Here is a 246,438-nt window from a genome sequence, read left to right as displayed (position 1 = left end):
CTTGAAATGACAGGAGAACAGCACCCACTCCCTGTCACCGGCCTGTGGGCTGAACAGGTTGATGGCTGGAGAAGCTTTCCTCCAGAGCGGCTCCCCGTTGTGAAAAGCACGCAGGCGGGGGTGCAGTTACCGCCTACCACCACCAGAGGGCAGGTTGGCCCACTAGTGATTTCCTGAGATGGCTTCCTTGGCCATTGGGCCCAGAATGAGGATAAGAGTGATGCCAGCAGCGGTTCCCACCTGGCCTAGGAGCCTGGGATGTCCTGCCTGCTGGTGGCTTACCTGGGCAGCTCAGCCCTGACCTTTGCCGCCCTCCACATTGTCTCTGGTCCCCCGGCAAGCACGAGGAGAAAGTCCTCCGGCCAAGTGCCAAGCACCCACACCCCTCAGGAGGACATGCTTATCGGGCCCGGGTCAGGACACACCTGGCTCCGGATGGTGTCATCCGCCTGGTTGTGGGGGAGGGTCGGGTCAGGCAGAGGTTCTAGTAAGTGTGCCTGGAAACCTCGAGCCCCAGATTCTGTCTCGCCTCCCCCACGAAAAGACACCAAGGTGACCATGGGCCCTCGGGGTGCCCCTTCCTACCCAGGGGGCCCTGTGCTGTCTTCTCTCTTTCCCCAACACTGGAGCAGGAGTCCCTCCACGCCTGAAGATAACTTGCCCAGGGACGTCATGGCTGAGGGAGGAACAGAGCACCAAGCCGAAGCCCTAGGCCAGGTGAAATGCACACCGGGAGGGCCCCGAGCTCAGGGACACTCTCCATTTGCTGTTCATTCATTTTACTTGTCCCTCCTTCCTCTCCCCTTCCGCTCTGCCCAGGTTCTAAAACCCCAAAAACTTTCAGCAGCTGCCCTGAGATTAACAGTCCCTTCAGCACGGCAGACCCGCACCGGCCGGCCGAGCCCACTCACCTTGCCCATTTCATTCATCTTCGCCTTCTGCCACCTGCTTGCTGGGAGAGCCGGACTGCCTTTCTCCCTAGCATGGACGAGGTCCAGTCTCCCCACCTCCTTCCTCTGAAGAGTAGGCTGTTTAAATATCTACACAAAACCAACACAATTTAAAGAAAAGTAAGGCTGCGGCCAAGTGAGCAGTGAAATGAAAAGGAAGCCCCCAGGTTCCGGACGAAAACGTTCTCCCCTGGAATGTGATTGGGCCAGTAGGCGTCCATGTCTGTCTGCAAGGCTGGGAGAAGCCCGTTCTGTGACTTTGTCACTTGGCCTCTGTCCTTTCTGATGGGGGTCACGGTCTCCTTTCTTGTCCCCACAGGCCTCAGATCCTCCCAAACTGCCCCTTCCGTCCTGTCCCCAAACACACCCATCTGAAATCCATGGCCCAGACCAATACTTCTTGAATGATATAAAGTCACAGTTATGGAAACTGTCACATGCATGGAATCATCTGGGCATTTTGTTAACGTGCGGATGTGGGTTCAGCAGGGGATAGACATCACTCCCCAAGTGATGTCTATCCTGTTGGACTACACTTAGCTTCACGAGGCTGTCGACCAGGGAGTGGGGCTCACCCTGATGACAGGTTAGAATCACCTGGGGAACTTTTTAAAATGCCTTAAAAAAAAAAAAAAGAGTATTGGGGTTCCTGGGTGGCTCAGCCAGTTAAATGTCTGCCTTTAGTTCAGGTCATGATCCCGGGGTCGTGGTATGGAACCGCACATCAGTCTCCCTGCTCAGTGGGGAGCCTGCTTCTCCTGCCCGCTTCTCCTTCTCCCTCCACCTCCTGCTCCCCCTGCTTGTACTCTCTCTCTCTCTGTCAAATAAATAAAATCTTTTTAAAAAGAGTATTTTGAAAGCCCCCCAGGTAATGTGAATGTGCAGCCACAGGTAGGCGGAGACTCAAGGGTATGGAGTAGTGGCGTCTGGGGAAAGCTCAGCAGGGCTCTGGCCCTGTCCCCCTTCTTTTGTACCGAGGATCCTGGTGACCTTCTCTTTGCAGAGGAGGACACTGAGACCCAGAGATTTTTCCTGACTTGTCCAAAGGCACGTAGCTAGTAAGGGGTCGTGCCAAGAATCCAGCCTGGGTTTCTTGACTTTATTTTCGCTCATTTTTCTCTCGAGTTTCAGTGAGATACACATGACATACAGCACCGACTGAGTGAAATGATGACCACAATAAGTTAATTAACATCCAGGATCTCCTAGAGTTACAAAAGGAAAAAAAAAAAGTGAGAAAGAAAAAAATGACTTTTTTTTTTCCTTGAGAGGAAAGCTCTTAGGATCTACTCTCTTAACCACTTTCAAATTTTTTGCGACTCAGTCCCGCAGGGGAAGACCCAGTTTTCTCATCTGCGCAGTGACAAGGCACAAGGACCCACTTTTATCAGCACTGAGAAGGTGACCTTCTGGTTAATTCTCCCTCCGGGAGGGTTTTGAACCCTCTGTCACCTGGCTTGCCTGGTTATTGTTCTGTAGGGCTTCCACCATCTGTGACCTCCTCTAGACCCATAGCCATCATCTGGGTAACTATCTACGGCCGATTGACAAAAGAGAAAACGGAGGCCAAGGTCACAGCAGCCAGCATTCAGGGGAGCCGCAATTCTAATCCTGCACCGAGCAGGAAGCTGAAGTGGTCCTGGCAGGGTATTTAACTGGTCTGCAGGTCCCTGTGTCCTTCAGGAAGCCCCTGCCAAGTCTGGAGGGCTGGGAATTCTACCCAGACCTGCTCTGTCCCCAACCCCCCTGCAGGGCCAAGGCCAGGCTAGAGGGCGGTGGCCCCACCCCAGCCAGAGCTGCACATGCCCTCTGGACACATCCCGGAGCTTCCTGGAAAAGAACAGGCCTCCTTTGGCAAAGATCCTCCCAGGGCTGGTCTCAGGAAGTTCTGGGGACAGCTGGTCTGCCTCCTGCTCCTGGCAGCCACCCTGGTGAGGCACCCCGCCCCCACCCCGTGTGTCTCCAGGCCTCTAGCCTCCAGAACGGGTGTCCTCCCTGGCCCTGGGCCTGGGCAACTGTACCTTGTTGCTCATCCCACACAAACTCCAGCCCGGCCCAGCTGCCCAGAAAGTGACCTTTACCCTGAGGAGTAGAGGACTGAAAAGGAGCTTTCCCTAGAGAACAAAGGCCAACTGGGGTCCTCAGGTTGAGTGTCTAGGACAGAAGCATCCAGTTTCCTGAGCTGTGCCTGTGGTCCGCACCCCCACACGAATATTTCAGCACAAGGTTGGGGCTGATGGAGGTGTCTGGGGCTGACTGGAAGGGCAGGGCGTGCCTGGGCGTCCTGACCTTAGAAGCGGGGCTCCCTGCATTACGGCGACCACAACTCTGGAACTTAAAGACAGTCCCGATATCTAGGTGCGCTTGGTACCCTTCTAACCACACAAGGGTCTCTCTGAATTCCCACAAGCATCCCAAGAAGCGGATACCAAATCTATCCTCCCATTTTATTGAGCAGGAGACTGAGGCCCAGAGGAATCAGTGATCTCACCCAGGCAATAACAGCAGCTACTGGGATTCAAACCCAGAGCCATGGCTCCACGCCTGGAATCCTACAGGGGATGTCTCCATCGCACGTATGTCTCCGTATCAGCTCCCTGTGGCAGACGGTGTTCTCCAAAGACAGCCATCGCTGTATCTCCCATAACAGTGACAGTCCTCTTGCAGACAGGAGGGCCTATGGAGAGAGCTGGTGACTACGGCAGAAGTGACATCATATGACTTCCAAGGCTAAGGTTCTATAAAAGATAACAAGGCTTCCGCCTGGTCCTCTCGGGATGCTCGCTGCTCACTCTTGGAAACCAGCCGCCATATCCCGGGGAAGCCCAGGACGCACGAACGATCATGGACCACTCCCACTGAAGTCCACGCCAACAGCCAGCGTCAACGGCCACACATATGCCTTCTAGAGAACGCCAGCCCCTTTTGTGATCTGATTGCACCTGCTTGAGAAACCCTAAGCGAGGAGCACCTCAGCTGAGCCCAGGTGAACCCCCACCCTCAGAGCCTTGAGAGATAGATTATAAGTTTTGGGGGGATTTGTGATGCAACATTAATAACTGGGAGCCCCTCCATCCTCTTCCCCCTCCCACATGCCTGAGGCCAGCCAGAGCCTGGTACGCAGTACTTTTTTGGAGTGTCTTAAATTCACACTCAAGTGTATAGGCAACCCTGGTTATTCTCATTTGTTTGTCCAGACAGCCTGGACTGTGGACATAAACACCCAGACAGCAAGCGTTTCATACACGTGCGTGCGCGCGCACACACACACACACACACACACACACACACACACACACCTATTTCAGGAAATCGAGGCCTTCTGCTTTTGCAGAGAGAACCCCAGCGAGGGGAGGAAAGACTCCCTTCGGCATTGTGCTGTGACGGCCTTGCATTGTGTGTGCCTCAAGTGTAGGATCAACACATGATGGTCACTTGGCCTTCATCGGTTGACCTCTGGCCTCTCCTGCTCTCTGGCTTTGTATTAGACATAACATTCACCCCTTTGAAGTCTACAAGTCAATGGTTTGAGTATACCTACAGCTGTGCAACTCCATCATCTAAGTTCAGGACATTTTTAATCATCTCCCAAGAAATCCCTATTTTTTTTTAAGATTTTATTTATTTCTGCAAGAGAGAGAGTACACGAGAACACGAGCAGAGGGGAGGGCAGGGGGAGAAGCACACTTCCCACTGAGCAGGGAGCCCAAGGCAGGACTCAATCTCAGGACCCTGAGATCATGACCTGAGCCGAAGGCTGACGCTTAACCGACTGAGCCACCCAGGTGCCCAAAACCCTCATTAATAGCAATTGCTCCCCAGTCTCTCCTACAAGGCCTAGACAGCCACTAGGCTTCCTTCTGTGCCTGTGGACTTGTCTAGTGTGGACATTTCATGGCAATGGAATCACACATATGTGGTCTTTTGTGACCAGCTCCTTTCACTTAGCATCATGACTTCAAAGTTCATCCAGATCGTACGCCCGCCACCCCCTTCTATGATGAATAATATCCCATGGTGTGGAGAAAGCACATTTTGTTTATCCATTCATTGCTTAATGGACATTGGAGTTGTCTCCACTTTTTGACTTTTCTGAACTGTGCTGCAATGAACATTTGTGTAGGAGTTTTTGTTTGGACACAGGCTTTCATTTCCCTTGGGTAGATACCTAGGAGTGCCGTTGTTGGGATCCCTGACCTTTATAAAATTCTGTCCCTGTGGCCAGGGATCCAGGATCTTCTTCACCCTGGGCAGACCCAACTACGTCATCCTTCGGGGCTCCTTGGGGAAGTCTGACTTTGGTGGCTGAGTGGGGTCTTCTGGGCCACCCCACCTCCAACCTTTGCACTTTTCACCCAGTAACAATTACCTGGGTCATGGGCTTGGTCCAGAGAGGTGAGGAACTCAAGGGGAGGGACTCTGCTTGGGTTCACCATAGTTTATCCCAGGACCTGCCACTCCTGTGGCTCTGAAGCAAGGAGAGGATAGGGATGCTGGGGGCCAGATCAATCAGGCAAGGCTTCCTGGGGGAGGTGGGGCTGGCGCTGGTGGATTGGTTTGTCCCAAAGCTGGGCTGAAAGGGCTTTGAAGACTTAGGTGGAGGAAAGGTGAGGAGAGCTTGGAGAAAGGAAGGATGGATGGGGGACAGGCAGGCAGAGAACAAAGCTCAGAGCCCTGGGGTTTCTCAGTGGCCGCCCCTCCAAGGCTGCAAAGTGCCTGTGATTCAGACTGGAGGGAGGTTCGCAGGCTGCAGTGTGAGTCTCTTAGTTAACTCTCTCCTACCCGAAACGGAAAACCCACAACCCAAGCACGAGGTCCTTGAGCCGCAGGGCCAAGGGCTTTGGACGTGGCCGTGAGATCTCCCACAATCTGGTTAAATAGGGCTGAGCCGCCAGACGCCCAGATTTTGGGGTGTGTGTGTGTGCAGATAAATATCGCTGAGTGGTCTGCTGCGGGAGTGCCCGGAGGCGATAAATGCATTTCTTAACTGATGCTTCTTCTAGGGTAAAAGATTCTTTCACAGAAAAGGGGGGCTCAGGACCAGGGCCTCTAGGCCCCCCTTAATTATGCTCCCTCTAACTACCCCCAGGCACTGTTGAAACTGTCTTTATCTTAGCGTCTCTGCCAGAGAAATATGTGTCATCTTCCCAGTGTCTGGCGACAAGAAAATGCCGAGCTCTTTTACTACGGGAGGAGGGGGAGACTCTGCGGTCCTAGCGCGGCTCAACGCGGCCCAGAACCCAGCCCTGCCGCGTATCCCCTGAGGGCGCAGCTCGGAGCCCTGGGGGTCGAGGCCACAGGCGGCGTGCTGGGGCCCCGCAGGCCCAAGCTGAGCCCACCCCTCGGTTCCCCCGTCCGCGGCCCTGAGCGCACGGTGCTCGGAACTCGGAGGTGCCCGCGGCTCGCGGTGAGGCCGGCCAGGGAGGGTGCGAACCAGCCACGCTCCGATCCGCGGATTCCGGCCTCGAGCGTTCGGACCCTCGGATTCCGGCCTCGAGCGTTCGGACCCTCGGGTTCGGGACCCGGGCGTTCGGCCCCCGCGGCGCCGAGAGCCCGGAGCGCTAGGGCGCGCCAGCCTCGGGCTCGGAGCTGCGGGCGGCGGGCGGGACAGCGCCCCCGCTCCGCCCGTGGGGAGTGCTCGCCCCTCCAGGAAGCGCCCGCCTCGCCTCCCCACCTCCCTCCCCACCCCCGCCCCTCTCGGCCGGAGGGAGGAGCCCGAGCCGCCGCCGCCGCCCGCCCGCCGGGGAGGAGCGCCGGACCCCGAGCTGCTGGGAGCGCACGCTAGCTGGCGAGGGCCGCGCGGACAGCGCCCTGAGCCCGTCCCGCGCCCGCGGGCCCTGCCGAGCAGGGGAGCGCCCCGGGATGTCCCGGCGGCCCGGAGCGCGGGCAGCGGCAGCGGCGGCCGCGCCGTGAGGGCGGCGGCGCCCGCGGGACCCGCGGTGAGTGGGGACCGGGCGGGCCAGGGGCGGGCGGGGCGCCCTGGCGCCAGAGCTAAGTTCGGCCTTGGGGCTCGGCTTCTGGCGCCGGTGGCGGGCTGGAAGGAAGCTGGGTTCCGCCTCGGGGGCCGTGGCGCCCCAAGTCCCGGTCACCCGGGGGCACCCACGCTCGGGCGCTTGGTGACTCAGCTGCGACCCGGCCACGCGGGGGCGCTCCAGCTGCGCCCCGGGGCAAAGCGGGGAGGGTGCGGGAGGAGGGTGGCGCCCCTCGGGGTTCGAGCCCAGCTGTTTAGGGACTCACCTACCTTCCCCGAGGAGTCTGGGGGCGTCCAGAAGGTAGAGTCCCCGCCACCGTAGCAGCTGCCGAAGACTTGGGGTCGGGCTGGCCCCTGGCCCCCGCACCCAGCTCTCAACCCCCAGTACCCCCGCCCCAGCGCCCTGCCGGAGAGCCAGCTCCCAGCCCAGGAAGAGGGAACGAAGGGAGGGAGTGGAGCTGGGCAGCTTCCCAAAAGTCGAAGTGTGTTTGCAAACTAGTTTTTTTTTTTTTCCCCCGCAAAATCTGTCTGGCACCTGTGTGGTTAAGGGGGTGGGGTGGGGGGACATGGGGAGAGAGAAAGAGCGAGGCTCCAGCTTCCTTTCGTTTCTCCGCAGCCCTGCTTTCCTGAGATAGAGGTATCTTCCTCCCCTCTTCCCATCTCATTTCCCAGCCCCGCCCTCTGCCCCCCCTTCCTTGGACAAACTCCTAGGCCAGGGCCTCCTTTGAAGGGGGCTGTGATTTGCCCAAGATCAGGAAGGGGAACTGGAATCCAGGGCTCTGGTAGCCAGGCTTATCCTGATGCCTTTGATTCCCCCAGCCCTGTTATGTATTTGGGGAGAGTGACACCGGCAAGAGATCTGGGAGAATTACAAGCAGCCCTTTGTTTTGTCTGCCCTTACTTTTTGCTTGCCTTAGAGGTGTGGGCTGTCACCCATGGGTGGAGTGCTTTTTCTGTTCTTTGGGCCCCCCACAGCTTCAGTAATTGGGGAGGGAGGAACCTCTTTGTAACCTTCAGCAGCTGCTGTGGCCAGTCTTGCTGGGCTCTGAATGCCCTCGGGTCGGTGAGCTGGGGGGCCGCTCCTCCCCCTCCGAGTCTCCCCCTGCTTATCTGTAAAATGGGCTAATGGTCAAGGACCTGTGTGTCTGTAGGCAGGGTGCAAACATAAGGAGTGGTTTTATTGCAGTCCCTCTGGCATAGGGCCCAGTGTGCTCTGGTACTGCCCCAGGTGGGCAGCCCTGCTGGCCTCTGTGGGAGGGGTCCCCCCCGGGCAGATCTGGCCGAGGAAAGAACCAGGGACTAAGAATATTGACAAACAGATTCTCCTTGCCCTCTGCCACTTCCTGTGTGTGTGCCTTCTCACTCACCGGGCTCGGGGTTTTTTTCCATCAGTAAAATGAAACACACTATGACACATTCCTGTTTTAGGGTTCCTGGGAGGCTGCAACCGGGGAACAGGGGTTCTGCAAAGTGGAGTGTGCTTCATGAATGGCATGTGTGGTGTTTCAAGGTACCCCCCCCCCCCAAGGGGCCGTGAAAATTAAAAACTCAGGGAGAAGAGGGCCAGGGATAGAGGCTCAGTGTCTCTACCTGTAAAGTAGTAAAAATGATACTTTGTATATCTTTGTCATCTTTTCGGGTAATTGTGTATTTATTTAAAGGGAGTTGTGAGGCTTAGGCGACAAAGGGCTCATGTGCCAGCGTTGTGACTGGTCTGGTGACAAGCACTCGGTCACTGTTAACTGTCCGTGTTGTTATTCCCGGGAATATCCGTAAGCCCGATGAGCGCATGTAGGATTCCTTCTGGAGTTTTCTCAGGCCAGACTGTTCTCCCTTCTCCTGCATCCTTCTTGGAGAGAAGAGAAAAGAAGAACCAAATGTCAGGCTTCTGGACTGTTCAAAGTGCAGAGTCCCGAGTGGGCATGTTCTGCCCAACTGAGGAGGTCGCTGGGAGGGATGGTAGATCTGATTGTGTTCCCATTCTAAGGAGTGACAGGAAACAAAGAACATTCTCTAAGAATTCCTTCACTCCTGTCAGAGCAGGGAGCATTGTCCCCAGGCAAGGTCCCCTACTGAGAAGCCCCCAGCCCAGGGCCAGTGTCCCAGCTGCCCCATGGAAGTCCCCTGCCCTTCCCCCCCCCCCCATCCCCAACCCTTACAGGGGCTGCTGGATCAGGCGCCATCATTTCAGGACTCCAGCCCCCTCTCCTTTGGAGACTGGGCCTCAGAAAGGGGGCAGGATCCCCTCCAGTCCTGCCCAGCGCCCTGCAGAACATAGGATGGGGTCCTTGGGAGCCAGGAAGCTGGGTCATCCTAGGATCTCAGCAGGCAGCAGCTGGAGAAGAGGATGGTCATGTCCCACCCCCACCGTCCAGAGGGAGACTCAGGGGTCCTGAAGGAGTCACGGCTTCCTGAGGTCCTGTACTGCCTAAGAACTGGGTGGGGGTCTAAGGCGCCTCCTCGTTCTCAGCCCGCCTCTGCTCCTATGGTGGGGTCAAGTGAACTGACTGTGCTGTTCGGTGCTGTTTGGTGTTCTGGAGTTTTCTCTGCTACTCTGTCCTCACCTTCTTCCTCCAGGGTCTGAGATGAGGCTAATTAGCTGCTAATTGCTCACTCCCTGTGTATGTATCACCTCGCTTAATTTTTCTCAGGGTGGCATTAACCACCTTCTACGGTCACCTTATTTATTCGTTTGTGTATCAGCTTATTATCTCTCCTCTTCCCGGAGAGTGGCAGCCTCACCGACGGCGAGGACCATGCCCATCTTGTTCAGGGCCCTCTCCCAGCCCGGAGAGAGGTGCTCCGTAAATACACGATGGATGTCTGGGGCTGCCCCGCACTGTCACAGGGGCCCGTGATGTGGGCTGCCGGAGCCCCCCCAAGGATTTGTGACTTTGCCCTCTTGCGTCTCTGGTCTCTAAGTGCTGGGGGAGTGGCCCAGAGCCGTGGGCTTGCTGATGGACGAGGGAAAGGCATGGGTCTGGAGAGGACGGAATTATTTGCCTGACACCCAAGGACCAGGGGTGGAGGAGGCGGAGGTAGCTGCTGCTGCCATGGGCTCCCTCCCCAGGGGACTGAGGTGCGCTGGGGAGGGTCACCCACTCCCCGTGTGACCTGGGCCACAGCTCTTACAGTTTCTTTGTCTGGGAAATAGCGCTCCTTACCAGGAGCTCTCCCTGCTGCTTTCTTCATGGGGTTCTTCAGGCAGCTTTGAAAGGGCTTGTAACCTAAAGAGGGCTGCGAGTCCTTTTCCACCAGTGACTTTGGGCCCCATGTTCCGTTCATTGTGGTGCCGCCTGGTTGTCACTCAGCAAATGTTTATTGAGCAGCTCCTCTGGGCCAGGGACGGCCCTGAAGCCAGGGCACGGCCATGGAGCTCAGAGTGGAATGGGGGACAGAGAGAGGCCGCTAATGACGAGGCAGCAGGAAGATTTCACATAGTTGGTGGGGGGCAGCGGGGGAGGCGCTCTGTGAGGCGTCAGGGAGGCCATGACATTCGAGCAGACATGCTAATCCGTGGCAGTGGTCTCTGGCTCATGGCTGTATCCCAGCTGTGCGTGGTGCCCAGCAGGTGTTCCGTGGATATTTTTGAATGAATGAAAGAGGGAGGGTGTCCTAGACAGAGGAGACAGCACAAGCAAAGGCCCTGAGGTAGGAACATGCTTAGTGCATTCCAAGAGCCCTCTTTCTCCGTTGGTGGATCTTCCTCTTGTATCTTGTATTGGTGGCTCTTGTATCTTGCTGGGAGCTGGGGTCATCTGGCTTGCACGCTGTGCCTGGCTGTCCGCTCCCCGTGATGCAGGAGAGAGCATGCTCAGTTCCCTGCAGATGACGCCATCTGACCCCTCCCTCCTTCTGAGCCGCAGCCATCTTTCCAAGTCACCCTTGTGGCCCTTTAGGGAGGGGTATGCTTGGCACCGTGAATGCAAGGATCCCAGCTGCCTGGTGTCACACTCTGGCTTGCCATGGACTAGCCGGTGGGTACTGTATTAGTTTTCTAGGGCTGCTGTAACAAAGGACCCAAAACTGGGCAGCTCATAACACAGAAATATCTTCGGTTTTGGAGGCCAGAAGGCCAAATTCAAGGTGTTGGCAGGGCCGTGCTCCACTAAAGGCTGAAGGGGAGGGCGCTTTCTTGCCTGTTCCAGCTCCTGGGAGCTGTGGCAACATCACTCACTCCGCTCTCTGCCTCCTTCCCTTGGTGCCTCATAAGGATACCAGTCATATTGGATTAGGAGCCCCTCCTCCTCCCATCTGGCCTCATCTTAGCTAATTACATCTGCAGCCACCATCTTTCCAGAAAAGTTCCCATTCTGAGGCACTGGGGAGTTAGGATTTCAGCTTAGTTTTTAGGGGAACATAATTCAACCGCTAATAGGCAGTTTCCATAACTTCTCTGTGTCTCAGTTCTCCGATCTGTAAAATGGGGTGCTAGTGAGAGGTCCCGTGTCCTGGGACTGCAGGGAGGCCACAGTGGGATGCCGTAAGCCTTAGGACAGGACCAGGCACACTCAGCTTGCACTACTGTTTCCTTCTCAGGGAGGACCCAGAGCCCAGGAGCGGACGGTGATGCCCTTGACCAGAAGGGCTCACTGGGGAGGGCTGGGCCTGGGGTAGCACCTGCCCTCTGGCTCAGAGAGGCCCATCCCCGCTATCGGGCTGAGGGCTGTCGGGCTGAGGGCAGCCCTTCAGTGTGGCAGGGTGTGGGCTGGGTAGCAGGAAAGCTACGGAACTAAAGGAAGCTGTCAAGGAAAAGTGGGGGAGATTCCCACGTGCTGAGGGGTGTGAGCGGCGGTGCCTCGCCACCCTGCAGGAACCCGTGTGAGGACTTGGACCTGGGTGAGCCCAAGTGACTTTCAGGGAAATCAGCCCAGAGATTCTGGGTGGGGGGGGCAGTGCGGAGTTTGGGGCTGAGGTCCAGAGCAGCCCAGGGAAGACTGAGGGTTATGTGTAGACTCCTCAAGACCGGAAGGAGCCCCAGCCCTTCGCAGGCAGGGAAATTGAGGCACAGAGAGGGCAAGGAACTTGCAAGAGTTGACACACTTTTGGGGAGCTCCTGTTTCTAGTCTCCCCGTGGTAGTCCCTGGCTGAGTATGGGCACCCCAGGGAAGAAGGAGGGGCCCAGGGCTGCACCCGTGCCTGAGGCTGCCCCTTTCGAATGAAGCCAGGTGGGGATGACTTCGGCTGGTGGCCACCATCACCATGCCCTCCGTCCTCCATTAGCTTGGTTTAGCCTCCGAGCTCCGCCGGGCCAACTCCCAAGGTCCCTGAAGTACCCTGTGCTCCCCAAAGTGCATCCACACCCATCCCCTGTCATGCTTCCTGGGAGGTGGGAGGGCAGCCCGTCCCCTGCCTCACTTGGTGGAGGGAGGAGCTGAGGCCTAGGAGGGAGGAGGGGGCAGAAGCAGGACCTAACCCAGCGCCTGGACTCCTGGAGAGGGTGGGGAGGAGCACGGAGGCACCTGGCAGCCTGCTGTGCCCGCTGCGGAGCCGTAGGCTGGCGAGACGGGCCAAGGCCCTTGGACCAAGGTTGAGCTGAAGTAGGGAGGCCCCCTTCCCCAGGGGCCAGAGCTTGGTGATTGGCGGGGGTGGGGGGAAGCTGCAGTCGGGGTGTGGTCTGGTGGAGGCTGGGGGGGCTGGGGGGGGCATCAGACCCCTGCTGCAGCTCCCTGGCAGTGCTGTCTGCGGCTATATTTATCCCTGTAATGGCCTGGCTGCCTGTCGGGAGTGCCGTGCCTTCGTGGAGGTAGAGAAGTGATTGGTGTTGAGATGCCCCCCCCCCACCTCGGCGAGAGCCCGGCGCACTCTCTGGGGGCTGTGTGCCACCTGGGGGGGGCTGGTGCAGCCCTGGGCTTGCAGGGAGGGCCAGGGGAGTGAGCAGCTCCGGGCTGGACTCCCCCTTCCCCTGAGAACAGGGGCTGGGGCTGGGGTTGGTGTGTGCCTGGAAGGTGGGACCAGACCTGCCTGGAGCCTTTTGGCCAAGAGATTGAGACACAACTCATGATTCTGAGATCCCGGAACTGGCCCGCCTGGCATGCTGAGAACCTATGGTCCCCTTCCCCTTTCCTCACTTTCAGCAAAGGATGGCGTCATTTCCTAAGCCAGTGGTGACTGTGGCGACATTTCCTAAGCCAGTGGTGACTGTGGCGACATTTCCTAAGCCAGTGGTGACTGTCTCAGTGCCTCCTGCCCAGGACCAGGGTCTCAGGAGGGGCTTCGTGGAGGACTCTCCTGAGTTTTTGGTTTTACGACATTTTACTAAAGTATAAAATGTCCAGAAATGGAGCAGATGTGTACAACTCAGGGACAGGCCACCAACCAAAGCATCCATCAGCAGCACCTGGGACCCAGGAATGGAAACATGGAAACATGACCATCTCCAGGGCACCCTCCCCATGCCCCCCGCGCTCCACCTGTTTGGTCACAAGCACCCATCCCCTCACCTGTCCCACCACTCTCCTGACTCCCAACAGCATAGACCTGTTTTGCCTGTTTCTCTCCCTATAAAGGCCATCAGACAGGATCAGGTACTCCTTTCTGTCTGACTCTGTCTGTCTGGCCCCGCGGTATAATCCACGGTGTAGGGGGTCCCGTTTCCTTAGCCCTCCTCCTGATGATGGGCTTTCGGGATGTATCCAGTTTGGGGATCCTAGGAATAGTGCTGCTGTGAGAGTCCTTGTCGGGGGGCCTTTGGCAAACATACATGCGTGATGTTTCTGCTGGGCGTTGCTGGGTCATCACGGGGTGCGTCTGTTTACCTTCTGGGCACCCTGATGTACATTCCTCCAAGGGGGTTGTAGCAGTCCACACTCCCCCACCCCCGGCAGCCTTGTCCCCGTCTTGGTATGGCCAGCCTAGGGGTAGCGATTAGGTGTGAGAGGGACACCGTGGTATCACGGTTTTGCCGAGCTGAGTTTGAATGAAAAAGCCAAGGGAATGAGGGGGAAGGGCACTCCAGGCAGATGGAACAGCATATGCAAAATGACCGAGGCACGCAGACGTCCAGCTGGAACTCGATGTCATGGCCAGCTTAGCTGGAGCCAGGAGTGTAAGTGCTCTGTCAGGGAGCTTGGATGTTGTACTGAGAACAGCCTGGAGTTCCAGAGAGGTTTTTCTCATCTTGAGCCAGCCCCTACAGTGTGTCAGGCCTTTTTTTTTTTTTTTTTTAAGATTTTATTTATTTATTTGACAGATAGAAAGATCACAAATAGGCAGAGAGGCAGGCAGACAGAGATGGGGAAGCAGGCTCCCTGCTGAACAGAGAGCCCAATGCGGGGCTCGATCCCAGGACCCTGAGATCATGACCTGAGCTGAAGTCAGAGGCTCAACCCACTGAGCCACCCAGATGCCCTGTGTCACTTTTGTACTTTCTAGTCGATGGCTAAGAAAACTAAGATCCAGAAAAACCAAAGGGCTTATCTGAAGTCATCTTAGCAGAGGCTCTGGGATGCAGACCCCTCCACGCCTCTGTTTGCTCATCTGGAGAATGGGAGCGGGGCTAACACCTCACTCAAGGATGTTGTGGAGCTGTGGAAGTCCATACTGTGCTCCACACAGGGCTGGGGACAGGTGTGATTATTACTCTCAGTTTATTACTACTTCCCATCAGTGCAGCTGCACCTGCTTCCTCTCTTCCCTTCCAGCAGGCAGAGTGGGAGTAGGCCCCCCTAGCGCCTCCAGCCAGGAAGGGCTGGCTCCAGCCCCAGCACCCTGTTTTCCTGCACCATGTGGGTCTCCTATAGGCTAAAGTTTGTGGTGATGGTTAATTTTACGTGTCACCTTGGTGAGGCTGAGGTGACCAGTTGTTTGGTTGAACACCGTTCTGATGTCCCTGTGTAGGTATTTTTTAGATGTGATTAACATTTTAAAGCAATGGACTTTTATTAAAGCAGATTACCCTCTGTGATGTGGGTGGGCCTCATCTAATGAACTGAAGGCCTTTTATAAAAGCAAAGATCTTCTCCAAGAAGAAGGAATTCAGCGCCAAGACTACAACATAGAGGGACACCCAGCTGGCAGCTATCTCTGTTGGTAGAGCGTGCAACTCTTGATCTTGGGTCGTGAGTTCGAGCCCCATGGCGGGGGTAGACTTTATCTTAAAAATAGATCTCGCAACATGGAAGTCTTGTCTAGTTTCCACCCTGCCTGGCCTGCCCTGTGGATTTGGACTCAAGACATCCAGTGTCACCTCTAACCTGAATTTCCAGCTTTCCGTCTTGTCTTACAGATTCAGAATTTGCCAGCCCCCACAACTGCATGAGCCAATTCTTTAAAAGAAACCTCTTTCTCTATATATAGCTATCCCGTTGGTTCTGTTTTCTCTGGGGAAGCCTCATACAGTTGCCATTTGTATTCGTGGATCGTCTCGTCTAGGAAACGGGGCGAAGGAGGCCACTTAGATCTGGACACAGTCAAGACACGATCCGACCCCAGAAGTTCAGCCAGTGAAGCCATCAGAGCCAGCCAGCAGCGACCAGGCATCTGGTAAACCGAGGGTTCTGGCCAACAGTGTTGCCCTCTAGATGGGACGTGGCAAACTCAGAGATCTGCGGAGACCTGGCCGGGAGCAGTCCTGGTAGGAGGACCAAGTAGGACATGGGCCTAATTACACCCAGGGCAGGCACACTTAGAGCACCCCCCCAACCCCCGCCCCAGGTCGTGGCCAGCCATGAGGCGGCCATATTGCAAGCTTGGAGCCAGGAGCCCGGCGCTCGAAGTGTGGTCGCAGAGGGGCAGCCTCAGCGTCCTGGGGGCTGGCTGGAAACGCAGACCTGGAGGTCCCTCCCCAGACCTGCTGAATCAGAATCTGCATTTTCACGCAATGCCCCACCTCACCACCCCACCGGGCCCCGTGTATACTTTAGCACACCGCAGAATCACCGGGAGGGCTTGTTAAAACACAGGTTGCTAAGTGCCACCCTAGGGATTCTGACTGAGCAGGTCTGGTGGGGCCCAGGATGGTGCATTTCTGACAAGCCCCCGGGGAGATGCTGAGGACCCGGGAACACACGTGGGGCGTGGGGCCACCCCTGCTGGAGCCTCTGCTATCAACGATCAGACCCCACAGAGCAGGCTTCGCTGCATGGCTGAGAACCCCAAGGCCCTGAGGGGTGCACCATGTGGGGCCTGAAGCTGTTACCCCCTCCCCGGCCCCCCCATCCACCACCCTGCCCACCACTGGCATCCCAGCACTGTGCCTTCCGGTTGAGAAGGGGAACCTAGAGCCATATTTCTCAACCAGTTTTAACTCTCAGGCCCCTTTGACATAATCCGTATACTTTGCAGGCCTCCCGAGGTTTTGATCTGCTCCACCTGCCCCCAGCCATCAAGGATTGCTGGTAAATAGCACCAGCTATGAGCTGTCATTCTAAGTGCTTCCCTTTGCACACTCGCTGTCATCATTTTATAGATGGAGGGGGGAAACGGAGACCAGAGACATTGAGTAACTTGCCCAAGGACACATAGTGGGTAAATAGCAGAGCCAGGGATTCAAAGTCCGGCATCCTGAGTCCAGAGTGTGTGCTCCTCACTGTCACTGGTAGCGATCAGAGGACTGAGTCCCTGTCCTTATTTCTGCCACTGGCCAGACTTCATAGAGCATTATTTTCCATAGTGAGCATGGAAACGGCCTTTCTTTATTTCATCTTCTAAAGATCAAGGTGAACACGCTTTTTCAAGGGGCACGTTGCTGACCTGTGCCTGAAGTCCCGATAGGTGGTCCCGTTGTTACATTTGGCCCTTGCTCTCCTCGAACTGAGAATCCCTGGAGTGAGGGCTGCTGCCTCCCACGGCACCTCAGCCCCGCCCTTCGCCTTCCATCCCCTCTTTTCCCCAGCGTGGCCCTCTACCTCTCCTGCCCCACAGCCCCTCTCCCTCTGGCTGACGCTCTTGGTGTCTCCTCCGCACTGCGTGTCTCTGAGTTGGGACCCCTCCTGGCCTCAGTGTCCCCTCCCTGTCGTGAGTGGGGTGTGCAGCCCGGCTCCTGGGTCCTGAGCCTCTAGGGCCAATAGTGGGCGGAAGGATGGAGTTGGGCAAGAGGCCTTTAGCCTTGACAGCATCCTTCCCTGTTTTAGAGAAACCACTGCCCCGTCTGGGACCTCAGTTTCCACCCTTGTTAAGGGGGACATAAGGCCCTCTCCTGCTGGTCTCTTAAAGCAATCATGAGGGTGTGGTTTGTGACGTGTGCCAGGAGGAGGTGGTTGTGATTTTTCTGACATTAAAGAGCCTGCCTAGTGGGTTCTCTCCCTCCCTCGGTACATACTTATTCAGTACTCATGATGTGTGCTTGCTGCCCGGCGTGCTGGGGAAGCAGTAGTAATCCCTCCCTCCGGGACATTACAATCTAGCGTGGGGGGGGGGGGGCGCGGCGGGGACAGACAGACAGTACACAGACAGGTAGACAAGTAAAGTGAGTGTACATTGCAGTGATCTGTAAAGGGAACTGCAGTGTGGGGCTGAGACAGAAATCACATGAGCTCAGGCGACCAGGAAAGGCCTTTGACTACCAAGACCCATCCTGTGAAAGCATTTCTGGCAGAGTAGATAGCAAGTGCAAAGGCCCTGAGGCAGGAGAGAGGTTGGCATGTTTACAGAGCTGGAGGAGGCCCATGTAGCTGGGACAGGCAGGGGGAGGGGGAAGGTGGCAGGAGATGGGGTAGAAGCCTGGGAAGAACTGGGGTTTTGTGTGGCCTGAAAGGGGAAGCCACTGGAAGGTTTTCAGGTAGAAGTGCGGTAGCATCTGCTTTGCACGTGTAGAGACGCTCTGGCTCTGGGCTGCTCAGGGAGATCTGGCTGGCTGGGCCAATGCAGTGGAAGTGGGGCGATGAGGACATTGCTCTGCATCCGGGAGGTGGAATCTGCAGCAGGTGTGGGATAGATGGGGGGTGAAGGAAAGACCAAGATCAAGGATGATGGGTTCCTAGGTTTCTGGCTACAACCCTAATGTTCTAGACCTGTGGTTCAGCACAGAGTTTCCAGATCCTGTCCTGTCCTGCCTAAAGGGCAGGACGCATTAGGAGCTGGGGCCAGGGGACCCTGTGGGGCCAGGGGACCCTGTGGGGCCAGCGGCGGGAGGGGGGGGGTTGGGGGCTGAAGCTTGTGTCTCCTTCATTGCTCCTCATTGCAGGGCCCTCAGGGAGTGTTTGTGGAGGGAATGAATGGGAATTCCCAAGGCCTGCCCTCTCTTTGCCTCATCTGTAAGAGGGACTGACTACTGGTTTCGTATCCCCGCCTTCCAGCTCCTTCCCTGGGGATCTGGTCACCCTGGAAGGCCTGTGCCCACCTGGGCCAAGAGTCAGGACTATCTGCGAACGGGCCCTGGCTCCCCAAGCCCCCTAGGCAGCCCCAGTAACCTCAAATTACCTGTGGGGCGGGGGTTGCATTAAGGAGGTTTCCACTTGGCCCAGATGCGCATGGCAGGCCCAACCCTCCTTTAATGACACCTTGTCCGTCTGCCCTCCTGCTGGAGTAGGAGGGGAGCCCCCCCACCCCGCCCGGCAGAAGCTGTGATTTCTTTTTCCGTTGCGTCAGGCCTCAGGGTCCGGCCCGCCTGCCTGCTGCCGGGCTGGCACAGAGGGGCCCACTCTGACCCTTGCCTGCCCCAACTCTGGACATCATGTGCTCCCCATTTCGGGGATCCAGAAGCTTCCAGCCAGAGGGTGAGTTGGGGATGGGGAACCTGCCAGCTCCCGGCCTGGGGGAGAAGCACCCCTCCCCTTCCCACCTCTTGCCCACTCTCGCTAGGGCCTCCCGGCTAAGGCTAAAGCAGGTGAAGCCACTGTGGGCTCCAAGAACTCGGCCCAGCCTGACCCTCCCCTGGGACCTGGCCCTTCGGGCTATGCCCTCAACCAGGCCAGAGCCAGCTTGGGGTAGGAGGACACTGGAGTGATGATGGTGCCTTGGGCGTGGGGGAGGGCAGGGGAGAAGCAGCCCTAAGGCGTTCGTACATTCGTACATGTGTGTGCCTTTGCCACTGTTCGTCTGGGGCACGCGTACACATGTGTATGTGACCATACGCGTGTGTGCATGCACAGAGGGTCCCTGACCCGCCTCAGGATGAAAGCAGATGCCTCCGACTCGGCAGCAGGGGGAATGGGGTGTCGTGAAGGGGGCCCGTCAGGTGGAGAGGAGGCAGGTCAGTGGGAACCCACCCCACCAGGGATGACCCCAGAGGTGGAGACAGTGTGACTCCAGAAGAACTAGGGTTCCCTTTGCCCGGGCTGACTCCCCTTCGTTCCCACCCTAGACCTGAGTTCCTCACCGTCCAGCCCTGGCTGGAAGGCCACAGATGGGCCTGGGGGGCCTGGAGACCCAGCTCATACCCTGCCTCTGTGGCTTTCTAGCCCCGAGACCTTGGGCACGTGACTTCTACTCTCTGGGCTTCTTTCCTCCTCCGCAAAATGGGGGTGACTGTGGGAGGCCATGCCACCTCCGGGTGGTTGTGAGCACACATGGGCGATCCCTCAGCCACATGGTGAGGTGTCCATTTTGGACGTCCCTGTCCCCTCCCTTTCCCTCCCCCCAGGCCCCCCTCCGGACTGGGTTGAGGATTTGCTCACCCCTCCCCCGTGGGGAGGGCCACCCAGCTGCACACAGGGAGAGTGAGTGCAGTTTCCCCAGCGCTTCCAGTGGAAACTAATTTTTACAGGACAGGAATAAACCCTGCGGGCAAATTGCAGTGCTGTCCTGATGCTCTGGGCTCGCGTGACAATGATGAGGTTGTAAGGACACATGGTGGGAGGGAGGGGATGATGGCTGGCTCTGTCACTGACCCGGATCCTCCCCCGTCAGGCGCGCCCTGGGGTGCGCTGTGTCTGGAGAGGAACAGGAGCCTCTGACGCCAGCCCCACACTGGCTTAGGCCTCCTGTGGACTGGGGCCTCTGTGTGCCGGCCAGAGGTGGGGGGGGCGGGCATTCAGGATGTGGGCTGTGGCCGGGGTCAGAGGGAGAAGGCCAGGCCCAGCTGGCCCGCTGCAGCTTGGTCCCTCCCGCCTGGCTGACAGCCACCTCCCTGCCAGTCTCCCTGCTGCCTCTCCACAGGAACATCCCCTCCCCACAGGGGCTAGAGTCAGCCGTTCCAAACGCAAATCAGATCATGTCACTTCCCTGCTTCAGACCCTCCCGAGACTTCCATCACTTTCAGAATAAAGACCCTTGTGCCCCGCTCCTGCCCCAGACCTGGCTGCTCTCCCTGTGCTGTCCGCCAGACTGTGAGAGCTGAGACTGTGCTGGGCCGCCTTCTTCCTGTAGGATCCCAGTCCCGGCCCTGGGGCCTGGAACCTAGTAGATGCTCAGTAAATACTCTAGAGTGAATGACTGAGGATTAGCAGAGGGCGTGCTCAGTTTGTAATCAGCGCTTGGAAGCCCAGTAAGTTGGATCCACGTCCCCCCTCGGGGGCAGTGCAGGGCCGGTCACCTGCTCAGTAGTGAGGGGTGACATGTTAGTCAAGGAGCTGGAACCTGACCTTTATGGGTGAGTGGGAGCTAGACTCATCCACACAGTGACAGAGCCTGTGGGAACTACACATGAGCTGCTGGAAATAAGACCCAAGCACCGGGGTCTGGGAGGGCTGTGTCGTGATGTCTCCTGGGCAGGTGAGGAAACTGAGGTACAGAGGGCTTGTCCAGGGGGCCTTGTTATGGGTGGAGCCGAGAGCTCCCCTCCTCCGCCCCCTGAGATGGGTGTCTCTGTACTTGTTCCAGATAAACTTGGAGGATAACAGAACTGCTTTAAAGTAAGCACATGCCAGTAATTAGCTGTGACCGTGGAAGGGGTACAGAAGGGCTCTGTATGTGGAATTTGGGGGAAGTCATGTGCGAGTGAAAGAGTAAATTCTGTGTTGAGGATAATGACCAACTCTGGCAGAACCTGAGCAATGTGGAGGGTCTGTCCGTTCACTGATTTATACGTTCATCTTTTTGATTCAACAAGCGTGCACTCAGTGCCTCCTTGTGCATCAGTCACTGTGCTTGCTTATGCCCAGGATACACAAGATGAATAAGACTGCAATGAACAAAGTCAGATTTTGGATAAATTATCAGGGGTGAGCTTCCTAGTGGCCAAAGCAAAGAGGGAAACCCGAGCTATTAGAGGCTCCATGGTAACCACAAGATGCCAAAATGTTAATTGCTCCGGAGAAGCCTAGGTTTTCCCCGCAAAACGAATGTCTTAGATGTTTGTGTCCACTGTGATCTGTTGCTAATCTGACAGGGGTGACTTGGCCTTGTGTGTGTCTCACACATAAAGATTGACCGACGCAGATAATAACTTCAAACTAAACCTGCCCACCAGAGGCTCATTTTTCTTCATTCTCCTTTGGCTAAACTTTTGCCTTTGTCCTCCCTCCATAAACACGCCCGTCCTTCCATCTCTCTACCCCCATCCTGAAGGTCAGAGGGTGACACTGCCTCAGGGTGGAGTGGTCCAGCAAATGGCTGTACCCTCTCTGATCCCCACTTCTATCCCCCCAGACTGCCAGGAACTGCTGCCACCGCCGCCAGCCCCCATGGCTCACATCCCTAGTGGGGGTGCCCCGGCAGCCGGGGCGGCCCCCGTGGGCTCCCAGTATTGCGTGTGCAAGGTGGAACTGTCAGTGAGTGGCCAGAACCTGCTGGACCGGGACGTGACCTCCAAGTCTGACCCCTTCTGTGTCCTCTTTACAGAGAGTGATGGCAGGTGGATTGAGGTGAGGCCCCTCCATGTGCTCCCGGGGTAGCTGGAGGGTGGCTCGTTTGCTGGGGAGGAACTCCCACTGGATCCTGGGACCTGGGAGGTAGTTGGAGGGTGGCCAAGGGATTACTTAGAAGATTGTTGCTTTTAAAATTGAATTTTAGAGGAGCGCCTGCCTGACTCAGTCAGTAGAGCATGCGATTCTTGATCTCAGGGTTGTGAGTTTGAGCCCCACGTGGGGTGTAGAGATTATTTAAATAAATAAAATTTTATTTATTTGTTTTTAAAGATTTTACTTATTTACTTGTTAAAGAGAGAGCGTGCAAGTGAGCACAAGCAGGGGGAGCGGCAGGCAGCGGGAGAAGCAGGCTCCCCACTGAGCAGGGAGCCTGATGCGGGGCTCGACCCCAGGACCCCAGCATGATGACCTGAGCCGAAGGCAGACGCCCAACTGACTGAGCCACCTAGGCGTCCCTAAATAAATAACATTTTAAAATAAGTACATAAAATGTATGGATGTTACTACTTAAAATGGTATTTGTGTTTAAGTTGTGATAATTCAGAGACTTATATTTATAATTTTATTATTTTATATTGGAATATTTTTAATTACTATAATAATTATAGTTAAAACCTTAGAGTTTTATAAAATGCCTTCTTCCATTTTTTTAAAAGATTTTATTTATTCATTTGACACAGAGAGAGATCACAAGTAGGCAGAGAGAGAGGGAGAAGCATGTTCCCCGCCAAGCAGAGAGCCCGATGTGGGGCTCGATCCCAGGACCCTGAGATCATGACCTGAGCCAAAAGCAGAGGCTTAACCCACTGAGCCACCCAGGTGCCCTGCCTGCTTCCATTTTTATATTATTTTATTTTTTTAAAAGATTTTATTTATTTGACAGAGATCACAAGTAGGCACAGAGGCAGGCAGAGAGAGAGGGGGGAAGCAGGTTCCCTGCTGAGCAGAGAGCCTGATGCAGAGCTCAATCCCAGGACCCTGGGATCATGACCTGAGCCGAAGGCAGAGTCTCAACCCACTGAGCCACCCAGGCACCCTTCCTGCTTCCATTTTTATTTATTTATTTATTTATTTATTTTTAATATATTGTTGACTCTTTTTTTTTAAATTTTTTTTTTATTTTATTTATTTGACAGAGAGAGAGATCACAAGTAGGCAGAGAGGTAGGCAGAGAGAGAGGAGGAAGCAGGCTCCCTGCAGAGCAGAGAGCCTGAAGCGGGGCTTGATCCCAGGACCCTGAGATCATGACCTGAGCCGAAGGCAGCAGCTTAATCCACTGAGCCACCCAGGCGCCCCTCCTGCTTCCATTTTTAAAATAACTTTCCACATTTACTCCTAAATGAACGCACAGTCAGTGAGGAGCAGACAGAGAAATGGGGAGCTCAGGCTTTGGTCCCAGAGCTGGAGCATGTCCCAGGTCTGTCATTCCCTGCTGTGTGGTATTGGACAAGTGGCTGTTCTTTTCTGAGACTGTCTCCTCATCTGTGAAATGAGGTGTCTTTTTTCCCCCCTGCTTACCTTGCTGAGCCCCAGAACTAGGGAAGTGGGGGTACCAAGGACTTCTGAGCTGGAAGACTTTGGCCCGAGGGCTGGGGAAAAGATGCAGCTTGAACGGATTTTGAGAAATCCAAACCATTAACACTTTCAAGTTCTAAAAGTTGCTTTGTTTTTCCTTTAAAAAGGGGTCTGTGTTCCTTGTAGTAGATTTAGGAAAGACAGACCTAAAGAAAACAGAACAGTGGGAAACCTGCCTATCAGAGAGAACTGGCCAGCGGTTTGGTGTCTAGCCATTGAGGTGGTTTTATGCGTGTGTAAAATTTCCAGAATATGTATCTGTGTTTAATAATTCTTTAACTGAGCCACAGTTGGGCATCCCACCGAGCAAACTGTGGCTTACAAAGACTGTCCACAGGCGTTTGGCTCCTTATGATGCCAAGGAAATGGTGCCGAGGTTGTTGACCCATTTTACAGAGGGACATCTCGGGCCTGGAATGGGTAGGGACTCCTCTATGTCACCCAGTGCATTGGTAGTGCAGCCAGAAGTGGGAAGGGTGGAGGACTGAAGCCAGTGTGCCTGGGGCATCCTGGTCCCCTCTGCCAGGTCTCTGGAGCTCCCCCCACCCCTCAGGGAATGGCATCCTCCCCACTACATCCCACCCCTGGGCAATCCCTCTCTCACCCAGGCTGGCTACCCTTGCTAAAAATAGCCCAGGGCCAAGACCTCTTCCAGCCCTGCTGCTCCAGCCCTCGGAAATGGACAGGGTGGGAGGAAAAATCAACATAACCCGGGCCCCAAAATAGACCATCACCCACACTCTGCGGTTTGGGGCCTCCCTGTAGAGAGACCAGGAGGCAGGGTTCCTGTCCCAGCCCCACCACTGACCCACAGGACAAGGCTCTGCCTTTACTCAGTAGATGAGGGCTGTTGGGCTGTGCAATGCCCAGGTCCCCTCCTTCTGTCTGTTCTGCCTCTCAGTTTCCATGTAAGATGTGGCTTAAAAAAAAAGGGTTCTTCCACGATAAAAAGGATGGAAACCACTGAGAGTCAAACCCCATCGTTTTACAGAACTGGAAACTGAGGGCCTGAGGGGAAAAGTGGCTTGCTGTCTGTCACTTACCCAGGCAGACACACGCCTCGAACTCTTCCCCCCCAGCAGCTCTTACCCCCAGCAGCTGGTATGGTGCCAGGGCCAAAGAGTTCAGAGTGTCCGTGTTAGAGTCAGACCTGGGTTCAAATCTTGACACTGTGCCTTTAGCTGTTCAACCCTGGGTAAGTCCCTTAACCTCTCTGTGCATCAGTGTCCTCACCCGTGAGCTGGGAGTAGTGCCTGGCCATGCCTCGTGTTCAGCCAGTTTGCAGAATGATTCCGGGGAGTCTGGGAAGGCTTGGACCAGCTGCCTGACTCGGGCTCCTGTTTCCCTGCCCCTCTGCCAGTATGACAGGACGGAAACCGCCATCAACAACCTCAACCCCGCATTCTCCAAGAAGTTCGTCCTCGACTACCACTTTGAGGAGGTGCAGAAGCTCAAGTTCGCCCTATTCGACCAGGACAAGTCCAGCACACAGCTGGATGAGCATGATTTCCTGGGCCAGTTCTCCTGCAGCCTGGGCACGGTGAGCTGGGGGGGGCAAGGGCAAGGCAGTTCCCACCCCCGACACCACGCTGCTGCCAAGACCAAGGCATTCCCTTGGAGCGAGTCTCCCCTGCTGCCTGCTTCCCCTAGCCCCATCTTCCTGGATGGCTTCCAGGGTAGCCCTAGAAGTGCAGCTAGCCCTGGGGGCCCGCAGGTACCAAAGGGGGTCAGTAGCCTCATGATTTGGGGCCAGGCTGAAAGAGTTCCCATCAGAAAACACAACACCCTGCCAGCAAGCTGTTGCCGCACAGGAATGGGGACCCCGCGTGGCCAGAACTAAAGGTTCTTTTTTTTTTCTTTTTTTAAAGATTTTATTTATTTATGTGTGAGAGAGAGCAGAGTGAGAGTGAGAGAGCACGAGCAAGGCCAGGGGCAGAGGGAGAAGCAGATTCCCCACCGACTTGGGCCTTGCAGGGAGCAGGGAGCCCGACTTGGGCCTTGATCCCAGGACCCTGGGATCATGACCTGGGCCAAAGGCAGATGCTAAAGTGCTGAGCCAGGCGCCCGGAACTTGTGGTTCTTAGAAATAGATCAGATGTGGTCTTGGGTTCCTGGTGCGGGAGCATCTGACTGGCAACGAAGGCAGCCACGGGAGTCCGTTTTGGTGGCTGGCTTACTATGTGAACTCGGGCAACTTCCAGTCCCTCTGCGAGCCACGCTTCCCCCGATCCCGCTGCCCCACTGCGTTCTTGGTGAGTGTATGGAGTCGGGAGGTTGAGGGGCTAGGAGCCCCTCGCACCAACCATCCTGACAGCTGTGTGTCCTTGGGCGAGCCCCGTGCCCCTGAACGTTAATTGGGGCTGATGATGACCACCTATGACCACCAGCTATGGGGCTGGTGGGGGAAGTGGGCACACTAAAATGGCCTGGACCTTCCAGGAGAGGGGATGGAACAAGCCAGGGCTGACCGCTGTGAGAGAAATAGGGGGTGTCCCTGGGGTTTCCTGAGGGGGGGGTTTCCGCTCTCCAGGGGTAGCAGGGGAGGGGGTTGCTGCAGGGTGAGCCGGCCTCCCTGATACCCGGGCAGCCACCCCTCGCCCAGAAAGAGGAGCAGGTGGCCAGGGCCTGGGGAGAGCTGCAGTTTGGGAGGGGAGGGGCTCTGGACAGGATTGGAGTTGGCGGGGTGGGGGGCAGGCTCTGGACTAGTGCAAAGGCCCCAAGGAGCTTCACATGTGCCAAACCACAGCCCAGCCTTTCTCAGCTCCTGGTCTTCCGGCACCCTTGGGCACCGCCAGGGGCTGCATCCACAGGGCAGGGGAGCCAGCAATGGGCAATGAAGGCATAGAGCAGGTGGTCAAGGGTGAGTGTGGCCTGGGGAGGAAAACCAGCATGGGGGGTGGGGGGCATGGGAACGTGCACGGAGGAGCACAAACACTGGCATTCCCCCCCCAGAAGCTGAGAACCAGGGTGACCCCTGGAGAGTGCGGGAATGGGGTGTACAGAGACGGTGGAGGACCGCTTAACACTGTGTTCTGCTTTCCCCTGTCTATGCGGTCTTGCTGGCTGAGCGCTGTGTGAATGTCTTCCGTATGTGGAGCATGGAAATGTAAGGGGAGTCAGGATGTGATCTCCATCACGGATCGCACCTTGCAGGGGGTCAGGGGGGCTCTGTAGATGGCTTCAGGGGAGGCTGTGAGGGGGCTCAACTCCCTACCGGTACCTCCAGAGGTGACCCTTGCAAGAGCCTTGGGGGCAACCCAGTCAGTGGGGGTGGGACTGGGGTGGATTCCAGGCCAGCTGTTGGCCCCCGGGCAAGTGTTTTAACTTCTCTGGACTGCCCAGTGGAGTTAGCAATGGTTGCTGGCTGCCTCACGGGAGGACAGTCACGCGGGGGGAGATGTAGCCTGCGTGCTTCCATCTGTGTGCTGTGAGTGGTGCCTACTGAGCGGTTTTCCTCCCCGCCAACCCTCAGGAGTGCCACTCTCTTCTCTCCCGCCCCCCAGATCGTCTCCAGCAAGAAGATCACTCGGCCTCTGCTGCTGATGAATGACAAGCCTGCCGGGAAGGGCTTGATTACGGTACCAGCCGCCCGCCCCCCCCTCCGCACCCCTCCGCCTCTGCCCGCTGCCCTCCCCCATCAATGGGCTGCTTCCCTGGCAGATAATCACCAGCTTTGTTTGGAGTAAAAAGGCCCAACTTACAACTTAGCAACAGGTCTCTTAGCAACGGGCTCCTGGCTCCACAGATGATGCATTGGGGGCCGCCAAGCTGGGAGTAGGGGCTTGCCGGAGGCCCCTGTGGCCTCCTCCTTGTCCCCGAAGGCCACCATAGCCCTCCTGTCAGGCCCTCCCTTCCTGGCCCCTGCCTGCCCTCCCTAGGGGGTCTTTGCCCCGCCTGCCCCTGGAGCTCTGTTTATGGTTGCCATGACCCCATCCTCACGTGGACCCTTTGGGCAGATAAGTCCTGGGTACTCGCAGACTCCTCCAAGGCCGGAACCCCGTTTTACAGACGAGGGACCTGGAGCCCAGAGAGGAAGTGGCCTGGGGCAGTTAGGCTAATGAGGCTTCCTCAAGGAACTGGGCTGGAGGGGGGAGGCTGAAGCTCTGAGTGCTCATCTGTAGTCCCCCCACTGCTCTGGGGCCCCCCCGGCCGGTGGAGCTTTGCATTCAAGGCTGGGATGAACCCCACCTTGCTTTACTCTCTGGGTTCCAGGAAAATTGAATTTTTTTTTAAAGATTTTATTTATTTATTTGACAGAGATTACAAGTAGGCAGAGAGAGGGGGGAGCAGGCTCTCCATTGAGCAGGGGGCCTGATGCAGGGCTCCATCCCAGGACCCTGAGATCACAACCTGAGCAGAAGGCAGAGGCTTAACCCACTGGGCCACCCAGGCGCCCCAGGCAAACTGAATTCTTAGCATACCACACATATCCCAGATCTGATCTTCATCCACTGTTTCTGCCACCTGGAACATTTCCTCCCACCCCCACCCCCCACTTCTTGGGGTTCAGAACCTCCCCATCCATATACCTTCACTAGCCAGCTCCCTTCCACCTGGAAGCCAACCAGCAGCTCCTTCTCCCCGCCACCAACACCAACCTGGTACACTGCCCCCCCCCCCCGCCCCCACCCGCATTGCCATGGAGCCACTCCAGACCTCAGTTCCTTCCTCTGTGGAATGGGGGCAATAACAGGACCTCCCAAGGTTATTGAGCAAGTCTCTGCTGGAGGAAAGGAAGGGGAGCCTAGCATCCAACCCAGTTTCTGTGTGTGGTTCTGGAGGGTCCAGGAGCTTGTAAGTGAGGCTGTCCTGCAGGTGTGCGGGAAGAGGAAGCCTGAGCCGAGAGTACCCAGCCCACTTGTGTTGCACTTGGCCCGAGCGCTTTCCCTGCCACTCTGTGGGGAGGGGTGAGAGAGGCCCAGAGAAGGCCAAGATGGCCCCAAGGTCACTCAGCTGGTCCATCCTTGGCTGGGTTGGAGCCACAGGCCCATGGCCAAGGGCGAAGGCATGGAAGACAGATGGCAGTATGAGCTGACAGGACAGCAGAGGGAGCTCAGGTGACTCCTGTCCCTGCCCTGGGCCTCAGTTTCCCCAGCTGTCCAGTGAGGTTCCTGGAATACCCTGTGCCTTGGTTTTTGAGGTGGCTATGCTCCTGGGGTCTGGAATGGGGGCCCAGAGGGCCTGTCAAGCTGCTCCCTGGCCAGCCCTTCCCAGGGCTCAAGACCACCCCTCATGGCTGGTAACATGTCCTCCCATCTTGAGCCGCACGGGGTCATTTCTGATTTCTCAGATTCACATGGATTACCCCATTTTCCAGAGGCAGACATGGAGGTTTTGAGAAGATGAAAGAGGCACATCCAGGGTCACCTGGTCCTACCTCTCTTCTCCTTCCCCTTCTCGGCCTGGAGAGCTGACCCCTGGGTACCTGTGCTCACTGCCTGGCAGGATGCCAGGGGAGTCCAAGGGGCAGGTCCCAACCCTCTCATTCCTCTGGCCTCACAGATTGCTGCCCAGGAGCTGTCGGACAACCAGGTCATCACACTCAGTCTGGCGGGCAGAAGGCTGGATAAGAAGGTAAGGCAGGCGAGAAGGGGGTTTGCCACAGGGAGCGGTATCCGTCCCCCAGCCCAGGGTTGTTGGGCCTTGTCCTGGTGCTTCTGGCCATCATGTTTATCGCCCCCCATCCAGCAACAAGTCCATAGCTCAGGCCATCCTAAATTCAGACCTCTTTACCACTGAGGTAATGAGTTTGCCATTATTTAGAGGTGTTCAGCACATAACTGACAACCTACTCCTGGGGACTCCCTATCTCAGTGTAGATGCTGGGGTAATGACAGTAACCTACAGGGCCCGACTGGGTATGTCCTTGGAACCCCCTGACTTCATCCCCTCTGCTCTTCCCACCTTCATTCTGCCTCAGCCAAATCAGCCTCCTTGTTGTCCCAGGATTTCACCAGGCATCCTCCTGCCTCAGAACCTTTGCACTTGCTATTCCCGCTGCCAGGGATGTTCTTTTCCCTGAATATTCCCTGACACTTTTTTTTTTTTTAATATTTTATTGATTTGACAGACAGAAATCACAAGCAGGCAGAGAGGCAGGCAGAGAGAGAGGAGTAAGCAGGCTTCCCGCTGAGCAGAGAGCCCGATGCGGGGCTCGATCCCAGGACCCTGAGATCATGACCTGAGCCGAAGGCAGAGGCTTTAACCCACTGAGCCACCCAGGCGCCCCTCCCTGACACTTTTTTTTAAAGATTTTATTTTTATTTATTTGAGAATGAGCACAAACAGGGGGAAGGGCATAGGGAGAGGGAGAAGCAGGCTCCCGGCTGAGCAAGGAGCCCCATGCAAGACTCAATCCCAGGACCCCTGGGATCATGACCTGAGGCAAAGGCAGACATTTAATGACTGAGCCACCCAGGAGCCCCTCCTGAAGCTTTTTAAAAACTTAAATAAATAAATTTTTAATGGACATAATATCCCGGGCACTGAGTGGCTCAGTCAGTTAAGCAACTGCCTTTGGCTCAGGTCATGATCCCACGGTCCTAGGGTCAAGTCCATCATCTGGCTCCCTGCTCAGCAGGAAATCTGCTTCTCCCTCTGACCTTCCCTCCTCTCATGCTTTCTTTCTCTCTTTCTCAAATAAATAAATAAATAAATAAAATCTTTTAAAAAATAAATCAATAAAGGACCTCCTGCCCCTTTTGTATGTGCTGGGATAATTTCAGTTTTTCAGATTCCCGCTAGAATAAATTAAAATCATATCCTGCCCCGGGCATCCCTAGGCACTGGGAACCACCAACCTTTTGAAGTCCTGCCCCATCTGAGTTGTAGTGCCTGCAGGCTCCAGGTCTCGGGGTCTCTGAGCACAGGCTTTGGTAACCCCAGGATGGGATGGTTCTCCTGCCTGAGCCGGTTGGCCCCAGGGGGCTGGTGCTGCCCACGGCTCCCACCCCCCTCCCTGTCTGAATCTGGTAGAGCCGTGCCTCACTCACCCGCATCCTCCTGCTTCCTCCAGGACCTCTTCGGAAAGTCAGACCCATTTCTTGAGTTTTATAAACCGGGAGACGACGGCAAGTGGATGCTGGTTCACAGGACTGAGGTGCGTGCACAGGACTCTGGGGGCTCTAAGCCAGGGGGCCTGTGGTCTGGCCACCCTTGCCCACCCCAGGTCTCAGAACAGGGCTGTGAGGTCACTGCCACGCAGGGAACAGGAATAGCCGTGAAGGCGTCTCAAGGACTTGCTCCCTCCCTGCCAAAGGAATGCTCACTGCCATCCCCAGGAACGTGGCTATGGGCCTCTCTACCTTGCCACCCCCATGGGACCAGCCCAAGCCCAGAGCTCTGCTGCCCTGGGCCTGGGCTCACACTTGGCCCTCCCTGTGCTGCAGGTGATCAAGTACACGTTGGACCCCGTATGGAAACCATTCACTGTGCCGTTGGTGTCCCTGTGTGATGGGGACATGGACAAGCCCATCCAGGTGAGGGAGCCCTGTGCCCCACGCCCCCAGCCGCAGCCTCCCAGGCTCTCCTGGGCTTTCTAGAGATGCCTTGGCAAAGTTCTTTCTTCTTAAGGTGGAGAACCCAACATAGGTAGTGGGGAGAGGCAGGGGACCTGGGCTCTCATCTCACATGTGTCTGACCCTCTGAGCCATCGGGGCAAGGCCCCTGTCTCCGTGTGCCCTTCTCTGAAACAGGAGCAGAATGACTACCCAGTTCTCCCCAGAGGGCTGCAGTGCTGCCCGCTGAGACAGCGGGTGTGCAGGCAACCAAGGGTTATCACTCTGATGAGGACGGCAATTACTGATCTCTCTGGAACCTCAGTCCCCAGGCACTGTGTCTGAGAGCAGATAAGGGAGAGGGAATCAGTGAGGCTGGGGCAGGGATCCCTGAGCAGGGTACTAGGAAACCTGAATCCTAGTTCTGGATCTTCTGTTGGACCAGTGAAACTTTGGACCAGTGCTTCCCTCTCAAGGCCTCAGTTTATCCATCGGTGGAATGGGTGTGATAATTCCTGCCTTCTTCCTGGGAGTGGCAGCTAGATTAGAGAGGATGGAAAGCTGGGATTTTTTGTGCCCATCTCAAGGAAAATAGCAGTCTAGGGAGACAAGAGAGATGTCCAGGGTTGCCCTGGGGAACGCCCCTAGGGAGGGCCCCAGGCCATGGCCCACCAAGGCAGGTGGGCCACAGCCCCAGACAGAGAAGGAGCTGAGTGACAGGTATGTGCAGAGTCGAGCTTCCTGCTCCAGAGTGTACAACCTATATTGCTGGGGTGCTCCTTTTCCCAGCAATCGCGGAAGGCTTCCTGCAGGAGGCAGTTCAGGAGCTAACGGCATCATCCCAGGCCAACAAGGCAGATGGTGGAGAATAGGGGGAGGGACCAGCAAAAGGAAGACACGGGGTTTGCCCAGGCAGCTGTGAGGGGCTGCTCTGGGGTGACCTCACTGGACCCACCCCAGGTCATGTGCTACGACTATGACAACGACGGGGGTCATGACTTCATCGGCGAGTTCCAGACCTCGGTGTCGCAGATGTGTGCGGCTCATGATGGCGTCCCGGTGAGATGGGCCCGTGTGTGTGACCCTGAAACCTCAGCAGGGGACGGGTGAGGGACACAGGCTTAGAATTGGGCAGACTGGGGCTCAGACCCCACCTCTCTGGCTGTATGACCTTAAGTAAGACATCCAGTTTCTGAGCCTCAGTTTCCCCATCTGTCAAATGGGGCAGAGGGGAGAGTGGGAAATAGATGGGGTGGTCCTGGTAAAGTGCCTAGCATGTGGTGGGCACTCAGGAGCCATCCATTTAACTCACTGCAAGAAGCTGGGCCTTGGGTGGTGGTTCTGGGTGTATGAATGGACTTGATGTTGATGAGTCATCCTCTGGGGTGGGGGGCAGATGGAGGGCCTCCTACCTCAGGGAAGCACAGCTCCATGTGAGCCTGAGGTCACCAGAACCTTTCTGAGTCCACACTAGCCATCTGGGAAGGCTTCTTGGAGGAGGCAGCGTGCCCCCTGGTCAGCACTGTGGAGGGGATCCTGGGGCCCAGGAGAGGGTCAGTCACCCAGGGAAGCCCCAAGCTGAGCTTCTCTTTCTCTTATGTTTTCTAGCTGGAGTTTGAGTGCATCAACCCCAAGAAGCAAAGGAAGAAGAAGAACTATAAAAACTCGGGCATCATTATCCTGCGTTCCTGCAAGGTGAGCCAGTGGGGTGGGCCCAGAGTATGGGCCCGGCTGGGGGTGGGGATCATACAGGGAACTATCGCCACAGAAGGTATAGACAGAGCACTGGGTATGGAGCCGGCAAGGCCTGGATTCAAATCCTGGTTCTGCCACATCCTAACCCTGGGATCTTCTGAACTTCACCTCTCGGGCCCTCAGTCTCCTCATCTGTAGAATGGGGATGTTAACAAGGTTAAAAAACAAAGGTGAAGGGTTAGTCTCCTATCACATTCCTGGGATGTAAGGAGGTTCACGAGGGCATGAGATGACCTTCCAGGGCCTCTCCTGGTTGGAAGGTAACTGCTTCCCATGCTGGTGGCTTGCCCGTTGCATGTGCGGCTCCCCAGGAGGGACGTCCAACAGGGGCCCAGCCACTGAGGGCTCAGGTCGCCGTGATTCCTGTGCTACAGCTGGGGCCTCTAAGGCCTGGAAAGGGAGCGAAGTTCACAGCAGCGGTGGTCATGGCCATCCCTGGATGCCGGGTGGCCAGCATCTGCTGGGATCGGGCAGGGTGTTCGGGCAGGTAGCCCAGGCTGGGGCAGCGAGTCCCCGCACCCTCCCTGTACCGGCTCCAGCCCCCAAACCCCCGGGGCCTCCGTGTCCTGGTCTGGAGAATATGCAGTCTGACGGGCTTCTGTAACCACTTGCTCAGTGAGGTCACGACGCCAGAGTGCCCTGGGAAAACTAAGCTAGCAGCTGGCAGCATCGTGGCGTGGGGTCCTTGTTCCTCAAGCTTCTGTCACTCCTGTTCCCTTTCGCGATTTTTGTCACCTGCCTGCCTTACTACTTTTTGTGATCAGCCCTTCTCTCCCCATCCCACTCTTGGTTTCTTTTTTTTTTCCCTTAAATACATTTATTTTGAAAGGAACCCCCTTATAACTCCACCCAGATGGGAGGCCAGTATCCTTCCCAAAAGGAGCAAAGACCATCAACACAAGCAGGGCGTGTTAGCATCTTATCCCTTGATAGCAGAAGGCCTCGGCCTGGAGGCCTGGTCTTTCCCTACTCAGGGTGGAGGCCCTTCAGGGCTAAAGAGGGCTCTCAGGACTGAACAGCAACAAATTGAGACTTTCTCTGCCATGTATTTGGTAGGTACAATGGACACTAGACCCTGGGACCCTGCCTGGAATGAGTGTGTGTGTGTGTGTGTGTGTGTGTGTGTGTGTGTGTGTGTCCCACCCACACGGTTGATCTGAGGGCTTTGTTATAGAGAGATCTGCATTTGGTTGTAATGAGCCCAGGTCTTCCCTTGGTCTCCTTGACTCTACCAAGGTTTAGGGCCCCAAAGCAATCAGCTCCCCCAAGGTCATTCTTGGGAACTATGGCCAGGTGGAGGGCTAGCCCTCAGATACAGTCCAGGGACCCACTGACTCCCCTGATTTCCTTCCAGATAAACCGGGACTACTCCTTTCTGGACTACATCCTGGGAGGCTGCCAGCTCATGTTCACTGTAAGGCTCTGCCTGCCACCCCCTGGCCCCCACCCCCAGCCCAGTGAGGGCCCTCCCTGAGGGCTTGGGCCACTACTGCAGCAGGAGGGACTGGGGGTAAACTTCAGGAAGGACTTCCCCAGGGCAATGGGAGTGTGTGTGGCCCAGAGGAGAGGGCAAAAGTGGCTGAGCCTGAGTCGGGCTTCACTGCAGGTCAGGGCATGGCTGCCCACCTCCCTGCCTTGCCTCACCACTGTCCGCCACCCTCTCTCGATCCCGTGGGACTGGAGGTCATCTGCACCACTCTGTGGAGTCAGGGGATTGGCCTTGTTGACCTCTAACCCCACTGGCCACCACTGCCCCCTCACTCCGAGAGTCTGGGCCCTCCTGTTCCTTCTACGTGTGTTTTTGTTCACCAAGTGGATACCGAGCACCTCTCTCTGCCTGACCCACCCCACGCGACCACTTTCCAAGGTGGCCATCCCTCTCCCTAGATGCCCCCACCCCCCGCCCCATCTGTGCTGGCCCTCCAGGGGCTGCGCTGGAGTTCCCTGGGGGCTGAGAGAGCAGATCTCAGCCTCAGCCCCGGGGAGACCCTTCTCTGGTAAGGTCTGCCTTGCCCTGGACCTGGCTCTGGGGGCATGTGTGTTGCCTACAGCGAGCACCCAATCTGGGGAGATGGGCACTGGCCTGCCAGGCAGCCCCAGGGCCCCTTGGGGGTCTGAGGGACAAAGTGGAGGTGGCTTGGGGTGGGGGTAAGATGTCTAGGGAGGCTTCAGTGGGACAGCAACAACCGAATTGGGCCTGAATGAGAGAGGGAGAAAAGGTAGAGGCTTTAGGTAGAGGGAACCTCACGAATAAAGGCCTGGAAGTGGAAACAGAGCAGTGACAGTGAGGGGAACAAAGGCATTTGGGACTATGAGTTGACTTTGTATCACATCGGGGTGATAGACTTCTTGCTTGGGCAGTAGGGAGCCACAGACAGCATTAGAGCTAAAGGAGTGATGCAGTTGCCAGGTTTCAGACCACCTTATGGGAGGGTGGGTTGGCACAGGGAGGTGAGTGGTTTCCCATGTCCCATCAACCTCCCTCCCCCAGGATGATATAGGAAGCTGGCATCTCTGGCCACACTCTGGCCTTTCCCCCCTACTCTGTAGGTTGGGATAGACTTCACAGCCTCCAACGGGAACCCCCTCGACCCTTCCTCTTTGCACTATATCAACCCCATGGGCACCAACGAGTATCTGTCGGCCATCTGGGCTGTTGGGCAGATCATTCAGGACTATGACAGGTAAGCTTGAGGAGGGACTCCAAAAGTCAGCTCCAGCTCCATCCAGCTGGGAAGTTCGGCTTGTCAGAGCTGGAAGGGACCCAAAGATCATCAAACCTGGGACTGGCAACACTTGGTATATGTGCCTTATTGCCCCTTCCTACACCTGTGGCAGACATTGCTAGTCGATTGTTGATCCCTTCCCTGTGGAGCCAGATCCACACTGGAATCCTTCTGCACATGGTACACCAAGGAGTCAGTAAGAAAAGGAATCAAGATAGAGAATGAAACTTGTTTGCTATCGTTGCAACTTTTTCTTTGAGAGCTGGGGAAATGTAAGCCTGGGATGCAGGCCTAGAGAATTTATCCAGTCAAACAGATTAGGGGGACCAGTACCCAGACATTCTGATTCCTGGGCCCAGCACCAAATGTCCTAATATTCTCACTCCTGCCAGGAACTTGGAAGGAGCAGCCAGCCCATGTGGGCCCACTTCCCATGACCATGCTTCCTGGAAATCTTTGGGTTAAGGTGGGGGGTGGGGGTAGAAGGCACAGTGGAAAGTCAGTGAAGGAAAGCTGTGTAGGGGGTGTGGCCCTGGAGAAACAAAAGTCACTTGAAGGTTATGGCATCTTTGCCACAGCTGGTGCTTACTGGGACTTCCAGGCTGGAGGGTGGAAGGATCAGGAGACCGAAACACAGGACACCGAGAGGAAGATACAAGTACCAGAGATTTGGCAGAAACAATAGCAGGCTCAGGAATCCTGTGTGCACTTGGCCTCCTTGAGAGAGGAAGCCTGAGGACCAGGGTCTGACTCCCAGGGCCCAAGGCAATTGCGGAGGGTGGGGGTGGTGGTTACTGTGATCCCTGGCCACATTAAGAGAGGTATAGCACATAGGGCAAGCGAGGTGAAAGTCCCTATCTACATAGTTGGGTGGAGGAGTTTGCTGTTGCCACTTGGGAGTCCCTTGTATCCACCTGCCCTCTCAGTCCCTTCACCGAGCCTTTTCATGGGCATTCAGACTTAGGAAGGAAGGCCTAAGTGAGTGCTGGGCACCTGCCCCAGCCCTACCCCTCTGAGGCTCTTCCCCATCTCAGTGAGAGCCACCATCACTCACCCAAAACCCTTTGCTTTTTCCTTCCCTCATCTTCTTTCCCCAAATCCTTTCAAAACACTCCAGTCTAACCCCTTCTCCCACCGTCACCGCTACCAGCCTGTTCAGACCACCATCCCCTCCTGTCCAGATCACTTCCATCGCTCCTCACTGGTCACCCTGTGTCTGTCCTAGCCCCTGGCAGTTTGTCCTCACACAACAGCGAGGGGATTGCTCAGTATCCACCTTGAGGGAATGAACAAGTGAGATATGATCCCCGCCCTCAGGAATTCCCACTCAAGGAGGAAGATGGGAAAAGTCACTGGAGTTCTGAGAGACTAGCTTACCTGTAAGGTAGGAGCTGTAGGAGCACCAGAGAGAGAGAGGGAGTCTCAGGTCTCAGGGAAACCCACATAGAGAAGGGGCCATTGGAATTGGGCCTTGAAGGATGAGTAGGAGTTTGTCACAGGGAACAGACCGGGGACAAGTAGTTCAAGAGGGGGCACAACATGATTGAAATTGGAGCGTGGGAGTGCCCTGTGTGTATGGGGCACAGCTAGTGGTCTGTTGCCGGGACTGGGGCAGTGGGATGTAAGGGAGAGCAGGGGGAAGCAGGTGAGAGTAGATCCTAGGGCTGGATGATGAAGGGCCTTAAAGCTAAGCCAGGGTTCTCAGAATTTTCCCCAGCTACAAAAGGGAGGTTGAGAGACAGGCAGTACATTTCCATAACGACTGTGGTGTGGTGGATGCCCGAGGTCCCAGTGTGAGAAGGATCTAGAAGCCACACCCAGAAGTGCTTAGTGTTAGAAGTGCTGTGATTGATTAGTCATGTCTGCCGCAGATGGAGTTTGGGTCAAGCCCCATCTGGTACTTACAGGTGGGTGTGATCTCGGTAGATCATTCCAGCAGAGCTCTTTCTAGAAGTGGTGAGCTTTTTCCTTCTGTCCTTGGAGGTGTGCCAGGAGGAGGGGGCCCAGCCCTGAGTGGGGGCTGGGAGGGGTGAGTGTGGGCGGGTAAGGCCTCTGTCCTGCTGTCTCATAGTGGTTTTCTTCTCTCTGATTAGTGATAAGATGTTTCCGGCTCTGGGCTTTGGAGCCCAGTTACCCCCGGACTGGAAGGTGAGTGGAGCTGGACTGTTTCCTTTTGGTCAAGGTGGGATTTGTGTGTATGGCCTCTCTTGGATCTGCTTTGGAAGGGGCTGGGGACCCAGCCTCCCTGCCTTCTCTGGATTTACTGCTAACCCACACTCATGACTCAGCCTGAACCTCACACAGGCACTGAGGCTGGAAAAATGAGCGGAACAGTTATGGCCTCTGTCCCCTGGTATTCAGGTCAGGTGGGAAAGACAAGTAGGATGCCAGATCTGGCAAACAAAAGTCTAGGACACCCAGTGAACTTTGAATTTCAGATAAACTTCTTAAGTATAAGTATGTCCTAAATATTGCCTGGGATATTAAAAAGTTACCCATTGCTTATCTGGAATTCACACGTAACGGGGCATCCTATATTCTGTCTGGCGTCTCCAAAGACAGGCAGGGTCATCAGTGCTGAGATGGGGCAGCATGGGCCTGGGAGGAGCCCAGAGGAGGGCCCCAACCTGGCCTGGGGGTAGCAGGGAAGGCTTCCTGGAGGAGGCAGGGTCTGAGGTAAGGGAGGGAGGAGTTTGCAGAATGACTAGAGGTGGTGATGGAGCAGGGAGGGTGTTCAGAGCAGAGAGAACCCGTGAAAGCCTGGGAGGAAGAGGGGCAGGGCGAGGTGGAGGAACAGCAAAGGTGGGCACGATGGACTCTCAGTGGAAGATGGAGAGAGCCATGACTAGCGGGGTGGGAAGCTAGCTGTGCAGGGCCTCAAACACATGGTAAATAGCAGGCCCCTGCGGGGTCTGTGTGGGGTGTTCTCAGCCGGCTGTCATTTTGCAGACCCGCTGCTGAGTAGGGACTGGCTGGGGTGAGGATGGGCGGGATGGAGAGATGAAGAGAAAGAGTCCTGTCCATTCTACAGGCGGAAAATCAGAGGCTCAGGTGAATTGCCCAAGGCCATGTTTAATTCCAGCTGGGCAAATGGACCCTTAAGTTTATTCTCAGAATCTGCTGCCTCTCCAGTGAGAAGCCTGGGGATGGGCACACCGGGCTCCCATGCCTGCGTGTCTCAGCTGGTGCACCCTCTTGTCTGCCCTTCTGTGCCCCATGCTGTTTTCCAGAGTGAGCGTTTCCCTCCCATCCTGCCTGGGGGAGGACAGTCTTCACCTCAAATTTCAGGGCGTGGCTCTGTGGCCTGCTGGCCATCGTATGGTAGGGGACAGGATCCTGCAGGACCAAAGCCGGGCCTCTGGGCAGACAGCAATGGCATTGGGGGCGGGGCAGGCTGGTGGGGCCAGGCCCAGCAAGGCCCCCGCAGGAGCCCATTGCTAGGACACCAGCCAGCTTTGAAAGAACTCTGGCTGAATGAGATGTTTTCTCACTCAAAAGCCTCCTTGGAAATGTCATAGGGCAACTCTGGGGAGGCTCGGGGCTTGGCCAGGCTGGAGTGCCCAGTGGTGCCAGGAGGGTTGCCACAGCCAGGCTGTGTGAGGACTGATGCTGCATCCCACCTCCCCTGCCAGCACTTTACCTCCCTCCTGTTCTAACTTGCCTGGCTCCTGCCACTTGAACCTGCCGCTCATTCCCGCCTCAGGGCCTTTGCACATGACCTTCCGCTGGCCTGTTCTCCTTTTCACTAGAGGCCAAGAGGGCATTCCTTTGGGAGGCCTTCCCTGAGGGAGCTCATGGGCAGCCCCTTCTCCTGTCTCTGTCCTCACAGAACTTGATGGTCACATCTGTACGTGTGGGTTTGCTTGTTTGTCGTCTCCCTCCAGAGCTTAACAGTCCGGGAGAGCCCCTGGTTTCCTGCTGTCTGTGTCCCAGCTCTTGGCATACGCTGGGTGTGTCCTTGTTTGTTGACAGAGTGAATTTGGGGCCTAGCAGCCTGCGGAGACAGAGGTGTTGTTGGTTCTCTGGGGATGGGAAGCTGGAAGGAACTTGCCTTGCGAATCAGCGCTTGCCCTTGGGACCTTTGTTTCTCCCTGGGGCTGGGCCGGGGACACCAAAAAGGACTCCTGTCCTGGTCTGCAGCTGAGGGACTCAGAAAGCCTTTCCTGAGGAGATAACATGAAGCCTGGACGTTCAGAATGAGCCACAGTTGGTCAAATGAAGAGAGGGGTCAGGTGGGAGGAAAGGGCTGGGGTGGGGAAGAGCCCAGGCTGTGTACCTCCCCGCTGTAAGGCTGGGATAACTGAGACTCGGAGAGGACTGTCCCTCTGGGATCCCTTCAGCTCCCTCTCTCATGCCCTGCCCCCCCCCAACCCCCACCGAGGCCACAGGGAACAGCGTTTTAAGTAACCCACTGACCAGGGCCCAGGCTGGGTGAACAGAAGCACTGATTGTCAGAAGGCAGCGGGGAGTCCCAGAACAAAGACCTGTGGCCAGCAGGTCCCCAGGGGCCACTAATCTGGCTTAGGGCCTCCAGGGAACTTGTTCTGTTTACCGACCTTTCTCAGGCAAACCAGGGAAGTGAGCATGGGGGTGGGGGGACTGGGCTGCTGTAGGGGCATGCACCTGTCTCCCAGATCGGAGCCTGGCTCTGCTGTGGCTCACTGGTGTCACCTGGGCATTCCCTGACCCCTTCTGGGCCTCAGTCTTTCTACCTGTGAAGTGGAGCTGCTGGAGGAGGTGACCCGAGGGGCCTCTGGGCTGGATGTGTGACCTTCACAGCCCCATTCACTTGGACCACCAGGCCTTCCTGCAAAGAAAGGGGAGGGGGGAGGAGTGAGGAATGAAGAGGTTGGGTGGCCCAGAAAGCAGAATATTACTCCATCCTTATCAGGAGGGGGTTTTCCCCCCGTGGTCTCTAAAATCTCCGAAAATCTGATTTTGCGGGAAATCATTGGCCCGGGAAGGCTGGTTTCCTTGGCAACCATTTTCCTCTCTCAGCCCCTCAGTAGGAGCCCCCCTCTTAGTCTCTATAGAGGCTCATCAGGTTGCCATGGCAATGAGGACCTCCAGCCCCCACAGCTGGAGCCCAGAGACAGGGGACAGGGTGAAGGGGGCCCCACAGCAAGGGGAAGACCCAAGAGGGACATCAGGGGACTGGCTCCATGCCAGCCCTTAGGGCTGAGGGAGCAAAGAACAGAAGGCTCTTCCCTCCAAACAGGGAAGGGCCTTCTCAGGCCACCCACCACCTCTAGGGCCCTACTGGGGTGAACTCCCCGTGCTGAGTCCCACCCCTCTTGGCCCAGGAGGGCTCCGCAAGGGCAGGACTCCGAACTCCCTCTCCAGGCATGGGGGACTCAGGTCTTAGGCCTGTTCTGCTGTGTGGCCTTGGCACCTGGCTTTTCCTCTCTGGGCCTCAGTTTGTTTACTTGTGAAATGGGCACACTGGGCTTGGTGGGGCCTTCCAGCACCGCACATTGGTAACGCCTGGGAGTGTTTGTACCCAGGTAAAGCCCCCACCTGGTAGATATTCCCCTAGACCTCTTCATCTTCCTAATTTAAAACCCATGGGAGAGTGTGAGAAGACAGAGGAGGGTCAGTAAATATCCTCCAGTCTGGGAAGGCACTTTCAGACCAAGAAACAAAGGCAGCCGCTCCATACCGTTGACACAGTTTAATTCAGAGTAGCTTAGCTTCCTTGGGGGCCAGCTCTTCAGGTGGCCTGCAGCCCTCCCCCAGCCAGGAGGAACCTCCAGCCACAGCTTTTATTTTTATTTTTTTTTATTTTTTTTTTTTTTTAAAGATTTTATTTATTTATTTGACAGAGAGAGAGATCACAAGTAGGCAGAGAGGCAGGCAGAGAGAGAGGAGGAAGCAGGCTCCCTGACAAGCAGGGAGCCTGATGCGGGGCTCGATCCTAGGACCCTGCGATCATGACCTGAGCTGAAGGCAGAGGCTTTAACCCACTGAGCCACCCAGGCGCCCCCAGCCACAGCTTTTAGAGAGCAAGGGGCGTGGTGGTGAGGCCCGGGGCTGATGATCTAAAGTGGGGCCACCTGTGTGGCCGCCATCTCTGCTGCTTAGCTCAAGTAGGGCCTTCTGTGCACCACTTCGGAGATCAGAACAAGCCCTCCGCCCTCCCCCGTGGGCACACATTAACCTCACTGGGCCCAGAACTCTCGCAGCTCCCGAGGCAGGGCACTGCGCAGACACAAACAAGATGGCGCCACTGTCCACCCTCCTACGGAGAGGAGCGCCTTATGAGGTTAGTGGGTTCCGGGAACGTGAGATCAGGAGGCAGCGCGACCTCGGTTCTGGTCCCAGCGTTGTCCTTCAGTAAATGTGAGACCCTGGGAACATTCTAGACCATTCTGTGTCCTGCGTCATCAGTTGGAAATGGGGTAGTAAGAGACCTTTTCCCATTAACTCATGGCCAGGAGCGAGGGGGGTGCTTGCAGAGCTCTGAACGTGGGGTGTGGTGTGCAGTAGGGAGGGGGGCTGGGTGGGCCTGAGACCGCAGCGGGAGGGAGCGTGGGGAGGCCTCCAGCTGAGCTGTGGCCCCCCCCAAGGCCCCAGGTTCTGTAGCCACCACAGTCTTACTGTGGCCTGAAACAGTGTCTGATTAGTGTTCCTCTGTGTTCTGGGATTGGGGCTCTTGCAGGATGACTGGGAGCTGGGGCTGGAGGCAGAGAAACAGGATGGGCACCCAGGGGAACTGAGCGAGCCCTCTGTGCCCCCTGCTCCAGGATGCCTCCTGATCCCTAGCCCCGCTGAGCAGGTTGTCTGCTAACCCTCGGTTGGGCTCCCTGGCATAATGCGGGCTCCTTTGCTAGCTCTCATGCTGACTGTGAAGTTGGGGAAAGCCCGTGGGGCCCAAGTAGTGGAACTTCAGTGGTAGGAACTTCAGTGATCGGTGTGACCAAGGGGCAGTCCAAGTGCACCTGCCTGGATGCCCCCAGAGGCCTCTCTGACCCATTCTGGGACTCTTAGTGGGGTGGGGAGGCATAGGCAGTGCTGACCACCCCCCGCAAGAGATTGGGGTGATGTGCACCCATTATGGGGTGAGAGTAGTTGGGCCTCTCTGTGTGGCTCAGCCCCAGCTGTGGAGGTGAAAGCAGATGTTGAGGGCGGGATCAATAGCCTTGACCTCGGGTGGGGATGGGATGTGAAAAGCCAGGTGCCCTCAGAGGGAGCCTTGGCCGGGCTGTGGGTGGGCCCTGGGCCCAAACCCAGGGCCAGAAGGCTGCCGACCCAGCATTTTCTGTACATTTCAGGTCTCCCATGAGTTTGCCATCAACTTCAACCCCACCAATCCCTTCTGCTCAGGTGAGTGCCAAGCCCACCTGCACCTGCCCTGGGCGGAGGGAGGGGCAGAGTATAGGTTTTGTCTTTTTCTCCCATCCCCTTCCCCTCATGCTTGGTCATAATGACAGGGAAGAGCTGGAGGTTGGAGTCAGGTGGTCCTGGATCCTTTCTTGGCTGTGTGACCTTGGAGAGATCACAGCACTTCTCTGGGCCTTTGCTTCCTCACCTGCCCCAGGGAGTATACCTGCTTAGTTCACCTCACTGGGTTGGTCAGGAGAGACTTAAGCGTTGACAGGAAGCCCTGTGTAGAACAGGAGGAGGTAAGGGCAACAAATTCTATACCTCCCACCCCCCCACCTGGCCTTGCTGGAAGAGCCCAGCTCTGCCCTACCCTGTTCCCTTTGCCTTCCACCAAGAGCCTTGCCACTCAAGGACAGAAGGTTGTTGGTGTGGGAGTGGGGGCAGAAAGGGGCAGGCAGTGAACGTGGTGCCTGTGCTCACCCTACCCCCTCGGTCTCAGAGGATTTCAGAGCCTCCAGAATCAGTTAAGAAACTTGGAGGAGGAAGGGGGCTCCAGGGGGATATGGAAGAGGGTGCTGCCATCATGAGACCTTCCAGTCTAGGATTTTTTTTTTTTAAGATTTTTATTTATTTAGGGGCGCCTGGGTGGCTCAGTGGGTTAAGCCTCTGCCTTCGGCTCAGGTCATGGTCCCAGGGTCCTGGGATCAAGCCCCACATCGGGCTCTCTGCTCAGCGGGAAGCCTGCTTCCTCCTCTCTCTCTCTCTGCCTGCCTCTCCAATTACTTGAGATCTCTGTCTGTCAAATAAATAAAATTAAAAAAATTTTTTTTTATTTGACAGAAACAGTGAAAGAGGGAACACAGTAGGGAGAGTGGGAGAGGGAGAAGCAGGCTTCTGCTGAGCGGGGAGCCTGATGCAGGGCTCAATCCCAGGATCCTGGGATCATTACCTGAGGTGAAGGCTGACGCTTAACGACTGAGCCACCCGGGCACCCCTACCAGCTTATGATTTGGCTTGGATGTAGCATCTGCCTTCCCTGGGGATTCCCAAAGCTGGGCCCAGTTTGTACTTGGAAGGGAAATGCATCAAGTCACCAACTTGAGAACGATGCTGTGATTCAGAAGCCGTGGTGTCTGTTGGCCAGAAATGTAGCCTGTATTGCTCCTGGGCTCTGTCTAGTTTGGAGCAGTCTCCAGAGACTTTGTCCAAAATCAGGTCGATCCGCTTCTTCCCCAGCCAGAGGCCCCGGGGCAGGACCACAAGGCTGTGGGATATTCTCCTTATAATGGTGGCCGTTTACAGAGCACCTACTATGTGCAGGGGCTGTGTAAGCATCTCTGTTCACACCCCCCCCCCCCCGCCACCGACCCACCGTGAGCAACCAACAAAATCCATAGCACGTCCAGAATGGAGCTCAAGATGGCTAGCTGCCAAGTCCCTTCTCTGGGAAGAGCCTGCTGAGTCCCCCTCTGGCTAGCTGCCCAAGAGGGAAGATTATCAGTCCCATTGCCAGACAAGGAAACAGGCTCAGAAAGATTAAACAGCTTGCCTCAGGTCCCACAGCTAAGAAGTGGCAAAGGCAGGATTTGAACTCAGGTCTGTGTAACTCCATATTCAGGGCTGTTTGTTTTATAGCATCTTGGCCCTGCCCTCTGGGAGCATCTGGTCTCATGGGACGCAGTGGCCACTGTAGGAGCATTTGGGGCAAGCATGAAGTAGAGGGAAGGTCTGCAAATAGGATGAGGGTGGTTGAAGGGGGAACCAGGCTCATGCAGTCTTCTCTCCGAGGCAGGTGTGGATGGCATCGCCCAGGCATACTCAGCTTGCCTGCCCCACATCCGCTTCTATGGTCCCACCAACTTCTCTCCCATCGTCAACCATGTGGCACGGTTTGCGGCCCAGGCCACTCAGCAGCAGACGGCCACGGTGAGTAGGCAGCCGCTGCCGTGGATGTGCGGGAGAGGGCTGGCCCCAGGCTGAGGTCCGCCCTACTCTGTCCACCCCCTCCCCCAGGGGGCTGGTGAGCTGGAGAGTCGGACTTCTCTGTCTCAGTTTACCTGCGGGTATGGTAAGGGGATTGAACCAAGCTCAACTTGATTGGTCCTGGCTTTATGGAGCACAGACTTGAAAAAGACACACTGATTCCATTTGTGCTTAGTAGGACACGGGGCTGTGATCAGTGGGAGGTGTCTCCCCAGGGCAGGGGGTACTCGTTAGTCCCGGGACACTTGGGAACCAAGAGAGGGTGGTCCCAGCAGCCCTAAAGCTGACCCTGTGGGCCACTGTCTGGCCCTGTGCGTTTGCCATCACTTAGCCTGTGGCTGGCACTCAGCACGCCTGGGGATGGATGAACCGGTCAACCCTGCCCTGGACTGTGCGCCGTGTAAGGCTCGGTAGGCAGGAGGAGGGGACTCAGCCAGGGCCTCTCCCAAAGGGAAAAGGACTTGGTCCTGTTGGGCCCACCAGTGGAGTGAGACACCTCCCTGGTTCCTGGGGAGCCAGAGGTTGGCTTCTGGGAGTGGTGGCCAAGATGGAGGAGGTGAAGGGGAGGTTACGAGAGAGAAGGGGACACCCAGGCTGAACTGGTGAGGACAGGACAGCAGGACACGGTCTGGTTGTTTGGGAGGCAGAAGGGACCTCTCTGGTCAGGCTGCCAGGGTTTGGATCCTGTCCGCACTGCTTCCTCGGTGTGACTTGGGCAAAGCACATAACCTCCCCAAGCCTCTGTTTCGTTGTTCGTACGGTGGGACTGGTAAGACCTACTCTGAGGTGTTCAGGTGAAACAGGCTCACACAGCCCCTGCACCCAGAGTGCCCTGGATGGGGAGGAAGAACAGGCCCAGTGGACCGCAGAGGCCAGGGCCCGTGGGAAGGAGGTCACTGGCAAGGTGGGAGCAAAGAAAGGCGATCCGGTCTCTTCAGCCTCCGGGGGCAGGCGCTGCTGTAGTGCCAGCCTCCTGGAGACGAGCCCTTCCTGCTCCGAGCCGATTTCCTTTAGGAAAGGGGGAAGTAAAGCCCCCATGGGTGCCGAGGATCTGGGGCCACCTGGATGGGACAGCAACCAGGGAAGGCCCGGGAGGGGCTGGTTTTTGATTCCCGGGGGCGCAGAGCTGGAAGTGGTTGGAGAGGCAGCCCTTGGGCTTGCACCGCTTGGATGCCTGTGGTCTGTCAGCCAGGCCGTTGTCCACCAGCAGAGAGAGGGGAGGGAGAAAGGGCCTGCCTTCTTGTTGAGAAAGAAGAACCGTGGTGTGGGAGCAGGAAGGAAGCCGGTGTCCTCGCCAGGCGGAGCCAGGGTAGGAAGGCGCTGGAGTTGTGCTCTGGGGAGGAAGGGGCCTGGGCTGGCTGGATCCTAGGTGGTCAAGGGGCTGGGGCACTGGGGAAGGCCAGGAAGGGGCTCCTGGTGTTCCTGAAGAACAACTGCTAAGGCCTCCCCAGAGCGGGGAACTTGCCCTTTCTCTGCCCAGTCTTTATCCTCTCAGCACCCAGCCCCTTTGAGGCAGCTTCCTGGCATTCTTGAGGCGAGGGTCCGGCGCTCTCAGTGCCCCAGCCTCTTGGGTCATGACCGGTCCTTCCAACCTGGTAAGGCAGCCTTCTCTGGGCACCCTCAGCCTCCAGAAGCAGTGCCCCCTACCCCGTGTGACGTGGGCCATCTCCCAGTGGGAGTGGGCCCGGAGAGTCTCTGAGCCTCTCTCACCCTGATGTCACAGGAACGCTTCTCCACCTCTGGCCCGTCTCTGGCCCATCTCTAGCCCGCATGACCCCACGCACCAGAGGTCGCACCGCCTGGCAGTTCAGCGTCCAGCCCCTGGACCCCATTGAACCCGTTCAGACCCCACCTCCTCCTCTGCCTGGCTGTGTGACCCATGGCAGCTTGCTCTGAGCTCTCTGAGCCCGTTTCCTCACCTGTACCGCGGAGGTGCTGGAACAGGAGCTGCTGCTAGAAACACTGAGGATTCAACCAGATTGGCACGTAAATCGCTCAGCATGGTGCCCGGCACACAGCAAGCACTCGAGGACTGTGGGCGGCCGGACCTTCTGGGGACGCCTCTGGCTGACACTGAGCACGGTTAGACCCGAGGCAGACAGAAATAATCTGTGCAGTAAGTGCTACTTTTATACAGTGGCTGTGAGGCCGCAACACTGGGCGGGGTGTCACCTTCCCTGGCCCGAGACACATACACACGCGTGCACGCCCACGGACAGACACTCGAGAGCATGTGGTGGGAGGCTTCGCTCTCCCGTTCACACACAGCCCATTTTTCTGGAGCAGGTTTCTGTGCGGCATAAGGGAGACTGTGATGCGCGGCCTCTGCTCTCCCAGAGCCCGTAGTCTGGGGCGGAGGGGATGGTGCGTGGCGGGGTCTGTCTGGTAAGCAGCCGCAGTGAGGCACGGCCATCACAGCTGCGCTGACAGAGGCCTGGCCTCACAGTGGCACCTACCCAGTCGGCTCAGGGAAGGCATCTTGGAAGGGAGATGTCCAGGTTGAGACATGGAGGATATTTAAGAGTTAGCTACATAAAAAGCATGCGTGCATGTGGTATGGAGTGCCCCAGGCAGAGGGAATAGCATATGCAAAGCCCAGGAGGCATGGTGTTTGGACCTAACTGGAGGAGTGGGGAGAGGGAGTAGGGGAGAGCCAGCTACCACAGGGCCTTGGAAGGCAGTGAGGAACCTGGATTTTCTCTTGAGGGCCATGGGAGGCCATTGAGGGTATGAAGAGGTTCAGGAGGGGCTAGAGGACCCCCATCCTTCCCTCTGCCCAGAAGCCCTGGGTCTCGCCATTCATAGCTCATTGCTGGTTGGCTACCTAGGTATCTGGTGTCCTAGTGGAGGGTGAGCTGGGACACAGGACCCTGGGGATTTCCCCCTACCCTAAGGGTCTTTGGCAGCCAACTTCCCGAAATAAGTCAGGGAGCAGCTGCCCCAGACTCTGCCTGGAACTGTTGTAGTTGGTTTCTTATAGATCTGATCATATATTAAATGCTTTAGGGGAAATGACTATTTATAGTTCCAGGAGCCTGAAGAACCTCTGGGTAAAGGCAAAAGCTATTCCATCCTTGAACTGTTGGGTGTTTTGCTTTGTGGTTGGACCTGACAGTGACGGGCTGTGTTTCTGGGGCAGAGACAGGGTGCCAGACCTGAGAGGAAGAGGGTGCAAGGGGCTGCCTGGAGGAGCACTCAAGGTGTGGGGGGGAGAGGAGTCTCCAGAGGAGACCTCCCCCAGGGGTAATGCTGGCAGGGGAAGTGGAGCTCTGGGCTAGGGAGGGCCTTCGGCCTGCTTGGGACAGAAGGTGTAGACGCTCAGTTGTGTCTAGGAGCTGTGGCTGGAAGGGTATACCAGGCAGGAGGAAGGGCACAGGAAGGGCATGGAGGTGGGAAAGCTTGGGGGAGGTAAGGGATACCAGAGTTGTCTGCAGGGACAGCAGAGCCCTTTCCCGCCTCCTCCTGCCCAGTTCTGCCCCTCCTTCTCCTTGTCTACGGCCCCCTCCCATTTCTGTTTTGGGGGTGCGGCTGTAGACCCTGGCGTTATAGTGGAACGTAGAGGCTCCCAGACAACCTTGGCTCTGCCTGGGGTGGGTGAGCAGCACAGAACGTGTTAGCTGCAGGTCCCTTGCCAAGGCTGGCCCAGCTGGGCAGAAGCTGAGATCAGGCACATGGCTGTGGGTATCGTGGCCAGCTGGTACATGGGAGGGTTAATGTCTTGTGCCATGACTCTGGCTCTTCCCTGGGCCACTATCCTAGACAGTGAGGCCATCTAACAGTGAGAGGATGCAGAAAGCTCCTCCCAGCTGGGGCCCATTCCTGGCAAGGCCAGGCCACCAAAACAGGGGTAGGGGTGGCGGGGACGCTGTGGAAAGAGCCCCAGCTTTGGAGTCAGCAAGGCATGAGTTTGGATCCAGACTGTACCATTTCCCAGCATGTCACTGAACCGCCTCTTAGTGCCTTTCCTCAGCTCTAGAACAGATTCACAGCGTAAGGATGGCCGGGGAGGATCTGTGCACTGCCATGCATTAGCAGGGACATTCTTACCCAGCCAGGTGGTGGTCATCGTCCTGTGGGAACCCAGACTCTGTGTGTGCACACCTCCTTAGGAGGAAGGATCCAAGGAAGAAGGATCATAGTATAGACATGTGGCTGAGTGAAAGGAGAAAGCTGAGAGGGCCAGTGGGGAGGAGGGTGGGAGGCCAGCCCCGCCCCACGTCATGAACCTGCTGATGAAGGCCAGGCATTCTCCCTCCTCGTCTTCCCTCCAGACAGCTTAGGTGCCCCAGAAATCTTGCCCTGGACTATTTCTGGCAGGATGGAAGTGGGGTTAGAGGCCCACTTCGGGAAGGGGTGCTAGAATGATGGTGGGCTGGGAGGAGGCAAGGGTGTAGATGGGCTTAGAAGGCCCCCTCCAACCACAGGGATGCGGGTGCTCACAGCTGCTGCCCTCCACTGCAGGGATGCAGGCTGCCATCTCCATAGCAACAGGTTATCCCAGCACCAAGGGCTCAGTCTCTTAAAGGCACAGTGCAGGTGCTGCACTGCTGCGCCTGCTGGGGGTGGAGGGTTTAGACAGCGGGTCTACACCTCCCAGCGGCTCGATCGCTCCTTCCAGGGATGTGCGTGGGGGACAGGCAGGATAGCAGGGCATCCCAGGGGGCACTTGTACCCTCTGCATGTTTTCCAGGGAGCAGATGGCTTTTTGGGGTAAGGAGGTGGCCAGGCGCTGACTTGGGGTCTGGCTTGGTTCTGCCCTCCGTGACCTGGACTAGTCTGGACCCTTCTCTCCTCTCCTGAGAGCCAGAAGGATCAGACTAGAAGGCAAAAGCCTCAGAGTAGTAGGGCCATGTAGGGCTGTTTGGTTTATTTTACGGATGGGCAAAACCAGGTTCCTCAAAAAGGGGCCAGAAGGTGCTAAGCACAGTGCTGAGTTCACACTAGGGTTTTAGCCTGCTTAGTATCCTGGGGCCTCTGCCCAGACCATCCAGGGATCCTTCTCGAACCTCATGTGCCCAGCCTGTCCCGGTCACAGTCATGCTGTGGCCGTGCATGCCCATGCTAATTATTCAGTATTTTAAGTAATATTCTAGGGAAACGGTATAGCCCACCATGAGTGAAAAGTTACCACTCACCATATATAGTGTAACGGTGAAAACCAACACCACATCCTGTACCTGGTGTTGAAGTCTAGCCAGAGGCTCGTCCCCTGAGGCTCTGCTTTCCACCTCTGCTGATAAGGGAAGCACACAGGACCCGAACTGAGACAGACTGCTGGGTATAGGCTGTGCAAGCGAGGGATGGCAGCCGAAGCGATTTTGTGCCTTGAGGCTGTGTCTGCTCTGTGATCCCCTAGTCCACTTATTAGCAGCAGAGGCCACGAGCCGGAAGCGCTGGCCGGTCTTGGGGGCCAGCCACACAGACGGGGTATCTTGTGTGTGGGTGGAGCGAAGAAGGCGAGGCTGGTCCAAGGCGAGGCAGCCACAACATGCCGCCCTCCCTGGCCGTGGGCCTGACTGCCAGGAACGCGGTTCTCGGTCATGGAGTGCTGCCGTGGGCCAGGCATGTCTTCTCCGAGAGGTACAGCAGCTGTCCCCGTGCAGATGATGAAGCCGAGGCACGGTTACATTGGTCAGTTGCCCAGGGCCCGAGCAGAGTGGGCCAGGCCTGGAGTTCGGGGTGAGGCTGGGTGAGCTGCCAGGCCTGGAGTTCGGGGCTCTGACTCCGAGCTGCAGAGTCTAAGGTCACAGCCAGGACATGAGGAAGTGAGCGGTCTGTGCTTCAGGTGGGGGCCAGGTCAGGGTTCAGCTGCAGCGAGGCCTGCAAGGGTGGTGTGCTGACAGTGGGGCCTGGGATTTGGCCACAGCTCGGGAAGAAGCACTGCCTTTCTCCCAGGGGCCAGAGGGTTTGGGGGAGGCCAGGGAAGGGGGCCAGAGGCCTCAGAGTACCCGGCTGCCTCCTCCCTACAGCAGTACTTCATCCTCCTCATCATCACGGATGGCGTCATCAGTGACATGGAGGAGACGCGCCACGCTGTGGTGCAGGCTTCCAAGCTGCCCATGTCCATCATCATCGTGGGCGTGGGCAACGCCGACTTCGCCGCCATGGAGTTCCTGGACGGGGACAGCCGCACACTGCGCTCGCACACCGGGGAGGAGGCGGCCCGTGACATCGTGCAGTTCGTGCCCTTCCGAGAGTTCCGCAACGTGAGTGTGGGCCTGGGCTGGGGAGGAGGTGCATAGGGGACCCCAGCAACCAGAGTTAGTAAGGATGAAAGTCTTGGGCTCCTCTGGTCTCTGCTCCATTGACTGTTTGCTGCACAGGGCCTGCCCCCACGAGGTCCTCCGACCACGTGAGCACTGGCTTCAGCAAGCTCATGGAACCCAGGGAGCAGTGCCCAACCCACACTGGGGCTCTAGGGCAGGGTTTCATGGAGGCCCTGCCCTCTGACCACCGCCCTGAACCAGAACTTGGAGTTATTCAGGTAGGGCAAAGCATTCCAGGCAGAGGGAGGTGGGGGGGGCAGCTGAAAGCAAAGGCCCAGGAGTGACAGAGACTTACGTGGTAGGCGCAGCTCACCCAGCCTCCTTCACAGATGGGATGGCCTGCTCCGTGGGGGGAACTGGTGGCACCACCTTGTTCCTGGAGTTGGCTCTGTGCCTATCTGCAGGTAACCCAGGGTCTGCCCACAGGGTCACTGCCTAGCAGCTGGACCCACCAGGATCCCGGGGGGAGCAGTTTCAGATGCCACCCCGTCACCTGGGGGCCCAACTTTTAATTAACTAGAAGCTTACTTCATGGCCTTGGACAAGTCCCTGACCTCTCAGACCTTGGTTCCCTCAGCCATAGGACCTCTTGGGCTTGTGTGGCACAGATCCCACAAGCCAGTCCTAACAAGAACTTATCACTTTGTTTTATACCCAGTAGTGCTCCCCCCTCAGTGTCCTCTGGGTTTTACCTGAGGTGGTCCAACTCCTTCCTCTAGAGCCTTAACTTCCTGAGGCCAGATGCTGGGCCACGGCCCTCCATTCATGCACAGGACACTGACTGAGCACCTCCCCAGGGCTGGCCTGAGGCTGAGCATTGAGCAGTGAGCCAGACACTCCCAGCCCATTTATGTGGGCCAAGAAGGTGCTCAGGAAGTGTCTGTCAAGTGAGTAGGCTGTGTGGCTCGCCTCCACCGACTCTTTCCCTGAAAAGCCTCCCACAGACACATTCATCTTAAGATGTGATCCCCGGGCCTCTTAAGGTGCTCAAGGAAAGAGAGAGACTTCACATAAAGGAAAAGCTCTGCTAGCAGTGGGGTTTCAGGCCCCAGACTGGGACAAGGGTTGCAAGTTCTAGACAGCCCTGGCCCTCGGCCCTGATTCTGTCCTCCAGGGCCACCTTCTCTAGGAGCAGACTGGGCACGGTGTCCCTCCCCACAGTCTTCCACTGACCTTTCCTATCTCCCCTCTCCACCTCACCCTCGGCCCCGCAGGCGGCAAAAGAGACCTTGGCCAAAGCTGTGCTGGCGGAACTGCCCCAACAAGTCGTGCAGTATTTTAAGCATAAAAACCTGCCCCCCACGCACTCGGAGCCTGCCTGAGCGCCAGCCCGGGCCCAGCAGCAGCATGCCGGCTGGGCCCCCGCCCTCCCCAGGAACGTGCACGCTCACCCTGCTTCCTTGTGGGTGGCCTTGTTTTTAACCGATCCACGTTTTCATTTTTTACAACCAGACCTCCACTCCCCCTCCTTCCCCCAGCCCAGCTGGGCTTCCTTTGTTGGAGCCGACAGATGATGCTTCCGGGCCAAACTGGCTTCCTCCCTACCCTTAAGTATTGAATGTACTTTGTATAATTTTAGTGGAATTATTGTTATTAAAGAGAAAATTTTTACAATCCTAACTGGCTTTTTCCAAGTAACTAGCTGCAGACCCTGAAGGAGTGTGTCCCCAGTGCATCCTTTGTGTCATTGCCTGCACCTACTTCCTGCTGTTTTTTTATACTGTGACTGTGTTCTATTTGTTATACTCAGGGTAATAAAGGAGTTTCCATGTCCCTGTGTCAGCGCCTTCCTCACCTGGGACCTGATGGGCTCACTGATCTGGGGAAGGAAACCTAAAAAGCTCTTTCCCCCAGCAAGGTAGGACCATCGTTTCTTCGCAGGGGCACACGGTCCACATGCCCAGTATTCACTCTGATCAACGGGCACGGGACTTGGCACAGAGCACAGGCTCCATAGGTAACTGCACAGACAAAATGCCCTGGGCCCCTGCTAGCAACCGGAGCCCCTGCAGAGCCTAAACCAGTCCCGGGGTCCTCAGGCCCAGCCACTAGCCCCTGTTCCCCAGGTTTCTGTGCCCCCAGTAACAACGGTTCTACTAAGTGCTGTTTCCAGCTCCACATTAAGACTTCTGCAGGCATAATCTTGATGAAATCTTCCAGTAGCCGATAGGCTATGACTGTGACCGTTGCAGAGATGAACTGAGCAGAGCAGCTCATCCAATCCCACAGAGGTGGAGCTAGAACTTACACCCGGATCTGCCCGATCCCAGAGCCTACACTTACTCCACAGCATCTTCCTCTGACTCTGCAAGGGAGTCTGCTCGACTTGCTAATAAATTTGTCCTTTCTCTACACTGAATCTGGGAGGTCTGTTATCCTGATCCACTCTCCCACGTCAGTCATTGTCACTGGGGCCCACTAGACCTGGGCTCCCACCAGCATGCCACCTCTAGGTGCCTAGTAGCCTCAGGAACCCGTGTCTACCTGGTGAGAGCGAGTGAGGGAGACCTTCATCCTCAGCTTCCAATGCCCTGCTGGTTGTGCAGCCACAAGTCAGCTGAACTATCCTTTAGGGACACCTTCACTTCTGAGAGGGCTGCTGGAGTGCACAGAGCCCCATTTTCCCAAGGACCTTTGGGAAATCAGAGTACAATGGCCCAGGGAGCCAGCTGGCAACATGGGATAGAACTGCAGGGTGAGGGCATCTGGCTCCTTCGGTCCGGGCCTAACCCCTGCTTGGGCCAGCTGTAAGACTGCATGTTAGTCAAAACAACAGCACAAGTCTGCTTATCTGCCCACTGCTCAGCAGCTGGGATGAGTCTAGCTGGATGTCACATCCAGGGAAGTTTGTACCCATCCAAGCCTGCAATAATCTGTCAAGTTCTGCAGTCAGATGCTTTACCCCTGAGCCGTACCCACTAATCTATCAAGCTATGATTTACCAGAGGTCTCTAAAGGGGAGCAGCTTTCTCCTCCCAGCCCTACATCCCCTCCTTAGCCCTCAGGGGACAGGTATATTGGGGGAACCACTTCTCATGCAGACCTCTCCTCTACACCTCCCCATGGGAGGAATTTACCAGACTGGTAAAACTGGAAAGACAGACATCGACTGGGCCATGGGTCGAGTCCCTGCCTTATGCTGGTGTCCATCCCCAACACTCAAATTCTTATGGACCACCTACCTCGGGTATGGTGGCCATGGCCCTCACCTCCAGGCTTCACAGGAGCAGACCCCAACATCTCTTTCTTCCCCCTTCTCTGCCCAGATTGAGTGGATCAAACAAGCAAGCCCTCTCCCAGTTGGCTCAAGTTCACAGGGGAAAGCAATGTGCCCAAACTCCCGACCAGGCCAAATGACCACTTAAAACAACAAACCAAAATAAGTCCCAGGGATGTAACGTACAGTATGGTAACTACAGTTAATAACACTGTATTGTATATCAGAAAGCCACTAAGAGCATAGATCTTAAAAGCCCTCATCACAAGAAAAGTGGATGGACCATTCTGCAATATATACAAATACTAAATTGTACACCTGAAACTCATGTCAATAGTACCTCAATGAAAACAAACAGCCTTGGTGATGCTGATGCTTGGTTTTTGGTACGTGGACAGCAAGCTGAAAAGTGAACTTGGAAAAGATCCCTTCACCCTTGCATCATTGCTGCTAAGGCCTGGACACTAGCATTTGTTTAAAATTTCCACTGAAACCAGAGAAGGCCACACTGAAAGAGTTAAAGGCTCAAAATTCTGGTCCTCTCAACTGTGCAGCTTCATGCAAGTCACTGAACCACTATGAATTCCCATTTTCCCTATAAAGTGTAGAGAAGGGCTGCTTCACAGGACTTTTTTTTTTTTTTTAGGATGAAAGACACTGCAGTCCACAAATGTTCCAAACCTGGGCACGGGATGGCTCAGTTAAGTGGCTGCCTTTGGCTCAGGTCATGATCTCAGGGTCCTGGGATTGAGCACTGAGTTGGGCTCCCTGGTTAGCAAGGAGCCTGCTTCTCCCTCTGCCCCTCTACCTCTCCCCCCAAAATAACTTAAATCCTTAAAAACAAAACAAAACAAACAAACAAAAAAAACCCAAACAGTGCCTGGCATACACAGCAGGCCTCAGTATCAAATGAATGAATGAAACAAATCCACATAAAGCATAATGATGTGCCTATTACTGAAACAGCCAGTGTGAAGCCCTGCCAACAGCTCAGAGCTGTCTCTGGGTCTTGCTGCCCTTCTCCTCTACAAAGCTCTGAGGCTGGGCCACATTCTGCCTGTCATTGCTGTGACACTCCCATTCTCCCCATCCATAGCTCCAGCAGGTAAGGGAGCAAAACGTCAGCCCTTGCCAGCGTCACTAAGGCATGAATGTGCAACTGGCTTGTGTTCACCCTGTGACTACAGGACGTTGCCAAGATTCTAGCCTCCCACCAAGCAGAACTTACATTCCATACTGTTATGCGTAAGTGGGCTGGGCATGCCAGAAAATCAAGACAACACTCAAGTCCCAATGATGGTGCACTGCCACTGAGCTCTCCTTGTTGTTTTTCTGGAAGGGGCTTAAGACAACAGCTGAGCCATATACCCACGAGTAGGACACCCGAGCCAAGGAACCGGGTGTGCCTAAGCAATTAACATTTAGCTGAGAGGGAAGCGTACAGCAGAAGCTGGTGGTTCGAGCTCCGACGACCAGATCTGACCCTTCATCATGTCGGTGTTCTAGCTGCAACTAAGGAATGCCAGTAGGAGGGGAAGACCTGCCATAAATCCCCACTACGGAAGCTCTGGCCACCCTACCCAGAAACAGGGGAGGCCAGCACTATCAGGGCTACTGAGGATGGCTACCATTTACTGAGCACTGTGCCAGATCCCGCACCAAGTCCCTAAGCCAGACTTTCTCTCTCACCAGAAAGTTGTATCGTCATTTCTATCTACCAAGGATGGAATGAAGCCCAGAGAGGTTAAGGAGCTTGCCCCACTGACCCAGCTAGTAAATGTCTGGCTCCAAGCTCCTAACCACTGCAGTATAATCCAGGGAAGGGGGAAGTAGGCTTCGTTCTCAGGGAGAAGCAGAAGCAGTGGGGGGAAGTCTGAGACAAAAGCGGCCTGGGTAGAAAGGAGGTAGCCAGAAGGGAAGAACCCATGGAATGAGGATGCAAAGAGCTGGCCCAGGTCACTTCTAGTTAAGGGACCAACTTCCAGTCTAAGACGCACCTGAAGCCGGCTCTTCTCTCCTCCTGGGACCTGAGACGAGGGAAGGAAATGGAAACAGATCACCAGCCACCTCTCTGGGTCCAGTAACCTCAGCTCCCCTGCTTTTTATAGATGGAAAGATTGATGCTCTGAATTTCATGCTTTCTCCCCATTTTCGGGTAATAGGGCCAAAAGTCAGAAGTAGTTGACAGGGCATAGCGTGACACAGGCTAAATGATATAGAAATAACTGGCAAACAGGCTTTCTCCCTTGCCTGGTTCAAGAGTTGTAAGAATATTACCACTCAGGGGCACCTGGGTGGTCGGTTAAGCAGCTGCCTTCGGCTCAGGTCATGATCCCAGGGTCTCAGGCTCTCTGCTCTGTGGGAAACCTGCTTCTCCCTCTTCCTCTGCCTACTTCTTGTGCTCTATCAAAAATAAATAAATAAATAAATAATAAAAATACTACCACTCGGGACAATGTAAGTAGGTTTCAAGAAACCCCACCATACCGGTTGTCATTAGCCTTTCTTCCTAATTATTAAACCCCAATTATTTATTTATTCAGGCCTGAGGGCACACTTTATGGATTAAAGGAGTCCCTGTTTTTTCTATCCTGGGTTTGAACCACACCGTCTACACTGGCTGCTTTTCAAGGCTGCTTCCTCTACCAGGGAGACCTGGCCCTGCTCTGCCAGTCATGGTTCTGTGGGACCTGTGTCTCCCAGGAGTTTACACCAACAGGGACAGTGAACACGATGAGATGATCACCACTGACTCTCAGTCTCCCGTGATACCAGAGAGCAGAAATCTCCCTCTGCGGAGCCTCAACCTTCTCAACACAATCTAGCTACGTTAGTAGACGGGGAGGGAGTTGGGTCCCAAGATCCCGTATAGGAAAAGCAAGATCTTGTTCTCAGACAGGTGGATTAGCTTTCAAGTTTTAATCCCTATCACCTTTTGTCCCCTTCTCCTAACAACAGAGGCCACAAGGTACAGTTATGGCTTCCTAAAAATCCAATCACAGGGGTGCCTGGGTGGCTCAGTCGGTTAAACATCTGCCTTAGGCTCAGTTTGTGATGGGCTCGAGCCCCTCATCGGGCTCCTGGCTCAGTGGGGAGCCTGTTTCTCCCTCTCCACCCCCCACTCATGCTCTTTCTCTCAAATAAAATCTCAAATAAAATCTTAAAATAAAAAAAGTCAAACCACATCGAGATGGTGACTCTGACTCCTCGGTCTGCCTCCCAAAACGGCGTGAGGTTGCTCTGGGTACATGCTGTAATGATGACAGCTCAATCGCAGGAACAATGGAGCAGAGAAGCAGAAGGTGCCTACACAGTTTTACCTAAATGTCTTGTTTGTTAGGATGGAGCCGAGGCGCCTGTGCCGACAGTCAGGAACAATTAGCACGGTCCTGAAAAGGAAGAAGGATTCACAAGGCATCACTTGTGGGTGAAGGGAAGTCACCATCTGCTAACGGGCACCAGAGTGTCACTGCATTGGAAGGGGAGAGGCAGTGGGTTGGAGGAGATCCAGGGGCCTCTCTGCCCACATTAAAAATGAGTAGCTGCTCTGCCTGCCAGCACCACAGTGTCAACACATTCTGTGTGTGTCTCTCTCTGTCTCACACCCAAAAAAGTAGAAACAATTGACGTAGGAACCCAGGGGAAGAGAGAACTGTATAGACTCATTCTCCTGGAGCAGGGGCGCTTATAGATGTTTTTGTTTTTGCTTTTCAAGACCATGCCTCCCTCTAACTTCATCTCTCTCTATCCCGGAGGGAGAGCCTCTGCCTCCCTTAAGGAGACAGGTGGAACAGTGCCTCAAGGTCTTGGTTGCACACAGTCTTGGAGCTGCCCTGTGCAGGAAGGGGGGGCCCAGAGGGGAGGAAAGGACAGGGCAGCACCTTTAGGCCACAAAGAACTTCCACAGTTAGAAGCCTCAACTACAAACGTTCCAAACAGAGAGGGGCCTTGACAGAGCACAGAGTAAAGTCAGAAAAGCCCAGTGTGTCCCACGGCTGGCACTCAGAATTCCAGAAGCTGCTAGAAATAAGCCATCTCGTCTACATACCTACCAGGGCTTCTGCTTTCTGGCCATGATGAAATGAGGTAAGTCCCATGTTTGTTTCTCTAAGTTTTAGGGGCTTAAAGGGCATTGGATGGAGGGAGTGGGAGGAGAAGGAATAAGGAAAAACTCCACAATGAGTGCTGAGTGACACTCCTGGGAGATGTAGTTTATAATCTTTACTTAGTCACACAACATCAAGAATCGGTCAGTTCCAAGGGGGTGCAGTTCACCTGGGGCCTCCCTCCCCCCACCCCCCAACATGCTCCACAGCGCTGTACAACCACACGGTGCACTCAGCTAGAAGAGAAGGGTTAAATGATGCCTGTCCCATAAAACTGCCCTTGCTTCTCTGTGCTGTCAGGAAGGGAAACAAAGAAAATAAGAAAGCAACAGGATCCATACACTTTGCACACCAGCGGGTGCCTATCTTCCCGGGCATTTCCGGGGGAACTTCAGCGGAGCCGCGGCCCCCGCCCCACCACCGCAGCAAGGGAAGAGGCAGCAAGACAGGGCTGCACACCTGCACTGGAGTGGAAAGAGAAACCAAACACAAGTTGGGCCACAGTGGATTCTGGCACATTTTTAGATGAGGTTAAAAATGTCACGGTGTGCACAGGAAGCGGGCAAAGGAGTTCTGAGGGAGGGGATGCCCGGAGGTGGAACAAACCGACCGGTCTATGCGGGCAGGAGCTCTGGGAGGGACACGGGAGCTAAGGAGCCTCTAGGAAGGTGTTGGTTCTGAAGATGGAGGAGACGATCTTGCCGGTGGCGTTGATCGTGCCTTCGCTGTCTGAACTGGACTCGGAGTCGCTGCTCCCGGAGTAGGCGCCCAAGCCCGGGAGGATGCCAATGCAGACCGCAGCTGAGGGGCAGTGGATGGAAGGGGTGCTCAGGGACGTGCTGCCAAGAGACATGCAGGACGGGGCTTCTGCAAGACAGGAGGAAGGGCCATGACTTCACCTCCATTCCCAGAGCTGACCGAGAACTTGCCACCGTGCCCCAGGCTTTACCGTGAAGCCCCAACCACCCTATGGAGTCAGCACCACCGGCACCCGTGTCTGACAGCTGTGTTCCTTTTTCACCATTGACAAAACTGACGCCATGCTCAGAGAATGTTTTAAGAGCATGCAGAATGTGACCAAGTAGCTAGGGTTCTTCTTGCCCCAGGAAACCCAGAACCATGGTAGCACCTGAGAGATGGAAAACCTCGATCTAGAAAATATGGGGACTTGAGGATGAGAGGAAAACTTAAGGACTCTACTTCACCCCTCTCGTTGCCTCTAAATGTTTCCAGCCTCAGTGAATCTCTACAACAACCTGATATATAGGTATCCCCCATTTTACTGATGAGGGGGGTCAAAGGACTAGGCCAAGGTTAAAGGCCACTGAGAGTAAAAAATGTTAAACCAAATCTGACTCAAAAAATTGGGATGCCTAGGTGGCTTAGTCGGTTAAGCATCCAATTCTTTGTTTTGGCTCAGGTCGTGAGATCGAGCCCCATGTTAGGCTCCAAGCTGAGCATGGAGCCCACTTGGGATCCTCTCTCTCCCTGTGCCTCTCAACACCCAACCCCTGCCAACTCACGCATGCATGTTCTCCTTCTCTCAAAAATGATAACAAGGTACTAAAACAATACCAGAGCTCACCATGGAGTAAGGGCTGGAGTTCAAACCTTACTGTCTCAGGCTGACAAGCATATACCTTTCTAGGCTTTTGCCTTAACAAGCCCCTAAGGAACACTTCACGTAAATGTGAAAAGGACACGTGGTTCCAAAGTATACGCAGTCAGGAGTAAGTCACAAATACCACTGAGAAGCGAAAAGAGATCTCCAGTGGCCAATACACGGAGTTCAGGAGCTCACTGTATTCACTCGTCTTACAGGAAGTTCTGATAGGGGAAGAGATGCTGCCGAAGAAAGACAGCAGTGAAACACGGAGACACAGAAAAGTGAAATGAGAGCTGACACCGCTCGTAGAGATGGTGGTAACGAGACGACAGGAAAGCAGAGGCATAGTTTCAACAAATACACGAAAGCAGATTTCTTTGGGATACAAAGAGTTCTTCCAAAATCAACCAACCAACCAATCAACCGCTGAATAGAAAAGGGGACAGGGGTGCCTGGGTCGACTGAGTGTCTCACTCGTGATTTCGGCTCAAGTCATGATCTTGGGATCATGAGATTGAGCCCTGCGTTGGGCCCTGCACTCAGCAGTCCTCTGCTTGAGGCCTCTCCCTCTCCCTCTGGCTCTCCAAGCTTTGCTCACTTGTGCTCTAAAACAAATATAAATCTTTAAAAATAAGTGGACAGAAGGCATGAATAGTTAACAGGAAAAGAAAAAAATGGCATTTAAACTTGGGAGAATGGGGGAACCTGGGTGGCTCAGCTGGTGAAGCATCTGCCTTCAGCTCAGGTCATGATCCCAGAGTCCCAGATCAAGCCCCACATTGGGCTCCCCACTGAGCAGGGAGCCTGCTTCTCCATTGGACCTTCCCCACTATTGTGCTTTCTCTCAAGATAAATAAAATCTTTAAAAATAATAAATCAATAAAATGGGAGAATAAACAATCTATAAGGAGGGAAGTTATGGGCAACAGGCATCTTCGCGTGTTGTTCAGAAATGCAGGGCAGTGTCCTTCGAACTTAAACTATGTTCATATAAGATCATTCCCTCCAGTGCTATTAGTAGCAGGAACCAAAAGGTTCATTATGACCAAGGGTGGGGGGGGCACCTGGGTGGCTCAGTGGGTTCAGCCTCTGCCTTTGGCTCAGGTCATGATCTCAGGGTCCTGGGATCAAGCCCCGCATCGGGCTCCCTGCTCAGCAAGGAGCCTGCTTCCCCCTCTCTCTCTGCCGGCCCCTCTGCCTACTTGGGATGTCTCTGTCAAATAAATAAATAAAATCTTAAAAATAAAGACCAGTCTCTCTGCTCAGCAGGGAGCCTGCTTCCCCCTCTCTCTCTGCTTGCCTCTCTATCTACTTGTGATCTCTCTCTATATATCAAATAAATAAAATCTTAAAAAAAAAAAAAATAAAGACCAGTGTAAGGGACTACGATTCAGCCATAAAGAAAAGTAATGCCTCTGTGTACTGGTATGGAATGGTCTCCAAGACACCACGCTATATGAAAGAGGCAAGGCTATGTGTAAGCTACAGTCTGTGGGGACAGGGAATGCCCACGGACACGCATGATAACGTCGGAAACAATACATATAAGACTCTAACAGTGACTGCCCTGGGGAGATCAGCTGAGTGGTCAGACAATAGGGGAGACTTAACTTTTTACTCCACATACTTTTGCCCCTTTTGAATTTCTTTTATGTGTGTATAGTACCTATATAGATAATTTTTTAGAAAAGCAAATGCAAAAGTTCAAAGAGAATCATCATCTACTTAAATTAGGGAGGAATAGTCCCACATATCTGTCTAAGCCCAAGGGCAGCTCTGTATTACAGCCAGGAAGACTGTAGAAGAAGGGAAAGTCTAATGATAAGAAGGCCTGCTGGTCTGTATTCTCTTATCTGTAAGCCTCCTGAAGGCAAGGGCTCTTTCTTTACCACTGTCTCCTAGGCACACAGCATGGGGCCTAGCACAGAGCAAGACAGCATTCACAATGCACTGAAGACATTTTATAGAAGTTCACTGCAAACAGCTAAATTTGGGGGTGGTGGTGGTGAAAATTTGGGACACAACATCAAATTGTACACCATTCACTACTTGAACATCCATTGTATTATTTTCACATACTCAGTGACATTTTCAATATTCTGTTAGAAATATTTGGTTAAGGGGCACCTGGGTGGCTCAGTCATTAAGCATCTGCCTTCGGCTCAGGTCATGATCCCAGGGGCCCGGGATCCAGCCCTGTGTCAATGGGAAGCCTGCTTCTCCATCTCCCACTATCCCTGTTTGTGTTCCCTCTCTCATTGTGTCTCTATCAAATAAATAAATACAATCTTAAATAAATAACAAAGTAGTTTAAAAAAAGAAGAGAAAAAAAATATTGGCTTAAGGGGCACCTGGGTGGCTCAGTCAGTTAAGTGTCCACTGTCAGCTCAGATGACCCCAGGGTCCTAGGATCAAGCCCCAAGTCAGACTCCCAGCTCAGTGGGGAGCCTGCTTCTTCCTCTCCTCTCCGCTTGTGCTCACTCTCTGTCGCTATCTCTCAAATAAATAAATAAATGAGGGGCGCCTGGGTGGCTCAGTGGGTTAAGCCGCTGCCTTCGGCTCAGGTCATGATCTCAGGGTCCTGGGATCGAGTCCCGCATCGGGCTCTCTGCTCAGCAGTGAGCCTGCTTCCATCTCTCTCTCTCTCTGCCTGCCTCTCTGTCTACTTGTGATCTCTCTCTGTCAAATAAATAAATAAATAAATAAATCTTAAAATAAATAAATAAATAAATAAATAAATGAATGAATAAAACCTAAAAACAAACAAACAGACAAACAATTTGGTCAAAATAAAACCAACTGAACCCACAACCTGGGGCACCTGGTTGGCTCAGCATTAAGCATCTGCCTTAGACTCAGGTCATGATCTCAGGGTCCTGGGATCGAGCCCTACATCAGACTCTCTGCTCAGCGGGGAGTCTGCTTTTCCCTCTCATTCTCCCTCTCTGCTCTCCTTTTCTCTCTCTTTAAAGATTTTCAAAAAATCTTTTTAAAAAAAGTGCTATCTTATAAGGTATGAATCAGTTACCCAGAAAAGTAATTTATGCGAAGCTGTTCAGTGAGATGTCATTTTATTAAGTATTTCAAGGGTGAATTGAATTTTAGTCTCTAACTTAGATACAAAAGGAAGATTAAGTTCAGAGTACCTGTGCAAAGGATGGAAGCCAGCCACAGAAATGAAACCAAGGAGGGGTGCCTGGGTAGCTCAGTCGGTTAAGCCTCTGACTCTTGGTTTCAGCTCAGGTCATGAGACCTGTCATGAGACTGCCTGACAGTCTCTCTCTCTCTCCCTCTCTGTCCCCCCCATCCCCCGCCAAATGAATAAAGAAAGAGAGAGAGAAAGAAAAAAGAAGAGGGGCGCCTGGGTGGCTCAGCGGGTTGAGCCTCTGCCTTCGGCTCAGGTCATGATCTCGGGGTCCTGGGATCGAGCCCCGCATCGGGCTCTCTGCTCTGCGGGAAGCCTGCTTCCTCCTCTCTCTCTGCCTGCCTCTCTGCCTAGTTGTGATTTCTCTCTGTCAAATAAATAAAATATTAAAAAAAAAAAAAGAAAAGAAAAAAGAAGAGAAAAAGAAAAACGAAACGAAACTCAAGGAATCTGGACCATGGTGGCATCAGCAGAGTTTCAGTGAAAAGACCAAATCCCTCGATTATCTAGGTTTCAAGAAAGAAAAGAGACTGCAATTCTGACAAATTTCATTCCAAAAATAGTTACACTGTCCAAGAGAACAAAATGGTGCCCTCTGATCTCACCCATTTGGTGAAGTTTCCTGCCAACTTCTGCATTTGCAGGACCACGTTGTCATACCAAATTAACACCGAAAATTACTAATAGAGAATGTTTTTGGGATTCAAACAGACGCGTGACTTGACAGCCAATGGGGCCAATTGTGCATTCATTCACGGGCTCTGTTTGGAGCTGAAGTTCAGAGCCTCCAGTGGGGAAGCCTGAATCTTCATTAGGGTCACAGAGCTATCTTCTGGGAGAACTAAAGGGACGCTTCTGCCATGGACGAGACTCTCAAGCAAGCTTTCAGGGAATATTCTTCCTGTGGGGCCTCAGCGTCTATCAGAAGAGGGTATTTCATGCCCAGCTGTAAAAATGCCGCTGTGAGAATGGAGTGGGGAGGACAAAGGGATTAAGAAAGTTGGCTCTGCAACATGGTGTCTGCCCAAGATAGTTTGAAAAAGCCACACAAGTTTTCCTTTCTACTGACTAATGCGAATAGTTCCTACAAGGGAATAAGCACCAGATACAGGGCTACTAATTAACCAGTTGAAGTACGTTCAAGATTTCTGTAAAGTTTTATATACCTATGTGTATACAGACACATGTAACCCTATTTAAGCAGCCAATTTAGCAGGTTTCCTATATATTAAACAGATACCAGTGAAATGGAGCTCCCATATTACTGATGGGAATGTAAACTGCCATAACTTCTTTGCAGGGGGGTTGCAATATTTATCTGAATTACAAATGTATATCCTCTCCATCCCAATAATTCTTTTAAGTATTTACTCTAATATATCATGAATGTGATGAATGATGCATGTACAAACTTATTTAATGAAACCTCATACCAAAGAAAAAATGGAAACAATCTAAATTTTCATAATAATAGGGGCTCCTGGGGGGCTCAGTCTGTTAAGCGTCTGACTCTTGATTTCGGCTTAGGTCATGATCTCAGGGTTGTGAGATCAATTCCTGCATTGGGCTCCATGCTCAGTGGGGAGTCTGCTTGAGATTCTCTCTCTCCCTCTGCGCCTTTCCCAACTTACATGTGCACAAGCTCTCTCTCTAAAATAAAAAAAATCTTAAAAAAAAAAAAGGATAAATATACTACGGTACAGTCATATAACGGAATACTACACAGTCTTATAAAAAGAATGAAGTTCTTTGTGTAGAGATGTGTAATGATCCCCAAGGTACAAGTGAATTAAGCAATGAACAGAAGAGTGTGTTATTAAAATACTAACAATGATGACAGGAAGTACAAACCAACATATGAAGTATTCTTGCCAAATAACCAACTTGAATTAATTGGGCTCTAGATCTAGTTACCATTTTACAGGAAAAAGAGGAACAAAGGAACACTGTGGAGATGCGATCAGCAAAATCTAGAGTATGGGAAACTCCGCGGGACAAAGACCCAGTTTCTTCACAAAAACAAAGGAAACAAAAAAATACAAAAAGGAAGAACTTCTTATAGGTCAAATGAGACTTAGACGATATAATAGTCTATTGTAAAATGCCACATGATGGCAATATTCTCATAGTGACCTATAGACTCAAGCAATCCCTATCAAAATCCCAACTGCTTTTTTTTTTTTTAAGATTTTATTTATTTGACAGACAGAAATCACAAGCAGGCAGAGAGGTAGGCAGAGAGAGAGGAGGAAGCAGGCTCCCTGCCAAGCAGAAAGCCCGATGCGGGGCTCGATCCCAGGACTCTGGGATCATGACCTGAGCTGAAGGCAGAGGCTTTAACCCACTGAGCCACCCAGGCGCCCCGCCAACTGCCTTTTTATTGAAATTGACAAGTTGATCCCCAAATTCATGTGGAAATGCAAGAGACTTCGAATAACAAAAAACGATCTTGAAAGAAAACAAAGTTGGAGGACTCACACTTCCCAATTTCAGAACTTTCTAGAGGCTATAGTGATCAAGACTGTGTGGTAATGGCGTAAGGAAAGACACATAGATCAATTGAAGAGAGGAGTCCAGAAATAAACCCATACATGTTAGTTAACTGTTTTTCAGCAAAATGCCATGACAATTCAGTCTGGTAAAAATAGCCTTTTCAACAAATGGTGCAGACCAACTGGATATACACACAGAATGAAAATGCATCCCTACTTCAAACCATAAACAAAAAATAATGCAAAATGGATCAAAGACCAAAATGCAAGAGCTAAAACCGTAAAACTTTTATAAGAAAACACAGGTGTAAGTTTATAAGAAAACACAGGTACAAGTTTTCAAGACCATGGATTAGGCAATGGTTTCTTAGACAGGACACCTAAAGCATAAGCAAACTAAAGGAAAAATAGCTAATTTGTATGTCCTCAAAATCTAAAAATTATATGTTTCAAAGGACTTGATCAAGAAAACAAAAATACAAAAAAAAAGAGAAGAAAAAAGGAAAAAAGAAAAAGAAAATGAAAATACAACCCACAATAAGGAAGACCATATTTGTAAATCACTTACATGAGAAACGTCTACTATCCAGAATACATAAAGAATTCTTACAGCTCAACATTAAAAACACAAGTAACCCAATTTATTTTTTTAATTTTTATTTTTAAAAGATTTTATTTATTTATTTGACAGACAGAGATCACAAGTAGGTGGAGAGGGAGGCAGAGAGAGATGAAACGGCGGTTCCCCACCGAGCAGAGCGGGGGGGCGGGGGGGATCCATCCCAGGACCCTGAGATCATGATCCTAACCGAAGGCAGAGGCTTAACCCACTGAGCCACCCAGGTGCCCTACAAGTAACCCAATTTAAAACAGGCTCAGGATTTGAGTAACTATTTCTCCAAAGAAGATATACAAATGACCAATAAGTACATAATGCCATCATCATTAGGGAAATGGAGTATCACTTCACACCCATAAAAATGAACAGAATAAAAAAAAGACAATAACAAGTGTTGATAAGGATGTAAAGGGACGCCTGGATGGCTCTGTGGGTTGGGGGTCTGCCTTCAGCTTGGGTCCTAATCTCAGGGTCCTGGGATCAAGCCCCACCCACATTGGGCTTCCTGCTCAGCAGGGAGTCTGCTTCTCCCTCTCCCTCTGCCCCCAACCCCCACTCGTGCTCTCCCTTTCTCTCTTGTGCTCACTCTCAAATAAATCAGTTTTTTGTTTTTTTGTTTTTTAAAAGGATGTAAAGAAACTGGAACCTTGGGTGCCTGGGTGGCTCAGTGGGTTAAACCCTCTGCCTTTGGCTTAGGTCACGATCCCAGGGTCCTGGGATCGAGCCCTGCATCAGGCTCTCTGCTCAGCAGGGAGCCTGCTTCCCCTCCTCTCTCCCTCTGCCTGACTCTCTGCCTACTTGTGATCTCTGTCTGTCAAATAAATAAATAAAATCTTTAAAAAAAAAAAAAAAGAAACTGGAACCTTCATATATTGCTGATAGAATGTAAAAATGGTACAGCTGCTTGAGAAAACAGTTTGGCAATTCCTCAGAAAGTCAACCATATAAACATAGAGTTACCATATGACCTAGAAATGCCATTTCTTGGTATACGCCCAAGAGAACTGAAAATAGTTGCTCACACAAAAATTTGTACATGAACGTTCATAGCAGCATCATTTAGAATAGTCAAAAAGTGTAAACAACCCAAATGGCCATGAACTGATGACTAGACAAACAAAATGCAGCATACCATACAATGGAAGATTATTCAGCTGTAAAAAGTACGGATACATGTTACAACACAGATGACTTTTGTACAGTGAAAGGAAGCTAAATACCAAATGCCATACACTGCATGATTTCATTTACATGAAATGTCCAGAAAAGGCAAATCCAGAGAAAAGTAGAAGAGCGGTTGCCAGTGGCTGGGGAGAGGGAAGAATGTGGAGTAACTGTTAAGGGCATGGGGCCTCTTTTTGGGGTGATGAAAATGTTTTGGAATTAAATAGTGATGATGAAAACACATTTTTGTGAACATACTAAAAACCACTGGATTGGGTCCTTTAAAAGAATGAATTTTATGGTGTATCTCAATATTTTTTTTTTAAGCCATCTAGGTCAAATACAATGTAAGTCTGATCCTTGCTTGAATCCTGGTTTTAAAAAAGTCAATTGCCAAGAAAAAAATGAGAAAATTGGGGAAAATGAGTATTAATTTGGTATCTGATAATATTTAGAAATTATTATTATTACTTTTAGTATAATAATGGTATTGTAATAACGTTAAAAAAACTTACTTTTTTAAGGATATGTAAAGAAGAATTACTGACAAAACAATATAATGTCTGCTATTTGCCTCAAAACACTATAGTTGAGAAGTTATAAATAAAACTGGACATGTATTGGGGCGCCTGGGTGTCTCAGTGGGTTAAAGCCTCTGCCTTCGGCTCAGGTCATGATCCCAGGGTCCTGGGATCGAGCCCCGCATTGGGCTCTCCACTTGGTCGGGAGCCTGCTTCCCCCTTCCTCTCTCTCCGCCTGTCTCTCTGCCTACTTGTGATCTCTGTCTGTCAAATAAATAAATAAAATCTTTAAAAAAAAAAAAAAGAGATTGGACATGTATTATAAACTGTTGAAGCTATATGATGGGGTTCATTATTCCATTATCGCATCGTTTGAATATGTTTTAAGTTACCTAAATTTTTTAATTTTAAAAGAATATATTTATAATTGCTTGTATATACATACAATAGCTCTGGATATATACATAAGAAATAACTGTTTCCCTCTCAGAAAGAACTGGATGGAAAAGGATACAGAATGTTGAAGGGGGACTATGTCCTTTTTATTTTTTATTTTAAAGATGTTATTTATTTATTTGACAGAGAGAGAGAGATCACAATTAGGCAGAGAGATAGGCAGAGAGAGGGGGGAAGCAGGATCTCTGCTGAGCAGAGAGCCCAATGTGGGGCTCAATTCCAGGACCCTGATATCATGACCTGAGCTGAAGGCAGAGGCTTAACCGTTCCACTGAGCCACCCAGGTGCCCCTCAATGTCCTTTTTAAAAGTAAATTCTAGGGATGCCTGGCTGGCTCAGTCAGTTAAGCCTCTGACTCTTGATTTCAGTTCAGGGGATGATCTCAGGGTTTGAGATCAAGCCTCAAGTTGGGTACCACACCCAGAGTGTCTCTCTGCTCCCTGGTTAAGATTGTCCCTCTCCCTCTCCTTCTGCCTCTCCTATTCTCTCTCGCTTTTCTAAGAGCAAAAAGTTATCAGCAACAGCTCACCATTACTGATGTCAGCAGATATATATTTTTTGCATTTTAAAAAGTTTTTATTTAAATTCCAGTTAAGGGGCACCTGGGTGGCTCAGTGGGTTAAAGCCTCTGCCTTCAGGTCAGGTCATCATCCCGGGGTCCTGGGATTGAGCCCCGCATCAGACTCTCTGCTCAGCAGGGAGCCTGCCTCCTCCTCTCTCTCTGCCTGCCTCTCTGCCTACTTGTGATCTCTCTTTGTCATATAAATAAATAAAATCTTTAAAAATAAATAAATAGGGCGCCTGGGTGGCTCAGTTGGTTGAGCGACTGCCTTTGGCTCAGGTCATGATCCTGGACTTCCAGGATCGAGTCCCGCATCGGGCTCCCAGCTCCTTGGGGAGTCTGCTTCTCCCTCTGACCTTCTCCTCTCTCATGCTCTCTCTCACTCATTCACTCTCAAATAAATAAATAAAAGCTTTTAAAGAAAGAATGAACGAAAGAAAGAAATTGCAGTTACTTGGCCATTATTTTTAAATATCCATTATTTTTTCAGAGAGAAATAAATATAAGCCCTGTTTTAGAGATGACCCACTGAATTTAGCACACCATCTCAATCCCACAGGGGGTCACAGGTAGAACTAAAAAACACTCTTGAATTTCTCATCCCTGATCCAGCCCTCAGGAATACTCACCTTCACTTACAACTCTGCGCCACTTGATACAGTGCCGGATTTGAGTGCATACAAGTAACCACCCAAGAAAGTACTTCTGTGAGACTGTATTAGGCTTCTAGCCTCAATCCAATCCAAGATCATCAAAAGCCAGGCATTCTACCTCTCACTGGTAGCCAGCCAGGTGAAATTAAGAAACCTGACATTTGGGGGAGACTGAGAGAAACCCTTCATGAGCAGGAGTGATAGGACCAGGGCTTTGTCTGTGGAAGCACTTCTGGGGGATCACTATTGTCATTTATCAATTCCACTGGTTTCTAACATATTGATGGGCAGGACAGCTGACATACTCGTGGGTATAAATCCTGTTTGGTAGAAAAACGCTTGCTTAGAGATCCATGCATTCCTTCACAGATACAATGCAGCCCAGCCCTGTACTACGGCTCACGTGTATTATGAATAAATAGTGAAATGGAAGCTGCCACCTACCTTGACTCTTGTCATCTGGGTCAGGGTCCGATTTCAGTCTTTTCACACTGTTGCCACTCTCTGAGCTGTAACAAAAAATATGGTAATTTGAGCTATGTCCAATCTTGGGGATTAAAACTTCAGGAAGCTCCAATAACCATTTATATGGGTCTCAGGTAGCCTCAAAGAACTGGGGTGAAATGAAAAAAGTCTTCATTTCAGGTTCTTAATCTCCTTCCAGTTATATTATTGTTATAAAAACAACTTAAACCCCTGGCCAATTCAAGGAGTGGAGCATTTTACATTCAAGCATCACCTAAACTTCAGATTCTTTGTTGTCCTTATCATCCATCTTGGTTAGAACCACAGATGGACTGCGGGAGTATGTGGACACATTCACAAAAGATAAAAATTTAGTTAAGTTCTTAAAGATTAATAGAAATCTCTCCTTGAGTGACATGCTAAAGATTCTGAAAATCACCCAAAATATCTTCACTGAATGTCAAAAGAATGTACTTCTCCTGCTGTGTAGCGTAGAGAAGGCATAATCATACCTCCAGCTCCACCATTACCACTAATATTGAGGGCAGTCAAAAAAAGAAAAAAAAGAATGCACTTCAACTAGGAAGAAATCTCAGAAAGAAGACCGTAATCACAGAAGGAAGGGTTAGTGAACAAAGAAACCGGCAAATACAATCTAATTTGTGTGTTAAACATGACCATACTAAGTTCTGGGCAGCAGTAGCATGTAAGGAAGACGTGATTATAGCTTCAAGTTCTAAGGTCGATGTATAATTTTGTAGGAAAGTAAGATAGCTATTTAACTTAGGTTTTGCGAAGTATTCCTGGTAAGCTGCAAGTTTAGCCACCAAAAACAGAACACAAATCCAAACTGGTAGAAAGAAAATGAACAAAATGTTTTTAAATGTGTAATTTTAAAAAACAGTATGAGGAAAAATATTTTTAAAGTAAAATGACAACATTAAGATAGCAGAAACTATAAAAAAATGCTAAAAAATCCAAGCCTACCTGTAAAACAAAATCAAGATCCTCAATTTAAAACCAGCTATTTGTAAGACACACCAAAAAATTTAACAAAAATAAAACAAAAACTTGAGACCCAGAAAGATTGAAAACAAAAGAAGAGTAAAAGAGTTACCAAAGCAAATACTAACCCAAAGAAGGCTGAGCTACCTATTATAATTTTAGGGAAAAAGAATTAAAGAGCAGAAACATTATAAGACATAAAATAGGTTAGTTTATAATCAAACATATTTTAATTCACTATGAAGAATAACAATTCTGAACATGTATGCTCCTAATTAAAGAGCTTAAAATATATATTCAACAGAATTCTGAAGAAAAATCAAGAAAACATCACTATAATGGGAGATTTCAAAATACTCAAGTACTGAGAAGGCAAGCAGACAAAGATGTAAAAACACAGAAGATTTAAACAATACAATTAACAAGCTTCTTTGGTAGTACCTACATGAAAACCAGAACAATTGCAAAAACGGATTCCTCTCAAGCTCACTTAGAACATTCACAAAAATTAACCTCAGGAATGGGTCACAAAGCGAGTTTAAAGCAATTTAAAAATCAGTACATATAAACCACAATGCAAGTAAAGCAGAAATCAGCAACAAAAGACAAGTATTACGTATCACAGACTCTAAGACACCACTGCTATAAGGTGTTAAAATGTGGGGGTGGGGAGGGGGAGCACCTGGCTGGCTCAGTGGGTTAAGCCTCTGCCTTTGGCTCAGGTCATGATCTCAGGGTCCTGGGATGGAACCCAGCATCAGGCGCTCTGCTCGGCAGGGAGCCTGCTTCCCCTCTCTCTCTGCCTGACTCTCTGCCTACTTGTGATCTCTGTCAAATAAATAAATAAATAAACAAAATCTTTATTTTAAAAAATGTGTGTGGGGGGGGGAGGTTCATCTTAGAACCTATGAAATATAGTTAGGTTACCTCAATATGTTTGGAAACTTTAAAAAAACTGTTTCTAATTTAGGAGTCAAAGAAGAAACCATAATGGATATTTAAAAATACTTAGCTGGAAATACAAAATTGTGTACAATAAAAGCTGAGGAAGAATTAGTTTTAGGTGCCTATAATTGAAAAGAAAAGCTGAAAATTAATTAGCTAGGTATCTGACACTCATTTGTAATAGAAATTATAAAAGAATAACCTTGAGGGAAGTAAAGAATATCCCAAAGAAGTTAGGAGAAATTAAGAAACTAGCTAAAATATGAATAAAATAATCCATCAATATCTGGGATGAAAAAGGGGACAATTATAAATAAAGCTGCAATCAGAAAAAAAAAAAATACTAACTTTAGCGAATGCATGTGAAACAAGACAAAATGGACAAACTCCCAGAAAATATAACTAAATAAAACTGACTCAAAAAAAAAAACATGAAGAAACCTAAATAGCCCTGTAATCCCAAATCTTAAAAAGCAGGGACCAAAATGATTATATAGAGGAGTTCTACCAAATTTTCACAAAACAGAACATTACCATCTTACACAAACTCCTCCAGAGAACAGAAAAAGACAGAACACTCCCTAAATCCTTCTATGAAGCTACTTTTAATCTTCATATCAAAATCAGAAAAAATAGGAGGGGGAGGGAAGAGACCAACTCTCTCACTTATGGACACAGACCAAACAACCTATACAAAATATCAGCAAACCAAACCCAGTGAGTTAAAAATAATTATAATACAGCACAAAATAGGGATTATAGTTAATAAGATTGTAATAATGTTTGGTAACTACACTTATAGTGAACCCTGAGTAATGCACAGAATTGCTGAATCATGTTATACATCTGAAACTAATACCACTGTATGTTAATCATACTTCAATTTAAAAAATTATTTTATTTTTTTAAAAGATTTTATTTATTTGACAGATCACAAGTAGGCAGAGAGGCAGGCAGAGAGAGAGAGAGAGAGAGGAGGAGGAAGTAGGCTCCCCACGGAGCAGAGAGCCCGATGCAGGGCTCGATCCCAGGACCCCCGGATCAACACCCGAGCGGAAGGCAGAGGCTTTAACCCACTGAGCCACCCAGGCGCCCCCTCAAAAAATTTTAAAATAACACATCACAGCCAAGCTAGTTTTTTGTTTTTTTGTTTTTTTTAAGATTTTATTTATTTGACAGAGATCACAAGTAGGCAGAGAGGCAGGCAGAGAGAGTGAGAGGGAAGCAGGCTCCCTGCTGAGCAGAGAGCCCAATGCGGGACTCGATTCCAGGACCCTGAGATCATGACCTGACCCAAAGGCAGCAACTTAACCCACTGAGCCATCCAGGCATCCCAGCCAAGCTAGTTTTATCACAGGAATATAACATAGAAAAATCCTTAAATTTTTCACCATAACAGAGTAAAAAAAAAAAAAAGTTACCGATTCAAAAGCAGAAAAAAATTGACAAAATTTAATAATTTGTGGCTACAAAAAACCTTATCAAACTAAGAAGGTAATTTCCTTAAACTACTAAAAGGTATCTTTTTTTTTTTAAAGATTTTATTTATTTGACAGAGAGAGATCACAAGTAGGCAGAGAGGCAGGGAGAGAGAGAGAGAGAGAGAGAGAAGGAAGCAGGCTCCCTGCCAAGCAGAGAGCCCTATGTGGGACTCGATCCCAGGACCCTGGGATCATGACCTGAGCCGAAGGCAGAGGCTTAAACCACTAAGCCACCCAGGCGCCCCTACTAAAAGGTATCTGATCAGCATCTGAAGTTCATTTTTCAATCTACAATACAACAATTTGTAATAAAGCCTTCATGAGCTAAATAAATAAATAAAAATAAAAGATCTGAAAAAACAAAAACAACAACTATTCTTAATGGTGAAAAGTTATAAATGTTCTGTCTAAAACAAGAATGTGCACAGTAATTGTTTCTAACATTTTACTGGTGGTTGCTTGGTGCAATAAGATATGAAAAAAAAAGAAAGAAAGAAAGAAAGAAAGAAAGAAAGAAATCAGGGGTTCCTGGGTGGCTCAGTCAGTTAAGCATCTGCCTTTGGCTCAGGTCATGATCCAGGGTCCTGGGCCCACATTAGGCTCCCCTTTCAGTGGGGAGTCTGCTGCTCCCTCTCCCGCTTCCTCTGTGCTCGATCAAATAAATAAATAAATAAATAAACAAATAAATAAAATCTTTAAAAGAAAAAAAGGAAGTTAAAAGGTGTAAGAGAATAAAGCTGTCATTCACAGGTAGTGACTCTCTGCATAGAAATTTCAAAGGAATCCACTGATAAAAGTTAGTAAGAGTTATTAGAGTTACTGCTCAGGTTAATAAGAGCTGAGTGGCTAGATATAAATATTCCAAAATCAACTGCACTTTTATAAACCAGCAGAAAAATAAAATCTAAAACATCTAGGAATAAATCTAACAAAAGATATATACAACCTTTCGAAAAAAATCCGTAAGACTTATATCGAGTGACATTAAAGAAATAAATAAATGTAGATATATGCCATGTGTAGAAAGACTCACATCCATAAAGATCTGTTCTCTCCATAAATTCATCAACCCATTTAGTAAGATCCCAATAAACTTAGAGACCTTAATCTAAAATTTAATCTAAATCTAAAATTTTAACGTATCAAAATCTAAAATGTATATGGAAGAACAAAGTGGTCAACAGCAGACAAGACACCTCTGAGAAAAATGTAAGGGGACTTGTCCTACCAGATACCAAGATTTTTTTTAATAAAAACTACAATAATTACAGAGTGGTACTGGTCCAACAGACCCAAGGGACAGAAAACAAGGAACACCCATACAAACCCAAAGATTTAAGACAGAGGTGACACTGAAGGTCACTGGGGAAAGGGAGAAATATTTAGTAAATGTTGCTAGAAAATTAGCTTCTGGGGCCCTGGGTGGCTCAGGTGGTTAAACATCTGACTCCTGATCTTAGCTCAGGTCTTGATCTCATGGTCGTGAGTTCAAGACCCACACTGGGCTCCATGCTGCAGTGGAACCTACTTAAAAAACAAAACAAAAACAAAAAACTGACCACCTTAAAATCAAATTTATTTGACAACCTTAAAATTAACTAATGAAAGTAAAAAGAAAATATATAAATGGCGAGAAAAAAGTCAGGACCATATTTAAAAAAACAAATCTACTAACCATTAAGAAAAATACAAATAATCCAGTAGAAAAATGGCAAAATATATGAACAGACTTTCCACATAATAGGACATATGAATGGTAAATCAACATACAAAATATGTCAGCTATATCTGTTACCAGGAAATGCAAATTAGGACCACAAGGAGACAGTATTTCACAAAATCACTATATATTGCTGTATCTGTGCTGTCCAGAAGGGCAGCAATTAGCCACATACTAATTCCAGTGGCTATTTAACACCTGAAATGTGACTAGTGTAGCTAAGGACCTGGATTTTAAATTAGAACTAATTAAATTAGTTCTAATTAATTTGAATTTAGATAGCCACAGGTGGCCAAGGACTATCATACTGGACAGCAGAGCTCTGGAGAAACAGTGCACATACATAACGAAGCATGCCCTGGACCTTTCAACACCATTTGTCATGGTTCAAACACGCGTCCACAAGAGAACAGACACATTTTGGTATCTCATATAAAACACCATCATACAACAAGGAAAATGAATGAATTATAGCTATATATATGTGAACACACACACAAAATTGTTTTAATCACAGAAACAACTGGAATGAAAAACCAAATTCATAGATCATATACAGAATGAAATCATTTTTATAAAGTTCAAAACCAAGCAAGCCGTTAATACTGTTTAGGGATACCTATATAGGTAGCTGAAACCAAACCAAACACAACCACGCCCCCCAACACACACACCCCAAAACTAAAAGTAAAGAGATGCAGAATGACCAAGCAGATCTGGAAACATGGGGTGAGGATGGCAGGGTAGGGAGAGGCAGCACAGAGGTAGGCTCAGTCAGCTGATCATGTCCTAGGCACACACCACCATCGGACTTTCTTTCACAAGCACCAGAATCATCCATGCGATTTGAAAGATTAGACTCCAAGAGCTCACTTCAAACTTAATGAGCCCGAGTTAGTGAGAGGCCTGGAATTCACATTAACAAACTCCTGGGTGAGTCTAATAAACCCAAGCCTGGGTAGATGAGGAAGTGCTGCCCCAGGAGTCTCATTTAGCATCTTGCCACACAAAACAACAATAAATGAGGTGAGCTAAGGACTAAAAAAGGGAGGCAGTCCTATCATTTATTCTGCTAATAGCAAGACACTACTGAGAAGTATCTAAGTGCCCACTTTGGAGAAGTTGAGTAAAACTGACCCAGGACCAAATCCCAAAATACACTGGACCAAGCATGAAAGCTTCTGTCAACTTAAAAGGAAGAGTGGCACCTGGGTGGCTCAGTCAGTTATGCATCTGCCTTGATTTCAGCTCAGGTCATGGTCTCAGGATTGAGAGATGGAGCCCTACATCGGGCTCCCTGCTGGGTGTGGAGCCTTCTTAACGTTCTTTCTCTCCCTGCCTCTCCCTCTACCCGCCCCTCCCACGAAACACTTGAAAGGAATAATTCATGGCTCAGGTAACTGGCCCTTTTCAGGTTACTGCTACTCCTTCCCTGCACTGCTAAACCATGACAACATTTTTATATGGAAGTAATGTTCCTAGGAACATCTGCAGCAGACAGATGGGGCACCAAACCACAACAGTGCATCAACGCATGCCCCTGAAAACATGTGGCTGGCTGCCGTATTGATTTTCCTAATAGACTGCACTAATGCGTAACATTATTTCATCCATGGTATCATTGGTCAAATTGAAATAACCAGATTTCATTACTTTGGAGCCATTTCAGGATTTAGCAGGGGGGAGCAAAACTAAGACAGAACTTACAAAACCTCTAGGCTGTGCCGCCACCCCACATCAATCAGCAAGAAGCCCAGTCAGGTCTGTACCACAGTCACAGCTTCCATGGTCTCACAGGCCACAGTGCCTTTGTAGCTGCTGTTCCCACTGCCCAGGATGTTCTCCCCCCTTGTCTGCCTGTTAAAGTCCTAGTCATCTACCTGGTCAACATCCCCCTCTAACGCCCTCCCTACCTTCCCCAACCTGAGCTCACAGGCCCTCCCCAGGGAGCTATGGGTTTCCTCCTCCCTGCTCCCATGACACCCTACCAAAATCCCTTCACACAACTCATTACCCCATTTGCCTAGAAACAGATGCTCAAACACTGAAATCCTCCTCTCCTATTACTTTGTGACCTTGGACAAAGGTTTTTAACAGTTAAACTTGTACTATGTAGACTTGTGGAAAGAGTTAAGATCATTAACACAATGGAAAGCACTTAACACAATGCTGCCACATGACAGGTGCCCAATGAAGAGTAGCTATTACCCTGCTGAGTGAACAAGCAGAGAGACAAGGCTCCAAGAATACAGAACACACCAAATCTGGAGGGGGAGAGAGCAGCAGGGTTACCAAAGAAATGTCACCAAGACTGCCGCTTAAGTAACCGTTTGTTCCGGCTACCATTGTAAGTGGCATTTCAGAGTACACAGTCAGAGGGAGACTGAAGTCGTGTGAGTGCTGGCTGACCTCTTATGTTTCACAGCTCCTGCCAACAGCTTGGCCTGGGAGAACTTGTTCTTGGTTTCTATGGGTTTCACAGCCACTTTCTTCTCCACCTCCTTCTTGTTTTCTGGAGAAATTCCAACTTTGTTGAGAGTACTGTGTTAGAGGTTAAGGGTCAAACTAAACAAAAAGAGCTCAGCAGGACAATGGTAAGTCAAGGGGAGACACATAATCCACTAGCTCTTCCGGTCTGCCATGTAATGTTTAGCCTGTTTATATCAAAAACAATACTCTTTCCTCTTTATTCTGCCCATCATACCCAGCTGATTTGAAGAGAAATGAAGGGAACCATGGAGGAAGAAGGCAAATCAAGCCAAATATATTACAGAAAAGCAAACTTTTTGCCTTTGATTCTCAGTGAAAATCTGAATTATGGTCCGAAAACCTCCCCCAAAATAGGGCCACAGCTTGCTGGGGTAAATAAACATCTTAAGAAATACAAAAGCCACAGAAAAAAATGTGGCTTCCCTGAAAATTTTTAAGTATTTGCTTTTTTTGCTCAAGGGTAAAATCAAATCTTGCAGAATGTCCTATGCCCATCAGTGGCATTAAATCTTGGACATCAAAAGACGGACTCTTTTGCTGGTTCAAGAAAACATCAGAAGCACCTTAAGGCTCATTAAAAAACAGAGTCCCTCCCCTGTCCCAAATCTATTGAATGAGAACCTCAAGAGGTCCAGGAAATGGTTTTAAACCTCTCTTGAAGGTGATCTTGATGAGAAACCTCAGTGCATATACAACACATGAACCAAAACGTTTTTAAAAGTGCAACAAGGGGAACCTGGAGGGCTCAGTCGGTTAAGCAACTGCCTTCAGCTCAGGTCATGATCCCAGGGTCCTGGGATGGAGCCCTGCATCAGGCTGCCTAGTCTTCTGCCTACTCTTCAGGGAGGCTGCTTCTCCCTCTGCCCCTCCCCCTGCTCATGCTTTCTCTGGAGCTCGCACCTTGAGAGTCCCTCTCCCTCTGCCCCTCCTGTTCATGGTCGCATGTGCACTCTCTCTCCTTCTCTAAAATAAATGAACACATCTTTAAAAAATAAATAAAGCATAACCAGTTCACTTGTAACTTCACTGCTTACAGGCATGAGACCAATCTCTGGGTGTCAAGGTCTGTCACTTGCTTCTGTTCTCTCCACCAGCCCTTCCCCTCCTTCCATTTCATATTCTCACAACCCATTAGGCAAGAATTTTAAGTATTGGATGTGGTGCAATTCTTTAAGAGGTAGCAGTGCCTTACTGGAACAATAGTGACATCTAGCGACCAAGAAATCTAAGGAGCAGGTATTATCAGCCCCAGCAGGTGGGCAGAGAGGTATATGGTATTTGAATACTAAGAAAACCAGGTACCAGAAATCAGGAAATTCTCATTCTGATCACTCTTCAGGCACTAACTGTTCTTACAAACACCAGTTACCTTAAATATTTGCAGTATTCATGGCGTTTATGCAAAATGCTCAGTACTATTCTCTGTTTTTGAAACCAGGTTTCAAAGTCAACATGGAAGCTTATAATACGTTAACATTACACATTTGGTTTTCTAGAATAAAAATGAAAGAATCAGATTTCGTCCTTCTAATACCAAATGACAAAAACCACCCGCATGCATATTTTTATCTGCAACTCCGTCGCTAAGGGATAAACTCTTACAGAACTCTTAATATTGAAAAATAAAACAAAAATGGAAAAAATTAACAACAAAACACATACATTTTTATAATAGTAGGACATAAGCAGAAACCAGCACTTCACTTTTTATTCTTTTTTTTTTTTTTTTTTTTTTTTTTTAAGATTTTATTTATTTATTTGACAGAGAGAGATCATAAGTAGGCAGAGAGGCAGACAGAGAGAGTGAGAGGGAAGCAGGCTCACCGCTGAGCAGAGAGCCCGATGTGGGACTCGATCCCAGGACCCTGAGATCATGACCTGAGCCGAAGGCAGCAGCTTAAACCACTGAGCCACCCAGGCGCCCCCACTTTTTATTCTTTTAAAGTGGAAAAAAAGCGCCTCTAATCTTTTCTTTTGGGGGGTATGGGGGGGTAAAATTATTACTTTTGATCCATAGCGAAAGCATAAACCGTTTTTACGCTTAAGTTCCTCTCCCCCTAAAATGCTTTAAAAACAAACACCCCTCAAAAATATCAAAGAACTCATTAGATGAGGCACTTTTTTAAGTTACATAGTTCTTAACACATATAATATTGCTAAATGCTGGTTTAACCTAAAGCAAACAAGAGTTCTGTTGTTGCTACGGCACAAACCACAGCTTCTCTGCCTTCACAAGTATCACATCATAAAATGTGTCATAACGATCGAACCAGCTCCTGACTTAGAGCTTCAAGAAACAAACGGCTAACCCTTCAGTTCCATCTCCTCCATCTCGACATGTCTCTGGCTACCTGCAAGCTAGGATGCCTGCTTTATGTATCAGTGGGTTAGAAGGCTGTTCAGTTCTAGACAGTCAGAACTTACCAAGTTTCCAAGAAAATCCAACACCCCTGGGGTCTCTCCAATGTTGTGCTGTGATGTCAGCAGGGCAGGAAAGCGTCTCCCACCTTACTGCTGCCCTACTTACTCCTCCCTTTGAGCTGAAAACTGAGGGGCCTTGCACATTCACACCAAACCAACACTACTTCCCAGAACCCTGCTTTGGGAGATGCAGCTTATTTGCTAGGCTGCCGAATTAAGCACATAAAAGAAGACATTATTCTAGTGACTGGTATAATTAACGTATTTCCTGAGGGGTAAAAAGTCTGCCTGACACAATTCAATCCATCTTTTTGCCCACCTCTACAAACATCAATGCACACTATTATTCTGGAGTCACCAGGGAGGGTGGTAGGAGAGGGGAGCTCCAGAAGAGTCAGCCTCAATCCAGCAGCTGGGATTGAGGTGTGACTTCCCAATCTTCAGTGTCATGCCAAATTCCACTAGGAACTCTGGGACTGGAAGCCATGTCTTTTGCTACCAGTTCACAGCAGGTTTTGGGGCACCCATGCTGCCCCCTTATCTCAGCCACTGTTGGTCACCTTGATTTAAACCAAATCCCTGAGAATCAGTCCACACCTTCTCCTACATAGCTCTCTCTTTTTTTTAAGATTTTATTTATTTATTTGACAGAGATCACAAGTAGGCAGAGAGGCAGGCAGAGAGAGAGGAGGAAGCAGGCTCCCTGCTGAGCAGAGAGTCCGATACGGGGCTTGATCCCAGGACACTGGGATCTCGACCTGAGCCAAAGGCAGAGGCTTAACCCACTGAGCCACCCAGGCGCCCCCCTACATAGCTCTTTAATGGGACTACTACATGCTCCCTGCAAAAAAAAAAAAAAATACCAACTAGCACATACAAGCAGCTGTATCATTCATTTTAGAGGTAAAGCCTGTTCAATCACACTAGTGAGGTTATTCAACATACAAGCTTGAAATATTCAAATAAGCCTTCTCAAGGGAAAAAAGTGGCTTCACTAACCTCTCCTAAGAGTCATTCATTAATTTGCTCACATATACAATAAGAACCTATATGCCAGGCACCAAGGCAATCAGTGGTGACCAGGTCACTATTTTTATGTATCTTACCTTACATTCTAGTGGAAAAGAGGCAAACTAACCAATAAGCAAACTGAGATTTTCAGATGGTGAAAATTACTATTAAAAGGTGACATCAGGGGCGCCTGGGTGGCTCAATGGGTTAAGCCTCTGCCTTTGGCTCAGATCATTATCTCAGGGTCCTGGGATTGAGCTCCACATCGGGCTCTGCTCAGTGGGGAGCCTGCTTCCCCCTTTCCCTCTGTCTGACTCTCTACTTGTGATCTCTCTCTGTGTCAAATAAATAAATAAAATCTTAAAAAAAAGAATAAATAAATAAAAGGTGACATCATACGCAGTGACATGGTTTAGTGAAATGTTCGATGGGGTACCTAGGGGAGGAAGGAGATGTGAGCTGACACCCAAGTGCTACAAAATGCCAGCCTTATAAAATCTGAAGGCAGAGCATTCCAGGCCAAAAAACAAATACAATGGCCCTGAAATGAAATCACAAAGCTCAGTGTGAGAGGAACATAAAGAAGACCAATAGGCTGGAGTCTAGTGAATACGAAAGAGTGAGTTCAAAACACAATAGGAAGGGGGGCTGGCCTAAACCGTGCAGGGCCTGGTTAAGTCTAACTTTAGTCTAAATGCCACAGGAAGCCACTAGTGTCTCAAATAGGAAAGTGACATGATTCCACATATGTTTTCAAATGTTCCTTTTGACTGCTATCTGCAGAATGGATTGTTGCAGGCGAGAGCAGAAGCAGAGACTAATCTGGTGGTCACGGTGGTCCCAAGAAGCACGGAGGGAGCTGAACTGCACAGATCTGGAGTACATTTTGGAGGTAGTTTTTGGCCCAGGCACGTGGGGGCATAGGAGTGCTGTTACTGAGATTGGAAAGAGCAGTAAAGGAAGAGATGTGGGGGCAAGGGCAGTGTGATGAGTCAAAGGGTGTGGCACAGAGAATTGAGAATTCAGACTCAGCCAAGTTCTAGATGGGATGCCTATTTAGACATGCAAGCAGAGGAGAAAAAGGCAACACTGAGCCAAACCGAAGTCATCTTTGTTGTTTTCTCTACCCTTCTGTGGGGACAGACCAGGCTACGCTTCTAGGGAAGGTCCTAATAAGGACACAGGAGAGTTGCTAAACATTTCCTTTTAAAACTCAGAAGCCAATTTCTCCCCTGGATGAGTTTACTGCATTGCCCATCTGTTTCAGAGTCTAATCCCACAAGGCAAAAATACCCGGGTACTGACTATTAGGATTTAAGCCTTTAGTTAATCCTAAAGAATCTAGACTTTTGAATGCAACAGACTCTCACATGCAACATAACCCCATAAATCACTTCCGGTAATTCAGTCAGAGGGACACCGGTGTTGAAAGGGAACGCAGGGGTCACTGGGCAGAAAAACCTTATTTTCACTCGATTTGTGAAGAAACTCAAATCCATAGTCATTGGTAAGAAGATGGGACACCGTACAGATTTCTCTCAAAGTACAAAGGATATTCTGTATTCCTTTAGTTCTTTCAGTTCTTCTTCTCTTCGTTGCTTTTCCAGGAGCTCCTGCTGCCGGGAAACTTCATCAAGGAAGTTAGTCTCATCTTCGTCTAAGCCTCTTACCATGTTTTCTGAGGAAATAGCCAAATAAGGAACACTTAGCAAGCTAAGGGGAAACCAGTCAAATAAGATTTTTCTTTCTCCTTTTTTTTTTTTTTTTTAAATAAACAGCAGATCTTTTAGAGGATTAGAAGAAAGAATGTGTAAACACCTCAGCTTTTGGAGAGGTAATATGGCATAAAACCAAGGCATTTCTCCCATTACCAGACATCAGCACAGAATTAAAATGGGTATTTTGAGCTCTAAACAAAAATGCTCAATGTGGTCTAGAAAGCAGAAGGTTGTCTCTTTTTCACCAAATGAACGTCTAGAGACTAGACAATCAAGATAGTTCCATGGCTAGTTGGAAAAAGTGTTGCATGAGGCAAAAGGCATCGAAGAGGCCCCGCAGAGTGTCAGACTCTGTTTTCGGAATCTTACTGAATTTGAACTGCTCCTCATACTCCTGCTGCTTCCTGTCTTTCTGTTCCTGCAGCCTTTCATAGAGAGACCGAGGGTCATAAACCTCCTCTGGACATTCTGAAAGGAAGGGCAGGGGAAGAAGGGAGGGGGAAGAAAAAGTACATACTTTAGAATTTTTCACATTATTTTGGAATCACAAAGGATTTTAAAGATCAAGTCCCTGCACGATCTGAGGGCAAGGATGACACAAAAATAGTACAAAGCCCATGGCTTCCCTTGGGAGCTCAGAGAGGGGCCAGCAGTTCTCAAAGACAATTACCAATGTCAATAGGGCCCACGGCCTGAGACACATTAACTGGATGGGGGAGGGGGTCAGCCCCACCCTACAAACTAGCCACATTCTCAGTCACTCAGATCCTATATCCACCTGTATAGACAGAAGGGACTAGAAGAATCTTCTGGAAGACAGCAAGTGGAGTCGACAGTGAGCACCCTGGTTCTGCTTGTGGCCACAGAGACCTTATGTAGGTTCCTGCACCCCTCTGAGTCTCAGTCCCCCTTACTCCAAAGTTAGGATATAAGTACCTACTCTGCAGGGCTATTAGGAAGATTAGAGATCTTATTGTTGAATGCCGGACTATAATGCCATATACCTTCTGGATCTTCAGGTTTTCGAACCTTCTCCCATTCTTCTTGCCTCCTTTTCCGCCGTTCATCTAGTTCTGCCTCCGACACAAACCTCTTTTTGATAACAAGATTACCATCATCCCCTCCATCCATAATGGAACAATAGGTCTACAAAAAGCAAATGAAACACTTTAAGTGAGAACTGCAATTAAAATTCTAAAGAGAGGGGCGCCTGGGGGGCTCAGTGGGTTAAAGCCTCTGCCTTCCACTCAGGTCACGATCTCAGGGTCCTGGGATCAAGCCCTACATCAGGCTCTCTGCTCAGCAGGGAGCCTGCTTCCCCCTCTCTCTCTCTCTGCCTGCCTCTCTGCCTACTTGTAATCTCTCTCTCTCTCTCTCTCTGTCAAATAAATAAATAAATAAATAAATAAAATGTTTAAAAAAAATTCTAAAGAGAAACAAGGAGCTTTAACTCTGTCTCACCTAGCAACAGACTACCTCAAAATTCCCTTCAACTCTGAATTGAAGAAATCTTCTCGTCGTTTAATTTATAGATCATTGGTGAAGCGCATGATTACATTTTTCTTAATGTATCGGGCAGTTTTATTAACCTTTATGTTATTTATGAAGTCAGCAAGAGGACCTGGAATGAGTCTCATCCCATGCTGTTCCATAGTAAGTCCAACACTGCAAATACTTCTTGGTCCCTCTCTAGACAAATTGACCTTCCAGACATCCTATCTTTTTCTCAGATCTCATCTTCCTTTATTTCTGTGACTTCTGACATTGTTCCTTCTTGAAATTCCTTTTTCAGGAACATTCCACTATCTCCATTTGTATGTTATTGTTTCCAAATGGATTCAGAATGGAAAAACTCAGGTATTCAAGGAGCCTTGGAGATGAAGTCTAGTCTGTACAGCAGGGAAGGGATATGCCTAAAGGCACACAAAACCCCAAATGGAGAAAGTGCAACCAGAGCCCAGACCTCCCAACTTCAGATTCAATGTCCTCTGCACCAGCCTACACTGAGTCCTCCATCTCTTTCCTGACCTTCCTTTCTGTGAGCTACAGATCTATGCTATTAAATAGTCTATCTTCAGGGCTATCTTGGGTGGCTTAGTGGGTTAAGCCTCTGCCTTCAGCTTGGGTCATGGTCTCAGGGTCCTGGGATCGAGCCCCACACTGGGCTCTCTGCTCAGCGGGGAGCCTGCTTCTCCCCCACCCCCGCCTGTTTCTCTGCCTGCCTCTCTATCTACTTGTGATCTCTCTGTCAAATAAATTTTAAAAAACCTTAAAAAAAATAGTCTATCTCCAATCCTTCTCTCTACTCACTCCTATCATGACCTCAGCCACTTTATGCATCTTGATGCACAAGATTCCCAAATCCCAAATCTAGATACTTCCACTTGAACCTCTCTTCAGAAAGAAGGGAGAAGGAAATAATAGAGTGTGCTAATATTACTCCTTTTAAGACTTTCTGCTTTTCTTTGTTAATTTCTTTCCTTTTGAAGAAACGTGGAATTAACTCTCTACTCAGACATTATTCATAGCATTACACCCTAACAAGGAAGCAAATACTCTGCACAACTCAATGTCCATTCCAAGATGACCCCTAGTAACAAAAATAAGTCTCTACTGGGGCACTTTGGTGACTCAGTCGGTTAAGCTTCTGACTCTGATTTTGGCTCAGGTCATGATCTCAGGGTCATGAGATCAAGCTCCGCGCTGGGCTCTGCACTCAGCACAGAGTTTGCTTAAGATTATCCCCCTCTCCCTCTCCCCTTCCCCTCACCACTCTTGCTCTCTCACCAAAAAAAAAAAAAAAAAGTCTACAAAAAAAGTCTACTGACAGCACAAAAATAAAGTAGCTGCCATTTACTGAGCCTCTTATCATGCACTAAACACATTTTTATGTATAGTATCTCATTATGCTCCCACTGATCTGTGAGAAATATTTTCTCTTTACAGGTGAAGAAATGGGAGCCCAGAGAAGTTAAGTCACTCTTCTAAAGTAATACTAGGTGGTAAATGGTAGAGCTGAGATCAAAATCCAGGTACGACATAAAAAATTCATACTCTTCTCCACTTCACCAGCCCTCCCCAGAAACCTGGGAACCTGGCTGAAAAGAAGGACACGTCAACTTCAGCTTTCTTCATATACCAAATTTCAGGCTGAAAATGTTCATGTAGACATTTTAATAAAGGTGAAAATGGAAGCTGAGAAAACAAATCCAAAGGTTCTGAACAAGACAATAGTTTTAGCCTAAATCCCACTGCAGCTGAAGTTTAGTTCAATATAACAACCCTGAGAGAGAATTTTGAAATTTACTACAAACAAAACCAAATTCATTGGCAGAAGCTATTGTTTGCACCTAAAGCCCACAACCTGGACACTCTGATTTAGCCTCATTCAATGTCTCCAGCCAGAGGCCTGTTACAGAAACACAATTATTCTGTCTCTGCTAACCATGCCAAAAAATCCCTCAACTTCTGTAGAATAACCTCTTATGAAACAAGAGCCAACACATTCTTAACTGTCTTAAATTGGGACTCTCATGAATGGGAGAGACACACTGGACTCTCAATGTTCCCTTTCTTATTGTCTGTTAGTTGGCTGTAGCTCTCCCTCCTCACCCTAAATTGACTATCTGTTTCTTCCCCTCACCCTTATTTCCTGGTAAGTAATTCAGAGTGGGTCAAGTCCTTATGTTCCACCTCATATGATTTTCCATCCAACATATGAATCTACCACACATACCCAGATTTTCATCCAACCCATCTTCTAAAACTTCGGAACAGGGACCAATGCACTCACTCCCAGGCAGCTGACTCCCTAAGTAAATCAGACCAGTAGAACATTTCATCCTTAAACCGAATAGAAATGTGTCTCCCTATAAATTCCACACATAGGTTCCATCCACTGGGACTACAGAAAAGGAGCCAAATCCTTTTCTCAAACCGAAAATGCTTTAACTGTTTGAAGACAAATCCCACGTTCCTCCTAATCTGCCACTTTTCTGAGCCAAACATCCCTAGTTCTCTTAATCTTATGAAATAGAGAAAAATAATAGTGTCTCAAAGCAGTGAACTTATCAGAATGCACAGGATTTAAACCTGGGAAATAAATATTAGGATATGACAATGCCCTGGCATTCCTATTAAATGCATCTCTTCATTTTCATTGTACATTTTAATAAATGAAAAAATACATATGTTAATACTGAAAAACGTGTTCTAGTAGGCCAAAATGAAGAAAACCTAGAATCTCATGTGCTTCCATCTATATAAGAATGCAGACTGACTTATTCTTATAACTCAAAATTAAGAAAATAAAATCATTAATTTTTACGGCCTGCTGAATTTTTGGAAAAGGAAGAACCTACCTTCACTTAACTTTAACAAAGATCCCTGAAACTCAAGGGACAAAGCCTTCAAGATACATGTGCAGAGGGTTTGAATTTGAAATATAAACTCTAGAGAAGTGACCATCTTCCCAACACTTATCAATTTTGGGAAAAGATAAACTTATGGGATTCCAAGAAATTCTTAGTCTCTTTCTCACCAATCTTCTTCTCCTACATGTTAGAATTCAACTTCTACCCAAAGAGTTGAGTCTGTGCTATTAACCATTTTTCACACCACAAGGACAAAACCAGGAATCAGAGATGGTTACCGAAAATGTGAACATAGAGGCATACTGAAAAGAGGAAACTGAAAGACAAGGGCTTTAGAATTTGACAGAGAAACTACTGCTCTCAAAGGGATGCCTTCCTGAAAACACAAAGTCAAAATTAATGAACACTTAGGAAAGTCTGCTCTTTACAACTAGTATTATAATCCTTATAGTCCCTTGATCTCAAAATAAAATAAGCTAGAAGGCCAACCTAATTATAATGAACTTCTGTGAGCTTAAAAGGGGCAAGACTAGGGGTGCCTGGGTGGCTCAGTGGGTTAAAGCCTCTGCCTTTGGCTCAGGTCATGATCCCAGGGTCCTGGGATGGAGCCCTGCACTGGGCTCTGCTCAGCAGGGAGCCCGCTTCCCCTTCTCTCTCTGCCTATTTGTGATCTCTCTCTCTGTGTCCAATAAATAAATGAAATCTTTTAAAAAATAAATAAATAAAAATAAAAGGGGCGACATTAGAATTCACACTGGTCAATCCTCTCTTTCTAGACTTTACACGTCTTCCATAGGTCCTCATTCCCTGGTGCTTCAACCATCATTCCCTCCTTGCCTTCCATGTCACCAGTGGCACTCCTGGCTATCTGGTATCTTTCTGTGTTAGGTCAGAGACAGGGACAGAAATGTTCATGAACAAGGGGCCACACTCCTGAGTATTCTGGCTAATGTTCAGGATATTCTTTCTCCAGAAATATTCAGGTTTTCTCAGGAGTCAAAAGGTCACTGTCAAATACACACAGCCAAGAAGCACACTTCACTCCACATACCTTTCCCTCCGACCTAATCCAGCCCCCCCAGTGTCGAACAAGTACGTTCTGGGATGGTCTCCTTACACAAAAGGCAGCACAGGTAATGATAAATACTATACTCTGAAATCCGGAGGCCCCGGTTCTGCCAATTACAAGCTGTATGCCCTGGCCAGTCACTTAGGTCCTCGGAGTCTTGGTTCCCTCATCCACAGGTTGCACTCCCCAGTGGGGATTAAAACAGTCCGGCACAACAGAGAGCTTTTGGGAGGATAAACAAGGTAATTCACGCAAAGCACTTAGCACAGTGTTTGAGACACGTTTTCAAAATGTTTTGAAAGGTTGGCCATTACTACAAAATACTAAAGCTAAGCCCTGGACTGGTTATGGAGTGAGAGAAATGCCGTCTGCACTCATGGAGTGGAGAGCAAACGGATCAGTGATATAAACACAGGGATTAGATACATAATACATAAGCAAAGGGATCACACCAAACAGAAATTAGGAAAAACTGGCATGTATATATAATTGGATAATTCTGTATTTTCCCTTTAGCATGGTTCTCTATTTTACTGTTTTATTAATAGTTCAATTTAAATAAACTGGACATTGTGCTGAATGCTGAACTCTGTGTCCAGCACTGTGCCAGATCCTATGCGGTGCATAGGAAATCAACTTCAAAAGAGTTAGTACTCTTGAACTAGTTACCACCAGATAACAGTACACATAATGAATTGCCAAAGTGAATGGTACAGGTACAGGGCAATGATGAAGGGTATAAATATGGATCAATCCCGTTTCCCAGGCTGAAAACCCAGACATGAACCTAGACTCCTCTTTACCTCAATTCACTACATCTCCCCCAGTCACCAAGTTCTGCTGTTTCTACCTCATAATGACCTCTTTTTAATCCTCCTCTAAGAGAAGAATTCTTTCTAATCTCTTCTTTTCAGGGCCTCATCCAGCAAGGGCTACTACAACAGCCTTCCATCAGCCTCCCTGTTTCTCCTTTCGCCCCTACTCAAGCAATCTGTTAACTCGCTCGCCACTCACCCATTGTGTTTTGTCATTTGTGACTGTTCCAGCGGCCCTTTGTATCTACAGTGCTTATTAGCACAGTGTCTGGCATATATTAGGCAGATAATAAATACTTATCGAATAAACCAACCATAAAGAGGATCTGAAGAACTCAAGCAGGGAATAATGATCTCACATGAGTATTCCGAGGTATCATCCAATGTAAGTTATAGAAAATGGTAGACGTTACATAAGCATTTGCTCAAGCTTCTACATCCCATAGGGAATTCTATTCAAACATGACAAAATTTTATAGCTGGAAAGACATGACCAAAAATTAAATCGCTTTCCTGTATAATACAAGAATAAATCACTACTTTCCTTTAATTTCTACTAACAAATGCTCTGTTATACTGACAAATATTTCCCACACAAAGTATTTTTCTTTGAGGAGTTCAATTTTCATTGGTTGTTTATTCTGCAAGAGGGAGGTGATGACTACCTGTAGCTCATTTACCTACTTCTGGAAGGAGGCAAAAACTGGAAATGAAATTGTTTATTTCTAATTCCAACTGCCTAGCTAAATTTTCACAAGTCTCTTATTTTTCCCCTTCATTTACAGAACAATTAAAAACACAAAGCCCAGGGGTCCAGGATAAAGATTCATGTAGGAACAAAGAGGATTTACATTGGGAATATTCATTTTGTTCAGTGTGTTTAATTGTAAAATGAATACATGTTGTCAGGGTGCCTGGGTGGCTTAGTCAGTTAAGCATCTGCACTTGGCTCAAGTCATGATCTCAGGGTCCTGGGATCGAGTCCCACATTGGGCTCCCTGCTCACTGGGGAGCCTGCTTCTCCCTCTCCCTCTCTTGCTCCCCCTGTTTGTGCTCTCTGTCAAATAAATAAATATTTAAAAAAAAAAAAAAGAATATATGCTGTCAACTTTCCTCTACTCATATAGCTTTTATATTTCCAAGGTAATTCAAGTCTAATTATCAGATTAAACATTACATTATTTTAAAAAAGGATTATCTAACTTCTCCAAATAGAGAACTCATGGAAAACCAAGACCATACCAAAATCACTTTGTCCAAACTTAAAAGTTTCAAACCGACACAAATAAAGAACATAGCTTTCAAATTTGCTTGACAGCCAAAAAAAACAAAGTTCTTATATTTCAAGCCAAAGTAACTGTTAAACACTGCAGTCTTGTGTTTGTACTGGAGACCGTGGTATTTAATTTCCAGATTGGGGGAACAAAACGGGCTCAGTGTCTTACACAGCATGCTATACAAGATAGAAAACTTACATTGCTACCCCCAAAGTAACTATTATTGCTGACTTGAAAATTTATTCCATTTACCTAGTGCCATGATACAAGTTAATGAGATCTGGCTTCCTATGGAACTGAATTCTGTGATGGCAGACTACTTAAGTGTTTACATCACTGGCCACTACTCCTCCCAATTCTAACATTAGATAGATAGACAGTAGTATAAAAATACACCAGAGGGAATAGGATTTCTGTGTTATGGTATTGTAAGGCTTCTCTCTGGGCAGCAAAACAATAGGCCAATCTACTTTCCTTTTATCAGTAAATACACTTAAGTATTGCCCTTCCAACATTTTTACCCTGATGTTTAAGTCACATGGGACTTCAAAATGCAGGACAGCAATTAAGAGGAATTTGCCATCTGGAAACTCAACTCTATTCCAAATAGATAGCTTTCTGGCCAGAAGTCACTTCTACCAGGCCAAAGTAATTCAGATGAAGAGGGTTTTCCCTATACATTTTAAAACTCAGAGCATGACAACTACTAACAGGGAACACTACTAGCATTTATTACTTGACAAAGGAATCTTCAATCTAACACTAAGGCTTATTTAACATACTCCAGCAGCAAAGGAGACTAAAAGAATCTAAACATCCATGTACAGCATATGTGATTTCATTCATATTTAAAAATGTTTATTATAAAGAGCAATCTGTAGTAATCTTCTGGTTGTCCAGGCATCTAGAAAAATACACGCAATAAAAAAAATTTTTTTTAAATACATTTATATGTACAATGAGCTTTCTATAGCACCAGAACAGTCTCATCATACGTGCAATTACCCTGAATTTATCTATATGCACTGGAAGAAAAACAGAACATAAAATACTAATCCCCTTAGCTGATCCTCAGTTTCCCAGTCCATGTAACCCTCTTAGTTAGTGTATAAGCACTTCCTTCATTATGTACGACTCTTTTAGGTTTTTTCTTTGTTTTTTTACACACTATGACTCCTAAATGCAAACCAGCTACTTCACCTGAGACTTAAAGGAGGAAAAACAGGTGTTTCAAAGCTGGCAGAAAAACCTGGCCATGCTGGAATTTTGCTGTGCGGGTATACCTACATCCAATATAATGCCTCCCAAAAAGATTTTCGAAAGTTGCTCTGATTATACCCTATTTTACCGGCTGGGCTGGCTTTGGAACATAACCCACACTAAATTACTACCCCCACACCTCCAGCTGCCACTAGGTTTTGTCTAACTCCTAAGACCAAATATAAGGGGGAAAAAGGGCTTTGCATTACAAAAGCCATACAATGCCAACTAACTCATTGAGTTGTATTGTTGAGGTAAATCTTGACAGGGGACCTATCATGTACAAGAAGCACAGAGTGCAAGGTACTCAGCTGGTACTCTACTTTTTAGCAAGTGAGGAACTTACATTCAGAAAGAGATAAGGTCGGCACGTAAGCAATTTTGGGAAAAGAAGAATGAGGTTAAATGCTGTAAGAGAATAAACAGAAGCTAAGCACTGAGGAGTTCACAAAAGGAAGACTAAAAAAAGCACCAGGGAAGCCTAACGTTGACAGTGGCTGGGACACTGCATAGGGAACAGTGGTGAAAATTTTAGGTATATAGAGAAAAATGATCTTTAACTCAAGATTCCCTGAAATCACAAATTTCAGATTCCAAAATCAAAATGAAAGGGGGTGGGGCTCGTGGGTAGCTCAGTTGGTTAAGCGTGGGACTCTTGATTTAGACTCAGGTGGTGATCTCAGGGTTCTGGGATCTAGCCCTGCAGGCTCTTCGCTGGGCTTGGGGCCTACTTAATATTCCTTCTCTCTCCCTCTGCCAAAAAAAAAAAAGAAAAAAAAAAAGAAGAAGAAATTTTTAAAAGGGGGGGGGCTTTCATTTCCAGAAACAGTGGGCTAGGTAGTTGAGACCAATCCTCTAGCTGATTGATAAAAACAAACAAAATCTGGAAGAAATTTTTAAATAATTCTTAAACACAGAAATTAACAAGATAGTAAAAAATTTGGCCAAAACCCAAGAAAAGGTGATACCAGAAATTAAACCCAATATTCAAACTGGCTTTCATACTGAGGGTTTCTCTGACCTTGACTTTGAAAACTGCTGTTTTGAGGGCCTTATGAAGAAACAGAAACAAAAGTCAAAGCCAGGAGTTCACAAAAGGAGCAGAGTCTGCACCCTTCTCCTTCTCCATCTGAACCCAACACCCCAAAGAACTAAACCGTCAAAGTAAAGGTGAAGTGGGAAGAAAAACAGCAGGAATAATGAGCAAAAGAAATAAATCCAAAGGGAATTCACACAGTGGAACTGGCTCACATAGATTATAAAACAACGCTTACTGGGGCGCCTGGGTGGCTCAGTGGGTTAAGCCGCTGCCTTTGGCCCAGGTCATGATCTCAGGGTCTTGGGATCGAGTCCCAGATCGGGCTCTCTACTCAGCAGGGAGCCTGCTTCCCGCTCTCTCTATGCCTACCTCTCTGCCTACTTGTGATCTCTGTCAAAAAAAACAAAAACAAACAAACAAAAACAACGCTTACTGTGTTTAAAGAAAAACCAGGCCTCAAAATTAACAGCAGAGAATAAGAAACTGTAAAACAGTGGCATGGCACATTTGAAAAAGGATCAAATAGAACCTCAGAAACCAAAAAACGCACTAACTGAATTTAAGATTTCAGTGTAATAACATATTAGAAATAAACTGAGATTTAATGAAGAAGAAGTTATCCAGGATGTAGTATAGAAAAATAAAAAGGGAGTAAGAAACACAGACATTAGGGGCACCTGGGTGGCTCAGGTCATGATCCCAGGGTCCTGGGATGGAGCCCCACATCGGGCTCTCTGCTCAGCAGGGAGCCAGCTTCCCACCCCACCCCACCCCCCGCCTGCCTCTCTGCCTACTTGTGATCTGTCTGTCAAATAAATAAAATCTTAAAAGAAAAAGAAAAAAAGAAAGAAACACAGACATTAGAGTGAAAGGCTCTGTGTTAAATCAGTAAAGGCGATATATAATGGGGCATAAGCAATATATGAATATAAACTCGCCGAGAATTTTACAGAAATAATGAAAGACACTAATCCACTCATTCAAGGTCTGCTAAACACCAAATCCAGCAAAAACACATCCTCAGTTGCATCATGAAAATGCAGAAAACCAAAAACAAAAAACAATCTTTAAAACACATTCTACAATAATGAGTGAAACTGACCATATTTAAGAACTGAAGATGAACCATTTTCATAAGGTGATCAATAGTGAGCAGAGTAAAGTTGTTTAATTCCGCTGCCCCAGAGGCATAATTACAGTATGATGGAGCCTATGGCGGAACCACACACTACAATTACTTCGCTTACCAGCTATGTGGTTTTCAATATCTGAGGCAATAGCTTAACTCTAACCAAACATCAAGATTCTTAGAAGGAGAAAGGGAAGACTGCTAAGGCGAATAGTCTTGACACCGCTTCTCCTGGTTGTAAGGGATTAAGGCAACACTTCAGCTGAGAAAAATAATTGGCTGGCCCTTGCTTGCAGACCCCTAAAAATTGTCAACAACTCCTCTTGTGCTGTATTTGAAAGACTGTAAAAGCTGTCTTTATTTCCGTTCAATTCCTTGTATCAAAAAGGAGTATAAACACTGATTCAAGGATTTCAGAAGCAGTGCCCTCCAAACCATTTTATGGGGTCCCTGTTAGCATATCAACAAGCCAAACAGCTGAAGAATGAACAAACCTTACCTCACAGCTGGTACTCAAGAGGTCATTGGGAATTCTGACCACCAGGCCCGCACTTGGCTTCCCTTGTCCCAACTCCAGACCTACTCAGTCAGACTAGCTGGGGGTAGGGTCGGAGAATCTGCATTTAAAAGGGCCGCAGGAAATCTTGTTTTCTACTAGATTAAGAACCACTGCTCTGAACGAGTAGGTCTCCACACTTACACCTGTGTGCACAGATAGTCACGTGGGCAAACAACTCTCAAACAAGATCCTTCAACCCTCGGTCTTAGTTTCCTAAGTTTTCTTTTGCAAAACGAGTACGCTGGCTTGTTTATCTATTAGAAGAAAATGCACTGAGCACAGCAAATGGCACACCGTACATACTAAGTGTGTTTCCCATCCTACACTTCCGTTCTGTGATTCAAAGATTTCCAGCCAGTCACTCCCACATCGCCTGAGTCGCCTGGAGCCCTCCCAAGACCCCTGCGAGAGAGCCCGCTCCTCCCTTGGAGCCTGGGTGTTCCCAGCTAGCAGAAACGGTGGAGGAGAGCCGACAAGAGGCCGGAAGTCCCAAGACCGCTAGAAAGGGTCGGGATGCTTCCCCACACGACTGGGGAGGCCCTCCTGCGGGTTCCCTCGGCTCCACTTAGGCGGACCCCAGCAAGCCTCTGACCCCCGTGACTCAGAGCACTAGGCGAGTGCGCAGACTGAGAACCGGCTTCACCCTAAACCTCACATTAAACGCAGCCCCCCATCTCCTCAGCGAAGAAGCTGGAGCCCAGGTCTCTCTGCCAAGCTAGGGCCCAGGCCGCACTCACCTACCAGCGTGCGGGAGGCGAGACCCCCTCACCTCGGCGGTGCCCACCCCTAAGCCACCGCTAAGACCGCTCGCTCTTTAGGACAAGAAAAAGAGAGAGAGAAAGAAAAAAAGAAAAGAAAGAAAATAGCCTTTGCTTTTGTATTCCTTTTGACCCTTCAGGGCTTCCTCTTCCTCACCGCCACAACAAAGTTCCACCCCGCTTCCGGCGGCGTAACCCAATCCGCACCCCTCTTCCTCCCCAGGAGACAGATGGAAATCCGGTGTCCCGAAAGCTAGCCCGAGAGACTTGATTGGGCCATTCGCACCTCAGCAAGGTGACTGGCCAGCTCGCGCTTGAGGGGCGGGTCGCCCCGTATGATCACGTGGTACCTTCCCTGAAAGATGACTGGCTGTCAGCGAGAGGGCTTGCCACCGAGGAAGGGGCGTTTCCTAGGGGACTGAGGGAGGGCAGGGGCGGTGCGAAGCGGGGGTGGGCCCCAGCGCGTAATGGCAGCGCCGTGGCCTCGCGTCCATCTTTACCGCTCTCTCGGACCTGTCACAAAGGAGTCGCGCGCCGCCGCCGCCGCCCCCTCCATCGGGTGGGCCCTGGAGCTGGAGAAGTCAGTGCCGTAGCCCGGCCGCGCTGCTCTTGGGAAACCACTGGGGACGCGGAGCCGGGGGTAGTCGGAGGGCTGGAGACATCCGTGAGGGAGGGGAACAGACGCCCGGGTTTGCGGCGGGGAGACCCGACTGGTGCCAAAGGAGACTCCAGGAAGGGGCTGGGGAGGGAGCGGCGTTGGGCAGAGCCTAGGAAACAGCCCGGAGGTTCTCCGCTGAGGCCCGTTGCTGAAGGCGCTTGAAGAGGTACCTGGAAGAGGGTGTTCCCCCTTTAGGGGGTGCGCGATCGGCGGAGGTTTTGGGGGGTCGCCCTTTCGAGGAGGCCGCGGCTAAAGGGGCCCAGGTGAGAGGCAGGTAGCTCTTGAGAGGCTCCTGATATTTAGGGGTCCTCCTCGGGAGTATCCTGGACGGAAGGGGTAATCGGAGGAGGCGTTGTGAGGGTTTTCTTTTGTGGAGTTTAAGGTTTAGGTGGCTGGGGTGGGAGTCGGACCTCCCCTGGGAGACAGAAATGCCTTGGGGTCGAGAGACCCCTTAGAGAAAGAGACTAGGAGTTGGGAGCCAGAGCTAGCGGATTCTTTTACTCCGGAGGCCCGATGTGAAAAATGAGTAAGGGCCCTAGGGAGAGGTTGTTGCTGAGCGGTTCTGGAAAGCAGAGACCACCATGTGTAGGAAAGCCCGGGTGGGGAATAGTGAGAGGGAAGCGGTTACGGCAAGGGTCTTTCTCTCTGGAGACCGACCTGTGTCTTAAACACAGGATTTAGCTGTTTCTGGGTGTAGGGCAGGTGGGTGGGTGGGTGGGTGGGGGAGTCTATCCCAGCATCACTCCTTGCGTGACTCTAGATGAGGCTTTTGTTCCTACCTGGTGCCTCGGTTTCCCTGTCTCTGGGGAGGGAGAGCGGGGCAGAGATGGTACACTGAGACTGTCCAGTTCTATCCTATAGAGCTGTCTGAATGAGGCTGCTCCCTCTGGAGTGTTGTACTTTGAACTTGAAAAGGTTGAAGTATCTGTGACTGAATAAAGTCCCGCAGTTGTCCAGGCCCCTCACCTACCACGTACACGTTCATAGACGAGTAACTTAATCTCTTGGGTCTCTTTTGTAAAATAATAGCTCAGTGTGTGAAGATACTTTCCAGACTACAAGCTGTGCGAAAGTAAAGTACTGTGATTCTACCACCAGAAGGATTGAGGAATAAAAGTGGAAGAAAGCACTGTCTAAAATGTAAAGCAGTATGTAGATGCAAGGGATTAGCATTAATACAATTGTTGACCACCTAGGGTGCTGGGAGCCATATTGTACTGAAAACCTCAAGGTTCCAGGCTTTCTAGGTCATATTATGGTTTAAACCCGTGGTTTCAGCCCCTGCTTAGATGGGAGTGGAGGGATTTCCGGTTTTTGCTCCCAGAGTTTTAATTTACTTTGAACTTCCGATGGTGCTGGCAGGAGGTAGCACTATAATATAATCTTTTCCTCCAGAAAGTTTTTCTCTGACGGCTGAAATTTGATCTCAATATTATAAACTACTTCCCCTTTTTCCATGTATGTGAGAGAGAGAGAGAGAGAGAGTGTGTGTGTGTGTGTATGTGTGTGTGTGTGTGTGTGTGTGTAGCCTTTGGGTGTCTACATGTAGTGAGTATTATGACCTTTGGCTGTTACATGTATGGAATATCATGCCTCCTCTCAGTTGTGATTTTGTAGATGAGACCTTTTTTGAATATTATGCCTTTCTGTGCTCTGTGCTGGCTTCAAACTATGGGTTATGAGCACGTTAGATAATTGCTTTTAAAATTCTCTTACATGGCGGTTCGCTATTTCTCACCATATATAGAATTTGCATTTCCTGGAATGACATCTTTCTTTGTAGCTCCCCCTATGAGGTTATAAGATAATTGTGTCCAAGTATGACATTTTCCTAATGTTTGGTTAGTGGCATTTGTTAGAGCTGGTTTTCCAAATGTTGGGTAATTGGTGATTTTTGAAGTTTGGTTTCTTTTCTTTTCTTTTTTTTAACAAAAAGCTGGCTTGCATTTCCTGTTTTTCTAATTTTATATTCCATGGGTCTTAAAAAAACAAAAGTGCACTGTGGTGATTTTATGAGCTTTCCGATTTCTCAGGATATATGCGTAATGCCTGTGTCCTGCTTTTACTGTTTTTTAAAACCCTTCATTATTTCTGTACTCCATGATTATTTTTAAGTTATTGATTAGGAAGTGTTCTAGCATACTCTCTGTGGACTTTTTTCTGATTTGTCAACAAGATGACTTTTCCCTCAGTAAGCTGGCCAAAAATCAAGGAGAAATAAGAGCTTAGCATTGTGTGTAAAACTGTTATTCAGTAGTGAATCTGGAAAAGCAACAGCTCTGAAGTGTGTTTTGGCAAGAGAATAACAAATTGTTGTGTGTTCCTGAAGTGCATTTCCATCAGTCTGTTTCTAGTCATGAGCTTAAGTCAGCCTATCAAGAATTAGAAAAATAGGGGCGCCTGGGTGGCTCAGTGGGTTAGAGCCTCTGTCCACATCAGGCTCCCTGCTCAGCGGGGAGCCTGCTCCTCGCCTCCCCGCCCCCCCCCCCCCGCCTGTCTCTCTACCTACTTGTGATCTCTCTCTCTGTCAAAAAAATAAATAAAATCTTAAAAAAAAAAAGAAAAATAGGGGCGCCTGGGTGGCTCAGTTGTTAAGCATCTGCCTTCAGCTCAGGTCAAGATCCCAGGGTCCTGGGATGGAGACCCACATCGGGCTCCCTGCTCAGCGGGAAGCCTGCTTCTCCCTCTCCCACTCCCCTACTTGTATTCATTCATTCATATTCTCTCTCTCTCTCTCTGCCAAATATGTAAATAAAATCTTTTTTAAAAAAAGAATTAGAAAAATAATGGGAAGTAATTTTTTTAATGAAGTGCGAAGTCACTTTGCATCCTTTAAAATACAACTCACCTTGATACTCTAATATCTATACTTTGAGAAATTATTAGGAATTCTTATGGATGGTAATGACTATTACTACTTTAAATAGGAAGTTTTCTGCTTTGTTGTGGTCAGAGCCTTGTAAGTAGATGTGAGAGTCACAGGGCTGAAAAAGTAAATGGCAAATCATTAGGCACCACAGATGGGAACCACAATGGAAACAGCAATCTATTTCAAAGAGTTATTTGAGGGTAGTAAACTATCAGTTGAGCTTCTCTTCAAATATTTGGCATTTTTGCATTTACCATTGAGTTTGGATAGCTTTTTCCTTGTGTACAATTTAGAAAACTGAAAAACAAGAGAAGTCAGGAAGTAGTGCTAAAACTTGGGCCCCAATTATTAGAAGAAGACTTGTACAATTTTAGGAGTGTGAAAGAATGAATATTTTCCCTTTGGTTTATCTGTTCAATAAGTCACCTTTTCAAAAGCTTTTGAGGGGTGCCTGGGTGGCTCAGTGGGTTAAGCCTCTGCCTTTGGCTCAGGTCATGATCTCAGGGTCCTAGGATCAAGGCCTGCATTGGGCTCTCTGATCAATGGGGAGCCTGCTTACCCCTCTCTCTCTGCCTGCCTCTCTGCCTCCTTGTGACTCTCTCTCTCTCTGTCAAGTAAATAAATAGAATCTTAAAAAAAAAAAAAAGCTTTTGAAATAAGATTAGGAAAAAAGTTACATATTGTGAAATTTTTCTTTGTCCATTTCAAAAGTTTTGAATGTTTGCTGGTTAAATATGTAAAAGCATATTTAACTGTAGATAACTGTATATAGCTCTGTGATATATATAAGACTGAAGGAAGCAAACATTTTATAAATGTGGTTGGCTGTTAAAGAATATTCTCCTTTCTCCCTTCCTGAGCTTTTGAAAATGGAGAATGCATTTGAAAAAGCAAAGAATGGATGCACTCCTTAAGTTTGTTAATGAATGAACCTTGCATGTAACTTTCTTGTTGCTTGAAATGATAGTTTCCAGGCATAATTTCATGGGTCTTACATCAAATAGAAGGTTTGAAACACCTTACTTGGCATGTTTAGTATTACCTCAGTTTAATGTTTCAATGTTAGTTTTTTCTTACCCCTTCCATCTCCTGGAGAGTTAAGTTTCCTCTCCAGGGCTCCCTCATGCAGTCACTCTCCAAGTATGGCTTCCACTCCACCCTTCTTTGTGAGAAGTACAGCTCCTTTCTTCAGTTCTTATTGCTTCATAGTTATTCATACTTACATATGCCTAAGGGCTACTTATTAATAACCTAGCAAGTGAATTATTAAGAATTACTAAAACATGGTATTCATAAACGAAAACTAGTAGAACATTAGAGCTTACTGTTGTCTCCCAGAGTCTGTCCTGGGAAACTTAGCACCAGAGCAGAGCTGCTTACATGTCCTGTGCAGAATGAGGGTTCCTGCCATATTCAGGAAGGGTGCTTATTTGGGATCATCCTCAGTATTGTCTCAAATGAATCTTGGTTTTCCATTGTGCTTCCTTCCCCCCACCCCCTTGAAAGTACTATGAGCTTCATCTTTATCAATTTACGGGCTTTTGGTTAACCTTTTACTGTGTGGTTGGGAATATTCACACTAACAATGTTTTGACTTGTAATTTAATGTGTACCTGAATGTGTAGCAACACAAGTATAAATCTTCCATCCCCCTTTTGCTAATGCTGGTATATAGAGTCACCTAAAAACTTGCTTATAAGAGATTCTTGAAAGTCACTAAGTTCCTTTTCCACAGGAAAAAATGGTGGAGGGAGAGGCCTCCACCTCATGGACCTGACTCTATCCATAGGCTTCCACGGCATGTACTGTAGTATGGATCAGGCTCTCAGCGTTGCTATGTTGCTGTCCTTTGTCCCTTTGCCGAGCACGGGGGACCTCTTTTCATCTTTGCATGGTGCCTGCATATAAGCATTGGATTTATATTTATTGTATGACGTCTGAGTTTTTCAAAGTGATAACTCCTTCGGAAACCCTCGGTTTTTACAGATTTTAGAATAAATTCACTTAAAATACTTATTGACTACTGTTAGTTTCTACTAAGTATCCAGTTGAGTGTGCAACTGAGTGACTTCAGATACTGCTTTAAGTAGATCTCTTTAAGGAAAGTGTTGCTATCCATGCTGTCCTCACATTTTGTTTTAACGGCAAAGAGTTCTCTGTAATAGTAAAGTTCTTTACCCTCTGATTTGTGTATCATGAATGTGTTTGAATCAACAGATCTTTATGATTTCCTATTATCTGGCCTCCTGTGGGGGGAGGAGGATGTCAAATAGAATGGAGTACTGCATTTGTTTTTCTCGTACTGCAGCCATCACTGGGACTTACCTCAGTTGTTCCGTAATATTTCCTTTCTGGGTTCAAGGCATAGTTTTCAGTCTTTGAGATCAGGCAAGTATCATTTACTTTTCCTTTTTTGCTTTTATTTGCTTCTGCGAGTTCCTTACTTTATCCCAGCCCTAAATTTTATTTCTTGTTACATTTTTCGAATGCTAAAAGGATTTGTCTTTTCTCCTTTGTACTGTTTCAGGTCAGGGCTGTATTCTGTAATTTGTTGAAAAAAATCTCACTTGACCACAGATACTACTGCTACCGAGTTAAAAACCTCTTAACATTTTAGGAGAAGCTTTTTCAAGATAATCCTTCTGTACCAGATCAGCCATAAAAATTAACTACTTCCCCCCTTCAAAGATGAACTTTATTTTCTTTTAAGATTTATTTATTTGAGAGAGAGCAAGAGGCAGTGCAAGTTGTGGAGGTAGGCAGAGGGAGAAGCAGGCTTCCTGCTGAGCAGGGAGCCAGATCCCAGGACTCTGGGATCAGGATCTAAGCTGAAGGCAGATGTGTAATCCACCGACCGAGCCACCCAGGCACCCCAAAAGACATACTTTCTTCCTTTTTTTTTTTTTTTTAATATTTTATTTATTTATTTGACAGAGAGAGATTACAAGTAGGCAGAGAGGCAGGCAGAGAGAGAGAGGGGGGAAGCAGGCTCCCTGCCGAGCAGGGAGCCCGATTCGGGGCTCCATCCCAGGACCCTGAGATCATGACCTGAGCCGAAAGCAGAGGCTTAACCCACTGAGCCACCCAGGCGCCCCAAGACATACTTTCTTAAACTAACCTCTGTGTATAGCAGAAGGATCAGAATCACCCAGTCCTTCTCAGACAATGTGAAAGTTAGTTAAAATCCCAGGAATAACAGGACCCTGTCTGTCTTAAACCTCAAGTGGCAGTGCCACTGCAGACAGTTTTTGCACACCTAGGTGACATGTAAAAATATCTTATTACCAGAATTGCTTTTCTTTTTGGAGGAAAAGTGAAGTTACAACCAAATATTTCACAATCTTCCCCTCTGGCACCCCCTCCCTCCCCCCAGCCAGAGCAGATCAGATGCCTTAGAGTCTAGAGACAAAAACACCCTTGTTAAAATGTCTTCAGGTAGTTTCTGTTTCAACTTGCAAGTATACTCTTGACATATAAGACACTTTTCTTATCCACTTATTGTACTACCAAATAATCTTGATCTCCTAGGTTTTCCCCATTTATTTTTATTTTTATTTTTTTTAAATATTTTATTTATTTATTTGACACAGAGAGAAAAATCACAAGTAGGCAGAGAGGCAGGCAGAGAGGGGGAAAGCAGGCTCCTGCTGAGCAGAGAGCCCAATGCAGGGCTCGATCCCAGGACCCTGAGATCATGACCTGAGCCAAAGGCAGAGAGGCTTAACCCACTGAGCCACCCAAGTGCCCCTGTTTTTATTTTATTTTTTTTAAGATTTTATTTATTTATTTGACAGACAGAGAGTGCACAAGCAGGAGGAGCAGTAGAGGGAGGCAGAAGCAAGATCCCCGAAGACCAGGGGGGAGCCTGATGTGGGACTCAATCCCAGGACCTTGGGATTATGACCTGAGCTAAAGGCAGTTGCTTAACCAACTGAGCCACCCAGGCGCCCGGTTTTCCCCATTTAAACACAATCTTCAGTCAAAAAAAGTTATGGTCTTTGGGATGTCCTGTAGAATATTTTAAAAGCAAATATATTTATGGGTAGATTTACCTTGATAGGGTTTGAATTACATAGGTGTATGCTTTGGGCAAAATTTGGCACATATATGCTTAAGACTTGTATATTTCATTATATGTAAATTTTAACTTCTAAAAACATATTGAAAGTCCAGTTGGTGATATGCATGCTGAATGATTTAGGGGGTAGTATACTGATGCCTATAATTTGTTTCGAAATGCATCAAAACCAATTAGCTGGACTGATGGCAGATAGAGATGAGTAGGTATGTAATAAAGCAACTGTAATAAAATATTATTGTTAGAATGTAGGTGGTGGGTATATAGGTGTCCACTGTAAAATTCAGCTTTTCTCTATGTTGGAAATTGTTCATAATAAAATGTTGAGGGGGCACTAAATATGACATTGGAAGCTATCATTTGTAATACATTCACTGCCTTAGGAAATCCAAAACATTTTCTAATGAAAGGAAACCATTAAAATTTCCAGTATATTACATGTTGTTACTGTTTATCCTGCAGGATTTAGTCTTTGGGAATTGGGGAGTGGACTGGAAAAAATTATGGCATCCTGTAACACTGTTTTGGAATGATGAGGCAAAGATGACAGCAATAGTAATTTCATGCCCAAAGTTTGGTTTTTCTTCCTATGGCCGTTCATTTAACCAGCTTCTCCTTTCTTGGCAGCATAATCCTGAAGTCTTATTTTCAGAGAAAAGAAAGTTTTCTTAGTGCCACTGAGCTGTATTATGATTGAATGCAAGCAAATATTTAAAGAGGTGAATCACTGGTTCCTGGACCATTGTGAGACAGGGTTAGACCAGTTGGCCAGATGTCTCTGTGGTGAGCTATTTACGATGGTAGAGGTCTATGTGTTGACTACCAGACCTCACCACTTCAACACTAAACTTACTGAGCAGCTCACTTTGATTTTTTTTTTCCTTTCAAAGCAGCTTTAAAGTAGATAAAATGTAAAAACTGAACGAATCGTAAGTGATATAGAAGTGGAAAAAATAGTCTTCACTTTCTTTTGTAAAAGGAAATGCTTGATTATAATTACGCTCTTGCAGCAAAATGGCTATGAACAGTATAATGATTTACAAAGCATTATCATTTAGATGAGGAAAAGTGTCTAAGCTGTGGCTTCCAGTGGTATCATTATAATCAGTTGATGATTGCTACAGCCACAGATCTAATCGTCATGTCTATTTAAATTATGTGACTAGCTTTTTTTTTTCCTCAAAATTGAGACTCGACCAGTCTAATGCTAAGTAGTCTTAAAGTTATGGGGAAGTATACAGGTATTTGAGATGTTTTGCCTTTACATAAGCTCTGTTCTTACTCATTTTCCATTCCACCTGTCGGCAGTTGAATGACATTACCCATAAGCAGGGTACCCATAAGCAAGTTACGATGCTTCATAGAGTGGATCTGGTGGGAAACATAGGGAACTGTCTTATTCACCATGTTGATACATACTGTATGTAATCATTAATGGATGTAACTGTATTCTTTTTTTTTTTAATATTTTATTTATTTGACAGAGAGAAATCACAACTAGGCAGAGAGGCAGGCAGAGAGAGAGGAGGAAACAGGCTCCCTGCGGAGCAGAGAGCCCGATGCGGGGCTCGATCCCAGGACCCTGGGATCATGACCTGAGCCGAAAGCAGAGGCTTTAACCCACTGAGCCACCCAGGCGCCCCGGATGTAACTGTATTCTGATGGTTTCTTTGGCTGCTCTCTCCAAAAGGCTGTGTGCAAAGATAGTCTTAGTTCATTTTTCTGGAAAGAGAGATTAACTTTTTTGACCCCAGATGAATCACTCTGTAGTGTTTCAGTTTGTCCCTTCATTCTATCTGTATGTCCTGCCTGTTGTGACAGGTTCTGTGTTAGATACCATAACACAGTGATTTCCGGACCTAGCCACTGTCAGAATCAACTGGAGAATTTTAAGAGAACACTTGTTTGGGCCACATCCTAGAAATTTTGATTCTGATGATTTGGAGTGGACCCAGGAATTTGCATTTTAAGAAGTACCTAAGCAATTCTAATGCCCATCGCCTTTGGGATGATTAAGCTACAATCCCTCCCAAGTTTCTTTGTCTAAAAGTATAGATAAGTAAAAATTATTTTAGTACAGAGTAGATGAGAACTATAAAAGATAATTTCTTTAATTATCTTAGTGTTCTTAAATCAGGTCTTATTTTGGAATCCCTACATCCCAGATTATTTAGTTACTCATTTTATAATGACATCTTGCATTTTTGGATCCAGTGCATTAGGCTCTGTGCCACATGTATGACATGCTCTATTACATTTAATCCTCACTATAGTACTGTGTAAGAACTATTATTATCTCCGTGTTTTAAAGTGTGTTAATAGCCAGGGTAACTAGACTACATAGCTGTATTACAGGGCTGGGACCTGAGCCCAGTCTATCCTATTGCAAAGACCATGCCCTGTGCTGGAGCTGGCCTCTGGCGTCCTATAGAAGATTTGTAGGCTCATACTGTCTTCAAACAATGGCCCTTGGGAAGAGGACCACATAATGCTTTTTGGAATGAGATAAAACAAAGCTGTGTAAAGTATAATTGTTTAGTTTCATTACCCAGTCTTTTGCCTAAAGTATTCACAGTTTGTTCCCTGAGAAAAATACCACAAGTGACAAAGATTTCCAGATGAAAAGCTATACATTCTTTAGCGCTGAATAAATCTAAAGGATCATATGCTTTGTTCACTAATGTCCCTAGCCTTTAGCTGTAATCCTTAAAATTCTCTGTATGTGGGGCGCCTGGGTGGCTCAGTCAATTAAATGTCTACCTTTGGCTCAGGTCATGATCCCAGGGTTCTGGGATGGAGCCCCACATGGGGCTCTCTGCTCAAGTGGGAAGACTGCTTCTCTCTCTGCCTTTGCCTGCTTCTCTGTCTGCTTGTGCTCTCTATTTCTCTCTCTCTCTCTCTCTCTCTGTTAAAAAATAAATAAATAAATAAATAAATAAATAAAATCTAAAAACAAAAACAAAAAAAAACCCTAACAATTCAATGCTAAAGAATCCTGATTTATATATAAATTATCAGAATAATTTAAAAAAATTTTTAAATATTTTCTGTATGTTCATTTCAGATTTTTTAAAGATGCCAGCTCTTATATTTTTCTTATGTTTCATAGACTTTCCTTTGAAGTGCCTCACAGCTCTTCCCACCTAATTAACCTCTTCCTTACACCTGGTCTTTACAGTTAGTCCTTAAAAGAGAAAGTCTTTGGTTTTAAAATATTTGAAAACTTTTTTTTTTTTTTTTTTTACTTCATTTCCTCCTATGGCAAATTTTGTAGTTGGCATCATCTTCTGGGTCATTTAGGGAAAATGACTCTTGGAAGAAACTGACCTGAACTACACTTGAATTCAGTATGAAAATAGGAAAAAAAAACAACAAAAAAACAAAACAAAACACTGAATTCTTGTCATCTTCCTCCAAATTTAGTCAGATTTTAAAAAATAGCTGTATTGATATCTTCGATTTACTTTGTAACTGTACTAAAAGGAAATCTGCATAGATTATTCTTTATCCAGTTTAGCAAAAAAATTTTGGATAAAATGATGTTTAAGACTGAGATTCAACAAACTTTTTCAACCCATTGCTTTTCTCACAAGCATTCCCCAAATTTCTTGTTAATCTAAATAGCTTCACAAACATTGGTATTAAGCTGTAAGGGTCCTCTGTTTTCTTCCAACACTTTGTTTTCTGGGACTTAATCTCACCTTGACATTCTCAAATCATTACCATTTTTTTCTAATACCTGGTTGGTCTCCCTTCCTTAGGTATACATACTTTCCCCCATTTAATGTGTCCGGCTGGACTGACACTGCTATTTCCTTGTCATGCCTGTCTCAACTTCCATACTGAGCATGTGGAAAGGCTCAGAAGCTTTAGAGAAGCCATTAAAATTTCCTCTGCTCTAGTAACCTTGACACCACAGAGCAGTTTAGGGTTAGAAACCACTTGGCCAGGAGATGAAGCATTTCTGAGTTCCCTTGTATTGAATCCTGGATCACTCCTTCTGCCATCCCCAAAGTACTAGTTGGTTTAGACACAGATTTTTATGGCATAGTAAGAAACTATGACAATCCAGCATGGATTTTTATATAGTCTTAATTGGAATGAGGAGTAGTTTTAAAAATTCTGGTGTAGAAAGAGGTGTTGGTAAGGGGAAAAAAGCAAACCACAGAGCAATGGTTATGGCATTGTCCTAATTAAGTTTTAAAAAAGTTTTGTGAGTATATAATAATAGGTATGGAAACAGACACATGAAGCTTTTAGCGGGGCTTACCTTTGGGAAATGGAATGGGCTATGAAGAAAGCCTTTCTTCTCAGAAGCTTTCACTTTTCTATAGACTGTATGTAGCATTTGGGTCTTAAAAATGAGTGTGCATCCATTTTTCGTTTTAAAAAGTTAACAGAGGAAGTTTTAATATAATACTTCATCATTTCAAGGAAGTGCACTAGTGGCATATCAGCTGGGCAGACCTGTGAGAAAACCTTGGATTCTTGACCCCCTGTCCTGAAGTGTTTGAATAGTACCCTCTGAAATTTGTGTGGGAAGGACGTTAGGTTTTGGTCTTTCTCAGAAAGAAGCATAATGTATAAGATCAACTGAAATTTATATCGGACCCTCTTAAAAGCATTGTTTGTGATTTGTGTCTTCTGTCCTTTAAGCACTGAAATCTCTTGGTTATCTGCCATCTGGGGAAATTGTCTCCCATGGTCCCTGTAGTAATGGGACTGCTTTCCGGTTTAGAATGTGGACACATACTCCAGTAAACATACTCCAGTTACATCCTTTTAAGTATAATCTCCAAATGTTAAAGACAGCCTGACTGTTTTGGGGGAAAAGAACACCAGTGGTATTATTTGGTTAGGCCGTTGCTGGCTTGGTAATCTGGAGGGAGAAAATGTCTGTTGCCTCTCTTCTCACTTCCCATCCCTCTCCTGCCCTTCCTTTTCTTGTCCCTCCCCCTCTCTATACAGATTAGATTATTATATGTATGCGTAAAGACGTTCTATCTCCATCTGTCTCCTTTGCTTCAGTTTTCCTCCATGAGCAGTAATTAAACTGCGCAAATATTTAGAAGAATTTGCTGCAAATCTGCCCCCATAATGGAAGTAACTTCTCTGGCCTCCAATTCCATTGAATTACACATTTTATTTATATCTGTCCCTGAGTGGGTACTCAATAGATGCAGATTTAATTATAAATGACCAAATGTGGAGAGTCTGGTCTCCAATAGTCTAGTCTCTATTCCTCATGTGTCCAATTGTGCCCCTATGGGCCCTGTCTCCAGGTCTTGATGTGATTTTTTTACTTTCTGTTACCAAGCCCACCCTGTTCATTTTCTTCTTCCAGATCCTCCTTTCTAAACCTAACCAGATTTTCTCAGTTTAATGAAGAGCAGCTTCTATCATTAGGTTTTCTGTTGATGAACATACTGTATGGGATGAGAATGGCCATCCATTAATTCCTGGAAGGCAGGGCCTGTGCCTTGTCCTTCTTTGTTCTCCCAGTGCCTCCATGGTGGGGGCACAAGGTGCTTAGTCAGTATTTTTAGACAAAGAGAATTGGTGCATCCTTCTTTGTAAGTTTGTATCAGACATGTCCTACAACAGACTGATCATTGTGAAAATGTAACCCGTGATACATATTTGCCTCTCCCCAGTCTTGCTAATATAACAGAAAAACTTTGTAACTGCTTGTGTAATTTCTGCAAATTCTCAAGAATCCCTCCAAATGGGAAATCTGTGCAGTTTTGTGATTGCATTCGAGAGAAACACTCTGCCTTTTATTCTTCTGGATATTGAGTGGGTGCTATATCATTTGTATCATAACTTTTTAAGCAACAAACATCTGTAATTTGATAGTCTGTTTGAAACATACTAACTTTTCTCCTACATTTAAATTTAAAAAGGAGTTCATTTTTCAGAATCCACAGAAGGAGCCCTTGAAACACATTCTTCTAATGTATTTCTGTATGGGTAGAACCAAACATACGGTGTTTTGTTTTGTTTTGTTTTGTTTTAGATTTTATTTATTCATTTGAGAGAGAGAGATCACAAGTAAGCAGGCAGAGAGAGGGGAGGAAGCAGGCTCCCTGCTGAGCAAAGAGCCCAATGCGGGGCTTGATCCCAGGACCCTGAGATCATGACCTGAGCCAAAGGCAGAGGCTTAATCCACTGAGCCACCCAGGTGCCCCTCACACATACAGTTTAAAAAAAAAAAATGGTAACTCCTGTTACATGGGAATGGTTTAGCAATCAACTTTATAATGATAAAAAGGAATTTTTAATTGTTGATTTTCTTATGCAAAGGTACCGCTTTGTGTTGGAAACCTATAAATATAACCAAAGATGGTTTGTCATTGTAATCCTAATGCCTACAAAATCAAACTAAGAAAGTTTTGAGTAATCAAATGACCTTGGATTCATTTTTCCTTCTCTTTCTTTTAGAACTGCCACTGAATGACCCGGATTCCCTGTAATTGATAATGCTGAAGATCAGTTCTGCAACTTTCTTCTACATTCAGTTGTTAAAAACAAATAGAATGCAAGTTCCTCGACTCCAGATTATGAAAACCGTACTTGGAAAACTGAAAACTATCTAAATGATTGTCTTTGGTTGGGCCGTGTTCTTAGTGAGCAGAAGCCTTGGCCAGGGTCTGCTGTTGACTCTTGAGGAGCACATAGCCCACTTCCTGGGGACTAGAGGTGCCACTGCTACCATGGGTAATTCCTGTATCTGCCGAGACGACAGCGGAGCAGAAGACAGTGTAGACACCCAGCAGCAGCAGGCCGAGAACAGTGCAGTACCCACAGCTGACACGAGGAGCCAACCCCGGGATCCTGTTCGGCCACCAAGGAGGGGCCGAGGACCCCATGAGCCAAGGAGAAAGAAACAAAATGTAGACGGGCTAGTGCTGGACACACTAGCAGTCATACGGACTCTTGTAGATAAGTAAGTATCTGACTCCCTAGTCACCCCCTCTGCAATGAAAAGTGTTCTACAGGAACCATAACTTTGGGGTTCTTCCTTTTTTTAGAGTATATTCACCAAGCCGTGAGCTTACAAGGGCAAGGGAGAATATTTTATTTCTCCTCCAGTGGCAGAGTAAATTATAAGGCTTGATGTTTTTACTTGCTACATCTACTACTATCTGGAAATGTCTAAACATTTCAATAGCAGAGAACACTAATTAAAGCTACGATCTTCATTAGGGCATGTAGTAAACATGGAGTGAGTTTGTGTTGCAAGCTGCAGTAGGAGCTAGTTTCACGGAGACCAACTCTTACCTTGCTTGTCTGTCTACACCACTGACCACAGAATCAAGATGAGTTATTTTTCCAAGAGCATGGCTGCATGCACTTTCTCTTGGCAGTGTAAGGACAGGGGTCAAGGAGAGTATCCTCCTCCCTTTTTGTATCCCTCATTTGGCCACCTTAGATCCATTTGGGAGGCTTGTAAATTGAAACTGCAGGGCGCACCTGTACTTTTTTTATTTCTCCCCTGCTTTGTCTAACTCTACTTGTGAAATCCCAGATTGAATAACAGTGAAATGGGAGAATATGGTTCAAGTTGAAAAAAATATTTTGACTTAACCATAGTCCAGTAGTTAGGAGCAAAAGTTTTAGAACCATAAGGAACCAAGTTTCAGATTTTGGCTGAGCTCTTGAACTAGCTACATGACACTGGGAGAATTACTTCTCTAAGCCTCAGATTCCTCACCTATAAGACATAAGAAAATCTTTCTTACAGAGATTACCATGAGATAATATATAAAGAATCTAGCGTAGTGCCTTGCACATTCTAGTTGCTTAATAGATGATCATTTTGGTTTTTTTTTTTTTAAGTTAGATGTGGGTTCTTTTTGCTTTAGCCTCTCCTAATTTAAGTATCTAACTATTTGATCATCACATTTATAAAAATCCAGTTTTAATTCCTCAAAATTAGAGCATTAAGCAAGGTATACCTGTGCATATTTTTCTGAGGTGCTTTTTTTCCCTCAGAGAAATAAATTTGTTTTCCGTATTTTTTGATCTGCTGTAGAAGATGCTGGGGAAAGGTGGCTCTTACAAGTATTCTTCGTAACCAGTTCAGAAAGGCCTTCCTAAGTTTATGAAATGAGACTTTGAAGTAGTTCTGGTATCCCAACTAATTTAATGTTCATATTTTTGTAGAAAATATTTATTGAATATAAATCTATGCCATTTTCACCCCTCAACCCTAGGCAAGGGGCTAGAAGCTGTTATTTAAAGTTTCTTCGTGGTGACATTTAAAACATACTATAAAATTATAATGAGAAGTTGCCCTTCCTGAATAAGGAAGTAAACCATGAGCAGTGTTCTTTAAGCTCATTGAAAAAACAGGTACAGAATAGGCTTTGCCATATTTTTTAAAAGAGTGATTAAGAGTGTGTGGGAGCAAGTTAGGAGCTCTATCTCCAAGCTCTTAGAAAATATTACAGATTATAAGTGAACTTGTTGATGAAGTACATGAAGCGAGCAACATACATAATTTGAGGAATAGGGTCACTTTTATCTTAAACCTGCATGTACCGAATTATCACTGTGACTCTTCTGAGAATGGACAAATAGGGCAGATGGGCAGCAAGTGTGACAGGACCTGTTAGAGAATCTAATGGCAAAACAGGCTTCAGACAGTTAAAAACCTGTCACCGTAGCTTCCTTTTCAGAAGCTACTGAAGGAGAAGAATTTCATAACCTATAAAGTTGATAAGGCTGTTAAAGCTAACCATGAACGATAGGATAGATGGACTTAGTACAAGTTTACATAAAATGATGTATGCAGATGTTGCAGTTAGAGAGCGATGGGCCTTGATGGTTCTCCTCTTTCTGCTTGTTACTTAGGAAAGGGTGACGTTGCTCTGAGAAGAGAGCAGTTTCTAAAGCTGTAGTGAAAGATTCGCTGTAGGAAACACACTTTAAATACATTTATTTTGGGGCGCCTGGGTGGCTCAGTGGATTAAGCCGCTGCCTTCGGCTCAGGTCATGATCTCAGGGTCCTGGGATCGAGCCCCGCATCGGGCTCTCTGCTCCGTGGGGAGCCTGCTTCCTCCTCTCTCTCTGCCTGCCTCTCTGCCTACTTGTGATCTCTCTCTCTGTCAAATAAATAAATAAATACATTTATTTTAAAATCAGTTTGAAGTTCTGTTACTTGCACTTTTTTGGTAGAGACTTCATATTGAGGTCATATGACCTCAGATTGTCATATGGTTTGGAACTATAATTTGCAGAGTCCTGATGGAATTTTTTCCTCACTGAGTGTGTGTGTGCGTGCACGCGTGTGTGTGCACGCGTGTGTGTGCGCACGTGTATGCTGCCTTCCTCTCTGTCACACTGTCTTTCTGCCTATCTCTCTTCCCGTCACTTTCATTGTCATCCCCATCCACCTTCAGGCTATGACTGAACCTAAAATTGGTGGTTCCGAGTTCCCAGTCACTGTGAGAAGCCCACGCCCTGCTGCATGGCTTTCTTTGCCTTTTCTGTCACTGGAGACTCGGGGCTTGTTATCAGTTGTAGCTCATATGATCATTCTTAACTTACGCAACTTTGTTCACCAAGTGGAGAACCCTGTCCAAGCTGCACAGGTGGGGTTTTGGTCCCCATCACCTACCACGCAGGCTTGTGGCTCCTGGTTGCCTCTGTCTAGTTTCAGACAGTGAGCCCCAGTGTCCTACAGCTTTAGCTCCTGCCTCCCACCAGGAATTTCTGCTCCAGTTCTGTTCCAAGAAGAACTTTATTTTTATTTTTATTTTTATTTTTTTTCCCTTTTTATTAATTTTTTCAGCGTAACAGTATTCATTCTTTTTGCACAACACCCAGTGCTCCATGCAAAACGTGCCCTCCCCATCACCCACCACCTGTTCCCCCAACCTCCCACCCCTGACCCTTCAAAACCCTCAGGTTGTTTTTCAGAGTCCATAGTCTCTTATGGTTCGCCTCCCCTCCCCAATGTCCATAGCCCGCTCCCCCTCTCCCAATCCCACCTCCCTATTTTTATTTTTTTTAATGTAAGGATGTGGATGTCCTTTAAGTGCATCTGTGTAAATTGAGGTCCTCAAAGTCTTTATTGGTCACTGACTCTGTCATATTTTTATTATTTTTTTTCCTTTTCCCCTAACCCTATTGTCTCCTTTGCCCCCCACTATCCAAATATCAGTGGGAAACCATTCTCGTGAATTTAAGGTATGTTCTTCCAATTTGCCTGCCATATATTTATGTCTGTACAGGAAGTTTATATTAGTGTCTTGTGTGTGATTTTAAAAACTTACCGAAGTGGGGTACCTGAGTGGCTCATTCGGTTTAGTGCCTGCCTTTGGCTCAGGTCATGATCCCAGAGTCCTGGAATTGAGCCCCGCACGATTCCTGCTCAGCGGAGAGCCTGCTTCTCCCTCTCCCTCTGCTGCTCCCCCTGTTTGTGCTCTCTCTGTCAAATAAATCTTAAAGAACAAAAAAAAACCCATAAGTGATACAGTTGTACAAATCTTGTTTTTAACTTCTCTTAACATTATGTTTGAGACCTGTGTTATTGTGTGTAAAGCTACAGCTGCTTCTGACTCCTGCAGAGTATTCCTTTGTATGCTTGAAAGTATTATATTTTGTTATCCTGTAATCTGGTGATGGTCACTTCGACTAATTCCAAATTTTTGTTCCTACAAATGTGGCATTGCAGCAAATAACCTCATATGCATCTATTACCTGCGTAATAGTTTGGCTAGTATTGTTGGGTACATTTAATTTCATTATTGCCAGATTGCTCTCCAGAAATACTTGTAATCAGTCAGTTATACCATTTAAGACAAATCTTTTAAATGCGAATTTTCCCTTAGTTATGGAAAGGTACAGGATATGTCAAATAAGCAGTACCTAATGAGTACCTGAAGTGAACTTAATAATTCCCATATCACAAGATTTTTCTGAAGATTAAATGATTGAAGACAATAGTTTTTGCAGTTTTCTTCGTAGTAAAACAGAGAGCCACGATACGTAAGTAAATGTGAATGTATTCCCTAAGTAATTAGATTTACCATTATTTGATGGAAAGTATTTTGTTCATTATTGAAGCTCCCCTAAAGCACCTCCTTAAGATTCCTGGGATCTTCACAAGGGTTTAAGTTAAAATAAAACCAAGGGATATCTTGAAAAAAAAAAAAAAAAATTCCTGGGATCGCAGATTGAAACCCCACTGAATTAAGGTATATAATGCCATTTTAGATCAATGTCTAGAATTTTTTTTAAAGACTTAATTACAGGAAACCTGGGTGGCTCGGTCAGTTAAGCATGTTTGCCTTCAGCTCAGGTCATGATCCCAGGGTCCTGGGATCGAGTCCTGCATCTGGCTCCTTGCTCAGCCAGGAGCCTGCTTCTCCCTCTGCCTGCTGTTTCCCCTGCTTGTGTGCTTTGCACATGCACCCTATCTCTGTCTGACAAATAAATCTTTTTTTTAAAAAAAATAAGGAATTTTTTACTTGAGAGAGAGAGAGCATGGGCACAAGCCCGAGCGGAGCAAGGTACAGAGGGAGAGGGAGAAGCAGACTCCCTGCTCAGCCAAGAGCCCCAATGTGGGGCTGGATCCCAGGACTGTGAGATCATGACCTGAACCGAAGACAGATGCTTAACCAACTAAGCCACCCAGGTGCCCCCAGTGTCTAGAATATTTAATAGCTTCTAACACCCATTTTATGAAGTTCAAACAAATAGTGATATTTCCCAGAAGAACACTTACACATGAAGATGTTTATGTAGGTCCTTGCTTCCATAAATCCTCTGTTGAGATTATAATCTCCCTTCCTGGTGTTTCTTTGAGGTAAGTTGGAGGGAGATGATGTTGACCTCCATGGCTCATCTCATTGGCACTGAGCCTCTAAAGGAAAGCTAAAAGTAGTTAGCTGGCCTCCAGTTTTAGTCCTGTGCTTTTACTTCAGGCCAGTGGTGGTCCTTTCCTAAGCCCTCCCACCCATTTGATTTGTGGACCATCACAGAGGGTGGTTAGTAATGAGCTCATGTTGTGTGTATTGTATAAAGAGTGGAGCTGCAGCAGTCTCTTCCGTCCCTCTCCATTTCCATTTCTTCTTTCTCTCTCCACTCCCACACTTTCAGTTGGAATTTTTATTTGCAATTGTTATTTCTTAGTTCTTCACTTTTGATGTCTTGACTGTTTGTTTTTCAGTGATCAGGAACCTCCGTATTCAATGATTACATTGCACGAAATGGCAGAAACAGGTATTCTTAAAGTTTTCTTAAAATACTTTCTAATGAGTTAATGACTATGAAAAATGTGACCACCTTTTTTTTTTTAAATAGGACTCCAAAAGTACTTAACACACATGATCATGAAAAAAAGCCGTTAGTGTATGGAAATTTTCCTGTACAGGGGTAATAACTAATAACCACTGTATACTGCATCCTGAATATATAACTATATTTCTCGGTATTGGTTTTATTTCACCAAAATTATTAAAAGAAAAATTTGGGGGGATCTGATAGATCTTTGATCATAGCCCTTCCAGAATGGGGAGGACATTTTTTTGTCCCTCGATTTCCTAAGTGTCATTCTGAAAGTAGAGCCAACTGCTTCAGATACTTCATCTTCTCAGTAAATGCCTATGTCATAAATAAGGTGCTGAAACTATTTTAGTTATAATTTGAGAACCCAGGACCATATCTTTAGTTTTGTCCGAACGAAGATGCCTCCAAATAACTAGGCTCCTATAAGTTAAGAATCTTGGGCTCTACCATGATGACTACAGTTAATGATGATGTCCGTGCCAGTGTCAGTTGCTTAAAAGCCAAAAGTGTTTCTGTTTTGTTGTGAAGTCACCTTGTGTTATAAGTTCTGTATTTTCACATTTTTAAAATAGTCGCTCCATTCATAGAATCTTCTTGATTTGCTCTTAGATGAAGGATGGTTGGATGTTGTCCAGTCTTTAATCAGAGTTATTCCATTGGAAGATCCACTGGGACCAGCTGTTATAACATTGTTACTAGATGAATGTCCATTGCCCACTAAAGTAAGTCAATACTTGCCTTTTATGAAACTGTCAGCTATGCTTAAACACAGGACGAACATCCACAAAGAACTTTTGACATAATGTGCTTCCTCTTTATACATTTGGGGTCTGTTTCATTCAGTATCAACTTTAGTATGTAAACTTGCCTTTTATTACTAATGAAGTGCTACATCCTCTTTCTGTCAATAGTTTACTATAAAGCTTTAGTTTAAAATGTTAAAAATGAAAGCATTTATATCTGAAATGGCAATCTGTATTTGAAATTAAAAGAACGTTCATAAAAGAGAACGTTGCTGAGCTGATTATTTTCTTACCCTCTGCTGAACAGTTTTCTCATTACAAAAGGTTTTCTTTACTGTTTCCTATTAAGAGAAAAAAACTGTTACACTGAAAGCACTTGTGAGTGTTAAACATATTAAAGACTGGCATAACCTTGATTTTCCCTTACATAGAACAAAAGTATCAAACTTTCATTAGTCTTATATGTCTTCTTCGTCCATATGTTCTATGGACTACGTTTTTTTCAAATTTTGGATGCTGGCATCTTTCATTTGTTTAAGCCTCAGACATTTAGGCACAACATGGAAAACATTACGGACAGAAGAGAAAAGCCTTTGGCCTAGTCACTGATGAATAAGCCTAAGCTTATAATGGGTTTCTTTTATAATTTGCATCAAAAACTCTGGTGAGATTTGCTCTTGCTTGATTTAAAAAAAAAATTGTAAGTCACTTTTTACTTCAACATTACTAAGGCCCTGTTGTTATCAGTCATTTTGGCATTTGGGTAGATTTAGTCTGTTTAATGATTCAAGAGTATATTGTGTATTTTTGATACAACTGGTACATTTTGAATGAAGGGAAATCTTAACAATTCATGTAAGAAAACTTCCAGGTTGATCAAATAACATTTCCCATCAATAATGACATCATTGGGTAGATTATATCATTTCTTTATGTTCCTTCTGAGTTAATTTAATAGCTGGCGAGGTAGCTTTTATCTCAAATTATTCCCTTGGGGGAAAAAAGCCTAAGTAATCTATTTATGAAATCCACTTGTACATTTTTGCTTTTAGGATGCACTCCAGAAATTGACTGAAATTCTCAATTTAAATGGAGAAGTAGCTTGCCAGGACTCAGGTCATCCTGCCAAACACAGGAACACATCTGCAGTCCTAGGCTGCTTGGCTGAGAAACTAGCAGGTAACTCTGGGAACCTCTACCAGGAAAGATCTTCAGTTGTTTGACATAAAGGGAAGACTGCACTGCAGGTCTTTAAGCAAACCTGTTGTACCAGAAAGGAATGTCTCTGTCCCAACCACCACCACCAAAAAATACATAAATAAATAAAAATTTAGGGACAGAACTTACTGGAAAAAAATTACTCAAAGGCCAAAGAGATGAGTGCAATATAATTTAACTTTGAGGATTTTCGGAGGGATGCTTAAAAGAACAAGTTTTACTTATATGCTTTAAAATTAGGAATAAAAGGCTAAATTCAGTATAATAAAGATTATGTAGTTATATATTTATGCATATAATAGATACATGTATGTACTTTATAAAGTTTATAATGGAGACATACTAAGTTAGGGAAGAGGAATAAGAACATTAAATTGGAGCAGTTCCTGAGAAGAGAAGCAGATATTTAACTTGCTTATGGACATGACCCACTTTAGGCAAGTTAATACCCAAATACAGGTGAATACCTCAGCTAGTTAGATCACATATGGTGAAAGAAACAATGGATTCAGGGTGCTTGGGTGGCTCAGTTGTTAAGCGTCTGCCTTTGACTCAGGTCATGATCCCAGGGTCCTGGGATCGAGCCCCGCATCAGGCTCCCTGCTCAGTGGGAAGCCTGCTTCTGCCTCTCCCACTCCCCCTGCTTGTGCCCCTCTCTCGCTGTCTCTCTCTGTCAAATAAATAAATAAAATCTTTTTAAAAAAAGAAAGAAAGAAACAACGAATTCAAAATCAGGACACCTGGATGCTGGCTCTGATTCTTCCACGTGTACCCCAAGTGCACTGGAATGAGTCACTTCACTGTGGGTTCAGTTGCTCAGCTGTGAAATGGGAACACTGCTTTTCCCTGCCTCAGAGCAGGAGGCTTAAATAAGACAATGTACATGAGAGAAGCTGTCAGTTCACAAATCAATTTTATTGTTATTAATTACTGATGAAAAATAATATGGCCCATTTAATTATATCTCTTGTTTGTTGTGTTTCTAGGTCCCGCAAGTATAGGCTTACTTAGCCCGGGAATACTGGAATATTTGCTACAGTGTCTGGTAAGTAAGGTATCAAAGCCAGTTTTTCTTAGTCATCTACAACTGTGCATTTTTCTAAAATTGCCAGTTTAACCACTGGCACAGAGAATGGAATCGGTTATAAATTTTATTTGCAGGTGTTTCCTGAGTGTTTATCTATTCCCTTCTATTAAAAAAAAAAAAAAAAAATGAGGGTGGGATAGGAATTCATTACAAGCAAAAGTAGCCAAGCTGGTCTGGTTTTAAATTTAGTCATAAGATAGCTACTATGACTGGCTTCTGTGTGTGTCCTTAGAGTCTGCCAAATGGTAGTAGGGACCTCCACAGTGGAAACAAAATTACATGGCATTCCCAGCCAGGAAACTGTCAAGTCAGATTGCCAGTGTCTATAAATCTCTACTCCTTCCCTCCCTCCCTGGCTACCACTCTTCTAACTGTTGCCATAGAGTATTTGATCTATTGTCTGTGAAGCTTGTGGTTTGCTGAGGTGGTGCTGTCAGATCGCTCACACGGGCAGACTGCAGACTTGACTGGTCTGTATTTGTAAAAGTTACTTTTGCAGGCCTAGTGAGCACTGGCCTTCTTCAACATCTGAAAGACCTTATTTCTCAGTACCTCTATGATATGTACTTAAAACACACACCACTATGCTAAGCAAGCACTGTGGGGATACAAAAGTAGTATAACAGTCCTCTGCCCTCAAGAACCTTCCTGATTGGCTGAGGGAACAAAACTACCCTACCCAGACAAACCACCTAGCCTCCATTTTATGACAGGATGTGATTAAGGGCAAAATCATGTCCTTCAGACTAAGTACCATAAGAGTTCTGAGAGGGTGACGGGGGGGTGGGGTGGGGTGGAAGATAGGGGTGGTGAGAGCCGAGAGAGCTGTGAGAAACAGGCTTCCTCATGAACTTGGATCGTCAGCGGGATCACATCATAGGTCAGGATTTGTCCCTGCACCCCGGAGGGAAAAATGGGTTTCTTGGCTAAAGGCATCACCAGCAGAAGCCCAGAGGTAGGAATGGCCATGCTCCTGGCATATTACAGAGCACCGTTTGATGGGGAGGCAGTGTTCAGAGACAGGAGGACGGGCCTGGACAGCTTGGTGGGGAGGGCTTGGGACCTACAAAACCAGAAAGAGGGACTGAAAAGTGGATATGGCAAGAAGCAGAGTGCTGAACAGGCTTTACTGTGGGGCGGGCTGGTGGTTATATGAGCTTTGCAGAACCTTTGAGCCCCAGGGAAGTGAGTAGGAATCATCGGATGTTCTGAGTTCCTTTGCTCCTAACGGAGCTGTGAGAAGGTGTGATGTTAAGCAGGAAGACCTTTCTTTAAATGGGAACACCTGTGATGGGAAGTTAACTGTAACTGGAAGAGCGCTCTCCCACCCACCATTAGCATTTGTGCAATTCCTTTCAAAGAACAGATTGAAAACTAAGCCATTAGTTGTTCCTGTCATCACTTATCATTTTGGAGCTTGGGGTAACTTTTTAAGGGCTCTGAAAAAAAGTCATTCTTAGCTACGATTCTAGGTTTCTGTTTGCTTGCTTAAATGAATGTAAGAATGAGCACAGTTTTATTTCACAAAGCCCTAATACAAATGTTACTAAGTAGAATAACATAGTGCTTTTAACAAAATACTTTTGAAATCTGCATATCTATCAACGGACCCAGTGATTTCCAAAAAATAATAGAAAATTTTATGAGACTCTATCTTGGTTCCTTGTTACTAACTAACAGTATTAGCAAACAGAGATTTGAGGACATAAGAGAATAAAAGTTTTCTGACTGCTCCCAACAAATCTAGCACATACTGGGTACAAAGAGGAAATTGCTAACTTGCCACCTCTGCAAGGGAATGATGTTTTTGCTTTTTGTTTTTTATCTTTTGTTGTCTTTCAGAAGTTACAGTCCCACCCCACAGTCATGCTTTTTGCACTTATCGCACTGGAAAAGTTTGCACAGACAAGTAGGTATAGTGACTTATTGCACTAATGATCTTCTGTATCGGTTGTTAAAAATCTTATTTTTCTTACTTCCTGGATGAGCATATGCTTTGAGCCTCATCAGACATGCACCTGTTCTGTTTTTATGTGGATAGATGCCTGACGGCCAGTAAGATGTAACAGGGACAGAAGCCAAGAGTCTTCTCACCCAAGAATCAACACTTGTGACCATGGTTACTCACTTTTTGTAGCTAAAAATTGGTGATGAGATTGCTACTTCCCAGAAAATAGTTGAGGCTCTTGGACTGTGTCATTATTCTAGTTTCTACATTTTCTGATGGTCTCTCCTCACTCCTTCCTACCCCTTACCTGCCCCGCAAATCCTCCTACTCTTTCAGGGTTGATTCAAGGTGTCTTGTCTTCCCCAACAGGTGAAAATAAATTGACTATCTCTGAATCCAGTATTAGTGACCGACTCGTCACCTTGGAGTCCTGGGCTGATGATCCTGATTATCTGAAGCGTCAAGTCGGTTTCTGTGCCCAGTGGAGCTTAGACAATCTCTGTAAGTAGGCATTGTCCTTTGTTAAAATTCCTGTTTCCATGTCCAAACCCATTCTCTATATAGGATCACTGTTCTTCATTTTGTAATAGTGAGTGTGACACTTTCCTTGAAAAGGCCAATATTGTCGGTTGGCCGTATTGTAGCAGGAAAGTATTCTAGGGACCCTCCAGACGAAAATTATATGGCATAGTTCTAATTTCAGCACTCTCCTGTTCAGAAACTTTTACTGGTACCCCACTTCCTGGTGCACCCGGGCCATTAATCAGATGGCAGTGTCCAGTCAGCTCTTCCCTACACAGGCTGTCTCCTCACTGTCTTGCAAGCAGGCCCCAGTCATCCTGACCTCTCTAGGACTTTCCCTCACTTGGAGTTCCCTCTCTTTACTCTTCTCCCTGTCCTGATAATGGCTCTTCAAAACTCAGGATACATATTGCCTACACCAAGAGGGCTGCTCCTGGCTTTTCTTTATCTCCTCAAGGGCTGCTAGAACTAAAACTATCCTGCTACTAAATCCTCACTTCCCCAGCGCAGTTAGCACATGTGCTAAGGCATGGCCAGATGTGTGTACCCTTCCTCTTGCCGCAGCGTTGTGGAGAGTTGCTTTGTGCACAGCTTGTGTGGTGCCCATGACAGAGTCATTCCAGAAAAGTAGAAGTTGCATTTTGTTGCATGCACAATAACAAATACAGGGAATAGAAGCAGAAAACTGGCAGTGCCATCCTAGCTTGTCCCAGCTTTTGCTTGATAGATCCTCATACGGTCGTGCAGCAGGAAGGCAAGGTTTGAAGTCTCCCTACCTGTTCTGCCATTTCTGGGTACCTCCACTTCTTAACTGGAATGGCAGCCCACGATGACACTAGGCTTTTTTCCACAACAGCCTGCCTTAGAAACATGACCACTTTTTCTTTTGCAGTTTTAAAAGACAGTAGGCAGCTGACCTATGAGAAAGTGGACTTGAATAGCATTAGGGCCATGCTGAACAGCAACGATGTCAGCGAGTACCTGAAGATCTCGCCTCATGGCTTGGAGGTAAAGCTTTCATGGACGGAACATGCGGGGGAAAGAGCTTGTTCTCATTTTCACACCCTGCTTCTAAACAAAGAGCCATTTCTTGCAGAATAGATGGAAGTTTATGTCGTATTCCAAGAGTGGGTAGAGGTGGAAGTGGCAGGGAGAGGTTGTTTGCGGTGTTATTTAACTCCTTAATATCCACATGGTACCATAGACATAGTAAGCACTATTAATATATGACAATTTGAATTTTTTTTGTAGTTTCAAGTTTTAAATTCTATTCAACATACAGTGCAATATTAATTTCAGGTGTAGAATTTAGTGATTCATCACTTACACACAACACTGGTGCTCATCACAACCCATTTAATACAGTCTCCCCACCCCCCACCTCCCCTCTGGCAACCCTCAGTGTGTTCCCTATAGACAGTTTGATTTAAGTATGTCTGTTTTCAATCTCTGCCTCTTTATTCAGCTAAAGGTGCAAAGACTAGTGTTTCTAAAAGAGGCCCTTCCTTTTTGAATCCCTGCATCACCAATTGTATTCCGGCTAGCGCTTCCCAGCCTCCTGTATGTTGGAAATGTTGCCGATTTGGTGGTGCAGGTTGATGAAAACTGCTTATTATGTACAGGAAGGCACCATCAGGCACCAGACACGTCAAGACTAAAGAGCCGTTTGAAGAGACAGCTCTTTGATCTTACGTTATTGCCAAATGCCTGCCATAGTTTTCTGTTTTCAGTTACTTTTAGGTACCCCATCTTATACCCTTCAGTGTCCTCCCCTCTCTGCATCCTAACAAGTGCAGGCTAAGGCCATGTTGATGCATTCATAAAAGATTCTACCGGAAGGGTACTTCAAAAAGTAGCCCTCGTTAATGCTTACTACAGCCATCTTTGAGGCCTTCCAGCCCTGTTAGAACTCCCTAGATGTAAAGCTACAAAAGAGATATGTGTGCTTCATTCTGTTTTGCACTTTGTGTCACTGAGGATGCACGGAGAAGGAAACGAGCGTCCACCAGAAGATTTAATAAGGAAAAAGACATTCCACCTCTGGGTGTTCACTTAACTTCCGCAGTCTCAGGCAATGATGGTGGGCTGTCGCATGCTTTGGTTTTACCAGGCTCGCTGCGATGCCTCCTCTTTTGAAAGCGTGCGTTGCACCTTTTGCGTGGATGCGGGGGTGTGGTACTACGAAGTCACCGTGATCACTTCTGGTGTCATGCAGATCGGCTGGGCCACACGAGACAGCAAATTTCTCAATCATGTGAGTACCCTAGAGAACAGTGTAAACAGGGACAACAGCAGCTTTTTAGAGAGTGAGTGGAGGACACAAATTTTCTAGAGAGGTTTGCACGATGATCGTGTCTTGGGCTGAACCAAATGCTGCCAGACCCCTCACAGGGGTTTGCTAACCTGGTTCTGAAATAGGAAGACACAGGGAAATTGCCCCTTGGGTTTTTTTCCCGCCTTGAGTTTTAAATTTGCACCTAGAGGTTGGGTGTTGGGTGTGTCCTTTGTTTTTGTAGGCTCTCCTCCAGCCCAGCCAGATCTCTGGCTCAGTTTTATACTGGAACCCGTGATGCCTTTTACCTTGCATTTAAGCTCTAAGAACTTTGTAGGAATTCTCTTCCTTTCATGAAATATTAAATGTTGGCTTGACTTCTTTTACTTGATTTTTACTTTGTAACTAGTGGGCACATTTGTTTTCAATATTTAGCATTTATCTTCTGTTGTAGAAAGCTGTCACGTAAAGAGGGAAGATGAAACCCGCTAGAGGAAGCAGGATTCAGCTACCGCTACTTGCATGTCTGAGGCTGGGGTTCCTCCCTTTCCTACAGATGTTGATTTCTTGCCAATTTATACCCTTCAGATGCCCAGCCTGAACAGCTTTTTTGAGTTATTCCAATTTTAAGCTGTTTGGAATTAATCCAGTTTTGAGCTGGACTCTTTTATGGACATAGGATTTTTACACTTTGAACTGGGAAAACCCCTTGGATTATTTTGTTCATCTAAACACTAGTCTCTTATATGGATGGTTTTTGAATTGAACCAAACTGAACTTGCCTGCCAGAAGTGTAGTTTGAAAGGGCCCCTTTCAGTGAGGCTGTATAATGTCTTAGAACTGTGCATCGTGTTTTGCTAATAAACTCCTTGCTAGAGAGACAATTGGAGGAAGAGGGCCAGTAGAGAGGTCAGATTCTTGTCCAGGACAGAAAACTAGACCCCATCTACAATTGCTTTCTTTGGGAACTTTCCCTGATGAAGGGCCTCCTCATTGACTGGACCTTAAGTAAAACCTGGAAGCGTGGGGCTCAATTGTGGCACCATGAAGTCAGAAGTACATGGGTCTGGAGAACAATGCCAGTTAGTCTCTTAGTTCTTATCTTGGGCCCTGATTTAAAGCAAGTGGTATCAGTTGCCCTGACAGCCTGCCCCAAAGGATGTCCTGAAGACAATTTTTTTAGGACTTGGGGGAAAAAGGTCTTTATTTCCAGAGCATTGTCATTTTAGAGCCAATCATCTGATTCCCACCACAGTGTTTACTGTCATAATTTCCATTTCCCGAATGAGAAAACTGAGCCTAAAAGAGGGACCTAAAGAATCTCAGACTAGAATTCAGGCTCCTTCCTGTTCTACAGTAGTTGTTTTCTTCACATTTGAAAATGGGAAAAATCTCAGAGAATTAGTGAGCCTCCTCCTTTGGATGTAAAAAATTGCTCCAGAACTAGAAGAAAGATGGATTCCTTTAGGGGGAAAGCTTTGATAGAGCATTTGTTTCTCTTTATTTGCTAGCAAACACACCACAGATCTAGGTGTAGTATATCTGATTCTGAATATCAGAAACATTTTATTTTAATAACTGGTGAAGCTGGATCATTTTTTTCTGGTGGATTAAACTGATTTCTCCCAATAGTTGCAAAAATTTTGGCTCCTCAAATTAAGAGGCTTAAAATGCTGTTTTCCTGTCCTCTGAATTGTTCAGTAGACTTTTAATTTCTTTATTTAAGTAATTAATAACATTTTTTTCCCCTGATCCAAGTACTGGTTGATTCCCTGTTAGAAATCAGTGAAGTCTGAGGTCTCCTTTCCCAAATGTAGGATTGTAATCATGTTGCCAAACTTAAAACTTTGCTTCAAATGGACATTGTTCTGGTAATTCTGAATCTTTTCGCTTGTACAGACAGGGTGTGGTTTTATGGAATAAGTCATCCGTAGATACACCCAGTTTCTTGAAGACTTGAAGTCCATCCACACTGTCTCTTGTTTTAACTCTTACTGCTTGGCCTTTGGTTTTGAAAGGATGATCAAAGTGTTGGGCTCAGAGATCGAGCATTAAAATGAGAAGCTTAGGGGTGCCTGGATGGCTTAGATGGTTAAGTGTTTGCCTTCGGTTCAGGTCATGATCCCAGGGTCCTGAAATGGAGTCCTGCATCAGTCTTCTGCTCAGTAGGGAGGCTGCTTCTCCCTCTGCCTCTCACCCGCTTGTGCTCTCTCTCTCTCTCCCCCGACCCGCCACTGCTTGTGCTCTGTCTCTCTCTCTCTCCAATGAATAAATTTTAAGAATCTTAAGGAAAAAAAAAAAAGAATTTAAAATAAGAAGCTTAAGGATAGCCCTTGTTCAGGTCACCTGAAAGAATATTTTGTCTTACTGTGTTGTGTATTTTTATGGAGGTTTCAGTGAAGCAAATCTTTAAGGTGCATTTTGAGTTATCTAAAATATCTTTTGCCTTTTCATAAGCATCTACATGTGACAGGTCTTTCACATACTGTCTCTAATCTTCTCAAGAATTTGGGAAAGTGGGGCGCCTGGGTGGCTCAGTGGGTTAAAGCCTCTGCCTTTGGCTCAGGTCATGATCTTAGGGTCCTGGGATCGAGCCCCACATGGGGCTCTCTGCTCAGCAGGGAGCCTGCTTCTTCCTCCTCTCTCTCTCTGCCTGCCTCTCTGCCTACTTGTGATCTCTCTCTGTCAAATAAATAAATAAAATCTTAAAAAAAAAATTGGGGAAAGTATTATTTTCCCATTTAAAGATGAGAGTAAGGTTCTGACAAATTAATTTACAGACTTGCCCATTGTCACCAAGCCTCCAAGTGCTGGAGAAGAATCCAAACCCTGGTCAAAATAACCCATGCTCCTTCCCCTGTTGTAGCCCCTTACCTTGGGGAAAATTACTCTGCTGTCTTAAACAGAAAAGGGGAATAACTTGGAAGCCTATTAGGAACTCCCAGAGTCTTGAGGGGTTTAGAAGCAAACGGGCACCAAGGCAACATCCAAGAGTCAAGAGACAAGAAATACAATAGCCAGTGTTTTAGGGGCCAGGATGCCAACACCTATCCCACAAGTCCCTCACCATCACTCCATGTGGGGTCACTCAGACCACCCTGGGTGTCTGCTGGAAGGGTCCAATTGGCCAAGCCTATGTCCTAACCCTCCACCTCCAGAGCAGGAAGCAGGACACTATCTTCATTACGCTCCCTAAAACCAGAGGGGGTTAGAATGCTGGACAGTAGAAAAAGGGATGGCGTTTACCACATGAGAACGGATTCAGAATATTTCCTAAGTGACAAGTTATGGATAAAACTTTCTTTGTTTTGGGCACCTGGGTGGCTCAGTTGGTTTAGGTGACTGCCTTCAGCTCAGGTCATGATCCCGAAGTCCTGGGATCGAGGCCTGCATCGGGCTCCCGGCTCTGTGGGGAGTCCACTTCTCCCTCTGACCTTCTCCCCTCTCATGCTCTCTCTCTCTCACTCTCTTTTTCTCAAATAAATAAATAAAATCTTAAAAAAATTTTTTTTTAAACTTTCTTTGTTTTTAGTAATGTTTTCATTACTAAAATATACATGACCATAAACAAGTAGATCAAAATGATCACTCCAAGTGCTTAAGCTAGCTACCCTGTTGTCTCATTTACCTGTCTCAATCAATGAAAACCATAGTCCTGCTAGGAATGTTTTCAGGTTGACAGAGGGTACATCTAGATTGCTCTCTGAAATGTCAGCTCAAAGGGCTTTTTAAAGTGCATCTCTGCTTGGCAGAAGGACCTACATCTTAGCCTGTAGAGTTGATCTGTGGTTGAAATTATTAGAGTTCCATGTTTGTCCCACAATGTTGCTGTACTGTGAAATTCATCCCGGGATGGAAGACATTGCGTGGTAAAGTCTGCTCTTAACCAACTCTAGTTGCTAGGAATCTTCTAGGAATTTCTTTCCATTGTTCCATCGAGGACTTTGTAGGACATTAGAAAGTGAAGGTAGAGGGACGCCTGGGTGGCTCAGTTGGTTAAGTGGCTGCGTTCGGCTCAGGTCATGATCCCAACGTCCTGGGATCGAGTCCCACATTGGGCTCCTTGCTCGGCGGGGAGCCTGCTTCTCCCTCTGCCTCTGCCTGCCACTCTGTCTGCTTGTGCTCACTCTCTCTCTCTCTCTCTGACAAATAAATAAAAAAAAAATCTTAAAAAAAAAAAGTGAAGGTAGAAAAGAACTGCTTGCCTTTGCCTATGCCCAACATCCATAAAATAAAAAATGAGTTTTTTACAATAGGCTTTGAAGGGAGGCGATAGCAAGGTGTTATTTCTAGTAGATTGATGAATTTCTTCTCTGCCTGAAGACAAGTAGATACAAGTTTATTTAACTCCTGAATAGTCTGAGTAGTGCATTCAGAACAGCTAGTTCAGAAGCCTCACTTTGGAGAACACTCATAGAATTCATTATATTGTAGTCTTAAGTAGTCAAGGAATGTGTTTGAGTGTTTTCTCCAGTTGATCTCCTCACTGGGGCACCTGGCTGGCTCAGTTGATAGAGCATGCGATTCTTAATCTCAGGGTCAGGGTCATAAGTTCAAGCCCCACATTGAGCACAGACCCTACTTTAAAAAAAAAAAAAAAAAAAAAAAGGTGGATTCAATCTCCACTGCATTGTTTATCCCCATAAAACAAGCAGACCATCATCAAAACCTGAGATCTTACTTGGATTTGGCCCATATTTTCAAACCTTTTTTCCACTAAGAATCTTTCACTATTGACCTTTAAAGATAACAGCTATTTGATCTATATGGTTCCTCTGTTTTTTCACAAGCACTTAAAATAGGCGCTGCTGGTGGCTTAGTCAGTTAAGCATATGCCTTCAACTCAGGTCATGATACCAGGGTCCTGGGATCAAGCCCCACGTCAGGCTCCCTGCTCAGTGGGGAGGCTGCTTCTCCCTCTCCCTCTGCCTCTCCCCTGGCTTGTACTTTCTCTCACTCATTCTCTCTCAAATAAATTAATAAAATCTTTTTAAAAAAAAAAGCACTTAAAATAATTTCTTAAGATCCCACCCATGTTTTAACGGTAAAATAACTGAAATAGTTAAAAGGCAATAAGTAATAAAAGAAGCTGCCAAGGACCTAAATGATGCTCCAATTGAGCCCACCTCAGAATAGCTATTAGTTGATTGTCCACTATAACCTTTCTCTTGTCTCCAGTTTTGAAATTTCTGAACATGTAGTTGTTATGCAGTCTACTACATGCAAGAAAGACGTTTGCCCAACTGCAATGAAGTAGAAAGCACCAGTCTTGGAATCAGAAGATTCCAGCATCCAGACTTGACTTTCTGAGTAATGATTTGCCACTGGGCCACATGGTTGACCTCTTGGACCTTTGAACCCTCTATTTCTTCTTAAAATGTAGTATCATGCCACCAGCCTCAAAGTGGTTAGTGAGGATTCAGTGAACTAACATATGTGAAACTCAGGAGCTATTTGTTGGTGAAGTCATTATCTAGTCACAGAGAACCAGGCCTTGAGGTCAGAATTTTGGTATCTTCTAAGAACCGTAAGTTCCCTTCATCCAGAAAGCTTCAGATTCCAGCCACCAGGTTGATGGTTACAAAAGACACACCATCTTTTCCCAGAAAACAGCAGGCAGAGCTTGCTAATCTTCTGGGCCCTATCTCCCTCCAGGAAGGCTACGGCATTGGGGACGACGAATACTCCTGTGCTTACGATGGCTGCCGACAGCTGATTTGGTACAATGCCAGAAGTAAGCCTCACCTACACCCGTGCTGGAAAGAAGGTATTCATTCCTCTCTGTCATGAATTTATCAACCAGGTGAAGACATCTGATTATGATGAGGCACCTGTGATGTTAGGCCTTAAAATATTTTAGTAGACAAAGATGTGATGTGTAAAGGGATATAAGCCTTTGTATTCCCTGTCATGGATGTGAGCATTATTCTTCCTGATAAGTTCACTTCTGGTGGGGCCCTTCCTTTAGCAAAATCATTTCAGGCCTCCCTGCTAGACAGGGAGTCTGCTTCTCCCTCTTCCCCCTGCCCCCCCCACCCCCGCTTGTGTGCTCTCTCTCTCTCACGCACTCCCTCAAATAAATAAATATAATCTTAAAAAAAAAAAAAGATAAATATGAATTCTAGTTTTCTCAAACTCACAACACCAGGATCAGGGGTAGCACATTCCATGGACTGAGCCAGCCAGGTGCCCCCTGGGAACATGCTTTGAATCAGCATCCAGGGAGATACTGAAGACGCTGACATTGTAATGCCAGTAAAATGAGGATTTTTCAGGGCGAGATAGGAGCAGGCACTCTTTAGTGGCCACATTCTGGTCCCCTCTAGAGCAGCTTTTAAGGACCACTTGAGCACTTTCAGCCTCAAACATAGCTGCCCAGCTTCCGTTCTCCAGACATCAGGCTTGGAATGCTGAAGGGGGCATGTGCTGTCAGGACTCTCATCCTGGCTCTAGGATTTTGGCAGGAGTATATCTTATCAATTTACCTTATGATCTCTTTTGCCCCAGTCAGTGTTCATTCCGTCCAAGACCTTAGACCCATGAAAACATTTATTAAGGAAAGATTCAAGCAGCAAAGTTAGAGCCATGCAGTTTGTTAAAGGGTTTAGATTATTGAGTCTTTTTACCCCCAACTAAATACAGTGAACCCCCCCCCCCCCCCCGCTATGGCACCATTGCCCTGGAGGATGATATTCTTGAGGGGCCTTCTGGTGGCCCTACTTTGTTTGAGGATGTAGAGCCATGTAGTAGGGGATGGAGCCTCTGGAAAGATTTTACTCCCAGCTTTGAACAATAGAGGGGAGAGAACCGAGCTCCTCCTCCAAGCATCTCTTGGTTTCCTGCCCTGATTAGCATTATAGATGTCAACTGAATTTTCAGACATGCTAAAAGAACAGGAATCTGGCCACTGCTGTGAGGGGATGACTCCATTTAATTAACTCAGTTAACAGTGTGGGAAAAGAGAAAACTGGAAAAGCCAATATAAGCCCTCATTTTAACAGCTGGCAGTTTCTTAAGGTAACATAAAACCTCTCCCTTTAGCAGACCATAAGATAGAGGCACTGTCGGCAAAAATTGCCTCATTTGTGTTTTTAATAATTTTCAAAAGGATTACTGAAATATGTTTAGCATAAAACTTTGGGAAATGGGGGAGAAAAGCAAAATGAAAATCCCTTGTAATCTTTTTTAAACATTTAAAATTTGGGGTCTGTATTTTTTTATTTTTTATTTATTTATTTATTTTTTTTTATTTGACAGAGAGATCACAAGTAGACAGAGAGGCAGGCAGAGAGAAAGGCGGGGGTGGGGGGAGCAGGCTCCCTGCTGAGCAGAGAGCCCGACGCGGGGCTCGATCCCAGGACCCTGAGATCATGACCTGAGCCGAAGGCAGCGGCTTAACCCACTGAGCCACCCAGGTGCCCCGGGGTCTGTATTTTTTGCTGCTGTTACATGCCTTGAACAGCTTTCCAGGTTACTAAATAACATTTTTTTTTAAGATTTTTAAAAATTTATTTATTTGACAGACAAATCACAAGTAGGCAGAGAGGCAGAGAGAGGGGGAGGCAGGCTCCCTGCCGAGCAGAGAGCCCGATGCGGGGCTCGATCCCAGGACCCTGGGATCATGACCTGAGCCAAAGGCAGAGGCTTTAACCCACTGAGCCACCCAGGCACCCCTAAATAACATTTTTTAAAGATTTTATTCATGGGGCTCCTGAGTGGCTCAGTGGTTAAAGCCTCTGCCTTCGGCTCGGGTCATGGTCCCGGGGTCCTGGGATTGAGCCCCATGTCGGGCTCTCTGCTCGGCGGGGAGCCTGCTTCCCTTCCTCTCTCTCTGCCTGCCTCTCTGTCTACTTGTGATCTCTCTCTGTCAAATAAATAAATAAAATCTTAAAAAAAAATAAAAAAAAAAAGATTTTATTCATTTATTTGAGAGAGAGAAAAGAGCATAAGTAGGGGAAGTGGTAGAGAGAGAATGAGAAGGAGGCTCTCTGCTGAGCAGGGAGCCTGATGCGGGGCTCCATCCCAGGACCCTGAGATCATGGCCAGAGCCGAAGGCAGATACTTAACTGACTGAGCTACCCAGGCACCCCAAAATAACATTATATTTAATGACTTTTTCAATAGCCCATTATATCATTGAACTAAACCAGCCAGTGCCCCGAGAGGTTGGAGGGTTACATTTTTTATTTTTATTTTTTTTAAACTATGATGAAATCATATAGTAAGTCATTCTGGTTTCCTAGGATAAACCCCTGGAAGGGAAACTCTTCTGCCTGGGGGATACAGGACTTCATGGCTTTTGCCATCTATTGGCAAATTCTCCTCCACCAGCTTTGAGTATCCATACTCCTTATCATCACTGTATAATTTCATGTGCTTACCTTTGACAGTTGAAAAAGCAAAAACTGGGGCACCTGGGTGGCTTAGTCATTAAGCATCTTTGGCTCAGGTCATGATCCCAGGGTCCTGGGATCAAGCCCCCACATCAGGCTCCTTGCTCAGTGGGAGAACATGCTTCTCACTCTCCCACTCCCCTAGCTTGTGTTCCCTCTCTCTCTGTCAAATAAATAAATAAAATCTTAAAAAAAAAAAAAAAAAAACTCTTAAGAAAAAGAAAAAAACTTTGAGTGAAGATGAATGGTTTTTCATGTATGTATGTATGTGTGTGACCTGCTTTTGGACAGTTGTTACCTCTAGGAGTTAAAACTCACTAGAGAGGCAAGGAAGCACAATATTTTGACCTTGCCATATTTCACTGATCCCAAAATGCACATTTTCCCACATTTTAACATCCTCGAAATTGGGATGCAGCTTACAATTAATTAATTAGCAGCATTTTCTTCTTCATGGTACATTGAAATATTAGATCAGCTGCAGAAAAGGCAAGGAGGATGAATGTGTTAATACGTAGCTACAGAGGCAGATTTAATACAGTGACATAATTAACTCTTGAGACACTGAGCAGAACCCTGGCCATGGTGCACACCCTTACCCTAACAATGTTCCACTTTATCCACTAGGAGACACAGTGGGATTTCTGTTAGACTTGAATGAAAAGCAAATGATCTTCTTTTTAAACGGCAACCAGCTGCCTCCTGAGAAGCAAGTCTTTTCATCTACTGTGTAAGTAGCTTTCCTCAGTCAAAAATTTGGTAGATTCATGGAATTCACTTTGCTCCAGAAGAAGACTTTGTCCATTTATGTGGTCAGTTGTGATGAGAAATCATTTTATTTTGAGTCATTGGGGGCCCATTTGATCATACCTACATCTGTCTTGAAGTTTGATATAGGAAGGTAAGGGCAGGATATTGTCAGGGTCACAGTGCTGTCTAGGTTAGTAAACAGAATCTGTCACCCTTCTTTTCTGCTAGGGTACAACATCTCAAAGCCACTTTGTGTATGAGCTTTATTCTGTTCTCATGAATTCTCTTGACCTCTGTCCTTGTTTTTATTTGTAGGTCTGGATTTTTTGCTGCAGCTAGTTTCATGTCATATCAACAGTGTGAGTTCAATTTTGGAGCAAAACCATTCAAATATCCACCATCTATGAAATTTAGCACTTTTAATGACTACGCCTTCCTCACAGCTGAAGAGAAAATCATTTTGCCAAGGTAAGGAATCTGCTTAGGCTGTCTGCAGACTTTCACGTGCCTCTCATGGGAAGCTGAAACAGCAGTTCCTTGAGAGACTTTTTTCAGCTTTTTATAAATAATTTTGAAAACTTGAGTAAAATGGATGACCTCCTAGGAAATAAAAATTACTCAAAGAAATCTCGGAAGAAATACAAACAAACCAGTTATTATTATAAAATTAATTGAAACAAAGTAAGGAGTATGTCCCCAAAAATACCAGATCCAGCTGGTTTCACAGGAGATTTCCACCAAATTTTTAAGTAACAGATAAATTACTATTTAAAATGTTACAGAACCCTCAGGGCACCTGCATGGCCCAGTTGGTTAAGCGGCTGCCTTTGCCTCAAGTCATGATCCAAGGTCTTGGGATTGAGCCCGTGTCGGGCTCCCTGCTCAGTGGGGAGTAATGCTTCTCCCTCTCATTCTCCTTCTGTGGTAGGTCTCTCTCTAGTAAATGAATTTTTTAGAAAATGTTACACAATCACTTGCTCCTGACAATCCCAGGCGAGCAGTTCCTCCTACCCCCCTGCTTTAATGAATTCACCTTTTTGCACTAGAAAAAAGACAAAAGTTACAGAACCCAAGAAGAAAGAGCACTTCCAAATAATTTTTATGAGCTAAATAACATTGGTATAAAAACCAGACAATATAACACACGCACATACACGAAAAGCCCCTCCAACTAACTTTACCTGAATGTCAGTGAAAAATCCTAAATATCAGAAAATCAAGTACATCTTTTAATGCGCTTTTAACTTTGGGATTTAATGAAACATATTTCTTTTTGGGTTTAGCCACATGGCAAAGATGCCGACACTGTTTTGTAGTCCTTAGGACAGTGAATTTTACCCGTCGTGGGTAAAATTTCACAGCCCTTCTTTGCCAGAAACTGTGATTGGCATTAATTATCTTCTTGGATGAATACCTGCTTTTCTCCCTTATGAGATGACATGATCTTTTCCTTAAGCTGGGAAAGACTCCAGCAGTTTGCTGGCAATGACCTCAACTTGAAGCTTGTTTCACAATATGAGCCAAAGGTTATCATTTTTTAACAGAGCCACTTTCTGGGCCTGTGTGAGGAAGAGGGTTCCTGCTACTAATGCCACATCATGTTATATCAGTGACAGATTGCTTCAGCACTCACAGAGATCACAAAGGCCATGTATAGCCAGGGTTGGGCGGTCATGCCCCTGAAGGTATCTGTAACATACTTTTGTAATCCTCACTCCCGTTTTGTCTGAAAAAGCAGATCTGTAAACAGCCCTTCTGGGCTGTGCTTCACCTTGGACTCAGTGTCTCAAGGCTGAAAAGCGGCTCAGCAGTTTCCAGATGAACCAGAAAATGTCACATGGTGACCCAGCAGCACTGCCTGTGACAGTGGAACCTCTATAATATTGAAGGAACAGAAGGGCCACTTACATACCAGCTCAGGGACCGGGAGGGTCATTCCTGGAACTCCCCTTCAACTTGTGTTGGTCCTGACAGAGATTCTGAACTTTAAACTCTTCTTGGTGATAGTCTGAACACCTCACTTACCTGTCATACCTCGTTCATTTTTTTGCTTAGCCTGTCTGCTTGGATGTAGCCCAGCAATCGGCCTGCCTTGTGATGTATACCCTGAGAGGGAAGGGCAGGCCCCAGGAGTTCCGCTGGAGGCCGGCCTCAGTTCACACTGCTCCAGCATTTAGGGAACTGCCCCTGTAGAATTAAACTTTGCAAAGGTCAGATGGCAATAGGCGTTACCCGTTAAAACGTCTCCTAATTTTATGGGCAGCTTCTCCGTAGTCTCGTAGTTCCCTGTCAGCCTGGCCCCAGGTGCAGCTTGCCCTGAGCAAGAGGCAAGTTGCAGTCGAGGGCGAGCTTATGTTGCCCTGCTCTGACAGTGACACCAACATGGGAGTCACGGGAGGCTGAATGAGGGGTCTCCTCTAGGCCGAAGAAGCCTCTTGCTGCTACCTTGCGCCCCTTTAACGGTCCAGTTGCCCCACATTATGTGTTGTGACATTAGGTGTGGATGTGCCTGAGACCATTTTCTGTGCCATTAATTTCAGCCTGTGCTCCAGAAGCTTCTCTTCAGCTTGTATTCATTTACTCATTGGAATATATTCCTTTCTGGTTTCCTGGCAGATCAAGGCCCTGTGACTATCTGGAATCTTGTAAATTGTTCTATATTGTATATACTCTCTTTCTCTCATTCTTTTCCTTCATTTATTCTTTTTTCCCTGTTCTTAATCTTTTTGTTATGTGAAACTTCAAATACCCACTAAAGAAAACAAGAAGAGCACAGTGAAGCACCATATCCCCACTTTTCAGCAACAGTAGTCATCCACTCAAGCCAGGGTGTAGGAGACCTGCAAGCTTCCTTCATCTGTTAACGCCATTGTCATTCCAGGTTCCCTGGCTGGAATCCCAGAGTGTTATTGACACCTTACTTTCTGCTATTCCTACGTCCTGTCCCTCAGCACACCCTGGGAGCTGTGTCTTCAGAATACATCCCAAATCCAACTGCTGCTTATCACCTTCACTGCTGCCACCATAGTCCAAGCTGCCATCATTTCCCACCTGGGTTATTTTTGCCCTGCCCTTTAGCTGGTTTCCTGTTCCTGCCTGGGCCCCCTTCAATCTATTCAACACAGCCTCCAGGAGTATTTTGTTACAGCTTAGATCAGATCATGCCCTTCCCTGCTCAAGAAGACTCTAGTGACTTCTCAGGTCACTTAAGATGAAAGCTTAAATCCTTACAGCGACCTAGTCGACCTTACAGTGACCTAGGAGGCTGTACGCAATTTGTCCTATCCTCTCCCTTATTATTTCTCTGATTTTATCTCATACCCTCTCCCATTTGTTCATGCTCCTTATTCAGCCACCCTGGCCTCCTTGCTGTTCCTGAAACATACCAGATCTATTATAGCCTCAGGGCCTTTGGCACTTGCTCTTCTTGCTTCTAGAATGGGCCAGTGTGTGTTGTCCAACACCAGCAAGCAATTAGCTCGATTCCGACACCGTCTACCTGGAGATAGTGTCACATCCCACCGGTTAAGTGGTCAGTCCTACAAGGCTGCCCTCTGCCCTCACTTCGAATGCCATTTGTCAGTTCAGATTTTACAGTGCTTCTGACTATGTCTAAATTGGAGGTTCCCATGATCCCCTCATTAGGTTTGATTAATTTGCTAGAGTGGCTCACAGAACTTAGGAAAATAGTTTACTTACTAGTTTACAATAAAAGAATATAATAAAGAACAGATGGAAGCCATGCAGAGGCAAGGCATGTGGGAAGGGGCAAGGAGCCTCCATGTTCTTTGAATGAACCATTCTCCGGAAAGCTCCACATGTTCACCAACCCTGAAGATTTTCAGACCCTCCCTTTTTGTTTTTTTTATGCTGGCTTCATTATGAAGATGAGATTGTTGAGAACATTGGTCATTAGTGATAGAACTCAATCTCCAGCCCCTCTGCCCTCCTGGGAGGTGGGGGGAGGAGTGAAATTAGGAGTGAACCAACCCACTAATTACAAGGTTGGTTCCCTTGACAACCAGCCCAAAACCTAGGTTAACTAGGGGCTTTTTAAAGGTGGCTGATTAACATAACAAAAGAACTGTGTTGCTCCTGTCTCGGGAAATTTCCAGGGTTTTAGGACCTCTGGCAGGAACTCAGATGAAGACCAAATATATATTTATTATAAATCACAATATCACAAACGGTGTGTCTCCAGATATCCACAGGTCTCATTCCCTCACACCCTTCTTATCTTAAATGTCGCCTTCCGTGGCTGCCGTATTTAAAATGGTATCTCCCTGCTCCTCCTGTACGAACTACCTTATCCTTCTCCCTGCTTTTTGTTCATACTGCTCATCAGCACTTAAAATTCTATATATTTTACCCTTTCACCTAGTTTCTTTCTAGTCTCCCTTCACTGGAGTGTAAGTTCTCTGAAGGCAGGGATATGTTCTCAGTCCTCTCTTCATTGCTGCATCTCCAGGCTTTGGCCCAAGGTGAACAGAGTGAATGTTTCATGTTTCTCTCGCCCAGGCATCAGGGTTGTACCTTCAGCAAAGCAGTTCTATCTGCTTTTCCACTTCAAATGAAGTCAAAGTGTGATGCAAGGATTCTAACCTTCTAGTCAGAAGAGTCTGCGCTAGACTAGCAATAAACACCTGGAAATTGTTTTGTTTTCAAAGATTTTATTTATTTGTCAGAGAGAGAGTGTGAGAGCACAAGCAGGGGGATGGCAGGCAGAAGGACAAGCAGATTCCCTGCTGATGCGGGATCCCAGGAGCCTGAGATCACGACATGAGCCAAAGGCAGATGCTTACCCGTTTAACCGACAGAGCCACCCAGGCATCCCAACACTTTGAAACTGTATAAGAACTTGTGTATGTGCATTTTCTTGGGAAAGTGTCCACTTCTTTTCTTCAAACTCTCAGAGCTGTAGGACTTAAAAGTGAAAATCTGCTAGTAAAATAAAACTGTACTAGCCTGAGAATCAAAAGATTTGAATTTGAGTCCTGAATCTTTTTCCCGTGTGTGTGACCTTATGCAAATCATTTCCATGAACTATGCCTTTGTCTGTAAAATGGGAATGACCCTGCCTCTGTCGTTCTGTACTGTAGAAAATCACTGTAAGGTTCAAATGAGATGCGTGTATGAGAAACTTACTGGACAAAGCTTAAGGAATACATAATATACTTCACATGAACAGAGTATTTTCAAAGCATTTAATATGCATCACTGCTAATAGGTCCATGTATTTGTTGACCAGATAAGTTTCAAACTACATTTTCTACTCAGGCACAGGCGCCTTGCTCTGTTGAAGCAAGTCAGTATCCGGGAAAACTGTTGCTCCCTGTGTTGTGATGAAGTAGCAGACACACAACTGAAGCCATGTGGACACAGGTGAGAGGGTTTGGTCATTTCTTTTGTGTATTACATTAGGCAAAATTTCATCCTGTTCTAGAAATGCTTTTATAGTTGTTGGGGAAGAAGGAATTTAGCTCTGTCCAGGGTTCCTCCAGTTGGAGTCAGAATTAAATTTATATGATACAGATTAACAGGAGAAAATCTCTGTACGTATGGGGCATCCACACAGACACAAAACTCCAGAGACAATCAAAATGAGGTATATATGACTCCATAAACTAAGGAAAGGGTAGGTGTCTGGGGGTAAAAAGGGGAGGAAAGCCATTAGCAGGAAGGTGAGAAAGGTTGCCCAGTTATTCAGATAAGTTTCTTAGTGTGCTAATAACTCTTCCTGGTAACAGGTCCTCTATTTAAATTCTTTTTAGGCAGTTGCAGGGAGGTCAGAGTCTCTCTCGGACCTTGATTGTTTTCAGCTCAAAGTAATTGGCATGTCTTTGTGGCCCATCCAGGGGCTGCCTGCCCTTGGACCCTACACAGTGTTTCTGGTTCCTTTGCTGTTCATTAAAGTTGATTATATACAAAGTGGGCTGAATCAGCAATTATTTTGCCAGGTAGTGAATGGCTATCTTCTATAAAGTACCTGAAGCTGCTTGATGAGAGGCCTCTGTTTTTATTTTGTTTACTCAGTACTGTTTTGTTTTTTTTTTTAAAGATTTTATTTATTTGACAGATAGAGATCACAAGTAGGGAGAGAGGCAGGCAGAGAGAGAGAGGAGGAAGCAGGCTCCCTGCCAAGCAGAGAGCCCGATGCGGGGCTCAATCCCAGGACCCTGGGATCATGACCTGAGCTGAAGGCAGAGGCTTTAACCCACTGAGCCACCCAGGCGCCCCCTCAGTACTGTTTTTTAATACAGTTTTCACCTCACAAAATGTAAATGCTTTAATACTATTTATGACCCTTTTGGGAAATCCCTTTTAGTTTTATTTTTATAGCCTCCTTATTTACGTACAGTTTACTCTCCTGACCGTTAAGAAGGCAGTGCCTCCCTCCCATCTAACCAAGTTTCAGTTATATGAGAGGAACCAGAGAGCAACCTGGATCCTACAGAAGAGTGTCCAAACACCAGCAAGAGCAACAAGTACAGTGGCCCCCAAGAAGGTCTCCCGGCTGAAGTTGGAAATGGGAAGAGGAGCCAGGCGGTGTGCTGGCCCTGACTTGGCCCATTGGGCTGACTGGATGAGCAGTACCCAGGCTGATGTTCCGGACCAACTCCCTATAACTCCTTATATCCCTTATCTGCCCTGCTCTCCCCGGCAACATTTTACATTTGATAGAGCTTTAGCCACCGGGTCTCCTGGGGGTCCAGAGCCTGCAGGGATGGACCCCAGTTTGTCACCTCAAGATATGACTCAGCCTGGGCCTTTCACTCTGCCCTGCTGATTTTTGCAATGCACGGTTAGCTAATTGGCTGTTAAGGGAAGTGCAGGCAGTGTATCACATGTCACCCTTCGCTGTACCAGTTTCTCTTCTAAAAGAAGGGCACAGTGACTCCTACTGTAGCTGTTCCTTGGCAGCAACTCTGTAGCCCAGAATTCTCAGTTAAGCACCTTTGAAGGTTTCAGTCATTAGAGCCTCACAGGCAGATGCAAAGTTTAAAGAATGGCTATCTCAGCACCCTTTTTGATCTTTGTTTCTGGGAGGTTGTTAAGGTCCCAAAGAGCAGTATCTGGTCTTACTCATCTTTGAGCTCTCTGGCCCTTCTCACTGGTTTTGCACACAATAAATGCTCAGGAATGGGGGCCGAAATCTAAAAACTTCGAACCAGGTATCTTAAGTATGAGCAGTCTCCATAACAGATAATTGGAAGAGGAAATTTAAAGAGTTGTAAGAAAATCTAGCTCAACTTTGAGCAGCAACAACAGTTCTAAAGTGGGGAAGGAGGCAAAAGGAAATCTGGATAAACTGAATGACTTGAGCTGACCCTGGGAAGAGATGGACAATCTAAGTATTCCTGTTACCATAGAAAAAATTGAGATGATTATCAAAGCTACATTTGCACTTGCGCTGTTGCCTCTCCCTGTCCGCCCCCCCCCCCCCCCGCCATCCCTAGCAAAAACACTAAGACCAGATGGTTTCAGATGAATTCTTTCAGACTTTCAGGGAATAGATAGATTCTATATAAACTACTCCAGACCAGGGCCACCTGGCTGGCTCAGTTGGTGGAGCATGCAACTTTTTTTTTTTTTTTTTTTTTTCAGATTTTTTAATTTATTTATTTGACAGACAGAGATCACAAGTAGGCAGAGAGGCAGGCAGAGAGAGAGAGAGAGAGAGAGGAGGAAACAAGCTCCCCACTGAGCAGAGAGCCCGATGTGGGGCTTGATCCCAGGACCCTGGGATCATGACCCGAGCTGAAGACAGAGGCTTTAACCCACTGAGCCACCCAGGCGCCACGAGCATGCAACTTTTGATCTTGGGGTTGTTGTGTAGAGATTACTTAAATGAGTAAATAAAAACTTTAGGGGGGAAAAAGGCTAAGAATACATACTAAGAGATATGTGGTGCCTACAAGAAGAAAACTTGTAAGCTACTAAAGAATGCAATACAAGACTTGAATAAATGGGTCTGTTCTTAGAAGACCTCTCAATGCTATAAAGGTGACAATTTTCCCTAAACCAACTTAATTGTTTTTTTTCCCTTAGAAATAGAAATGCTAATTTAAAAGTTTATGTGATATAAGGCAAGAAAATTCTGAAAGAGTGATGGAGGGACCCACCCTACCTACCACATCTTAAAACACATTAAAATAAAGGCTTATAGTTTACTCCCAATATATGAAAAGAACGACAGAACTGTGGAACAGAAATAGAAACCCAGAAATGGAACTCACTACATACAAATGAAAATTTAACATGTAGGGGCGCCTGGGTGGCTCAGTGGGTTAAAGCCTCTGCCTTCGGCTCAGGTCGTGATCTCAGGGTCCTGGGATCGAGCCCCACATCGGGCTCTTTGCTCTGTGGGGAGCCTGCTTCCTCTTCCTCTCTCTGCCTGCCTCTCTGCCTAGTTGTGATTTCTGTCAAATAAATAAAATATTAAAAAAAAAAAGAAAGAAAATTTAACATGTAAAGGCCTTGTGTCAGTTCTGAAGTGCAAAATGGACTGTTTAATATTGGGATAAATGGCTAGCTGTCTAGGAAAATGTGTTGTGTCTCTACCCATATGTACACATCTGTAAGTTTTTGCTGTGTATATACAAACTTTCTGGAAGAATGTACTTGAATTTTTTACTTATTCCTCAGAAGAGGAAGATGGGGGATCAGAAATGGGAGAGAGACTCATTGTTGGTTTGTATATTTAGTTCCTTTTTTAACCACATGTAAGGATTACCCTTTCACTAACGAACTTGTTAATATTTCAGATTGAGCAGGCACATCATTGGTTTGCCTTTTGGAAGCACTAACCTAATCAGTGCTTGTGTCTTTCTCCTCAGTGATCTGTGTATGGATTGTGCCTTGCAACTGGAGACCTGCCCATTGTGTCGTAAGGAAATAGTGTCTAGAGTCAGACAGATTTCTCATATTTCATGACACACGTGAAGAGGCATCATGGACTTATTTCTACTCAATTCCAGCCAATGTTGAAGAGAAAAACAAAAAAAAAATCTCTAATCAGTTGTGCGCACATTGAAACTTATAGCCATGGCCAGATTTTATGCTAAAAATGGTAGTTTGTCAAAGACAAAATTCTCTTAGAATCTAACCCAACTTGCCAACCCTGAGGAATTCCTGTTAAGGCCAAGGAGAGCTGAGTGCTAACAGCTAGGCCTGTGGTCCTTCCATCAAAAACCATAGGAGACCATGCCCTCCTGAGTGCTGAAACCACACCGGAATTCTCCATGTTGGGTGCATTTGATTGTTTAACAGGATGTTTTGTCTCATTCTAAAGTTTTTATTTGGGGCAGAAGTCATTATGGAGAAGTAAATGACAGCATTTCTGGGTTAAGCATAACTCCCGGTTGGTCAGAGAGACAGTGGTATGTTAAGCGTGGATATTGCACTGCAAGACTTGAATCTATAAACTAGACCCACACAGGTCAATGCTACAAGCAACACGGAGGGCCTGAAAGAAGGTGCACAGACTGTGGAAAAACACCCCAATTTTTGATATTTCTGTGATTCCAAAGAACATTGTAGTTTTTTTTTAACTGCAGAAAACTGGTGGTATTTTCACATTCATGGTGTTTCTATCCTGTTTCAGTACCCGCATTTTCTGAGGAAAAAAAATGTTTTAACAATACAGGAGGAATTCTTAAATTAATTGCAATGTTAGACTGGAGCAAATTTGGTATTTAGGGTATTTGTAAGGTACCATCAAATCAGGTTTTTTGGTTTTTGTTAAAAATTTTTTTTTAATCAGTATTGTTTTTGGAAGTAATATACTTTGAAACTCTTGAACTAACAGTCTCAAAAACTCTTAGAGGACAGTCTGAGAGCGTGTATTTCTATTGTTTTAAATAAATACATGTTTTTGAATAGTAAATTCAATCATGGATTGCTGACTATGTCTTCATCAAAAGTGTTAATCCCTCTCAGGGTCTCTGGTGAAGACCTTCAAGAGTTTGGTTTTTTCTCCCAGAAAATTGGAAGGTAGAATTGTAAATTCATAGAACTTATTTTATAATGGTGTACCTCAGCAGCTGCCTTTCAATTTATGCCAAGTCCTTACTGAGTTTATACTTGAATAGTAAATATGTCTTCTGAGTTTTACAGTGTCTTAAACTCAATGCACATTTTTTTTTTTTTTTTGGTTCCTTTCCCACCCTTTCTTGTTTGTAATTCATTAAACTGTCCTATTATAGAGCTGATTTCCTTCCTGGCTGTACTTGTTGGGGTGCTGGATTTTTTTCCATGTCTTTAGTCTTCCGTAAATTCAAATATATATATAAATATATATATATATATATATATGTTCCCTTCTTTAGCCTGTGGTGAATACAGTAATTTGCATTGAAGAAATAAAACATTTGTTGCCTTTTTTGACTAAGATTTCACAACTTTCATTGGTGCCTACTGCTAAGGTTCCAAGACCTCATCCTCTCAGTTTTAAGGGCTCCTTTTCCGGGTAGGAGAGAGTCAAGTAAAAAGAATTAAGAAGCAAAGGTAATCATTTACTCATCCTGCAGATCTTTACTGAGCACCTAATATGTTCTCGGCACTGTGCCTATGTGGTATACAAAACAGATCTGTTCATGGAGCTTATGTCTGATAGTGGGGAGAAGACAATATATTTGTTTAATAGTGCCTTAAATGAAAAGATTAGGGTACTATGAGAGAGAATGGGGGCACTTAATTTAGATGGGTGGAAAGGGGCAGAAGAAACCTCACTGAGCAAGTTAACTATCAGTAAAAACTCCAAGGAAAAAGTAGGACATGGCCAGGGAGAGACTCTGAGGACAAGCTTCAAGGACTATATAGCTGTGGGAACACAACATTCTAGGTGAAGGCCTAACAAGAAGGAAAGCTCAGTGAGCTTCAGGATCTGATGGGAGGCCCCCATAGCTAGTAAGGTAGGAACTGAGATGGTACAACAGTGTGCTCCCCTGTTGGAGAAGTCAGGGGTCCACTCATGAAGCCATGCTAAAGATTTTGTATTTTATCCTAAGTGCAGTAGAAAACAAAAAGAGTTTAAGTATGGAAGTGCTTTGATAAATAACTTTAAAAGATAGCTCTGGCATCTATATGGAGAATGGAAAAGGTGGCGGGGGGCAGCAGGGTATGCAGGACAGAGGACAAGCAAAACATGGAAATTTGAAGTCCAGCAGGGAGACTTTGAACTGAAGTGAAGTGAAGGTGGTCTATAAGTTCAGTGGAGAAAAGCAGAATTAATAGGTAATCTGTCACAAATCAAAGGAATATGGGAGCCTGTTAGCTCTCTAGAAATCTACCCTTGAATTTTGTTCATAAGTTGTAATCTTGGAACTGCTTCAAAGGGAAAAACCACATAAAAGAGAAAAAAACTAGGGAATAACAATGTGGAAGAGAATAAACAGGTCAATATTCTGCATTGCATGTACGCATTTTAAGCAAAATTGAAAGCTAGGCTTTTACTGATGATACATAGAAAAACAAAAAACAAAAAAAAATTAAGTTACAGCATTTCTCCAATGATTTATTGGAGAAATGCTCCCAGAGTTCTAGTTAAAAAAAAAAAAAAGTTTTTAATGACTTACTATCTTTTTGGAATGATATTAGTAAAGCAATGTACAGTTATGGTGCCATTTGCACGCCAGGAAACAAGGATTCAATCACAGAAATAAAAATTCCATCTGTAGAAAATAACTTTTGCATGAATTTCCAACATCCTGAGTATGTATCTAGGAAACAAACTGTCCAACGAAGTTCAGCTCTTTCCAAGATTGCCCATTTTTATTCACTTAAAACAATTGTTTTTAAGATTTTATTTGAGTCAGAGCATGAGCTGGGTGGGAGGTAGGAGCAGAGAGAGAGGGACAAGCAGACTCAGCACTGAGTGTGGAGCCCATCGGGGGCTCCATCTCACGATTCCGAGATGGCGACTTGAGCCAAAGTCAAGAGTTGGACGCCTAACCAACTGTGCCACCCAGGAGCCCCCATTAAACAATTTTTAATATAGGAACACCTGGGTGGCTTTGTAGGTTGAGTGTCTGCCTCTTGGTTTTGGCTCAGGTCATGCTCTCATTGGTTGTGGGATCAAGCCCCCAACCTGTACCCTCACTCAGTGGGGATTCTCCCCCTTTGCCCCTCCCCCCTTCAAATCTTAAAAAAAAAAATTTAATGCTTACCCACGATCAAAGGATTTAAAAGTGATTATTAATGAAAAACATATATTCAAGTAAGTGTTAAATTTTTTCTTTAAAGGCCACCATTCTATTTTTAGCAGAAAAACATCATGTTCTGATTTCTAGGAGTATCGTATGAGAACTCAGGAATTGGAGCAATATATAAGCATGACTGGTTAAACATGCCCTTGGGAGTAAGCCTGGACCCAGTCCCAGCTCCATGATGCCACTTACCTTACCACCCATATGCAAGTACTTCTGCATTTCTCAATCTTCAAGTATTTCAAAAAAAGACAATGTGGGGCGCCTGGGTGGCTCAGCCTCCCAGCCTCCCAGCCTGGGTTAAAGCCTCTGCCTTCGGCTCAGGTCATGATCCCAGGGTCCTGGGATCGAGCCCCACATCGGGCGCTCTGCTCCGCATGGAGCCTGCTTCCTCCTCTCTCTCTGCCTGCCTCTCTGCCTAGTTGTGATTTCTCTCTGTCAAATAAATAAAATATTAAAATAATAATAATAATAAAGACAATGTATAAGTGTTTAGCACAGTAACTGGCACATGCCTGAGTAAATGGATCCTATTATTATCTTTATGCCCATTTGTTTTTTTTTTTTAATATTTTATTTATTTGACAGAGAGAAATCACAACTAGGCAGAGAGGCAGGCAGAGAGAGAGGAGGAAGCAGGCTCCATGCGGAGCAGAGAGCCCAATGAGGGGCTCGATCCCAGGACGCTGGGATCATGACCTGAGCCGAAGGCAGAGGCCTTAACCCACTGAGCTACCCAGGCGCCCCCATGCCCATTTGTTCTTAATGGCGGACATGGTGGGGGAGCCCCGGTGGCTCAGTTGGTTAAGCGTCTGACTTCAGCTGAGTTCATGATCTTAGGGTCCTGGGATCCAGCCCCATGCTGGGCTCCCCACTCAGCGGGGAGTTTCCTTATCCCTCTCCCTCTCCCCCTACTTGTGCTCTCTCTCAAAAAAATCTTCAAAAAAAAGCCAGACATGGTGAAGTGGATTACAAATAGCCACAAGTTGTTTGACATCCCTCCCATCGATAAATGACATTTATGTCCCCTCCCCTAAAACCTGGATAGGCTCTGTGTTTGTTTGACCAATAGAATTCTGTGGAAGTGAGACTGTGCCGGTTTCCAGGACCTAAATGGCAACTTCTTGAAATATTTGCTCTTAGGCCCAGTCACCATGGTATGAGAAAACCCAAGCATCCCTGGGAAGATGTACAGAGAAAGAGAATGAGGAACCCCCTCCCTACCAGCCACCAGTCCTCTAATAAACATTCACAGCTGAGCTCCCAGCCAAGAGCCAACAATAATTTGCCAGTCATGTGAATGAGCGTTTTGGAAGAAGCTCCTCTATCTAGCCCCATTCCAGCTGCCCCAACTGATGCCAAGTGGAACAGAGACTCGCTGTCACTACCAAGTCCTGCCCAAACTGCAGATTAGTAAGCACATTAATTGTTGTTTTAAGACACTAAATTTTGGGGTGTAACAGCAACAGAAAACCAGAACAGATGAAATCATCAAGTTTCCTACTCCACTCTGATCCCATACATGATTTAGAAAAAGGGTGGGCAAGTTCATTTAGTCCAGAAGAAATGAGTGGTTTATAGAGAAAAACAGGTCATGAGGAAATGCTGAGTTTGCTCTGAGCTGCAAAACTGCTTAACTTAAATATAACTCAGTCTAGTTAATCAGCAAACCTTTATAGACACCTGTCCTCTACCTGGAGCTAAGTAGAGTATCTCAGAACTGATCTCATTCACCCTGGATGCAACTGTGTCTTGGTAACCAGGTTTAGTTCCAGAGCCCAATGTTGTTGTTGTTATTATTATTATTATTATTAATTTACTTGTTTGAGAGAGACATTAAGGATACGTGAGCAGGGGAGGGGCAGAGGGGGAAGAGGGACAAGCAGATGCCCCGCTGAGGGAGGAGCCCCATGGCTGAGGGAGGAGCCCCATGGCGGGTTGAGGTGGGGGGGGGGGGGACGCAGAGGTGAGGGGAGGCTCTCCATCCCTTGACCATGACTGGGAGATCACCACCTGAGTGGAAAACAGAGGATCACCCAGCCAACTCAGTGAGCCTCCCGTAGGCACCCCTCACTTTTATCTATTTTATATATATTCAGAATATCAACCCATTCAGGATGGCCATCTCACCCTCAGATCAAACCTAAACCTAATGCAACCAGACACATAACGCCTAGTGGTCCAATCAAGAAAAAACAGCTCTAGGGAATCCTTCTGCAAAATTTGGCAGTTTGGGAGAGGAGTTTTCCTGGAAGTTATCCGATTTCTGATCACGTTGGTTCAGTGATTGTCAACTTTCATCTCGCCTAATTAGCCAAGAAACTAATAAATGCCAAATAGTATTTATGATGTGTGTGTGACTATTATCTTTATGATGTAAACTACAAGACGTCTACTTCTTGTGGTGGCTTTCCTTCCACAAAAGGGAGTAACTGGGGCACCTGGGTGGCTTAGTCGTTAAGCGGCTTCCTTTGGCTCTGCTCATGATCCCAAGGTTATGGGATGGAGCCCCGCATCACGCTCTCAGTGGAGAGCCTGCTTCTCCCTCTGCCTGCTGCTCCCCCAGCTTGTGCTCTGTCAAAGGAATACAATCTTTCAAAAAATTAAAAAAATATATTTTAGAGAGAGAACACGTGGGTTTGGCAGAGGGAGATGGGAGAGAATCTCAAAGCGGACTCCACTGTGAGTGCGGAGTCCCACGCAGCGCTGGATTTCAGGATCCTGAGATCATGACCTGAGCGGAAGAGTCCCACCCTCAAGGGCTGAGCCACCCAAGCGGCCCCTATTTAATCTTTTTTTTCTTACAGATTTTATTTATTTGAGAGATCACAAGCAGGCAGAGAGGCACGCAGAGATAGGAGGAAGCAGGCTCCCTGCCGAGCAGAGCGCCCAATGCGGGACTCGATCGGAGGACCCTGGGATCATGACCTGAGCCGAAGGCAGAGGCTTTAATCCACTGAGCCACCCAGGCGCCCCGGCGCCCATTTAATCTTTTTTTTTTTTTTTTTTTTTTTTTTTTTTTTTTTTTTTTTGTCAGAGAGAGATCACAAGTAGGCAGAAAGGCAGGCAGAGAGAGAGGGGGGGAAGCAGGCTCCTTGCTGAGCAGAGAGCCCGATATGGGACTTGATCCCAAGACCCTGAGATCATGACCTGGGCCGAAGGCAGCGGCTTAACCCACTGAGCCACCCAGGCGCCCCGCCCATTTAATCTTAAATCCTATAATTTACTCCCGAATTGCAAGTGAAGAAATTGAGGCTCTTCGCTTCCATTCCTTCTTCCGTAAGATGGGGGCAACGTGAGATTTAACCGCCACAACGCCAGAGAACACTCCAATAACCCCAAGCATCCCATTGAGTCCCATAGGGTTCCCCTAACGCCTCTCTATCCCTACCCCTCACTTCCTTTCCCCAACTTTGCCCCGCCCACGGCGTCAATAAGCGCGGGCCTGGGATTGGCTCTCGGGAAGCGCGAGGCGGCGGAAGGGGTTTTGGTGGCCATGGTGACGGGAGGGGGGGCGCGGCGCCGGGCTGTAGGTAACTGACGCCCGGACCCCGCAGCGGCCGCGACGCGCCCTGAGAGACCTGGCTGGTTGTGAGCGCCCCGCAGGCGCGTGGCCGCTCCCGGGGAGCCTGAGGCCCGGCCTCGCACGTAGGGCCTACCCCGGCTGCGCCGTGAGCAGGCGAGGCCTCCCAGATGCGGGTTGCGGCTCTACGGAGGAGAGCCGAGGCTGGGCCCGGGCTGCGGACGCGATAGGAGGCCGGCGGGCCCGCTCGCCCTGCGAGTGGATGCGGCGGCGGCGGCGGCGATGGACGCCCTAGAGGAAGAGAGCTTCGCGCTGTCCTTGTGAGTGATGCGGCCCGGCGCTGCCGGCGCTCGCCTGGGCCTCCGCCCTGAGAAGCGGGTGTCCTGGATGGGTGGAATGGGGGCGAGGGACCGCCATGACTCCGCCCAAGTTCCTGCTGTCGAAGGCGCGGCCGCCGGCTTCAAGCCGGTAGTGCGGGCGAGTGTCATGCGTTGAGCAACGCCTCCATCACAATCCCCCCGCCTCCGACCCCCTAATCGTCAGCAAAACCCGGCAGCTTTGAGCTGCCGAGGCCAACCACAGGTCAGAGGACCCTCCACCACCACCACCACCTCCACCACTTCTGGGGACTCCTGATCCGATTGCCCCTCTGGCCAGTATCTCGCTGGCGCCAGGTTCACGCTCACAAGACGATAGGTGTGGGGTGATAGCGAGAATGCGGTGAGTAAACCCGAAGGACAAATATGAAGAGCCTTAAGATGTGCCCTGCGAGCCGCTGCTCCCCTTTATTTGTCCCTTTTGTCGTTCCTTGTGTCCTAACGGGTTTTCTGAAAATGGAACCATTTAACTTCAATATCACGAACATGTTAAACATGTTTCCTGTTTGGAATTGCTGCATTAGCCAATAATCATTCTTAATGGCTGAAGCTGGGTGATGGGAAGTTCCTTTTGCTGTTTTAGGCACGTTTGAAAATGTCCCTCTTGCACTTTTTTAAGCGAATTCTTTGAAACAGCACCTAATCCAGGTATATTTTTCAGCTCTTCCGCCTCTGATGCAGAATTTGATGCTGTGGTTGGATATTTAGAGGACATTATCATGGGTAAGCTTCCTCGAGCCTCAAGCCTCCGTCTAACCTGTGCTCTTCAGTTCTTAGACCCTTGTGGTTTGGAGAGTTAATTTGGAGAGAAAACAGCAAGCTGCATATAAATCTTAATGTAGCAAAGAGTAGTATTAAGTAAGCCATACTGTGATTTTAGAGTCAAACATCCCCCCTTGTTTTAACAACTAATAACCATGGATTCAGGTAATGGGCCCTAGAAGTTAGGAGCCACTTGGCAAAACTGACCTACTTTATTTCAGAGAGTAAGAGGAATCCCATTTTTCAGTTTTAAGCATTAATGTTTTTGTGACATAAACCACCAGCATAATACCATAGCCATAACACACGTTTCCATGAAGAAAATAAAATGCCATACTTGAACTGGTTCTGTATTTTCCTAGGTTCTGAGTTCCTCTTTGTGCATTCGTTTTGGTGCATACAGACCTAAGTATAATAAGCAGTAACAGGCACCCAAGGTTTAAGACAAATACATGAAAGTGGAAAACTTTGTCTGAGTTTTCTTAAAATTAGACAAAAAAGGACTCCATTATTTTGGTGATGTTTCATAGTCTCTAGTCTAGTCTGCAAATTATTGACCCAAGCTTTTGTATCTTCAGAAGAGGTCGCAAAAATGTTGACACCCTCAACCCTAAATACAGAGGTTTCACCAGTAGCCCTTGTCCTGTGTGAATCTGAGGGTTTCTGCGGAATCCTCAGGAATACTTTTGAGTTCTTCTGTCCTTTTGGGCACCCTATGTGCCGTGGAAAAAGGAGCCATCTTTAAGTTCAGGGTATTTCCTTTTATTTTCAGGAGTAATACTCTCATTAAAATTCCCTATTCTCTCACATTTAGGTGTTTGCTATAAGCTAATATGAATCCATCCAAATGCCACCTGCAGTCCTTTATAATAGTTACTCTGATCATCCTCATTTTCCAGTTGAAAAAAATGGGGCTTAGAGATACTAGAAAATGTGCCCAAGGTCACACAGTTTAAGCGCCTCAGCTAGGATCAGAGCCCATATGCTTAATCACTACACTATTTCTACTATAGCTAATGAAATCCTGTTACAAGAGAACCATTCCATTCCTTTGTGGAAAAGGAATTTGAAGAAGTTCCCAAGCCATCCTACATGGGGGTGTTTAAAATGGACCAAAGGACGGTTGTAATGGTTGCACAACAATGGGGATGTACTTAACGCCACCAAACCATACTCAAAAACAGTTAAAACCATGAATTTTATGTGAGGTATATGTTATCACAATTTTTAAAATATTGGTATTTTTTACTAATTAATAAGACTGGATAGGGCTATTTGAACCTTGGTGTTGTAATGAACACTTGCTTAGAACATCTGTAGCTTTCCCTCTCCTAGAGACTGGCCACTGAGAAAGCAGTTGTGCTGGCACAGAATTCCTGCCTGCTTACCAGTCAGGAAGATTTTTAGTCTCCACCAAAAAGCCTAACATCTTCCTGTTGTGGTTCAGATGATGAGTTCCAGTTATTACAGAGAAATTTCATGGACAAGTACTATCAGGAGTTTGAAGATACAGAAGAGAATAAACTCACCTACACACCTATTTTTAACGAATACGTAAGTGGTTTTGTTTCTCTCCCCAGAGATTAGTTCTTCAGAACGTGAATTTAGAACCAAAAGATAATGACATTTGCTGCACTTTTAGAAACTGCCACCAATACCTGCCAGAAATTGTTTAGAATTCCGTCTAGTTCTTACCTCCCTTTGCTTTCCTCTGCAGTGTTTGGTGATTTCTGTCCACCTTCAGTTTTTCAAAGATGGCTTGATCATAATCCTATTTTCAGTTATAATATATGGGTTCGCCATACGCTGCCTTTATATGCTTCGACCTTTGGACTTGCACACATAACAGCTGACCCCTAAGCAATGTGGGGACTTAGGCGTCCTGATGCCCACGGAGTGGAAAAAACTTTTGACCCCTCAAGAACTACTAACAGCCTGTTGTTGACTGGAAACCTTACCAATAACAGAAATAATTGATAAACAATATTTTGTATAGATATCCTATACTGTGTTCTTATAATAAAGGAAGCTAGAAAAAAGAATGTTACTAAAATCATAAATACAATTAAAGTTCTGTATCGTATTTATAAAAAAAAAAATCCACGTATATGTGGAGCCACGCAGTTCAAACTCTTATCGTTCAAGGGGCATCTGTATTTTTTTTCTACTAAATATCCAGTCAGGTACTACCTGACTGTTAGGCAGAAGTGAAAACCAAGACCAAGAGCATTAACTAGTTGGTGGGGAGACCAAGACTAGAACCCAAGAATCTCAACTCTAGGCCCTCGGGTCTTTCCATTGTGTTGAGGCCTCAAATAACGTCTTGGAATTATCTCATCTATTTGGGCAAAAGTTTGATCCTCCAGACTTTAACCTTAAAAACATGGCGGACTCGTCAGTTTTCTCCACACAAGCCCTGGCTTATACGGAGCCTGTGATTACCTCCAACAATATACCTCTCTGTAGATTCTTTTTGCACATATTCCATCTACCCGAGAAAAAAAGGGTCCACTTACTTCATTCCTCACGGGGCGCTACGAGCCCCGCTGATCCCTGGCCTCTACCTTCCTCAGCGCGTTCCTCCTCTCAGTGTAAATCCCTGCGCAGGCGCTCCGGCATGGGCCAGAGCGCATGCTCACTGAGGACAGGCGCTGTGGTTCATTTCATTGGTACCCCGGGCGCTGAGGATGTAGCCTGGTTCGTAGAATGGGCTCTTACGAAATGCTTGCAAGGGCTAGAGGCCAGGCTTTCTGAAAAGCAGCCTTGTTTTCCTAAAACCAAGATCCTTTCCACCGTGACAGATTTCTCTGGTAGAAAAGTATATTGAAGAACAGCTGCTGGAGCGGATTCCTGGATTTAACATGGCGGCTTTCACCACGACTTTACAGTGAGTTGAACTTGACTCTGCATTTTTATCTTTTTCTCCTTTCCTCCTCCTCCACTCTGAAAAAGACCCTCTTTTTTTCTTCATGCATGAACCTGAAGGTTGAGAGCTCTGGGTGGTCGGGTTCTGGGGTGGAAGGCCCTCAAAACCCTCTAGTGGAATCTTGAGACAGAATCTGTTTCAGTCCTTCATGAAACAGCCATCCTTTTCTTTTGCAGGCACCATAAAGATGAAGTGGCTGGTGACATATTTGACATGCTGCTCACGTTTACAGATTTTCTGGCTTTTAAAGAAATGTTTCTGGACTACAGAGCAGTAAGTCACTCTTGCTCACTTTGTCCACCACTATCAAGCACAGACCAGCTGCCAGATTTCTCCCCACAACTGGCCAGTGTCAGTTTGGCAGCTAGTATAGTACTAAGAGCATGAGCTGCTGTCCTCCGACAGGGACCCCACACCCTTACTGAGGGACTGCATGCTCATGTGTTGTCGCAACAGGTCCCGGTACCTCTTAAAGACCCTCACTAATTAAAAGAACAAAACCGAAGAGGTCTAACTGCCTTGCCTCTCTTATAAGGCAGGCTTTTAATAGGAAAAAAATATTTCAGCTAAGGGAGGAACAATTTTTAGAGTGATGGGGCCAGTGCTGAACAAGAATGCCAAATAACCTCCTTCCCTCTCTATTCTGCTCCCCCCTGGGGCCTACCCTCCCAGCCGATCACCTCCTTTCCCATGCCTGAGGCAGGGTTCTGGGCTAGAAAGGACCTACACCCCCCCCCCCCCCCCCCCCCCCCCGCCCACACACACACCATTCCTTGCTTCTTAAGATTGTTTTCTCACACAGGAAAAAGAAGGCCGGGGATTGGACTTAAGCAGTGGTTTAGTGGTGACTTCATTGTGCAAATCCTCTTCTGTGCCAGCTTCCCAGAATGACCTGCGACCCTAGGTCCCACCACCAAGCAATGGGATCTTTCTGGACCTTGCCAGCCCTGTAGACTGGAAGAGGCTCTGGCTAATGTGACAGAATTACATGTTAGAAAGACTGACTGCTCCGCAACTCCTTATTAATGTTAAGTATTGATGGGTCAAGACAATGGTCTGACCCTCCTGAGACCCTGAAGCACCTTCTCGTGTTCAGTAATCCTAGCACTCCTCCCAAGCAGACCCCTCTCAGGGGTCTGCCTTAGGCTCCGGCTCCAGAGTGTGGCATTGCCCTGGGGCCACTTCCCCAGCATGTGTTGGTAGGTCATCTCCAGGCCTCTTTGGCTCAACAGGCTCTGCATGTCCTTCAGGCTTTTTGTGTTGCTCACAGTCCTCTGTATTCATCACTCTCAGACCTGCAGCCTCAGTGGCTTTTTTGCCTGTGGGAGAACATATCTCTGGGCTGTTAAGCCAGCTGCCTGCCCAGCTGAGCTCTCTGCAGCTCTTCCCATTCCATCTAGTTTGGGCTGTAACTGAGAGGTGTCCCTGGCCTGAAGCTACATGTGGAAATCATTTCCTTGTCTTACACTTGTCAGTCCTTGCATCACTGTTTTCTGCAGTCCTGATGTGGTGTGTTTCTAGAATTCTCGTAAGCATTTTTAGAAAAATATTTTTATAGAAAAATACTCAGGCTAACCTAGTGGATATAATCTTGGAGCTTCCAGATTACCCACTTAAAGATCAAAGTATTATATGCTGTATGCTTTTTAGCTGTTAGTGCTATGAAAGCAAAAATGCTTTCTACGTTGGCCTTCCTGGTCTACTGGGCACCAACGAGCATGTGCTTATGCTGTGGAAGTAGGCTCAAAGGTCTCCCCTTCTTATAGCATGTTAAATGTTTGTACAGGTTTGCTAAAACCCTTTCTATATGAATAAGTTTATTAGGTTTTCTGTTGGGGTAGGGTCCTAGTTCCTTCCTCCTGTCAATCTCCCTACCAAGATGGTGTTCCACTGAGCGAGCTCAGCGCAAGTAGGAGAGAGCAGACAGCTTTACTGGTCACATGTATGCTTTGATTTAGCACAGTGTTTCATAGAAAGTACTGACCAGGAAACACAGGTGTCACATCTCTAGAAAGAAAGAACGTAGTATTTCAATTCCCAGTGTGTACCTTCTGTGTTTTTTATAAGTAAAAGTAAGACAATATACTGATCTCAGTCACCCATTCTGGTTTTCGAGTATGAGCTATATAGACTAATGTGTTTTTCTGTACTGATGTGTGACGCTTATTAAATACTTTTGTACCATGAGTAAACTTGGAGATATGTTGCAAGAACTGTGATTCTTACAGGGTCTTCTTTATTGTCGCCGCTGTTGTTGGGTCACTGCTATTGTGGTCTTTCAAGCCAAAGGCACTCTTAGAGCCAACTTTTTCAAATGCTCTGCCTCCTGGCCTTGCTTTCCCCTCTTGCCCTTTTCATAGAGGACTACGTACTGTAGGCCTGGCCTGGTCAAAGTACTTGATGAAAACCTGTTGGTCTGCCTGCCTGGTGGAAAAAAAGCCATGGATGTTGACAGGTCCAAAAAATCACTTATGAAAAAGGAGAACAGAGGCAAACGGTTTTTTTCTGCTTAGAGGAAAAAAAGTAGGCAAGCCTGCTGTAGCTAAGTATGAGCAGGTGGGCTTTCTGATTTCTTATAAACAAACTAGCAGGACACTTGGGTGGCTTAGTTGGTTATGCATCTGCCTTCGACTCAGGTCGTGATCCCAGGGTCCTGAGATTGAGCCCTCTACTCAGCAGGGAGCCTGCTTTTCCCTTGCTCCCTGCTCATGCTTATGCACATGGGCTCTCTTTGAAATGAATAAAATCTGAAAAAATGAAAACAAAAAAAGAAAAATCCACCAACTAGAAACCTGTCTCTGTCCACACAGGAACTTCCATCCTCGTGTGTCACCTCTCATGGGGCTTAGGGCTGATCCGGGATCAGAAACATCCTGGCCAGCCTCAGAGACAGCAATACAACTTACTGCTATGGCCTCCTCACCCGTGGGAAGCAATATTCACCTGAACTGCGGGGTCAAAGGATCAGGGGTGGAGGGGATGGTGGGGGCTCAGGCCTAAACCAAAAGGAAGCAGTCCAGTTGAGCATACTGACATCTGCAAGGCAACAGGCTGTTTTAGCAGGGTCAGAAACCTTGAAGACTTCCTTAGGATTTTTGTTTCCTCTTTAGCCTCAAAGGAAAATGGGTTGATCCTTAATGTGGAACTCTCTTCTCTGGTTGAGTCCTGGAATGACTAGAAATTGCTCAAATTCTGAGGCACTTAAGAGTAAAAAGGGATGCTGTTTGTGTTTGCAACAGGCACGAACTGGGCCTATCCCAGGGTGACTGAGACATGGGGGTCTGGCTACATCCCCAACCCCCAGAGCTAGAGTCGTTGCCACAACTGTGCACCTCTACAGGTGCCATCAGCAGGGGCTCTGTCCCAAGACCCCTGCGCCCCCCCCCATACCTGAGATCATGGATAGCACCAAACTCTCTCTATACTGTGTCTTTCCCTCTATATCCTACCCCCACCGTGGTAAAAGTTCAATTTCTAAAGACACAGTAAGAGATGAACAACAATAAAATAAACCATTCTAAACATACACTGTTAACGAAAGTTACTTGAATGTGGTCTCTCTCAAGATCTCTTACTGTCCTGTATTCCTCTGATGATGGGAGCTGACACAGCGCCTACAGGAGGAGAGGTGAAGGGAGGTGAAGGGCGCAGGTGCTGGGGCACAGTGCGACCTTGCTGTGAGCCTTCTCAGCAGGAGGACCATCTGGTTCCAGACTCTCTGCCACAGAAACCGCAGAAGGGGAGAACGTGGATCAGGGGAGACAACTGTATTTACATTCTGATTGTCCCCGGGGTTGTCCAAAGAGGACCAAGGGGGGCCCAGAAATGCCTTCAGCTGATGATTCAAAGCATGTTACTCTGGCAGCAAAAGCATGAGCTCAGTTGGGAGGACTGCCCCTCGCTGTGGTCTGTGCCAGCCTCCCGAATCAAGCGTGGTCATCGGCTTTGATGACCACGCTCCCCGAACTGCACAAAACCTTCAAGGGAGCTAACAGGAGGGCGAAGTTGAGTCCAGCGAGATGACCTAAGAAGCCTAAAGCTAGAGTCATGATTCAGTGTTCAACTGAGACCCTTGGGAGAGCAAAAGGTATGTTCAACCTGTCAGGACACATGGCCAGGCAGGTAGGAAGTGGGTCAGGCCACCTCTAGTAAAGGACGTCACGGGTGCTGCTGAGTGACTCCAGAACTGGACTTGCCCACTCCAGGTATTTGGAACCTCTCACTGCAACCCTTCCCTGCACCTTCCCAGAATTTATAAGCATCTGCAACCAGGATTACCCACACCTTTTCCAAATAAGTTCTTCCATCTTTATTTTTGTAAAAAAAAACAAAAACCCAAAAGTCCCAAAGAACAAGGTCACCAAGCACAGGACAACTTACCAGGCAAGGTCTTGATTCCCTCCCTCCTTCACGTCCCCCGTGCCTCATCAACAGTGTCAGGGAAGCAGTTGGCATGGTTAGCTTTTCCCCAAGGGAGTGTTACAAACAAGGGTTGGAGAGAGGGAGGGAAGGCTGGCTGGGTATTTCATCACTGAGAAGTTGCTTCCAACGGATTGTTTGAAATCACTCCTACGTTTGAAATGCAGGAAAGGAAGACTGTGCCATCAGAAATGATACCCCTCTTTCTGCAAAGGTCTCCCTCGAAGGAGCCTTTGGTTTGGGGGAGGGGCGCACCTGGGTGGCTCACTCGGTTAAGTGGCCAACTCTTGATCTCAGCTCAGGTCTCAATCTCAGGGTTGTGAGTTCAAGCCTTACTTAGAAAAAAAACCCCAAAACAGTAACAAAAAAACCCCTATGTTTTAAGGACCCAGACCAGTTTCAAAAACTTGCTCTGCAGTCCCAGAACAAAAACTAAGATAAATACACATGGCTTGTTAGGCTTATTCTACGGAAGGTCAGGGGCTGCAGGTCTGGAGTCCTTGTTAGTGTACTTAGTGTTGGTGAGAAGTCTGGGCCCCAGCCTGGGACACTGAGGTTTTCTAAAGACAAAGCAGAGACACTGAGAGGCCTGTATCCCCCGTCGCCTTCCACTACATATGGAGGATGGGCAGGCGGTCCCAGCCATTGGCCTCCTTCCAGCCCCTGTGCGTGCTGACTTGGGCCAAACCAGAGGAACGATCCTGATTCCTTGGGAGTCTGATGAGCAGAGCAGAGCAAGCGTAGTCCCTTCCAGGCCGACTCCACAGAGGGCTCAGGCCTCAGGCTTGCGGGCCGCCCCACGCTGGGACCCGGCTGCAGCCAACGGCCCCAAGGGGGCCATGGCACGCGTGGTCTAGGCTGGTCTAGGCGTAGCCCCCAGCCATCTGACTGGTGGCTGCATTGCTGCCCACTCCCCGCCAGGCCTGGAAGCTGAAGAAAGCGCTCACTCCGTAGGCAATCATCACTAAACACGAAAAGAACTGGAAGAGGAAGAAGACACCAAAGCTGAATTGGTGTGTAGTGTGGCAATGGGGAGGGGGGGTCAGGGGGGACAGATACGAGCACCAGACAGCCTCAGAAAGGCACATACAGTAAAACCTGGAGTAGTGCTCCCCACTTAACTAGAAGAAGCTGCTCTGGCAGCCACCCCAACTCTAATTAGCCACATACTCACTTCCCAAGTGTTTGTAGGGTTGGCGAGATTGCATTCTTGTGGGAGAAACTATGGCTAACCACGCAGCAAGATAGGTCAGACTGTGACATGGGCAACTGGACAGTATGCTGAGAGTGACTGAAGGGTAGGAGCTCCTTCAGACACACATCAGGAATTTAGTTTTAAAAAGACAATGTTCAGGGGGCCTGGGTGGCTCAGTGGGTTAAAGCCTCTGTCTTCAGCTCAGGTCATGATCCCAGGGTCCTGGGATCGAGCCCCACATCGGGCTCTCTGCTCAGCAGGGAGCCTGGTTCCCACCCATCCCCCCTGCCTATCTCTCTGTCTACTTGTGATCTCTGTCAAATAAATAAATAAAATATTTAAAAAAAAAGACAATGTTCAAAAAGTACCCAAGAGGGGTACCTAAGTGGCTCAGTGGGTTAAGCCTCTGTCTTCGGCTCTGGTCATGATCCCAGAGTCCTGGGATTGAGACCTGCATCATGGGCTCCCTGCTCAGCAGAGAGCCTGCTTCTCCCTCTCCCTTTGCCTGCTGCTCCCCCTGACTCTCTGTGTCAAATAAGTAAAATCTTAAAAAAAAAAAAGATTTAAGTAAAATCTTAAAAAAAAAAAAAAAAAAGTATCCAAGGAATTCTCGCCATCAGTTCATAGGTGGACTACACTGGCCCCTGCGGCCACATTCTGAAGCTGAGGAAACCCATGTCCTGGTCTTGCTCCTGCCCAGCCCTGAACTGAACCTTGGCGTGTTCATTTCACTGAGCCTCAGTTTCCTTGTCTGTCCAGAGGAACTGGTAGTCCCTCACTGTGGAAGTCAATGGGTCCTGTGAGGTAATGACTGCACAGGGCCCCGTGGACTGAAGTGTGACAGGGGTGGACAGGGTCGCTGGTATGTCACTGGCTGCTTGATATGGAGCCCAAGTCGGGGCTTCCTGAGAGATCTGTAAATCCCCCCAAATGGTTTAAACCAAAAGGGTTTGTGTGCACCCTTTTTAAGAAGGGTGGGCAGTTTTTAACAGATTCTCCAAGGGGGCACACGGACTGTAAATCAGTACGAAGCACCTGCATGCCAGAAAAGTTCAACAGTGAACCCCAAACTCCCATTTACCATTGAGAGTATTTTCGTGTTGCAGTTCCTTGAGGTTTACTGCTAACTGTGGAGGACAAACCTCCACGTCCCTGAGCCCCTCCTGAGAAGGAGGTCCTGTGGAGGTGGCAGATGCTGGCCTCAGACCAGGAGGTGGTGGAAGCCCAGAGGCACAGACTTGGTTTGACCCGCCCCTCCCCCATCACTGCCAAGGGCGCCCCCAAGGACGCATACTCACAGAGGCTGCCGCACGCTGGTTATACGGCCGGGTACCCTTCAGGGACGTCGGCTCCACAGCGGCAGAGCAGGTGATGAAGGCCGTGATGTAGAGAACAGTGGCGCCCACGTTGAATATCATTAACTAGGGGGTGGGGGGAGGGGAAAACAGGCTTAAGATGGCAGACTCTTTCGGTTCCCCCTGGCACACTCCTTTAATATCCAGAACAGGGGCTGGGGCTCAAGGATGGGGACAGATACATGGGTCTTTCCACTATACTCCTCAGGGTGGCAGTCCACATGGGGTCAACCCATAGGCCATCCAAGCGGGGAGCATAAACACACGTAAGGCTGAGAGGGGAGGGGAAATGATGGGAAGGCCTGAAGTGATCTGGTCAGGGGAGGGGCAGTGACAGCCCCACAAGGCAAACTCCATTCCCAATGGCAGGAGACCAAACCAAGGCCATCTCTGAGAGCACTAGCTGAAGAATTCCAGGGCCATGTTCTTCCATGCAAGCTTGGCCCCCACTCATGGCACTGTGGGCCTTGGTCCTAAGGCTGGCCCTGGAAGACCTCCCATCCCTCTCTGCCCCACCATGGGGGAATCTCTGTCTGCCTTTTGGCCACATCCTAGACTCAAGGCCGCCATGTCAAATGCCAGGGTGAGGACCCAGCAGGATTCTGGGGCTGACTGACAGAAGGGACGTTCGGCTGACATTCAGGCCCGAGTCCCATTTCCCCAACACTTTGGTCCCTGGAGCCCATAAACAGTCTTAGCAGAGATTGCAAACTGGTGGCCCTCAGGCACATTTGGTTCAACCTATAGATTTTTTTTTAAATCTAAAATGAGATTTTTTTAAAGCTTTTTTTTAAAGATTTTATTTATCTGAGAGAAAGAGAGAGAGAGATAAAGAGATAGTGAGAGAACGCATGAGCAGGGAAGAGAGGGAGAAGCAGGGAGCCCGACATGGTGCTCGATTCCAGAACCCCAAGATCATGACCTGAGTTGAAGGGAGATGCTTAACCAACTGAGCCACCCAGGTGCCCCTAAAATGAGATTTCATATGAAAACCCAAAGAGCTCATATAAAACTTTCAATCTTAAAATATCAAGATTTGGTACCAAGGGGCCCGCACTCCCACTAACAGTAGGAGCTGGCTCCCTACAGACAGACCCGTACAGGTTCTCCAGGACCCCTCCTCAACCTACATCACTCACTCACCTTGCCCAGGCCCGGTAGGGGGCTTGTAGTCCCCATCCCAGAAAATGCCAGTTTGACAATCCCAATCCAGTTGTCTCCAGATGCAGCCAAGCCTTATCTGCCAATAGGCCCAGCAGCCAAAGAGACACTGCCCCGCTATCTTGGCCCAGGAAAGGAGTGTCTTTCCAACAAGAGCTGTGGCCGGAGCCCCTGATCTGTGCTCAGAGACACTGAGGTCCCCGCCATCTTGGGAGATTTCTTTCTCCTAGGACATGGCCATGACCGGGACTGGACCCTAGCCAGGAAGTCCAGCCGTCCCCTCCTCATCCCAGGATCTTCTCTGCAAGCCCAGCGGCCACCACAAACACTGCCTGGCTCCTGCCAGTGATGTCAAGATCTAACAAACCCGTTCTGTCTTGAGGATGACTCACGTTTCCTCAGTTTAAACAGTCATTGAATTCCACACAATGCCGCCTAGTCCCAGCCTTGCTTGTCTTACAATCATGTGCCTCTCTTGCCTCGCGCCTCACTGAAAGCCTGAGACCCCAGCTGCAGGGGTTTTCCAGGTCAGAGAAAAAAGCCCAGCAAGCTTTCTGTGACTGGCCGGGGAACTTCCTATGGCTGCTCTCAGCTCTGTGTCCTGAGAAGACTGACCTGGACAAAGCAGGGAGGCCACCCTCTCCCGGGCTGTTGGGGCCTTATTCTGGGTAATTCTGATAGTTTGGCTGAGGGTTGGGAGAGTGTGATGGACCTCCTGAAACACAGGTTCAAATCCCAACTGCCCCCACAAAACAGAAAAACACTTTCAAGATTCCAAATGCAGGGGGCTCTCCATTCAAGAGCCCTCACAGGGACACCTGGGCGGCACAGTGGTTAAGCATCTGCCTTTGGCTCAGATCATGATCCCAGGATCTTGGGATTGAGCCCCATGTTGGGCTGCCTGCTCAGCGGGGAGGCTGCTTCACTCTGTCCCTCTCCCTCTGCCTGCTGCTCCTCCAGCTTGTGCTCTCTCTCTCAAATAAACAAATAGTATCTTAAAAAAAAAATAGAGAGAGCGAGCGAGAGAGAGAGCCCCTCACTTCTCCCTTCCCTGAAGAAAGCCAAGTCTAGGTCCTCCTGAATTTGTGGCCATCCATCCTCCTTCCCCCACTCAGCTCTACAGCTGGCTGAGGGCCAACCCCCACCAGCCGCATCTCAGGCAGGGAAGGTGCCTCTGTCACAGCTGCTCCCAGAGGCAGAGGGGTCAGCCTTGAGGCAACCCTCCCGCCCCACCGTGCTCCCACCCGGACTCACCACCAGCGGCCAGGGCACCATGTACATTTTCATGTGCAGCTGAAACAGGTAGAGGATGAAGAAGACGATTGTCACCAGCCAGAGGAAGACAGCCACGAACATGACCCAGCCGTAGGCCGGGTACAGGTGGTATGGGGTGTCGGCAATCAGGGCCCACACCAGCAGCCCCAGCACCTGGAGGGATGAGATAGGGCCAAGAGTCCCCCAGAGTCCCCAACACTCTGGCCGGAGGCCATAGGGCTCGCTCTGCAGGACCCATTTCTCATTTAGTCAAAGAAATATTTATTTGGCTCCTAGTGCTTACCAGGTAAAGGGAGTTACCCTTGCCTGGTAACTCCTTTCAGATCTCAGTTGAAATGAGACTGGTCCTCCAGTCTGGCTTCTAGAACACTTCTTTTGTGCCCTCCTGGCCCCCCAGGCACCTACCACCCAGGACCGGATTCTGTTTCCTTCCCCTGACTTTTGAGTTCCCTGAGGGCAGGACAATGACTGTCTCACAGCTGCATCCAGACAGTCAGCAAACCTCTCAGGGAGCCATCCTGGCTTCCTCCACGGCTTTCACCACCTTCCTTGCAGCCCGAGATCCCCGAGGCTGAGGCACCCTCCCTTCTCCACAAGGGCACGCTCTGCAATCTCTGGAACTAGGCATGATTCAGCGCTAGCTCTGAGGCAGGGAGGGTCTAATGGGGGGCTCTGGAGAAAGGCTCCCTTGCTGACAAAGATACACCAAGACAACTGTCTCTCTTCTTTCTTGGATGGCATCCAGGCATTGTGGCAGCAAGGCTCACGGGGACCCTGCCACAGCTGGAGAATGAGCTAACCATCAGACGGATCAGAGAGAATGGCTCAAGGGCCAAATCCATCTCTGGCTGCTGGTTCTGGAAACAAAAAGGCTCCTTAGCCAAAAGCTCCTATACCAGCCCCCTGGAGAGTTGGTGCTTACCAGCGAGCACACCCAGCACTGAGAACCTGCTGCGCGCTCCCGCGCCCGCGCCCCGCCAAGGACCGAAGGCATGTTTCATACCCATTCCCCTACATGTGAGGGGTCAGGACAGGAATGACCTTAGCTGAGTCCAGAATCTGTAGGACAATGCTCCTTTCTCCCCGTCCTGCCCCTCCTGCCCAAGAGGGCGGGGAAGGGTGTGGTTGACTTTTCCTCCCAGTGGGAGGTGAAGCCCTGGGGCCTGGGAGCCAACAGCTGGGCTTTAATCCTGCCCATGCTGTTGGACCCTGGGCAAGCTCCTTTCCCTCTCTGTGCAGCTCCGGGGGGAAAACTCCAGTCTCCCCACCAGAATGCAGGTCCCATGAGGAGTCTGAGCTTGGTCACTGCTGTATCTCCAGGGCCCGGAGGTAGCTGGTCAGTAGATCTGTGTGCAGAACTAACGAGCCTCGGTTTCCTTATCCATGAAATGGGGGTCAGAAACCTGCCCAGCACAGGAAGCAGGGGTGAATGAGTGATGTGCTCCTGGCCTTGCCCCCCTCCACCCACCAGAGATGGGTTGGCAGCGGCCTGGGTGGCCCAATTTGGGGGTGAGGAAGGCAGCAGGGCCTTGCCTGCAGGCACCCAAGTGAGGGACAGAGCGGTTACCGGTGAGGACCCAGAGCTGGGGTGTCTCAGCACAGCACCCCCAGCTTTTACCACCCATCCTCAGGCACCCTGCCTGAGAAGAACATATGAGAGCAGCCAAGAGCCCCCAGAGCTGGGTGAGGCCACTGCTCTGAAGGAGAACCCCCCCCCACACACACACACAGCGATCGTTGCAGGACCCTCCCAAGTAAGAACCAGACTCGTCAGAGACAATCATCCTTCCACTTCAAGCGGGGTCCTGATGGGCCCCCCGGCCAATGTGCTGCCTGCTCCAACCACCAGAAAAGGAAGTCAGAAAATGCGCTGAACTGAAAATCAAGAGAAGACCAATTTGGCTTCACCCTAACGTGTACCTACCACTTACTGGTATTACTCCTTGGTTTGGCCGCAGAGATCACTGAACGCCCTTCGGGACCGTGCCAGGCCTCAGGTAAGCCACTCCCTGTTTGCTTCACAGTTTCCTCATGACCCCCTCATTGGTGTGTACTATGTATTTCCCCCATTTTTCAAACAGAAACTTGGAGGAAAATATCTGCGGCTGCCCATGGTTGCCCCCAGGGTTAGAGGTAGGGCAGGGCAGGATTTGAACCCAGCTCTGACCTTCTCTGGAACCCAGGCTACTGAGAGTTACTTAGTAACATGTGAAAGATGAGGACACCTGAGCTGTCCCCTGGCTCTGCCCTGCCCTCCAAGCCCAGCCCTGGTTTCCAGATCAGCAAGCACAGCCTCTGAGAGATGAAGCCGCCGGATAAGCAGCGGGAATTTCTGGGGTTCCTCCTGGCTTTGCCAACCTGGCCCTGTGCCCTGGGAGCTGCCTCGGTTTCTGCCCTCAAACAAGGAAAGGTCCACTCTTCCCTTGGAACCAGAGAGACTGGTTTTTCCCGTCCACTCTCCCCCAGCCCCAGGAATCTGAATGGCGCACCCCAGCCCCAGTGGGGCCCCAGGGAGACCCCACTCAGGACAGGGAGGCCCCACGTTTGCCAACCCCTCTGCTAGCCTGATGGCCTCATCCCCCTCTGGCCAAGGACCCCTCCTGTAGCTGGAAGAATGGGCCAGAGGACTTGTCCTGTGGTCTACTGGACAAGAGTAAACCCCACTTTTCAGAGGGAAGGGGACAGGAGTAGGTAGCCAAGGGTAGAGAGCAAAGGAGGGCCGCCTGTCTCCAGGGTGTGACCCAGGCCCCTCTGTCCAGGATAGTCGCCTTGCAGCTCGGGTGCCCCTCTCTGGGACTATTCATTCAACAAGTATCTATCAAGCACCTACTACTATGTGAGCCAAACAGACAAAACACCTGCTCTCCCAGAGCTCCCACTCTACGGAGGGGACCCAGATAAAAGCCCAGTGCATCGGTGAATGTGGACAAGCAAGCCACAGGGTAAGGGTAAGGTAAGCAAGCCACAAGCTATGGGAAAAATGCAGCTGAGGAGGAACGGGCAGTGGGGTCATTTGCAATTTCAGATAAGAGGCCAAGAAAGATCTCACTGGGAAGGTTACTTGTGAGCAGCGGGAACAGCAAGGATTGGCCAGGAGAGAGGCACGGACCAGATTCTCCTTCAGAGTCTCCAGAAGGAACCAACTATGTCAATAGCTCGATTTTGAACTTCTAGCCTCCAGGACTGAGAGACAATAGATTTCTGTTGTCTGAAGCCGCCCAGTTTATGGTATTTTTGTGATGGAAGCCCAGGAAACCAACACGTCTTTTTTTTTTTTTTTTTTTTTTAAAGATTTTATTTATTTATTTATTTGACAGCGAGAGAGATCACAAGTAGGCAGAGAGGCAGGCAGAGAGAGAGAGAGGGAAGCAGGCTCCCCACCAAGCAGAGAGCCCGATGTGGGACTCGATCCCAGGACCCTGAGATCATGACCTGAGCCGAAGGCAGCGGCTTAACCCACTGAGCCACCCAGGCGCCCCCCAACACGTCTTTTTTAGCTACTCTTTGACAGCTGACAGATGTCGCCATCTGACCTGTGATACTGACATCAGTTCTGATGGAGGGGGTTCAGGCTCTGGCCCTGCCAACTTACCAGCTGTGTGACCCAGGGCAAGTTGCTGGACCTCTCTGTGCCTTAGTTTCCTCATCCTCCAAATGTACCTACCTCAGGGGTTAGTTCTGAGATTAAAGAAAGTAATAAATGTAAGGGACTTAGATCAACATGTTCTACTGTCATTATCAAGCTGAGAGGCTGGACTGTGGGTTTTCCAATCCATTCTCTGCCCATATTCCTGAGGTAGAAGTAATTGTGTGTGCAGTTCCCAGGGGTGTGAGGCCTCACTGAGATAAAGAACATATCTAAACTTAAACACCAGGCCTGGTGCCTGGCAGCTCAGGGTCCCATGCCAGTGTGGGCCCCACCTGTCTCTCAGATAAGGCAGCCGGGCTTATCTGAAGGGCAGGCCCCAGAAGGGGAGCCCTGCCCCGCCCTAGAATGCCTCCTGGAAGCGCACTCCTTCTGTTCCTCATAGGCTGAGGGGTTCTGGGGAGAACCCTTCATCCTCAGACCTCAGTATGCCCCTCAGGACAATGGGGGCAGGGAGGTTCCACTTAGTGCTCTCCAAGGCTCCCTTCAGCCTGGGCCTGACACTCCTCCAACTACACACCTCCCCCAGCGGGGCCCAAAGCCCTCTCCCCCTGGTACTGGAGGGACCCCACCAGCCCCAGCACTAAGCTAAGTCTTCTAGCGCCCAAAGACAGTCACTCTTCTTATCCCTCTCCACTTCCTGAGCTGGGTCAGACCCTTGTGGATTTGCTGTATGACCTTGGGAAAGTTACCCAAACTTTCTGATGTTTCTTTATCTGACATGTGAGAGGATTGAGCAGGTGCACCCATCCTGGTCACCTCACAGGGGTGTCACTGCAGGTAAAATGCTGTGAAGGAAAACGTCAACAGCTGTAGTGGTGGGGTGTGGTATGAGGGCCGTTGGGATCTCTGGGAGGGAGTAGAGAGGGGCTTACCTCCCAGAGTGGGGTGCCTCAAGGAGTGGCAGCACTTCAGAGGCTGGATGCAGACACTGGGGACTCAAACTCAGCCAAGGCAGGCAGGTCACAGAAATGGCCAAGGCTGTCCAGGTGGGAAGTGCGGAGCCGAGAGCAACCTGCTGGCGTCAGGGGAATGCAGCCTGGGGCAGCCAAGACTTCCAATATCCCAAGACACACTAGAAATCTGAATTCCTATGTGAAATCTTCAGCTTTTTAAACAGTTGGCAATGAATCCAAAGGTTTTGGAGATAATGTGAGGATGGGGCCCCACCCAAAAGCTGCCAGAACTCCCTTCTCTCCACTACACTATCCAGGAAACTGGGAGCCGGGGGCGACGTGAGCCCTTCTGGGGTTCCCCCTCACAGGGACACATCTGGGCAGCTGAGGACACTCTGAACTTGGCCTGGCCAGGCCCAGCCTCCACCCCTGCCCTGACCCTTCTTCCCACAGTGAAAGGGACTTTATGGGGACAAAAGCCACCCATTGTGTCATGAGAGACAAAGGCGCAGGGGACAGAGGCTCCGGGGCGCCTGGACTAGCTACAACACACCCACACGCCAGCCCCTCCCTGTGTAGAGGTGGCGGGCTGGGGTATGTGGGGGGGCAAGGAGACGGCTCTCTGGAATCCCCGCGCTGTACATCCCAGCACTCGGGAGTCCTGGGGGCCGCCTCCCAGCTCCACCACCGGGGTTCACAGGTTTCACTTTTCTCAGCCTTCCCTTCACTCCAAAGCTGTCATTTGGCCTCTCCCACCTGGGCAAACAGGACAGGCCAACCCAGACCAACAGCAAAGGGCCCTTAATATCCAGGGCCGGGCTCACTGGGCTACCAAAAAAACCAGCTCACCCCTCTCTGCCCACTATGCAGATTCCCAGTAGCCATGGGGACCAGGGCAGCGCCCTGTGGCTCCCTGAGACCGTCAATGAGCAGGAAATTGGGGCCTGGTCCTCACTGAGTTCCAGCACCAACCACTCACCAGCTGTCAAGGAGCGACCAACACCTGACCCTGCCACAGGTACGGAACAGCGTCCACCCACCATCCTCAGCCTCTTTTTTTTTTTTTAAGACTTTATTTATTTATTTGACAGATCACAAGCAGGCAGAGAGAGAGAGAAGAGAGAGGAGGCAGCAGGCTCTCCGCTGAGCTGAGAGCCCAATGCGGGGAGCCTGATGCCGGGCTCGATCCCAGGACCCTGGGATCATGACCTGAGCCAAAGGCAGAGGCTTTAACCCACTGAGCCACCCAGGTGCCCCACAGCCTCTTTCCATGTACACCTGGTTAAGAAACTACCCAAGGGCACCCAGGCCTGAATTCAAGGCCATGGTTGCTACTGTGTATTCATGGGAGAGTGTCTTCCCCAGTCAGGGCCTGAGGGGCCCTCAAGGGCCGCCTTCGCAGTTCTGCCACAAGCACAAACTACCTGTACTGTATTTTTACTCTGTATTTTTATGTATTTGGAAGATTTTTATAGAAGGTATTTCATTTATTTTTGAAATAGGTAATCTGTAGGACATGGCACGTAACAAAATGGCATTTTTAGCACGTTTCCCTCCTCCCCTGATACTCAGTTTCTTCCCCAGGGGCAAACAAGAGGGGCCTCTTAGGTATCTTTCCAGGGACTGTGCACGCACGCACGCACGCACGCACCCCCTCTTTAAACAGGTGCGTCTCTATATATTCTCTCTTCCTCCCATACACACAATAGTATTCTACACACACAGTTTTGCACCTTGCCTTTTCCACTTAACTATACAGCCTGGAGACTGTCCATCATTACAGAGAGCTGCCCTCCTGTTTTCTCCGAGGGGTAAGATGTTATCTTTTCACTAACTGCAAAATACGCCACTGTACACGTGTCATAATTTACTATAACAGTATGTGTCAACTATGTTTCAGTTAAAAAATAAATAAGGCGCACCAGTGTGGCTCAATCAGTTAAGCATCTGCTTGGGTTCAGGTCATGACCCTACGGTACTAGGATCAAGTCCCGCATCAGCCTCTCTGCTCAGCGGAGAGCCGGCTTCCCCCTGTTTGTGCTCTCTCTCCCTGACAAAATAAATTTTTAAAAATATTTAAAAATAAATAAATAGAATGCTGATGAGAAATTTTTAAAAAAGCAACAACAGTGGCACCTGGGTGCCTCAGTGGGTTAAGCCTCTGTCTTCGGCTCGGGTCATGATTCCAGGGTTCTGGGATCGAGCCCCGCATTGGACTCTCTGCTCAGTGGGGAGCCTGTTTCCCCCTCTCTCTGCCTGCCTCTCTGCCTATTTGTGACCTCTCTTTCTGTCAAATAAATGAATAAAATCTTTAAAAAAAAAAAAAGAAAGAAAGAAACACAAGTCCATGTGGTATAAAAAAACACCATGAGCAAAGTCAAAAACAACACTAGGAAAAAAATATTTGCAAATCATCTGGAGGTCCTAATAACTGGTAAGACAGACTTAAGACTCCACAGAATGGAGAAAGAGGACAAACAGACGACAAATACAAACAGCTCTCCAACTCGTTTTTCCAAGGCCAACCTCACTCATTAGAGAACTAGAAAACGCTACTACCCCGAGTGATCAGTGATGGGAGGGGCGCAGGTCCTGATTCACCAGGCTGGTGACCCCTCCAGAGGGGTTTGACAAGCTCTATCAAAATCACGAACACTCAGGCCTGTGGCCAGCAGTCCCGCTTCTGGAAATGTACTGGACAGATGCGCTCAGTGGCTTGTGTGTGCTCATTCACTGCAACAGGGTGCAAAACAGCAGGAGTGGGAACCCCAGGTGTCTGTCCACAAAGGGGTGGGCCCCACGAGTCAAGGCAGCACGTAATGGACCCCTGCAAAGCCCTAAGCCAGCCATCACGCTCCATGCACGAAGAGCAGACCACAAGACATTTTCTACATGAAAAAGGAGCAGACACAGAAGGATGTGCATGGAAAGACTGTATTCCTTGGGTAAAGTGGGGAGAGGTGGGACTCTCCCGCCAAGTGTGTGCCTCTGTCAAAAGCCTGAAATGGAACCTGGGAAACCAGGGCAGGCACGGGTGGGGCGACTCTAACTGGAAGGGACAAAGATTTTTCAGCCTGCTCTTTCCCAGCTCGTTTCATTCTGAACCATAGTAAATATATTACCTATTAAAGAAACTCAGAACAGGAAGGATTAGAGAAAGAAAACACCCAGCACAGTACGTGCTGTCAAGGGGGAAAAGCACCGCAGGGCACACGCACAGAGTGTTCCCATCTGTGGTTTTTAAAGTGAGGACAGGGGTCACGTGCAGAAAAATGCACACACTCAGCGTAGAATGCTGCCTTCCTGCAGGCGGCTACCTCGGGGGACTGGTCCAGGACTGGTCCAGTAGGAGAGAGATGACACTCACATTAATTACCCTTTGTATTGTTGGACTGTTCTGCTGTGTGCCTGTGTGATTTTCTCAAGGAATACAATTTTTTAAAATGCGCGCATCAGGGGCGCCTGGGTGGCTCAGTGGGTTAAGCCGCTGCCTTCGGCTCAGGTCATGATCTCAGGGTCCTGGGATCGAGTCCCGCATCGGGCTCTCTGCTCAGCGGGGAGCCTGCTTCCCTCTCTCTCTCTGCCTGCCTCTCTATCTACTTGTGATCTCTCTCTGTCAAATAAATAAATAAAAAATCTTTAAAAAAAAAATAAATAAAAAAAATAAAAATAAAATAAAATGCGCGCATCAGTAGAGAAAGGACTACATGAACACCGAATGACACCAGGACATGCCCTAAATCGGTAAACAGGGAGGGACCATAACAGAAGGGATCTCAGGTGCCCTGGGTGTAAGAAAAGCAACTTACTGAACAAAGGAGAGGGCATAAAACCATCCCCATTTTTCACAATGCACAGGAAAAAGAACTGGCAACTCCCTACAGGGGTCCCCTTGGGGAGATGGGCAAGCAATCCAAGAATAACTTTGGCCTTATCTGTAAAAGGTTTTCATTTTGTAAGGAGAATGTGTTCACATATTTATTCCAAACACTCAACTCCCTCCAGGCCACAACCAGTGGGGCGTGTGGGTGGAGATAACAAGACCAAGCACTGGTTTCCTCTGGGCAAAGGAGGTGGACCAGCAAGCTTGCAGGGCCTGGCATGATGTATCCAGGAGACTGAACCCATATAGCTCAGGGCTAAAGAACACCCTGGGAGGCCCCAGCACTGCACTTCCAACAAGACCGAGCTCTGCTCACACCTCAGAAACCCCCACAATCTCCTCTGGGCAGCCTCTTGTTGGAGGACAGAGGGGACTTGCAGGCCTTGCCCTGACCCCCACCGGGAGAGGAAGGTGAAGTGCCTGCTGGGACTGGGGACAGAGCCAGGATTACGGCAAGGAAGAACCTTCTAATACTCCCAAATGCACAAGGACAGTGCTGGCAGCCTTGAGAGAGACTGAGCTCCCCGTCCCTGGAAGCATGTAAGCTCCCGGGACCTCTGGGAGCAAGCATGAAGAACCCTATGATTCTACGGCTCTGTGAATCCTAACTGCCCTTCATTCCAACACATGCGGCACTAAGCCCTTTACAGCACCATATTCCACATTCCTCACTATTCCATAGTCACTATTTTACCAATAAGGAAAACAGAAGCTCTAGGGTATTAGGGAAGGTGCAAGATCACACAGCCAGGAAGGGGCAGCCAGGATCTGAACCCAAGGTTCTCTGCTTTCAGGCCAGTGCTCCCACCAATACTCTCTGCATCACCCGCGGGTCACTGTGATCTAGTGGTGGATGAAGCTTCTGATATTTTGTTCAAAAACGGAAATGATGTAGCCACCTCCAATTCCAAGAGGTCCAGCAAAAAAGGACAGAATGTGCCAAACACTGATTGGCCCACTTATATGGGCTTCTATGCCCGAGGCCTCAGGGATGCCTTCTGACTGCAGGGCTTTTGGGCAAGCTATTCTAAGGATCATCTGTTTGGAACCTCCTTCTTACTACTCCCTTCCTTATAACTAAACCCTTCAGAGCCCACTTTCTGTCAGGAAGCCTTCCCTAGTGGCCCTGGCCCTGGATAAATCTCCCTCCCTGAAGGAGGTCTCCCTTCCTTCCCCTCCAAAGCACCCCAGGAATCTGTACCCCCTACCAAAAAAATAAAAACAAAACAGGAAGCATAGCTAGAAGCCCTGCTTTGTATGTGAGTGCAAATTCTGACTGCCACTCTACCCTGTGTGACTTTATATACATGTTCCTCACTCTGCTCATCAGTAAGCCCCGATAAGATAATCCTTCTCCCCAGAGCTGTACGGTCAGTTAACGACACCTTGCACAAGATTCCTTCCACCCCCTAGCCACACCCCTGCAACATCAAAACCTCTAGATTTTTTTCTTATTTTTTTTTTAAGATTTTATTTATTTATTTGACAGAGAGATCACAAGTAGGCAGAGAGTCAGGCAGAGAGAGAGGAGAAGCAGGCTCTCAGGGCTCCCAGGATGCTGGCATCATGACCTGAACCTAAGACAGAGGCTTTAACCCACTGAGCCACCCAGGCACCCCAAAACCTCCAGATTTTATGACCAAATGAGTTGTCTCTAGCTCAAACTTGCCTGCTTGCTTTTTAGATGCTTATCTGCATAAATTCATCATGTTTCCCTTTTTGCCTAGGCTGCTAGGAAACTCGACAAAGAATCAACAGCCTTAAACTTGCTATAGATTCCTGGTACAATGATCCCTTTTGGGTCTCAAATCAATCCCTTCCCCTCCTACGCACACAAGACGAACTTTTAGAAATATATGACTTTAACTCCTGTTGTATGTAGCTGAGTATCACATTCCACTTAATGTTCTTTCTGGAAGCAGATGGTGGGGGGGGGGGGTGATAAATCAGTTAACACTGAAGTTGGTTCTTCAGGACCCATTTTAATACCAGACAAAGAGCGCATTTCCTTCCCAAGAAGCTGGGAGCTCTCTGCCCACCCCACCTCCCTCCTCCCACCACATCCTTTGAGAAACAAAGGAGAATTAGCTTTCATCTTCCCATTTACTGCCTCCTCCGTGCAGCCTTCCCTGATCCCTTTTAGGAAAGCTCATCCTCTGGGCACCTCCCTCAGACCAAGAGTAAGCAGATGCTGAGTCTTTGGGGGGTTGGAAGGGTCGACCACTCCATCACACCCTCAAAAGCACCACACCCTGTACCCTGTGGGAGCACAGCTGAGTGTGGTGATTAAGAGCATGGGCCAGAAAAGTCAGCCCACACAGGGCTTAGATACCAGTTCTATCACTCTTAGACCTTGGGCAAAGAACTGACCTCTGAGTCTCGGTTTCCTCACCTATAAAAAGGGGAGAATGGTGTATATAAAGCCCTTGCCAAGGAACCCAGAGCCTAGTTCACACCTGACTGGTGGGAGCTTTAATGCTTCTCAGCAGATGGTGGTGCCTGTTGGGGTAAAGACCCCTAGGAAACTAGGAAGCTGTCCACTGGAACTGTCTGTGGCCAGAGAAACAGCTCAGAAAGCAGCTTCTCCCACAGGTAGGTTGGTTAAGGCACTAAAAGGTGCAGGTCTTCAGAAGTCTAATAGGAGACCCTTATCCCCCCACCCCAGCCCCAAAAGCACTGCAGGGGGAGGGGGGCAAAGGAAGGCCACCTCACTCACACCCAGTCCCTCAGTGTCTGGACACCTAAGCAAGGCCTCCCAGCAAGTCGCACACCCTGTGTAGACCCAGGGTTGATATCTGTGCAATGGGACGTGAATATTCAGGACTGGGCTGCTAGGCCCACAGGAACAGCCAAATCAGAAATGGCAGCCTCTTCCCAAGGGATCTACCCAGGTCCCAAAGGGCACAGCAGGGCCCTCTTACTCTCAACTCCAGTTCTCACTGTTCAAATGCGAAAGCAGCCCATGCTCAGGTCCCACCAAGCAGGAGCTAAGCCTAGGGCTCCATGAAACCACCCCCCACCCCCAGAGCCCAGCAGAGCTCTCTCCCTATCTCTCCCTGTGGCACTCAAGGCCCTCAGCTTCTGACCACCTCAGAAACAAGGGCTTCAACTCTAGCTGTACCAACCCGATCCCCCCCAACTTCCTTTCCCCTAGTCCATCCCCAAACCCTGGCTAGCACAGCAGCCCCCGCCCCCCAACTCTGAACACCCTCTCCCTTCCTCTGCCAGAGTTCAGTGAAGTCTAAGGTTCCCTCTCCTCCAGGATCCTCCCTGGACTCCAAATTCATCTGCCTCTCCTCTGCCCCTTCAGCCCAGGGCCTGAGGCTCCTTTCCCGCTCCCTGCCACCTTCTCAATGGTCCTGGAGTGCAACATGCAAACCTGCCAATTTAAATCAGGCCCCATGGGACCTCTTACCCACCCTGAGAATCTCCAAAACAACTCTGGGAGAAGATTACAAATGTAGATTTCTGGGCTGCACTTCCTGAAATTCCAATTCCACATTTTTTCCAGCGGGTGGGGATCAAGACTCTACATTTTAAACCCTTACAAGAGAGTCTGAGGCTGGTGCGGGGCCTGAGGGGCCAGAGAGAGATCTGTGAAACCCTGAAACAGAGCTAGCACTGACCTAGGTGGAGGCAGGTGCCGGGGAGGGGGAGGGGCGCCATGTGTCAGACTACCCAGCCTCTCAGCCTTCCATACAAACCAGGATCAGGCAGGAGGGGGACGACGTACATGCCCTAAAAGAAAATGGATCCTGGCCCACCTCCAGTTCCACCTTAGTCCTCTGGACCCTCAGTTGCTGGGCACGTCTCCCACAGGGGCAGCCACCCGGCTTCCTGACCCACCAGAGGGTACCGTGGGAAGAAAGAGAAAACCGCCAGGCCTGAAACTAGTGTGTGGGGAGAGGTGTGTTCCCATCAGTCCGACTCTGCTGGGATCTGCACAGGGTCTGGGAGACATAGGAACCTTGCAAATTCCTCGGCTTCCCACAAATCCCTCCCGCCGGCGCTGGGCGCGGTATCTCGGCCCCCTGGGGCCGGCCAAACCGGCTGGAACCCGGTGGGGCAACCAGTGGAAGCCAGAAAAGCCCGGTCCCCGCGCTAGAGGCCAAGGGCCGCGCCTAAAGGTACGCGCCGGAACCGAGGTGCCCTCTCGCTTAGAAAAGGAGCGTCCGGGGCTCGGCCGAATGGACTTTGCTTCACTCAGGCTGGGTGTCCTGGAGGGCTGGGGGCATTTCCCTGGCAGAGAGAGACAGAGACTGAGACAGAGAGGCTGGGAGACAGCGAACTGGGCGCAGTGACTGTGCGTCTGTGAGCGCTCCTTTGGCTGGCCTCCAGTGACCACCTCGCGGGACGATGGGGTGCGCGCGTGTGGGCACTGTGAACACGGGTGCTCGCGGGGACCGCAACAGGGACGTCTCGAGGTGAGAGGGCTGAGGGTGCTCTCCGGGGCGTGCGTCCTGGAGGCGCCCGGGGGACAGGCGCGTCGCGGCGCGTCGGAGCCTAAGGTGAGGGAGTACTGGGAGCAAAGGAGGCAGCCCCGAGCCCTCCCGGCCCCGCCGCCCCGCAGCCGGACCCCGCGGCCCCGCGCGCGCTCACCAGCTGCAGCAGCATGAGCGCACCGAGGCTGGAGCGCACGAAGCCCAGGTCCGGGCGCAGCGCGGAGACGGAGGCGCCGGCGCCCTGCGCGGGGCTACTGGTTCGCGTGCTCACTTTCGACGGGAACTCGGCCATGGCGGTTCCGCTCGCTTCCCGACGTCTCTCCGGCCGCCACCGCCGCCCCTCCCCGCGGTGGGTGCCGGCTGCCGAGCCGCTCCTTCCCGGGGGCTCCCGCTCCCGAAGCGGCTCCCGGCGCGACGCGCGGCGTCGGGGCGGGGAGTCGCCAGCCGCCAGGTGCGGCCGAGCCCCGGCCCCGCCCCCACCGCGGGACCCGCCCCTTTAACCCTCCGCTCGCCGCCAGGCGGCTCCGCCTAGAGCCGTTCATGGCCGCGTCCACTTTCCAGATGGGGCAACTGAGGCCGCGGTCAGTGAGACGGCTCCGCCACAGCCAGCCTGGAGAGCCGCACTTTTCTCTCCCAAGGAAAGCCACCTCCTGGGAATCTCCCTCAGCGTCGGTGCGGCTTTCACCGATACTCCGCCCCCTGCCAGCCGGTCACTTCCAAGCCGTAGGTAAGCGGGGCTGGGGGAGCGCAGTACTCCCAGGCCTCTCCTGGATGCCACTCCTGGATGCCTCTAGGGGCCTCTCTGAAGTTTCTCCTCACAGCGTGATCCGCATCTCTGCAGGAGTCCTGGGAGATGGGCCCTGGCACCCAGGAGGTGAGGGTCTGAGTTGACCCAGGCTGCCCGTGACTCAATTTACATGGTTTCCACTTCTGAACATACTAAGCAGTAACTTAGAAGATCATTGAGTCGCAGCTTCCTCGTCTGTAATATAGGGATATGAAAGGACCTCACTTCACAGAAGCTCCTGGCACAACGTGACAAGGGCATGCGTGAGGGACATTCACAAGATGGGAGATGATGTTGGAGTTATGGTCTCATTACTGCACCTGCACCCTGAAACATGCGCGTGCGCGCGCGCACACACACACACACCCCTCAGGCCATAAAGGCTTGCACAGATAATTTATCAACCAGTGTTTGCAGAACCTCCACTATATGTCAGACCCTGTCCTAGTCCCTGGGGATACAGCAGGTACAAGCCAGGCAAGGCTTCTCCGGTCCCACTTTCTACTGAGTATGACAAGTGATAGACTGGGAAGGAAAAACGTCGGTGACGAATGCTGTGACCACAATAAAATAGATGTGACGGAGATGGCCAGGAGGCAATTCTTAGATACACTGGTCAGAGAAGACCTCTCAGAGAGGTGACATTTAGGCAGAGAGCTGAAGTATCAGTAGGGCGGGCTTTGGGAAGAACTCAGTAAGTGCAAAGGCCCTGGAGCTGGAGGAAGCCAGACAGTTTGAGGATCATTGGTGGGGTGGGGGTAACGTGAGCAAGGTGGGAGACCCAGCAGGTAGGCAGGGACCAGTTCCCAGAGGGCTATTTAGATGATGGTCCTATTAGTTTCCTATGGCTGCCACCTGACTGTGGTATCTTTAAAAAGAAAACAAAAACAAACAATAACAACAACAAAACCTACCCAGAAATGTATTCCCATATAGTTCTAGAGGTCTGAAAGCTGAAATCAGTTTCAGTTAGCCAAAATCAAGGTGTCAGCAGGACCGGTCTTCCTCTGAAGGCTCTAGAGGAGAATCTGTTTCTTGCTTTTCCAGTTCCTGGTGGTTGCTTCTGGCACTCCTTGACCTGTGACCTCATCTCCTGAATCTCTGCCTCAAGGGTCACATTGACTACTCCTCTTCTGTATGGATCAAATCTCTCTTGGCCCCCCTTGTAAAGACAGCCTTTATTGGATTAAGGGCCACCCAGGTAATCCAGGATGACCTCCCACCTCAAGAACCTTAATTTAATCTGCAAAGACCCTTTTTTCTTTATACAGTAAAATGTACAGATTCCGGGGATAGGGTCTGAGACATTTGGGTAGTTATCTTTCTGCCTACTCAGTAATGGCGGAGAGAGGTTAACATTTTATTCTAAGGCCTCGTGGGTTTCTAACAGGAGAGTGACAAGATCTGATGGCCAATATCTGATGAAAATATCACTGGTGGATGATGACTGAGCCCTTCACCTACCCTGGATGTTCGACCCCTTCGCCACAAGGCCCCTGAGACCCTCCTCCCCACCCCACGGGCCGTGGACACTTGAAATGAGCGGTGCTTCTTGGTAGCTGCAAACCCAGAGACCAGCCTCCCGGTACACTGCACAAGGCCAAGTGCAGAAGAACAAAGCTCTTGGGTAAACCTTTAATTTTATTATGACACAGAAAACAGTAAGATGATTGTTTCCGAGGCAGAGTCTAAAACAGTAGAGTGTTTTTGTTTTGGTTTTGGTTTAGATTTTGTTTTTTTGGCTAATCCCACTTTCATTCCTTTCAAAGGGCAGCAAGCAAGAGTCAATTACTGCATTGTTTTTTACTTTGACATTTTCTTCCAGACCAGCTTCGCTCTCGCCCTTAGTCAGAAAAAGTGGGAAGGAACCTGTCTCCAAGCTGGAACCTGCCACCCACCCAGAGTCTCCACTGGCGCCTTAGAAGTTCTGGGATGCGGTGGGGGAAAAAGAGAACTGGGAAGGAGTCCAGGAATGCCTGTCCTTTCCCAGGCTTGTCCCCCTCTCTGGGGTCTGAGCCAGCCATCTCCACACAGAACACATGGCTTTGTCTCAGTTCTCCTCCATTTTATAAAGGTAGGATGGGAGCATGCTGGAGAGGCAGTGGGGATTCAGGCACTGAGCAGATGTTTAACCTTTACTTGGATGTTCTGGACCCTGAGGACAGGGCTGTGAGCCTGCAGATAAATTGATAACTATCAATTGTGATAACATTACTTCAGGAAAAGAGCAGGGCCCCATGGGAAAGAATAGTTGAGGTTTGGGGGTTGTCAGGGAAAGTATAAACATTTAAACAGAGACCTGAAGGATGAATAGGAATCAGGCAGAGAAAGCCACCATATGTGCAAAGGCCCTGAGGTGGGAAAGACAGGGGTCTTTGAGGAAGGACAGAAGGTTATGAGCTGAAGGAATTGGGGAGAGATGAGGTTCAGGTGGGAGCCAGGGCCCAGATCACCTGGTTTTTAAACACTTGGTAATGGGGTGGCTTATTTAAAAAAAACAAAAAAACAAAACAAAAAACAAAAAAACGACCCTTGAAGGGCAATTATATCTTTTGAGTTACAATTTTTAAAAATTCATAAAGTTTTCCCTGGGGCTCAGTCAATAACCAGCTTCCGGAAACCAGCTCTGGGCAATATTGATTATAAGCAGCAACTATCGATTAAACACTTTTCCAACTGGCCCTATGCTCAGTGCAGTGGGGTTGGTTCAATTTCTTTAATTGCATAATTAATTCATTAATTGATTTCATTGCACATCATACACACACATCTCCAAACCTGTACCTTTGATGTAGTTTTGGAATATTGATGAGGTCAGGATGAAACAGCCAAGAAAGAATTCTTGAAATGTCTTTGGTGCAAAAAGGTGATTTTATGAAACCACAGGGACAGGACCTGAAGGCAGAAAGATCTGCTCCCCTGGGGTTGTGAGGGGTGACTGATTATATACTTGAGAATTGGGGGAGGTGAGGAAAAGGGGAGGTGTCCAAAAGGACTTTCATAGGGGCGCCTGGGTGGCTCAGTCTGTTGACCAGCTACCTCCAGCTTGGGTCCTGATCCTAGGATCCTGGGATGAGGCCCCACATCAGGCTCCCTCTTCGTGGGGGAGCCTTCGTCACCCTCTCCCTCTCCCTGCCACTCCCCCTGCTTGTGCCCGCCTCTCTCTCTCTCTCTCTCTCTCTCTCTTTCTCTCTCTCTCTCAATCTGTGCCAAAGAAGTTAAATTAAATACTAAAAAAAAAAAAAAAAAAGACTTTAGGGGTGCCTGGGTGGCTCAGTGGGTTAAGGCTCTGCCTTTAGCTCAGGTCATGATCTCAGGGTCCTAGGATGGAGCCCCTGCATCGGGCTCTCTGCTCAGTGGGGAGCCTGCTTCCCCTTCCCCGCCTACTTGTGATCATCTCTCTCTCTAACAAATAAATAAAATCCTTAAAAATAAAAAAATAAAAAAAAGACTTTCATATGCTAAAGAAGACCCCCAGGATACTGGAGGCCTTGCTATTAAGTTAAGGTTGTTTTTCACTGTAGCAAAGCATTAACATTAAGAGAGTTGGAAGTTTCCTGGAGGACTGTCACACATCCCCCTCCCCTGGAGGGGGGTGCGGGGAGGGGGGGCAGCTTTGTTCTCAGCTTCCCTTCTGCTCTTTCCTCACCTTGTAGCTAATCACTGAGAAGAGTTTGAGTAGCCTAGCTTATCTTTTTTTTCCTTTTTTTTTTTTCTTAAGTAACCTTTACACCCAAGGTGGGGCTCAAACTTAACAAGATTGAGATAGAGAAGAATTTGCTCTTCTGACTGAGCCAGCCAGGCACCCCTCCTGGCGTATCTTTTCTTCCCTCACTACCACATGACATGGAGAAATGTAGAGACTTGCTTTGTAAGTAATTTCAAAAAAAAAAAAAACTTTTTTTTTTACCAAAAAATAAGATTATACTATATATACTGAAACTTGACTTGTATTTAACAGCTTGGACATTTCAATTTCACACGAAGGCTGCCTTTTTACATGTTGTGTAATACTTGATAGAGTGGCTTCTACCTAATCTCCTATCCCTTCCTCTCAACTGATAGGTGAGTTCCAATAGTTTCTCATTACTGGTAATATTATATAAGCCTTCTTATTTACATATGGTAGCTCGCATGTGAGATTATCTGTGGAACCAGTGTTCAAAGCAGAACCACTGGACTGAAGAGTATTTGCATGTTTTTTTTATACATACTGTCATGTTTTTATAGATACTCCAAAAGATGCCCACTTTTGGAAGTGGGAGGAAGAGGAAGTTTAACTATTTGCCCCACCTATGATATGTGTGATGAGCATTGAAAAAAAAAGTCTCATTGTTAACATTGGCATTTCCTTCGGCATTAGCTAGTGGGGCTGAGTTTCTTCTTAAGCTTATTGCCATTTGTATTTCTTTTTCCTCAAATTTAAGGTTTGAATGCTTTGCCCTGGCGTAGTAAGGAATTTATAGTTGCCCAAAGAGAGGTCTGGCCTTTGCCCTCAGCTTCTGGGAGGTCATCTCTAAAGCTTTGGAACATTCTGCCCCAAACAAGTCTTTGTTCAGGGTGGGGTCTGGTCACACCTAACAGTGTGGTTTGGGGAACTTGAAATCAGCTCGTTTCACTCGACCTGGAAAAGTTGGAAACAGATGAGCTCTGTGGGCAGTCGGTCACCTGTGGCCACAGGAGGAAGGTCCTGTAAAGATTCTGGACACCAAAGTGGCAAATTTACCTGGTCAGTGATGCTCCACAGTCACACATCAGTGCTGAGGAAATAATGCATGGAATCCATGATTCCCTGGGGAGTGGACAACCATTTGGAACCTAAAAGTCACCGTTTTAAAAATTACACAAGTCCTCAGTTTCAGTATGTTCACTGTAGTGAGCCATCATCGCTACTAATTTCCGGAACATTTCCATCAGCCCTGTGGCCCTTCCCTTGGCTGATTCTTATCTGTCTCCTTTAGTAGTGAACAGCTGTCACTGTGAGTGTAACAGTCGTCAAGGCTTTTGGTGAGTCCTTCTAACTAATGGATGTTTGCACCCGAGGGTGGTCTGGGGGATACCCTGAACTCTGCCATCGTCCAAAGTGGCAGTGGTCTTGTGCATTACTGGGCTCCCTCCCTGTTTGTGGTTTTCAAATGGTATAAGCTCGTTTTCTATTTTGCATACTCTGTTGCTTTCATATGTTGCCCTTGTTTTCTCTTACTCATCTCTCCCACTCTGTAGCATTTTGACAAATTTGTACAGGCATGTAAACACCACCAAGATTATATAGATCACCTCAAGAGTGCCTTTGTGACCTCCACCTTGGCCCCAAACAACCACTGATCTTTTTTTTGTCATTGTTATTTTGCCTCTTCTAGAATGTCTAGCAAAAAGGGATTCTGCAGTGTTATTAAGGATCTTGAGATAAGATTATCCTAGATTATCTGGGTGGATGGTAAATGTAATCACTATGGCCTTATAAGAAGGAGGTAGGGGCACGGGCTGGCTCAGTCAGTGGAGCATGTGACTCTTGATCTCCAGGTCCTGAGTTCAAGCCCCACCTGGTGTGTAGAGATTACTTAAAAAAAAAAAAAAAAAGAAGAAGAAGAAGAAGGAGGAAGAGGGAGATGGGAGATTTGATGACAATAGAAGAGAAGGCAATGTGAATATGGAAAGAGAAATCAATAACTAGGAGCACCCAGGAGCCAAGGAAAGCCTGTAGCCTTTAAGAATGGAAGATCCAAGGAGTGGGTTCTCCCTGCAGCCTCCAGAAGCCACCAGCCCTGCTGACACTTTGATTTAGACACTTACGATTCATTTTGGACTCCTGAATTGCAACAGCATAAATTTTTTAAAATAAAGAATAAAAGAATAAAAAAAAAGAATAAATTTGTGGTTTTTTTAAGCCACTGTTTGTGATAATTTGTTACAGCAGCGAGAAGAAACTGATACAGTAGTCCTTTGTGAAAAGCTCCTTCATGTAACATAAAGCTTTTGAAATTCATCTGTGAATTTGAGCATAGGTTAAGTAGATTATCTCTTTTTAATGCTGAATGTATTCCACTGTATTGATAGAACACAGTAACTTTATCCATTCATTGGTTGATGGGCATTTGGGTTCTTTCCAGTTTGGGTGGCTATGAAGATCCTAGAGTCCTGGGATTGAGCCCTGCTTCAATCAGCTCCCTGCTGATCAGGGAGCCTGCATCTCCCTCTCCCTCTGCCTGTGCTCCCCCTGCTTGTGCGTGTGTGTGCGCGCGCGCGCGCTCTCTCTCTCTCTCTCTGTTAAATAAATAAAATATTTTTTAAAATTAAAAAAATTAAAAAAAACATGCTATGAACATTTGCATGCACTTTTTTTTTTTTTTGGTGAACATATGTTTTCATGTCTCTTGCTTAAATACCTAGGAGTACCAGTGTTAGAGTGTATGGGTATGTGTATCATTAACTTTATAAGACGTGGTAAAACTTTTCTAAAGTGGCTGCACCATTTTTCCAAAGTGGCTTTTCATCACTGGTTTTACAGATGAGTAAACAAGCTGGAGAAAGGGCAGAAACTTGCCCAGGGTCACCAACTGAATTAGAGACATCAGCAGAACTAGAATCAATGTCTACAGCTTCTCATCCCCAGCAGGGATCCTGCGTGAGAGGCAGGCCTGCCTGCATGTCCTCCCATTTCTAGCCGGCTGGCTGCTTCTGCCCCTTCCTACCTTCTCTCCCCTCATCCAGCCCCCCAGGAGCTGGAGACCAGAGCATCTTTCAGTCCATTGCTGTCCCCATCCCAGGAGATATGAACTAGTGGTGGGAGAGGCTTGGGGAATGGGCGTCACTAACAAGAACTCCCCCCTTTAGGATTTGAGGACACCTTCCCCCAGCAATGACCTTTGTGCGGAATGTGAGTTATTTTTTGATGGTCCAGGGGCAGTGATCAAATACTTCAGGGCTTCATTACAAGCACTTTGTTTTTAACTTTGCTTCCAATCTAATTATGCCAATGAGAAAGCCTCCTTTGGTACTGATTTTTTTTTAAGATTTTTTTTTTGATAGTAGGAAACTTTTTAAAAAGATTTTATTTATTTATTTGAGAGAGAGAGAGGATGAGAAAGAGAGAGAGAGCACGAGAGGAGAGAGGTCAGAGGAAGAAGCAGACTCGGAGCCCAGTGCGGGACTTGATTCCGGGACTTCAGGATCATGACCTGAGCCAGAGGCAGTTACTTACCCAACAGAGTTACCCAGGTATCCCAAGATTTATGTATTTTTAAAAATATTTTATTTATTTATTTGATAGAGAGACAGCAAAAGAGGGAATACAAGCAGGGGGAGTGGGAGAGGGAGAGAAGCAGGCTCCCTGCAGAGCAGGGAGCCCAATGCAGAGCTCCATCCCAAGACCCTGGGATCATGACCTGACCTGAGGGCATATGGTTAACAACTGAGCCACCCAGGCACCCCGATGTATGTTTACATCTAATTCTGTTCATCTCTTTTTAGTGAACAAAGATTCTGGCTAGAATTTAATGGCAGGGATTTGTTCCCATTATGCTTATTTTTATTGTGACCTTCTATTTAAGAGGAATCATGTAGGTTTCCTATTATAACCATATTATAACATTTATTACAGTTTTAAAATACATTTATTACAGTTTTAAAAATGAGGCCATTCCAAGAAAATATTTTAGTTTTTTAAAAGTGCACACAACTCTTTCATATATGGTCAAATATTCTACCAAGGGTGTCAAAACCATTCGGTAGGAAAGAGGCAGGCTTTCAACATACAGTGCTGGGAAAATGGAAGGTCCACGTGCAAAAAAAAAGAAGAAAAAGAAAAAGAAAAAAAAAAATGAAGCTGGACTTACGTGAAAATGATCTAGAAGCCTGGCTGGCTCAGTCAGAGGAGAGTGTGACCCCTTCTTGGGGTCCTGAGTTCAAGCCCCACACTGGGTGTAGAAATTACCTAAGTATGAATCATGAGAGACTATAGACTCTGAAAAACAATCTGAGGGTTTTGAAGGGGCGGGGTGGGGGGAGCCAGGTGGTGGGTATTATGGAGGGCACATATGGCATGGAGCACCGGGTATGGTGCATAAACAATGAATTCTGTTCCTGAAAAGAAATTAATAAAACAAAAAGTTTAAAAAAAGAAATTACCTAAGTAAAAAAAATTTTTAAAGCAACAACACAAAGACCTAAACATTAAGTCTAAAACTATAAAATATTTAGAAGAAAACATGCAGGGGAAAATCTTCATGACTTTGGATTTGGCAATGATTTCTAGGGTACAACGCCAAAGGCACAGGCAACAAAAGTAAACATAAATTGAACAATATAAAAATTAAATTTTCTGTGCATCAAAGGATACAGTATGTGAAGTGGTGGTTTATGGATTGCGGGAAAATATTCGCCAATCATATATCAGACTCGAGGGGCTAATTTATGGAATACGCAAAGAACGCCCTACAACTCAATCACAAAATCAAAGTGAAAAAAATGGGCCAAAGATTTGACTAGACATTTCTCTAAATAAGATATACACATGGCCAACAAGCACATGAAAAATACTCAACAACACTAATCATTATGGAAATGCAAATCAAAACCACAATAAGATATCCCCTCACATTCAGCGGGGAGCCCCACGAATACAGGGACTCTCCAATCCCCTCACTGGCTTTGCCACCAAGATGCTACTCAAGCCTTGTCTTCAATGCCTCCGGTGGCCCCGACTTCACTCCCAGTGGCAGGCACCCTGTTTCCTTTCCAACAAGCTCTCTTTTCTTTTCCTTCTTTCCTCCTTCCTTCCTCCTCTTTCTTTTTTAGATTTTATTTATTTGACAGAGAGAGAGAGCGCACAAGCTGGGGGAGCACGCAGAGGCAGAAGGAGAAGCAGGCTCCCCGCTGAGCAATGAGCCCCCGTCGGGGCTCACTCCCAGAACCCTGGGATCGTGACCCCAGCTGAAGGCAGAGTTTTAACCAACTGAGCCACCCAGGCACCCCCAAGCTCTTTTTTTCCTATGGAAAACTTCCTCTGTAACGACCGCCCCCCCCCCCCCCCACCGCATGCCCACCTCAAACCCCAGTTCCTGGAGCAAAAAAGGACAGACGGACACAATCCCAGCCCCTTGTACACATCAGGCTTTTGTAGACACATAAATGGTCTCCTCTCCAAATTAAACAGCCTCCAGCTTTTCCCCTGTTCAAAGTATCAAAAAGTATAAAAGCCATCTTTCTCTGCATGCAGTTCCAGTTAAACAGGTGTGGAATGGGAGCCCACGGGCTTCCAGTCCCGAGGAGTTCATGGCAAAGTCCATCACAGAGCACCTCCCTTCCAAAAAGAATTGTCTAAACCACCGCCCCCGTAACCCCCTCACCCAGCAATAGTCCCGACCTTTGCCACCGATAATAGCAGCCGTTAAAAATAATAGCACATCTTCAGCTTCCGAACTTCGGCGAGTGGCCAGAATTTAACTATAATTTTGTTTCCATTTTGTTTATTTTTAGGATTATTTTTGATCGATGGCAAGGGAAACTGATTTTTCGTTTTCTGCTCAGGCTCCAGTTTCCATTTAATTTCATGCGTAGAAAAAAGACCGACTCATTTGAAGGATAACAGTTAAGTCTCGGTAACACGGGTCGTTTTTATCCGTGGATGCCTAAGACCGTCCGTGCAGACCCGGAGCTGCCAGTTTACTTCAAAGGGCTTGGTTGGTTTCCAAGCCACGTGGCACGGAAATAGCAACTACATCAGGTCCTTCTAGCTGCTTTTTCGGAAGTCAGGATGGCCGAGCGGTCTAAGGCGCTGCGTTCAGGTCGCAGTCTCCCCTGGAGGCGTGGGTTCGAATCCCACTTCTGACAATTCCTACCTTTTTTCTCTTTTCTTCGATGTAGCCTTAGAAGAGAGTGCGTACGTATGACGACTCTAAGAATGGACCTGCGATACAGATCCAGGCTTTCTTTTTACAGCCTGAAGTCAAATAAATGTCATTACGAGGAAAATGCCCGTCAAGAAGGAAATACTTGTTTTGTAAAGGGATTAAAAAAAACTCTCCGAAGGTGTAAAGTATCACCTAGTAGATCTATAACTGTTGGTGAAAAGCAAAATGAACCTTGTCAGGAGTGGGATTCGAACCCACGCCTCCAGGGGAGACTGCGACCTGAACGCAGCGCCTTAGACCGCTCGGCCATCCTGACTGTTGCAACCTAGCTCTGCAAGCAAACCTCTTCGGAATAGCTCTGGTGTGCGCATGCGTAGCGAACAGCCACGTTGGCGGGAGGGCGGGGGCGGGTTTTGTTTCGCGCGGAGTGTTGGGAAGAGCTAGAAAGACGCGCCCGCTAGAAGAGGAGGGGCGAAATGGGACTGGGACAGACCGAGCGAGGTGACGGCAGAGGGCGCGCGCGGCACGCTGGAGAATCGGGGACTCCGGCTCGCAGGCATTCGTGCCTTCGACGGGCACAGTTTATGCAGGCGTGCATTCATTTACAATTCAAGTCGGCTTCGAGACTGGCGTATCTGCAAGCACCCTGGCATTTCTGCACACACTTCCTCTGCATTTCCTGCACGAAGCCGTCAAGCCCGCCTTCCCGCGGCGGCTGGGAGATCTCTGCTGCCGCCCGCACCCGTTGAAATCCGGATATCCCAAGGTCTGATAGCACGCATCTCGCGTTCTCCTTCCGAACGTTTGCCGAAACGGCAGCTTCCCATTTATATGTGTGTTACAGCCATTTATTCAGGTTCGGGGTCACACCGCGTCCCGCAGCGGCACAGCGGAATACGCGCTGTGTTCCTGACCGTGTCCCTAGAGCCCCAACCGGGTTTGGCACGCAGTAGGCGCGCAGGGAATGGCTGTGGATTCATCCTTCCTCGCCTCCCCCTTCCTGGATTCTGTCATGTGGTGATTCACGTTTCCTCCCCGGCCACCGCCCCTCGCCCCAACGCCCCAGCGCCCCAGCGCGGTGGGAAGCAGATCCCGACCCCCGCAGCACCTTCCGCCGGGTGGCTCCATAACCCCAGACTTGGGCACGTCCTCGGTTCCGTCTAGGGACCAAAAAACTTATGCGCCGCGAGGGCCCCTTTCTCCAGAGGATTTCCGAGAGGGAAAAAGGGCACTTCCACCCTCCCAGGATGTCGTACACCCCCGTTACCCCCCCCCCACCCCCCCGCACAGTCCCCAGGCCCTGAAGATGCAGTTCCTAAAGGCGGGCAGGAAGGGGTGGGGGTAGGGGGGACAGGAGACAGAGGTTCTGCCGAGGCGGGCCCCCTGACTGGCTGTCTACCCTGGGTCTGAAAGGTGACTGAGGGTGACTTCTGTGAGCTGACCCTGGACCCTCGACCCTGGAGTCCAGGGGACAGACTCAGAGACTGTGAGTAGTGGAGTCACGCTTGTCCTGCAGTGCCCTCTGACTCACCCGAGATGGTGTCACAGAGCAGCCTCAGGCAGAGAACATTCCCTACCAACCCCAGCTCAGGACCGTTTAGGGCCCTTAGGGCTTAGGATGCCCTAAGGGGTGGTCCGACTTCTGGGGTATGCAGAGGTCCTGATTCTTTAAGGGGTGATGAACCTCCCCATCCCCTTTCCTTTCCACAAATGCCCCCTCCTCACTCGCTGTCAGAATTTATTTCTTCGGGTTCAGCAAGGACCTCTTTTGTGTCTTCTCCTGAAATACAGATTGCCCTGGACACTGGAAAGGGCATCCACAAACATTTAGGGAACACTTACTATGTGCCAGACACTCTTCTAGATGCTGTGACAAAACAGTATTTCTGCCCTCAAGATACATTCAAGCATGGGGTGAAGGGAAAGAGAGAAGACAGAGGTGAATGGCAAAATGTCAAAGAAGGTCAGGTGCTGATACGTGCAGGACAGAGGATGTGTTAGGAAACTTGCAACCAGGTATCCTATAAGGTAGCCAGCAATCCCGTCTGGGGCACCATTTCTGGCCATCTGATTTGATAGGGCTTTTCATGACTTCTACATACAAATGAATCTCGTCCATAGCAATGCAAGTGGATTTTGTTGCGGTGGAATACAATTAATGATTGCCTCCTGGATACTGACTCTTTTCCCCATCTACTTATAAATTCATTTACATCATTCCTGATTGCCAATATGCATGTGTCTTTAAAGATTTATTTATTAGAGTGAGGAGAAGGGATAGAGGGTGACAGAGATAATCCTAACCAGACACCCCTCCAGCTCAGAGCCCTAGGCAGGGCTTGATCCCAGGATCCTGATATTATGACCTGAGCTGAAATACAAAGTTGGAGGCTCAACTGACTGAGCTACCTGAGCACCCCATACATGGATCTTTGATTTCTCCTTACAACAAGTTCTAACATCTTACTGGTTTCCTCAAAATTTATGAATTGAAAGAAATCTTTGACTTGTGTTCATTGTATATTTTTATGAGAATTGTGATTTTACCCTAAAAAACAATCTCCTTTAACCATGATCAAGAATGACTAGAAGCTCTCATAGGAAGTGTGGTAAGGGAGGGCCTCTCTGAGGAGGTGATGCTGAATTCAAAAGGGAGAGACTAGATCAAAGCTGGTGGCATTCTTCATGGAAGGCATAGCCAATGCAAAGGTCCTGAGGCGGGGAGGAGTGTGGTCTGTTGGAGGGGCAGCAAGCCAGTGGGACAAGGGTAAGGATGGAAGAGGCTGAAGTCCATGTCACACAGGGCTGGGATGCCAGGGAGGGGAATTTGGATTTTCTACTCTGTGTGATGGTGTCACTGGAGTGTTTTCAGCAGGGCAGTGATCCTCACTGGATCCTTTGAAAACGATCCCTTTGGCTGCTGTGTGAAGGGGGGATGTGAGAAGCCAAGAGAAAAATCAGAGCCCAGGGAAAGGCCATGAGAGATGAGGTGGCTAGACCAGGGAAGTGAAGACTGCGAAAGGTGGCTGAATTCAAGATTCAAGGTGTGTTCTGGTGGTAAAAAGGACTAGTCTTGCTGGCTGGCTGGTATGCGTGTTGGGGTGCAGATGTGGAGAGACACACGGATAGGACAGTAAGTCACTAAGGCCATAGCGGAGTCAGGTTACCAGATACTCACAACTTTTCTTTAAGGCAAGTGCATTAGACAGGCACTGCTAGCTCCCCACTCCTGCCCCATTGCAGGGGGCTCAGACTCAGACAGTCTGAATGACCTGCCAGGGTCCTTTGGAAGCTCCAGAAGCCTCTGGAACCACCCCCACCCTGCCAAGCCTTATACCACCAACCTTTCTGACTGTGTATCATTTTAGAGATGGAGCCCAAATCAGCCCCTGTCTGCCTGCTGCCCTCCCGGCCTGGCTAGGAGAAAGTGCTCACTGGAGGGGGATCAGTGCTGGAGCTCTGCTCAGCCCTATCTTCCAGGTTTGGGTGGATGGTCAGCTGTCCTCCCTCCACACTTTTTTTTTTTTGGTAAAGATTTTATTTATTTATTTGACACAGAGAGAGATCATAAGTAGGCAGAGAGGCAGGCGGGGGAAGCAGGCTCTCTGCAGAGCAGAGAGCCCGATGCGGGGCTCAATCCCAGGACCCTGAGACCATGACCTGAGCCAAAGGCAGAGGCTTTAACCCACTGAGCCACCCAGGCACGCCCCCCCCCCCCCCCCCGCACTTTTAAGGTTCCAGACCCCTGGCCTGGAGGAAGGCTTTTAGGATCCCATTCCAGCCTCAGGCCCCCAAGACCAAAAAATGGGAAAGGAGAGATCCTGTTTATCTCGTTTTCCCCGCTTATTAGCAGCCTAGATATCAATAGTGGACAGTAGAGGGACAGGCCTCACCCAGTCCCCACTGTAGGCCTTTGTCCAGCCTGAAAGAGGAAAGTCCCCTGAGCTCAGCCTGGGAAGTCCACCAGCATCTGGGGATGCCCCAGCCTGGCTCTTCCTGTGCTCGGCTCCAGTTAGTGTAGATGGAATCAGCGGCCAGTTGGCAAGCCGGTGCTCAGTCAGCCGAGGGGCCTGCAAGGGGGATCCTAGCATCCCTGTGACCTTGGCACACATCACCACCTCTGCCTGGGATAAGAGTGGCAGGAAACTGAGTTTTATGAATGCTTTTTTTACACCCATTCACTTGATGTTCCTAACAGGACCACAACATAGGTTGTTACGGCTCCTCTTTCACAGAGAAGGACAATGAGGCTCAAAGAGGCCAAGTAACTTACCCAGATTTGCCTGATTTTTTTGGCTCAGTACCCCTTCTGGACTACTACTAGGGGCCTAGAACTGTGATAGGTGCTTTTCTTTACATTGTCTTCTTTAACAACAACAAAACCCAAAAACCCTAATGAAGGTTGCCAAATGGCCAGCGAGACTTTGTGATGTTATTTTTACTCCTGTTTTTATTCTTGGAGGAGACTTAAAAGAAAGGGTAGGCTTTTCCCAGCAAGCCAGGCCAAGCAGAATGACCAAGTATTTGTGTTGAGGCTCTGGTTTCCTTGGCAAAGGTGGGGGGACAGAAATCATCAGGCGCCGGCAGCAAAGCCCTGCCAAGGCCCTGGTTTGGGCAGAGTGGGGAGCCCAGGGGTGAAGTGGATGAAGCAGGCGTGGATAGGATGGGATAGGAAAGGCTTGGTCCACCCAAGTCCAGCCTTGGCGGAGACAGAGGTAGATGGCCTGGTTTCCTGATTTTGAATGGGTCAGGTGGACAGTGGTGACCAGAATGGACCAAAGGCCAGGAGCTTACTTCCAAGTCCTCTGGATCACTTATCATGCCTCTAGAGTCTCTGGTCGCCCTAGAAAGAGATCCCTAGGAAGGAGGCAGACTCTGTAGCTCACCACTCTGATAAGCAAGGGGCCCAGAGCCTATTTTAACCCGAGTGCATCAGCATGTGGCTTCTGAAACCACTCTGTTTGCTAGCTGTGTGACCGTGGAAGAGTTCCTTAGCTTCTCTGTTCCTTGCTTCCTCAGTTCCCTAGCTGTAAAACGGATTTAGGAATAGCGTCTGCCTCAAAGGGTTGTTGTAAAGATGAAAGAGTTAATGCACGCCAAGTAGGTAGAGTGCTGGCAGAGAATTATGTGTTAGCCTAGAAAAAATAAAGCCCTATGCCGTTTCTGGCCCCTGGTGGATACTGTGGGGCAAGTTTTCAGCTGCCAAACTGACTTTGCAGAGCGAGTGTCCATAGTGCCATCCCCCACAACCTCAGCAGACCCCAACCAACCGCACCATTAGAGCTAGCCTGGCTCACATCTCTAACCTCGCCTCCCACATCCTGCCCTCTACCCCCATCTGTTTCTCCAGTGCAAAAAGCCCGTTCCTTCCTGGGGCCATGGCACTGGAATTCCCTCTGTGGAGCCATTCCCCTCCACCCACAGCTTATGTAGGACTGGTTTCCTTAATCGCCCCTCGGTCGCTCGGATGTCTCCGCTAAGGGGGCCCCTCGTCTTCTCTCCCGTTCGCTCTGGCTGGTCTGCTTCTTGCAGATGCGAAGCCCCTGGGCTCATTGCTGCCTTCTTTGCTCATCGTGCCTCTCTCCTACTAGGTTCTGTGCCCAGTAAAGGCAGGAGTCTTGGCCATTTTGCTCACCAGTTCCTCCCAGCAGGTAGCTCAGCGCCTTTCACCCAGCAGGAGCTTGGTAAAGCTGTATTGCAGGAGTGGATGAACAGATGGATGGTTGGGTGGATGGACGGATGGACGAGTAAATTCCCTGGGTTTTCTGTCCTTCAAGGGTGGAATGCAGGAAGTCTCCCCAGGTGTGGCCCCCATGACCCCTTGTGTTCCCCTCTTTGTCTCTGACCCTCACGCTCAGCCCTCTGCATGGGTACATGAGCTCCTTGTGGCCGTCTGGTGCTTAGGCATCTCCAGGTTCCCTCACAGGCCCGATCTGCTCTGCTTCTTCCAGCTAAAAGGCTTTTGTATTCTGCTTGGGGCCTGTTTAGCCCAGGGTTTCCTCTCCAGCAGGCTGAGTGCTTAGAGCAAGGGGGCAGGGTGAGACGCTGGCTGCGGGTTAGAACCCTGGCTGGTCTCCTGGCACACTCCCTCTGCCCACATCAGTGTGATGGAGTAGGCTTCTGCCCTACTAGTTGGTTAGCAGGCTGCCCTGCATGCCTACCACCACAGTGGCTCCCTCCTTACTCCTGACTCCCCAGAGTCCCCCAACGCCTGGCCTGCTGCAGCACAAATACTGTTGTCAGTCCTCATTGGCAGGTGCCACACTAGTCATTAAATATTTTGAACATATCCACAGGACTACATTATGGCTTTCCTGTTCTGCCTGATACCCCAGCACTCTTTGGGAGCCCCCTTTGGATTCAGTCCAGTCCCGACTCTGGCTGCCTCCCCCTCCCATCACTTGTCCCTCCACCTCTCCTCTCCAGTCTTCTGGTACCAACCTGGATCTAGCTGTGCCTGAAGCCATCCATCCCTGGTCTTTTCAGTTTCAGGGACCAATGCTCCTTTTCACATAAGAGAATGTAATGCAAACTTCCACCACATGTAACCCAAATAAATACAGCCTAGATCTCTTCTGCCAACTTGGAAGTCACAAGGGAGCTATTGAGCATTTGAAATGTGGCTACAGTGAATTGAGATGGGTCATAAACGTAATATACAAACTGGATTTCAAACAAAGTAGGACAATAAATGGAAACTATTTTATTATTAATTTATAATACCAATGACATGTGAAAGAGATCATATTTTGGCTAGATCATATTTTGGCTATGTTGCGTTAAATAAAAAATATGATTAGAATTGATTTCAGCTGTTTCTATTTCCTTTTTCAGTGTTGCTCCTAGAAAAATCTACTTGTGTTTGTGGCTTGTGTTATCTTTCGTCAGACAGTGCTGGGCTCCTGGCTGATCAGCAAAACATCGGGAAGCAGGAGATCAGAGCCTCTCCAATGAAACTAGGCAGCACCCTGGGAAAAACTCCAACAGTGCCAGAGAAGGAAGGCAAAGAAGGACAGTTCTGATCTACAGGGATGGAGAGGAAAGGCATCGCAGGTAGGGGCACCGTGTGAGCAAAGGCCTGGGAGTGGAACTCAGACAAGATGGGTCTGAGAACCAAAGGTGGCATAGAGGAGACTTGAGGGTTAAGATGGGCCACTGATTCCTCCAGGGAAGCTGGGGGGAGGAGGAGTTCTTGGGGACGGTGTGGGACAAAGGGACAAGTATTTCACTTGCCCTTCAGCCACCATACATTTTCTGTATGTATCACGAGGACCCAGGGCTGGGGTAACCATCTCCCTAGCTGTGTAGAATTGGTTCTGGTCCCCAAAATGCTGGAACCCAGAATTGCAGGCTATGTCCGATGCCCATGCCCATCAAAATGGGGCTTCTGCGGTGGGAAAGATGAGCCCAGATTCTGGGCACAAACAGGAATCAGTGTCTACAGGCTTTTCCCACCAGTGTGGAGCCAGTCAGAGCTCTCACATTTCCTCCAGAAATTCTTTCATCTTCAAATAGCTGCGGATTTTCCTCTGAACTTTTGTTATGCCTACCAATTTCTGTTTTATCTAGGAAACAGAACACTGTTTTTTTTGTTTCTGTTTCCTGTAGTGCCTTTCTATGGCCACTGGGATCCAGATGCTAGGAGAAATACTCATGTCCTAGGGACCTCAACAGAGCGTAAGGATATGCCAGCAGGGGCCTGGGCAGGTGACAGTGGACTCTTGGAGTCCCAGGAGTCCTTGCTGAGTCATACAAAATCAGGGTGTCCCATGCCCCAGCCAGAGTCTCCCCGGGGTAGCAGTGCTCCCCAAATTTACTACTTTTGCAGTACAAAAGAAAGAAACCATGAGGGGACACCTGGGTGGCTCAGTGGGTTAAAGCCTCTGCCTTTGGCTCCGGTCATGATCCCGGGGTCCTGGGATGGATCCCCACATCGGGCTCTCTGCTCAGTGGGGAGCCTTCTCCCTCCTCTCTCTCCGCCTACTTGTGATCTCTCTCTGTCAAATAAATAAATAAAATCTTTAAAAAAAAGAAAGAAAGAAACCATGAAAATGACTTTTCACTCTAAAAAAAAAAAAAAGACCATTACTGACACCTCTTATGTTCTCCAAAGGTTTCAGCAGATACAGGAGTGAGTGTCTTGGTTTAACAAGCTCTCCGTAAAAATGAGGCAGAATCTGATGCAGTAGTTTTCTAGGTCACACGGCCTGAAAAAGATTCAGCTTCATTGCGTTCTCCTGGCCCTCAGCTCCCCACTGGCTGCCCCCTCCCCCAGGGAAGCTGTGCCCAGCCAAGTCGGGTTCCCCATCTGCAGTAGAAGTGCACCAGACCCCCAGGATGGTGTGTGGTTCCATGTAAGTGTGTGTGTGTGCGTGCCTGAACCTCAGACCACATATGCCCCCACCAGACCCCACACTCCCTGTGGGCAGGGCCTGCCTGGGCCCTTCATCCCGCACTGATCCCCAGCACCTGGCACCTTGTAGGCACCCTGGAAATATTTATTTATTTATTTATTTAAAAGATTTTATTTATTTATTTGAGAGAGAGAGATAGCAAGAGAGAGCATAAGCAGGGAGGAGAGGGAGCTGAGCAAGGAGCCCGATGTGGGACATGATCCGAGGACCCCGGAATCATGACCCAAGCCGAAGGCAGACGCATAAGTGACTGATTCACCCAGGTGCCCCTGGAAATAGTAATTGAGCAAATGAATGGATAAATCCTACGTTCAGAGTCTTTCCCGCCAGATATTTACCACACCCCCATTAAGGACCTCAGTCCCTATGTTCCAACCCCCGAGATGACATTTTAGAGGAATCGATTCTCTCCTAAGATCTGGCTATGGGAGAGAAGACATTTCCTTTCTCTACCTAGTCAGTGCTCAGATCGAGTGGCCACTCTGTGCCAGCCGTAAGGGCCCCGGGTAGGTGTGGGGGCAAGAGTGTGTGTTTCCATGAAGTCTCCCCAACGTGCCTGCTGTGTTAAGGAGGTACATTTATAGGGAGCCTCAAATTAGACCAAGCATGCAGCTTCCTATCCTCTGAGAACTCTTGGGGGAAACTGAGGCAAGGGATTTGGAAACATTCTATGAAGCCAGCCGCTGGAGAAGACAAAGTTCATAGGGGTTGGGCTTCTACCTCCGGGCTCAGACTTGTCTTTCAGCCGGAGTCCCCTTCAAGATATCTGTGCCCATAACCCTCAGGAGGCAGGAGGCACGGACCATGTGGTTCTTCACCACAGCTGCATCAGGCACCAAGGCTGTGGGGTGAGAACAGGAGCCACAGAATCTTGGCCAGAAGGAGAAGGTCATGGAGGGAAGGGTGCCCAGCTCCGGCTGCAGACAGGTGGCATCCACTGACACAAGAGCTGACTTAGGAAACAAGTGGAATTCGATTGGGCAGAAGAAAGCAGGACCCCTGCAGACAGCTCGGTCAAGACGGGGATGTGGTTGCTCTAGGGCGGGCTTAAAGACGGGGATGGGCCAGCGTCTGTGTCTGTGGGTGCGTGTAAAGTGTGTGTCTCTGGGAGTGAGAGTGTGTGTGTGAGTGTGTTTATGCACATCGCACACATGTGATTAAGTGTGTGTGAGTGTGCATGCTGGTTTAGAGATGGATGCGTGTCTTTGAGGGTGAGGGCACCCTGCTGGGCCAGTGCGGGTACGGGGGGGCATTTTCGGTGGCTGGCTTAGTGGCTCTGTGTGTGTGTGTGTTGTATGAGGGCATGAGGATTTGCCTGTCTGTGTGGGACAGGGATGGAGCGACAAAGCACTCTGAACTTGGGATGGAGTCATTCAGGGCTTATACCTCTGACAGACTCATGGGAATTTGTAGACTTGAGGGCAGGAGAGTCAAGTTCAAATCCCAACTTTGCCACTTTTCAGCTGTGTGACCTTAATAGTCTCTTCTTTTCAAAATTCCATGTTCTCATCTATAGGATGGGATCATTACCCTTACTGCCTCCTGGGGCTGACTGACAGACAAGTCTGGGAGGATGCCAAGAAACCGGGCACCTCAGTTCACTCTGGGGAGAAGGGATGAGAAAGGAGTTCCCATTTCTAACCATGAGCGTGTATTCCTTTTATCATAAAAAAGATGTTAGAAAAAGGCATTTGTGCTCTGGAAACCCTCACCGCCTTTCTCAGCCTGACGGAGGAGATGCTTGTGGTTCTGAGGACAGATGAACGAGGTGGCCAAGCAGGGCATGAAGTTTTTTGTTTTGTTTTGTTTTTTTTTTACCAGGGGACAGGCCCTGAGGGTGGGCAGGCTCTGGGTGGCTTCTCTCTCCCCAGGAGCCAGCTGGGGATGTCAGCATCTAACTTATGGTAGACAGGGAAGCTGCTTCCAGGAGGCCCTCTGGCTTGCCTTCCTGGCCAAGGAGAATTGAGACCAGACCCAGTCACCCCCTAGAACAGGTCCTACAGAGATGCAAGGGGTTATACGAAATGGAAACTGTTCACATGCTTATTTTTCCTTTCTTTTCCTTCCTTTTATTATTGTTTTTGCTTTTAGTCATCTGCCCCCCCCCTCCCAAAACACACCAATGAATCACAAAAAAGCTATTATCAGAGATTAACTCTGGTCAGGGAGAGAGCTTTCACTTTCCTTTTTGTGCCTTTCTTAATATGGATTGAATTTTCCAACCATGTATGTTTTTTCTTTCTGTCTCTGACTCCTCTTCCTGCAAACATCAGGAAGTCTCTGGCCAGAGATTCCTGTCCTTAGAGGGTTTTCTTCTTTGAATCCCAGTGTGTTAAAAGGAAATTAAAACCTCAGTCACTCTTATATCCTTTTAAAAATACAAAAATGCTGAATTTCAATACTTTACACATTTTTACATTATATATATTTTTTAAAATTTTAGCAGGCACTACACGTACGTAATGTAAGAATCTGAAAAACTCCCAACATCCTTTCCTGATTAAAAAGAAAAAAAACAAAACACTCAACAAACTAAGAATAGAAGGGAACTTCCTCAACTTGATAAAGGGCATCTTGAAAAACCCACAGCCAACACCATACTTAACGGCAAAAGACTAGATGCATCCCCCCCTCTGATCAGAAATGAGACAAGGATTTCTGCTCTGCTCTCCTTTATTCAACATTTTGTTGGAGGTTATAGCCAGGAAATAAGCAAAAAAGAGAAGTAAAAGGCATCCAGGTTGGAAAGGAAGAAGTAAATTGTCCCTACTTGTAGATGACATGATTTTATTTAATTTTTTTATTGATGACATGGTTTTATACACAGAAAAGTTTCAGGGAATTAGCAACAAACAAACAAACAACCCTCACTAGAAACCCCACTAGAAACTAAAGTAGTGCTGTAAGGTTACGGACAGGTCAATATATAACGATCAACTATACTCCCGTATACCACTCACGAGCAAGCCAATAACAAAAATGAGGAAAACAATTCCTTTTAGAACAGTATCAAATAGAATAAGATACTTTGTAATAAATTTAACAAACGCAGTGAAAAAAAGTTTTGCACAGTGACAATTTTAAGTTGTTGCCAAGAGAAGTTAAAGAGATCTAAATAAACAGACAGACATTCCATGTCTCTGGATTGGAAGATTAATTTTCTTTTTTTTCCTCCATTCTTCTTTTTTGTGGGGGGAGGGACAGAGGGAGAGAGACTCCACACCCAGCAGGGTGCCCAACTCGACTCCATCTCACAAACCTGAGATCGTGACCTGAGCCAAAAGCAAGTCAGAAGCTTACCTACTGAGCCACCCAAGTACCCCTGGGAGACTCATTTTCTCCCCCCTCCTTTTTTTTTTTTTTTAAAGATTTTATTTATTTGACAGAGAGAGACACAGTGAGAGAGGCCAAAATGTAGAGGCAAAACTTTAGAACTTTTAGGAGAAAATCTCCGTGACCTTGGGTTAGGTAAAGGTTTCTTAGATTTGACAGCAAAAGAACAATCCATAAAATTAAAAAATTAATAAATTGGATTTCATAAAAATTTAAAACTTTATGAATCTCACCGTTAAGGAAATCTAATCACTAGGGGCGCCTGGGTGGCTCAGTTGTTAAGCATCTGCCTTCGGCTCAGGTCATGATCCCAGGGTCCAGGGATCAAGCCCTGCATGGGGCTCTCTGCTCAGGGGGAAGCCTGCTTCTCCCTCTCCCACTCCCCCTACCTGTGTTCCCTCTCTTGCGATGCCTCTCTCTGTCAAATAAATAAGTAAAATCTTGAAAAAAATTTTTAAAAGAAAATCTAATCACTAAAAGTGAATATTCATAAGTTATGCATGTGTTTAAAGACATAGAGAACACTTTGAACACTCACTACTCAGAAAGAAGACAAATAATCCAATTCAAAAATAGGCAAAATTGGGGTGTCTGGCTTTCTGAGTTGGTGGAGCATGCAGCTCTTGATCTTGAAGTTGTGGGTTTGAGTCCCATGCTGGGTGTAGAGATTACTTAAAAGTAAACTCTTTAAAAATAGGCAAAATTAGTGAATAGATATTGCCCTAAGAAGCTGTATAAACATCCAGGAAGCATATGATAAGGTGTTCAACATCTTTAGTCATTAGTGAAATGTAAACCACAATGAAATACCAATTCATACCACAAGAATTACTATAATAAAAGATAATATTAAGTATTAACAAGGATGAACCTAGAACCCTTATAAACTGATGATGGAAATGCAAAATGGTACATCCTATTTGGAGAAGTTCGGCAAGTTTCCTAAGAAGTCAAATATAAATTTTCTATATAATGCTAGGAATATTTACCAAAGAGAAATAAAAACATAGGTCCACACAGAGACTTATATATAAATGTTTAGCATTATTCATGATAGCCAGAGTGGAAACAACCCAAATGTCCGTGGATGAATGAATGAATAAACAAAATGTAGGACATACATACAAACGGGATATTGTAATTCAGCCACAAAAAAGGCATGAAGTATGGAAGCATGCTCATGGACGAATGTCAAAAACACTACGCTAACTGAAAGTCGACAAAAACAAAGGGCCACATATTGGATGATTCCACGTCTATGGATTTTCCAAAAAAGACAAAGCCGTAGAGACAGTAATTAGTTTAGTAGTTGTCTGGGGTTGAAGAAAGAGAAAGGAATGTGATGGCAAACGAGCGTGAGGGCTCTTTCTAATGGAATGTTCTAAAATGTAATTGTGGTCATGGTTGCACAACTCCGTACATTTACTAAAAACCATTGCATTGTACACTTAAGAGAACAAAACAACAATGATAACAAAAGAATGTACAATTTACTTATCCATTCTACTGTTGATAAACATTTGGGTAGTTTCCAGTTTGGAACAATTATAATTCTGCTAATGTGGACATTCTTGTATATGTCACTTGGTAGACATATGTACACATTTCTCTTAGGCGTGTATCTAACAGTGGAATTCAGGATCACAGGGTATGAGCACACTCACCTTTAGTAACTACTGCCGAAGAATTCTCCCGAGTTTTCTCCAACGTACTCTCCATCAGCAGTGTATGAACTTTCTCATTACTCTACATCCTTGCTGACACTAAGATTGTCTATCATTTTCTTGTCAGTCATTTTGATGGGTTTGTAGTGGGTACCTCATTCTGGTTTTAATCTGCATATCCCTGGTGACTAATAAAATTGAAAGTCATTTCAAATTTTCTTTGATTGTTTTTCTGACCACTTGGAAATCCTCCTTGGGAAATTCTGGTTCAAGCATTACTGCCCTTTTTCCCCTCCTTAAGTAGTCTGTCATTTTCTTATTGATTTTCAGAGGAGTTCTTTATATATTCTAGATAAAAACTTTAAATCCCACTTTTTGACTTTTCACTATTTTAACAGCGTTTTCTGGTGAACAGAAATTTTAGTTTTAGTGTAGTCTAACTAATCAGGTTTTTCCCCTTTATGGTTTGTACTTTTTCTTTTTTTTAAGATTTTGTTTGTTTATTTTAGATAGAGCAAGAGAGAGAGAGAATGAGACCTCATGCATAAGCAGGGGAAGCAGTAGGCAGAGGGAGAAGCAGGCTCTCCATTGAGCAGGCAGCCTGATGTAGGGCTCCATCCCACGACCCTGGCATCATGACCTGAGCTGAAGGCAGACGCTTAACTGACTGAGCCACTCAGCTGCCCCTATGGTTAATACTTTTTAATATCCCCAGTTAAGAGGTTGTCTCCTACTTCAAGACCACGGAGATATTTCCTGTTTTCTTCTAAAATATTTACTGTTTTCTCACATTTAGATCAACAATCAATCTGAATCAATCAATCTGAAATTGACTTTACATATGGTTTGAGGCAGGGGATCCATTTTTTTTTTTTCCATTTGGATCATTGATTGATACAATACTTTTTTTTTTTTTTTAAGCACAACGGTTTTGTTTGTTTGTTTTTTATTTGACAGACAGAGATCACAAGTAGGCAGAGAGAGAGGGGGAAGCAGGCTCCCTACTGAGGAGAGAGACTCGCTCCCAGGCCCCTGGGATCATGACCTGAGCCAAAGGCAGAGGCTTTAACCCACTGAGCCACCCAGGTGTTCCAAAGCATAAAAGTTTTTTTGTTTTTTTTTTAATGAAAAACACAATCTTATATTTTCTATTTTTAAACATTCTTGCTCAAGACTAAGATAATACAAAACTTAAAAAGTACTAACACTTATTCTATATCAAAGCATAACAGTTTTTTTTTTTTAAGATTTTATTTATTTATTTGACAGAGAGAGATCACAAGTAGGCAGAGAGGCAGGCAGAGAGAGAGAGGAGGAAGCAGGCTCCCCGCGGAGCAGAGAGCCCGATGTGGGGCTCGATCCCAAGACCCTGAGACCATGACCTGAGCCGAAGGCAGCAGCTTAATCCACTGAGCCACCCAGGTGCCCCGCATAACAGTTTTAAAATAAGTCTTGACTCTGATGGGTGAGTCCTTCAGCTTTGTTTTTCTTCCTCAAATTGCTTTGATCATTTTAGGTCTTCTGCCTCTCCATATAAATTTTAGAGTCTTTTTTTTTTAAGATTTTATTTATTTATTTGATAGACAGAGATTACAAGTAGTCAGAGAGACAGGCAGATAGAGAGGAGGAAGCAGGTTCCCCGCTGAGCAGAGAGCCCCATGCGGGGCTGGATCCCAGGACCCCGAGATCATGACCTGAGCCGAAGGCAGAGGCTTTAACCCACTGAGCCTCCCAGGTGCCCCAATTTTTAGGGTCTTAATATAATAAAAACCATCTTGTGATTTTTGTCTGTGAAGAAGTCAGAAGTAGACTTCTTTACAATTTTGAACTTCCAGTCCATGATCATGGTATATGCCTCCATTCATTTAGCTTTTCCTTAATTTTATTTTCAAAACATTCAGTGCAGGGCGACTGGGTGGCTCAGTCTGTTGGACATCTGACTTTTGATTTTGGCTCAGGTCATGACCTCAGGGTTGTGAGATTGGTCCCAGTGTTGGGTTCTGCTCTCAGCAAGGAGACTACTAGAAATTCTCTCTCCCTCTGCGCGCCCCCCTCCAGTAAATAAATAAGTAAATAAATCTTAAAAGGAAACAAAATGTTTGGTGGTTTTCAGCATTGAGGTCTTGCATAACTTTGATTAGATTTATTTCTAAGTTTTTGGGAAGAGTATGTGTTATGGTGAGTGCTGTGAATTGTATAAGACTGATGAATCACGGACCTGTATCCATGAAGCAAATAATACATTCTATGTTAATTTAAACCTTTTTATTTCTAGGTTTTTAAAAAGACAGTTGTAGGGAAAGCTCTTCTCTGGAAGGAGGTGTGTTGAGGTGTTAGCCTCTGTCCCCAAACCCTACTGTGTTTCTGACATGAAGAGAGTGGCACGGAAGCCAAGGCCTCCTGAGGGAAGGCTGGGAGTAGGGCCCATGTGCCATGAGGGATGTGAAGAGGTGAGAGCCACGGCCGACCTAGGGAGACTGCAGCAGCCCCAGAGAAAGATCCAGACTGAGGGAGAAGCTAAGTCACCAAGATGGCAGAGCATCTGGCATAGGAAACTGGAGGTCGAGTTCCTGAGGGCAGGGGACCCACAATGGATCCCAACAATGGGATCCCAACAATGGGATCCTTAGGGGCAGTCCCATTTGTCTCCTTAAGTACTGTTTCCTGTGTGTCCTTAAGGCATGTCCCCGCCCCAGAAGTCATGAGCACATCCTGTTCTTCAAAGCCACCAGGTCTGATGGAGATCTTCCACTGACCCTTGAGTCAACTGGAGAAGGGGGCCGCCTCTTTCGACTTCATACTCCCACGCTGGTCAAAGTGGGGTGGCAACTGGAGACCCCCTGCCGTCCCCAGACCAGGGGAGGGGACTGAGCTGCTCAAGGGCGCCCTGGTGCCCCTCTGCCCTTGCTCACTCTTCCCCACCCCAGCTGTTTGTGGGAATTCCATGTCTCCGCCTGGGAGGTCCAGGCAAATTCTTTCTGTGTTACCGATGGCCCTAAGTCTGTGACCTCCTCCAGCTGACCTGTCCTGCAAGAGTCTTCTGGAGCCCTTAGGCAAGAGGGCCACTGCATGCCGTGGGGTGGCGGCGTCTCTCTGCTCCTTCCACTCCTATATCCCCACCTTTCTTAGAGAATCTCCTCTGTCTTGTCCTTAACCCCTGAGGTGGGACCCCAATCCTGTAGCCGGGGTTTTCCAGAAGCTCCACTAGCCCTATTCCCAGCATCTCCCCCTCTCCGCGCCACCCTTCAAGGCTCTTGAACACTGGGCAAGAGTCGGGGAAGGTTTCATGGAGCCCCAAGGAGCAAGATAGAGGTGAGCTCAGAGGAAAGAGCACTGGACCTCACGGACATCGTCCCTGTGAGAGTAGCAAGTGGTAACTCGGCCTGGCTCTCTATTACATGGATTGACTTATTTAATCTTCACAGAAGTCCTTTGGGGTGGGTACTCTTGTTTTCCCTGTTTTGCGGAAAAGGAAACAGGCATCAACAGGTTAGGCTGCTTGCCAAGGTCCACAGCTGTAAGTGATAGAGCCAGGATCCAAACCCAAGTGGTTTGACTCCAGAATGTGGGCTCTCGACTCATGTAATCTGCTGCTTCTCCCAGCCCTTGGGACCTCTGAGCTCTTGGTCATGCTGTTCTCTCCTACTGGAATGCCCTTCTTCCCTCCTCCACCTCCCAAAATGCACCCCTCGAGACCTAGCTCAGTGCTTCCCCTCGTACACTCGTACTTGAGCCAGCAGAGCTCCAGGCATCCTCCTCTAGGCCACCAGGCTGCCCCTTCTTTCCACTGTGGCGTGGACACGCCATGTTGGCTTTGCCCAGTCATGACGTCGCTCCACAGCGAGCCATGAACATTTCCAGGCAGGCCCTGGGCCTTGTCCACTGTGGTGTCCCAGCCTCCAGCACGTAGCTGCAGACCCACCCAAGAGCTGTTCAATGTCCCAGATGTGGCTCGTCTCAGCTTCTGCCTTTCTGGCTCCTTTGGGATTTTGGATAAATCCATGGGACTTGGGATAAATCACTCCTCCTCTCTCACCTCAGAACCATCTCCGTGGTTCCCAGGACTGAGCTTTTTTCTCTAACTGTTCCTCAGCTGCTGAAAGCCCCATCTCTCCCTGCCAGGGAAATCACCTGTGGACTTTCCCTCCACAGGTCATTCTCTGGGAGAGAGATGGGAGCTGCTGGTTGGGCCAGTCCTGACGTTCTGGGACTTCAGGCCGGACTTGGAATGTCCTGGAGGAATGTCTGAGTCACCTTCCTGTCTCAGGAAGGCATTTGGCTGCTCTCCCTGGGGTGATGAAGGGCCAGGAAAGGTCCTGAGCCCTCTGTCCAAGCTCTGCTCTTCTTGCCCAGGCCTCAGCGGGAGGGTCATCTAGTAACAGCAACGTACTGATAAATTGTTAGGAAGTAGGGGTGCCTGGGTGGCTCGGTTGGGCGGGCATCTGACTCTCGGTTTCGGCTCAAGTTGTGATCTCAGGGTTGTGAGACGGAGCTTTGGGTTGTGCTCCTCGCTCGGTGGGGAGTCTGCTTGAGTTTCTCTCCCTCTGCCTCCCCAACCACTTGCACGCTCTCTCTAGCACTAAAATAGATAAATCTTTAAAAAATAATAATTGTAAACAATAATAATTATTACTATTATGAAGTATTGTCTACTACCTCATCCCGACTTGTTCCCAGCGCCGCGCATTCCCGAGCCAGAAAAGCCGGGCAGCAGGACAGTGAGGACCATAGGTGGGGGTCAGGCCAGAGCTCCAGCTCCGGGGCTGCCATTCCTTCCCCTCTCCAAGCCTCAGTTTCCCCATCTGGAAAGTGGGACAAGAGGTCCTTTCTTCCTGGGTCACTGTGAAGAACCCACGTGTAAGCCACACAGTGCCTGGCCCGTAGCTACTGCTCCGAACCTGGCTTCGACCATTGCAGAGATGACTGTGAGCAGCTTTGGTGCAAAGAGTAGGTGTTCTATTTTTTCTTTTAAAGATTTTATTTAGAGAGTGAGAGTGGGGGTGGGGGTGCGGAGGGATAGGGGGAGAGAGCATCTAGAGCAGACTTGGTGCTGAACATGGAGCCCCACGCAGAGCTCGAGCTCATGATCCTGAGATCATGACCCAAGCGGAAATCAGGAATCAGATGCCCAATGGGCTGAGCCACCCACCCAGGCGCCCCAAACAGGAGGTGTTCTCTTCCCCTTCACGTCGGCAACATTGAGCGCATGATAACTATCCAAAAGACCTCAGGGAATGTTCCACTTTGAGCCCTACTTCAGTGGCTGTGTGTCTTTGAGCAATCTGCTTTCCCTCTCTGGGCTGGCCCTCTTTGTCTGGGGGTGGATGTGAAGTTGTCTCAGCTGACACTTTAATATCAAAGCCCAAGCGAGCGGTAGGTCACCGGAGTCATTCTGCAGTTGGCAGAGCTGGCCTGGTCTGATTTCTGTCAGAAGAAGAAGTTCTTTGACCTCTTGAAAACTCTGTTTCTTTATCTATCAAGTGTGTCCAGATTGTTCTACGACTCCAGCCCATGAGGAATCCTTGGCATAGACCCAGAACATTCTAAGTGCTCAGTTAATTAAAGATTATTTAAGAGAGGGGAAGTGGGGGCAGAGGGAGGGTGGTTGTAAATCATGTGTGTGGGAGCCCTGAAGAGCAACAAACTCCAGCTGGCGAGGCTGAGAGAGGGGCTCCTTGGAGAAGATTGGCCCGAAGGCCCAGAGAAGGAAGGTGACCTGCTCCGTGCCACACAGCTGATGCGGCAGAGCTGAAAGGACCTCCACGGATTTGGCCCCAGTTTGGGCTGGGAGGCAGCAGTCTGTGACAGGGGCAAGGGGAAGGGGGATGCTGTTTTCTAGTTTGTGCTGGGAAGGTCTGAATTCCTCTCCTCCTTCTGAGAAGCCAAAGGCTCCCAAAACAAACAAATAAAGCTTGGTTTGTTTTATTTCATTCAGTGAATGATTTGTTTTACATAATATGTTTCAGCAGGGGCAGTTTTTCCCTGCTGATTTCACCCTCTCTCTTGAGGAAAGGGCTTCAGAACAGGAGGCAAGACGGGGTTCTAGATGTCTCTGGGCCTCAGTTTCCCCTTCTGTGAAATGACCTGATTCTACAGGTATGCATGTAGTCTTGCAAACCATGTACTCTTGGGCATCTGTCTGGCTCAGTCGGTGGAGCCTGTGACTCTTCATCTCAGAGTTAGGTGTTCGAGCCCCACGCTGGGTGTAGAAATTACTCAGAGAGGGAGACAAACCGCAAGAGACTCTTAATCTAGGAAACAAACTGAAGGTTGCTGGAGGGGGTTGCTGGGGGCGTGGGGGGGGATGAGGTAATTGGGTGGCGGGCATGAAGGAGGGCCCTTGATGTAATAATGAGCACTGAGGGGGCGCCTGGGTGGCTCAGTAGGTTAAAGCCTCTGCCTTCGGCTCAGGTCATGATCCCCGGGTCCTGGGATTGAGCCCTGCATGGGCTCTCTGCTCAGCAGAGAGCCTGCTTCCTCCTCTCTCTGCCTGCCTGTGATCTCTGTCTGTCAAATAAATAAATAAAATCTTTAAAAAAAGAAATAATGAGCACCGAGTGTTATATGCAACTGATGGATCACTGACCTCTACCTCGGAAACTAATAATACACTGTATTTTAATTAATTGAATTTCAATAAAAAATATGACACGCACACAAAGTAAAATCTTTGAAAACAAAAATAAAACAACCATGTACTTTTGCAAGCCACTGATTACATTGTAAAATGGGGGGGGGGGGTAAAAGGAACAGAACAGCGTGCAAAGACGACTGCAGCATTAGGAGGGGTGGAGGGAGGGAGCTGTATACATCCGGTTGCAGAAGAGAAAATACTCCGCAGGACTCCGTGAGGAATCAGTAACAGGGGTTGCCTCTGGGGAAGGAAACCAGTCAGGGATGGAGAAATGTTCACTGTTTATTCACTTGTACTATTTTTTTTAAGTAGGCTCCCTTTGGGGGCGCCTGGGTGGCTCAGTGGGTTAAGCCTCTGCCTTCAGCTCAGGTCATGATCTCACGGTCCTGGGATCAAGCCCCAAATCGATCTCTCTCTCTGTCAAATAAAATAAATAAAATCTTAAAAAAAAAATTTTTTTTAGGGGCACCTGGGTGGCTCAGTGGGTTAAAGCCTCTGCCTTCGGCTTAGGTCATGATCTCAGGGTCCTAGGATCGAACCCCACATCGGGCTCTCTGCTCAGCAGGGAGCCTGTTTCTTTCTCTCTCTCTCTGCCTGCCTCTCTGCCTACCTGTGATCTCTCTCTCTCTCTCTCTCTCTGTCTGCCAAATATATAAATAAATCAAATCTTTTAAAAAAATTTTTTTTAATTAAAAAAAGAATTAAATAAAGTAGGCTCCATGCATGGAGCCCAATGTGTGGCCTGAACCCAGGATCCCAGGACCCTAAGATCAAGACCTGAGCTGAGATCAAGAGTCGGATGCTTAACCGACTGAGCCACCCACTATTCTTTTGTATCTTTTATAAAATAAAATTGTCCGCTTCAGCTGTGCCATTCCCCTGGCCTCCCTGTTCCATTTCTGGCTCCTCTGTTGGTCTGCTGCTTTTCCCAGCCAGATCATCCAGAATAATCTCTTTAATGTCTGGCCATCTGATTAATAAGCTTAATTCCCCCCTCTCCCCGGCCTTGCATGGAGCGGCTTCTTCCCAGGTTCCAGAGATTAGGACATGAGCATTTCTGGAAGGCCGTGAATCTGTCTACTGTATATGACTTTGATCAATTTCCAGTTTTTTGTTTTTTTATTACATATAATGTATTATTTGCCCCAGGGGCACAGGTGTGTGAATCATCAGTCTTACACAATTCACAGCACTCCCCATAGCAATACCCTCCCCAGTGTCCATCATCCAGACACCCCGATCTTCCACCCTGCTCCCCTCCAGCAACCCTCAGTTTGCTTCCTGAGATTAAGAGTCTCTTATGGTTTGTCTCCCTCTCTGGTTTCGTCTTGTTTCACTTTTCCCTCCCTTCCCCTATGATTTTCTGTCTTGTTTCCCAGTTTTCTCTTATCAGTGAGATCATGTGACAATTGTCTTTCTCCGACTGACTTAATTCGCTCAGCATAATACCCTCTAGTCCATCCACCTCGTTGCAAATGGCAAGATTTCGGGTTTTGGGTTTTGTTTTTTTTTTTTAAGATTTTATTTATTTATTTGACAGAGAGAGAGATCACAAATAGGCAGAGAGAGAGGAGGAAGCAGGCTCCCGCGGAGCAGAGAGCCCGATGCGGGGCTCAATCCCAGGATCCTGAGATCATGACCTGAGCCGAAGGCAGCGGCTTAATCCACTGAGCCACCCAGGTACCCCCGGGTTTTGGTTTTTTGATGGCTGCATAAATATATATATATATATATATATATATATATATATATATATATATATATATCAATCACATTTTCTTTATCCATTCATCTGCTGATGGACGTCTAGGTTCTTTCCATAGTTTGGCTATTGTGGACATTGCTGCTATAAACATTCAGGTGCACAAGTCCCTTCAGATCACTACATTTGTATCTTTGGGGTAAATACCCAGTAGTGTGATTGCTGGGTCGTAGGGTAGCTCTATTTTCAACTTTCTGAGGAAACTCCACACTGTTTTCCAGAGTGGCCACACCAGCTTGCATTCCCCAATTTCCAGTTTTTGATTGGTTCTTTCTGACTACCTTGCACTGTTTTATCATTGTTCTTTGGTAGGGAGGGTTTTCAGAGTTTGTCAGTCATTCCAGAAATCCCAGCCGTGAATGGTAAATTCTTACAATGAAATACGGTCTAGGCATAAAGACAAATGCACTGAAGGGAAAAGGAGCCACGTAGCTGAATCTCACAAACACCACGTGGAGGAAAGAAAGCACCTACGAAAGAATGCTTTCTGCCTGGTGCAGATGAACAAAACACTGGTCTTGGCAGAGGTGCTGGGAGGGTGGCTTCCCTTGAGAGGCTCGTGGTTGGAAGAGGTTGTGAGGGGGTTTCTGGGTGCTGAAAATCTTCTATTTTTTACTTTTTGTTTTGAAGTAATTTTAAGTTTCTAGCCATCTTGCAAAAACAGTATGACAAATTCCTGTATTCCCATCACCCGGAGTCATGGTTAACGTTTTGCTACATTTTTAAAAAAATCCTTCTCTCTTTACAGATAAGGCATCCTGGCCCATGGGGCAGAGACAGCATCCCCGGGGCAGCCACTTTCTGGAGCTCAGGATACAAGATGCAGGGAGAGCATCCTTTTCCTTCGTGGGTGGTCTTGGAGGATCCTTCTCCACTGACCTCAGTCATCCTCCTACCTGAAAGCTCCTGGGCATTCCAGGTACTCTTAGCTCCCCTTACCTCTCATAGTCCTCTCTTCCGACCCAGATTGCTGGGCATCAGGGCAAACAAGTGACAAGCAAGTGAGGGTTAGGCGCCACTATGGAAAGAACCTTGAACTTGGAGATGTACCTCCCTGGGTTTTCTCCTCTCCTCCTTCCACATCATTCCTCACCCTCTTCTGCCTCCTTCCTTAGAGGGTGTCATGTCCCCTCATAGTTCCAGCCACCACCTCCTGTCTGGGGATTGCTTGCTGGGATTTCCCTGGACCAGGTATATAATCTCTCCAGCTCAGACTTTTCCCATCTGTGAAATGAGCAATGGCCTTTATGCTCTTTCAACCCCAAAAGGGCTGTGGTGAGGACCATTTGAAGCAGAAAATGAACAAGTCTTTGGTTCTCAAACAATTTGGCAGTGTAAGCATTACTCATCCCCATTTCACAGAACTGGGGCCTGAGCCCGAGGAGTATGAGGCTTTTAGCCCAGCTCTCACTGCCAGTTGGTGCTGGAACCAAGCCAGAGTCGGGATCTCTGAAACTTTAGGGAATAGCCACAGGAGACACATTCTAAAGCTTTTAGGTGCCTCTCATTTTATGGAGCAGTGAAAAGCCAGATTGGAAATGCAAAAACATAGCAAATGGCTGAAGGGATGGATGGAATATGTAGGACTGTTTGCTTTTCTAAGAGGAAAAAAAGCACTGATGCCTTGGCAATGGAACTTGCACTCTGATGGCAGGCCAGAGCTAGCTCTTCATTCAGAATAAGGTACTGGAGGATAAACCATCTTCTCCTCACCTGGCCACTACTCCTTGGAGGACTTTATGTTTCATCATTTACAAAAACTGGTTGACTCTTCATCAAACCCGTTTCCTCTTCTTGGGCACTTGGCCAGATTATGGCTCCCACCTTCTTTGGCAGGCAGGTGAGGCCACATGTCTAGATTCTGGTCGGCGGGTTATCTGGAGGAGATGGGAGGTCAAGGCACTGTTTTCTTACGATAGGAGAAACAGCAGTATAGTATACGCAGATGAGATGCTACAGTCCAGAGGGGAAATTGATGCTGCCGGGAAGACGTGGGAGAATGAGAATGCCCTTGAGTAGGAGAGGTCAGGAGCAAGGGAGATGCACTTCTGTGGGCGGGTACCGCAGCTGCAGGTGGGCGTGTTCTTCTGATAACTTCTCTTCTCTTGGGAAAATCGGAAATAAGGGTCATCGGTTGAGAGTCTGGATCAGGGAGGAAGGGTTGAAAGTTTGAGAGGAGGGAAGAGAGGATGGAATAGTCTGGAGGAAGGGGAGGGTGAACGAGCCAAGGAGATGTAGGAGGACTTTTGAGTAGCACCAAGGGACCACGGGAGACTGGTGATCTTGAATGGACAGTTGGTGTGACTTGGTACTTCTCTCCAGCCATGTCTGGCTGCACGGGTGCAGGTGCACTGAGTGGAGTGTTGGGTTTCACTCTGGTCATGGTTGTGCCAGGAGGTAGCAAGAAGAATGGGAGTTGAAGTTAGTTGGTCAAGAGAGTTGAGGGCATAGGCAGACAATGCTTGTAATGAAAGACCGTGGAAGTTGAACTGAATGAGGAGAGAAGTAAGGATCTCAGGGGGTAGCAAGGGACAGGGAAAGAGGACGGGATTGATCTGGGTGGGGTCAAAGGGTTGTTGGAATTGGATACTCAAGTAGTAAGCTGGACTGATTGATGGTGGCGGTTCATGAGGGGTCTTGAAATTGAGATTATGCAAGCACAGTTACGGGTAATGATGTGGTCAAGGGTATGACCTTGGGGTGGAGGAGGTGAGATAGGGGGAGGATAAGTTCATCAGCACAAAAGAGGTCATGGAACTGAGAGGGTGGTTATCGAAATTACCAGGATTATGACACAATCACACTGGGGAGAGTGACTATGAGCTGGGAGCTAAAATTGTCAGCCAAGGGTGGTGGAGAGGGCAGCAGCCAGGAGTTTGGTAAGGGGTGGTAACATCTGGCCACATCCATTTCAAAGAATCTAGGGGCTTTAGGGAGGAGAGAGGAAGAATGGCTGACTGGGAAGTAGCTTTGAAGAACAAGGAGGATGCTTATCCCACCCCTGGCTGCACGGTGATAATAGCCACTGCGAAGAAAGCTACAGGGACCCAGGGTCCTCAGAGGAGAACCAAGTTTAGAATGAAAAAGTGAGCAAAAAGATGAAGGCAACAGGAAGACCCAGACAAGGATGTCCATTCATTACAGAACTCTTAGTAATAGTGAACATCTGGAAACAACCTAAATGTCCATTGCCAGGGGAGTGGATAAACAATAGATTCGTCTAAAATAGAATTTGCTACACGCAACGGTGAAAACGAAATGTGCTAGATCCATGTGGATCAATAAAGTTTATAAACGTGAACTTGAGTGAAATAAGCAATTGTAAAAACGTTCCATCAAGTGTGACGCTACCTCTCTAAGACCCACAAAACAATACTATATTTTATTTATAAAGCTATAAAAGGATAATGACCTCCTTGGGAGGGGCCCCCAGCAGCTTCAGTATGGTGGTTTTGTGGTTACCCAGGGAAAACGGTGGAGGGGAAATGGGTAAGGGTGGGGGTAAGGTAGCTTTGGTTGGATCGAAAATATTTTATTTCTTAATGAAAGAAACAGAAAGAGAGAGATGAACCACACTACAAACTAAAACATAGCAAAATATCAACTGCCGTTAAATCTAGGCTGTGGGTCCCAAGACTTATTTTACTTTTCTGTATGTTTGGAAGATTTCAGTGTGAAAGTTCTGAAGATTAAAAAGCCCAGAGAGGATTACTGTGAAGTGCGGTAATCAAGACGACCTAGCACTGGCATAAGGATGGGTGTGAAGATCAGTGAACTAGAACTGAGAGTCCAGAAATGAGCGCAGACAATTGGCTTTTGACAAGGTGCCAAGACAATGAAATGGGGGAAAGCATAGTCTTTTCCACCAATAATGCTGGCACAATGACAGAAGAATGAAGTTGGACCCCTACCTCACATCATATACAAAGATTAACTCAAAGTGGATCAAAGATTGGAATGAAAGGGGCGCCTGGGTGTCTCAGTGGGTTAAAGCCTCTGCCTTCGGCTCAGGTCGTGATCTCAGGGTCCTGGGATTGAGCCCCGCATGGGGCTCTCTGCTCAGCAGGGAACCTGCTTCCCCCTCTCTCTCTCTGCCTGCTTCTCTGCCTGCCTCTCTGCCTACTTGTGATCTCTGTCTGTCAAGTAAACAAATAAAATCTTAAAAAAAAAAAAGATTGAAAGAAATAGCTGAAACTGTAACACTCTTAGAAGAAAACATAAGGATAAGTCTTCACACCCTTGGATAAGGCAATGGTTTCTTAGAGATGACACCTAAAGTAACCCAAGGAACAGTAGATCCATTGGATGTCATCACAATTAAAAACTTTGGTGCTCCAGAGGATACTATCACTAAAGCGAAAAGACAAGCCAAAGAATGGGAGAAAATAAGGATCCCAAATCAGCATATACTAAGCTAAGTAAGCCAATCAGAGAAAGACAATTATCATGTGATCTCACTGATACATGGAATTTGAGAAACAAAACAGAGGAGCATAGGGAAAGGGAGGAAAAAATAAAATAAAACCAGAGAGGGAGACAAACCATAGGAGACTCTTAATCATAGGAATTGTCAGAGGGGAGAGGAGTGGAGGGATGGGGTAACTGGGTGATGGGCTTTAAGGAGGGCACATGATGTGATGAGCACTGAGCGTATATAAGACTGACAAATCACAGAACTGTACCTCTGAAACCAATAATACTTCATATGTTAATTAATTGAATTAAAATAAAAGATGGTATCAGCATACACAAAGAGCAGTTATGACTCAACAACAAAAAGACAAGTGACCCTACTTATTTATTTATATATGTATGATTTTATTTATTTTTTTGAGAGAGAGAGAGAGCAGGAGCAGGGGGAGAGGCAGGGGAAGGGCAGAGGGAGAGGGAGAAGCAGACTCCGCATGGAGCAGGGAGCTCCATGCAGGGCTTATTGCTGGGCTCCATACAGGGCTCAGTCCCTTAGATCATGACCTGAGCTGAAATCAGACACTTGATGGACTGAGCCATGCCCCCCCCCCCCCTCACTGCCACCCTGTGCTCTGACAAACAATCCAATTTAAAAATGGACAAAGGATGGGGCTGCCTGGCTGGCTCAGTTGGAAGAGCATACGACTCTCGATCCTGGGGTTGCGAGTTTGAAACTGCATTGGGTGTGGAGGTTACTTGAAAATAAGATCTTTAAAAAAGAAAAAGGGCAGGGGCACCTGGGTGGCTCAGTGGGTTAAAGCCTCTGCCTTAGGCTCAGGTCATGATCCCAGGGTCCTGGGATTGAGCCCCACATCGGGCTCTCTGCTCGGCGGGGAGCCTGCTTCCTCTTCTCTCTCTGCCTGCTTCTCTGCCTACTTGTGATCTCCGTCTGTCAAATAAATAAATGAAATCTTTAATTAAAAAAAAGAAAAAGGCCAAAGACATGAATAGACATTCCAGGGAAGATATACAAACAGCAGATAAGCATGTGATGAGATGCTCAGCAACATTAGTCATTAGGAGAACATAAATCAAAACCACGGTGACATACCACTTCATGTGCGCTAGGAGAGCTGTAATCAACATCCAGATGGTAACAAGGGTTGACATGGAAGTAGAAGGATTGGAGCTTCATTGCCAGTGGCCATGGAAATTGGGGGAGCTTCCTTGGAAACAGCCTGACAGGTCCTTTAAAAGTTAACCATAGAGGGGCACCTGCGTGGCTCAGTTGTTGAGCATCTGCCTTCGGCTCAGGTCATGATCTCAGGGTCCTGGGATCGAGCCCTGCATTGGGGCTCCCTGCTCAGCAGTGAGTGTTCCTCCTTCTATCCTCCCCCCACCTTACTCTCTCAGATAAATAAATAAAATCAGTTAACCATAGAATTGCCTATGACTTGGCAATTCCACTCCTCCTTAAACACCCTAAAGGGTTGAAAACAGACGCTCATACTAGTAGTAGACTGCTAGTACATGAATGGATGAACCGAATATGGTCTCCACTAGGAAATACCATTCAGTCGGAAGCAAGCACGGACTACTGAGGTGTGCTACAGCCCTGGTGATCCTTGAGAGAAATTAGGCGGAGAAAGAAGCCAGACACAAAATGCCACATGTTATGTGGTTCTGTTTCCGTGAAATGCCTGCAAAAGGCCAACTCAGAGAGTAAATTCGTGGTTGTCAGGGGCTGGGGACAGGGGAGGCATGGAGGGTGAATGCTGCTGGACTCAGGGCTTCTTTCTGGGGGGATGAAGATGTTTTGGAAGTGAAATAGTGAAGTGGTTACATGCCTTGTGAATATCTTAAAAGACCACTGAATTATCTTGCCTTAAAAGACCACCTTTAAAGGGGTGACTTTTTATGGTATGTGAAATGTATCTTAAAAACAAACGCACAAACCCTGGGATCCAACCCAGACTCCCTACTGTGGCCCCAGCAGATGGCTTCCGGTCTCTGAGCCTTGGTTCCTCATCCAAGCCATCAGGCATCAGTAACTCAGTCTGTTGTGGACTCCACACGTGGCTTGTCATTTTCCCTGGTGCCTCTGGGCCTAATCTGACTCCAGCTGCAGAGGGTGAGTGGTTACGGTGCAGCTGAGCTCTGGGGTCAGACCGGAGCACCAGTTTAAGCCCCGCCACTAACTGGCTGTGGATTGTCTCTGTCCTTAGCTGACCTTCTCCTCAGTTTCCTCATCTGAGAAATGGGGATGATGACGGTGGCCCCTTCTAAGTGTTGCTATGGGGAGATGGTGAGCTAGTGAATGTAAAATCCAAGACTGAGTACATCTGGCACTCAATAAGTTCCAGTTGGCATCGCCGTTGGCATCCTGGTTATTGTGGCCAGTTAGCCCCAAAGTCTTTTACTTCTTCCTCCTCACCCTTCTCTCCCCATATCAGGATTTCCCACTCGCCTCATAGTCTGCTTGTCTGGCCCAAGGGGTGGTAGGGACCTTCAAAGACCTTGCCTCCTGGTTGGGCTTTTGACCAATTCTCTTTGCCCACAAGCGCCCAGACTTGCCAGCCCGCTGTCCTCAATTAAATGCGCCCATCCTTCTTTCCACTCCAGAAAGCCTGGGTGCTCATCTTCACCCAGCCAAGTGGTGGTGGGGGACGGCAGGATGCCCTCCAGGAGGCTTCAGAGTGGAGTGGGGCTCCCAGCTGCTCCCAAATCAGGGGCCTGATGAGTCCCCACAGCCCCACGTGGAGCCCCTTCCTGGGACACCCCCCCCCCCTTCCTGCATTTGCTGAAAAGGGGAAGCTCGGAGGCAGCTGTCTGGGGCAGGGACTTTCTCTTTGCATCTCCCTGGAAGCAAAAGCCCAGACAATCTTACTTCTAGGAATTTATCCACCACTTGCATTCCCCTTGGTGAGTTTGCTCAAGGAAAGTTATTTCGGCATTTTTTTTATTTAGATGAAAAGACTGGAAAAACCCAAAATATCCCTCAATAGGGGGGATTGGCTATATACATTTTGGTCCATCCATCCAGTGGAGTACCACACACCCACTGAAGCATGAGGCCAGTCTAAGTGTACTACAGGGCACTGCTTCCAAGACGCATTTTAGGTAAACAAAGCAGAGTGCAAAACAGTATTTTTGTGTGTACTATATGCTGCCTGCCCACCCTCCCTCCCTTCTATTACTTTTTTTTCTTCTTTTTTTCCCCCTTCTATTACTTTCAAAGGAATACCTTTATATATGTGCTTGCATATGGTCACACTGTTTCTGAAGGACAAACAAGAAATCATTCAGCCTGTTTTTCTCTGAGGTACAGAAATGATCCACAGAGGGGTGGTGATCAGAAGTGGGAGAATTACTTCTCAGTCTACTGCTTTTGTGTGCATACATTATAGATGTTATCTTTTTTTGAAAAGTCCATCATGCACATGGGGAAAATGTTTCAAACCATGCAGAAGGCTATTTGGTGGAAAGTTAAGACTCCCCTCCTCTGAACACCGGCCTCCACCCACTACCCTGTCCCTGCCTCCGGGATGACCAGTAAGATCTAAACTAGGTATGGGTGTGAATACACAGTTGTATGTAATCGCATATATTTTTATTGAGGTAAGATACACATTAACCTAAAATTTCCCGTTTTAACCGCTTCAGGTGCACAGCCCTGTAGTACGAAGTACATCCACAATGCTGTGCGACCACCATCCCTTCCAGAACTTTCTCAGCTTCCTGAACCAAAACTCCATTCTATCAAACAGCCCAGTCCTCAGTCCCTGGCACCCACGAGCCCCCTTTCTGTCTCCTTGAATGTGACTGCCTCTAGGTGCCTCCTACGAGTGGGGTCCTACAGCATTTGTCTTTTTGTGTCTGGGTTGTTTCATTGAGCTTAATGTCCTGGAGGCACATCCTTGTTGTAGCATGTGTCAGGATTTCCTTCCTTTTTCAGGCTGAATCGTATTGTACTGTATGCACGGGCCACGTTCGGCTTATCTGTTCGTCTGTCAGTGGACATTGGCGTTGTTTCTGCTTCTACACGTCTTTTAATATGCAAGAATTCATTTAAGCGAAGGAAGTTTGGAGAAAAGCGGATTTGATCCGGGAGCTTTTTAGAGTGAACTCAGAAGGATAGGGGCAGCATCACCCGCTCCCTAGGATGGGAGAAAACAGCCCCGTGGGCAACCGCTGGTGATTCCTACCTTCAGCCCCAAGAGGAACTCCCCTTTCCTTTCTTTGAAAGCTGGTCCCCTGAGTCCTGCTGGGGAATTCAGGGCTCCTTGAACACTGTACCTGCCTGGGCTCCTGTTCCAGGGAGGCCGAGGAGCTCTGGAGTGCAGAGGCTGGCTGGCTGCACCTGTGGCTTACCTGCCTTCCAAGCCCCAGGGAAGGGGGTTGATGGGGTGGCAGAGGCTGAGCCAGCAGGAAGGACCTTGGGGCCCTGCTGAGTCCCTGGGGACACAGGTGCTCTCCAGGGGCAGCCCCTGAGCCCACCCATGGAGGGGCCTCTGCCCCGGAGGGCCTCCATGTAAGAAAACCCCAAGTTCAGCTGAAGAACCACCAGACTGGTTCTCTGCCTGTCACTTGCAATTTTCCAATGACAGCTAATTTTCACAGGATGACTTCCACATTTAAAAAGTATTTCTTCTGGGGTGCCTGGGTGGCTCAGTGGGTTAAAGCCTCTGCCTTCGGCTCAGGTCATGATCCCAGGGTCCTGGGATTGAGCCCCACATCGGGCTCTCTGCTCAGCAGGGAGCCTGCTTCCCTTCCTCTTTCTCTGCCTGTCTCTCTGCCCACTTGTGATCTCTGTCTGTCAAATAAATAAATAAAATCTTTAAAAAAAAAGTCTTTATTCCGCCTAAGATCAACAATAAAGCCCTAATATCATCTAATATTTAAATTTCCCCATCTATCCCCAAATTGTCTTTTGTAGCAGTTGTTCCAAAACTAGGATTCAAAGTCCACATATTGGGTTGTGATGTCTCTTAAATCTTTTTAACCTTAAATGTCCCTATTCACTTTCCCTATTCACTTTTTTTTTTTTTTTAAGCAACATTGACTTTTTGTTGATCCCAGGATAGTAATCTTGTAGAGGCCCTGGAAGGACCCACCTTCCGGAGATGTCTGTCTTCTCATGGGGTCGTTCATCTTTTTCTAGCCTCTGTATTTCTTACAGACTGGAAGTTAGGATTAGAAGCTTGATTAGATTCTGAGTGACAAGTTTTCCTTCTTTTTTGTTTTATTTTATTTATTTGATAGAGGGAGAGAGAGAGCGAGTACACAAGCAGGAGGGAGAGAGAGAAGCAGACTTCTCGCCGAGCAGGGAGCCCGATTCCGGGCTCGATCCCAAGACCTGGGATCACGACCTGAGCCAAAGGCAGACGCCCAACTGGCTGAGCCACCCAGGTGCCCCACCCCCCTTTTTTTAAGACTTTAATTTTTTTAGAGCAGTTTTAAGTTCATGGCAAAATTGAAAGGAAGCTACAGAGAATTTCCATGTACCTTCTGCCTCACATGTGCACAGCCTCCCGCATTATCCACATCCCCAGCCAGAGTGGGCCATTTGTTACAACTGGTCAACCTACACACACACACACACACACACACACACACACACACACACACACACACACACACACACACACACCCTTATCACATTGTTTACCTCACAGTTTCCTCTTGGCTTTGTATTTTCTATAGGTTTGGAGAAAAACATGCTAATGACCCCTATCCCTCATTGTGGTATCACACAGAGTATTTCCATGACCCTAAAAGTCCTCTGGGCTCTGCCCACTCATCTCTCCCTCCCCCTAACCCCTGACAACCACCGATCTTCTTACTGTGTCCATAGTTTTGTCTTTTCCAGAATGTCACAGAGTTGGAATCCTACAATATGCAGCCTTTTCAAATTGGCTTCTTTCCCTTAGTCATATTTAAGTAAATGGAAGATTCTTCCATGCCAGTTCATGGCTTGATAACTCACTATAACTCATTTCTTTTTTAGCACTGAAGAGTATTCCATTGTCTCGATAGGCCACAGTTGATCCGTCCCCCTACTGAAGGACATCTTGGTTACTTCTAAGTTGTGGCATTTATGAAAATGAATGTAGGCTTTTGTGTGGACATAAATAACTTCTCTGGGGCATGCCAAGGAGCGTGATCACCGGATCCCATGCTGGGAGTATGTTTCGTTTTGTAAGAAACTGCCAAACTGCATTCCAGAGTGGCTGGACCATTTGGCATCCGCACCAACAGTGGACTGGGGTTCTCGGTCCTCACCCCTGCCAGCATCTGGTGCTGTCAGTGTTCCAGAGTTTGGCCATTCCAATGGGTGTGTCATGGTACCTCGCTGTTGTTTTAATTTGCATTTCTCTGATGACATACGATGTGGAGTATCTTTCCATATACGTTTGTTTTCTTTCTTCTTTTTTTAAATGTACGTATGTATGTGATCTCACATGCATACATACGTACACATGTATGTATCTCACAGCCCCAAGATCATACTCCTCCAACTGAGCCATTCTTTTTTTTAACTGATAAAATATATACAACATCAAATTAACCATTTTAACCATTTTTGATGGTTTTTTGATGGTTCCACGGCATTAATTACATTCATGTGATTGTGCCCCATCACCACCAACCATCTCCAGAACTTTTCCATCTTCCCAGACTGAAACTCTGGGCTCATTAAACACTAACCAACCATTCCCTCCTCCCTCCAGCACCTGGCAACCATCCTTCTACTCTCTGTCTCTATGAATTTGATGACTGGGAACCTCACAGAAGTAGAATCACACAGTGACAGTCACACAGTGACAGGCTTTGGGTAACGTCCCTTGATGCGAGGTCTTCCCAGGGGGTGCTGTGTACTTCTTTGGCTCTCCTTCAGCTCCCTCCTGCTCCCCCACCCTTTCTGCCCCCGCTGCTCTGCCCTCTGGCAGGGCTTTATTTATTTATTTATTTATTTATTTATTTATATTTACTTATTTATTTGAGAGAGCGCACACGGTGCACGAGCCTGTGAGCAGGGAGAAGGGTAGAGGGAAAGGGAGAGAGAGAATCCTCAAGCAGACTCTGTGCTGAGCACTGAGCCCGACACGGGGCTCGATCTCACAACCCATGATATCATGGCATATGAGCCGAAATCAAGAATCAGATGCCCATAGCCCTGCGAGGGCCTTCGCACTTGCCTTTTCCTCCCTGGCAGGCTCCTTGGTATCTTGTGTGTTTCAGCTCCTCACAGAGGCCTTTACTGGCCAACCACAGCTGCTTCCCTATCGTCACAGTCTCTTTTCCTCCATTTGATTTTCTTCACAGCACCCACGATTGCCCGATTTTACCCTGTTTGGTATTTGCCTGTTTATCGTCCGCCTCCAGGGTAAAATCTACACCTGGCCCATGACAGGGGCTCGTATTAGTTCCCTCCTGCTGCTGTAACACATGCTCACAAATGTAGGGATATGGTTCCAGAAATCAGATGTCCTCAGATGGTTTCAGTGGGACTGAAATCGAGGCGTCAACAGAGCTATATTCCTTCTGGAAGTCCCAGAGAAGTGTCTGTTTCTTTTTCTTTTTTCTTTCTTTTTAAAGATTTTACTTATGGGGCGCCTGGGTGGCTCAGTGGGTTAAGCCGCTGCCTTCGGCTCAGGTCATGATCTCAGGGTCCTGGGATCGAGTCCCACATCGGGCTCTCTGCTTGGCGGCGAGCCTGCTTCCCTCTCTCTCTCTCTCTGCCTGCCTCTCTGTCTATTTGTGATCTCTCTCTGTCAAATAAATAAATAAAATCTTTTAAAAAAAGGATTTTATTTATTTTTTTTAAGATTTTATTTATTTATTTCACAGAGAGAGAGATCACAAGTACGTAGAGAGGCAGGCAGAGAGAGAGGAGGAAGCAGGCTCCCCGCGGAGCAGAGAGCCCGATGCGGGGCTCAATCCCAGGACCCTGAGATCATGACCTGAGCCGAAGGCAGCGGCTTTAACCCACTGAGCCACCCAGGTGCCCAGAAGTGTCTGTTTCTTTGCATTTTCCAGCTTCTTGAGGCTGTCTGCATTCCCGGGTTCATGATCCTGCGTCTCCCAGGCGTCTGCTTCCATCATTCCATCTCCTCTCCTGCTCTGAATGTGACCCACTCTTATAATGACTCCGTGAAGCTGTTGCGCCCACCCGGAGAAACCAGACAACCTCCCTATTTTACGGGGATCATGACCCGAGCCGAAGGCAGAGGCTTTAACCTACTGTACCACCCAGGCGCCCCCTATTTTACAGTCTTCAACTTAAACACATCTGCAAAGTCCTAGTTACCCTGTAAGGTCACATATGCACGTATTTCAGGAAATAAGACACATTGCAGGGACTGTTATCTTGTCTACCATGGGGCTCAATAAATATTTGTCAAATGAATGATAAATGGATTGGTGGGGCCCTTTGCAAATGCAGTGCTGGATCCTGAATTTCTAGGTTGGCTCAGTCACTAACTGGTTGTATGACCTTGGGCAAGTCCCCTCATTCTCTGAGCTTCGGTTTCCTCCTTCGTTTCATGTGTCCTGAGCGCCCACTGGGGACCCCATTCTCAGTAGACACTGGGAATGCCAAGACAGACATAAGTAGACGCTTGTCTTCCAAGAGCATGGAGTTTGGCATCTGGGAAGGAGTTTGAGAAAGGGAAAACTTGACATCGTTGGCTCAGGGCCATGTTCTAGGTCATCCTGAAGAACTTTCACGTCCTGAGGGGGTGTGCTTACCTAGCAGGTGACATTTCAAATGGCTCTTAATGCATGAGTAGGAGTTTATGTGGTAGAGAAGTAAAAAGGGCACTCATGCCCAAGGACGGACTGCAGTGCTCTTTGAGGAAGTGTGAGGACTGCCGTGATCCCTCAGAGGAGGGAGGCCAGTGTGGGAGGGAGCGTGTCTGGGAAGGAGGCCTTGAAGGCCACAGTTAGGGGTATGGGCTCTGCCCTCAGGTCAAAGGTCAAAGCAGGGTTTTGGAGCAGGAGAGAGGCCCGTGCGGCTTTGAATCTGGGCCGCTCCGACCACCCCAAGAGGGAATTGAAGGCTGAAGCTGGCCCGGGGTGGGGGTGCCCGGGGTGGGGGTGGCCTGGACTGGGCAGGGACCATGGGGCTGGAAGGGAGGGGACAGATTCAAGAGAAATGTAGGAAGTAGTCAGTGGGATATGGTGAGAGATCGAGAAGGGGGTGGATGAGGAAGAGACCGGAGACAGCTGGGAAGGAAGAACAGGCAGGAGGGAAATGTGTGGAAGCTCTTTGCAACTGTTGAGGGGATCATGCATTGGCCCAAGTTGGGATTTTGGGAGAAGCGGTAGAAGAGGCTGATGCAGGGCGCAGAAGCCAGCCCTGTGCCTTCTCAGGCCTCTCCTTCTGAGGAGAGATCAGTGATGAAGATCATCAAGGCTACAAGGTGAGGGTTTAGGACTGCTCAGCCCCTGCCCACATCCTCACTGCCTTACAAACAACCACGGAGGTAAATAGGTAGGGCTGTGAAACCATCTCCCCCATTTCTAGATGGGCAAACTGATCCTCAGAGACATCCAGTGACAAGGTGAAGGCCATGGAGTCAGTGGACCCTGGGGAGCACAGGCCTCTAAGCCCAGCTCACAGGGGATTTTGCAAGTCTCTTGAGACTCAGAGGGGAGGGCAGACTGGGGGTCCCCTCTGAGCTGTTCCCAGCCACAGAGAATTTCCTTTTATTTGGAGGAAGCGGGAGTTCTTCTTTCGTAATGTGAATGTCAGAGATTCTGAGACCACCGGTGACTAAGAGTGTCTGAGGCTTGTGGGTGTAGCAAGGGTTTAAATACCAGACCTCCCTGTCATCCGGTGATTACAGACACCTGGACCGGGAGACAAAGGACAAGAGCATGGCCAGCCTGAAGACTCCACTCCTGGCTGCCCTTGTCTTTCTTGCTCTGGCACTTGAAACAACTGAGGCGGGTAAGGCTGGGGAGAGGGAAGACTCCCTGCAGAGGCCAGGATCAGACACTGCAGTCTTTTCCTCATGAAGCAGAAAGAGCGCCAGACTGAGAGAAAATGACCCCTGTTCACTGCTGGCTCTGGGCTAGCCATGTTGGTTCTCTGGGCCTCAGCTTATGCATCTGTGAAATGGGTAGTCTCAAAGGCTTGGAGTCTTGGATCTGTGTCAGCTGGATGGGGGCTTTGTGGTGGGCATGGCCTGGGGTTCTCTGGAGATCAGAGAACTCCAGCATAGACCCTTGGGGTGTGGAGAAGGAGCCACCAAAGGGGGCCGTCTGGGATGGGAAAAGGCAGGAGCTGGGGTAAGGGATATTCCTTTGGAAAGCAGGTCCTCCTCTCCTACCACCTCATGTCTGCTCCAGAGCCTGCCCTCGACACTGAGTCCCTACCTTCCCGTGTTGGGTTCTGGCACGAGCGCTGGACTGAAAGGCAGCTAGGAACAATAATTACTCAGGTTTAGGGGTTCCTGGGAGCTCTTCCTGCATTAAAGTCCCCATCAATTTGGTACTGTTATCACCCTTCTGGTTGGGGGAGGCGAGTGGGACTTGCCCAGGGTGGCCTGGTAACTCAGGGCACAGCAAGACTTAAACCCAGGTCTCTACTACTGGACTCTGCCTGAGCCCTTATCCTGACTCACCAGAGTCATGCTGTGTGACTCTGGGTAAGATATCCCTCTCTCTGGGCTTCAGCTTCCCCCACGTACACCTCGAAGGTTAGAGTAGGTGTGCGCTGAAGCTGACTTCTGCCATTGCCTGGGGACTCATCAAAATGCACATCTGACCCAGCGGGGCTGGGGCCGGGCGCTGGGCACTCCCGGCAAGCCCCCAGGTGCTGCTGATGGTGCCGGTGCACAGGCCTTACCTTGAACAGCTGAGCTCCTTCCTGTGCAGAGTCTCGGGTCCCACCTAGAAGCCTAGGGCTTCATTGATTCTCAGTCACTGTAAGTCCCTCTCCCTGGAGCCGACCCACGCAGACTAGGCCCTTCAGAGACCCTGAGCCTGGGGACTTTGAGGGTCCAGAGTCCCCCTGGCACCAACCTTCCACGTGAGAACGGAAGTGCTGGCTCAGAGGTTGGGGCCAAGGGTGACCTGCCTGTGCCCAGCTGGGGAAACTTCTCCTGCAGGTCCTTATGGCACCAACGTGGAAGACAGCGTCTGCTGCCGGGAGTATTTCCGTCACCCTCTGCCTCTGCGCATGATCAGGTTTTTCTACTGGACTTCAGACTCGTGCCGGAGGCCTGGCGTGGTGTGAGTTTGGAGCTGGGGAGGCAGGGCCTGGCCTTGGAGAGCCTGCTGGGTTTGGCCCAGGAGGGTCCGGGAGAGGTGGGGGGGCGGGGGGGGGACAGACCCAGGTTTGGGGGATGTACAGTCTGTCCTTGAAATGGCTCAGAAAAGAAACCCAGTGGTCATTCAACAAATCTAATGGGGTGCCTGCGGGGGGCTGGGTGGCGCGCCGGGTCCCGAGGGTGCGGAGCTGAATGAACCAGGCGCCGGCTGTCAGTCTACATGGCAGAGCTCGAGTGGGCCGTGTGGAGCTATAGCGTGGGGAGCAGTGTGCCGGCAGTGTGCCCAGAGCCTCTGAGTCAGCAGCGATGCTCCTAGCAGAAGCATCTGGAATCCTCCCCAGAGCCCTGGGAGTTATCTGAGGCAGCCCATTCCTCCCGGAGGAGTACGGAGCCGACAGAGAGTGTCCCACGGCCAGGCAACCAGGCACAGTTCTGAGCATTCCTGTGTGAACTCAGGTCACCCCACAGCCTTCCTACAAGGTGTGCGGTCACCTGCATTTTGCAGATGGAGAAACAGGTGCAGGGAGTTGGGTGGGGGGAGTGATTTGCTCGAGGCTGCCGGGCTCGAACCAGGACTCCTGGGTCCCCGCTCAGGGTTTTCTCCTGAGGATTTTGTTCCCCTTTGCCTTTCTCTCTCCATGTCTTTGCTTCCTTTTCCTTGGCCTGGAGCCTGGGGCCTGCACCTGCCACTGGCCGCATGAGGTGGCCTGTCCTTGGGGCCGCCCCTCCAGACTGCCACCCGTCAACCCGCTCAGTGGGGTGTCTGGGCCTGGGGCCTCATGACCCCCCTTTGGGGCTCCATCATCTTCTCGCCTTCCCCCTCCATACTCATCTTCCATCCCTCACAGGGGTCTGTGGGTGAATAACAAAGAGGGCTGAAGTGGTTTGTGTCACTTCAACGCTGAACCTCAGTTTCCCCGTCAGTATAACAGGAGAGATCACATTTATCTATCTATCAATTTGTCTTTTAAGGTTTTTTTAAAAAAAGATCTCTTTATTTGACAGAGAGAGATATAGTGAGAGAGGGAATACAAGCAGGGAGAGAGGGAGAGGGAGAAGCAGGCTCCCTGCTCTGCGGGGATGTGGGGCTTGATCCCAGGACCTTGGGATCACAACCTGAGTTGAAGGCAGAGATGCTTAACAACTGAGCCACACAGGTGCCCCCACTTTCTTTTTTTTTCTAAGGATTTGACTTTTACATAATCTCTCCACCTAATGTGGGGCTCGAACTCACAAACCCGAGATCAAGAGTCGCATGTTCCACCCACTGAGTCAGCCAGACACCCCTCCTTCATTTATTTTTATTTATCAAATCTGTAAAGAGTGCTTGCTAAATGCTAAACACTTATAACCTTTATCAATTTGAACTCATTTAATCCTTGAAACAACCCTATGTTGTAGATGCTGTTCTGATCACCTTTTGCCAGGCAGGGCCAGGGGCACAGAGAGGTTGTGGAACCTCCTGAGTGGCACAGGGCACGGTAATAGTAATATAAGTATATAGTATATAAGTATATAAGTAATAGTAAGTATAAGTATATAAGTATAGTAAGCTCGGTGCCTCGCCTATAAAGATTCTCAGTAAAAGACAGCACACGTGATTATTGGATTTTGAGCCAGAAGGAGCTCTAGAAAGAATGTCCTGACAAATGGGGAGATGGAGTTTCAGAGAGGGGCTGAGTCTTGCCCAGTGTCACACAGCAGCCACGGCAGGCTGCCCACGTGGCCAACATCAACACTGAAGCCTTCTTTGTTCTTTCTGTTCACTGGTTGTCTGTGGGGTGGGGGCAGGTCTGGGAAGTAGGGCAGCTTGGAGCTTCTAGGCCCCATGGACAGGCACTTGAGAGGCAGGAAGGGAGTAGGGCTGTGGGCATGTCCTTGACCTCTAGCCAGCTTTAAGTCCATTTCTGCCAACAATGGCTGTGGCTTTGTACTTAGTGAGGGTGGAAGACTTAGCCTGCAATTGCTGTGTGATCTTGGGTCAGTCCCTTAGAAGCCCAAAGCACAGAGAAGAGTCCCTCTCTTCTCTGTGCTTTGGGCTTCTAAGGGGCATAGCGAATCCGATCTTACCAGCTCTGGGACTCAGGCAAGCTGCTTTACCCTCTTGGGCCTCACTTTCCTCACCTATGAAATGGGTAGAATAATAGGGCCCCATAGGATTTATTAAGAAAATCATTGTTAAGAGTTTAGTTCCTCTCTGCTGGGAGCTGCTCTGAGCCCATCAGTTTGTATTAACTCATCTAATCTTCATTCAAGGACCACGATTATCATCCCCATTTTATAGATGTGGAAACTGAGGGACTTTGCCAGCAATGGTAGAGCTAGGATTTTAACCCAGATGAGCAGGCTCCAAAGTTCCTCGGTTACTACCCAATATCCTCTCCCCCAAGGTGATGTGAGCAATGGCTGTGAGACTCCTGGGCATTTTATTCCCTGGCCTGGCCTGGCACTCAAGCCTGGGGCTGAGGAACTGAGAGTCCAGGAAGTTCTAGCTGCTGTCTCCTCCTCTCCCGATGAAGAAGTGTGTTTACATACAGCAAGGGCCTCATAAATGTTGAGACGCTCTATGTAGCAAGTACTCCTGCCCGGGGCAGGGCCACATAAATGCTAAGCGACTCTGTATGGTGGGTATCTCTGCATACAGTAAGTGACTCATAAATGCTAAGCCTCCAGAGAAGAGTTGTAGCTTCCTTGCTGCGTGCTAATGCTCCCTCATTCCCTCCTCCTTCCAGCTTCCTAACTGCCAAGGACCGGGAGATCTGTGCTGACCCCAGAATGCCCTGGGTGAAAAAGATTCTCCAGAAACTGAGCGCATGAGGAAGGGCCCTGCCCTGAGGACCGTGGCCTTGGCTCCTCCAGGAAGGCTCATAGAGCCCCACCTCCCCACCATCACAGCTGTCCCCCAACACAAGCCCGTGCCAATGAATCTCTCCGCCATCTTTTAGCTCTGTCCCTGAAGCTGTCACCTTCAGACGAGCCTCCACACTGTCCCTCATCTCCCCTCTTATGCCTCCAAGCCATCCTCTACCCTACCAGAGCCAGAGAGGCCACAGTCCTGCTCAGTTACTCCCTGGCTCAAAAACCCTCCCATGGCTCCCCATTGCCGCAGGCTGTGGTGAAAGCTGGGGAGCCTGACACCTGTCTCCAGCCCTGCCTCACTTCCCTTCGTGCATGTTGGACTCCAGCTCTCTGTTTTCCAAACTCGTGCTGTACATATGCATTTCCAGGTTTTCCTCCAGGCTGCTCCCAATGCCCAGAATGTCTTCTTACCACTTGCATGTATCCAACACTCCTGGCCCGGCCCTCGGAGGCATTGCACAGCCCAAGCAGCCAGCAATTGAGTTTTGTTTTTGTTTTTGTTTTTTCAGATGTCCCCTGACCCTCTGCCCTCTCTTAACAGCCCTGATCACAGTCTGCCCAGAATTCTCAGGACTTGGGGGCTTGCCCTCCATCCAGCCCCACTGGCTGGACCAAGGTCCCACGCCTGAGTTACTTTGTCTCCTGGCCTCTAACACCAAGTGCAGAGCACAGGGCCTGGCTCAGAATCAGGGCTCAACGAATGGCTATAGACTGAATCAGTAAAAGTAATGTTCCTCTCCCAGCTCCCACCTCCCACCTCCCAAAGACCCTCACACATCAATACAGAGACTCAAGTTCATCTAGAAAGCAGCCAGCTGAGTCAATTGTGAAGCCTCAAATTTGCCCAGATTGACCTTTCTTCCCCATTTCTGTTTTGTGTTGGATCTCTTTACTCTTCTTGTTTCCCTCTAGTCTTGACTGCTTCTCGAACCTCCAACACCCAGGCCTGACCTCTTCAGAGTCCCCCCATTTTCCCTTTCTCTTTTACCTAATAACCAGTAATTTAATTTTCACTATGGTGTGAATGACTACACTTGGCTTGGTATTAACAAGCTCTAGCTATATTTCTGTAAGAAAAGAGGGCAAATGTTTAAGAGGCCAACTGGATGAATGGAGGAATTTTAGGAACTGTGTGGGAGGGGGACAAAGGGGAAATTTTTTGGCCCTGGAGGGTACAGACATAGTTAAATGGAAGAGCCTTGGGTGAAGATTGTTCTTGGGTGGCAGGGGCCAGCATAAGGACTGGGATTTGGGGCTTATCTGCACTTTCCTGGGGACCACAGATTCACCAGGCAAAAGAAAGAAACTCTACACATGGCTTGTTTCTTTCTGAGGTGGCCTGGGGCAGTGCAGGAGAGGTCGTTGCTCTGGAATTCTGAGACCATTGAACCTCCCTGAGCCTCACTTGAGAATGAGAATACCATTCTCTGTGGGGGCTATGGGGGGGGGGCGGGAAATGCTAAACTAACCCCGGCCCATGCATAGGGCCCTCCAGCATCCTGGGATTTCCCCTCCCCTCCTGTCCTGACCTTGTCCCTCAGGCCTGCTGAAAAAATAAATCCTCTACAACAATATCTGCTTGCTTCCTTGGCATTTGCTGGCCTGGTAAGGTGGGGCAGGGGGGCACCATCACCCCTCCCCCCCGACTCCCAATGGGGAAGCCCTTGATGTTATTGATGTGTAAGCTGACCTGCCCAAGGTCACCCTGCGAGGCGATGGGGAGCCAGGACTAGACATGAGGACCCAGGGAGTAGCTGTGGAGGTGCCAAACCCCAGACATTTGTCTGCCAGGCCAGGCCCCTGCCGAGCCTCTTGTTGGGAGGATCTGATGAAGTCACTCATTCAGTCCCCAAGTCTAGAGCTTTAGGCAGCATATTCATTCATTTATTCATTCGTCAGTCATGGATTCAATAACCCAATCTCAACCCTTCCCTTCAAGCATCAGCACAGAGGAGGAGGAGAGTGTATTAGTCAGGAAAGTCTGCTTCCTACAATAAATAGTCCCAGAATCTCAGTCGTTCATTTCCATATGAGCTTTTTTCTTCTCCCGTGACATCCGATACCATTCTGTGGGTGACTTTCCATGTGGTCATTCAGGGACCCAGGCTCTTTCCTTCTCATGGCTCTGCCCTCCTCCAGGACTTGGACTCCTCTCCAGGAGGATGAGGCTGGTGGGAGCCAGGCCAGGAACAGGGCTCCTGGCTTCTGTCCACCTGCTGTTGGCAGAACTCAGTCACGTGGCTACCCTGGCCCCAAGGGATGCCGGGAAGTACAGCCAAGCTGTGTGTCTGGGAGAAGGAGTGAGTGAGTATGGGGAGCGTCTGGTTCCTGTGGTGCTGATTCCTCTGGATTCTCAAATGGGCCCACTTTCCTGGACTAGACATAGCTCTTTCTGCCAAAACAACAGAAAAGGATTCCTCCGTCCTTGGGACGTCTTTATTAGGTCAATTTAAACATCGCTCCACAGACGTATTGGCATTGGTGGCCTTTGCTCCATTTTAGATCTGGCTCTTACGAAGATATTTCTAAGGCAGTGGCTTCAGACACCAAGAGCACTTGTCTGGGAGGCAGGGACAAGCATTGGGAAGGGCACGCATCATGGATTCAGACAATCGCAGAACTCTCACTGACTGGTATCTGGAGCAAGCAGCTTGGTCCCTGTGAGCCTTGATCTCTCGCTCCGTGGATAGAGGGTGATAAAAGCAGGTATCCGTGCACGAGGTGGTGAGGATCCAAGCAGATAAGAGAGTACAGATAGCCCACCAACAAAACGGGCAGAGGCTTGAATAGTATTTCTCTGAAGAAGATATTCAAATGGTCAACAAGCTCATGTGAAGATGTTCCATATCCCTCATCATCAGGAGAATGCAAATCAAAACCATTAGGATGTGAAGCTATTCTTTTTTTTTTTTTTTTTAAAGATTTTATTTACTTAATTGACAGAGAGAGAGATCACAAGTAGGCAGAGGCAGGCAGAGAGAGAGGAGGAAGCAGGCTCCCTGCGGAGCAGAGAGCCGATGCGGGGCTCGATCCCAGGACCCTGAGATCATGACCTGAGCTGAAGGCAGCGGCTTAATCCACTGAGCCATCCAGGTGCCGGATGTGAAGCTATTCTTAAAAAAAAAAAAAAAAAAGTTTTATTTCCCTTCGTCTTTTTAAAAATTTTATTTATTTTTATTTAAATCCAATGAACTGGTGTCAGGAGCATGGCTCTTGATCTCGGCTATAAGTTGAAGCCCCACACTAGGTGTAGAGATGACTTGAAAATAAAGAAAGACAAGATTGGCAAGGGTTTGGAAAAATGGCAACCTTTGTGCATTGGCAGAGAGAAGGTAAAGTGGGGGCAGTCACTGTGGAAAACAGAATGGCGGTTCCTCAAAAAATTAAGGGTAGAATTACCATGTGACCCTGGAATCTCATTCTTGGGGATGGACATGAAAGAATTGAAGGCGGGAACTTGACGAGACATTTGTACATCTGTGTTCACAGAGACATTCTCCACAATAACCAAAAGGTGGAAGCAACCCGAGTGTCTGACTGGTGAATGGAGAAGCAAAACGTGGTGTACACGTACGACGGAATATTATTCAGTCCTAAAAAGGAAAGAGATACTGGCTCCTGCTACAATATGGGTGAGCCCTGAGGATGTGATGATTTGTGAACTAAGGCGGTCCGAGACAAACACTGTCTGATTCCTAGAGGAGGGAAACTCTTGGGGCCAGAACACAGACTGGCGGCTGCCGGGGCTGGGGGGAGGGGGAAGTGGGGGTTAATGGTTTGATGGGTCCCGCGGTTCAGTTTGGCAAGACGATAAAGTCCTAAAGACAGGTGATGGCGATGGTTGCACATGCTGGAATGTACTTCATGTCACTGATCTGAACACTTAGAAATGGTGAAAGAGTAAATTTCATGATACAGATATTTTACCACAGTATAAAAGGGGGTGTGGCCAGGCAGGTGCACAGACAGGGAGGAGGGCCAAGCGCATGTAAGCAACTCTGGTTATGGACCCAAAGAAGTGAGCTGAGCGGAGTGGGGTGAAGCGGAGAAGAATTAGGAAGGACAGTTCCGCCAGGGGCTCTGGGATGAGGTGGCCATCTCACTGGTCACCCTGTCCCTCTTTCCGTCCTGGGGCCCCACAGGAGTGCCTGGGGGCTCTGCCTGCTCCCCACAGCTGTTTCTGTTCTGCTTTAGGGGCTAGGGGAGTCCCTCACATCCCACAAGAATATGCAGGCTTGCCTACTCCCTGGGGCACCCAGGCAGGCTGGCAGATTGCCCAAGGAAGTTGTGGGTGGAGATGCCCCAACCCCTCCTCTCTACTAATTGCCCCAGGAAACGCTTTGTCCTGCTGCCCGGGGTTATTCTGATTGTTGCTCTCATTAGTCCTCAGCTCAGAACCTCCCCAGCTCCCCTCTGCCCCTGAACAGGACTCTCATTCCTCACTCCAGCTTCCTGGTGTCCAATGGCAGCCTCCCTCAGAGCCCATGCCATCAGACCATTCCCCATTTCCTTTTTACCTTGGTTAAAGGTAGGTTAGGTTTGCCCTGTGCCTGGAACAGTATGTCAAAATCCAGCCCGTCTACACAGGGCAGGTTACTTACAAATCACAAAGGGGCTGACCCTTCTCCACCCAGAGATCTAGGGTTGGCTGTGCATCAACCCACCATGAGCAGCGGGACAACCTGTTTGCCATGGTGGATGTAAGGTGCACCGTGAACTACACAGTATTACTCATACCAGGTTCTTGCCAAGTATATGTAGCCGGGGTCTAATCAAGTCTGTAGATCTAACTCCGGTTAACAGAAAGAGCACAGGTTAGGGGAATGACTTGGATGATGTCACAAGAAAGCCATTTACATAAATTAAGAATGAGAACAGTGTATAAGACAACAGTCTTTTCCTAGCAGTTATATCTCTTCTGTTGTGCTTTAATATCTTCAATAAATCTGGGACCAAAAAAAAAAAGACAACAGTCTTGAAGCTCTTTAGAAAGTCAGTGCCATGAAAAATGAGCAGGGGGTCTGCTGTAGACCAAAAAGAAATACCATCAGCATGGCATAAAGCTCAGACTGGATTCTGGTTCAAAAAATAAAAGTAAGAGAGGAGGAGGGAAGGAAGGGACACACAAAGAAGAAAGAGAGTAAAGAACATGAAGCTGTAAAATACATCTAGGGGACAGTGGAGAAAATTAATTATTAACTGAATGTTACATGACATATAGAAATTATTGTTAATTTTGTTAGGTGGGATAATAGTATATTTATGTGAGACAGTGTATCTTTATACTATGGAGATGCATGGTGAAGGCTTTAGGGGCAAAGTTTCAGACACACATAATTCACTTTGAAACGGCTTGGCCAAAAAAACCCAAAAACAAAAAACAAGAAGACAAAAAACCTGCCACAAATGAAGCAAATATGGGAAAATGCTAATCATTGAGTTTAGGTGCCAGAAATATGAAAGGTCTTTGTTGTATTCCTTCTTCTTTATTGTTTATCATTTTAAAAACTTATTTTTATTTCTTAATTTTTTTTGGAGAAAGAGGGCTCACACATGAGACAGAGGGAGAATGAGAGAGAGAGAATCTCAAGCAGGCTCCACACCCAGCACGGAGCCTGATGGGGGGCTCGACCTCAGGACCCTGAGATCATGATCTGAGCTGAAATCAAGAGCCAGAAGCTTAACTGACTGAGCCACCCGGACACCTCGGTTTAGAATTTTCAAGACAATAGTATAAAAGAAAGAAAGCAAAAGTCTGCCCTTCTTTGGATCAAAACGTCATCTTTCACTCCTGCTTTCCTTGATTCCTGGACAAGAAGAAAGGCCTCTCTCCCTCTCCCAGGCCCACAGCCTCAGAGTCTGTGGTAGGACTTCTCTCTCCTGTTGAGCTGGGGTTCATTAGAGCGAGAACCGGTATATCTGCCTTTGGGTCCCCTGGTCCCGCCAGGCACACCACGGGGTTTAATGGCAAACAGTAATGGCCCTGCGAGCCGGCCCTGTGAAAGTCGTTCCTTTTTTTTTTTTTTTTTTTTAATTTTTATTTTTTTGACAGAGAGAAATCACAACTAGGCAGAGAGGCAGGCAGAGAGAGAGGAGGAAGCAGGCTCCCTGCCAAGCAGAGAGCCCGATGCGGGGCTCGATCCCAGGACCCTGGGACCATGACCTGAGCTGAAGGCAGAGGCTTTAACCCACTGAGCCACCCAGGCGCCCCAAAAGTCGTTCCTTTTATGAACTCCCCCAGTGAGTGAGCTGGTGACGTGGCTATTAGCATCCCATTCTACAGATGGGGAAGCTGAGGCTTCGAGAGGTTAAATAACTTGCCAAAGGTGATTCTTCTAAGTGGTGGGGTGACGTTTGCCTCCAGGTCTTGACTGATCTGAAAGCCTAGTCACCACGGCCAAACTCAATCATCTAAACTCAGTTCTTGATGCCTTGATAAGATAGTGTGGCTGACTGTTCCAGTTTTGCCGGGGAGGGGCGTGGGGAGCTGGGCCGGAAGAAGGTAGAGGATGTTCCCAAGGGCTGAACAAGGAAAAGCAGAGCTGTACTTGGTGTTTTGACGTCTTTTTGGCATCAGCTCACTTCGTTCTCAGCCGTCCTCACAGTGGGGATGGAGGGAGGTGGTATAGACTCCTGGTCATGAGCTCAGACTCCAAGGCCAGCAGGCCGGGGCAAACTCAGGCTCCCCCACTTCTCGGCTGGCGATCCTCAGAAAATTACTTAACTCTTGCGTTCCTCAGTTTCGCCATCCATAAAACGGGCCATGATAGTGGTGTTTCGTTCACACGCCAGGTCATAGTGACTCGAGCTGATCACACAACGCACTTACAATAGTGCCTGTCTCAGAGTAAGTGTGAACTCCGACAGGGAGGGAAGCTGCCCAAGGTCACACAGCAGTGCCAGAGCCAGGACCATCGGATTCCAAAGCCCCTGCTTTCTGAACTTCTAGACTTCTTCGGAGCAGAGTCTGGGGCCAGAGGAACAAGGGTCTTAACCCTTCAAATCCCTGCCCGACCTGGCTCTTGGCCCTTGACTTCCCAGAACTTGTCCCTTGCCTCTCCCCCCTTCTCTTCCCTGCACGCCTTCCTCTCCCCAGCCCCTTCTGTCCTTTTCCCTTCTTCTCCTTCTTCTCCCCCTTCCCTTCCTTTTTCTTCCCTTCCCTTCCCTTCCTTCCTCGCTTCTTTCTCCCCTTCCCTCTGCCCCCTTCTTCATCTGCTCCTGCCTCCATGGACGGAGCAGAAAGAACCTTGGACTACAGATGTTATCATATCCTGTCCCTCTCTGGGCCTCAGTTTTCCCAGATATAAGATGAAGGGCTGGACAACGGCAATGTGAAGGTCACCTGCTTTATATTTGCATGGGCTGGGACGGATTCCCTGAGGCTGAATACAACTGGCCCATGCCAGGGGTGTTCCTCCCCACCAAGAAGGAGTGTCCAGCCTCCCACCTCCACGCCCCAGTAGGTCTCCAGTGCTGGGTTAGAGAGGGAGCCTCTGGCCTTGGGGAGCTCTAAACCAGTTGACTCCATAGCCTGGAGCCGTGGCGCACAGGCACACTGGTTTCCGGCTGGCGTGTTGCCACAGACACCTAGATGGGAGTGGTGGGTTCATGGTTAACTCGGGCACTAGGCTGGGCTAGGCGACTGCCGAGTCTTCTGGAGTCTCAGGGATTGTGGCCACTGTCTTCGGGGAAGGTGGCCCTGAAAGCGGGTGAATCACGGGGTCTGGTGGGAGCTGGCTGGTCTTGCCTGGTACTGCAGGGGGTGGGGGTGGGCGGTGGGGAAGACACACCTGTAACAGGGAGAGGAGCTGAGAAGTCAGAGCTGCGAAGCTCTCCCTCCCCAGTGGGCGAGCCCAACTCCCTCCTGTGCAGATGGGGACCTGAGGCCCCGAGGAGAGGCAGGACTTCCCCCAGGGTGCCTGCGGAGTCAAGGACAAATTGTGAGGCCCCGAGTGACCCAGGGTGAGGCTGGCAGTCCTGACATGCCTTGCGTGGGCCAGAGCAAGGGCTTGCTGTGGGTGCAAAGGTGGAAAGGAGAGGTACAGGAGCTGGAGGCCGGGAGGCCAGGGCTCTTTTCTGTGTCCTAAACCGTACGTGCCCCTGCGGGTCTTTAGTCTGTTCTCTGTTCCCTGGTGATCTGGATGACCTGAGGTGACCCTACCCCCTCTCTGGGCCTCAGTTTCCCCATCTGTCCCTCTGAAATTGGGCCGGATCATTCCTCCAGCAAATGTTGACTGGATCAAGCCCCTGCTGTTTGGCCAGGCTCTGTGCTGGGCTCAGGGATACATGGACGAATGAGGTCCCCCTAGGAGCTGGGGCTTCAAGGGGGAAAGGTTGGGGGGTCCTTCATGATGTGGGAGAGATACTTCTCCCAGACCAAAGGAGAGCTTGTCAGACCCGGACTCCAGGGTCCTGAGTCCCTCCCGGCTCACTGGCTGCCAGCACTCTCTATCCTGTCCTTTTGTTTTGTGGCCCACATAGAGCCAGGGCCCCAGGTGCCAGCTCCCGAGGTAGGTGGCCCCCGCACATGCGGGGAGAGAAGGCTTTCTGACTGCTGTCAGGCCTGGTCCAGACTCCACCCCCCCCCCAACAGGCCCGAGCCCAGAGCCTGAGCTGGCTCCGTTCCTTGGCAACATCCTGAGGAATCCAGCCGCTGCACACTGGCTCCCTTCCTTTCCCCTCCCACCCGCCTGCCTGCTGGAGGCGGAGGCAGAGGCAGCAAGCCCCATTATAAAAAGCCATTATAAAAAGCGACAGAGCTCAGGCAGCGAGGGGACAGCACTTAGCTCAGACACCCGCCCCGGCCCTGCCTGGACCCCCGTACAGACCTTCGCCGGCTCTGAACCATGGCTCCTCCGCCAGTCTCGTGGCTGCTCCGCCTGGCTGCCCTCTGCCATCTGACCATGCTGCTGGCTGGTGAGTGGGGAGGACTCCTGCATGAGCTAGGTAGAGGAGCCTCCGGCCCCACTCCTGCCCTCTGGCCCGATACCGGGGAGGGCGCCCCCAGACCCAACCTGGGTAAGGTCCACAGCAGGTCCTTCCAAAGAGTGTGGTGGAGGGGGCTGGGCTCCTCCCTGACCCCAGATTCGGGACTGCCTCTCCCGCTAGAAAGATTTCCAGTCTCCAGGGACTGCCCCCTGGCCCAGTGACAAGGCGGCTACTGCTTGGCAGCGCAAAGGGGTGGTGTGGGTGGCACAAGGGTGCCAGGCACAAAGAGGGTGTTGGGGGGAGGGGGACCGAGAAGGCTGAGGAGGCTCCTGCTGGGCACTGGGTGGGAGGCCCTGGCTGACAGTGGGCTGGGTCTCCCTTCCCGGGGTTAATGTGTAACCTGAAACCCTGACTCCGGAGTCTCAAGTCACAGTCAGGGTTTTCTCCTGTCCTGATTTCCAGTAGGGAACCTAGGACCAGTAGAGATCAAGGTCACCGCAGATCACGGATTGGGCTTGTTGCTGTTGCTCTGGTCTGTAGTCCCAGTCTCTCTGCCTGTACCTCGACTATGCTGCCGTCCTTCTCCTCCAAGCACAGTTCAGAATATGTTTCACCTCCCGATACTGGCTCTCCAGAGCCCAGAACCTGTAGGGCAGGGTGCGTTCATCCCACTGACATGATTAAAATGGAGGCCCAGGGAGGTCTAGAAACCTGCCTGAGGACGCAGAGACAGTAAGGAGGGCAGGAGGAAGCCTGGCTGCGTGCTCACCACCTTTGTGGGCTGCATGGCCTCTGAGAACTGTTTGAGCCAGACTGTCTGGCACATTGAGGCTCAGAGAGGCTAGGAGCCTGCCTTGGGGCACACAGCAAGTCTGGGAGGATGCAAATGGTCTCAAGCTTCTAGGACCCCCCCATGGAACACACTGCCTTTTGAGTCCCTCTATGGGGTGGAAAACCAAGCAGCAGGCCAGCAAGCAGATTGGGGGTGGTGGGGATTGCAGAAGGGGCCAAGGGCTCCTGGGTCTGAACCCTGAAGCCAGACGTATTTGGAGATAGCACTAAAGGACAGGGAGTCAGATGGAGGTTGCTTTGCCATAGCCGTGACCCTGAGTGGGGTCTTGCCTTCTTTGGTCCCAGGTGCTGCACATGTAAATATAGCCATTGCCGCTGGTGCGGTGGGGCTCCTGTGAAGGCATTTTGGAAGTAGGAGGAGAAGGATTACTTACAGGAAACCTGGCGGTGGGTGCAGGGGAAAGGGTTTCTATGGTAAGATGAAAAGGGGATGATGGGGGGGCAGGGGGACCCTGGACACTCTGTGTATTAGCCTAAGGCTTTAGGATATCAGGTTCGTGCCCTAATCTCGGTCACCGATGTCGCGGGAAGACACTCACTATCTCAGCCTTTCTAAGCTTCAGTTTTTCCTCCTCCTGCTGGCACTTGGCCAGGCCCACCTTGGAGGTCCTCCCCCACATTGTCCTTTGTGGCTCTGAGAGAACCCCTTGGGAGCCCCTGCAGGAGGGGGCGGTCCCCAGCAAGGCCCTGGGGTGGTGGTGCGGGGGTGGGGGGGATGGGGGGAGCAGGGGTTCTAGCTGGTGCAGGGCGGCTGCGTCAGTCCCCAAATGTGGGTTTGCGGGGCTGTGTGAGGCGGGAGGCTCCTCTGCTTTATATAACCAGCCTGCAGAGACAAGTCAGAGCAGAGAATTTTCTCGCAGAGCACTGACGCATTCACTCCTACTCAAGCCCCAGCAAGAAAGAGGGAAAAAAAAATCCGTTTTAAGCTGCTGTAGTCTGCCCCCTGATCGCGGTGGAGGCGGATGGGGAAGGCAAGGAAGGCGAACTTCACGAGCGTCAGACCCAGGCCCCCGTAGAATTTAAATAAAAATTCCTCTCTTCCTTCCTTGGTTATCATTTTACATGTCACAAAGCACTTCCTTGTGCATTTTGTTCATTCATTGAACAAATAGTGGACATCAGCTACGTGCCTGGTACTGTTGGAGGGGCTGAGGCCACAATGATGCATGAAGATCCCAGACCTCAGAGTGTGGAGAACCAACTGGGGAAGACAAGACAATACAGAAAATAAATTAGTAAATGATTTGGTCTGTTAGAAAAACAGGCTGTGGGGCGCCTGGCTCAGTCGGTTGGGTGACTGCCTTCGGCTCAGGTCATGATCCTGGGGTCCTGGGATCGAGTCCTGCGTTAGGCTCCTTACTCAATGGGGAGTCCGCTTCTTCCTTTCTCTGTTGCTCCCCCGTTTGTTCTCTCTCTCATTCTCTCTTTGACAAAGAAATAAAATCCTTAGGGAAAAAAAAAAAAGAAAGAACAGTAAAACAGGCTGTGATTTAAAAACAAAATGAATGGAGAGAGAAGGTTGCAGGGGGAGGTGTTGAGATTTTAAGTAAGGGTCAGGGAAGGCCCTCGGAGAAGGGGACATTGAGGGAGGCGAGGGAAGATCCCTGTGGCTATCTTGAAGGCAGTGGTTTTCAGTGGGTGATTTGGCTCCTCAGGGGCATTTGGCAAATTTCTGGAGACATTTTTGTTATTACAGATGTCCCATCAGTTTGGGTTGGGGGATGCTTAGAAATCTAGTGGGTGGAGCCCAGGGATTCTGCTAAACATCCATCCTACAGGGCACAAGACAGTTCCCACAACAAAGAATGATCTGGTCCAAAATGTCAATGGTGTTGCTGTTGAGTGAACCCTACTCAAAGGGTCCAGATATTTAAAAATCTTTATTTTCACAACCCCCCTGTGAAACAGATATTATCATGTCCATTTTACAGGTAAGGGAACTGAGGCTCAGAGAATCTGAGTGACTTGTCCAGGACATACACCTGAACAATGGCTCAAGCCCTCTCTCTGTCGCCTTGCTGAGAGACCCAGAACATTTTTGTCTTCTCCTGCCTGTAAGCCTCTTACCAGCCCTTGAGTTCCAGCCTAAAGGATTCTTCCTCCAAGAAGCCTCCCCTGATTATTTGCAGGGGGAAATGGGATCTCCCTCGTGCAAATCTCAGCACATTTGGGGGTATATTCTGGAACATGGTGTTTTTACCTGGTGTTTAAGGCTGTTTAGAACACTGGGATACCTAGAGGCTGGGAGGAAAACAAAATCTGCCATTAAACAGCTGTGTGGCCTTGGGCAAGTCATTTAACCTCTCTGATTTTTTAGCTTCTCCATCGATAAAATTGAGGTAGCAATACTCCCTTTGCAGGGAGGCTGCGAATTAATGAGAGCAGTTGTGCCTGTGCTAAGTATACAGCCCAGTACACAGTAGGTGCTCAATAAGATAAGCTCTGGTACTTTGTGGGCCTGTCTTGGCTGCTCTTCAGGTTGAGAGCTTCTGAGGGCAGAGACAGGCCTCCATCTCATTATGCCTCATAGCACCCCGCACAGAGAAGAGGGAACATCAGCATTTATTGGTTGATAGAGTAAACACTGCAAGCTGATGGTGTTTATTGGGATTGAGGTATTCTCTCTAAGCTCAGCACCAATGGGAGAAAGATCTCAGGGTCAAGGACAAGAGAGCCTGGGTCTTTGTAGATACTCAGAGGTAATTCAGACAAGTGTTGGCTGAATTAGGAAAGGGATGGATGGGTGGATGATAGACCAAAGGATGGATGGATGGATGGATGGGTGGGTGGGTGGATGGATGGTTGGATGGACCAATGGATGGATGGATGGATGGATGGATGGAACAATGGATGGATGGATGGATGGATGGACCAATGGATGGATGGACCAATGGATGGATGGATGGATGTGGATGGATGCATAGATGGAGAAGTAGGTGAAGGGTAAGTAGAATGAGGCATTATTTCACTCAATGACTACTTGCTATCCACTTTGTGCTGGGAAGCACTGTGACAGCAAGACAGACAAGGTCCCTGCCTTCCTGAAATTCATGTGACAGTAAATGGCTGGCTAGAGGCATTATTTCCAGCTACTGAAAAGAAAACTTTAGAGAAGAAAAACCCCCTCAGGTTAGTTACATAGCCCTTCCCCATGCAAAACCAAGAACAGAGACTGGCCAAGGGTATGCAGGCACCATGGCAGAGGGTGGGACTTTGGGGACAGGCTGCCTTTTTGTGGGTCTTTAAAGCCCTGCATGTGAGCAGTGGCCTTCCCCACCCTGGGACATAGAGTCGAGAGTGCAGACTGACCATGTCTAACCACCCCTCCTGCCCACTGGCAGCCTCCCCCAGGCTCCAGGTAGCCTAAAACTCCTGCAGACCAATCGAGGGGCGGCTTCCTGGCTCTATTCAGTAGGGCCAAGGGGAGGGCGCAGCTGAGTCTTTCTAAAGTCCATCCGGGGGAGAAGGCAGGTGAAAGGCAGCAAGGTAACTTTCATATACTGGTTCCTCAGAGAGAAAAAGCAGCTCGTGACCCAGGCACCAGGCACCAGAGTGCTTCCTGCCCATGCTAGGAGCTTCTAGAACTGCCTCTTGATGGCCCAGATCTCGGAGATCCCTACAGGCCCCGATCCCCACTTCCGTAGTCAGAGTGGGCTGAGGCTAAGAGGAAGCAATGGCAGAAGAGATGGCACATTCTAGAAGAGGCGCGTGTGTGTGTGTGTAGGGGGGTGCTTGCACCTGTCTTCGGGAAGGCAGAGCATGTTTGCACGTCCACATCCATGTAAATGCTTACGCACAAGCAGTAAGGATCAGCTGGGGCCTCCCAGGCCCTGCCTGGCTGGAGAAGACCATTTGGTTCCCTGGACTCCACCGCCCTGGAAGCCCTGGCCTCTAAGAATTTTGCAAAACCCTCTGGGGTCTTGCTTCTGCTGCCAAGACCTTGACCCCGAGCTGAAACTCAAATTCTTCCTTATTTTTTACATACCCCTCTTGAGCTGACACCAAGTAGAATAAATTTTGCTGGACATTTTAGGGGAGGGAGGAAGGAGGAAAGGCAACGCAAACAACTTCAGATGTTTATATGAAATATTTGGGTTCTTGGGGCACCGGGGTGGTTCAGCCTCTGACTCTTGATTTTGGCTCAGGTCCTGATCTCAGGGTTGTGAGACTGAGCCCCTCGTCAGGCTCAGCAGGGCATCTGCTTGAGATTTTCTGCATCTCCCCCTACTTGTTCTCTCTCAAATAAATAAATAAATATTTTTTAAAAATCTGGGTTCTCAACTGTCTGTTGAGTCACCCCCCATCCTGTCCTGGGGTTTCTGTCTGGCTCTGTGCCATCAGCAGGCCCTGAGCCGTCCTGCTCTGCCCCCCACCCCTTGTACAAGCCCCATCTCCACCCCTCCTCCTGACCTCTGTCCCCCTAGCTTGCCCAGGGGAGTCCAGATGGCCCCCTTGGTTCCCCTCAGCAACTGCTGCCAAACTCATCTTGGCTCTCCCTGGCAGAACAGAGGATCCCCTGCTCAGCGGACCGCACCCTCAGCCCCCTCAGAAGGTGGCTGTATTTCCACATTTAATACTTTTTGTCTGTTTCTTAAGCCTTATGTGGTTTTGTTGGGGGGGTGGGATACGTATGTGCCATTCTGTTTGTTGGTGCGTGTGGATGCATGTGGGCCCATGACGTGTCTCAGAGGTCATGGAAATCCACATATATCATCAGCCTGACAGGGAGGAAGGGGGTGTGTATGCAGTGGGCGGAGGGTTGGGGGGCCGTGAGAGTTGAGAAGGTGACTTACTGGGGTAAAGGGAGGGTTGGGGGTGCATAGAGCCACGGGCCCAGAAGGGACCAGAGCCCAGCCTGGTAGGAGAGCCCGTTCCCTCACTTGCTGGCTGTGTGACCCCGGGCAGATCCCTGAAACTCTCAGGCTTGTCCTCCTTTCTGTACAACTGACCAACTATGACAACTTAATTTTAAAAATTAAACCCTCACTACTAACCAGACAGTAGAAGCTTCCTAAATAAGAATCCATTTTCGTTAATTTTTATAACATCCCTATGAAGTAGATACTCTCATGTACAGCTGGGGAAACTGAGGCATAAAGAGTTGTGGGGCTTTTTGGTTTTTTGTTTTTGGAGGGGGTTGCTGAGGAGGGGGCCGGGGAGCTGAGGTCAAGGGCCTTGAAGACCCAGGCTGTGCAAGGCAGTGGCCGTGGTTTGGATGGTGTGGCTGGCACGAGCTGGCCTGGGATTGGAAAGCCAGATGCCCCTGGACAGTCCTGCTGACTGGGGGCCTCTGTGGGCTCAGGACAGCACCATGGTGTGAAGAAATGCAACGTCACCTGCAACAAGATGACCTCGGAGATCCCCGTGGCCTTTCTAGACCACTACCAGCGAAATCAAGAATCCTGCGGCAAGCCTGCCATCATGTAGGTACTGGCCTCTGGGCCTCTGCCAATCCCCGTCCACATCCTTCTTCCTCATCTGGGCTCCTGCCAAGGGCCTCAGCAAATTGCTCCTCTTGCTCCTGGCCTCTTGACCCTTCACTGACCTTAATAGCTGTCCCCTAGGGTAAAGGTTGGGAGCGGCTTCCTGAAAGGCCTGGGGCCTGGGGCAGCTACTGAGGGGGTGTGTTTCAGGTGACTGTCGAACCTGCTGGATTTCTTGGGGACGTCAAGCACGGTGGCCTCGGAGCGCAGGCTCCAGACTCCAACCCATGTGTTGCAAATCCTGGCTTCATCACTTACGGGGGGCGGGGGGGGGGCGCGTGGGTGGCTCTGTGGATGTTAGCTACCCTCTGGGTCTTAGTTTCCTTATCTGTGAAATAGGTAGTTGGGAGGATGACAGGGGGTAATGCAAATAAGCAGCTTGGCAGGGAGCCTGGAAGCTGTTGCAATAGGCAAGGCAGAGATTATTATCCACACCTGACAGTGGAGGCAACAGGATCCGCGTGAGACTTTGGGCTCGTCTACAGACTGGCCTTCAGGCCTGTCATCTCATCAGGAAATGGCCGGCAGCTTCTCGAAGTACAGGGCTCGGCAAAGAAGTTGTGTGCTTCATTCCACCCACGGTGCAGCTGCTAAGAGGGCTCAGGGGGCTAGTGCCCTGACCTCTCCCCTCGCCTGTTGAGGCTTGCTTCCTCCAGACTCCCCCACATATTTGCTTCTGTTTTCTAGGTAAAGAGGAAGTGGGAAGCCCCAGGGAGGGGGCCGTTGCCCTGGGCTACACCTTGCCTCTGGGGGCCTGAAGGGTTATGCTTGCTTCCTGCCCTTCTCTGGCTTCCCCAGCGAACCAGAGCCATGCACCTTCACATGACCTCTCTGAGCCTCGGTTTTCTCATCTGTAAAATGGGGATGGTCGCGGTAGCCACCTCTCCTGGGTGGGAGGTTTAAACAGGCAAAATGCCTAACGCAGTGGTGTGGAGCATAAGCTCCCGTCAGCTCTGAGCTGTGTTCCCTGCACAGAGCCAGCCACACACAGCTTTGGAAGAAGCTCAAGATTTGGATGGCACTCGGGGTCCCAGTGGGACCCCCATATATGTGGCCGGAGCTCACTCAGTGTGCTTTTGGCCTGAGGATACACACTATGTGGTAGAGGTCCAACGGGTAGCCTGTAACTGAGGGAGTAGGAAAGAGGACATTTGAGTCAGTTCCTTCCAGAGAAAAGAGCCCCCCCGCCAGCCCAGAGCTCACCAGTCACACACCTGCCAGCAGGGAGCACCAGTGGACAGCTCCCCCCAATCAGAAGACACAGGCCAGAGCCCCCTGCCTTATGGTGAAGACATTATTATTAACATTATTATCATTTTTGGCTGTTACTCTGAGCCAGATGCTTTACAGAATTTTTTTTTTTTTTTTTACGATAACACTGAAGTGGGGTGACCAGCTTGCCCCAGTTTTCTGGGACTTTTACAAGATATCCTATATCTTGAGGAACCCCCCCGCAGCCCGCTCAGTCCCAGCTCTTCTGGGGAGGCTGGTCACCCTACAGGAGGGAGGTATGCGATCTTGATTTCTCAGGTGAGGACACGCAAGTTCGAGGAGGCAAGCGGCCGGAGCTAATCGGCGCAGAGCTCACAGCTCCTGAGTGGCGGGAGCGGGTTTCCAGCTGGGTCTGTTCTCCAGCAGAGTGTTATATACGGCGCTTCTACTCCACGTGGCATCTGGGCATCACTGGGTCCCTGTTTTCCTTCCTTGTAGCCTGAGGACGAAAAAGAACAGAATCTTCTGTGCCGATCCAGAGGCAGCATGGGTTCAGAAAGCCATAACACATCTAGATCGCCAGACTTCTGTTCCGACTCAAGATGACGGCAGCTTCGCGATGCAAATCGGTGGGAGTGAGACCACCACGGCCACCATGGGAATGGACAGTCCTGCAATCACAGAGCCCAAAGCCACCCAGGAGAACAGTGGCCAGGAGACACAGAGCGCCTCGGGGACTTCCTCAGAGCTGCCAGCTGGAGTGGCTGATTCCTGGGGGACCAGGTTCCCCTCCACTCCCAAGGCTCCAGATGGAGGAGCACCAGCTGGGTCCCAGAAAACTGAGTTTTTCAACGCTGCAGCCCTCACCACCGCAACGTCCTGGCAGAGTTCCACTGCCTACAAGCCCGGGTCAGGCCTCTGGACTGAGGGAAAGGCCTCTGAGGCCCTCCCCACCCAGACCTCCCCCACCCAGACCTCCCCCACCCAGGCCCCCTCCACCCAGGCCCCCTCCACCCAGACCCCCTCCACCCAGGCCCCCCCCCACCCAGGCCCCCTCCACCCAGACCCTCCTTACCCAGGCTCCCCCTGCCCATGTCCCCACCATTTCACACAGAGCCTCAGAGGACAGTGTTGGCCCTGAAAGCCAACCTGTGTGGATCACGGGAGACGATCCCACGCCAGAGAACTCTCTAGAGCCTGAGGAGATGGGTCCTATTTCAGTTCACACAGATGATTTTGGGGGGCCTGAAGGCACTCCCCATTTCTCCACAGTCCCCGTCTCCTCTCAAGGGGTTCCCAGCAGGGAGCCAGTGGCCTCCGGCAGCTGGACCCCCAAGGCGGAGGAGCCCATCCATGCCACTATGGACCCCCAGAGGCTGGGTGTCCTCATCACTCCTGTCCCCGACTCACAGGCAGCTACCCGGAGGCAGGCGGTGGGGCTGCTGGCCTTCCTCGGCCTCCTCTTCTGCCTGGGAGTGGCCATGTTTGCCTACCAGAGCCTCCAGGGCTGCCCCCGCAAGCTGGCAGGGGACGTGGTGGAGGGGCTTCGCTATGTCCCCCGGAGCTGTGGCAGCAATTCCTATGTCCTGGTGCCGGTGTGAGCTGCCCACCTGCCTGCCTCCAGTTATTCGACTCAGACAGCTGCCTGGGGTCCCCCGTCCTCACACCCACTGGTCCCCATGGGCCTGACCTGAGCTGGGATGATTGGAGCGAGGAGGCAGGATCTTCCACACGCAATGGCTCCCAGCTCCCGGGCATAGCCCATGAGGCCCCTCTTGACCACTGTTGACCCCCTGGGGACAGAAGTGGTGGCCTGTGCAACTCACCCCAATGTCCCCAAGTCAGGAAACTTCTGCTGCTGGCTGGTGAGAGGTTCCCTTTGACACCGTCCCAGACCCCATGAGGGATTATTTATTGGAAAACGCCCAGCCCCTCTGGTACATCCCCAGGTGGCCCAAGGTCACCCCATCTCACAAATGAGCCTCAGGCCAGGCCCCCTCTGCCCACCCCCTCAGACCTCCTCATGTCTCTTGGTCCCGCTGCAGTCGCCAGTCACCCCGGCAACCTGCGGTGCTATCTCCCCCCGACCCCCGTCCCCTGTATAGAGCCCACACCCAGCCGGGGACCTGTCTTTTCTTGCATGAGCCTAGTGTGGTGTTCCCCAGGACGGCTCCTGGGAAGACTCTGCCCTCCGTTAGGCATTGTGGGAAGGGGACATGAAGTGACCTGGTGGCTTGGATGGTATTTCTTCTCCCCAGTCGATGCCATGCGTTGGCGGAACCTCGGCGGTGGGTCTGAGGGCTGGGGTACTCGTGCCCGGTCTGCCACCAACCCAGCAAAGCATTCGTACCTCTGCTTTCCCGTCTGCAGAAGGAAAGAGATTTGGCAAATGTGTGACAGTAACCTGTACCCTGACGGTCCTCACTCACTGATCCAGACACCCGGTTTCCCACACCCGGGTTGTAGCCTCACAAAAGAACACCTTAGCCTGTCTTCACCCGTTGGGGAGCCCGGCACGTTGGTGGGCCCTGTGCCTTGCCGGGGGTGGGGGTGGTGAGGGATCTGAAAGCGCAGGTCCTGCTCTGTGGGAGGGAGTCAGTTTCGTGGGCCCCCCTGAGTGGGGACTGGGGTGGGGGGTGCTTGGGGGCAGGCCCGTGTCCAGCTTGGAGAGCAGCCCTCCCAGCATCCACCAGGCTCGCAGGGACGTGAGGACAGCCCAAGAGACATGGGACAGGCTGAGGAGGAGGGAGGGCCCTCGAGGCTCCAGGAAGGCTGAGGTGCTCAGGGGGAAAGGCCCCGGGGGTGGGGAGGCAGCAGGAAGCAGCCCCATGCCCGAGTCAGGGCCTAGACCCCGTGTTTGCTGTTTCTTTCCTGTGACCTGGCTTCCCCTTCTAGTCTCTCGCTCTCTGAAAACACTGCTGCCCCCATTCCAGGATCTTCCCTCACCTTCCTGCCCACCGCAGGCAGGGCCAGAAATTTCCAGGACATTTTCCACGAGATCAGAATCCACCGCTGAAACCTGAGGTTTCATGTTTACCTCTGAAAGACACGCCATCCTGGGGGGAGGGAAGTTGTGGGCACAGAGTCAGGGTTCCCTTTTTGGCTGCTGGCCTCACCCCCTCAGGGTCCCTGGGGGCAGCACCCCACCTTCCTCAGTGGTCCCTGTGGATGACCCTTGTCCTCCTCTGCCCGGGGAGCCTCCCACAGGCCAGGGTAGGTGACACTCCGCAGAGAGATGCTTAGAGGAAGCAGACACAGCTCTGGTCCACAGAGGGGGACAGCCACGTGGGTCCTCCCTGCCCTCCTGCACCCCCTGCTGGGCATGGCCTGGGGTGTGGGGGCCTGGCTCTAGTGGGGGGCACTTCCGACAGCTCAGAGGGCTGGCAGCAGGTCTGAATGCACTTTTTTGGGCTCCTCGAGGCTGGTGGGAGAGCCTTCAAGGAGTGGGGCCCCCATGACGGGGTTCCCCTACTTTTCGTGAGAAAGCAGCTGGGAGCAGCTAGTCCCCCTTCCACGGATTTGATTAGTTCCCCCGAGCAGGACATGGACATGGACAATTTGGGGGGGAACTTCGGAAGGAGTTGGTTGATCCTTTTGCTTTTCCAACCCTATCACCAATGTCTGTGCCATTTTGTATTTTACTAATAAAACGGAAAAGTCTTGTGAATCAAATAACGTAGTTTTTTCTGAGGCAGGCTCGGCAACGGGAGCCTCAGGGGTAATGGAACAAGGGAGGGGCCAAGAATCTCTGGGCACAGCCTGCCTGGGGGCAGAGTGGTGGGAATGTCTACAGTCAACAGGAGAAGCAGCACTGGGGATGGGGTGAGGAGGATTGAGCCTCTGGCCTGGCTCTGTTCTGCCCAGCTGTGGGACACTGGGCAGGGCCTTTCTCTGAGCGTGTAAAATCAGATGTGAGATTTCTCCTAGTGGCTCCCACCCCTGACAGGAATCAGAATCTCATATGAAGCCACCCCTGACCGTCCCCATACCTTCTAAACCACCATCTCAGGGGCCTTGGTATCACCATTAGCGATCTGATGACCCATGGGAGCAAACTAGGCCACATTGTCCTCTTTCCTGCCTGACTCACTGCTGGTCCAGATAAAGATCGAAGAGGGATTATTTCTCAAGGGGCTTGGGTGTTCATAGATATGACCCAAACACCCAAAGGCTAACCTCCTGGTGGTCCCCAAGTCCTCCAGTGTCCCAGGGTGGCATCCTAAGAGCTGCTATGTACAGTTGTGCAGGTTGGGAACTGCACCAGGAGGCACAGACAAGTCCAGGCTCTTATTACAATATTTCGTGGATCCAAATGTGTGCATTTTTTCCACATTGGGAGATCTTTGGGATTGGGATTTGTCTAACAATCAAAGGCTTGTCATAATTTAATCAATAGGGCAGGCCCCAAGCAGCAGCTGCCTCTGGAGATGGGGCCAGGCGGGGGTGAGACCACCGTCCTCTAGCATCCCCTCCACCCTTCATGCTCCTGAAGCCTATGGCCATGTGAGGTGCCATTTATGATTGCCCTTCTCTTGTTTGTCTTGGAGCAAGGATATTTTTGTCCCAGCCCGAGTCTCCACCAAAAGTAGGACAAGGAAAAACAGATCACGATGGGCACATGACTTTGCTTCTACCCTTCTGGCTTCCTCCTTCATTTTACTACCTGCCAAACCCCATAGATACATGGATTTGAGGTTCCTGTGGGAGCCTGAGTTTGTTGCCCCTGCGTAAGCTGTAAATTCTAGTATTTTCCTTAGCAGCAAGTCACAGCTCTCCCCATGCCCCCTCCAACCCATTTCCTCCGCTTTTGCCCATTTCCACCCCCCAACAAGGAGCTCAGAGATGAGGTCACAGGCCTTCAGCTTCTCTCCAATCCCCCTGGAACACCACCAGAGGTTTTACAGTGAAATTATGTGTCTCTCCTCTGTTGATTTTTTTTATCGCATCCTTAAGGTTTGTATTCCTCATGCTCCACAAGAGGATGGAAAGTGGGAGAAACCTTCATGTGGGCTCAGGCCAGGGCAGTGCCTCAGGGATCCTGGAGTGGTCCATGTTCTCTCACTTACAGGGAGCCACGCTCCAGCCCAGGTCAATTCATGCAGAATTTGCTGAAGACTCAGAAATATTCAACTGGGCTGTTGGGTCTCTGAGCTGTCATCAGCAATCAGCACCATCAGCGGATATTAATAGTCAAGGCTTATTTAATGTTTACCCTGTGCCCCGCAGTGTGCTAAGTTCTTTGCCGAGGATGTCCCCATCTT

The 246,438-nt window shown here is 48.5% G+C and overlaps 7 protein-coding genes, 3 long non-coding RNA genes and 2 other non-coding genes across 17 annotated transcripts; 8 read left to right on the top strand and 4 right to left on the bottom strand.

The window, feature by feature from the left end:
- Positions 1-6,679: 6,679 nt before the first annotated feature.
- CPNE2 (copine 2) lies at positions 6,680-52,505 on the top strand. Of its 2 annotated transcripts, none has more exons than XM_045989165.1 (16): positions 6,680-6,889; positions 21,391-21,605; positions 24,544-24,723; positions 26,687-26,761; positions 28,686-28,757; positions 30,199-30,282; positions 30,572-30,661; positions 31,640-31,738; positions 32,288-32,374; positions 33,789-33,848; positions 34,985-35,118; positions 37,254-37,308; positions 42,432-42,483; positions 44,276-44,409; positions 50,439-50,672; positions 51,947-52,505. In XM_045989165.1, exons 2-16 carry the CDS (start codon positions 21,426-21,428, stop codon positions 52,052-52,054), a joined length of 1,644 nt encoding a protein of 547 aa, XP_045845121.1. In that variant the 5' UTR covers positions 6,680-6,889; positions 21,391-21,425; the 3' UTR covers positions 52,055-52,505. The 2 variants fall into 2 exon arrangements, with proteins under 2 accessions (XP_045845121.1, XP_045845120.1); XM_045989164.1 differs by having other exon boundaries at positions 50,436-50,672.
- LOC123931706 lies at positions 22,620-50,429 on the bottom strand. Its single transcript, XR_006816289.1, has 3 exons — positions 45,965-50,429; positions 34,262-34,271; positions 22,620-22,644 (listed from the first exon to the last, which is right to left on the bottom strand). It is a non-coding gene; the product is annotated as an uncharacterized LOC123931706 (long non-coding RNA).
- Positions 52,506-58,548: 6,043 nt separating the features above from the next.
- On the bottom strand, positions 58,549-95,015 carry PSME3IP1 (proteasome activator subunit 3 interacting protein 1). 3 transcript variants are annotated; one of them, XM_045989167.1, is made up of 8 exons: positions 94,788-94,959; positions 93,991-94,193; positions 83,534-83,675; positions 82,899-82,997; positions 82,368-82,489; positions 77,299-77,432; positions 69,718-69,782; positions 58,549-58,922 (listed from the first exon to the last, which is right to left on the bottom strand). In XM_045989167.1, the coding sequence occupies exons 3-8, from the start codon at positions 83,658-83,660 to the stop codon at positions 58,705-58,707; spliced, it is 765 nt and encodes a 254-aa protein (XP_045845123.1). In that variant the 5' UTR covers positions 83,661-83,675; positions 93,991-94,193; positions 94,788-94,959; the 3' UTR covers positions 58,549-58,704. The 3 variants fall into 3 exon arrangements, with proteins under 3 accessions (XP_045845123.1, XP_045845124.1, XP_045845122.1); XM_045989168.1 differs by lacking the exons at positions 93,991-94,193; positions 94,788-94,959 and adding an exon at positions 94,966-95,015; XM_045989166.1 differs by lacking the exon at positions 93,991-94,193.
- A 238-nt stretch (positions 95,016-95,253) lies between these two features.
- RSPRY1 (ring finger and SPRY domain containing 1) lies at positions 95,254-142,033 on the top strand. 3 transcript variants are annotated; one of them, XM_045989091.1, is made up of 15 exons: positions 95,254-95,388; positions 108,855-109,359; positions 114,592-114,644; positions 115,320-115,432; positions 116,506-116,632; positions 117,658-117,716; positions 119,601-119,667; positions 120,076-120,207; positions 121,121-121,236; positions 122,339-122,482; positions 128,156-128,267; positions 131,521-131,623; positions 131,959-132,111; positions 136,921-137,025; positions 140,481-142,033. In XM_045989091.1, exons 2-15 carry the CDS (start codon positions 109,010-109,012, stop codon positions 140,575-140,577), a joined length of 1,731 nt encoding a protein of 576 aa, XP_045845047.1. In that variant the 5' UTR covers positions 95,254-95,388; positions 108,855-109,009; the 3' UTR covers positions 140,578-142,033. The 3 variants fall into 3 exon arrangements, with proteins under 3 accessions (XP_045845047.1, XP_045845045.1, XP_045845046.1); XM_045989089.1 differs by having other exon boundaries at positions 95,260-95,632; XM_045989090.1 differs by having other exon boundaries at positions 95,261-95,729.
- Positions 142,034-147,363: 5,330 nt separating this feature from the next.
- On the top strand, positions 147,364-153,635 carry LOC123931665 (ADP ribosylation factor like GTPase 2 binding protein). The gene is made up of 6 exons (XM_045989093.1): positions 147,364-147,692; positions 148,411-148,472; positions 149,959-150,065; positions 151,313-151,398; positions 151,614-151,710; positions 152,240-153,635. The coding sequence occupies exons 1-6, from the start codon at positions 147,655-147,657 to the stop codon at positions 152,339-152,341; spliced, it is 492 nt and encodes a 163-aa protein (XP_045845049.1). The 5' UTR covers positions 147,364-147,654; the 3' UTR covers positions 152,342-153,635.
- A 2,469-nt stretch (positions 153,636-156,104) lies between these two features.
- Positions 156,105-174,151, bottom strand: LOC123931664 (plasmolipin). The gene is made up of 4 exons (XM_045989092.1): positions 173,867-174,151; positions 160,822-160,995; positions 158,350-158,472; positions 156,105-156,836 (listed from the first exon to the last, which is right to left on the bottom strand). The coding sequence occupies exons 1-4, from the start codon at positions 173,999-174,001 to the stop codon at positions 156,720-156,722; spliced, it is 549 nt and encodes a 182-aa protein (XP_045845048.1). The 5' UTR covers positions 174,002-174,151; the 3' UTR covers positions 156,105-156,719.
- On the top strand, positions 164,458-177,515 carry LOC123931667. The gene is made up of 3 exons (XR_006816286.1): positions 164,458-164,471; positions 165,729-165,738; positions 176,571-177,515. It is a non-coding gene; the product is annotated as an uncharacterized LOC123931667 (long non-coding RNA).
- Positions 172,512-176,564, top strand: LOC123931666. Its single transcript, XR_006816285.1, has 4 exons — positions 172,512-173,691; positions 174,271-174,436; positions 175,887-176,123; positions 176,322-176,564. It is a non-coding gene; the product is annotated as an uncharacterized LOC123931666 (long non-coding RNA).
- Positions 177,516-184,244: 6,729 nt separating the features above from the next.
- TRNAL-CAG lies at positions 184,245-184,327 on the top strand. The gene has a single exon. It is a non-coding gene; the product is annotated as a tRNA-Leu (tRNA).
- A 253-nt stretch (positions 184,328-184,580) lies between these two features.
- TRNAL-CAG lies at positions 184,581-184,663 on the bottom strand. The gene has a single exon. It is a non-coding gene; the product is annotated as a tRNA-Leu (tRNA).
- A 35,750-nt stretch (positions 184,664-220,413) lies between these two features.
- On the top strand, positions 220,414-226,245 carry CCL22 (C-C motif chemokine ligand 22). The gene is made up of 3 exons (XM_045988949.1): positions 220,414-220,519; positions 221,682-221,805; positions 224,576-226,245. Exons 1-3 carry the CDS (start codon positions 220,447-220,449, stop codon positions 224,658-224,660), a joined length of 282 nt encoding a protein of 93 aa, XP_045844905.1. The 5' UTR covers positions 220,414-220,446; the 3' UTR covers positions 224,661-226,245.
- Positions 226,246-233,329: 7,084 nt separating this feature from the next.
- CX3CL1 (C-X3-C motif chemokine ligand 1) lies at positions 233,330-244,845 on the top strand. Its single transcript, XM_045988137.1, is given in 4 exon segments — positions 233,330-233,618; positions 239,785-239,905; positions 241,676-242,218; positions 242,220-244,845. Coding segments are annotated over 4 exon segments (1,293 nt in total). The 5' UTR covers positions 233,330-233,548; the 3' UTR covers positions 242,779-244,845.
- Positions 244,846-246,438: the final 1,593 nt, after the last annotated feature.

Source organism: Meles meles, chromosome 19 (assembly GCF_922984935.1).
Source record: "Meles meles chromosome 19, mMelMel3.1 paternal haplotype, whole genome shotgun sequence".
NCBI lineage: Eukaryota > Metazoa > Chordata > Mammalia > Carnivora > Mustelidae > Meles > Meles meles.
Note: the sequence above shows the minus strand (reverse complement) of the source record. Positions and strands in the feature narration are given on the sequence as shown.

Excerpts from the sequence above, each read along its gene's own strand:
- CPNE2 (XM_045989164.1), top strand. The coding sequence starts at position 21,426 with ATGGCTCACATCCCTAGTGGGGGTGCCCCGGCAGCCGGGGCGGCCCCC. Across the intron at positions 32,375-33,788 it reads TTATCCTGCGTTCCTGCAAG|ATAAACCGGGACTACTCCTT; the intron begins GTGAGCCAGTGG and ends ATTTCCTTCCAG. Across the intron at positions 42,484-44,275 it reads CACCAATCCCTTCTGCTCAG|GTGTGGATGGCATCGCCCAG; the intron begins GTGAGTGCCAAG and ends TCTCCGAGGCAG.
- PSME3IP1 (XM_045989168.1), bottom strand. The coding sequence starts at position 83,660 with ATGGATGGAGGGGATGATGGTAATCTTGTTATCAAAAAGAGGTTTGTG. Across the intron at positions 82,998-83,533 it reads AAAACCTGAAGATCCAGAAG|AATGTCCAGAGGAGGTTTAT; the intron begins GTATATGGCATT and ends CCTTCCTTTCAG. Across the intron at positions 77,433-82,367 it reads AAGAACTAAAGGAATACAGA|AGTACTCTCAACAAAGTTGG; the intron begins ATATCCTTTGTA and ends AACCTCTAACAC.
- RSPRY1 (XM_045989091.1), top strand. The coding sequence starts at position 109,010 with ATGATTGTCTTTGGTTGGGCCGTGTTCTTAGTGAGCAGAAGCCTTGGC. Across the intron at positions 109,360-114,591 it reads ATACGGACTCTTGTAGATAA|TGATCAGGAACCTCCGTATT; the intron begins GTAAGTATCTGA and ends TTTGTTTTTCAG. Across the intron at positions 128,268-131,520 it reads ACACCCGTGCTGGAAAGAAG|GAGACACAGTGGGATTTCTG; the intron begins GTATTCATTCCT and ends TTTATCCACTAG.
- LOC123931665 (XM_045989093.1), top strand. The coding sequence starts at position 147,655 with ATGGACGCCCTAGAGGAAGAGAGCTTCGCGCTGTCCTT. Across the intron at positions 148,473-149,958 it reads TTTAGAGGACATTATCATGG|ATGATGAGTTCCAGTTATTA; the intron begins GTAAGCTTCCTC and ends GTTGTGGTTCAG. Across the intron at positions 150,066-151,312 it reads CACCTATTTTTAACGAATAC|ATTTCTCTGGTAGAAAAGTA; the intron begins GTAAGTGGTTTT and ends CCACCGTGACAG.
- LOC123931664 (XM_045989092.1), bottom strand. The coding sequence starts at position 174,001 with ATGGCCGAGTTCCCGTCGAAAGTGAGCACGCGAACCAGTAGCCCCGCG. Across the intron at positions 158,473-160,821 it reads TGGTGCCCTGGCCGCTGGTG|TTAATGATATTCAACGTGGG; the intron begins GTGAGTCCGGGT and ends CCCACCCCCTAG. Across the intron at positions 156,837-158,349 it reads ACCAGCGTGCGGCAGCCTCT|TTCTTTTCGTGTTTAGTGAT; the intron begins GTGAGTATGCGT and ends TTCCTCTTCCAG.
- CCL22 (XM_045988949.1), top strand. The coding sequence starts at position 220,447 with ATGGCCAGCCTGAAGACTCCACTCCTGGCTGCCCTTGTCTTTCTTGCT. Across the intron at positions 220,520-221,681 it reads ACTTGAAACAACTGAGGCGG|GTCCTTATGGCACCAACGTG; the intron begins GTAAGGCTGGGG and ends CTTCTCCTGCAG. Across the intron at positions 221,806-224,575 it reads TGCCGGAGGCCTGGCGTGGT|CTTCCTAACTGCCAAGGACC; the intron begins GTGAGTTTGGAG and ends TCCTCCTTCCAG.